This window comes from Lissotriton helveticus, chromosome 1_1 (assembly GCF_964261635.1).
Source record: "Lissotriton helveticus chromosome 1_1, aLisHel1.1, whole genome shotgun sequence".
In the NCBI taxonomy this organism is placed as follows: Eukaryota; Metazoa; Chordata; class Amphibia; order Caudata; family Salamandridae; genus Lissotriton; species Lissotriton helveticus.
The window spans coordinates 779,985,640-780,273,997 of NC_136057.1; positions in this window are offsets into that span (position 1 = coordinate 779,985,640).

Here is a 288,358-nt window from a genome sequence, read left to right on the forward strand (position 1 = left end):
GTCTGTTGCTTGTGGATGTCTGTTGCTTGTGGATGTCTGTTGCTTGTGGATGTTGCTTGTGGATGTCTGTTGCTTGTGGATGTCTGACGCTTGTTTATGTCTGACGCTTGTGGATGTCTGACGCTTGTGGATGTCTGACGCTTGTGGATGTCTGACGCTTGTGCATGTCTGATGTCTGATGTTTGTGGATGTCTGACGCTTGTGGATGTCTGACGCTTGTTGACGTCTGACGCTTGTTGACGTCTGATGCTTCTGGATGTCTGATGCCTGATGCTTGTGGATGTCTGTTGCTTGTGGATGCTTGTGGACGTCTGATGCTTCTGGATGTTTGTTGACGTCTGATGCTTCTGGATGTTTGTTGACGTCTGATGCTTCTGGATGTTTGTTGACGTCTGATGCTTCTGGATGTCTGATGCCTGATACTTGTGGATGTCTGTTGCTTGTGGATGTCTGTTGCTTGTGGATGTCTGATGTTTGTGCATGTCTGATGTCTGACGCTTGTGCATGTCTGATGTTTGTGGATGTCTGATGTTTGTGGATGTCTGATGTTTGTGGATGTCTGACGCTTGTGCATGTCTGATGTCTGACGCTTGTGGATGTCTGTTGCTTGTGGATGTCTGACGCTTGTGGATGTCTGACGCTTGTGGATGTCTGACGCTTGTGGATGTCTGACGCTTGTGGATGTCTGACGCTTGTGGATGTCTGACGCTTGTGGATGTCCGACGCTTGTGCATGTCTGATGTCTGATGTTTGTGGATGTCTGATGTTTGTGGATGTCTGACGCTTGTGCATGTCTGATGCTTGTGCATGTCTGATGTCTGATGTTTGTGGATGTCTGATGTTTGTGGATGTCTGATGCTTGTGTATGTCTGATGCTTGTTGACGTCTGATGCTTCTGGATGTCTGATGCCTGATGCTTGTGGATGTCTGTTGCTTGTGGATGCTTGTGGACGTCTGATGCTTCTGGATGTTTGTTGACGTCTGATGCTTCTGGATGTTTGTTGACGTCTGATGCTTCTGGATGTCTGATGCCTGATACTTGTGGATGTCTGTTGCTTGTGGATGTCTGTTGCTTGTGGATGTCTGTTGCTTGTGGATGTCTGTTGCTTGTGGATGTCTGTTGCTTGTGGATGTCTGACGCTTGTGGATGTCTGACGCTTGTGGATGTCTGACGCTTGTGGATGTCTGACGCTTGTGGATGTCTGACGCTTGTGGATGTCCGACGCTTGTGCATGTCTGATGTCTGATGTTTGTGGATGTCTGATGTTTGTGGATGTCTGACGCTTGTGCATGTCTGATGCTTGTGCATGTCTGATGTCTGATGTTTGTGGATGTCTGATGTTTGTGGATGTCTGATGCTTGTGTATGTCTGATGCTTGTTGACGTCTGATGCTTCTGGGTGTCTGATGCCTGATGCTTGTGGATGTCTGTTGCTTGTGGATGCTTGTGGACGTCTGATGCTTCTGGATGTTTGTTGACGTCTGATGCTTCTGGATGTTTGTTGACGTCTGATGCTTCTGGATGTCTGATGCCTGATACTTGTGGATGTCTGTTGCTTGTGGATGTCTGTTGCTTGTGGATGTCTGTTGCTTGTGGATGTCTTTTGCTTGTGGATGTCTGACGCTTGTGGATGTCTGACGCTTGTGGATGTCTGACGCTTGTGGATGTCCGACGCTTGTGCATGTCTGATGTCTGATGTTTGTGGATGTCTAATGTTTGTGGATGTCTGACGCTTGTGCATGTCTGACGTTTGTGCATGTCTGATGTCTGACGCTTGTGCATGTCTGATGCTTGTGCATGTCTAATGTCTAACAAACAGCATGTTACTTCAAAGGCAACATCAGAAAAACGAAAAATACTGAAAGCGAAAAAAATAATGAAAAGCCAGCTTCATAAATAATGAGCATGTTAATTACGAGGCAGCTTGCAAATAATAATTTAAAGCCTGCTTTGAAAATAATGCTAACAGCGAGCATGTTATTCAAAAGCCAGATTTACAGATAATGGTCACAGCAAGCGTGTTCATTCAAAGCCAGCCTCGGGAAAACAAAACTAATGAAAAGCGAAACTGACACTGCACACACAGCAAGCAGCGCGCTCCCGAGGTGAAATCTGACAATGAACAGGCGCGCGACTGACTGCTGTCCACATTCCCAAAAACGGGTCACAATAGTTGTCGAGGCACTGCAATCAATGCTTACGCATTGAATGCAGGTCGTGCTTCGACCTAAAAAGGTTGGACTTTAAAGTGCCAACATATGTAAATACATGCATTCAAAAATACCACTTGATGACTGACTGTATGCAAAATATTCCCTCATTCATTCCAATTGAAGCACTACCGGGAAAATGGAATGACACTCCAAATATTCAATAACATGAAGTGACACTTCCCTCTGGGTAGCCAAAGTCCACTCTATGGAGCAGATTTACAAACCCCTTGCGGCACTTTTGCGTCACTTTTCTCATGCTAAAAGTGACGCAAACATGGCGCAAGGGGCTTGTAAATCTGCCCCTATGTATTTTTTTAAAGAATTGGTAACAATATGTACCTGCGGGCAGAGAACTGCACTATCAAGGCAGAACTAAAAACAGCCCCACAGCTGTCAACGTCTTTTTTGCAAATCACTTGCAACTCTTAATGGTAATTCATCAGGTATTCTATTGAAATTAATTTTAACACAAAATGATAAAGGATGTTCAATTCAGAGTGCTATATCAGAAAGATTAATTGGTCATCAACATAAGTTGATGACCAATTTTGCCATTTGGAACTCATGCCAGGATTCCTCAAGAAAGTTTTTGGCAGGCGTAAATACATTGATTACTGTGGGTTCTCCATCATGAATGCAAACAGATCCTCAGTAGTAAATCCCACTCAAAGGATCGGATCTGCATTTTTGGTTTTCCTTGGAAGCTTGTGAATGCCAACAAGCATGCACGTTTCTGGGCGTTCTGAACCATTTCTCTGGCTTTACGCATTCCGCATCTTCCCCACCTTCCCGCATCTTCCCCATACCTGCTAGGGTATATGGGAAGTGCTTTCTCCACAGACAGAAATGTTTTCCTGCAGAGGATAAAAGTGCATTTACACAGGATGCTCCGATGCTATGTAGAGGTCTCTGTTATGTAGAACTCTGCACTGTGTCAATGAGGCTTTGGGGAAAGTTAAGTGGCGTTGCTAAAAGTTGACTGGAAACCTGCTCCTTGCACAACTTTCCATGCATATTCTGGGAATGCTTATGAATTCCAAAGAAAATAACAGTATCTTCAAGAGGTTTATTCTCTCCACTGAAAGCATGTTTTTATTGAATTAGAAGCTGTGGGTCTATGGGGGTTCCCTGTGCAAGCCATCCTAATTCACTGGCTTCACATTCTATGCCCAATTGAGCATTTTCTTAATTTCACTCAACTGTAGGAACGGACCCAAGGAAAGCTTTGTTACGTCTTTGCCACACCCACACCCACTGTACCTTAATTGCCAAAGAATAGTTTCATTTTTCAGTCAAGTTAAAGTTGAAAACTTGTAATGGGATCAGTAAAGTGTCCTGTATTAAAGGCAGTTGTGGTGATCTAGCTAGTTCTATCCACTTACGTATTCTGCATTAAGAGATAAAATAAATTGTGACGCCGATATTGTCTGATTATGACGTACATAACAGTAACATTAACAGTAACAGTAACAATTTCTGTAGAAAGATACCACAAACATTCCTTTACTAATGGCAGATGGATTATTTAAATAATATTATAATATATCCATTAATTTAGATATTTTTTTTAAAAACACAAGTACATTTATACCTGGCAGAAATACAGAAAGTAAAATAAATGTATTGTGCTGTATCTTTATTTAAACTTGTCTGAACAATTCATGAATTGTACTGTTATGCCATTTGCAAATCCCTGCTCTCCGGGGTTGAAAGGCATGAAAGTATGAGGCGAGCAGATGGCGTGGATCATGGAGTTTCCATTTTCCACTGAGAAATTAGGAGAGATGGAAAAAATCGGAGCTGTACTACAGAGCAGTATAACCTAATGCATTCATCTCAAACTAGATTCCATATCCAAAGGAAAAAATTATATGTTCAGGAAAAGTGCTCTTTGTTTCTCATTTAGAAAAGCAACATGGATTACTGAAGAAAAAAAAGTATTTATATAAATTGATAGCAGCTGAATGTTGCAAACCACAGGCATTTCAACCACAAAAAGGCATATGAAAAGGTTTCACTGAAATATACATGAAATGGGGGGTTTCTAATACTCCATGGATACACGTGTAAACAAGAGTTGCCAAAGCCAATAGAGATGACTTTAACCTGTTAAGCTATGAGACAAAGCAAATGTGTTTGCTCTAATTTAAAATAATTTAAATGACATCGTAAATAAGCAATAGCTTAAGAAGGGTGACCCCAAAACTCTCTAATTATTATTATTATTATGTATTTTGGGTCTGTTAGATTTATTTAGTAAAGAAAATAATACAAAGGACAATATACAGAGAGGCACTTTGGTCCAGCCTCTTCAGCCATTGCTTGCTTGAAGTGCCATTCATATTTTGGTTCAGCCCACAGGATATGAAGCAGATAGCGAACATCCCCCTCAGTCTTTGATTTTCTTTTCTGATAGAATTATGTAATAAAGAAAAACGTGTACATAAACAAAACACATTGGGCTGATTCCGAGATGTGCAGAATGGGATTCCTGAGTGAAATTCTGCTATGCATAATTTTAAGTGCACCTGCAGAAACACTGGACAGCATTATAGCCAGACAAAATAGCTAGTACAAACACTGGAGGGCTACAGTGCAGCCCTAACTCATTAGACCCTGGCCCTCAGTCAAGGCACAGGGGAGCATGTGATGCTGTCCCTTTCCAGACATGGTATGTTATGTTACTGTGAGTTATAAAGGGCATGACTGCTCAAAGGGCTTCCCAGCACTAATATAACATACTGTGGGTCACTTACAGATTTAAAATAACCAGGTATTCAACTACTGGAGAAACCTCTCAGTGGGAGTACAAAGCCTAAGAAAGGAAAGCAGAGAGTTCCAGAATTTAGGGCAAAGTTATGCAAAAGAATGAACTATTTGTCTCGCTAAATTAACTTGTGGGATCACCGCTAAGGTCTGGTTACCTGAGCGTAAAGAGCGATTAGGGAGACGAGGATGAACTAACTCCCTTAAAAACTGGGGGGCATATTATCAAGAAAGGGCGTTACATTATTGCCGCCTTTATCGGCAGGAAACTGCAGATAAAGCGACGAAAATGGGCTTGATAATATGCTATATGAATTCCAATCGAAGCCCATGTTAGATGTGAAGACATCTAACATTGGCTTCGATTGGAATTCATAGAGCATATTATCAAGCCCATTATCGCCACTTTATCGGCAGTTTCCTGCGATAAAAGCGGCGATAATGTAACGCCCTTACTTGATAATATGCCCCTGGATTCCTGCTGAATCACGGCTTTGCTTGTAGCACAGCACTTTGAACTGAACATACTTACCAACAGTAAGCCAGTGATGGTTGCAGAGCCTGGTGGAAAAAGTGACATGCCTAGGGACATGACACAGGAGGCATGCAGCTGTGTTCTGAATGATCTGCAGCCTCTTCACAGATGACTTAGCGACCCACAGAAAAAGTACATTGCCATAATCTAGGCAGGAGATGCTTAGATCTTTAACATTTGTCAATAAATAGAAATAAGGAATAACCAAAGGATTTTTCTGAGGAATCTAGGAAGGTAAAAACAGCTTGCGGGCACCCTATTTATTTGGTAATCCACCAAAAGCTTTCTGTATAGCCATATTCCAAGATATTTAACAGCCTGTTTTGGAATAGGAAGAGGCCCTAGATCTTCTGGCCACCATCACTGACCCCAAAAATGAGGTTAATTTCCTACCACAAAAACCTCTGTCTTATTGCCATTAAGGTTTAAACAGTTGTCCCCATCCATTGGTCAGTCTGGTGTCATTACCTGCAGAGAGAATGACAATCTGTGTGTCATCAGCACACAAGAGTAAAGTAAGATCAAAAGCCTCCACTATATCTGCTATGGGATGGAGATATACATTATAAAATGTGGGGCTCAGAGAGTATCTCTTCAGAACCCCAAAAGGCATATGCGTGTGGTTATGAGATGACTTGGAAGGAGTGTTTGTGCAGAAAGGAGCAAATCTCTGATGGGCAGTGAATCCTGCTTTCTGCAAGTCTCTTGAGGAGCACAGGATGGGAACCAGTGTTGAGGGCTGCACTCAAATCCAAAAGGATGAGGGCAGCACCCCCCATCCAAGATCGATCTAAGATTCTCTGTCACCCAAGGGAAAGTAGATTCTGTGTCCCAACTGGGACCAAATAAAGAGGTTTGCAGGACTTCAAATGTTCTGACACTTGGCGGTGTATATTTTATTTATTTATTCATAGAGTTTTATATAGCGCGAACATGACCCAGGGGTATCAGAGCACTTCACATTTACGTGAGGTAGATAGTTTATAATACAACGGGTGTCATTAGTAATACTTGCCGTAATACTTGCAACAGGATCCGGCGATTTTGAGCCCAGCTGCCCAGTTGCCCTTGCGGGACCCTCGTCTTCTTTGGCTCATCCCCCCCGCTGCCGCCCTCAAGACCATCAGCGGCCGCTGAGCTGGGGGACCACAGCCCCCAGCAGCCTCTGCGGGTCCTTCACACGCCCACCCACTTCCGCGCCCGGAGGCGCTTAAATCAACGGCACTCCCTCGGGGGAGCGGGTGTCATTAGTAATACTTGTCGTAATACTTGCAACAGGAGCCCAGGATTTTGAGCCCAGCTGCCCAGTTGCCCTTGCGGGACCCTCGTCTTCTTTGGCTCATCCCCCCCGCTGCCGCCCTCAAGACCATCAGCGGCCGCCGAGCGGGAGGACCACAGCCCCCAGCAGCCTCTGCGGGTCCTTCACCCGCCCACCCACTTCCGCGCCCGGAGGCGCTTAATTCAACGGCGCTTCCTCCGCGTCGCAGGACGCGCGCGGGTGGTGCCGGGATAAGCCCGGGACTAGGGCGGACCGTTTTTGACCGTTCGTGACCGTACGAGGCCGGGCTGGGCCATGTTATTAACATTTGACATACCGTAAGCATTTATATACTGTAACCATATATTTATATTCTGTGGACTACCTACTATTGCTATTGTTACCAGTTTTGAGAAAATGACCACCAAAAAAGACACTTGGAGAAAGGGGGGACCAGGGGATGGTATTGTGGGTACGCTTGATAATTTCCTGATTCAAGCTGCCTCTGTGCTCGAAAAGGAAATCGCTATAACTGAGAAACGCCTGTCAACTGAAATATTACTCATTAGGCGTTCATCCCTGGGGGCTTTAGCTAACTCCAGCACACCCCAACATGTTAGGTTACAAGCTGGGCTAACTAACCCACTAAATGACGAAGAAGAACCCACCCCAGTTACGAGGGATTCATCGCTCTTGCAGGGGGATAGCTGTAACGAAGATACACCTGAGCTTTGCGAAACTAAGGATTCCGATGAAATTAGTAATGGTATATCTCCACGTAGGACGAGATCTAAAGCTATTTATGTTCCTAATGCTAGGAGCAAACCAAAAGTAATAAATAAAAACTCTATAAATACTCCGAAAATACCTACAACAAAGAGAGGGGGAAGGAAGTATAAAACAAAGAAGAGTACTATAGTGCAGACATTATCTACTCCTGATCTTACCGTGCCGATGGTCACTGATAAACCTATAGCCATCGACCTCATTAAGGCAAACGGTGTAAATAATGTATTAGAAAACCCAGATAGCATAGAGGAACTCCTAGTAAAAATGGAGCATATAATGAAGTCGCTTATGTTACCACTTCTTGAAAGGGTTACAGGCATTTGGGAGAAACTAATAAAAATTGAGGAAACAGTTCACCTAAATAATGAGATGTTGGTGAAATTTGTGGACTTAACTAAACCTCCTATAAACAGCTTGACGATAATCAATCCTGTGGGCAATATAGAGGTCCTGGGGCCTGAATCTAGTGATGATAGGCATTTACAACCATCCATTGGATCGGCCAACCAACTTGACTCTGGACCGATAGTATCACTAGACAAGAATTCAGGCACTCCAGGGAAAGTTAGAGCAGACGCGGTTAAAGATACTCAGACTGTGGAGTTGAGAACAGGTAACAAGGATAGGAGAGTTAGTGGGAGAGGATTGGACAAGGGACCTGGCAAAGACCAAGTACATAAAACTAGACGAAATGATAAGAAGGAACGAATCGATTTGCCTCCCGAATCGTTTCCATATACTGTGGTCTTAGTAGGGGTACCAAAATTGGAAGAGGGCAAGCCCGAAAGATACATAGAACTGAAGAACAAGGTAAGCCATTGGCTTAACAGGTATAGGCCTATCCCACCATCCCTTCATGGAGAAATTCTCCACGTTCGTAGACTAAGTTGGGTGGGCCAGAAACATAAAGACAAAAAGGGTGCTTGTGTCTTTGTGAACTTTAGAGATAGGCGGGTGGTTTCCTATATCTGTGGGTGGAGGGCGGAAAGCCTGGAGAGCAGAATACTCACAGTAGACCTTAGCTACTTCTACCCACCACCGCTGGTAGAGCAATGTAATAACTACCCAGAAAGCTACCAGGGAAGGACATATATGGATTCCTATAAAAATCACTACAGGGTACCAATTCAAAATCGCTTTGATATATTTCACGAACTAGAGGGACTGGATGGAGTGGATTGACGGTGCAATAAAAATCAAACCATGACCACCCCTTATCCCGTCCTACGAAGTATGGTTGTAATTGCCCCTACAAAAGTGGATATAGACCTTTCCATCAACAATAGAACAGTCATCCGTGAAATTAATTTAGAATCACCTGAAACTATTACAAAATTGATTAGGACTGGGGCTGATAATTCTGAAGGGCATCCTAGAGTAGATTATGGACCACACATACTAAGTGGCCCAGCCGAAGAGCTGGATAATTTAATTACAATACCAGAAATTGAAGTCCCTAGTAAAGATAAGCGGATTTATGGAAGATGAGTGATCATGTTCTGGAATATTGCTGGAATAAAATCTAAACTGACAGACGGAACACGGCTCAAATTGGTAAACGATCATGATATAGTGAATCTCCAGGAGACATGGTCTAAGGAGGCTGATCATCTCCCTGGCTATAAAACTTTCTTTGTACCTGCGATAGCATCAGTAGCAGAAAGAGCGAAGGGAGGTTTGAGTACCTATGTCTCAAATAGTCTGAAGTGTGAGAGTGTAGATGTTCCAATCAACAATACATATTATCAAATGCTGCAAATCTGTATCAATAAGAATAAATCCCTACTGATTGTAAATTTTTACAATAACATTGCTGCCGAGGTTCGGGAGGGGGTCATGAAGCAGTTTATCATAGATTTGAAAAACATGATCCACTGGAAAAATAAGGATGTTTTTGCAATGTGGGGTGGGGACTTTAATTGCTTGTTATGTAAGCTGGGTGAACTTAGAATATGTGGTACAAACCTTGAAAAGGAAAGACCTTTATCTCATTTTGACCATAGTAACTGTGGGAATTTGCTAAATGAAGCTGCTTTCTCATGTGATCTGTCATTTGCTAACAAGGTATGCCAACCGGAGGTGAACTTTTGCCCAACATTTTTTGGGAGAGGCACTATGTCTATCATAGATTTCATTTTAGTATCAGCCAGTCATGGTAATGATGTGGCTAACTTTAGAACTCTAGAAACAGCGCTGAGTGATCACTATCCAAATCTATAGAAGTTGTAAATTCTGACTTCAGGTATGGTAAGGGCAACCCAGAGAGGGATCCGGTAGATAATATAGTACTTCAGAGGCACAACGGTTATGCTTTGAAATGGATAAAAATAATCCCGGATGACTTCATAGGAAAAATAATTAAGCAGTGTAAAACAAGCTTTGACATATGTCTTGACATAGACTCCCAGAATACCGCAGTGATTGAACATTTTCAAAAATTAATTGCAAAATCAAAAAGAGTTTATGGGTTGACTGTAAAACTCGGAAAAAACAGGAGGTTAGGTGGTTCGACAACCCCTGTATTAATGCACACACTAGCTTAAAGCAGTCCCTAAAAAACCACCCGCGTGATAGTGAGCTAATTAAACATTGTCGTAAGGCTTATAAAAATGCATTAAAGGAAAGAAAGGAAGCCATAAAGAGGGAGGCATGGGAATTACTTTGTGAGGCATCTGAGAGTAAGGAAAAAGCGCTTTTTGGAAGGTAGTTAGCGCACCTCCTTTTGTGGAGCAAGGCAAGGCAAGTATAGAGATCGCCATCACAGGCCCAGAATGGGCAAAGCATTATGAAAGTTTGTATAGTAATGAAGAAAGGGATGATGAAACTGGATTATTAGGAACCCAGGATGAGATGTTTGTAAGTAGCAATATGTTTTATCTCAAAGTAACATTAAGTGAGGTAAATACTGAAATAGACGTCAGCATGGGGGAAAAGCCCCAGGCCCCGACGGGGTCCCTGTTGACATATATAAGCACTATTTGCCTCTATGGGCCCCAATCCTCACCAAACCTTTTAACGCAGTATGTACTGAAGGAATATTATCCTTCTGGTATGAGTCAACCATAATTCCAATCTTTAAAAAAGGGGATAGATTAAATTGTGCATGTTATCGCCCGATATCCCTGCTTGACTCCACAATTAAGAATTTTTGGGCGGGTCATTCTGAACAGACTGCAGGTCTAGGCTGAGGATCAGGCTATATTGAGTGATCTACAATATGGGTTTAGACAACATTTAGGGACCATAGAACGGGGACTTAATTTACACATCATTTTAGGCAAGTATACAAAAGCAAGGGAAAACCCCCTGTACTTAACTTTTGTCGACTTGTCATCGGCCTTCGACTGTGTTTCGCATAATAAGCTGTGGCAGATTCTAGAAAATTTTAAGGTGGATTCAAATATAATCAACTTTTTGAGAGAATTATATAGGGGCGCGCAGGCCACAGTAAGATATGGTAGGGAGGGGGAACGCACCACACTCTTCAAAATTAAAAGAGGTGTACGACAAGGGTGCGTACTAGCCCCCTTTATATTCCTAATCTATATAAACAATTTGGAAACGGTTTTACTTGGAGAATGTCGGGATATGCCCCTTATAGGTAAAAGATCTATACCCGGCCTTTTATATGCGCATGACGCAGTCTTGATGGCTCGAACCCCACTAGCCATGCAGCAGATGATTAATTCTTTAACTACCTTTATGGCTAGTTTAGATTTGATGGTAAACTCCTCAAAAACGTTTTGCATGAACTGTGGGCCGGGGGGTTTAAAGAATAAGAAACGTATGTTCATAAATCTTAAACCCCTGGAATTTACATCAGCCTTTCCTTATCTGGGTATATTGTTTACACAGAATGGTGAATGGAGCACAACAATTAAAACTCGCAAACTGTTGCTCGCCAAATCAATTATGGCTGTTGAAAATTTTGCGAGGAAGGGGGCGCTAGGTGGCGCCAAACCAAGATGGCCACACTGGAGTGAGGCTCCCGCCCGACCTGGCACTATTCATTATCCTATAGTATCCTGATCGGTAATATTGGACCGACACCCTCTAATCTAGCTCCGTTGCAGCGTCCTGCATTCAACGGTGTAAAATTCGCTCGTGTTACGCAGCCGCTTGCCTGGAGAGACGCCGGCGATCTGTGAGCGGGAGGAGGTGACGCTGCGTAGGAGGCTGCCGGCTGGATCTGCTGACTGGGACAGACCGGGGATCTGAGGCCTCTCCAACAGCGCCGGTGGACAGTGACCTGCGGTCTGGGCCCTGGTCCCCCCTCCCCTCCCCCCAGTGACCGACCTTGAAAAACACTGCGGAGGAGACCCCGGTGTGTGGTGCCGGCGGAGGACACGACTGACGGTTTTCCTTTTGGCCGAGGGCAGCGCTGTCCGTTTCTGGCACCTGGGAGCAGCGGAGCAGACAGACGGTGAGGAGGTGCGGGCTGCGCGCTTCGGGCTGCTTCTTTCACGGAGGAGGGACCGGACCGTTGGGGCGAGTGGCGCTGCAGTGGCACGTATGGACGCAGAAGGGGTGAGAGCAGTCACGTTTCATGCTGCATTAACTCCCGGTGGGCGGCCCGGCCTAGGGAATCTCGCGTCCACACCCTGCTAGAACACCGCAACGCCCCCATTAAGACTGCCGAACCTGCATCAGCTTGGCCGGAGCTGTGGAGGAGACTTGCTCAACGAACTTAGCCCCTCGTCCCCCAGTCACACGCTCCTACGTTTGGCCTGGTCCCGCGCTGCAAAACCATTGAAGGCGCGAAACTCTCTGGCCTAGCCGGAGCACCCGCAGGCCCTCGTGTCGCCGCCAACTGTGTACAGGCCTTGTGCCCCTGAGGTGACAGAGACCAATCTACCACGCTGAATCGGTTCCCAGCCTGGGAAGCGCCGGACCCCCCCCCTCCAGAGAGGTCCAGTGAACATTGACCGGTCAGCCCTAACGCCTTCTGTCCCTGTGCTGGGGGATATCCTCTGGAAGACAAAATAGACGGGAGAGAGGCTCCATAGCACGCTGGTCACCCCTATAACAAGCCCCAGCAGACTGCTGCTAGCGAGTGCCTGCCTGCACCTACCATATACCCATCTCCTATACCTGGAATACTGGCGGCCTCTTCACTGGCGGCGGCCCGGACTCCGAGACGCGACATGGGGCGCAACGATGCCAGGCAATCCAAGATTCCGTTTGAATCTAAAAAACCTGCAAAAGGGATGCCGGATGCGGAGGGGAGTCCCGCCGCGCCAACCCCCCAAGATGATGATTGGAAGACGCTCCTACTTGGCATGAAGCAGAGCCTATCGACCATTGACGCCAAGATTGACACCATTAACACCCGTATGGATAGTGTCGTGACGAGACTGGAACAGCATGACACCCGTATCAAAGAGGCAGAGGACAGGATCTCTACGCTGGAAGACGGGGCGACGTCGACCACCAAGCAAGTTTCGCAAATGGATAAACTGCTCAAGGTAATTGCGGATAAAAATGAAGATTTAGAAGCGAGGTCCAGGCGCAACAACATCCGCGTCCTGGGCCTTGCAGAAACAACGAACACTGGCAAACTGGAGATCTTCATGGAAAAACTGGTGGTGGAACTGTTAGGGAAAGACTCCTTCTCCCCACACCTAATAGTGGAACGGGCACATCGTTCGCTTGCTGCGCCTCCTCCTCTTAGGCTGCCCCCGCGCCCTATCATCGCCCGCTTCCTGAATTACAGGGACAGAGATGCAGTTCTTCGATGCGCAAGGGAGCTGGGCACAGTAACCTATGGCAACGCAACGCTGTCCTTCTTTCCTGATTTTACCCCCTCAGTACAAGATGCAAGACGCAAATTCGCCGCAGTTAAAAAGAAACTACAAACCCATGAAATCCCATATGCCATGCTTTATCCGGCGAAGCTAAAGATCACTCATCGTGGCACTCCCCACTTCTTCACCAACCCGCAACAGGTGGAAGACTTTCTCAAGCAGCAAAGGAAGGAAAGACTCCGAGAAGAGAGAGAGGAGCGTCGGTCCAGGTCACAATCTCCATTATCCCAACAAGACTGATCAAGACAGCCCAGTACTCATCGAAGTACCACCGCCGGTAGCAACCCTCTGCTGGACTAGATGCAACACTCTCTGGTGTGGTACCACTGCAGATTTTATCTGTTACCGATCTACAACATTGTCAAGTGCCGGATCACCCACCTCCGTCCCACGGCCGCAGTCTGGGCCTTGTCCCGGATGCCAGTGGGTGCAAGTAAGGAGGTGGTGGGCAGGTCTGGCGCCTCTTAGACTACGCCTCCAATGGGCAATCCCCATAACACCTTTCCCCCTTCTGGGGTCAGGGTTACTGTAGTTCTGATGTTGATTTTGGTTCTATTTGAAATGTGGGAGGGGGGAGGGTTTCTGAATGCCCGGCAAGTTGGGGAAGTCGGAGTGGGAGGGTGGAACGTCAGCACTGCCTCAGAGATTATCAGTCCACTTGAAACTCTAGTGGGAGGCGGTCCTTTCAGTGTTGCGGGGTGGATGTTAATCCGGTCAGTTGGGGTTACCGGAGGGAGGAATAGATTGGGAGGTCGACTAGTTCCTTACAATGTTTTTGGCCTATTGAAGGTGAGCCCCGGGAGGGGGAGGCCCCTGGGCGGGGGGCTGGGTACTGCATTGTCTGGGGGAAACTGTACTCTCACACAGTGATTATTGCATGCTATTACGGCCCGAACACAGATGACCCGTCTACACTGCTCACGATGTGGGGCAAAATTCAAACTCTGGGCATAGCTCATGTAATACTTGGGGGGGACTTCAACACAGCCGTAAAGCCTGTTCTCGACAGATCACACCCGCAATCGGCACATTACACAAACACCCAACGCTCCTTACTGGGCATATTGGAAGATCACCGTTTAGTTGACGCCTGGAGACATACGCACCCCGCCACGCGCCAAGGTACTCACTACTCTGCAGTTCACTCTACCTGGGCACGCATAGACTACATTTCCTTACGGCAGGCCTCACACCCTGGGTAATTAACACCATGCACCTGGCCCGTACTTTTTCAGACCACTCGCCTGTCCTCCTTACTCTGCGCGTCGCCCATGAAGTCTCCCCTTATTTAAGCTGGCGCCTCAACCCCGCACACCTTGCAGACTCAGCCTTTAAGTCAGAACTTGAGCTGGACATTCAAGACTTCTTTGACCACAATATTGACTCTGTTAGCAGCCTAACTACTGTTTGGGAGGCTTTCAAAGTCACCGTTAGGGGCTGGTGTATTTCCAAAGGAGGGGGTGTACTCAAATCCCTGCGGGGAGAGCTCCGCAAGTTGGAGTCCGAGATACGCACAATTGAGAGGGATGTAGCTTGCGGCAGGGAGGAATACGGGAAACGGGCTCAGCTCAGGGAAAAGATCAGTGAGTATTCGGAAGCGGCGGAAAGAGAATGTAAATTCAGAGGCAAACCCTACATGGCGCGAATATATGGGGAGGGAGACAGGCCGGGAAAGGCCCTAGCCACGGCTGTAAAACCCCCTAGACATAGTGGTTATGTAACTTCCCTGTGCGACGAACACCAGGTGCCTCAGAGGGACTTACCTGGACAGCTCCGGGTGCTTACGAACCACTACAGGGCGCTGTACTCCTCACAAAGGCGAGAGCCCCTGGTGCTCCATACATACCTTGCAGATACGGCTATCGCATGGTTGGGCCCGACGCAACAGAAATTCTTACACCTTGAGCTTGAGCTCGATGAGATAAAGGACGCCATTATGTCCATGAAATCTGGCAAATCCCCAGGATCAGACGGGCTGCCGATAGATTTCTATAAAACTTACATCCACATACTTGCCCCCATATTGAAGCGGGTATATTACTCAGCTCTCGAGGAAGGAACACTGCCCGACAGTATGAGAGAAGCATTGATAGCGTCGCTGCTTAAGCCAGGTAAACCCCCGGAGCTATGTGACTCCTACAGACCCCTGTCGCTTTTAAATACTGACGTTAAAATACTGGCTAAAGTACTCGCGACTCGCCTGAATCTTCTAATGGAAAGGCTGGTCCTCCCAGATCAGGCTGGGTTTGTCCCGAATCGTGCGACTTCGCACAATCTTCGTACCCTACAGGCGGTCATGCAAGATATAAATCCCAACTGTGAGGCAGCAGCAATATTTTTAGATGCTACCAAAGCATTCGATTCCCTGGAATGGGACTACCTCTTGGAGTTACTGGAAAGGATGGGTACTCCATTCAGCTTTTTGGATTGGATCAAACTACTGTACACCAAACCACGAGCTTCGGTACTCCTAAACGGGTCCCGCTCCGCACCATTCGAGATACACAGAGGAACCCGTCAGGGTTGCCCATTATCTCCAGTATTGTTTGCGATAGCAATCGAACCCCTAGCGGCCAAACTTCGCCAGCATCATAACCATAGGTCCCTGATTTACCCGGAACGACAGCTGCTCATCTCCTTATACGCGGATGATATGACCTTATACGTACATAAACCGCGAGATAACCTCAATCCCCTACTGCACGAAATTACCAAGTTTGGAGCGATAGCGGGGGTACAAATCAATTGGTCCAAATCAGCCTTGTTTCCCCTCACTGACAACACTCCCCAGTTCCCCCTTGACTTCCCGCTCGAATGGGCACAAGATGAGATAAAATACCTGGGGGTCATCGTGACTAGGAACCGGGATGCACTGATCAGGGCGAACTATGGTACGGTCCTAGATAAATTAGCGGACAGCATAACGAAATGGATTCATCTGCCGTTGTCCATGGCAGGGCGAGTTTCCATGATCAAAATGGTCATTCTTCCTAAGCTGCTTTACCTATTCACCAATATTCCCTATAGTCCAGGCCCGCATTTCTTTAAGGCGCTGGAGTCCCAGCTCTCCAGACTTATATGGGGGGGAAGCAAGCCCGGCTAAAACTGGCGACGCTAATGTTACCTTACCACCAAGGCGGCTTTGAAGTGCCGAACTTCCGATTGTACTACGATTGCGCACAGGGCCATTTCGCGTCCTACTGGCTTCACCCCCCGCCATTCATGGCGCACCTCGCTGTGGAGGACGGATATATGAGGCCAGAAAAACCGTCGGGGTACCTTTATACGGAGGTTAGTGTAACAGATCGGGACCCGTCCACGGTAGACTGTACAGTGCGGGCATGGCGCAGGATTGCGGAGCGTATGGGGGTGACCCTTATGTATTCCCCCAGAATGATTCTGGCACATGACCCTAGAGTGAGTATTGCCCGAGAAGAAATAGGCCGTAAACTGCTCTCCAAACTGGCCCTTTGCAAGTGGGGTGATTTATACGTAAACGGCCAGTTCCGTACACAGGCTCAATTTTTCGGGGAACAAACGCCCTCTATTATGGACACATTCCTATACACGCGACTTCGACAGAATATCAAATCTGTCACACTGGAGTTCCCGGACGAGCCAGAAACCTTCGCACCCCTGCATGCACTGCTACAACAGGACACCCCGAAACACGTTGTTTCTACGCTCTACAAGCACACGTATGCTTCCTCCGCTCCCCCAGAACTGCGTGCCAGAAAAGACTGGGCCGCGGACCTAGATCCTCCCCTTACTGACGAACAATGGGAAGACAGCTGCTCACATACAGTATCGGTGACGGGAAATGCCCGCCTTAGATTGATCCACTATAAATTTCTCCACCGCCTCTATTACACCCCCGCCAAGCTCTACCGATTTGGTCTTCGAGATGACGATAGATGCGCCAGATGTAGACAAGCGGGAGCTGACTTTATGCACTTAGCGTGGTCATGCCCAGAGGTCGCGCTGTACTGGACGCAGGTGACCGAGGCCATGTCCACAATGATAGGGATGGAATTAGACACCTGTCCCAGGGTTGCACTGCTGGGGCTACCCGCTGCAGCAATTAACAGATTCCGGAAATTTACCGCAATGGGCTTTCTACTTGCGAAGCGCCACGTGGCGTGCAGATGGGGCCGAGGTCGTGCCCCCAAATTCAAATTATGGCTGGCAACAATGTCAACCTGGCAAGACCAGCTACACAGTTATGCCGATATGCTGCCACACAAATCGCGACCCAAGGACCTATGGGGCCCGCTCGCCGCCTATCTACTCCGCGCCCAGTCTACTGCTGAAGCGAGTATTGAAGACCAGGAGGAAACTGGGCACGTTGGGCAGTCTGGCGGACTGCACGACGGTTCCCCTCAGGTGTGAGGACAAGACACTGCGCTCCTGCCACCCGCCTGCTAGAGGGTGCCTAGCTGGGATTTGTTGCCTACAATGCTCCTCTACGCGCGATTCCTAGAGCCACCGGGGGGGATGTATGGGGTGGCCCTCAGTCCATTCCTGGGGTACATGAATGTTGGTGCTGTGAACCACTTGCGGAGTGATTTGGCCCGGCAAATCTCCCCCCTCCTCCCCCCCTCCCTCATCCTCCCTCCACTTCCCTCCCCCCCTCCCCTACCCCCCCCCCTCCTGTCCTCCCCCGCGCATTCACATGTCTTGGCATTTAGGGGGAACATCGCCCCCATAGCAGGGGACAGGCACAGGCTATACACGTGCCCCCCCCCCGCGCCCCCTCCCCCAGCGGGAAGCACATGACTGACCGTTCACCAAGGTATGCAACCACACGCACACTCACTCTACTGCTCAGAGCCACATCACATCGGACATGGAGTCCGGTGAACCTCATTACCACACACCCCCGATGGGGAACTCACTAGGAAATGGGACTGACCTCCTGGGTACTGTTACGAGTTGTTGTTAAAGTTTAAAGTGCAACGAAAAGTTAAAATTAGACCTCACGAAAGTGCAAATTGACATTGACAGTTAGGTTGCTTGCAGTACTACGCTTTAATCTACAGCTTTATATAACAATTATCGCGGCCGGCCCAAGTGGGTTGTAGGCGACAAGCTGTGTAAGTAACTGGCATTGTGCCCAAGGTCCGGACACATGCTCGAACTAAGTACTATTGCTGCCGGCCTGACACGTTGGGTTGTAGGCACAAAAGCTGTGTTTTACCTCTGTAATTACAATAAAGGTCTTAAAAAATAAAAAAAAATAAAAAATTAAAAAAAAGAAAATTTTGCGAGGAAGATTGGAAAGAAACCGTTTGTGGAACTTTTAAAAATGTATAGAGCAACGAGTGTAGCCATAGCAACGTACGGTGCTGGCATTTGGGGCTATGCCAACGTCAAGTCTTTACAACTAGTAGAAAATTAATTTATGCACTACCTCCTTGCAGCCCCTGATAGCGTTGCTACACTTAATTGCCATATGGAATTAGGTCAATCCTATATTGAGGATATAATTAAATGTCAACCTGTCCTCCTCTGGCATCGGGTGTGGACAACGGAGGAGTGTGTTTTTAACCGTGTAATTTTGAAAGATGCTTTGCTGGTTGAAAAAAGTAGAAAAATAAGATGGTTGGCCTATATTGAATTCTTTCTTAGGGAGATTGGTCATAGGGACTACTTCGATGATCCTAACTTAGGGGCCTATTACGATCGCGGACGGACTTTCGTCTGTCCGCGATCCCTGTGTAGGAGGGAACGTCCGCATGTGCTGTGGCGTTCCCTCCTGTGCAATTAGGATGTGACCGCCACCCTGGCGGTCACATCCTCTATATTTAACATTGCGGCGGGTGCGGCTTCAAGCTGCACCCGCCGCAATGTTAAAAGCACATGCAGTGCATTTACATGCACAAAGCGGTAGGCACCGCGCGGTGCCTGCCGCTTTCTGCATGTAAATGCAGGGGGGTACCATAGGTACCCCCCATGTGCACCCCCCCACCTCCCTTCACCCAGGGGGCCCGCAACAGGCCCCCAGAGTGAAGATCCGTATGCTTTTCCACGGCGGTGAACCCGCCGCGGAAAAGCATCTCTTCTATGCCATCCTAATATGTCTGGCGGTGTCTGAGAGACACCGCCACCATATTAGAGCTTTTCCGCCGCGGTTGGTAGCCAACCGCGGCGGAAAAGCAGCGGACTGAAACCAGGACCCACCAGCCATCCTAATGTGGCGGTGGGTCTTTGGTGGGTCTGCAGAGGATTTTCCGCATCCGCCGGGCCGGCGGTGGCTTCCGCCGGGCCGGAGGATGCGGAAAATCCTCCATCATAATGTGCCCCTTAATGTCGTCCATTTCCAGAAAAGAACTTAAACGACAATGCATGACATATTTAGAGGAGAAAAGATGTGATGTAGAAATGAAGAAAAGTACAGTAATACTGCATCAACTAACCATTATCTCATGTGAAATCCAACCATACTTAAAACTGGATATGAAAGCATTTGACAGGTTTTTATTAACCCGTTTTAGAATGAACATTTTACACAGATTAATTAGTCACCCAAAAATGAATGACTGGACTAAAGAATTAATAAAATGTCCATGTGATGAATTGTCGACACAGTCGGATATACACATCTTATTATTTTGAAAATTTAATATTCCTCAAAGGAAAAAATGGATTGTGCCCCTTTTGAGAACGATGGGATTCAACCAATGTCGTTCAGCTTTCCTAGCTATACAAAAAATAGATAATGTTTTGACCATTGTATGTGTATCAACTTTAAAAAAAAATGTTTTTAGATCTCTTAAATCAATTTCCAATAATGTATAATATTATTCTGAAGCGTATATATGTATGATGTTTTTCCTATGAAATATATTTATTTGTAATTTTAAATTGTGCTTTTATGGATATTTACGCTCAATATCCGAATAAAGATGAAATTGTTTGTTTAATACAACGGGTATAGCACAAGGAATATATATAGGTTCCGATACATGCCTTTCCTACCTTTCTTATCAATTTCAACAATAACAAGTTTAGGATAGGTATGGTGTACACAAGGTATAACATCAGTATTATACATATGGTTCCGATGTGTACCTTTTGTATCTTTTATATCAATACTACAAGATCTATTAATTGTAGTAATGTACAGTCTAAGAAGTCTTCGCAGCTAACTAGTGAGCTTATATTTGCATTTGTAGTTGACCTGTTGAAGTACCACCTACAACAGATCTAGTTGGCATCAGTATTTCGTTCGTTTTGGTGTCTTGGTGGTCTTTTTGTTCAGGATGTATCCATATCTGATAGAGCTATGCGACGACCAGCTATTAACCATGATACAGATGATGAGCAGTCATTGTCTAGTGTAGGAACTTGCTCATTAGGAATAGCTTTGCTTCCCTCTTGAATGTTGCCATGTATATGCTTTTCAAAGATCTACCTGAGAATAAGCAAGAGCAAGATTGAATGCTAATTTTGTAATTTTGATCCATCCAAAGAAGGCTTTTTTAGCAAAGGACCACCATGGCATGTTTCCATGTTTGAGGGACCATGGCATTCACAATGGACGTATTAAGAAGATTGACCAAACTGGAGAGTGGGTAGTTCTGGCCATTTTGACAATCCACGAAGAACCCACCATTTGTGGGTGCCTTATTTAACATCTTCTCAGTAATTGAAAAGAGGCCGTGTTGTTGGAAATTTATGAGACAATGTGTGCCGATAGCACTATAAGGTGCTGGATTATGGAGGTTTGCCAAAACCCGCCCTTCGCCGTCTTTTGTATTTACTTCCCTCATGCTATAGTTTTGTATGCCTTTAGGAGCTGGGACTTTCATTTATGGAGGATTTTATGAAACTTTCCCCACTTATTCTCTGACTCTATTTCTGGCTAAATCCGCAAGCTAATCTCAATCTTATGATCATCAATGATTGCTTAAATTGAGATAAGGCCCGTAAAGTATTATGGTTCTCTTATGTGAAAGCATCTATTGAGACCTTGGGGTGGTCTCATCTTTTTATTTTCCCCTCCACTATCTGTAAAACCGATCGGTCAAAAGTGAAATCATTGTTCATGGATGAAAAGTGCTTTGGATAGAGGTGGGCATGACTTGCAGCTGATCATAATGGCCACAGCCTAGAGGAGCTCCGAGACCACCGAGAAATCCCCCGGCAATCTGACCCATAGTCCACACAGCAAATTGACCCCAAGTCCTAAATTCTAGCAGCGGAAAGTGTGGGGCACCCTCCGACCTTACTTGGAGGCTGAAACATCTATCCTGCATGATCCTCGGAGCGTGTACGTGAAGAGGCCTACCCACGTGGAAGAAGAAGCGCCCGCGCTTAATGCGCAACCCAGCGGGAGAGCACCCGGGTTGCAGCAGCCGCATTAGAAATGGCAGGTGCTGTAATTGTTTCAAAATACACCAGCAGAAAAATGACGGGCATGCCCCAGACTGTCTTGCCATCAGAGAGCCTGGAAGACGATGTGAGACCCCAGTGCCGGCTTGGGGAGGCGGGAGACAAAATGCGTGCTTCGGCTTCAGTGGAATCATGCCGGCGTGCCAAAACACTTGCTGACTGCCACCCTACAGGAACAGAGGTACCCGGGGCGCAGAAGGGGGGGTGCCATCCCTGCCCACAGAGTTCAGCTTATCTGCAGAACAAACGGCGACACACGCAGACCCGGGGAGAAAGCCCCTGATATGCGTGCGGGCGCAGAGAGGCCCTGAGACCGCACACTGCATCAGTCCAGCTACAAACCACCAACTGTGGCTTCTACAGCAGGCGAGACCAATAACACCGCTAGCCGGACCCTCGCCACGGCGCCCACTTTGGGCCCTAGTGGATTTTAGGAGATGCTGACCACTACCGGGCACAACGATCACTCAGGATTCCTCCAGACCAGGCCATGGACCTATGTTGCTGCCCCCCACTACCATTGCTTTCATCGTGTGGCGGGAAAACCAATAGGCCGAGTGTGACGCAAAGTCACACGGCAGGCAGCAAAGAGTACTGCCCCGCACTTTGACTAGGTACAGAGTTACCCCATCAACCAGATACTAATGGGGAGCAGAGGCCAGAGTACAACACAGCAGCTCAAACTAGACAAGTATGTAACTCTAAAGACTTCCCGGCCATGACCAAAAGAACTGCCTCAAAAGAACCAACCTCCATGCCTGAGGGTCAGTCTGAAGTCACACTACGGGATATTATGTCCGTCCTCACCAATGTCTAGAAAACAGTGGGATCAATCTCAGTGGATGTCTCCTTCCTTTGTTCTGACTTTCAGGAAATGTCCACGAGAGAAACAGAGGTCACAAATGTAACGGCGACCCTCGCCAAAGACACTACCACCCTGCAACGGAAAGTCAGCCAGTTAGAAGCAGAAAACAAGCTAATAGTGGCGAAACGTGACGACCAAGAAGGACGTTCTTGGCACAATAATGTCAGAATTACAGGCATTCCGGAGAGCGAGGGAGGACCAGCAATGGACCTATATGTAGAAGAGCTCATCAAGACAGGGCTCCAGCCGAGAGGACTCTCCAGTTTTTTCTCAGTCGAGAGGGCTCACAGAGTACCAGGGGGCAGGCCCAAGCCTGGGGCTCCCCCCAGACACATTTTGGCTAGTATCTTTAACTTCCGCGACCGAGACCCCATACTGCAGACAGCACGGGTGGCCCTACCGTTGCGTATAGAGAACTCATTGGTCTCCTTTTTCCCAGATTACACAGCAGCAGTCACCAAGAAAAGAAGGAGCTTCCTTGAAGTAAAAAATGAACTCAGGCGCAGAGAACTCACCTACTCATGTTGTTCCCTGCAAAGCTGCGTGTGGTGGCTGATGGAAAAACTTGGTTCTTCGATGCGCCTAAGTAGGCCCATGACTGGTTGGAGGGCTGTCAGCAGGTAGGAAGCTCACGACGACCGGCGAGACAACAACAATGGCATCCGATGAGGGAGCCCTCTCTGAACCCAAGAGATGAAGGTGGGGAAAATGACCCACCACAGGAGGAGGCTGGAAGATGAAGTTAGGCAGCATCCAGCAGTTAAGGTCACACACCAACAAAGGGATCTACTGGACGATTGCAGGGAGACTCGGTATCCGAACATGGACAGCACTGAGTAACTAAACTGGGCCAGCTGGTCAGAAACATAGGCTGGGATGCTACAATGGGAACCTGATGATACACAAACTGATACGTACTACATATACTTGGTATGTCTTGGGGTAAGGGGATTTTCATGGGGTGTCTCGGACTTCACTCCCTCCCACACGTAAGTACTGTTTAAGGGATTGAAGCACTCTGCACTGTTGGGGTGGGGGGTATTTGGGAATCCGTCTAGCAGGGGAGCAGGGTGGGGGTGGAGGGAGGGGATCAGTTCAAGTTATGTTTGTTAACTTTATGTTATTCAAAAGACAACACCTACAGCTGATGCAATTTGCCACAGGGATGGTGCCTTACAGAGGTGGTACACCATCAAATATGCTCCGATGTCGACCGATCACTCTCCTACCCAGGGGGCCATAACATCTGTCTTTCCACACTCGCAGCCAGAGAACACACACAAGCTGAGCTCCCGCCTAACCGTAATATCCTGGAATGTAAATGGTCTGTGCAATAAAGTAAAGAGAGGATTGGTAATACAATATCTTAAGAGACACGCTCCATCAGTCGCCCTCATACAAGAATCACATCTATTGGGCACAGCCACTAAAGCATTGGATAGAAGGGGCTTTAAAATGGCAGTACACTCCGAATTTAAATCAGGATCCAGGGGGGTGGGGATCTCGATCCGAAAAAGCTGCCCTCTGGTAATAACCAGGACATGGTCAGACAATCAGGGGTACTTCGCAGCACTCTCCTGTCAATGGGAAGTGTGTGCATACAACCTTGTCACTGTGTACATTCCTAAAGCGCTCCACAATCTCGCACTCCCGGCCCTTGGTACTTTTCTGCTAACACTACCGCCTCTGGAATTAATCATAGGGGGTGACTTTAATGCTACAATAGATGCCACATGGAAAAGACACCCACCAAGGGAGCAGGGGACGACTTTGTCACCCCTCCAGGAAATCCTGGAAGCACTCGGGCTAGTGGACATGTTGCCCAAACGCTACCCCAAAGAACGCCAGTACACCTACCACTCGTGGGCTCATAATAGCCTATCACGAATTGACTACATACTTACCTTCTCAACAGATTTGGAAAGAATGAAGATCAAGCACCTCCCCAGAGGTATATCGGATCATGACCCAGTGTTAATGACATACACATCACACATCATGGGGAGGAAACGCACATATCCTTTACATCGTGGGTACCTCAAAGACCCAAAAATATAGAAAGGCCTACACAAGACAACACCATGGGCACTATTTTCAAGACAACATGCAATCAGTGACCTCCCCCATCATCCTATGGGATGCATATAAAACAGTCCTCCCCGGACAAGCTATCTCCCTGATCACAACCCACAAACGGGACAAAGCACAGCAGGTGTGGGAACTCAAACAGGCGGGCAGCCGGGCAGAGAGCATGCATGCGGCAGACCCTACTGATGACATGGCCCACTCCCCGAGCCTTGCAAACCAGGCCTATAGAGACCACGTATAGTAGGAAGCTAAGGCAACGATCATGAAAACACAGCACACCATCTATGAAGTTGGGGACAAGGCAGGCAGACTCCTGGCCTGGTTAGATAAAAAAGAACTAGCCAGTCGCTGGGTAGCACAGCTCCACTTGCCCACGGGAGAGACAATAATCGATTCAAATAACATAGTCGCAGCATTCGCACACCACTACGAAAAAGTATACACCCCCATGGCAACGACATCCTTAGAGGAGAATTTTGCCTTAATTAGAGACATACATCTGCCAAGGCTGATACCAAAGGACATACAGGCGTTGGAGGCAGATCTCACGATCGATGAAATCACTGCAGCAATTAGAGTGCTCCAACCGGGGAAGGCACTGGGTCCAGGTATTCCCATGGAACTTTATAAAAAAGAGGCAGACACGCTGGTGCCGCATCGGTTGAGAATGTATTATGAGGCCAGCCTAGAGATAGGGACACTCCCTAGAAACCAGTGAGTATCAGCACTTATAGCGATTCCAAAACCAGTTAAACCTCCACAGTAGTCTACCTCCTACCAATCAATTTATCTCCTTAACGCAGAAGCGAAAATACTTGCAAAAGCACTGGTGGCCAGGCTACAGCCCTTCCTCACGACCCTGGTACACCCTGCCCAATCTGGCTTTATGCCGGTTAGGAACACGGTGATGAACCTCCGGAGACTTCAAGACGTGCTGGCTAGAATATCGATCATCCAGGAGGAGGCGGTCTTCCTCTCGCCAGATGCTAGTATGGCCTTCGACCGAGTGGAATGACCCATACTGCTGCTCCACTTTGGTTTCGGGCCCAAATTTTGTGCCTGGATTTTACTACTGTACGCACAACCACTGGCACAGGTGGTGGTCAACTTTCCCTTGGGGCGTGGGACCAGACAGGGATGTCCCCGTCCCCCCCTCCTGTTTGCTTTAGTGCTTGTGTCATTGGCGACATGGATAAGGAGGGATCCTGTAATACGCAAGCTGAAGTGGGCAGAGGGTTAGGAAGACCTAATTTCTCTCTACGCAGATGAGATCTTGCTATACATGGTATTTGGGAATCCGTCTAGCAGGGGAGCAGTGAGGGGGTGGTGGGAGGGGATCAGTTCATGTTATGTTTGTTAACATTATCTTATTCAAAAGACAACACCTACAGCTGATGCAATTTGCCACAGGGATAGTGCCTTACAGAGATGGTACACCATCAAATATGCTCCGATGTCGACCAATCACTCTCCTACCCAGGGGGCCATAACATCTGTCTTTCCACACTCGCAGCCGGAGAACACACACATGTTGAGCTCCCCCCTAACCATAATATCGTGGAATGTAAATGGTCTGTGCAATAAAGGAAAGAGAGGATTGGTAATACAATATCTTAAGAGACACGCTCCATCAGTCGCCCTCATACAAGAATCACACCTATTGGGCACAGCCACTAAAGCATTGGATAGAAGGGGCTTTAAAATGGCAGTACACTCCGAATTTACATCGGGATCCAGGGGGGTGGGGATCTCTATCCGAAAAAGCTGCCCTCTGGTAATAACCAGGATATGGACAGACAATCAGGAGTACTTTGCAGCACTCTCCTGTCAATGGGAAGGGTGTACATACAACCTTGTCACTGTGTACATTCCTCCAGCGTTCCACAATCTCGCTCTCCCGGCCCTTGGTACTTTTCTGCTAACACAACCGCCTCTGGAATTAATCATAGGGGGTGACTTTAATGCTACAATAGATGCCACATGGAAAAGACACCCACCAAGGGAGCAGGGGACGACTTTGTCACCCCTCCAGGAATTCCTGGAAGCACTCGGGCTAGTGGACATGTTGCACAAACGCTACCCCAAAGAACGCCAGTACACCTACCACTCATGGGCCCATAATAGCCTATCACAAATTGACTACATACTTACCTTCTCAACAGATTTGGAAAGAATGGAGATCAAACAACTCCCCAGAGGTATATCGGATCATGACCCCGTGTTAATGACATACACATCACACATCATGGGGAGGAAACGCACATATCCTTTACATCCAGGGTACCTCAAAGACCCGAAAATATAGAAAGGCCTACACAAGACAACACCATGGGCACTATTTTCTAGAAAACATGCAATCGGTGACCTCCCCCATCATCCTATGGCATGCATATAAAACAGTCTTCCCCGGACAACCCACAAACGGGACATGGCACAGCAGGTGTTGGAACTCAGACAGGCGGGCAGCCAAGCAGAGAGCATGCATCCCGCAGACCCTACTGATAACATGGCCCACTCCCTCAGCCTTGCAAACCAGGCCTATAGAGACCACGTATAGGAGGAAGCTAAGGCACGGATCACGAAAACACAGCACACCATCTATGAAGTTGGGGACAAGGCAGGCAGACTCCTGGCCTGGTTAGATAAAAAAGGACTAGCCAGTCGCTGGGTAGCACAGCTCCACTTGCCCACGGGAGAGACAATAATGGATCCAAATGACATAGTCGCAGCATTCGCACACCACTACTAAAAAGTATACACCCCCATGGCAACGACATCCTTAGAGGAGAATTTGGCCTTAATTAGAGACATACATCTGCCAAGGCTGATACCAAAGGACATACAGGCGTTGGAGGCAGATCTCACGATCGATGAAATCACTGCAGCAATTAGAGTGCTCCAACCGGGGAAGGCACTGGGTCCAGGTATTCCCATGGAACTTTATAAAAAATAGGCAGACACGCTGGTGCCGCATCGGTTGAGAATGTATTATGAGGCCAGCCTAGAGATAGGGACACTCCCTAGAAACCAGCGAGTATCTGCACTTATAGCGATTCCAAAACCAGTTAAACCTCCACGGTAGTCTACCTCCTACCAATCAATTTATCTCCTTAACGCAGAAGCGAAAATACCTGCAAAGGCACTGGTGGTCAGGCTACAGCCCTTCCTCATGACCCTGGTACACCCTGCCCAATCCGGCTTTATGACGGTTAGGAACACGGTGATGAACCTCCGGAGACTTCATGACGTGCTGGCTAGAATATCGATCATCGAGGAGGAGGCGGTCATCCTCTCGCTAAATGCTAGTATGACCTTTGACCGAGTGGAATGACCCATACTGCTACTGCACTTTGGTTTCGGGCCCACATTTTGTGCCTGGATTTAACTACTGTACGCACAACCACTGGCACAGGTGGAGGTCAACTTTCCCTTGGGGCGTGGGACCAGACAGGGATGTCCCCTCCCCCCCTCCTGTTTGCTTTAGTGCTTGAGCCATTGGCGACATGGATAAGGAGGGATCCAGTAATACGCAAGCTGAAGTGGGCAGAGGGTTAGGAAGACCTCATTTCCCTCTACTCAGATGACATCTTGCTGTACATTGCGAACCCTAGACGGTCCCTCTCCTGCTTGCTTGACATCTGCGAGTCCTACGGAAGAGTCTCCGGCTATACCATTAACTGGGCAAAATCAGTGTTATATATAATAAAGGGCCCTCCTCCGCGCCTGCCCCGGAGTGTTGAGATACAGATCGCAGAAGATGGGTTTAAATACCCAGGCATACATGTCACCCCACACCCCACACAATTCCTTGAGCGTAATCTCCTGCCCCCCTGAAAAGACTCCGTTGTGACGTGAAATGGTGGCATTCCCTGCCATTGACGGTCATGGTGAGGGCGGCTCTGTTCAAAATGATGGCTCTCCCCAGGTTTTTATACACTCTACAAAACACACCTACCCCAGTCTCTCACTCCTACTTGAAGTCCATTGAGGCAGAGGTGGGTCACCTCCTGTGGGAAGGGAAGCCCTCATGAATAGCAATGTGCAAGCTAATAGGGGGTTGGTACGATGGCGGAATCGCCCTGCCCAACATTCAATTATACTATTTGGCTTCTCAGCTCACAGTGGTTAATCAATGGCTTGACGCTCTACAGGAGGAGCCAGCATTACGTATGGACAGGCACACTCTTGGCATGGATGGAATCCTGGGCGCCCTATAAAATGAATCTCGGAAACACGCACTGATCGGCCCCACTGCACATACTGTGCACTTCTGGTTTATAGCACAGCGCGCGCTTGGTTGGGAGGGAGTGATAACATAACATACGCCACTCTGTGACACCTCTAGGTTGGGCAAGCTGCGCACAAGTAAGGGTTTCTCCCGATGGGATCTAATAGGCATACCTAAGGTTGGGGACCAGTGGAAAAAGGGGGGAGTAGTCACTTTTGCTCAGTTACAGGCAATGTACAGATGGCAGGGGCGGAGCAATATTGATACATGCAAATCAAAACACGCACTGACGAAGGCCATACCTCCGGGAACTGACCTCCCCAAGTCCTCGCCACTCGAGGATCGATTACTAACGGACTGTCTAACCAAAAAAGCAATTTCTCAAACATATAGCAAATTGATTAATCATCAAAAAGATCCCACACACAATCTTAGAGAAAAATGGCAAACTGAGGTGGGAGAGATGGACCAGCAGACTGGCCAGAGGTGCTGGCGTCACCGTGGGAGGTGGCGTTCCCCTCCAGACTAAAATTTGTGCAACTTAAAATATTGGACAGAACATACTACACCAGAACAACACTCTACAAAATAGGGCGGACTGCTACACCATTGTGTCCTCGGGGTTGTGGTTTAGGGGGCTACTTTTATCACACATTATGGGATTGTCCCCACATCACACAATATTGGAAGGCGGTCATGGCCACTATCACTCGAGTATGTGGCTACAATGTCTCCCCGGAACCAAGGAGATGCCCTACTCAATGTGTGGTAACCAACAGAGCAGGATTGGGCGACCCTGGGTATTACACTGGCCAAACTAAATATTGCTCAACACTGGGGGGCACAAACGGTACCCTCTCACCAACAGTGGTGTTGTGACTTAGACAGTGCTATGATAGCGGAGAAAGCAGTATTTATTCATAGAGGGTGTCCAAAAATATGGATGCAAGTGTGGTGGAAATGGAACACATTTCGAGGGAACACATGCGCCTCCCCTCCAGAGGAATCCGATCCGGAACTGAGTGACTGCTAAACACAGATGATGCTCTACTGGGGAGAATTTGTATGTACTGTAAACGCACGCTCATGGGTGTTGTGGAGAAGCAAAGGTACATATATGTGATGTACTCTGTGGCACTGCCATGTATAATATTTGAACTGCAAAATATATGTGATTGTAATCAGCTATGTTGGACAAATAATAATAACGTTTTTCACAAAAAAAAAAACCAAAAAGTTTTTGGATTGGGGCCTAATTGAAATAAAGAAATGCACAGTTAGGGATTATGTTGTGTTACAATTGACCCATGGTACTGATAGAGCGCGCGAGGTCACCCAGCCAATGATTCCGCCGTTTCCGGCTTCAGGGCCCATATACTTTCAATTCACACTATTCATTGACCAAGCGACTTCACGGGCTGCTATCAATTGTGTGTGCTTCCCTACTTGTTATGACTCAGTGTACCCGACTTACCATCCACCGACACGGGTACCTATGACTTCAATGGATCAGGGGCCTAGCTGTAAAAGGAAAGGCAGCAAATGCAAATTTCAAATAACATTCAATATTGTTTAAATGACCACGGACAACTGGAAGTTTTAAAATATTTATCTAAGGTTCGTTATCATCAAGCATTAGATACACAAAAATAAAGCAATCAATAACCAAGATAATGTAAATGATATAACTATAGAGAAATAACGACAGGGTAACCATTCAAATGTAATATGGAATGCAAATGGGAAAAATACTATATAATCTCAGAAATGTTTAAGCATGGACAGACTATGCATGGGTTACTATAGGAGGGCCTATAAAGAGTAACACGCTAAACTTAAAAAAAAAGGGACCTTTAAACAGTCTAGGTAAGGAGGTTCTAGACCATATCAGAAAATGACAAACAGCAATGCAAAATATAATCTCTAAAAGATTGAGAGACATGGGAACATATCATGAAAAATATGCAAATGACTTTCGTTCAATAGTTTGCGGTAAAGCATGGAAAATCAACGTATGCAAAGGTGTCACTTTATTATAGCAAAAGGTAGAAATATAGAAAGGTGCAAGTTTAAAAGAACTTAGAGCAGTATTTACCTAGACTGGTGTGGAAACCAAACCCTGGCCACGGGTCAGTTAAGGACAGGAAACCCTCAAGGAAGGATACCCCTCAAAGGACAGCAGGTGCAGAATGGACACCCCGGACAGGACAGGATACCCTCAGATTAGGAATCAGGACAGGACCTCAGGACAGGACAGCAAACCCTCAGGACAGGACCGCTCAGGACAGGACCGCACCCGCAGTTTGGAAGCAACGCCTGCGCTCCACCCTCTCTGCAGCTATCGATCAAGACCCCGATTGGGTCAACGAACTCCCAGCAAAGTGCTTTGCCAGCACTTTAAGGTTCAGTAAAACCTCAGTCTATGGTCAATTTCGGACAGAGTGCTCCGCAGCTCTCTGTATCTTCAGTCACCTAATGAGTACGATGGGTCAGTGACAGGTCAGCTAAACCAGACAAGTCGGACAATTCCCTAGGTAAACCCAGGGTAGATATACTCTTTTGGGACGGTGTACCACCCCCCAATGTTGCAAAGTGTCAGAATCCCTCAATTTGGATTGGTCCTAAAGTAGGATTTGGGTAACACACCAATCAGAACACGCTAATTTGAGCCTATATTAGCATACTTGGGTACCGCCTAGAGAGATTGGGGTTCTCATGAGAAACTGTGCAGAAATACGAGTGAAAATTAACATTGTAACACATGAGGAGCAACATTCGCCGTTCTCGTAGCGCAGAGGTGGCTTTCCCAGGCGCATCTTGACTGTGGCTGCCAGCTGGCTGAGTTCCACTGTCCAAAGTGGCCACCTTTCAATGCTCCCTGGTCATGCGCAGAAGAGACCGTCAATATGGCTCCCAATCAGTTTGGACCCCCATTCCCCGCGGTACATGAAAAGTAAGCGAGAACAAATTAATACACAGAAATAACGTTATGAAATCACATTCACAGGGTTGTACTTTCAACTTATCATCATAAAATATACTTATGCAGTCTATATGTTAGCTACATGGATACAATCACAAGAGCAGTGGCACGAGCAGTACCACATGATGGGCACAGCTATGTATTACGCATGCGCATAAATTTCCCTCCACTTCTGCAGACGCGTCAGGACACGTGAGTGTGGCTGACGCATGCGCAGTAACTAAATACAAGCGGCAGCCATTTTAAGTGACTCGAGTAAATTATTTTAGTAAAACATATAGGCAAGCGTCTTAATCTTTATTTAAACTAAATATAAACGTTAGTAAGACTTACACTTATTACTTTGTTACACATAAACGAGGTTCTTGACTTCAGCAAGTCGCAAAATATGCGAAGCTTTGCTTCATCAATCCCCTCTTTGATGATATTTACTATCATCACAAATAAATGGAACCAGATGCCAACTTTCTTTCACACTTTATACAATTCTATCTCTTCCAGCAATCGTTCCAATTTCTCTCTTTCAGTTTTGGTAGGGTGAGAAGTCTTCACCTTTTTGTATATCTGATCATTCACTTCTTCCAATTCAATCTCATCCACACTTCGTTTCACCCCTCTAGCATTCACTTCATGCTTTCCGGTGCGCTTGCGGCATTTGCAGCAAACAAATATGAAAAATAGGATGAGACCTATAATTCCAATTGGCATCAGTACTTTGAGCAATAAGCCTTTACCTATACTAGCGAACCAATGACCTATATTTGAAAAACCATCTACCAATCTCTTCCAGGCACTATCAACCTCGAGTGGTCTGAGTTCCTTTGCCAAATTAGTAATATTTTTCACATATCTTTTGATCTGTACACTTTTATCCGGAATATAAGTGCAACAATGTTGCGCCTTCAACATCCGGCAGACTCCGCCCTCTTTCGCTAATAAGGTGTCAAGAGCAAGTCGATTCTGCAAAACCATTGATCTGATCGCAACCATTTCGGTATTGACCAGCAGAAATCCATGAGCTGTCTCAGTAGACAATACATCCACTATAGTAGACAATTTACAAATTCTGTGAGTGTTCAGAACCACTCCCACTCCAGGTATCAGTGCACTGAAAATACTACCCATTATTTCACCTATGCTTTCTCTTTTACTACGCACTAAGCCATTAGTATTTTCACTGCTTCCAGCGCCTCCATTCACATGGTATATTTTCGGGAAGACAATGCCAAAATAGCAACTTCCATACCAGTGATCCGGCAATTTGAAATAAGCCTTGTCCCCACAAATATAATAAATTCCAGGAAACACAGGCTCTGACCCATTTTTGAAACCCCAACCTCCAATTACCTTGTAATTATGTTCGCATTCACTGGAACCAATGAAAATTTTATTATAATAGCTAGTCTTCTCGCGGTGAAGACATAGCTTGCCTTTCTTTTCAAAATCCAGCAACAGAGCAGGACCCGCCCCACCAGTTGAGGTGCCTTCCATGTTCTCTGCCCACTTTGGCTTTTTCTGACTTTCGTCATTAGCCTTCTTTTGTATTTTAATTCTCCTTTTCTCTGCCATGTTTAGGAACATCTTTTCCTGCTCATGCAAAGAACAAGTCAAGTTATCTCTGTGTGCGTCCGCTATGTCAATGTTACCTATAGTCAGGAAATAATCTCCCATGTATCGTATTGCGTCACTTTTGGTATGTACAGGATTCAAGTTCCCACGTATAGGAAGTTCAGAAAAGATCACGTCATTGTTAGAGTAATAGTATTGTAACGGTCCTCTTTTGTAAAATAAGCTAGCTAAAATGCTACAGGAAATTCCGTATGTCAGTGGCAAGTGATGGTATGTCACGCCTTCAGCCACAGAAGTAGGTAGCTTCATGCAGACATAGCAATCTTCAATTTCCATAGTCTCTACATAGTGTATTAACAAGTTTGCGAAAACATTTAAGCGTGTCCTGTTTTTGATTCTATGATAATGTAGTTCCTCATCTGATGCTTCTAAGTCTCGTTTTGTTTGTCTCAGTGCTCTTTCATGTCTAGCTACACTCTGTGTTGTCAGCTCTTCACTGTCAGTATTTACAATTTCAGTAGGGACAATGTTAGTATCTTTACTCACAGCAAAGGGTATAAAAATTGTTAGTCCTATCCAAAGTAATATCAGGACAACTACACTACAGACACATACCTTGCAGCAAGTTTTGCAACAGCTGCGACTAGGTCTACCACTCACGTTTGAATCAGACATTTTGGCTCAGAAGAAGTTTCTCGACCCCTCCTTGTGACTTTACACGAGTATCTTACTTTGTGCAAATTCACGGTGGCTCTTCTTCCTCTTCGTCAGAATACTCAGGGACGGGCTCTCCGTCGCTTACGTCAGTGATATCGAGATCTTCAAGCTCTTCTAACACAAGTGTCCATTCAGGTGACTTGTACTTTTTGTTTTGTCTCTTTATTCGATCACTCCTTCTTTTGGAAGAGTCTTCTGGTTGTTCTGCTATACGAGCACTTCTCCTTTCTTCTGCACGTTTTTCTTCTACTGTTTTTATTCTCAATCTCAATTTCTTTATGTATTTAGGCTCAAGATGCTTTCTTTTCTTAAGTCTCTTGGTTGGTACTTGGACTTCGTTTCCTTCTCTTGCCCTTTTATTCTCATTAGCTTGTGGCAATTCTGCTTCAGTTTCTTCTTCTTCTATCTGACTAATTCCAGGGCTAGTATCGGTTTCTTCTCTCTGGGTACTAATCTGGCCTTGTTCAGGTATACTGTGTGTTTGCTCTTCAAGTATCTCTGATTCTGTTTCCTGAACACGTTCTTCTAATTCTATCTGATCCTGTTCAAGCACTTCGATCTCTGGACTTTCTTCTGCTCGAACTATTACACTATGTCTAGTCTGTCCCTTCCCGATATCAGGTGTCAGTGGAGGAGTATCAATCACTTGTTCTGTATTCCTCTCTTGTTCAAGATCCTTCACTTGTTCAGTATCGGGCACTTGTTCAGTCTTATTCACTTGTTCTGTATCAATCACGTGCTCTGTCCCTGTCTGACCTTCTCCTTCCTCAGTTTTGATGTGAATCTCAAGATTCTGAGGCTCTTCGCCGATGCCTTGCTTTTCCTGACTAGTCCACTCTCTACCTTCCCAAAGTCTTTCATTTGTTCGAATAGGGTCTTCAGTGAGGTCAATCAATGGAATCCACTCTTCTGGCCATATGCTTGGCAGCTCGTCTTCACCTACTTCTGGCTCAGCTTCTTGGACCCCTTCAGCAGGCTGGACTCCTGGTAGTTCGTTGTCAACTATTCTTGGGCCAACGTCTGCTGATTCTGCAGCTTGACTGGTACTGGGCTGTACGCTGTCAGCTACTTCTGGTCTGGCTCCTGCAGAGTCCTCTGCTGGACGTCCTTCAGCTTCAGGCACTTCGTCTGGTGGTACCTTCTGGGTGTGGCTGGCGTGTATCCAACGCGGAACCCCAGCACACTTGACTGCTGTGGTAGTAACCAGAATCACCTGACGTTTTTCTCCCCACCTTGGCTCCAGGCAGGTCTTCCGAGTGTGCTTCTTTATCTTCACCCAGTCCCCCGGGACCAGTTTGTGGAGAGGAGTCGTTGGATTGAGGATGGCGTCTTCTCCGATCTGGCGAGAGATAGAACGCACTTGGTCACCCAATCTCTTGCAGTATTCAAGTACCAAATCATCAGTAATACTCAACAGTTTGCTTCCTGGTACCCATGCTTGTCTCATTATTCTTCCCATAATTATTTCATGGGGACTTAGGCCTGTTTTGCGATCAGGAATACTTCTGAGTCCCATTAGGACCAAGGGCAGGGCCTTCACCCAATTCAATTTAGTTGCATCACACAGTTTTGCTAGTCTGTTTTTGATAGTTCCATTTATTTGTTCCACCACTCCAGAAGCCTCTGGACGGTAGGCACAGTGTAGCTTTTGTGCAATTCCAAAGGCCTTACAGAGTTCATCGATGACGTCATTATGAAAATGTGAGCCTTGATCTGATTCAATAGTGACTGGCACCCCGAATCTAGGTATCAGTTCTTTTAATAAACACTTAGCTACTGTTTTTGCGTCATTTTGGGGAGTAGGGAAAGCTTCCACCCACTTTGAAAATAAACAGACCATGAAAAGGACATATCGCTTCCCTTCACAACGGGGCATGGTGATGAAATCAACCTGTATTCTCACAAAGGGACCCCCGGACCTCCCAATTTTCCCCAGTTCCACTACAGTCTTTTTCCCTGGGTTCATCTTTTGACATGACAGGCACCTCTGGCAGAGGGACTCTGCTACTTTCCTGAACTTCTTACTGTACCAAGTCTGTTGGAACACTAGAATCATGGCGTCCCTACCAATGTGTGATCCTTCATGTATCAACCTCGCCATTGCGCTAAGTAGGTGTCTAGGTAACACAGGCATACCAGTTGGACCTATAATGACACCATCCACACGTCTTGGTCTACATCCATCTTCCTTCCACTTCTCTCTTTCTTGCCAAGGTGCCGCCTGCTGCCACTCTTTCACTTCATCCCATGTAGGCACTTCCTCAAACACCTGAAGTTGGCAGCTGGTTCCTGGCCCCCCTCGTTTTGGATTTATGATATACCGATCTCTTGCGCACCATTGGGCCACTCGATCAGCATAATCGTTCCCCAGTGATACCTTGTCCATGCTCTTCTTATGAGCAGCACATTTTACCACTGCCAGTTCCTTTGGTAACTGGATTGCCTCTAAAAGGTCTTGAATAACTTTTCCATTTCGAATAGGAGTACCCGATGAAGTCAGGAACTCCCTCTGCAGCCACAACTGGCCAAAGTCATGCACAACCCCATAACAGTACTGACTGTCAGTCTACACTGTTATGCGTATGTTCTTCCCAATTTGGCAAGCTTTTATCATAGCAATCAATTCGGCTACTTGTGCAGACTTGATGTGATATAGATAACCTGCTTCCTCAATTTTCTCGAAGGACACTACTGCATAGGCAGCACTCAGGCCTCCTTGTTCATGCCTTAGACATGAACCATCTACAAATAATTCTTTGTCATGCTCAGGCAAGGGCGTTTCCTTTATGTCTGGGCGTGGCTTGGTATTGAATTCCGTTAGGTCAATACAATCGTGTTCATCATCCACCCCCCCTTCCATATCCTTTGGGTCAGGGAGTAAGGTGGCTGGGTTCAGAATACTGCACCTAACAATGTTTACATTTGCAGCACCCACAAGAATCCTCGCATATTTAGTCAGCCGACTAGGGGTGAGATACTGTGTTTTTGTTCTGGTCAACAAAATTACCACTCCATGCGGAACATACACAGTTACCGGATGTCCCATGACAATTGACTCACTCTGTTCCAAACTAGCACAGGTAGCAGCTACTGCTTTCAGACAACCTGGTAATCCAGCAGCCACTGGATCTAAGGTGGCAGAGAAATATGCCACAGGCCTTCTCGTTGTGCCATGTTCTTGAGTTAGGACTGACAATGCGCAATTATCGCGAGTGTCACAGAATAGGGCAAATTCTTTGGAATAGTCTGGCATTCCCAGTGCAGGAGCAGTACACAGACAATCTCGTAGTCTGGTGAAGGCTGTTAAGCTTTCATCATCCCATTCTACAATTTCGGGTGTTCCTCTCTTGGTCATTTTTATCAAGGGCCTGGCTAGGACTGCAAATCCCAGAATCCACTGCCTGCAGTATCCTATCACGCCCAGGAACATTCTGATCTCTTTTTGAGTACGGGGTAACTGCATCTTTTGAATTATCCTCACTCTTTCCGATGTCACTTTTCTGACACCTTTTTCTATCTGGTGCCCCAGATATTTTACTGATTTTGCACAAAACTGTAACTTGTCAGGGGACACTTTATGTCCCTTTTCACACAGATGATTCAGTAGGGCAATGGTGTCAATCACACAATCCTTATGACTTTTAGACGCCACCAAGAGGTCGTCTATGTATTGCACTAAGACAGAGTTCCCAGGTAAGACCAAAGTTTCCAAACATTTTTTCAAGATCTGATTAAAGATAGAGGGGCTCTCTGTATACCCTTGAGGGACCCGGTTCCAGCAATACACGTGACCTTCGAAGGCAAATGAGAAAAGAAATTTGCTATCTGGATGCAAAGGAATGGAAAAGAATGCATGACACAAGTCTATCACTGTGAACCACTCAGCATCCCAGGGAATCTGATACAGAATCACTGCCGGGTTCGGGACAATAGGGCAACAGGAAACTACTATTTTGTTAACTTTTCGCAAATCCTGCACTACTCTGTACTTGCCACTAGGTTTCTTAATGCCCATAATCGGAGAGTTACATGGGCTACTCATCACCTCCTGTATGATGTTTCCTTCTAACAATTTCTTAATTTCCACAGCAACACCAGCTTTCACTTCTGCATTCATCCTGTAGGGTTTAGTATTGGGGTATACCGCATTGTCCTTTATTGCTATCTGTATGGGGTCCACATTTTTCATCAACCCTACATCTTTCCCAGTAAAGTCCCACACCTCCGGCTTCACTGCTTCCTGGAGTTCTTTGGGTAAATCCTGCATGGTCATTCGTTCAATTTCCGAGTCAGGGCGGACTAACATTAATTTATAAATGCCGTCTTCATCTGGGGTCTGAATTTCAACACCCTTTGTTGTGCAAAAGATGGTACAGTTCATTTTGCACAGCAAATCACGTCCCAGTAAGTTTACTGGACTGGTGTCGCAAACTACAAATCTATGCATTTCCTTAAAGTTTCCGATTGAGATCTCCATGGGCTTGGTAACAGGAGTACTAATCAATTGATTAGATACACCCACTACTTGGATGGCTTCTCCCGAGAGGGGTAGGTTTGGAACGTCCACTGTTCTTACAGTAGAACGGGTAGCGCCAGTGTCCAACAGAAAGGTGACATCGTTTCCGTCAACCTTTCCTTCAATGTATGGTCCGGACTGGTCTACCGGCAAGGAGGCGCCAAGTACGCACTCCTCGTCCTCCCCTCTCAGGCCCCGTCAGTACTGGTCATCACAAAGGAAGGTATCATTTAGAAGATACTGCGAAGTTGCTGCATTTCTGTTCTCATTGCTTTCCCAGACTTCTATCTCATCTCCCTCTGCCTGTTTTCCCCTGTATACTTGCTTTGGTGCTCGGGGCACCTGAACTGTTTTTACCTGTGGTTGAGTCTTTCTCGGTCTCTCTTTCTGCGTCTGTGGAGTTAAATCAGGAGTTTTGGAGTTATCTTCGGGCAAGTAAGGACACTCGTTACGCCAATGTCCAATTTCGCCGCACTGATGGCAGGGAAATTTCTTCATAGCCTCCTCCCTGCTCATTTTGGGCCGGGGCTTGCCTCCTCCCCCTCCCCCAGGGCCTTCATTCTTAGCATTTTTGACCATGTTACTAAACTGCTTTTCCTGCTGTTCTGCGAGCTTCACCTGAGCCCACATCACTTTTTCCTTTAGAGCCTTTTTCTTTTCTGCCATCTCGTCCTCGCAGTACTTGGCGTACCGCAGGACCTCATCTACCTTCTTGGAGTGCCAACAGATTTTGTTATCTTTTATCCACTGACAAATCTCAGGTCTTAAACCATTTACAAACCTGTAAATGAAGTGCGTCATGTCCTTCATCTCGATGTTATCTATACCACTGTATGTTTTGAACACCTGTAACAGCCTTTCATAATAGGAGTGCACTGTCTCTTCTCTTTCCTGCGTTGTTCTATCTATCCTGGTCCAATCAGTTTCCTTTGCTGGGACCTTTAGTTTCAGATGCTGAATTACCTGCTCATATTTTCTCATCACTTCTTTCGATGGTTCCCCAGTTTTTTCATCTCTCGGGTATTCCTCACTAGGCCAGGCTATAGCTATTTTACACTTGGTCCATAGATCGACTGGGACCACAATGTCGAAAAACCCATCCAGGTCTTTCCACAGGCATTTCTGTACCTTTACAAACCTTTCCACTTGCCGGTACCATTCAACTGGCTTCTCCCGCAATTTTGGGAAATCGTTAGTAAAGGACACAATATCCTGTCTGGACCACGGAACGTGCACATACCTCCCACCGGGTACTTCGCGCATGGGGCATAAAGTTTCGGGCTTGTCTACTTCTCTCAGAGGGAACTCAGGGGTAGCTTGTCTGGAGCGGGCCTCTTCTTTCTTATGTGCCCACCTTGTTTTCCAATTTTCCACGTCTCCCCATTTTTGCAAGACTGCAAGCAATTCTTTAATCTGCAATTTTCTTCCTGACACATTCAGACTTTCTAAATCTTTGTCGGAAAACTCAGCTCGGTATGGTTTCTGCAAGGGCTTTGATCTTGATATATCTATCCCCATACTAGCTGCAGTGTCGGTCAGTTTTTCATGGAGCACCCTAGTACTCCTGGTAAGACTTCTACACATAAACAGCAACTCTTCTTCAGAATAGGTGTTCAGTCTGTCTAGCCCCACATTTCCTGCCATTAATTCCTCTATTTCTACTCTCAGTTTGTAGAGGTCTAAAGGTTTCGTTTGCGGAGCCTGTTTTTCTAATTCACGACTCCAATTTTCAATTTCTTCCGGCGTTACCAAAGAGACACTCCTAGTCCCTGTTGCTGATTCTAATTTAATTTCTTTCGTATCAAAAGGATTATGCCTCTTCTGCACTCCCTTTCCGGTCTGTTTGTTTGGCAGATCCAATAACACAACATCAGACTCACACTCACTGGACTGATCGTCTATTAGTAAGGGCTCTTGCCTCGGCGGGGCCATTATCGGGTTCATAACTGGAGGGTTCAGACCTCCTTGATTATTCCCGTACAACGGAACCACTGGTCCGATTGTTACCGGAATAGTCAAAGCTTCAGGACTGGTATTTAACTGGGAAATTTTCTGAATTATTTCTGACCTCTGTTTAGCTATGGCCTCTTGCTCCCTTTCATCTAACACTCTTCCTAATGTTCGGTCAGGTATCATCTGTGGGGTCAGTTGAGGCGTAAAACTCGGGGCAGTAGGATGCATCTCACTTGGTCCCCCACCATAATTTGGTTTCGGGAACAAAGTTCCCGTGCCAAATGACCTACGCTCTTCCCCATATGGAGGCTGCAAAAAGGGTACCCCTGATCCTACTGGTTTTTCTTCGTTCTCATAAAGAGGTCTGGGGTAAAATGTTCTTTCACGGGAATATTTTTCCTCTGAGCTCTCGGGCATTCTAGGATATATATTGCGTACCTCCGGGGGCTCGGGTTTCTCAAAATAGGGCAATACCTGGCCCCCTCCCCCCCTACATAGGGATCTGTCCTCCTCCTTAATAGATGGACGCTGGTGGTTCTCTCCTGTACTGGAAGTTCGGGCTCCCTCATTATAAGGGGGCGGACTTCTCGTAAAGATGTCATCTAACAATTCATCATCTGACTCTCCAAGAGCTCCCCAATGCTTACACTTTTCTGTCCTTTTTTCTCCCCCCGACGGGGTACTTGCTGGCATCATAGGAAACAGACCCTCAACAATCATGCTCTGCCTCCACTGTTTCATCCTCTTATCCCTGGTCTCTTGTTTCAGCCTGGGGTACCATTTGGTCAGACCTTTGTCCATTCGGGGTTTCTCTCTTTCAAAAGCCTCAATCTCCCATTCCTCTAATGCCTCATACTGCGTTAGTCTCGGTCTGGGATGCAATTCATTCATGCGGGTTCTCAAATTGAATAAAATTCTACCATTAAAAGTACCGTCTAACGGAAAAGCCAATACTCCGTCATCTTTTGTGTACTTCACCCAATTCTCCAACCACACACAGGTGTTGTACCCTCGGTCAAACATCATAAATGAGGCAGGAGTATTTGGTGGCGGGACAACAACGCCTTCCCTAGATTTAATCGGTTTGTCCGTTTTGAAATAATTCTTTACCCTACTTATAAGGGACATCTTTCTCTTTCCTCCGTACATAATATCGTATCTATTGGCTTTCCACTGATCCCTCTCAAACCCTTGGTTCCTTGGATCGGGTCTAGTCTCTGGACAATACGAGTGCCACATACGATTTCTATGCTTAACTTTGTTTACAAAGCTACCTCCAATCAGAACGCGCCTTGCAATTGCGTGCAACCAATGAGGTGCGCGCGTTCAAATAATTTTGGCCAATGGGTGCGCGGCCCCTTCGTGAGACAGTTCTCACTCCTCGGCGCTTCACCCCTCCTTTACAATTCCAGCCCCGCTACCCGCCCGCTGTTTCTACCAATCCCAGCGCGGCACGGAGTGACGTCAGAGACGCTTCGCGACTGACTCCCTCCCTTCACAAGGTAACGGAAACTTTCTTTCTTTCTTTCTAAAGTGCTCAGTGCTTGGTTATTTAACAACGAATACACATTCGCCACAGTGCTCAAGTGTCTAGACAGAAAGATTTCTTTTACTGCAAGTAAACTACTTCCATTTACTTTTCACGCGCTGCGGGCAGATCTCTTCCGCCTACCCTTCACTCTAGCATCGGTGAACCTGTTATTCCCCTAAACTCATCCACTTCTTTCCGGGATATGTTCCGAGTCTAAGGTTTCTCAGCGGACCCCTTTGCTTTCACCCAAGCTCCGAGGAACCTGCTACTTTTCCGATGTGACCCTTACTAGGTTACGCCACTATGGGAATTTTGCCAATGAACCTCGTTACTGACATTTATTCACACATGTATTCAGAAAACCCTAGTTAGTGCTTCCCGGTTATCCTAACCTGCACCTAACTTTCCTTTAAGCCTGTGACCTCAGGACAATGGATTCTATTCACCACTTGCCCTTTCAATTCCCCGGGGAGTTCGGACAACAAGAAACTAAACGGTTGACAAACGCATGGATTAATACATATAACAATATAAGAACAAGAATAATAATGAAAAAACAGTTCATTGATTTCAGCAGCGTATTCACAAGAGAGTGATCAGTCCCCTCGGAACAGCCGCTCTTATAGCAGCATTAATGTACTAGCAGCTTCCGACTCAACTAGTCTAACTAGTTCTACCTAACCTTTAGCTAGTCCCTAACCATACCTCTGCTTACCAGAAAACTGATAGAGCGCGCGAGGTCACCCAGCCAATGATTCCGCCGTTTCCGGCTTCAGGGCCCATATACTTTCAATTCACACTATTCATTGACCAGGCGACTTCACGGGCTGCTATCAATTGTGTGTGCTTCCCTACTTGTTATGACTCAGTGTACCCGACTTACCATCCACCGACACGGGTACCTATGACTTCAATGGATCAGGGGCCTAGCTGTAAAAGGAAAGGCAGCAAATGCAAATTTCAAATAACATTCAATATTGTTTAAATGACCACGGACAACTGGAAGTTTTAAAATATTTATCTAAGGTTCGTTATCATCAAGCATTAGATACACAAAAATAAAGCAATCAATAACCAAGATAATGTAAATGATATAACTATAGAGAAATAACGACAGGGTAACCATTCAAATGTAATATGGAATGCAAATGGGAAAAATACTATATAATCTCAGAAATGTTTAAGCATGGACAGACTATGCATGGGTTACTATAGGAGGGCCTATAAAGAGTAACACGCTAAACTTAAAAAAAGGGACCTTTAAACAGTCTAGGTAAGGAGGTTCTAGACCATATCAGAAAATGACAAACAGCAATGCAAAATATAATCTCTAAAAGATTGAGAGACATGGGAACATATCATGAAAAATATGCAAATGACTTTCGTTCAATAGTTTGCGGTAAAGCATGGAAAATCAACGTATGCAAAGGTGTCACTTTATTATAGCAAAAGGTAGAAATATAGAAAGGTGCAAGTTTAAAAGAACTTAGAGCAGTATTTACCTAGACTGGTGTGGAAACCAAACCCTGGCCACGGGTCAGTTAAGGACAGGAAACCCTCAAGGAAGGATACCCCTCAAAGGACAGCAGGTGCAGAATGGACACCCCGGACAGGACAGGATACCCTCAGATTAGGAATCAGGACAGGACCTCAGGACAGGACAGCAAACCCTCAGGACAGGACCGCTCAGGACAGGACCGCACCCGCAGTTTGGAAGCAACGCCTGCGCTCCACCCTCTCTGCAGCTATCGATCAAGACCCCGATTGGGTCAACGAACTCCCAGCAAAGTGCTTTGCCAGCACTTTAAGGTTCAGTAAAACCTCAGTCTATGGTCAATTTCGGACAGAGTGCTCCGCAGCTCTCTGTATCTTCAGTCACCTAATGAGTACGATGGGTCAGTGACAGGTCAGCTAAACCAGACAAGTCGGACAATTCCCTAGGTAAACCCAGGGTAGATATACTCTTTTGGGACGGTGTACCACCCCCCAATGTTGCAAAGTGTCAGAATCCCTCAATTTGGATTGGTCCTAAAGTAGGATTTGGGTAACACACCAATCAGAACACGCTAATTTGAGCCTATATTAGCATACTTGGGTACCGCCTAGAGAGATTGGGGTTCTCATGAGAAACTGTGCAGAAATACGAGTGAAAATTAACATTGTAACACATGAGGAGCAACATTCGCCGTTCTCGTAGCGCAGAGGTGGCTTTCCCAGGCGCATCTTGACTGTGGCTGCCAGCTGGCTGAGTTCCACTGTCCAAAGTGGCCACCTTTCAATGCTCCCTGGTCATGCGCAGAAGAGACCGTCAATATGGCTCCCAATCAGTTTGGACCCCCATTCCCCGCGGTACATGAAAAGTAAGCGAGAACAAATTAATACACAGAAATAACGTTATGAAATCACATTCACAGGGTTGTACTTTCAACTTATCATCATAAAATATACTTATGCAGTCTATATGTTAGCTACATGGATACAATCACAAGAGCAGTGGCACGAGCAGTACCACATGATGGGCACAGCTATGTATTACGCATGCGCATAAATTTCCCTCCACTTCTGCAGACGCGTCAGGACACGTGAGTGTGGCTGACGCATGCGCAGTAACTAAATACAAGCGGCAGCCATTTTAAGTGACTCGAGTAAATTATTTTAGTAAAACATATAGGCAAGCGTCTTAATCTTTATTTAAACTAAATATAAACGTTAGTAAGACTTACACTTATTACTTTGTTACACATAAACGAGGTTCTTGACTTCAGCAAGTCGCAAAATATGCGAAGCTTTGCTTCATCAGTACTGAGCCATACCTCTTTATAGCAGTAGAACATGGGGAAAAATGTTCTTTGCACAATAACACAATTTAAGTTAGGGGTCGTACACTCGCATATCTGTTTCTCTTTGGGTCTGTATGACTGTGCAAGTATTTGTATATGTTCCTGTGATGGAAACTCGGACTAAACACTACTGTACTTTATTATTTTTCTGTAGGTTTTATACTATGTATCAAAAACGATATGTAATATCTTTGTTGAAGCTGCGCTATTTTGCCCAATGTAGACCAGCTCTTTGGGCCTGAGTCACAAAGGTAAACTTAGAAGTTTGGTCTAAAATTAGACCAAACGTCTAAGTTTACGAATTAGGGAATTCACAAAGGTAATTTATGAGTACTATCTTTATGTCCACACTCGGGCAGGATGTCCGCCCCGAGTGCGAACATAAAGATAATACTCGTAAATGCCCTTTGTGAATTCCCAAACTCAAAAACGTAGACATTTGGTCTAAGTTTAGACCAAGTTTACCTTTGCCAATCGGACCCTATGTTTTTTACAGATGCTGAATAGGGAGAAAGTATGCTTGTCACACCTTTTTTAAAACCTGTGAAAATGTCTGGGCTGGTCTGCGTTTTTAATGTTTGAATTTGTTGTGCTTTATAATGTATGAACTTGTTATGTACGTTTATGATTATATTTTATATTCAAATACATTTATTCTGTTTCCGATGTGCAGAAATACGGATCAGAAATAGTAATTCCGGCCAACCAGAATCTCAGACATTTTTATTTTTAAATGATAATCAGGGTCATACCAACTATACCATTAATTGGCTGACGAGTCATTAACCTTTTGTATAGGTTCATAGGACAACATCTATAAAAGGGGACCCTGATCATGGCCTTTGATGACAAGTTCATTGACAGTTTGGATCAGTTTACAAGACATCTATTTACGGGACGATTTAGCAACATTTTGCCCCAGTATAGAGTCACACAATTGAGGCAATCTCGTGCAAAGTGTAGATTGAGTATTTTTTTTTAATCGTTTGAAAAAAAGATTTATGTGCTCACCATCAAACCATCTCATCTGCAATCGCCAACCTTATACTTCCTTACCCACCAGGGCTCTGGAAGCGGGCCATTTCTTTTCACAGCAGGTCTTGGGGAATTGCTCTGATCCACTCTGAGAGGAAGGATAGCACTCAAGTGGTGTACCTAATCATAGGACCTCACCGTGCCTGTCTCAAACCATTTGACCACTGGGGATCATAAATCAACTTTTTACTCTCGCCTTCGATTTCCTGTCTCCATTGAATACACATGTTTCTTTATTAGCATTAACCTGTCTTTCAGCTTAGTGAGATCAGAATCCAGCCATTTTCTATAGACATCATTCCTCACATTTATTATCAAATAAATAATCAGGGGCATATTATCAAGGGGGTTTATCTCTGCTTTTTTGGCTTTAAAAGCCAAGAAAGCGGAGATAAAATTATCTCCCTATTACCTAGCTGTCGCTAACACCAGTTAGCGACAGCTAGTAGGAGATAGCGACCATCTTTGGCCCCGCGTTGCATGTCAGTGAAATTTATCACTAATGACATGCAAAGTGGGCGTGCCAAGATGTTAGCGACTGGAAACAGTCGCTAACATCGCTATCTCCTATTACTAACTTTTGGAGATATTCACGCTAAGCGCGATTATCTCCAAAAGCTAACACCTGCCCCTGAGCAGTTCTTAGCCATGTTATCCAATGGTAGGTGGATAACATGGCTAAGAGCATTAGCTCGGTAATGCACGAATATTTCGGACTTTTCAGCGTTATTCATGCATTTTGGCCGATTTTTATCGCTTAGGAGATAAACCTTGATAATAGCAAGGTTCCTAAGCGATAAAAATCGCCGCAGCTCGGCGATAAAAATATTGCCGCTAAGCCAACATAGCGATAATTATCGCTAGTTGTTGGTAATATGCCCCCAGGTTCCTTATTTTCTGGTTATTGGACTCTTCCTCGACCTCTTGGGGTATCACAAACAATGCTAAACAAGTGCTTACCTCGATCCCTTCGCTGGTCATTTCCACCACAGATGAACTTACTTTCTCCCAAAAAGGCTTCAAACCTGAACATTTCATAAACAGGTGGAGATCATCCACCCTTGCCTTGTTGCACTTCTTACAGCACCTCTCAGACATACCAGGGAATTTTGAGAGTTTCTGTGGAGCCCAGTGAGCCCTGTCTAACATAATCAAGTTATTCCTTTTAAGCACAGCAACATTGACCATCTTATGCAAAGTGCAAAAGAATACTTGCAATAAGGTTTCCAGCTGGTCTTTCAGCAAGCATCATTTAGGATGGTGGCGTTAATCTATCATCCACTTTACACAAGATTCCATACCATTTAGCAACTGCTTTCTTGACCCTGGCGAGCTGTAAGGCTGCTTCGATGTCCCCTGTAGTTTGTAATTAGCCTTTATGTGCTTTTGACCATGAAACTAATTGCGGGTATTTAAATTTAGAGAGCTTTCCATGTGTCCTAATGCTCAACTCTGACCACGTTTTTAAGGTACTGCCATTTAGCAAGTCTCCCCATTTTTGAATCCCTGCAGCTTGCAACAAGATGCTTTAGCTGTCTTGCACACAAGCTGGTGTGCCAGGCAAATCTGAAATTGGGTCATCAGAAAAAAATGAGCACTTGACCAGATTTTTCGTAACCTAATCCCTAAGGTTATGGCGGAAACCAAAGTATTGAGCCTAACTTTCTTGTAGAATGTTGGATCCCCAAACTTGTACAAGATCCCAACTTCTTCCGTTAGAGACCATATCATCGCCCAAAGCATCTTATCTATATCTTTGTTTCCCGAGTCTATCAGTGTGTTCAGAAGAACCTGGAAAAATTAAAATTTAAGTGCCATGCAATAACATTTTATATCTGGAAGCTGCAGGCCCCCTTCCTGCATTGTTTGTCTAAGCTTTTTCCATGATAACCTAGCTCCTTTTAACCACTAAATACAACTACATTTGCTCCCCCTTTGTACTGAGAACTTTGGTAAAGCTAGTGGGATGTAATTATAGAAAAACTTAAGCTTAGGGAGGATACTCATTTTAATCAGGTTAACTCTGCCATATATCGTAAGAGATAGATTCTGTCACCTAAGGCTCTTGCTGATTTCTGTTGAGGTTTTACGTACGTTGACTTCTGTAATAATATCTATTTTGTGGTTCACCAGGATACCTAGTTAGACCAGATACACTTTCACTAGGATGTTCTGCATCCTCATTCCATACCATTATTTCATTTTTTTCCTAATTGATAAGGTATCCTGAAAACGCCCCAAAATAATTTGCCAACAAACCTATCCCGATGTAAACAATATAAAATCATAAGCATAAAGACCAATTATTTTTGTATCCATGAGATTGAAAGGGAGTTAATGACACGGTCTTCTTTATTACTTTCAGCCACAGGCTCAATGTAAAAGTCAAACAATAAAGGTGATAAGTGTCACGCCTGATAGATTGCTCTAGTAACAGAGAAGCTGTCTGTTAAATTCGGGACACCAAGCCACTCTAGACAAAACCATACACAATCTCAGTAAACCTGGTTGAACACTTTGGCTGTGTCGAAGGTCGATATCGCTGAAGGGATATCTCTTGCAACTGCCAGGTTGACAGTTCCTATCAATAAGCCTGTTAGATTGTGCATTTGATGCCCCTTCATAGATCCTTGCTGATCTTGATGGATTACCTCACTGATCACCTGGCCTAGCCTGTTTGCTAATGCACCTACCAACATTTTCATTTTGTGTTTAATAATAAAATAGGGCAGTATGAATGCCATTTTCTTAGATTTTTGCTGGGTTTCAAGATTACTGCAATGGTTACTTCATACCATAACTGGGGGAAGCTGTCTTGAGAATAATATATCATTAACGAGTATTTTTAAAGGAGGGCTAATCCTTTTACTTATGATTTTATAAAGCTCCCCTGGTATCTAATCTGGTACTTTCCCTCTGCTAATAACCTTAATCGCCTCTCTAACCTCTTCCTAGGTTATTTCTTGGCCCGTAGATTCCTCTGAGAGGGACACAACAATTGATCTTCTGTAGGTTGGATCTCAAATCCTCCATATAAAGTTCCTGAAAGTACCTCTGAAATGCATTTCTAATTTCCACCAGCCGTGTTAGTTCTTGCTCAACCCCAGTTAATTTTTTAGAGCCAGAAATACTTTTGCTATCATTAGGGGTAATCTATACTCTCGCATGCCATGCTAGAAATTTACCAATTCTCTCTCAATCATTAAATTGCCTCATACTCACAGCTTCCCAACTCTCCTGTTTCGATTTCATAAGATCTCTCTATTTTTGTTTACATTTTACTAATTCCTCATTTAACGATTCACACTGACTATTCATGCTCTGATAGTTAATCAAACTATCTTCGCTTCTCTGGTCCTTAGTCCATTTGATAATACCTCCCCCTACATATGCTTTATAAGCATCCCACACTAATCTCCCTTCACAGCTGGCTCTGTTGTTATAATAAATATTCCTTATTATAGACCAATAGTTTTTTGTGCATTTTCAGGACATGTCAAGTATCTTCTTTCAATTTTTCCACCTCCCTGATCGATCGATCTCCCATTCCATGGTCTTCCCCTTAGATCTCTAACCAAACTATTTTATGATCTGAGAGTGCAGTGGGTTTATATTTCATGTGACTCACTTTCCCCGATATGCCTATGATCAATAAACCAGTAGTCCAATCTCGAGCTATGCCCATATTTCGCACTGTGAAAGGAGAATGCACTTTGATCCTTCATTTACTCCCTCCAAGCATCTCTCAATCCTAAATCCCTCAGAATGTCCTTGAGACTGCACACCATTTTTGGAGAGCAAACATGGTTTCGCTGGTTGGATGTATCTTTTTTACTATCCAACAAGATATTGAAATCATCGCCCCATCATAGGGCTTTTATATTCTAAGAGCTTTCCAAATAGACATCTAGGTAGAGCCGGGTCATCAAGATTTGGACCATAATAACTAATACAGACAAATTCGACTTGAACCAGAATCATCTCAACAATTACCCAACTTCCTTTGTCATCTACCTCTGAGAGCACCACTTGTAACTCTGTGGTGGTTGTAACTAAAATAGTCACTCCCTTTGTCACACACTTCTGGGTAGTAGTAGTATAAAGTGTCTCCTTAATCCACCTCTAATTTGACACAAGTTCTTTCATTTTATGAAACCAATCTTTTTATTATTTTAAAGAGAGTCAGACTCATGGAACACAGCTTTTTGCCTCAACCACTGTCCGGCAGCGTTTGCTTCACTTGTGCATACACAGCTGTACGCCTACAACCCAGAGGCCGGCGGCGTGATCTGTATTAATTCTTGCTTAATCTGCATTGATACCTCTGACTAAAAATAGAAAAGACAAAACAGTAAGAAACAAACATCTCCCCATCTACACCAGTCATCTCCCTCCCCCCAAATCAAAGTGGCAGAAAGGGGACCTACTTGCCTTCACATGGCCTTGGCTTATGCAGTTAGTTAGACAGTATCTTGTGGCAACAGGTGAAGGATTTGTAAGAATTTGGGACAGGTGATCTCCCTCAACTCCTTAGATGGCAAGTGTAGGAAAGGGGCACATAACTCGGCATAGGTCTCTCCATTGTGGCCAGCAACCAGGGACAGTCGTTCCATGGCCAAACCAGCCATAATTTCTGCAGCCACGCACTCAATTCTGGAGCATTCGGCATCCCGCAATGCGCAAACATCACTAGTCAAGCTAACAAGATTACTAATGTGATCTGTCTGCCCTTCAATGAATGGAGGGGAAAGGTCAGCAGGTTCGGTAGTCCCAGAAGAGTGTACGCTGGGAATCTAGGAAGGGATGTGTTGAAGGCCTTGTCAATATTATCTAGCACCTCAGTCCAGTACCGCTGCAATTTGGGGCAATGCCATAACAGGTGAACTAACGTCCCAGGTATCCCTCATCCTCGCCAACATAGTTCCAATTTGTTTCTATCCCAACTGTGAATTTGTGCTGGTGTAAAGTACCAATACGATATCATCTTGTACACGGATTCCATACCTGCTGTATTATGTGCTGTGTGATGTGCCCGAAAGTGTATGTCTTCCCATTCTTTGTCAGAAAGTGCCCTATCCAATTCCACCTCTCACCTTAATTGCCCTTTCATTCGCCTCCCCATGTTGCAAGGAGAAAGCATTGAGTATAATTCAGAAATGAGTTGAGAATCCCCTGTTTTGCATACAACCTGTTTCTCAAGTGTCAAAAGCGGACATGATGCCCCTTCCAGACAGAAGGGCAGCATTACTCAGTGTTTGAGTTGTTGGTAGGGGAACTCGTCAGATGGACCGAGGTCATAATCCCGGCATAGCTGGTCGAATGGGATAAGACCTTTTATGTCAAACAGGGAGCCAATCCTTTTGCAGACCACCTACCTCCATCTTTGGAAGATTGCTGAGTCGCACCCTGGAGGAAACTCCGGGTTGTCAACAATTGGGGTCATCGGTGATGGAAAGGTGGTCCAGCCCCTCTTGACTGCGACTGCATCCCAAACGTTCATGGTTGAAGACGTCACTGGGGAGGAATATAGACCTCACGTCCTGTCCTTATGAGGGAGCCATATCTCCAGTCAGATGTTTACCCCTGCCATGGATTGGATCATGAAGTTCCAATGCTTTTTGGAGAGGGGTCAGTTCCATTCGACAATATATCTGAGACACCGAGCCTGAAAATATCGATGGATCATAGGAAGCCCTGTCCCTCCCCTACCCGTAGGCAGCGTCAGTTGGGTCAGCGCGAAGTGAGGTTTCCCACCCATACAAATGTATTAATTAGCATCTGCAATTGACTTTTAGGTGGTGGTGCCATGGGAAGTGTTCGAAAAATACACAGAATGCAAGGCAGGACCGTCATTTTAACAGCTGCAATTCTTCCAAACCATGCCAGCCAGTGTTGGGTCCAACTGTCTAGAGCTTTTGTGGTTTGGTCATGTAATTTAGGGTCACAGTTCTAGATATAGTTGGGGCCAGCCAAATTCCCAGGTAGGAGATCCCCTGTTACGTCCATTAAAACGGAAACTGATGTTAAATGCTTTCCACTATATCAGTTGGGATCGAAAGATTTAGTATTTGTGATTTCGTGAAGTTGACTTTAAAGCCTGCAGCATTCCCAAATCTATTTAGATCGGTGATTAGTGCTGAAAGGGTAGTCTGAGGCTTAGTAAGTTATAGTATAACATCATCAGCATATAAGCTGACCTTATGGATGTCCATCCCACACTTGATTCCCTCTATCTGAGGATCATTTCTCAGGCGTTGCGCGAAAGGCTCCCTATACAGAGCAAACAATAGGGGGGACAGAGGGCAGCCTTGCCTTGTCCCCCGGGTGATCAGGAAAGTGGTGGAGGTAGCTCCATTCACACGGATAAAGGCTCTAGGCTCCTGGTAGATGCATTTGATCCACCATATACATTTTTCGCCAAACCCAAAGTACCACAAATTATCAAATAGAAAGGCCCAGCTCACCCTGTCAAATGCTTTCACGGCATTTATCGATAAGAATAGAGCTTCCTTGCATGACCTCTGGATGCTATCCATAAGATGAAAAAGGCACTTGGTGTTATGCCCCCTTGTCTAGTAGGACTAAAGCTGCCCTGATCGGGGTCAATCAGACCCACCATCAATGGATTTAGACGGGATGACAGGATGCTGGCAAAGATTTTCGCATCGATGGTCAATAATGATGTGGGTCTGTAAGATCCACATTCAGAGGGATCTTTGGAGGACTTTAGGATGGCCGAGATGGCCGCTTCTGACATAGAATCAGTCACCGAGCCCGTCTCCAGAAAAGAGTTGAAGAGCTTAGTCAAAAAAAGTGCTATCTCTGGGCAAAAACCCTTGTAAAACAACGCTGAGAAGCCATCGGGACCCGGGGCCTTTCCTACCTTGAGGCGTGAAATGGCAGAGATGGTTTCTTCTATTCGTATTGTTTGGCCAATTGCTTGGCTGTAGCCGTCGGTAGGGTGGAGTATGTGCAGTTCTCCAAATAGGATCTAGGATCTCGCACCAGTGGATCTTGCCCTGTATAGAGAGTGTGATAGAAATCCCGAAAGGCTTCCAGTATATGTGAGCCTGCAGTGACCTCATCCCCCCTGGACATTTAATTGCCACAATCGAAGATGTCATCATTTTAGCCCAAAGTCTTTGCGCAACTAGTTTACCACATTTATCACCACTGAGATCAAATTTATGTCGCAGACATAGAAGGGCGTATTCAGCCCTTTCGAGATCGAGCCATTTAAGCAACAGCCTCTTATTCTCCAACTCACGCCACACCCTCAGAGCTCCCATTCTCTCATATATGGTTTCCATCTCCCCCTCTTCGCGTTCCAGCTCTTGTCGCTTATCTCGGCGGAATTTATTCTCTGCAGCAGAGATTGCAATAAATGTACCTCTCATCACCAGTTTCAGTGTCTCCCAGACCATCGCCAAGGACGACGTGCCCACATCATTGATCTGCAGGTATTCTATCAGTCTGGATTTTACCGAAGCCACTGTTCCCAGGGACTGTAGCAGGCTTTCTCTCAAGCGCCACCCATGGGGGTTTATGGGGCCCTGATTCCTCTGTATGTTAACTGAGATGAGAGCATGGTCAGAGAGGGATCTGGACTCTATGGCAGAATCTGCTAGACAGGACATTAGGGACTTGGATGCAAGAAAGTGATCCAGCCGTGCGTATGACTTATGGGCCACAGAAGGTGTAATCTCTCTCTCCAGGGGGGTGGATACGCCACACACCCAGGAGACAATTATCTGCAAGCCAACTCAGCCCTCCTCGAGAGAAGGCTACTGCTTGGGCTGACCTCTGTGCTCACGGGTCCAACCGACCATCCATTACCAAATGAAGATCACCTTCCACCAGGACCTCTGCTCAGGGAACGCAAGCACCTCTGTTAGAGCTTTAAAAGTAAATGATTCCTGCTGTGTGTTAGAAGTGTATATGGAGGCCAGAAAATTCTGATTGCCAATAGACAACCCTTTATGTCCGCTAGAGTTGCCACTACTTTACCTGGGAATTGATCCTTGATCAGAATTGCCACCCCGTTTTTCTTGGCTGGTCCTGAAGACCAAAATTGCTGCGGGAATCGCTGTGTTCGCCTACGCATAGTGTCTCTCGAGAGGAGATGTGTCTCCTGCAATAGGCAGATGTCGCCTCCTGAATTTTCGAAAAGGGAAAGGATTGCTGGCCTTTTAATCGGGTTGTGCAACATTGAGGCTAACTACATTTAGAGCTCTACCCATTTTGTGGGATTGGAAGAGATGTGTAGTGCGAAGGGTGGGTCTTTCTTCCTACCCGCTCCCAACCATACAGAGTCAGCTGCAACAATAGGGAACGAAGGGTAGGAACCCTTGTGACTGGTGCGGATAACACAAAAAAGAAGGAACAACAACTCCAATAACAGATTAAACCCCCAGTCCCAGGAGCGAAGTTGCCTCAGTTGACCCTGGTGCTTGAAGGTGACCCGGAAGGGGTGACCCCAGGAATACGAGATTACTTGCTCTCAAAGGTGGGTGGTAATGGCTCAAAATTCCCTTGTCTTGACCAGTGTGGATGCCTCTAAGTCCTGAAATAAAGTAGGGGTATGGCCTCGAAAGTGAATGGGCTGGCTTTCCCGTGCTTTATATACTATCTTCTCCTTCAACTAAAAATCATACACACACACAAGAATGTTCGGAGGTAGGTCCTTGTTCCCTTTCAGCAGTCTCCATCTGAATGTCCCTAGAATTGTCTCCACCCAGAACATGTTAGAAAAATGCAAGAACATAAGCTCTTAGATCGTCTCCCTCCGCTTGCCAAGGAAGTCCCCGGATCCTTACGTTGTTTCATCGAGAACGATTTTCGAGGTCCTCGACTCGCGCTTGTAAGTCTATGTGCTGCTCCTGGAGACAAATCAGTTCTTGTTGCATTATGGTAATCTCTTTGTCTCTGCTGGTTTCATGTTCCTCCAAGGTCACAACGCGTTCTCCCACCTCTTTTATGTCACATCTGATCTCCTTCAGATTGGTGGAGAGATGGCTTTTCCTTTCCTGGGTGTCCTCCTTGGGAGAGGAAAACAGCGCTGTCATAAAGGCATTGGTTGCCGGGCTATCCGCACCTTCAGACACCTCCACTTGGCCTTCCTTGCTATGTGCACTGCCCGTAGGGCCATCCGCTCCAGAACGCTTCATCAGCATCTCTTTTACTGTCCTGTCTTTTTATGGCGCGAGCTGCTGCCATATTAGTGAAAGGGTCTGTATGTTATTGCTTGGTTGCTCACCCTTTCGTTGCCGAAGGTGCAGTCTTGGATGGTTGTTTTGGTGTCCCTCTATATCTCCCCACTCCCTCTTGGGTCCAGCAGCGTCCCCTCCGGTCAGCCTCCAGTGAGCATACATAGCCTCCCCAAGGAAGAGCGCACCAGTATTGCCTCGCACCCCTTTTACCTTCCTGTTCGGCGGGCCTCCGTGTCTCAGCCCTTTTACCCCATTGCAGTGATCACTGTGGGCCCAAGCAGGCTCAAGTATGTACAGGCCCTATGACCTGGAGGCGGGAGAGAGAGAGGGGAGTGGGCACTCCCCCATGGCCCACGCGGACACAGTAGTCACAGCCAGTGATCGCTAGGATCGAATGTGTGGCCCGGACCAGTATCCTCTATAGTCCAGGGGCCCAACATCCAGCGCCTCTGCAATCACGGAGTGCAATGCTGCACATGCTCTCCCGTTTCACTAGCTGCCAGGCTAAAGGATACCCCCACTCCCTGCCCCCACTCAGCCTTTGGAAATGTAAATGTACAGGAATTTATATAGCGCAAATCACCAAGCGGTTTCTAAGCGCTTGCTTAGGGAACCCGTCCTGATATTCCCCTGTGAGATAACCCCAGCAGGGTATCCGCAAGGTGAAAGCCAGGCATCCCGCCGCGAGGGGCCGTTGTGGAGATTAAGCAAGCTATTGCCCAGAGTCGCAGAGTGTGAACCCGTGAATCGAGTAGGCACCGAGGCGAGAATTGTCGAGTCCATGGACATTTTTAGGACTCAAGACCCCGCCGAGCCGGGAATTGAACCCTGGTCCCGGGCTGACCTCAGCTTCCAGGTCTGCCTCCTCTAACCAGTGAGCCACACTTCTCCACATTTGTGGGGGATGATAGATAATGATCGGAGGAAGCGTTCTCTGAGGGCGGGTAGGAGCAGTGCCTTACTTCAGGGCCCTCCGCTGGCACCACGGCGACCAGCGCTTACCCGGTCCGCTTTGATGTTTGCAGGACACGCTCATGCGACCACCAGCCCCAAGATGGCGGGCGCCCACCTCCGATGTCCAGCTTCTGTACCTCCGTGCCGATGAGGGACCTTAAGTTCAGTGCCCAAGCGTTCCACACTCTTGGCCTCAGGGGTTATCGGGCACCACGCAATGCAGCCCAATATCCCTGCTAGTGCGTTTGTCATCAGGCAGCGCCTGGCTCAGGATCCCCGCCGCTGCTGACAGAATGCTGTACGTTGCACTGCCTCCTCTCCGCTTCTCCCCACAGGACGGGGCCTCGTCGGGATGCGCCTCACCGCTTCGCCAGGTAGGTTACTGAAGCCTCCTTGGTCGCACAGCAGCTCCCGCTCACAGTTGCCTGACATCCGTCTCGGCCAGCTCAGTTTACACACGGGCTGAAGATGCCCACGAGCTGCGCCACTCCTCAACCGTCAGGCCTCACCGTGTCGCCGCCTCCTCCACACTGGTCTCGGGCGCAAAGATTCGCAGCAACCACAGATCGATGTGGCCTCCCTGCCGTTACAAAGCGTAGACCGGGTCTCCCAAGGAGGAGCGAGGGTCGAGATGGGCGCCATCTTAGTCACGCCCCAGTTCTTTCATTGTAGGACCCGGCAGGTGTATCACCTTTAACACAACCACATCTGCTCTAAGATCTCTTATTACCTGCAGGATGTAAAAAAAAGACTAGGGATTTGAAGTCGGTTTGCAACAATAAGGCCAAAGATGCAATAATAATCCTGGTAGGGGATTTTAACTGTGCACTATGCCCCAATGCAGGTGATAACTGATGTGGTCTTCTAAATGAAGAAGGGACAAGTAATTACCATTTTCGGCACTCTGTGATGGGAGAGTTGTTAAATAAATTAATCAACAGCTTCAAACTGGGTTTTGTGAATGAGCTATGCTCATAGCCTGCGCTATATGCCCTGGACTTTTAATGGCAGGGGCCTATACTCTATAATAGATTACATCTTAATGTCAAGTAGTTATGCGTGTGTAGTATTCCTATTTGGAATGTTCTCTTAGAATTGTTATGTTACATGATGTGAAGAATGTTCTGTATCTTTGGAGTTGGTCATTGGGAGTTGGACATTGGATGTTGGTGGATGTTCAAGCTGTTTCTCCTATAATAAACTACTTCCATCTGAAGATCTTGTTCACTTGAATTCTTCACAATATGGCAACGTTTGGGATACTTTGAAAGAACTCATCTCAGGAAGTACATTTCTTTTTTTTTTTACGAACTTTGGAGACAGCGTTCACGTATTTAAGGTATTTCTATGTCTTTGTGTACATTGATTGCACCAGCGGCAGTTTTGTAGTGTGTGCTCTGATTGCACTAGCGGCGGAATTTAAAAGAAAAATTGTGTGTGGATTTAAAACTCTTCGAGCCTCCTCGCATTTCTTTAATGTGTGCGAATTTAAAATTCTTCGAATGAAAGTATTGCTGCCATTATGGGTGAAGCTAGTATCATAACGAAGATATTTTTGCTCGTGTTTTGAAGTTTCCGAAGTTTATCAACGTGAAGCTATTCATATTTTATGCCAACGGCAGTGAAATGCATCTTTGGAAAGCTGACCTGAGTTCCACGATGAACTAGAACGTCTTCTTTCTTTGAGGGCGAGCTCCGAATTACTTTACCAGGGTTCCAGGATATCGCGTCTTTACGCTGTGTAAAGGTCAAAGTGTGACGCTTCACGTCTTGCGGCCATTTTTTAATTTTTTTTTATTTTCACAGCGCTTACTTCATAACGAACTGACTGACATGTACTGTGGACACAAATTCTACTGCTGGTTATCTTTCGATGCGCAATAGACAACGGTGACTACGTTTATTGTTTTATTTAATATTTCTGTTTACTGGAGAATTGTTGTGGTCTTAATTTATAATTGTTATAGCATTATTTATCCAACTTGTACAAGATGTCTAACAATATTATTTCTCCGGCACATTTCCTCCCAGTAGCTGGTGATCCCAAAGTAGAATGGGATCTGTGGTATCCAACTTTCTTAGCTTATGTAATTTGTTGTAGAGGAAGACGGATGTTCTCCTAAGAGGAAATTAGTACTTCGAAAAAACTGTTTAGGTGGTGCAGGTCTTAAAGAATTAGAAAATGTACCTCCTATTGAAGGGGCAGGTGATTTTAATATATTTGAAGTAGTTGTCAAACAAATGGGTATTAGGTTTGGCTGAAAAATCAATACTGTGATGGAAAGATTTAAATTTTATTCCCGGGCGCAAAAAGAAGACAAATCTATTGAAAACTATGTAGCTGCATTGCGTACCCTTGCTGGTTCTTGTGCTTTTGAAACTATACATTTTGAACAGGTATTGAGGGATCAAATTATGATGAAGACGAAAAGTAAAAAGATTCAAGAACGTTTATGGATGGGGACTGAATCTAGTCTTAATGCAGTATTAAACATCGCTAAAGGGATTGAACAATCCGAACTATTTGTCAGTGAGATCAGAGGTCAGGATGTTAAGAACAAAGTATCTATTCCTGAAGTTGCACTAGTAAAGGAAGCCTGTAATCAAAAGAAATTTCCTTTTATACAAACAAAAAAAGAGCTTATAGGAAAGGACAACAGGTTCACGGCAAAAAAAAAACAAGTGGTTTGTTACAGGTGTGGTGGAAATGATCACGTAGGAAACTACAGAGGTTGTCCAGCATGGAATACGATCTGTATAAAATGCAAGAAACCAGGTCACTTTAGCAAAATGTGTAGGTCTCCATAAAAAGTAAACTTGTTGACTCATCTTGAGTACGAAAATTCAGAAGAAATTCAGGAGATCAACAGTTTACTATGTGTAGGTGACACTAAGTGTAAGGGTTTTCCTAGTGACAAAATTTTGATAAATGGAGTAGAAATTTCTATGCTTATAGATTCCTGCGCCTGGTATTGTATAATACGTATTTAACACACAAACATGCCACCCCACCTTACTTGTTAGCTCTTACTAGTGGACAACACATCAATCCTAATTCGATATGTTCGGTATAATTATTTACCTTTTATTTCTAGTATTTTTTGAAAACAATCTTTGATTTGATGTCAGAGTAAAAACACAACACATATACTATACAAACTTAGACTGTGTACAAACTTTAAATTTGACCAAACATTTACAAAAAAACAACGAACTTTACTACATGGAAAATGCAATCACTATACACAACAAAAAAACATATATATCATTTTCAAATTGTTCCAGAAAAGGGCAAGTATCAACTCCTCGCCTAAATGATCCTAACGATTTCAATTTTTAGGGAACAATGATAGACAAAATCACAGTTGAAAGGAGATAACCAGATAAATCAGTAATAATAAATTAATAATTATCAATATTTATTGTCTCCTTTTTTGCCGACGCGTTTCGAACTCCATACAGCTGTTATGGGTTCTCCTCAGGGCCTTGTCACTTCTGTCTGCATGTGTGTAAGGAAAAAACAACACTGTTTCAGTGTCTATTCCTATAGCCTCATATTACAAATCCGCTTATGCCATCCTTAAAAACCATGTTTACCTTAACTGTTGCCAGCCATGATTATCCTATTATCTGGGTTCTGGGTCTTTGAAGCTGCAATCTGGGGGACATTTCAGAGAACCCATTTAGTGCCAATCTCATTCTTAGCCCTAAGATTACTTTATGCAAAAACACTGCAGGACATACCTTTAGTATTGCTCAAGGGTCCGTGTACGGGCGTCCCTCTACGTGGCGGTGATGGTTTTGGTGTTTAAGCCTAGGAGAAAGGCACCATCAATTTCACGCTACAGGGCTTGACGGGGAGACTAGCTTGTTCTCAGTATTTATATAAAGTCTTCATACCTTGTGATGTGCACCGCAGGCTTCGGGGGACGGCTTTATTCCGTCTCAAATTCTAACACGGGGGCGGTTTCCCACTGTGCGCACCGCGCACTTGTTCGCCTCTGTTTACTAACACCGGGTCCTTGTGTGCCCCGCACACCGGTGTTCGTGTTTCTGTTCTCCCAATCGCGCACTGTCAAAAGAATAAACCAAGGGACAAATTTAAATGCCCCGGTTTGCGTGTAAAACGCTACAAGCGTCCATGCGCCCCTCACCCGGCTCACCTTCTTTCAGAAGCCTTTGCTCAAAAAATCCTTCGATCACTGTGATGGGCGGCGGCCCGAGTATCTCGTTACTTGAAGCGGTCACATGACCAATGGAATTCTGGGATCTGTAGTTTTAGTGTTGAAACGCTGTACTCTCTAGTTCCAGCGCCACTTTGGGGATAACGCTGTAACCTGCATTCACAGCGGACTAAGTCATAAGTCAGTGGAGCCCCACATAATTACCCCGTTACAGTCTCGACACCTCAGAGAGGGCATTCAGCCCATTTTGTGTACTATTAAATTTCAAGATGAGGTACGCCTCTTTTTTCAAGAGTGTGTCCTCAATGTCAATCGGGCCTTTACTTCCAGATTGCACTATAGTGCACAGGACGGTCCATTTGAAATCCATTTCGCTATGGTTCATGTCCAGAAAATGTTGGACCATTGGGGCACTTAAGACCTTTTTTCTTATTCTCGACCTGTGTTGTGTAATTCGGCTATTGACCTGTTGCGTAGTTTTTCCTATGTACATCTTTTGACAGTTGCACACAACTGCATAGACTACATTCCGAGTCCTGCAGTTCGAAAAGCTGGTGTTTTTGCATTTAACTCCCCTATGTACAAATTCTGACCCTTCAATTGTGGAGTCGCACGATATGCAATTTCCACACTTGTGATGCCCTTCAATTGGTTTCAACCCCCATTTTGAGAGTAAGTCGCTCTTTGGCTTAGGGGTTAGTACATCCGCTCTAATAACACATTGGCCAATGCTCTTATTCTTCTTATAAGCGAACAATGGTCGCGGGAACGAACAATCAAGTTCCTCTAACAGGTGCCAGTTTTTCAGGACCATTTGCCGTACCTTATGGGTGTCTGGTCCGAAGGTCGTAACACAGACCAACCTGTCCATATCTTGTTTTATCTTTCTTTCAAGTAGACACTCCCGGGGCGTGTAGTGTGCTCTCTTTTTGGAGTGGCTTAGCAATTTCTTAGAATACCCACGGTGTTTCATCTCTTCGCAGAACCTGGTTGCATGTTTCTCATAATCATTTATCTCGGAGCAATTTCTTCTTATGCGAAGCAGCTGTCCGTAGGGCAGGTTATCTTTCAAGCTTCTGGGGTGTGCGCTCCGGTGATGTTCCGCATCAGTTCCGTTACTGGATCAAAATGCGTTCCCTCAACTTTTAGAAGAAAGTCAGTGGTATCCTTCAGATATGATTTAACATCACTGACAAAAGGTTTTAAAAAGAAGTCTATATATTTTGAAAGTGACTCCAAACAAGACTCACACCCGGAGACGATTGGTCGTCCTGGGGGCTCCTCCGGATTCTTGTGAATCTTGGGTAGAAAATATAGGATGGGCGTTCTTGGAAATTTTTTTATCAGGAATTCACTTTCTTTACGTCCCACAAATCCATCCTCTGCGCCATTTTTTATGATCACACTAATTTGTCCCTGAATGGCCCGAGTTGGGTCTTCAGGCAGTTCCCTGTACCACTCAGCATTGTTCACCTGTGTTGCCCCTTCAGCGAGATATTTTTCTTTGGACCAAATCACTACTGCTCCGCCCTTATCAGCAGGTTTGATAACGACCGAAGGGTCATCTTTTAAATTTCTAATAGCTGTACGTTGGCCTTTCGTGATGTTCTGTTTAACATATTTCTTCTCTTTCTCTAGTTTGTTGATAGATGCAAGCATGATTTGTTCGAATGCCACAACCTGCTTAGGAATATTTTGGTAAGGGATAAAGGTGGACTTGTTCTTCAGGCCTGTCACTTCTACATTCGGGGCTGGTGGTTTATCCGCAAAAAAAGCTCGTAAGCGAATTTTTCTGCAAAAGGCAATGGTGTCCAACTTGAGTCTGGTAAAATCAGTGTGCTGGCTGGGAACAAATTTCAAGCCAAGATTGAGGACAGATTCCTCATCTCTAGTGAGTATCTTCGAGGAAAGATTTACTACTGAGGATGGTGTGGGTTCTATGACTTGTAGAAGTTTCTGCGGGTACGCATTTCCCACTGGGGTTTGAACCGAGTTTTTGGCTGCTGGCCTTTTTCTAAAAAAGGCCCCTTCTTATTTTGATTGTTCCCTCTATCCTCTGTTCCTGATGAGTTCGAGGAGGAGGATGTGTCGGAGAAAGTTTTAAATCGATTTCTCGACCGTCCCTGGAAATTATATAAGGCTCCACGTGACTCTGACTGAGTATAATAATCCTCCTTGAGGAATGGGTAGGCCTTTTCTAGAGTGAAAGCTTTTGAGTCCCTCTCGTATTGCGCAGATTTAGAGTTAATGGTAATATCTTTGAACGTTAGGATGTCTTTTTCGATTTTCTCGAGCAGTGTTTTTGCGTCGGTAACCGCTGGGCTTGCCTGGAGGCTCTTTGTGAGATCCTCAATCTCTTCTAATTCTTTGGCACACAGTCTCTGGGCTGTTTCAATGGTATGGACCATAAGGTCCCGGCTGCACTTTGTATTGATACAGCTAAAACCCTTTTTATACTCACTGTCCTCCGTGAATATCACAGGGACATTTTTTACCTGAAGTCCCCATGGGATGGTACCACCCCTAAGGTGTTTCAGGAGAAAATGTCCATGAAGTTCCGTGCGGATCTGTTTCTTCTTGAGTCTAATGAGTTTGTCCGACTCGTTCTGTTGTTGAGCGGAGGTGCTCAGGGTTATATTGCCGAAAGCGGATGAGGCTATTAGATTCTGAATATGTGATTCTGAAAAAGACAAAGTATCTTTCTCCGACATTCCCTCGGAAGAACCAAAAGGTCCCTCCGCGTTTCTTAAGATAGGTAGTTAGGGCGCAATTTCCAGTGCCCGTGTTCTACTCTCGCGGGTATGCACCCGCCCTCAATTTTTTAGTATGAAGGAGTTAGGCCCATAAAACTGTGGGGAAGGCTGGACCTTGTAAATACGTATTTAACACACAAACATGCCACCCCACCTTACTTGTTAGCTCTTACTAGTGGACAACACATCAATCCTAATTCGATATGTTCGGTATAATTATTTACCTTTTATTTCTAGTATTTTTTGAAAACAATCTTTGATTTGATGTCAGAGTAAAAACACAACACATATACTATACAAACTTAGACTGTGTACAAACTTTAAATTTGACCAAACATTTACAAAAAAACAACGAACTTTACTACATGGAAAATGCAATCACTATACACAACAAAAAAACATATATATCATTTTCAAATTGTTCCAGAAAAGGGCAAGTATCAACTCCTCGCCTAAATGATCCTAACGATTTCAATTTTTAGGGAACAATGATAGACAAAATCACAGTTGAAAGGAGATAACCAGATAAATCAGTAATAATAAATTAATAATTATCAATATTTATTGTCTCCTTTTTTGCCGACGCGTTTCGAACTCCATACAGCTGTTATGGGTTCTCCTCAGGGCCTTGTCACTTCTGTCTGCATGTGTGTAAGGAAAAAACAACACTGTTTCAGTGTCTATTCCTATAGCCTCATATTACAAATCCGCTTATGCCATCCTTAAAAACCATGTTTACCTTAACTGTTGCCAGCCATGATTATCCTATTATCTGGGTTCTGGGTCTTTGAAGCTGCAATCTGGGGGACATTTCAGAGAACCCATTTAGTGCCAATCTCATTCTTAGCCCTAAGATTACTTTATGCAAAAACACTGCAGGACATACCTTTAGTATTGCTCAAGGGTCCGTGTACGGGCGTCCCTCTACGTGGCGGTGATGGTTTTGGTGTTTAAGCCTAGGAGAAAGGCACCATCAATTTCACGCTACAGGGCTTGACGGGGAGACTAGCTTGTTCTCAGTATTTATATAAAGCCTTCATACCTTGTGATGTGCACCGCAGGCTTCGGGGGACGGCTTTATTCCGTCTCAAATTCTAACACGGGGGCGGTTTCCCACTGTGCGCACCGCGCACTTGTTCGCCTCTGTTTACTAACACCGGGTCCTTGTGTGCCCCGCACACCGGTGTTCGTGTTTCTGTTCTCCCAATCGCGCACTGTCAAAAGAATAAACCAAGGGACAAATTTAAATGCCCCGGTTTGCGTGTAAAACGCTACAAGCGTCCATGCGCCCCTCACCCGGCTCACCTTCTTTCAGAAGCCTTTGCTCAAAAAATCCTTCGATCACTGTGATGGGCGGCGGCCCGAGTATCTCGTTACTTGAAGCGGTCACATGACCAATGGAATTCTGGGATCTGTAGTTTTAGTGTTGAAACGCTGTACTCTCTAGTTCCAGCGCCACTTTGGGGATAACGCTGTAACCTGCATTCACAGCGGACTAAGTCATAAGTCAGTGGAGCCCCACATAATTACCCCGTTACAGTCTCGACACCTCAGAGAGGGCATTCAGCCCATTTTGTGTACTATTAAATTTCAAGATGAGGTACGCCTCTTTTTTCAAGAGTGTGTCCTCAATGTCAATCGGGCCTTTACTTCCAGATTGCACTATAGTGCACAGGACGGTCCATTTGAAATCCATTTCGCTATGGTTCATGTCCAGAAAATGTTGGACCATTGGGGCACTTAAGACCTTTTTTCTTATTCTCGACCTGTGTTGTGTAATTCGGCTATTGACCTGTTGCGTAGTTTTTCCTATGTACATCTTTTGACAGTTGCACACAACTGCATAGACTACATTCCGAGTCCTGCAGTTCGAAAAGCTGGTGTTTTTGCATTTAACTCCCCTATGTACAAATTCTGACCCTTCAATTGTGGAGTCGCACGATATGCAATTTCCACACTTGTGATGCCCTTCAATTGGTTTCAACCCCCATTTTGAGAGTAAGTCGCTCTTTGGCTTAGGGGTTAGTACATCCGCTCTAATAACACATTGGCCAATGCTCTTATTCTTCTTATAAGCGAACAATGGTCGCGGGAACGAACAATCAAGTTCCTCTAACAGGTGCCAGTTTTTCAGGACCATTTGCCGTACCTTATGGGTGTCTGGTCCGAAGGTCGTAACACAGACCAACCTGTCCATATCTTGTTTTATCTTTCTTTCAAGTAGACACTCCCGGGGCGTGTAGTGTGCTCTCTTTTTGGAGTGGCTTAGCAATTTCTTAGAATACCCACGGTGTTTCATCTCTTCGCAGAACCTGGTTGCATGTTTCTCATAATCATTTATCTCGGAGCAATTTCTTCTTATGCGAAGCAGCTGTCCGTAGGGCAGGTTATCTTTCAAGCTTCTGGGGTGTGCGCTCCGGTGATGGAGAATCGTGTTTTTATCCGTTTTCTTTCGGAAAAGAGAAGAACCCAACTGCCCATCAGTGCATTTTATCTCGATGTCTAGAAATGTCATGCTCTCATTACTGGACTCCAGTGAGAACTTTATATCTCGATGTCTCTGATTAATCCAAAGGTGAAAGTCCATCAACTCGGCATGGCTCCCCTGCCACAGGAGCCACACGTCGTCGATGTACCTCACCCATTGTTTAATCTGTTTACTGTAAGGATTGTTGGAATAGATGAATTTGTTCTCATATTCCGCCATATACAGTATGGCCATCTCCGGCGCATAGGGACAGCCCATGGCCGTACCCTTGATCTGCATATAAAATTTATCATTGAACCTGAAATAGTTCTTTTTTAATGTTATTTCAGCTAGTTGCAAGATAAACGAGCTGGGGACTTGATGAGGTCTAGCTCTCTTATCAAGGTAAAGCTCTAACACTTCCAGTGCCTCATCTTGAGGAATTTGGGTGTACAAGGACGTGACGTCCATTGTCACCATCAGTTCCGTTACTGGATCAAAATGCGTTCCCTCAACTTTTAGAAGAAAGTCAGTGGTATCCTTCAGATATGATTTAACATCACTGACAAAAGGTTTTAAAAAGAAGTCTATATATTTTGAAAGTGACTCCAAACAAGACTCACACCCGGAGACGATTGGTCGTCCTGGGGGCTCCTCCGGATTCTTGTGAATCTTGGGTAGAAAATATAGGATGGGCGTTCTTGGAATTTTTTTTATCAGGAATTCACTTTCTTTACGTCCCACAAATCCATCCTCTGCGCCATTTTTTATGATCACACTAATTTGTCCCTGAATGGCCCGAGTTGGGTCTTCAGGCAGTTCCCTGTACCACTCAGCATTGTTCACCTGTGTTGCCCCTTCAGCGAGATATTTTTCTTTGGACCAAATCACTACTGCTCCGCCCTTATCAGCAGGTTTGATAACGACCGAAGGGTCATCTTTTAAATTTCTAATAGCTGTACGTTGGCCTTTCGTGATGTTCTGTTTAACATATTTCTTCTCTTTCTCTAGTTTGTTGATAGATGCGAGCATGATTTGTTCGAATGCCACAACCTGCTTAGGAATATTTTGGTAAGGGATAAAGGTGGACTTGTTCTTCAGGCCTGTCACTTCTACATTCGGGGCTGGTGGTTTATCCGCAAAAAAAGCTCGTAAGCGAATTTTTCTGCAAAAGGCAATGGTGTCCAACTTGAGTCTGGTAAAATCAGTGTGCTGGCTGGGAACAAATTTCAAGCCAAGATTGAGGACAGATTCCTCATCTCTAGTGAGTATCTTCGAGGAAAGATTTACTACTGAGGATGGTGTGGGTTCTATGACTTGTAGAAGTTTCTGCGGGTACGCATTTCCCACTGGGGTTTGAACCGAGTTTTTGGCTGCTGAGCACCTCCGCTCAACAACAGAACGAGTCGGACAAACTCATTAGACTCAAGAAGAAACAGATCCGCACGGAACTTCATGGACATTTTCTCCTGAAACACCTTAGGGGTGGTACCATCCCATGGGGACTTCAGGTAAAAAATGTCCCTGTGATATTCACGGAGGACAGTGAGTATAAAAAGGGTTTTAGCTGTATCAATACAAAGTGCAGCCGGGACCTTATGGTCCATACCATTGAAACAGCCCAGAGACTGTGTGCCAAAGAATTAGAAGAGATTGAGGATCTCACAAAGAGCCTCCAGGCAAGCCCAGCGGTTACCGACGCAAAAACACTGCTCGAGAAAATCGAAAAAGACATCCTAACGTTCAAAGATATTACCATTAACTCTAAATCTGCGCAATACGAGAGGGACTCAAAAGCTTTCACTCTAGAAAAGGCCTACCCATTCCTCAAGGAGGATTATTATACTCAGTCAGAGTCACGTGGAGCCTTATATAATTTCCAGGGACGGTCGAGAAATCGATTTAAAACTTTCTCCGACACATCCTCCTCCTCGAACTCATCAGGAACAGAGGATAGAGGGAACAATCAAAATAAGAAGGGGCCTTTTTTAGAAAAAGGCCAGCAGCCAAAAACTCGGTTCAAACCCCAGTGGGAAATGCGTACCCGCAGAAACTTCTACAAGTCATAGAACCCACACCATCCTCAGTAGTAAATCTTTCCTCGAAGATACTCACTAGAGATGAGGAATCTGTCCTCAATCTTGGCTTGAAATTTGTTCCCAGCCAGCACACTGATTTTACCAGACTCAAGTTGGACACCATTGCCTTTTGCAGAAAAATTCGCTTACGAGCTTTTTTTGCGGATAAACCACCAGCCCCGAATGTAGAAGTGACAGGCCTGAAGAACAAGTCCACCTTTATCCCTTACCAAAATATTCCTAAGCAGGTTGTGGCATTCGAACAAATCATGCTCGCATCTATCAACAAACTAGAGAAAGAGAAGAAATATGTTAAACAGAACATCACGAAAGGCCAACGTACAGCTATTAGAAATTTAAAAGATGACCCTTCGGTCGTTATCAAACCTGCTGATAAGGGCGGAGCAGTAGTGATTTGGTCCAAAGAAAAATATCTCGCTGAAGGGGCAACACAGGTGAACAATGCTGAGTGGTACAGGGAACTGCCTGAAGACCCAACTCGGGCCATTCAGGGACAAATTAGTGTGATCATAAAAAATGGCGCAGAGGATGGATTTGTGGGACGTAAAGAAAGTGAATTCCTGATAAAAAAAATTCCAAGAACGCCCATCCTATATTTTCTACCCAAGATTCACAAGAATCCGGAGGAGCCCCCAGGACGACCAATCGTCTCCGGGTGTGAGTCTTGTTTGGAGTCACTTTCAAAATATATAGACTTCTTTTTAAAACCTTTTGTCAGTGATGTTAAATCATATCTGAAGGATACCACTGACTTTCTTCTAAAAGTTGAGGGAACGCATTTTGATCCAGTAACGGAACTGATGGTGACAATGGACGTCACGTCCTTGTACACCCAAATTCCTCAAGATGAGGCACTGGAAGTGTTAGAGCTTTACCTTGATAAGAGAGCTAGACCTCATCAAGTCCCCACCTCGTTTATCTTGCAACTAGCTGAAATAACATTAAAAAAGAACTATTTCAGGTTCAATGATAAATTTTATATGCAGATCAAGGGTATGGCCATGGGCTGTCCCTATGCGCCGGAGATGGCCATACTGTATATGGCGGAATATGAGAACAAATTCATCTATTCCAACAATCCTTACAGTAAACAGATTAAACAATGGGTGAGGTACATCGACGACGTGTGGCTCCTGTGGCAGGGGAGCCATGCCGAGTTGATGGACTTTCACCTTTGGATTAATCAGAGACATCGAGATATAAAGTTCTCACTGGAGTCCAGTAATGAGAGCATGACATTTCTAGACATCGAGATAAAATGCACTGATGGGCAGTTGGGTTCTTCTCTTTTCCGAAAGAAAACGGATAAAAACACGATTCTCCATCACCGGAGCGCACACCCCAGAAGCTTGAAAGATAACCTGCCCTACGGACAGCTGCTTCGCATAAGAAGAAATTGCTCCGAGATAAATGATTATGAGAAACATGCAACCAGGTTCTGCGAAGAGATGAAACACCGTGGGTATTCTAAGAAATTGCTAAACCACTCCAAAAAGAGAGCACACTACACGCCCCGGGAGTGTCTACTTGAAAGAAAGATAAAACAAGATATGGACAGGTTGGTCTGTGTTACGACCTTCGGACCAGACACCCATAAGGTACGGCAAATGGTCCTGAAAAACTGGCACCTGTTAGAGGAACTTGATTGTTCGTTCCCGCGACCATTGTTCGCTTATAAGAAGAATAAGAGCATTGGCCAATGTGTTATTAGAGCGGATGTACTAACCCCTAAGCCAAAGAGCGACTTACTCTCAAAATGGGGGTTGAAACCAATTGAAGGGCATCACAAGTGTGGAAATTGCATATCGTGCGACTCCACAATTGAAGGGTCAGAATTTGTACATAGGGGAGTTAAATGCAAAAACACCAGCTTTTCGAACTGCAGGACTCGGAATGTAGTCTATGCAGTTGTGTGCAACTGTCAAAAGATGTACATAGGAAAAACTACGCAACAGGTCAATAGCCGAATTACACAACACAGGTCGAGAATAAGAAAAAAGGTCTTAAGTGCCCCAATGGTCCAACATTTTCTGGACATGAACCATAGCGAAATGGATTTCAAATGGACCGTCCTGTGCACTATAGTGCAATCTGGAAGTAAAGGCCCGATTGACATTGAGGACACACTCTTGAAAAAAGAGGCGTACCTCATCTTGAAATTTAATAGTACACAAAATGGGCTGAATGCCCTCTCTGAGGTGTCGAGACTGTAACGGGGTAATTATGTGGGGCTCCACTGACTTATGACTTAGTCCGCTGTGAATGCAGGTTACAGCGTTATCCCCAAAGTGGCGCTGGAACTAGAGAGTACAGCGTTTCAACACTAAAACTACAGATCCCAGAATTCCATTGGTCATGTGACCGCTTCAAGTAACGAGATACTCGGGCCGCCGCCCATCACAGTGATCGAAGGATTTTTTGAGCAAAGGCTTCTGAAAGAAGGTGAGCCGGGTGAGGGGCGCATGGACGCTTGTAGCATTTTACACGCAAACCGGGGCATTTAAATTTGTCCCTTGGTTTATTCTTTTGACAGTGCGCGATTGGGAGAACAGAAACACGAACACCGGTGTGCGGGGCACACAAGGACCCGGTGTTAGTAAACAGAGGCGAACAAGTGCGCGGTGCGCACAGTGGGAAACCGCCCCCGTGTTAGAATTTGAGACGGAATAAAGCCGTCCCCCGAAGCCTGCGGTGCACATCACAAGGTATGAAGGCTTTATATAAATACTGAGAACAAGCTAGTCTCCCCGTCAAGCCCTGTAGCGTGAAATTGATGGTGCCTTTCTCCTAGGCTTAAACACCAAAACCATCACCGCCACGTAGAGGGACGCCCGTACACGGACCCTTGAGCAATACTAAAGGTATGTCCTGCAGTGTTTTTGCATAAAGTAATCTTAGGGCTAAGAATGAGATTGGCACTAAATGGGTTCTCTGAAATGTCCCCCAGATTGCAGCTTCAAAGACCCAGAACCCAGATAATAGGATAATCATGGCTGGCAACAGTTAAGGTAAACATGGTTTTTAAGGATGGCATAAGCGGATTTGTAATATGAGGCTATAGGAATAGACACTGAAACAGTGTTGTTTTTTCCTTACACACATGCAGACAGAAGTGACAAGGCCCTGAGGAGAACCCATAACAGCTGTATGGAGTTCGAAACGCGTCGGCAAAAAAGGAGACAATAAATATTGATAATTATTAATTTATTATTACTGATTTATCTGGTTATCTCCTTTCAACTGTGATTTTGTCTATCATTGTTCCCTAAAAATTGAAATCGTTAGGATCATTTAGGCGAGGAGTTGATACTTGCCCTTTTCTGGAACAATTTGAAAATGATATATATGTTTTTTTGTTGTGTATAGTGATTGCATTTTCCATGTAGTAAAGTTCGTTGTTTTTTTGTAAATGTTTGGTCAAATTTAAAGTTTGTACACAGTCTAAGTTTGTATAGTATATGTGTTGTGTTTTTACTCTGACATCAAATCAAAGATTGTTTTCAAAAAATACTAGAAATAAAAGGTAAATAATTATACCGAACATATCGAATTAGGATTGATGTGTTGTCCACTAGTAAGAGCTAACAAGTAAGGTGGGGTGGCATGTTTGTGTGTTAAATACGTATTTACAAGGTCCAGCCTTCCCCACAGTTTTATGGGCCTAACTCCTTCATACTGGTATTGTATAATAGGCAGAAATATTTTTGATAAACATTGGAAGTCAACAAATGTATTACCTCCTGATGTACAACCAGGTGGATATTCGGGAAAAAAAATTGATCTGAATGGCTTTATGTGGGCAGACATTAAATTTAAGGATAGGAACATAAAAGGTAACGTTTACATTGCAGCTAAAAGTGCATCTATTCTTAGTTGGCCGCACCAACATGAATTAGGCATCAAGTTGGATCCCAATGCTTCCCCACCGGTGTACATTGTGTCTTCTGAGGATGATGAATTCACAACTCAAATGAAAAGTAAATTTCCCACCATTTTTAGTGATAATCTGGGAGAGTTTGTAAATTTTAAACATAAAATTATTCTCATGGATGGTGCTACTCCTGTTCGACACAGAGTCATGAATGTACCGTTGGCTCACAGAGACAAGTTAAAACTAATCCTATCAGATTTAGTTTCCAGGGGAATTATTGAACCAACTGAATCTTCTCCCTGGGTTTCTCCAGTGGTTTTATCTCTTAAGAGTAATGGCGAACTTCGTCTATGTGTGGATCTCCGCAGTTTGAATAAAGAGATCTGGGTTGATAGACATCCTCTACCCCACATTCATGAGCTAATTTCTACACTTTCTGGTGCTTGTGTCTTTTCAACTTTAGACTTGGCTAGTGCTTATCACCATTTGGTGCTACAAGAGGAATCTAAGTTCCTTACTACCTTTATAACACCAGAAGGCATATTCCAATTTCAACGCATGCCATTTGGTTTAGCCAGTGCGGCTTCTGTTTTTCAGAGACTCATGAAGGAAGTGTTGGATGGTTGTGACAATGCCATTGCTTTCCAGGATGATATATTGATTTTTGGGAGAAGTTTTGAGGATCATGACAAGAATTTAGAAAAAGTATTGAAGTCTGTACAAGAAAAAGCCTTAACATTGAAATTCTCAGAATGTAAATTCAGACAGAGTAAAGTGGAATATTTGGGTCATGAGATTTTTGCTCAGGGCATTAAACCCAAGTTTAATCATATCCAGAGTATAGTTAAGGCACCAGCACCCATTAACAAATAACAAGTTGTATCATTCTTGGGGCTAACTGAATTTCATAGCAAATTCGTGCAAGTCTATTCCTCAAAAGTTCATTCACTAAGGTTGTTGTTAAAAAAAGACATCAAATTTGTTTGGAACAATGAGCAGCAGTTTGCTTTTGAATCACTAAAGAAGGAAATAGCCAATGCTCCTTTTTTAAGACCTTTTGATTTGGGTAAAGAATGCATAGTATGTGTGGATGCAAGTAATGTTGGTCTGGGTTCTGTGCTGATGCAAAAGAACTTAGGTGAAGAATATGTCGTTTCTTACGCGTCCAGAACTCTTCGTGGCGCAGAATTTAACTATTCTACCATCGAGAAGGAGTTATTAGCATACACTTGGGCTGTTGAACACTTTAGGCAATTTCTTTGGGGCACGAAATTTCGTTTGCGAACTGACCATAAACCTTTGATTAATATGTTGGCAGCTGGTGGTGGTAGGATGTTGACGGCACGCTTGGCACGCTGGCCTGCAAAAGTGCAAGAATTCCAGTGTATTGTCGAATATGTGCCTGGCCGCTTAAATGTACATGCGGATTGCATGTCTAGATTGCCTTCAGTTGATTCATGTGGTATTGCTAATATTTGCCCTGATTTTGATGTTGGGTTTACGATTGATCATGTCAACCGCGGTGAATACAATCTTTTGTCTAGTATTATTTCAGAGAGTGAATGGAGAGAAGCCATGTGCAGAGATGAAGGCTTGTCCAATGTAGTGAATTTTATGCAAACAGGGTGGCCTGAAGAAAGGAAATTATCTGGTGATGTCTTGTCTTTTTGTAAAATTAAAGAGGAACTCATGTTTGACCATGGTTTTATAACAAGGGGTGACAAAATAGTTCCTCCTTGTGAGTTGAGAAAGAAGATCATTTCAATGGCTCACGAAGGTCACATGGGTATGTCAAGCACTAAAAGGCGGATTCGTGAATATTATTGGTGGCCTGGTATTGATAGAATGGTGGACAAATGGGTTAGTTCATGTTCTCCTTGGGCTAATAGTGACAAGTCTGTTAAACCGTTGGCAGGGAAAAAGGATATTTCTCCTATTGAATTTACTACATGTCCTTGGAAAAAACTTGGGATAGATATCATCGGTCCTCTTGATTTATCTAACAATAAGGTTGTCTTCGTACTAATATTGATTGATTTTTTCTCAAAATGGCCGAGTTGAAAGTGGTTGATAAGATTGGTTCAACTCAAGTGGTTGAATTTATGGATGAAATATTTTGTAGGGAGGGCATTCCTGCTGAGAATGTGTCCGACAATGGTCCACAGTTTATTAGCAACGAGTTTATTTCCTTTCTTAATAGGTGTGGTATAGTACACAAAAGAGTGTCCAATTATAATCCCCAGTCTAATGGTCAAACGGAACGCTTTAATAGGATTATAAAAGAATCCATTCAACTGGCTGTCAAAAGTAACTTGGATTGGAGGAAAGTGCTTCGTGCGTCTTTACTATCATACCGTACCTCTCCTAATTCTGTTACGGGTATATCTCCATTCGAAATGCTGAGAGGTAGGAAACCAGGTTCGAAACTCTTACCTTGGTGGTTGAAGACAAAAGTTCCCTGTCAATCTTCCTTTGATTCTTCTGTTGTTAGAAACAAAGTCTTGAGATATCAGGAAAAAATGAAAGGTAATCCTGTGTCTTGTGGCAAGGGCTCAAGAATTAAAGTTGGCGATTTTCTAAGAGTCAAGTTTGGTAGAACTTGTGGTTCTAGATGGAAGAAATGGTCTGATCCCTGTAGAGTGTTAGAAGTTTTCAGCAAGGCTGTGAGGGTTGAAGATGGCAAAATTGGGAATTTTAGAAGGGTTTCTCTTTGTAAAAATGTGAATTCTAAAGCAGATTTGCAATTGGGTTCCCCTGAGTTCAATGATGAAGTTTTCCCAGCTATGTTAGACAATTTTGGTGGTGAATTACATGTTTCAGTTAGATCCAATAATGAAGCCTTTTCCTCCATGTTGGATACTTTTGGGAGTGAGCCACAAGATGCAAATGTTGATACTTCTATTTCCATAAGCAATGGTGCTACGTGTGATTTTGGTTCTACTGCTACTATTGATAAAGGAAGTATGGGCAATGGGGTTGTGCAACATTGTGGTGTTGTTCTAAGGAAGAGTTCTCGTGTAAAACATTTTCCTGTAAGATTGCGTGATTTTATTCATTAATTTGTTTTATTTTCTTTTGTTTCTTTCCTTCTTGTTTTTGTGTTGTTTTTTAGGGGGAAGGTGTGTAGTATTCCTATTTGGAATGTTCTCTTAGAATTGTTATGTTACATGATGTGAAGAATGTTCTGTATCGCGGGAGTTGGTCATTGGGAGTTGGACATTGGATGTTGGTGGATGTTCAAGCTGTTTCTCCTATAATAAACTACTTCCATCTGAAGATCTTGTTTACATGAATTCTTCAGCTCATAGTTCTCACTCGTTTGCTTTTGGGGATAACTCTCTGAGTGATCATTTCCCCCTGTGTTTTTCCACTTTACTAACATCAAGTGAATCTACCAGTCCAGACAAACATGACCAGCTGTTAAAAAATATAGCAATTGGGAGGACAAATGGGTACTCTTTGTGCTGGTCAATGGTAGATCCAAAAGCGATAACTAAGTCAGTGGTTATAAATGTAATTCCGCTTTTGAGATATGTCTAAGTGAAACAGCCGCCCCAGATAATATTTTATCTTCTTTTCAGGTGATAACTACTTCAGTAAGAGAATCTATGCTAACTGGGAAATGCAGTAAGGGCCAATCACGTGGATGGTTTGATTCTGGGTGTACTTTAGCATATTCTAAACTAAAAAATGTTTTACATGAGACTCCCAGAAATCTGGACAGAGTGTGGCAGGCCAGAATGGGCTATAAGCGAGCTATTAGAAATAGGAAAATTACTATGAAAAATGAGGCCTGGGAAGCCCTGTATAAGGCCTCGGTACAGAAAGACAGCTCGGCATTCTGGAAGGTGGTTAAAGCGCCTTTTTAGACCAATGAAAGAGGACCGTCTATTGAAATTGCCGTTACTGAAGAACAATGGATCAAACATTTTTCCAAGTCTATAATGGCGAGGCTAATTCTGATGTGATGGGTTGCAATGCTGAAGGGGAACATCTTAGGTTCCATTGCCCCATTACTCAGATCTGCATTTCACCTTGGAAGAAGTAAACCGGGCACTCTCTGCAAGTCAGGGTTGTAAGGCTCCCAGTCCAGGTGGGGTACCTGCAGATCTATAGAAGTCGAATACTTTGCTGTGGGAGTCTATAATCATCCAGGTAATTACTGCTAGTTGTTGTACCCCTCTTTTATCTACCTTAGGTAGAATCTACTATGGTTCCAATTTTCAAAAAGGGGGATTGGCAGGATCCTGGATGTTATAGACCTATCTCATTATTGGATGCCATGACAAACACAGTATGATGTATATTATTGGAACATCAAATACAAGAACAAGACCTCTCTCAGGCAATTTCTTTAAACATTGGTAATATATCCTAAATAAATTGAAATAAATACATTGCCCCACACACAGAAATATTTAGAAAAATATATCGTTTCTTTAATTATTTTACATAGATTCCTTATAGATCAAAACAATCCACAGATAGATAATCATCATATATAAATTAATACGTTAAATATGTAACCCACTAAGCCAATATATACATCCATCACGCATCTCAAAACATTCCACTCATTCACACCACTCAAATACAACACAGTCTCACCAATTTGGACCAACTCAACAACATATACAATAAAAAATAAAGTTAACACACTATGATGGCATACAGTAAATATGTACAGAAAAGAAGAAAATAAATTTCTTTTTAGCAACACAAACAAACGCCGACTCGCGTTTCGGACAGGAAGCCTTGGTCCTTAATTCCTTCGTCAGGGCGCATATAATCGGTATAATCCAATTTAACAGTCTTTATCTTGACTTCATATTTTATAGACTTCAATCCAAATAAATGGTATCAGGGGGTTACACGGGGTACTCAGAGAACACCTCTGAGACGTTATCTGTGGGGGACAATGATATCAATGTTACACATCATAAACACATAAATTAGTTAGACAATGCTGCAGCTGTGGGCATCCACACCCAAAAAGAAGATATAGTAAAGAGCGCCATATACCAAAATCAAGAAATAGCCATGTGCTCAGAAAGATATGTAGTGTACCAAGGAAGAGGGACGAAAAAAGGATATAGAGCCACAAATCACATCAATATAGCCTCCACCAGGCATTTCAGTACCACTCTTTTGGCAAATTACAACAAGTACAGAGCAGAAAAACAGAGGCAATGGACCTACCCCATTCACTTTGATCTAAAGAAGAGACTATGGATCTATTTTACATGTCGATTCAAATCTCCTGAAGCAGAAATATTCGAGTCACTTTCTACCAGGTCGCTGTGGATAGATATGAGAAGCCTTCTTGAAGGCAATTACACTACACAAGAGGTGTCACCAAAATAAAGCAGGTCTAACTGACCTAATAAAGTTCTATAAAAGTGCTAAAGGCTAATCACCACTCGCCAAATAGAGACACGACCTATCGAGGTATGCTGCCTTACCTCAGGGAAACCGTCCGTAGGTCATAGAGTGGCAACACATCCAAGTAGAGATATATTCAGATGGGGAATAAACAAAATCGTCATAGATAGGTTCCACAGTGTGGTTAGGCCTCTTCATATCAGGCGTAAACCAGGGGAGGGTAAACTTCTGTCCTCCTTAATTTCGCACTGAAATAAGCACGATATAAGCAAATAATAGGGGGGAAAAGAGAAAGGTATCAAGTATACCGGTAATAAAGAAAAGAGTGAAGCTAGAGGTATCATACCCGTTACATTAGAGCACTCCAACTAGTTCGATCTTCCACCAATGCTGATAGCAGGGGCGGTCTCATATGGCGGGTAAAAAGGTAACGGTCGACTCCCTCCCCATGGCCTCATAAGGTACTATAAATGTCCCTATCGCCTAAGCGATACTAACATACCTTAGTCTGTCACGGCGGTCCAAAAAGTCTGCGTCCGTAATGTTCGGCAGGCGAAACGCTAAAGAGCCAGCACACACGTCTATATATACCCCTCCTCTAGCGACCAACCCAATGATGGTAGCAGGCGGCTTCATAAGACATAGAGATAGAGGTGGGACTGATGGCAAACCACACGGTCGCCATCTTAGAATTTTTTGTTTTACTCTTATTTTTAATGTTGCCCCTGGTATTAATACTACTCACAATGTTTGTTTTTGATCTCACGGAAATCTCTTTTAGTGCCTTTTCTTGAGTTAATTTCTTAGACTCTTTATTGATAATTTCTGTCTCGCTACTAATAGAATTAGAGGTGGTTTCAGAATCAGCCCCTGATTCAGTCTCTATACTTTCCGTATCAGTGTTCAGTGTTTCATCGCCCAAACTTTCTGTTTCTATTTCTGATTCAGTATCTATCACTGATCCCACGCTTTCATTCGCGCTTTCTTCATCATCCGCCTCATCATTGCCAGTAAAAAAGACCTCATCACTGGGGGAGACAGGGTGTACATCAGGCAATTTACTTTTATTTTTACTTACATCCTTGTTAGTCGTTAACTCTGTAGGCACTGGGTAGTTGGCGCCCTCCAAACTTCCTTTTTCAAAGATAGCAACCTCTGTCAGATTTTGACATGTGCCTGAATCTTTAACTTCAGACACTGATACCATTTATTTGGATTGAAGTCTATATAATATGAAGTCAAGATAAAGACTGTTAAACTGGATTATACCGATTATATGCGCCCTGACGAAGGAATTCAGGATCAAGACTTCCTGTCCGAAACACGCGTCGGCGTTTGTTTGTGTTGCTAAAACTAAATTTATTTTCTTCTTTTCTGTACATATTTACTGTATGCCATCATAGTGTGTTAACATTATTTTTTATTGTATATGTTGTTGAGTTGGTCCAAATTGGTGAGACTGTGTTGTATTTGAGTGGTGTAAATGAGTGGAATGTTTTGAGATGCGTGATGGACGTATAAATTGGCTTAGCGGGTTTCTTATTTAACGTATTAATTTATATATGATGATTATCTCTCTGTGGATTGTTTTGATCTATAAGGAATCTATGTAAAATAATTAAAGAAATGATATATTTTTCTAAATATTTCTGTGTGTGGGCCAATGTATTTATTTCAATTTATTTAGGATATATTACCAATGTTTAAAGAAATTGCCTGAGAGAGGACTTGTTCTTGTATTTGCATTTTCTCTGCCAGCCTCTCCGAGTATCTGTGTCCAGGGTCCCTCTTCTGTTCTTGTATTATTAGAACATCTCCAGGATTGGGCAGAGGATAACACGGTAATGTCCGATTTACACTATGGTTTTCAGGCAGGTTTGGGGACGGTAGAGCAGAGTTTAAATCTATCAATTTTAGTGGGGAAATACACCAGGGCGAAGCAGGGAAAGTTGTTCTTGATTCAGAAAAGGGGGTGGTGATGAACAGAGTGCCTGAATTAAGCAGACCACTCTTACCCAGTCCAAAGATCAGGGCTTGATCCATCACCGTTTTTTAGCTCACTGCACCATCCCAGCTCAGAACTTGGCTATATGCAAATTAGTCTGTTCCTGTCCCAGTGCATGATGGGAACAGGGCAAACCAAACTACCAAGCCAATTCTTGTACTGGGAAGGAAACAAGTCCCTTGCTCACTGCTCCATCAGGATTCAAGCAAGCCGGGCCGATGAGGCTGAAATGCCAGAAACCGGTCCCCGGTAGCTTGTCTCCTTTTATGAGTGGTCTGCTTAATTCAGACACTCTGTTCATCACCACCCCCCTTTTCTGAATCGGGAAAGTTGTTCTTAGCATTTGTGGAACTCACAGCAGCCTTTGAGTGTGTTATTCAAGGCAAACTCTGGTCAACATATTTTTTTTTCACAACTTTTGGATAATGAGCGTAGTGTTTTTAGAATTGTAACCTTTTTAAAACGAGTTTTGAGTCAAAGGAAATGTAGGTTTATTTAATTATTTTGTATCTGTAATCTGAAATATGATCAATTTTATAATGTTCAAAAATGTTAATATTATCTATACATAATATTTTTTCTTTTAATTGTTTGGTATCTTAATCTGTGAAATAATTGTGTTATTTTATGTGCCATTATGATTGCTCGATATGGCAATCGAATAAAGCTTTCCTTTTCACCCCAGAACATTGGCTTCTATGGGAAATTCACAAGGGCATATTATCAAGCCCATTATTGCCGCTTTAGCTGCAGTTTCCTGACACTAAAGCGGCGATAATTTTAAAGCTGTTTCTTGATAATATGCCCCACAGTTTGTTGACAGCATTATCGTTCACCAAGATTGTATCCTACGTTTTTGGAAGACATCGATAGTACCCTTGCTTCAACCGAAGGTCAGATTGCATACTGCTGTGGCATAACAGTAAAGTATAAAATACATAATTGTATACTCTGATTATAATTCTTATTGAGGGGACTCACACACTAGACGTGATTGTGTCTCAAAGGTCATCATTGCGTACTTTATTTGAGGATTTATATAGCACTCTCGTCACTCCTCAATCTATTCATCAAGATTCAAAGCAGCATTTAGCCTTGTGTGTAGAAGTCTGAGATGTGCTCGAATTTAATCATGACAGTTAACAAACCTCAAACCAGTGCCACAGAATATTAAGAACAAATGGGCTTTCCTTCAGTGTCTCTCTCGTGGATAATGAAAACCTGGAAACAACTGAGAACTTTACCGCCATGGACCACCATACTAAGGACCAGATGTATGAAGCATTTTACCGGTCGCAAATGGCCCATGCATATTGCCATGTACAAAAGGCAAAAAGCGGCTCGGGAACTTGTTGCTGAGTCGCATTTTGCTTTCACAATTCGGTATTAGGAAGGGGCTTGTTTAGGGCCAGGTGTATGTCCAAATTTAGCGACTTGCAAATTGCGAGTCGCAATCTCTAATGTACAACATTGTCTGAGACACTGTTTGTGATTGCCAAAATTCGGCCGCAAAGGACCTGCCTCATCTGCCTCCTTAATATTCATGAGGCAGGTCACATTTTGCAACCCATTGAGAATAGCCAGCACTTACAGGTATGGTGGCCTGCTGGGGTCAGCAGAACACCTTGTTTGTGACGGCTTTTAAATAAAGCACTTTTTTTAATGCTGCTCATTTTCCTTTACAGAAAATGGGATGCATTTCAAAAATAAAAATGAAATGTTTCAGTTTCATTTTTTAAGAGAGGGCAGTGGTCCCTGCCAATCACAAAGGTGAAGGAGTCCCCTTCCCATTTGGAACTGGCTTACCCTCAATTTGAAGTTGGTGGTAACTGTAATTGTTTTGCGACTGCATTTGCGGTTGCAAAAACAATCTTACATCCCCCAGCGACTCGCTATTAGGAGAGACACCCTTGGCACGCCCCTTCCTAAGAGCAACTTCCAAAACCTATTCTGCAGAGCCGACTCGCAAAATAGGTTTGGTACATCCTACAACCCTTTTTAGCAGTTGAAAACTGAACAATTTCCCGTTTGCAACTACTAAAACCAGTAGTACATCTGGCCCTTAGGGTGTCCCTTCCTAATTCTGAATAGCACTGGTAGGTATGAATGTCCGTAGAGGAAATGGGAAGGGACGCCTTCCCCTTTGTGAATATGTCTGAGAACATTTTTTAAGAGCAGGCAATGGTCCCACTTTTCTTATTTATTTATATTGCTTTATTTAAAAAGCAATCAGAGACATGGTGGTCTGTTGACACCAGCATGCCACAATCCCTGTGATTGTAGCAATTCCCAATGGGTCTCAAATTGAGACCTGCCTCATGAATATTGATGAGGCAGGTCTATTTGCGACCCATTGGGAATCGCAAAAAGTGTCTGAGACACTGTGGTACATAGCTGTTTGTGATTTCCTAATTGAGAATCACAAAAATTGCAATTAGGAGATCGTAAATAGACTTCTTTTACACATCTGGCCCTAAATAACTGAAATTAAAACAAACTGCGAAACAGAAAATCACCCCATTGTTTTAAGAGGGTGGAAAATCTCGGTGCCGTTTAAAAAAAGAAAAATAGTTCTGCAACCAAGGTTGCAATGAGCCAGGAACCGTCAGGTATGCTCGTGGGGATTACCATTCCACTCTGCTGCCACCTTCTCCCACCCTTGCTCAGTCTTTTCCAGTGAAATCTGCACTCGCCTTTTTGTTTGGGGCTACTGCACTAATGGGGTTCACAGGCTGCTCTGATACACAGGTGCAAATATGTCTGCTCTTGAAATATGATGTGAACGTGAACATTGCGGTGACCTATAACAGGTGTAGTGGATTTCCCCTGCGACCGTCATAGTTCCCCGGCTAGCATGTGGTCTGCTAGTACGTGGTTTCATATTACAGCCACAGGAGAGGAAAACGAACGGAGTGTTTTTTAAGGCACTATCGGTCTGTAAAACAAGCATGACTGTGGCTGCAATTTTTCCAAGCAATAAGCGACCTGACTCTACCACAAACAGCCAAGACTGCGCCATGGCGAGTTAGGATGATTAGTTACAGTCAACATTCCAGTCCTTTGGTTTAGGGGAGGCTGAAGCAAAGTTTGATCTCATTGCTCGCAGACGTGAAGACCCCGTAAGGGCGGTTTCAAGTGTGTAGTAAATACAAATTCACCCCTTTCAAAAAGTGCCACAATGGCGAACACATGCTACAGCGAAAAGGCAACAGTACTGGAGAACACAGGCACGGCCCTCGTTGCAGAATAATACAAGAACATTTTAGACAGTATGGCGCAGAGCTTAATCCAAATAAGGCAAAGAGCGGCCATTTCTGATGCTGCATCATGAAGAAAATATGTAACTCCGTTGGCAAATGTATAACAGCTGGCAGGATGTCGGTGCCAAGTCTTATTTTAGATTATTCCCTTCATTCTAGCTCTGTATAATGTAGCTGCAAAGCCCCAGGCACACTCGTTTTGCTTGTTTGGAATGTCGGACATTTTGAGCTCATCAAGCAAGTTTATTTATCGGAACTTAAATGTTAGTGACTAAACTGGCAGTGTCTAGGTAGAGCTTTTGGCGCGCACGGATATGAGGCACTGCTTACATTTATCTTTTTATTTCGAAAAATAAAATAACCGATGTTCGCCATTCGCCTGATTTATTGTGTTGTCTATGAAAAGTTAATTACTATTAAAGATGTTCCTATTTCCTCTCCAACTTTGAAATTCTTATATATGTGCCCTCTGTGGGAAAGAGACATTTTACACGTAATTTACTAGGTTTTACAGCATAATCATACAAGCTATACAATAGATTTCTCCAAAAGAACCATCCAGTGTTCTTAATTTAGCTCTGCAATGGGAAGCAGCATTGAAAATGTGTTTCCCATGACTCATTGGCTTATCGTGTCTTCTACCATGCGCTTGCTGTTTGTATTCCTTCCTGGTGAACAGTCTGCAGTGTGCACTAACAAGGGCTATATTTTTAATTGGTCCCATATACTCTGTGTTTTCGTCCAAGCAGTGTTTTATTAAAACCAGAATTTAGTTTAAAACTTGAAGACTGAGCAAGCTAATAATATTCAAACTGCTTGAAACATGTTACTGGTAACAACGCATATTTCCCTCTTTTGCCTATTGCAGTGGCTGAAGCTTAAATGTTTTTCAATGGGCTCAAACCTTAGAGAACGATGGTTCTCCATTTTAGCAGTCACATTGGAGAGACGGTATGATTATGGGTTATGCTAAGGTCTTGGAAAAGGTATAGTTTTAGAAAGGTTAAGGATACAGTTTGACAGTGGGTTAGGGATAGGCTTAGGGTAAAGGCTTAAAGAATAAGGTTATGGCTAAGATGTAGGCAAAGTTAAATTAGATGTTTAGTTTGCATCGGGGTAGGTGAAATGCATTTTCTCCTTAATAGAGTTTAACACAATGCAAATATATTTGGGAATTTTGATTCCCTTTTTACTTACGGTCGTCACTGTGCAGTTATAGTTAGGACCCAGTTACCATAGGAAATTGATTTTTTGGTTTGCTAATAACTTTAGTGCGGTTTGTCGAACCTTCATGAAATTTGCCCAAAAAAGATCATTCACCTCAGTTCTTACCTGAGGCCAGGCCCTGTGGCCATCCCCACACTGTTCATGGCTGCAGGTGGCTGCCAATAGGGGCATGGGTGCAGGGCCTAGCCACATGCTAGAAAATTTCAGCTAACCCTATGCTGTGCAGAACACAATACCTAAAAAGGTTTACAGTTTATACATATCTGGACGGTTGGGATCATGGAAGACCCGTGAGCATGCAACTTCAAATAATAGAGCAATCCGAATGACCAAGATGTCTTTTTTCCCATAGGCCACCTCACTCTTGTGAGAGTGAGTGGATAACACGAGTCATGCAGGAGCTCATGCTGATTGGCTGGTCACAACATAAAGAGAAATATTACGGCTGCCATTAAATGACACAGAGATATAGTCCCCAAGAGTCCAGTGGGATAATAAAAACATCTTAAACAAGCATTTACAATGCAATGGTCTCGGCATTGTTAAAGTTAGAGCTATTGGCATTGCTTATGACATTATTTTTATTTATGTTTTTGTTTTTAAAACATAAATAAATGGCATTGTCATTTACAATGCCAATAGCTTAATCGCTCGCAAATGCGAGACCTATTACTTTTGCTTCCACACAGAGCCACACACACAAAGCCACCCACACACACATACAGAGCCACCCACACAGAGTCATACACCCAAAGCCACCCACACACACATACAGAGCCACCCACACAGAGCCACCCACACAGAGTCCTACACACAGAGCCACCCACACACACCGAGCCACCCACACACACACAGAGCCACCCACACACACACAGAGCCACCCACACACACACACACAGAGCCACCCACACACACACAGAGCCACCCACACACACAGAGCCACCCACACATAGAGCCACCTACAAAAAAAGCTAGCCACACAGACAGAGCCCCAACACAGACAGAGCCCCAACACAGACAGAGCCCCAACACAGACAGAGCCCCAACACACACACAGACAGAGCCCCAACACACACACAGACAGAGCCCCAACACACACACAGACAGAGCCCCAACACACACACACACAGACAGAGCCCCAACACAAACACACACAGAGACAGAGCCCCAACACACACACACACAGATAGAGCCCCAACATCACACACACAGACAGAGCCCCAACACACACAGACAGAGCCCCAACACACACACACACAGACAGAGCCCCAACACACACACACACACAGACAGAGCCCCAACACACACACACACAGACAGAGCCCCAACACACACACACAGACAGAGCCCCAACACACACACACAGACAGAGCCCCCCACCCACACACACAGAGCCCCCCACACACACACAGAGCCCCCCACACACACACAGAGCCCCCCCCACACACACACACACACACACAGCCCCCCCCACACACAGAGCCCCACACACACACAGAGCCCCACACACACAGCCCCACACACAGAGCCCCACACACAGAGCCCCACACACAGAGCCCCACACACAGCCACACACAAAGCCACACACAGAGCCACACACAGAGCCACACACAGAGCCACACACACAAGGCAATAAAAGGGGCACAATCAGGGGCAGAAGGCAAGAAAAACGGCACAATCAGGGGGCAGAAGGCAAGAAAAGCGGCACAATCAGGGGGCAGAAGGCAAGAAAAGACTGGTGTCTGATTAAAATGTATACATACAAAATGAATGTCAAACTGTGAAGACGTTATGTACTTTTAAGATAGAAACAAATGCAATACAGTTAAGCACTCACCGAAAGGCGGAATGATGCACGAAACAACCAACTGCATGAGGTATAAAAATAGCACTTCACTGGGTGAAGCCAAAGCCAATCTATCTAAATAGTACGTAATTGTTTACAATCTGTTGCTGACAGTTGCGCTGTGCACCCACCCATTCGACAACGAAAGACAAATGAAAAATATAAAGACGTGGACTGGCATAAATGTGGGAAGCTGGCAAGTACTGTGCACTTAAGATCACATGATCTGTAGGAGGTGCCCCAAGCGTATTCACAATCAAGCAAACGCTTCTCCTAAGAAACAAAACACACTGGCAGCTCCATCAAAAACAAAATCAGGCAGGGCCGCCAGAGAGAAGCAGTTGTATGCAAGACATGCTGATTATCCAATAGAGGCAGGCATGCATAATCAGCATTCAGGCAACAACTGGCATGGCAGGATCTGCCTTGGGATAAACACCGAATTACCTCTTCGGCAACCCCCACCACATCCATGTGTATGTGGAAGGCCCTGCAACAACTCTACATACGCCATGATCCCTCGGGGGTAAGGCAGGGACTTTAACTAATGATCTGCTTCCCTGACGGAAAACAATGAGCTGCGCATACGGGAGGGGTGCCCCCCTGCTCACAGCTGAATGTTAAAGTTCAATTGCATTTAACCAAATGGGCACCCTTGTGACTGACAACAAACCTCAGGGGTGGTACGGGCAGACCAGAGTCAGGTGGAAGACCCAGAAAAAAAGCCAGGGGCTGTCTTTTTTTCACTCCACTCACCCCTTCCCCACTAGCCAGCCAGTCGCCATCGAGAGGCGACCATTGCAGCGTTCCCACACCAGGCCCCCTGACTCACCAGCGGCCGCTCGCACCTCGGAGGAAAGGACGGCTGCTTCTGTCGGCAGCCCCGGCATGGGGTGACGGCCTCTTCTTCGGTCTCCCGGTGTCTCCGGGTGTGGTATTGATTGACACTCCTCCCGCACCTCACCGCGTCGCGCTGTTCGACTGTTCTCAGCCTTCGGTTACCTCATCAGAGCCCAGCATCCTTGATCTGAGCATGCCCAGTGCTGGCGACGTGCAGCGGCAGGACTTTCTCGATACAGTGTTTTACTTAACTCACCTGTTTTGTTTGTTGTACGGGACGGGGTCTAGCAGTAAATATCGGTTACAAAAAAAAAATAAACAAACAGCCAGTCAAGTACGGCGCGGGGGGGGGGACCTGGTAGTGAAAGAGTGGGAGGAAAGAAAAACGGATGGATTCAAGGACGGAACAAAGAAGGAAGTAAGGAAGGAAGGAGAGCGTGACAGGAGGAGGAAAAGAAAAGGGAGGAGGAAAGGGGTGAGGAGGGGGCGAAGGTATAAAGACAGTGATAGCAGGCGATAAGACAACGACTGCCCTTTCATGTGACTGGGAGAGGTGAAATTAACTAAATTACACGAACCAATCGACAGATATGTACATAGAAGTTAGCTAACAGAAAAAAGAGGTTATTCACAGTCTTCAATATCTAAGCTTATAAAAAAAAGCCCATCGTAAGGCTGCCCAGGTCCGTTACTTTGTCTATGACGTTTCTTAGGAGTATTTTGGAAGCCCGATAACCCAAGTCCATACAGTGAAGCAGTAGTGGACGGGGTCACCTCCCCAATAGAAACGGACAACAGACTCAAATCCCTTAACATGGAACATGGCAGATAGGCTAAGGTGCTGCCCTTCCCTTTTGATGGCAGGTGCATTGCCTCTCCAAGACACACACCACCCACTGATGTACCACGCTTAAAACTGTTGTCTGTGGTGTAAAATTCGTTTTGAGGTAATTGCACGCCTATTTAGAAATGCCGTTTCTACAGATGCATACGTGTATGTTTTCCTATTTTAATTCAAAAACAGCCTTTGTAATTAGTTGACTAATACTTGGCGAGTATGGACCACGGATTGGTAGAGTTGAATAATTAAGACTGGAGCGTGCGTGCCCAATCTACGATGCTTTGGATATTTTAAAACATGTGTTCCATGTCAGAAAGGGCTCTCGCTGTAAAAGGGTGCACGCGTTTAACATCATCCCGAGACATGGTTTCTAAGCGCACGATCTGAGGCTTTGTGCACTACAATTGCAGCTTGTAGAATGGGTTAGTGCTTCGAGACCACTGGAAAGTAATAACAGCGCTTTATAACAACCCCCAAACCAAAAATGTTATCAATGAATGTGGTGGCAGAACGGCAGAATAAAAGGCAACAATCACTGTGTTAATTTGTATTCTCTCGTTTTAGTGCGTGTGAAATACTAGATTTGTAATCACCGATGTGATCCCCATTGCCTGGACAAGTCAAGAAAGACCACACTATGAACATTATATCTTTTCTGTATAGAAAGCGGCACAAAGCATATTATTCCCAAAATAGATTTAACAATCATTTGAAGCAAAAAGGCACAGCGAACCCGACGTCACATATTACAAGATCGCACTTAATTTGAACATAATCTGGGAGCGTGTTGTCTCTTCTCACTTTGGGCTTCCACCTTGAGGTGCATTTTGTGAACTCCATTTTATTTCGGTTCCTTGTGAAATAGGTCTTTCCAGGGTTCACTGTTGGGAGATCATGACATCACAGCAGTTATTTCGTGCTGGTTGTCCGTTTATGGGATGGCGTTAATTTCAGTTCAAATCGTGCGACGAAGTGTTATTTCTGGGTGAAATTTTGAAACGAAACTGAGTGGAACTGGTGTTTACGAAAGTCGCTCAAAGTGCGCGTGAGGAGCGGCGATGACTGAACTATCTATCCCCCCACAGCCCCTCCCATCCCCATTCTTTCGGTACAGCCTTTTCCTTCCATTTTTCAGGCTATTCTAAGTGCAAGGGGCATGAAACAGTCTTCGTTTGAAGTATAAGCACTTGTAACTCTTTCCTGGTGTCCACTCGCTCCCTGTAGATACCGTCCGGTAATCTTTGTGCAAAGTCTGCGCCAGCATTACTGTCCGCTGTTCTCACGCCGTTTATCGGACAGCTCCATACTTTCTGTCGCTTGGATGCTCTTTCTGTTCCGTACTTTCTGTCACTTGGAACTCCAGGCCTGCCTCCCGCAGCCCCCCTTTCACCCACTCCAATACACCCCGTTTCTTTACAGCGCTTCTGAAAAAGTGAAGTCTGATTCGTATCTTACTCGAAAATAGGACACCGAAAAGAAAGCCCCAAAGCCCTCCTTCAGAGCCCGACATGTCCTAGAGGACGGGTCCTTCACTCGGGTTGTCGCTCCAGTGACGCAAGGTGTTCTGAGGGCTGTTGTCAGTCAAGAACGGCGCGGGGGGGGAGGGCAGGACAGCAAGCACGAACAAGGGGGGCGAGGGCAGGACAGCAAGCACGAACAAGGGGGGGGCAGGACAGCAAGCACTCACCTGAGGATGACTTCTTCCGGCGGCGGTCGGGGGAAATGGCAAAACAAAAGCGCCGCCCAAAAAAAAAAAGTAAACGCCCACCTCCGAATGACGAACAAAAAGGGGCGGGGCTTAAAAAAAAGCAAGAAACGCTCACGAATCTACTCCAGCCCTGAGTGACACACATCTCTTCCAATGGCTAGCCTTCATTTATGAAGCTAGCCAATGGAAGAGATAGGCGGGTTAAAGCCCCACTGTAGAAGTCATAAGATCTTCGGCTCCGCCCACTGCTTCGCAGTGCGACGGTAGCCTCGACCTAAAAAGGGGATAGAGTGTCTGTGGAGGGTTGGCTGTGTACAAGTGGTTGGTCCTGCAGCCGATCCAGTGCCCTTCACAGTTGAAAGATTGGACATATGGGGGGTTGAGCACCCTGCCCCCACCCCATGCCATGCGTGGATGAAGGTTATACACTGCGGGTTGGCTGCTCCCAAGGGGTTAGGTGGAAGGCCTGCAGGCCAGCCCTATGAGGCCAATCCCATGCCATACACCATTATTTGGTGGAGCTTCACCTCTCTGTAGTCTCGTTGTCATTTCTATAGGAGTATTCATGTTATCACAGATTTCTGTATGAAGACTCATGTGGAACAATCACAGTGCCGAAATTAAATGCAAAAGAGGTTACTGGAGACTTTTCTTTGTGGTCTTTTACACAACTGTAGTGTAGAATAAGCATGAGGCATTTACCCAACAAGGAATCACTTACTAATTAACCAGTAGAAAGTTATCGGGTTGGGTAGACATTTTGTGCAAAACTATGTACTCTTGTTAGTTGAAGAGGCAGGTGGGGTTCTGTTCTGGCCCAGTCACTCACACAGCTACTGACATACCCACACATCAATTACGCATCAATTGGTGATGCATAATTGATGCAGAGGAATACAAGGACATCTCCACCATATAAAGGAGCACTTACTTTGATGAAAGGACGAAGAGTCTTGATACGCGTTAGGCAAATGAATTGTGCTTGGATCAAAAGGAGAGTTGTCAATAAGTAACCGGAAGGTGGGCTTGCTGATGAGTGCGTCTTGTGAAAGCTTTAGGGCATTTGGTGACCAAAGGATTTGCACGGCGGCCTCCATCGTGACAAGACTGCACCATCTTTTGAAATTAAGAGGCTGTGTTTGAAACTATTTCCGACTGATACAGCGGATTAAGACCGACAGGATGAACTTTCCTGTGCATTCAGTATTCTACCATAGGAAAATAATGTGCTTTTAAATAACAAGTGAGTACGGACCCACTATGGGAGATGTAATGTATGTTGCTTTTCTGAACTACGTGTTCCATCATGCCTCTATGAATTAAGTGCAGCCCACTGAGGGCATACAACCAATGACAATATTAAATAAAAGGCCCTGAGTGACACACAACTCTTCCAATGCCTAGCCTTCATTTATGACGCTAGCCAATGGAAGAGAGAAGCGGGTTAAAGCCCCACTGTAGAAGTCATAAGATCTTCGGCTCCGCCCACTGCTTCGCAGTGCGACGGTAGCCTCAACCTAAAAAGGGGATAGAGTGTCTGTGGAGGGTTGGCTGTGTACAAGCGGTTGGTCCTGCAGCCGACCCAGTGCCCTTCACAGTTGAAAGATTGGACATATGGGGAGTTGAGCACCCTGCCCCCACCCCATGCCATGCGTGGATGAAGGTTACGCACTGCGGGTTGGCTGCTCCCAAGGGGTTAGGTGGAAGGCCTGCAGGCCACCCCTATGAGGCCAATCCCATGCCATACACCATTGTTTGGTGGAGCTTCACCTCTCTGTAGTCTCATTGTCATTTCTATAGGAGTATTCATGTTATCACAGATTTCTGTATGAAGACTCATGTGGAACAATCACAGTGCCGAAATTAAATGCACAAGAGGTTGCTGGAGACTTTTCTTTGTGGTCTTTTACACAGCTGTAGTGTAGAATTAGCATGAGGCATTTACCCAACAAGGAATCACTTACTAATTAACCAGTAGAAAGTACTCGGGTTGTGTAGACATTTTGTGCAAAACTATGTACTCTTGTTGGCTAAAGAGGCAGGTGGGGTTCTGTTCTGGCCCAGTCACTCACACAGCTACTGACATACCCACACATCAATTACGCATCAATTGGTGATGCATAATTGATGCAGAGGAATACAAGGACATCTCCACCATATAAAGGAGCACTTACTTTGATGAAAGGACGAAGAGTCTTGAAACGCGTTAGGCAAATGAATTGTGCTTGGATCAAAAGGAGAGTTGTCAATAAGTAACCGGAAGGTGGGCTTGCTGATGAGTGCGTCTTGTGAAAGCTTTAGGGCATTTGGTGACCGAAGGATTTGCACGGCGGCCTCCATCGTGACAAGACTGCACCATCTTTTGAAATTAAGAGGCTGTGTTTGAAACTATTTCCGACTGATACAGCGCATTAAGACCGACAGGATGAACTTTCCTGTGCATTCAGGATTCTACCATAGGAAAATAATGTGCTTTTAATTAACAAGTGAGTACGGACCCACTGTGGGAGATGTAATGTATGTTGCTTTTCTGAACTACGTGTTCCATCATGCCTCTATGAATTAAGTGCAGCCCACTGAGGGCAAACAACCAATGACAAAGTAAATAAAAGGAGAACAAATCGTACTCACCTGTAAAGCTGACTTTGATGAAAGGACAAAGAGTCTTGAAACGCGTTAGGCAAATGAATTGTGCTTGGATGAAAAGGAGAGTTGTCAATAAATAACCGGAAGGTGGGCTTGCTGACGAGTGCATCTTGTGAAAGCTTCAGGGCATTTGTTGACAATATATATATATATATATATATATATATATATATATATATATATCTATATATATATAGATATATATATATATATATATATATATATATATATATATATATTACCTACTGGCGGTCGCCAGTAGGTATATATAGTTAGGATTTTTTCTCTATGGGATTTTTGAAAATTCTATGTCTAATAACTTTGGCGTTTGTGGACGGAATTGGCTGAAATTTTCAGGAAAATGGAACATTTTGTTTCTGAGCAGCCCCTGAAAATTTGGGGGGGGTTCGTCAAGGGGGGGCCGAGAAAAAAGGGGGGTCCCAAAACGTGTTTTTAACATTGAGTTTTCCATAGGGCGGTTGGCCTCACTTTTAGCCCGAACGGCTGAATGGATTTGCACGAAACTTGGCAAAATTGTAGGGACTGGTAGCCCGATGTGCCTTTGCTAGGTCTCAATATATGTGTTCCAGTGGATTTTGAGAAATTAACGTTCAAAAAAAGATATATATCTGTAACAGCAGACCAGGCAGCGCTCCGGTTCGCGGACTTTACGCGTTACGGAGCTTTGTGAAGCGAAGCTGATTGGTTCTCCGGCGTCTGTAAACATTCCAAACAGTCCGTAGCGGCCGCCATCTTGTCTCTCGGTAGGATCGAGAGACAAGAGGAGGCCAAAGCGAAGGGGCAAATGACCATAAGGGGGCATAGTAGATCCTCCCTGACCCTCTAGGTTTGATGTGGAGGTTTTAAAAGGGCCCCGCGGGGCAAAAAAAATAATAATAATAATAATCGAACGGCTGAATGGATTTGCACGAAACTTGGCAAAATTGTAGGGACTGGTAGCCCGATGTGCCTTTGCTAGGTCTCAATATATGTGCTCCAGTGGATTTTGAGAAATTAACGTTCAAAAAAAGATATATATCTGTAACAGCGCTCCGCTTCGCGTACTTTTCGCGTTACGGAGCTTTGCGAAGCTGATTGGTTCTCCGGCGTCTGTAAACATTCCAAACAGTCCGTAGCGGCCGCCATCTTGTCTCTCGGTAGGATCGAGAGACAAGAGGAGGCCAAAGCGAAGGGGCAAATGACCATAAGGGGGCATAGTAGATCCTCCCTGACCTCTTAGGTTTGATGTACCATTTTGCCAAGTTTGGTGTAATTCCGTTCAGCCATTCAGGCTGTAGACGTATCTAAATGTCCTATGGAAAATTGCATGGGGAAAACACATTTGAAAGTGTTGAAATTTAGAACCAATTAAAATGTTACTTTGGTTTTTTATTTGTGTGTGATGAAAGTTAATTGGTTATGTATATATCTAAAATGAGAGGAAACCACAGCCATTTTGTGATACTACTGTCTGAGGTACATTTGTGAGGAATTTTTGGTGGTCAATTGCTGGTGTTTGATTTACACAGTACTAACACTTCTCCTACTTTTAAAAAGGTGAGTTGTTAATTTGTAAGGGGAACTATGTTGTACACTTGAAGATAATTTGAAAAATGTTTTCTGTTATTTATTTACAGTCCTTCTGTTATACTAAATACTTGATAAAGTTAGTTTTATATTATGTATTACTAAAAACGATAAATGAAAGTGATTATTTTTTTCTGCAATTTACAGTAAGCAATTTCAAAATAAAATGGCTCACAATGAAGAGACCGTGGCAATTTCTTTTGAATTATCCACTACATGTATTGAAATTGAGAGCACCAATAATGAAATATTGTCACAAGGAGGAGATGACTTGAATGATTTTTTGGATCAATCTGTTGATGGCGAATTTATCGAATGTTTGGAGACCATAGAGTTAGAAGAATCATCATTGCAGACTTTTCATGAGGAGATTCCAGATGAGATGATTGAAGAGGAAATTCCTGATGAGGACATGTTACTAGTTCTTTCAAATTTTGAAAATTCAGAAGAATAAATTTATATTTAGAAATCAAAAATTGTTTGAGACATTATTCATTTTTATTTTTAATTTATGAGGTTGTAGCGAAGTGATTGTAGTATAAAATGAGACTTATAGTATAGAGTGCAACATTTTTATGTTACATGGTAAGTTTACTCATATTTACTTTCCTTCTCCCACTATATTATCTCCAATGTGTATTTGACATCTCTTCTTCATCTCCGGCCTCCTTTCTCTCACTGTCTGTCTCTGATGCATTTTATCGCTGCCATTTTGTGTAATTACAGAAGAGAGTAAAAAAAAATAGTTTGGAACGTGAAAAGGGGGCAAAGTAGAGTACCCCTCACCTCCTAGGCCTTCTCAGGCGGTCCCAAAAGGATCAGTTTCTGCTTTCCTGAGAGATTATGGTATGAGTTCCATATACCACAATAACTTGCATTACAACATGCAAGATATCTATCTCCTATTACCAACTTTTGGAGATATTTGCGCTAAGCGCGAATATCTCCAAAAACTAACACCTGCCCTGAGCAGTTCTTAGCCATGTTATCCAATGGGAGATGGATAACATGGCTAAGAGCATTAGCTCGGTAATGCATGAATATCGCTGACTTTTTAGCGATATTCATGCATTGCGGCCGTTTTTTATCGCATTTGCGATAAACCTTGATAATAGCAAGGTTTATCTTCGATAATTTCTGACGATGCTTAGCGGTAAAAAATTTGTTGCTAAGCATCGTTAGCGATAAATATCGCTTAACTTTGGTAATATGCACCAACGTCTGTTAACGTTCGATTCGAAGGAAATGAGGAAGTGTTGAAAAACATTGTCTGCGCCATCTTGCCTTTTTTGAAATGCCACACTTTTGTCATGCACGGCAGCCATTTTAGATGCCTTGACCAGACCCACTCTCTGCACGCTGTCGATCCTTAGCATGGCTCCCCACCTTCGCAAGCATCTTCCCCAGGCACTGGTCACCCCCGCTCTCTGTGTTATGCATGGGCAATAAAGCTCCCCCCATCTGCGCTGCTCTTCCTTGAGAATCACACTCTGTGCCCGCCCGACACCTCCCTTTCGCCCTATTCACTACCGCACCCTCTGACACTCCTCTTCCTCTGTGTCCGATTGTCCAGGCTATCAGCTAGCCCTGCAGATGTAGTTTATGGCCCCAGCTGTAAAGAATCACCCCTCTTCAAAGGAGTTATAGTAGATCAAGGCCCACACCCGATGAGATCCGTCACACCACACGTGTTCCTACTATCTGAAAACCATCCTGTATTGTGATTGGGGAGGGGACCGAGCCTGAAGCGGAAGATTCCAGGGATGACTCTTTGTACATCAAAGTTTTTACAATTATGTGTCATATTAAAAATATATAGCACTCCAACAAAGTAGTAGGATTATAAAACTTTAATAACTTATAAATATATACAACAAAACAAAAACAGTAAAAACATTTAAACAACGAAGAGACCGTGGCAATTTCTTTTGAATTATCCAATACATTTATTGAAATTGACAGCACCAATAATGAAATATTCTCACAAGGAGGAGATGACTTGAATGATTTTTTTGATCAATCTCTTGATGGCGAATTTATCGAATGTTTGGAGACCATAGAGTTACAAGAATCATCATTGCAGACTTTTCATGAGGAAATTCCTGATGAGGACATGTTACTAGTTCTTTCAAATTATGAAAATTCAGAAGATGTTGCCTGGGTGCCGCACTGATTTGGGTATCCGGCGTGGGGCGTCCCGGGGGGTGGATTGTCAGTAGCGGTCTGTTGTGCGAATAGTTCCAAGGCAGCAGAAAGCGCTGAAATCTGGATGTCACGAAGGTGATGTCTAGTAAGTTGCCGCCCAGCAAATAACGGCGTGGGGCGCCGTTGGGGTGAGTGAGTCCAGTAGGCACCACAGCTATACTTATCGGCATTGCAGAATTACTGCTGGGGACAATGCTTGTGCTGTAGCAGGGTCACAGCAGAAACAAAAAGGATTCTGTTGAAGATGTTGTTGGTTTTCAATTTGAAAACAGTTCTGGTGTCAACTGCTATGCTAATGTAGTGGTTAATGTTTTGTTTTCTCTAGAAAATGTAAAAGAGGGGGAGGCAGTCCATAGTTCCGGTAAAAGGGCAAAGGAAAGGATCGGTGGTTTGAACTATCAGTCAAAAAGGGGAGGGGGTGCAACAATTTTTCCTACCGGGTCACACTGTGCTTTCACCGGAACTGAGGTCTGCAGGATTCTAGTCATTTAAACTGAGGCTGGTGGCAGCATGGGAGCGCCGACGTCCCGCGGCTACAGTTTCGTCACTCCACGGGCGATCATGGCAGTCATTCCCCATCGGGGGTGTCTGCGGGGGTCGGAGACTCCCGCGGCTCCTCTAGAATCTTCAAGGTCGTGGAGGACTACGGTGGTGGAGTCAACCAGTGACCGGGCCATTTCTTTATGCTGGGCCCGCTCTTGCCAGGTCGACCGCCATTTTGAGAGTTCGGTAGCTACTGGCGATCGCGGGGTCAAATGAGCGGACGGGCTCCACCCTGCCGGGCGAGACGTTGCAGCATCGCCACAGTGGAAGAACCCTTTTCCGGGCGCCTGGAGCGCTGAGGGTGCAGCTGGGAAGCCTTCACCTGGGGAGGCGGGAGAGGCCTGTTCACATCGTCTCTCCCTCCCAGTGCACCCCACGGCGTCTCGCTTGACATTTGTTATGGCCGGACCAGGCGATGAGGATGAGGGGGGGGTCGGAGGCATGTGCAAGACATCCCCCCCAGTGTTGTTGCAGCCATTATAAAAGAAAGAAGAAATGTCCCGTCCGTCTTTGGGCCGCACCTCCGGTGGATGGCGGCCGGACGCCCCTTGCTCTGGCCCCATGAACGGGTTCCTTGGCTTATCGGCTGCAGCCGGATCCCGTCGGCCCCAGCCCCCGGCCGTTGGTGGCCGGACCGGGAGAGAGTGTGGAGGGACAACCTGCAACTCTCAAGGGCCACCGCGGCCGGACTGGGAGAGAGAGGGGAGGGTCGAGGACAGGGACATTCCCCCCCCTGAAACTCTCCAGTGTTGTCAATCCCCCTGGCCGGGTCCCGCTGGCCTCGGCCTCTCCTCCGGCTACACCCTACGTGATGATCTCCTGGCCGAGGCGTGGCAGCAGGACCCGCCTTATATGTGTTGCTTCCGGCTGGGCGTAGCCGAAAACCTGTTGCCCTTTGGAAGTTTCTAGAATGGGGCGGATGTCTGCTGACTTCTATCTTTCCCAGTTTGCCGTTATTTGGCCGTGGCAGGCGGTGGGACAGACACGTTTTGGGGCAGTGAGGGGCGATGTTTTCAGGTTTCTTATTACGGGCTTACTTCTAACGTTTCTTGTTTCTAGGACAATAATAGGTTTTATCATTACGTATTGTTATCGTTTCTTTGTTTGTTATTTAATAAAAAGTTCATCAGTGGCCTACTGATTTTCGTTTTCCTATTCTTTTCTTTCCAGGTTGTTTCATGCTAAAGTTTCTGTTAACAGGATACAGTGATCACTTCGTTATTATTGCATATGTCCTTTTCACTAGGGGTGCTCTCTGGTCGGGCCAGATGACCTATCTCTAGTAAATGGTCTGGGTGAAACAGGTGCATCAATCAGTGGGGAGTAGATAGGCATGACAGATTACAACGGGGGAGAAAGGTCCGCATTACGTACCCTTTCACTACTTGCAAAGATTTTCCTATGTTTATTTGCAAACAGGGAATACCTCCAAAAAGAACTAATTCCCAAACAGTCAATGTTCGGACAATCAATCAATCAATGAGGAATGAAATAGGTACGACGTGTTAAAGGCTTGCGTTACCTACCCTTCACTATCTGCAAAGGGAGAGAGAATATTCCTATTCTTCCTCGTTTGCAGGCAGAGAAGATCCTTAAGAGAACCAACTTCGAACAATTCAATGCTCGATTCAAACAATCAACAAGGGGTACTGTGAACAGAAATGAACGCCGCTTATGTACATACACATTGCTATTTTCAACAGGTTGTTCCTAATGTTTCTATTTTAGCGAGGTCAAAAAGAGATCCCATTAGTGGCCTACTGATTTTGCTCGATTCCTTTTGTTTTTTTACATGATTTTTCGCTATCTGCAAAGACTAAACAGAGTATTGCGACTCTGTGCTTGTTTGTAAATAGAGAATAAACCAAAGAGAACAATCAATCAAATGGAGAGAGAAGCAGGCACGACGGATTACAACGGGGGCAAAGGCCTGCGTTAACTACCCTTCACTATCTGCAAAGAGAGAGTACTCCTAATAGAAATGAGGGGTGGGGGGCAGCATTCAAAGCAGATCAGTGTGTATAAACACGAAAATGTTTTTACTTACCACGTACTTGACATTCGACAGTGTATGATATTTGCTATTAAAAAACCATTGAAATTCACTGAAAAAACCATAGGTTATAGACCATATATAGTTAGGAATTAGCATTTACAAAACCTTGAAAATTCACTGAAAAAACCATAGGTTATAGACCATATATAGTTAGGAATTAGCATTTACAAAACCTTGAAAATTCACTGAAAAAACCATGGGTTATAGACCATATATAGTTAGGAATTAGCATTTACAAAACCTTGAAAATTCACTGAAAAAACCATAGGTTATAGACCATATATAGTTAGGAATTAGCATTTAAAAAACCTTATTTTACTCACACAAAACCATTGAAATTCCATATATAGTTAGTTGCACTAACTATATATCGCGCACCCGCAATCCACTGCTGATCATGTCACATATTACATCATTCATGACATGGTCAGTGACATCACTGATGACATCACTGATGGCATCTCAAATGACATCACTGATGACATCACTGATGACAACATCCAGTGACTGTATGTTTCTGTAAAGTATATATGGTCTATAACCCATGGTTTTTTCAGTGAATTTTCAAGGTTTTGTAAATGCCAATTCCTAACTATATATGGTCTATAACCTATGGTTTTTTCAGTGAATTTTCAAGGTTTTGTAAATGCTAATTCCTAACTATATATGGTCTATAACCTATGGTTTTTTCAGTGAATATATATATATGTATATATATATATACATATACATATATTACCTACTGGCGGTCGCCAGTAGGTATATATAGTTAGGATTTTTTCTCTATGGGATTTTTGAAAATTCTATGTCTAATAACTTTGGCGTTTGTGGACGGAATTGGCTGAAATTTTCAGGAAAATGGCACATTTTGTTTCTGAGCAGCCCTTGAAAATTTGGGGGGGTTCGTCAAGGGGGGGCCGAGAAAAAAGGGGGGTCCCAAAACGTGTTTTTAACATTGAGTTTTCCATAGGGCGGTTGGCCTCACTTTTAGCCCGAACGGCTGAATGGATTTGCATGAAACTTGGCAAAATTGTAGGGACTGGTAGCCCGATGTGCCTTTTGTAGGTCTCAATATATGTGCTACAGTGGATTTTGAGAAATTACCGTTTAAAAAAAGATATATATCTGTAACAGCGGACCGGGCAGCGCTCCAGGACGCGTACTTTTCGCGCAACGGAGCTTTGTGAAGCGAAGCTGATTGGTTCTCTGGCGTCTGTCAACATTCCAAACAGTCCGTAGCGGCCGCCATCTTGTCTCTCGGTAGGATCGAGAGACAAGAGGAGGCGAAAGCGAAGGGGCAAATGACTATAAGGGGGAATAGTAGATCCTCGCTGACCCCCTAGGTTTGATGTGGAGGTTTTAAAAGGGCCCCGCGGGGCAAAAAAAAATAAATAATAATAATAATCGAACGGCTGAATGGATTTGCACGAAACTTGGTAAAATATTAGGGACTGGTAGCCCGATGTGCCTTTGCTAGGTCTCAATATATGTGCTCCAGTGGATTTTGAGAAATTAACGTTCAAAAAAAGATATATATCTGTAACAGCGCTCCGCTTCGCGTAACGGAGGTTTGCGACGCTGATTGGTCATTCTGTCACTGGGCTATAGTTGGGCTACATCTGGCTGATATTTGGGCTACATTTGTTTTTTTTCATCTCTGGCGGCCATCTTTGGGCTACATTGGGCTACATTGGGCTTCATTGGGCTTCATTGGGCTACATTGGGCTACATTTGGGTTCCAACATATATATAGGCCAATGTAGCCCAATATATATTTTTCAAAGTTAATTTTCGTAAAAACCACTGGAGCATATATCTTGAGACATAGCAAGGGCACATCGGGCTACCAGTCCCTACAATTTTGCCAAGTTTCGTGCAAATCCATTCAGCCGTTCGAGCTAAAAGTGAGTCCAACCGCCCTATGGAAATGAAGGAAATGAATGGGTAATTTGTAATTAGCAAATAGCTCATCGCAAACTAGGAATGGTAAAGAATCGCTATTTATTCCTTAAAGTTCGCTATTTAGGAAATGCAAAAAACTTTGATGATACATATGGCGGTTCATCTCTAACAAGATAAGAAGCATAGGGATAGATTTATGATGACTGGCGCATCACCAGGGATGTGTTAGTCATTCTGTGCCGCTGTTCCGTCACCTATGGTGTGCTGCATTTACAATGCGGCGCATCATGGGGCAAAAACAGCACAGATGCGTGATGTATCTGTGCCGTAAAGGTGGCGCATTGCTGGAGTTGTATCGCAAGTGTGATGAAGCTCCAGCAAGGGTCGGGGGTGCCCCTGTCGCAGGGTTTCTGTTCTCACACAGAACTGTGGACAGAGGATTGGAACCTCGGCGAATTAGGGTGTCCCAAAACTCACCTTAGTAATCAAAAACCCCTTAGCAAGCTAGGTACAGTGTCACATTGGATATAACAAACTCTCAATGTTTAGACAATCCAGAATATGAACTTACAGTACCTCAGGATACGTGGAACTCATGAACAGTCGGTCGTTATATATTTCTTAGAAACCAGAACATGGAGTTAAGAAGAACACATGTGTATTTGAAATGTTTATTTACTAATGCCGTCTTCTCAGGCGTAGTATCTTAGATAATACAAGTACACATATTATCAGTAGCAAAATTACCAGCATAGTTACTAGTACATAAAAAGCGAATGGTGACAGTATGTTAACATGCTGTAAATGAATAAGAGTTAGCAACACTTATAAGCAGCCGCGGGTCGTGGAGGGAGTTACGGTGGGGCAGGGAGGCGGGGAGGGGGAGGGGCAGGGTGGAGAGGGCTCCACCCTGCTTCTCCCCCTCCCCGCCTCCCTGCCTCACCGTAACTCCCTCCACGGCCCGCGGCTGCTTATATCTCACCCTCCCTAATACACATATTATATTATTTGCTAAGAAGGTCTCTTTGTGTTGGTTTAGGGCGTGCCCATACTTTAGTGTCTTAGATTTGAAGGAATCACATCAGCATACACCAGCTCTCTCTTCATGTGAACCGCATCAAGTGTTGTGTATGTGTGTTCGGCAAAGCAATATAAAACCCGCCTCATGCCCAGAATTGGCAGAAGTTGCACTTATGTTATGAGTATGAAGTCGTGGAGATCAGACCTCATAACAATTCTGTATCGTGTTGTTCTTGAAACTTTAGCACTCGCTGTACAGATATAGTTTAACAAGCAAAGCAGATAGTAGAGCAATAACATATTATTCTCATGTAAACCACGATGAACTACTAGGTTGAAAGCTAAAGCAACAACTAAGTGTCGTGTGCAGAAGTTGCAAAAAAGGAAAAATGGCGTTTAAACCGGTAATGAGCCCATGCTAACTTAACACGGTGTAAAGATATCCAGGACGTAGATGACACCTCCCCATGATCCGGAAACGAACTGAATAAGATAATAGAAGTGCCATCTCATGAGAGCAGATTGCAAGTTTATATGTGGACGGTCCGCAAGGTAAAGCATTAAAAACTAGGAAAATTTAATGCTAAAGAAAAATAAAACAGCCAAGTACTTTATCGAGTCTTAAGCCAATAGGCAAGGTAAATAATAAAAACTTGACAAATAAGTCAATGAATTGTCAATGAAATGCTAGTACTCAGCATATCAAACATGAAAAAGGTCTATGACATAACTGTGTATGCAAAATAAGCTGCAACAGCCTCCAATAGGAAGTCACCGTCTTCATCCGAAAACAGTTCAGCCATCCAATTTAAAAGCGGAAAAGAACATACGTGCTCTCCCAGCACCGGATCCTCTATCACCATCAGAGGACAGCTCGGTGGGTTTTCAAGAAAGCTCTGTTCCAAGAAAGACTGTGTTGCCGCCAGTAAATTCCAGGGACCAATTAGTCCATGCATCAATGCCACAGCCATAATCCTTTCGCCAGGACAAACCAACTCGTGAGTAATGATAGGAGTCATCAGCTGATTAAAGTCGACGTCAGGAGAAACCGGTCCGCAGAGACACAAATCAATGGCCCAATCGAAATCACAGGTCAGGCAGTGAAATACAGGCTGGACACAGGTGAAGTAGGAGAATCGAAAAGATAATCCATATGCCGTGCTTAATATCGCCAACGGCATTGTGCCATAATATTCTAGCATGCGATTGCGAAACAGTGTCAGCAGCTGCAGGGCGGGAGGTTGCATAGGAGGGACATCCATATTTAAAAATGTAAAAAAGCACAAGAGCGTCCGCTGGTAATGCAAGTAAAAATGGCAATCCACGAAGCAGAGTGGAAAAAATCGAATGAAAGAAAGCAGGGATGACTCCAAAGATTTTCTCAAATGAAGTCACGAGACCACTGGTAACAACTTTAAAAAAGTGAGCCAGGGCCTTTGTGGAAGATGCGTTAGAGATAGTCCGAACCATCTTGCTGAAATGGAAAGGCAAATCTGAATTGAAAAGGGTCTGCACCTCTGTACGGGTGTTCGCTATGTGAAGCACGAAAGTTTCACGGGCCGAACTCAAGGCCACCTCTCTCTGAGACAAAAGAGCTCTTATTCTTGCCATGCCATTGAAATCTGCTCCCAAGGTTGGTATTTGTGGCGAGATTGAAAACTCCCTATGTTCATGTGTGGGAGGAAATAGAACATTTCTGCAGCAAATAACCCGTTCACTTACTGTTACGATAAAAGGAATACTTTTAATTAACCCAGAACAATCTTCATTATTGAGCATCAAATAACTACCATTTTCCAACAACTTGAACGTGGGGATGATAGCAGGAACTGGCGTGCCTTGCAACACGCAAGCCATATTTGGTCGGTGTTTGTTGCATGAACCGTGTAACTGTATGTGCCTACACATTAGTGAATGATCTGGCGTCTCAGTGCATTCCTCTCCATTCAGATAAACTTCTTGATCATCTTTGAAACATCTGTATGTGTATGGAAGCCACCAGACCTCATGAAGAAAAGCACTACCTAAAGGTTCATAACGACCTATTGGTATATATTTCATACAATTTGAAAACTTATATAAAGCAAAAGGCAGCGTTATTAAACCGTGGATAAGGCACGTTGCCAAAAAACCCGCAATCCTCTGCTGATGATGTCACTGAGCATGTCATGAATGATGTAATATGTGACATCATCAGCAGTGGATTACGGGTAATAGTATCTCTAGTTTACTCCCCTATAGCTGTCTTTCTTTTAACATAAGTGTCTGTTTCCTTCCCTTATACTTACTGTTTTTGGTTCGCTTCCGGTTCGCGTACCGGCGAGCGAACTGGGAAGCGAACTAAGAGAAATAGAGGTTGGCACAGTTCCAAATATTGTACCAATTTTTTAATAACGGGGAGGTAGTTCTGAAAAGAACTTTTTTTTTAATTGTTTTTGTTGTTTTATATTTTTTTTATTATTTTTCGGAACATTTTTTTACTTTTTTTGAATTTTTCTGAACAGTTTTATATTTTTTGGGGTTTTCCTTGGAGGGGGCAATGAAAACGATTCATTGTAAAGGGCTCAACAGGAGCAACAAAACAAAAAAAGAAGTATTTATTATTTTGGGCGTTTCGTACAAACTTGTATATGATAGTCAATAGCTCTGTTGATCAGAGTGATGCTTCTTTCTCCGTAGGAAATGAATCCATCGCAAAATACGCAGATGTGTTTTACTTCACCAAATTTCATTTGTATATTTGGCACCATCTCCCTGCCCTCTGGTCCCGTTACTTCCGGTACAACAGATCTTCTGGCCATAATAGGGAGATTATCTAGGTCGTTCCGAAACTGTGCAGCACTGTAGTTGTTAGGATGCCACCTAGTCATATGGCGATGCATTGTGTAGTTTCCGAAACTGTATTTTTTCTCGGTTCCTCTGGACAGTCTATCTTGACATATAAGGCAAGTTACGTATCTTGCATTTACTTTTTTCTGACCTTTGGGAATTTAAAAAAATTGCCAAATGAAGTTTTCTTTCCGGTGAGACGTCCTGGCCTGCTCAGGCAAAAACTGCCTCTCTTCGTGCTCGTCGTCCTGTTCCTCTTCTTCCTCTTCTTGTTGAATTATAACTTGAGCAGGTGGTCCAATCTTCCTTGGATGTGGTGGAGGTGGTGGGGAAGCACCAGCTGAAGCTACTAAAGAAGCCATTGCTCAGTGATCACAAAGGGTCTTTCTCTCACAATGATGAAAGTCAGAGTGAGGAAAGAAGGAGGGATTTTCATCATTTGGGAAAAACAAGAGTTCTCAACCAATGAAAAGTGTTCATTTTAGATTATATGACCTAGTCTTACATCATTAGGAAACCAAAAGTGAAATGAACCAATGAAAAGTGTTATTACCAAGTCACATGACCTGCTGTGTTTACGTTAAGCGCTTTGCAGGGCCTCCCGGTTTGCTTCCAGAAACCTGCGCTTTGCGACTCGCTTCGCATACCAGTTCGCTAACGTAGCACGTCATATGACGTATCACGCGACAACGCGAAACGTCATGCGGACGGGAGGCGTCACGATGTTGTTTTCTAACGCGGCAGTTGCGGTAAAGAAACGTTTACCGGCTCGCGGTCTATTTCGCGGCATCAAGGTCAGCTAACGGGAAGCTTCCCGATTCGCGAAGCGGGAACGAAGAAAAAAAAATATTTTAAAAAAAAATTATTCATAAACATATAAAATATATTTTTGGATTTAAAGAAGAATAAATTTTACAGCTACAGATATTAGCTGTTAAAAAACCAATGAAATTCACTGAAAAAACCATAGGTTATAGACCATATATAGTTAGGAATTAGCATTTACAAAACCTTGAAAATTCACTGAAAAAACCATAGGTTATAGACCATATATAGTTAGGAATTAGCATTTACAAAACCTTATTTTACTCACACAAAACCATTGAAATTCCATATATAGTTAGTTGCACTAACTATATATCGCGCACCCGCAATCCACTGCTGATGATGTCACATATTACATCATTCATGACATGGTCAGTGACATCACTGATGACATCACTGATGACATCTCAAATGACATCACTGATGACATCACTGATGACATCTCATTTGACATCAATGACCACATCACTGATGATATCATTCATGTGACAATACAATGCATCTCCTCACATTTTAATATAACCTCTGTTTCACCCAGTGTTAAATACAGAGTATAATTTTTGAAACCATTGACACACCAATACTAGTTACTACATACGCACTCACTGATTCCTACGTCTACACACACCTTCACTCATTCACCCATACAATCATTCATACATACAATCACTCATCTTTACAACACTATCATATGCACTCATACACCTATACAGACAGTCACAGTCTGCCACTCATCCATGGAGTTACTCACTCACCTAGTCAGTCATGTAAAGAATCAATGACACTTCCATTTTCTTGTCTATACAGTTAAACATAGAGCACCTTACATTTTCAAACATATACTAACACATACTTACCTTCTTATACAATCATTGATACAAGTACACATTGATCTGCACAGAGTCACACACCTCCCAGCCAGCCACACACACACTCAGTCTCCCATACAAATACTTGGGCAATCAATCAATAACCCATATAGTTACTCATACAGCTACTGATCAACACATGCAGCAGTTTACAGAACAACAGACATAATGATGCACAAATTAAGACAGTTTAGTCACTAACCCATGCACTCAGTGAGACACATTTAATCACTCACTCATACAGTTAGTCATGCACCTACTAAATCCTTCGTCCAGACACTTACACATCCACTCAATCTTCAATATGTAAGACATATTTAAACTTTACAGAAACAAAAAATCACTGGATGTTGTTATCAGTCATGTCATCAGTGATGTCATTTGAGATGTCATCAGTGATGTCATCAGTGATGTCACTGACCATGTCATGAATGATGTAATATGTGACATCATCAGCAGTGGATTGCGGGTGCGCGATATATAGTTAGTGCAACTAACTATATATGGAATTTCAATGGTTTTGTGTGAGTAAAATAAGGTTTTGTAAATGCTAATTCCTAACTATATATGGTCTATAACCTATGGTTTTTTCAGTGAATTTTCAAGGTTTTGTAAATGCTAATTCCTAACTATATATGGTCTATAACCTATGGTTTTTTCAGTGAATATATATATATATATATATATATATATATATATATATAATGCGCTTTTAATGTCTGGACTGTGTGGCAGCTCATACCTGAATTAAAAGCTTTTTTGGGGGGAAAAGCTGAGCGGAGTTCGAGTGCGGCTCAATTTGTTAGACAGACCCCACTGAGCAGTATATATATATATATATGACAATGATCGGCGACACCCACTGGGGTTTAATTACAAGGAACTACGGGGGCTAAGATGCTTAGTTGCCACGCCCACTGGGGCGGGACCCGGAAGTTAATTCACATGTTCTCGTTCAAAGCCGAGACATTGCTGCCAGTGATCAAGGGCAGAGAACTGCCCGAAATGCGTTTGGCTATGGTACATCAGCACGTGAGGAGTAAACTGCTTTTGGTCGCCATCCTGCTGAATAAAGGATTTGAAGCTCTCTTTGTGTGGCATTTCTACAGGGGTAACCTTTTGTTGATGGATATATATATATATATATATGTATATCAACAACAAACGACTCTCCAACTTTCCATCAACTGGTTAGAGAGACACGGACCACAGGAAAGTATGGCTCAGATGTTCTTTTATTCCTCAATGACACATTTCAGACTTCACCAGTTCTTGATCACATACACACTGAATGCAATTCGCCATTTTTACATTTTAGTTGCTACACCACGTTTAATAAACATAGTAAAAATACTATTCACCACTTTAGCATTTCCATTAGTTTGTAGTCTGTTTTCTACCTTTGGTCCTGTAGTATGAACAAACAACATCAATATAACAGTAAAATACCTTAAGATGATATGCCACAAATAAATATATGAATATATAAATTTTGGAATAAATACATACATATTATAATTTATCATCCATAAATAATGTTGCTGGGTCTGTGATAAAACCATGAATTAAGATCGGTTAAAAAAACATAGTCTTAATATTTGCACGTGCAAAATCACAAAAATACTATGACACACTGTCTAATTGCTCCCGACTGAATACTTTCAATCATCACTAAATCGTAGGGCAGTGCCAAGCTAGACCATGCTGGATATTACTGGTAACCAGACTATTGAAATAAAGAAATGCCTCTATGCTCCCCATAATGTGATAAGCATACATGATACTGGTATGTATCTGTATACCTCAACAAAGTGCAAGTGCTACCTAAAGAAAATGTCTTTTTTTTTAAATCTAGTGCAAACATAGTGTGACTAATAATAATAAAATGCAAAGAAGCGTGAAATTTTCATCATGATCAGCTTAAATGCAAGTGCAAGCAAAGGTATTTTGATGCCTTCAGCATACAGTGGGAAAGCGCAAGTTAGCAGGGTTGAAAGCTTAAAACGGGGACAGATAAATGGGGATACAGTCGGTGTTAATTAAGATAGGCCATTTTACATCTTGCTGTCTAATTCCAAAATGGTGGTTGATTCCAGTTTGCGTAACATTTTCTCTCTATCACCACCTCGACGTGGTTTAGGTACATTTTTATTGACATAATATTACAGACAATGGAGATCATTACTATTTTCTGCTTTAAAATGTCGTGCCACCGGATACATTGGGTCATTGTTTACAATGGCACGCAGATGCTGTAAAATTCTGACACGCACCTGTAGCTTCGTACTGCCCACATATCTTAAGCCATAGATGCATGTCAGAACGTAGACAGCAAAGTCAGTCCTGCACCCAATATTGCCTTTGATTGCAATTGCCGAGGGGCTAAATGGAGTAAAGTCCATTGTGTTCACCCCAAACGTACCCGCCCGGCAAGAGGTACATTTAAAAAACCCTCATCTAGTTGTTAACCATGTACTGGAGGTTTTTAGTTCTGGACTACTTTTTACAATCTGTGTACGCATCGAGGGCCCTTTTCTAAAGGTAATAGTCGGTTGGTCAGGGAGTATTGGGATAATACACCGTCTGTCATGATTATCGGCCAATTGCGCTTGACAATCGACCTGATTTTCCTCTCCTGCCTGTTATATGTGGTGATAAGCCTAGGTGTTTTGACTTCTGGAATTAATTCATTGTCCTCTTTAGGTTTAGGAAGAAGAGATTCCCTAGATTTCTTGCTTACTTTGTTCAATGCTTCCTGTAACCTTTTTTCATCGTACCCCCTCTTTCTAAATCTGTCCAAAGCTTCTTCGCAACATACTGTAAAATGATCTTGCTTGGTATAGATTCTTTTGAGCCTCAGTAATTCTCCATACGGAAGGTGTTTGGGGTGTGCACTGCTGGCATGCAGAGTAGAATTGCCAGCAGTGACTTTTCTGTGTAGTGTTGTAGCAATTTGTCCATTTTTCACAAAAACCTTAACATCCAAAAATTCTATACTTTCATTGCTCATCTGGGAGGTAAACTTAAGATTGACTGTATTCTGGTTTAACTTATTGACGAAATCTATAGCACTTTTAATATTACCTTTCCAAACAATGAAAATATCGTCAATGAATCTAAACCAATGGTTATTATACTCAATGGAATGTATGCGTTTGAGGACCCGCTCCTTCCACCAACCCACGTGTAAACTCTCGTAGCTGGGAGAGAAGCAGGCACCCATCGCAACACCCCTCTTCTGAACATATATGTCATTGTTGAAGACAAAGAAATTGTTATCAAGACATCAAGCAATCAATTCCATCAACAGTTTGTTATGGTTATAACATTCAGCTGGTCTGGTGTCCAGAAAGTCTTTCACAGCATTTAAACCAATGCTAAGTTGAATGATTGTGTACTGCGATTCTATATCTAACGCTATGAACAGCAAGTCCTCGGACTATCTGACTTCTTGTAACTTTGTCAAAAAATCGCCTGTGTCCTGCAGATATGTAGGGAGCTCCTTGACAAAGCTTTGTAGAAAATAGTCCACGTACTCTGACACATGTTCTCCCATGCTGCCTATAACCGATATTATTGGTTTCCCTGGTACGGGTAAACTGTTCTTATGGATTTTGGGAATGAAGTACAATCTTGGTACTATGGGAAAATCCACATTTAAATATTTATACTCCTCATTGGATATCATTCCCTCCATTTTCCATCGTGCCAGGAGTTTCCTCAAAGTCTCTTGGGCTTGATTGTATTGACGATAGCTGGATTTTTCATAGCATTCTAAATCATTCAAATGTCTGTGAGCCTCAGTGGCATAATCGTTACGCGGCCAGATCACTATGCTCCCACCTTTGTCAGATTTGGTGACCACTATTTCCTGATTGTCACTTAGTTTTTTCATCAAGTTATTATATCATTTTTCCTGATGTGTTCTAATACGCTTTTTATGTTTGATCTGATGATTTCATTTTGTTATTTCACTTGTAACACATTCATGAAAAAGGTTAATAGCGTCTTTAGTCATAGTAGGCACAAAAGTAGATTTAGATTTAAATGGGCTCATACCTGCTCCTCGTTGTCTGATACTGGCATCCCTTAGTGTGTCTTGTGAAGATGAGATATCGGGCATTCTATATATAAATATATATTTATTGTTAGATCTGGGGTTCTCTGGTTGGCAATGGTATTCACCTGTGTCCAACTAGGGACCCTTACTTCTAGATCAGGATAAGGGGATTACACTCCTTAATAACCCCTGCTAACCCCCTTGGTAGCTAGGCACGAGCAGACAGGCTTATCTCAGAGGCAGTGTGTTAAGCATTTGCTAATATACACAGTAATACAGTGAAAACACTACAGATGGACACAACACAGGTTTTAAAAAAATAAGTATTCTATATAGACTTAAACACAAGACCACAAATGACAAAAATCCACAATACTACACTTAAAGTTGACTCAAAGTTACTTAGTTCAAGTTGATGATAAATGCAACAAAGTTCTCAACAAAATACCAAGATGCCTAATGCAAAGTAAACAATAGGCTCACAAAAGGGGAGATGCGTCGATTCTGTGTTCCGGGGGAAATGATGCGTCGTGCCTCAATGCTTGCGCAGAGTAGGGGATGCGTCGTAATCCTTACCGGTGCGGAGGTGATACGTAGATTCTCAGCCTGCGGGCCCGATGCGGTGCGCAAGATGGCGCCTGGATGCGATGATCAGGTTGCGATGCGAGAAGATGGCGCCCTTGATGCGCCGATGCAATGACGTTGCGATGATGATGCGTGGGCGCCCTGACAGCCTTGCGACAACTCTGTACTTTTTAGCCACAACAGGCCCTGCTACACGCTTCTCCGGTGATGCGATGGCGACTCTCTCGATGGCGTCACGCTTCCCCGGTGATGCGACAGCAGGCAGCTTCGATGAACACACGCTTCTAGGGAGATGCGGCGAAGGCTCGCTACTCCAGCGATGCGACGATTTCAGCTGCGGCGGCGACCCGCTTCCTCTCGGTGCGTCACGCTTCCAGCTCCCAGCGACACGCAAATGTCTGTAGATAGAATTCCCAGCAAGGAAATTCAGAGGGGAGCTGGAGCTGAAGTCTTTTGTCCCTGAGACTTCAGCAGGAGGCAAGCACAGTTCAAGCCCTTGGAGAATATTCTGAAGATGATGAAAGTCCTTAAAAATGTCCTTCTCCTTTCCTTGGCAATGAAGCAACCACTGCAGGCCAACCCAGCAAACAGCACAATGGCAGAGGGGCAGTCAAACTCCTGCACCTTCCTTGGTTCTTCTCCTTGGCAAAAGGTTTCTTGTTACAGAAGTGATCTAAAGTTCTTGGGATCAGCGTCCCAATATTTATACCCCAAAATCCTTTGTTCTCCTAAGGCAGAGATGCCTCTGCCTAGTCCAAACCAGTTCCTGAGCACTTTGTTTACATGACTCTCTCCTTCCTTTCACTGTGCAGGGCAGAGACATCAGCTGCCCCACAGGAGGTGGAGCCAACACAGGGGAGGGAAGATACAGCTCTGGAGCACTTTGTTGACATGATTCCTTCTCTCCTTTCACAGTGCAGGGCAAAGACATCAGACACACCACAGGAGGTGGAGCCAACATTGTAGATGGAAGGCCCAGCCCTATTCAGGTCCCAGGTGCAACTCCTCTCTCCCATCTAGATGCAGATATCTCTATTCACCACTGGGCTGCCCTAGCATGTCTTTTGGAATCCCCCAGCCCTGTCACTCACAAACCTAGACAAGGAATACACAACCTAGCAGAGGCAGGCCTGGACAGTTAGGCAAGAAAAGACCTACTTTCTAAAAGTGGTATTTTCAAACACGGAATATTAAAACTAACTTCTCAAAATATGTATTTTATTATTCTGAGTTCAGGCATACTGAATTAGAATTTCTACCATGTTCCTGAGTCAGTTAGGATTTTAAGAATGTAATAATCTAACTTCCCATTCTAGCCTATAGAGAACAGGTAGTCTTCAATAGTGAAAAATGAAAATGGCTGTATTTCACTGTTAGGACATGCTAAACACATCAGAGCATGTTGTACCTAATACTTACAATGCACCCTGCCCTTGGGCCTACAATAGGGGTGTCTAAAATGGCAGTGCTAGACTGCACACAGGCCTTGCAATGGCAGGCCTGAGACACACTTTAGAAGCTGCTTTTGTGGGGGGCACAACCAGTGCTGCAAGCCCACCAGCAGCATTTGACTTACAAGCCCTGGGCACACATGGTGCACTGTACTAGGGGGTGACAGGTAAATCTAATAACCCAATCATGGAATCACCAATTAATACATTAATTTAACATAGGGAGCACTTGCACTGTGGCACTGAATAGTAGTAGCACCGTGCCCAAAGCATATAACCAGCAAACACATATCAAAACAGAGGAGGTAATCCATCATAATGGACGGGAGACTCACAACAATGATGCCAGGTCTAACACATGTCCCCTCCAGCTGAAATGTGGGGAGAACTACCCTTCCCCTTGGGAGTTCTCTTCACTAAGGCGGAAAAATCTGGACAGACCATCAGCGTTGGCGTGTTCTGTACCAGGGCGGTGTTCCACCATAAAGTCCATACCCTGTAGGGAAATGGACCACCTCACCAACTTTGGTTCTCACCCCTCATCTGCATTAGCCATCTAAGGAGCCTGTGGTCGGTCTGAACCAGGAAGTGAGTCCCAAACAAGTATGGTCTCAACTTCTTCAGGGCCCAGACCTCAGCAAATCCCTCACTCTCAAGTGCACTCCACCTCTGTTCCCGTGGAAGTACCCTCTTACTGATGAAGGCTACAGGTTGGTCTAGGCCATCTTCATTAATCTGTGATAGGACAGCCCCCACACCATGCTCTGAAGGGTCCGTACAATGAACTCTTTTGAGAAGTTGGCCACCTGAAGCACGGGTGCTGTGCACATGGCAGTCTTCAGGGCGTCAAAGGCCTTCTGACAGGTGCCAGTCCAGTTCACTTTCTTGGGCTGCTTCCTGGAAGTCAGCTCAGTCAAGGGTGCAACAAATTTGCCATACCCCTTGACAAACCTCCTGTAGTACCCTGTGAGTCCTAAAAAGGCTCTCACCTGTGTCTGAGTCTTTGAGGGGTTCCCATGCCAGGGTGGTATCAATCTTGGGTTGTAGGGGTGCCACCTGGCTGCTTCCTACCTGGTGACCCAAGTAAACCATGGAACCCTGCCCGATCTGGCACTTACTTGCCTTGATCGTGAGGCCTGCCTTGCTCAGTGCCATCAACACTTTCCAGAGGTGGTGCAAATGTTCTTCCCAACTGGCGCTGAACACTGCAATGTCATCCAGGTAGGCGGCACTGAAATACTCCAGTCCAGTCAACACCCGGTTGACCAACCTCTGAAAGGTGGCAGGGGCATTCTTCATCCCAAAGGGCATTACCCAGAATTGGTAGTGCCCATCTGGTGTGGAGAATGCTGACCTCTCCTTAGCCCCATCAGTCAAGGCGTTCTGCCAGTACCCAGACATCAAATCAAACGTGCTGAGGTACCGTGCAGCTCCTAACTGATCAATGAGCTCATCAGCTGTGGAGATGGGGTGTGCGTCAGTCCTGGTGACTGAATTGAGCCCTCTGACCCAGAGTTCAGGTGTGGCACCCGGCGTGGCAGCCTTTGGGACCAAGACCACTGGGCTGGCCCAAGGACTGTTCGAGGACTCAATTGCCCCTAAATCAAAAATGTTGGACATTTACTCCTTAATGTAAACCCTAACCTTGTCAGTCACTCTGTAAGCCTTGTGCTTCACAGGAGGACTGTCTCCAGTGTCCACATCATGGACGCACCACTCTGTGACACCAGGAACCAAGGAAAATAGATCAGAGAACTGCCCCAACAGTTGGCGACAATTTTGCTGCTGATCAGGGGTCAGTTTGGCAGAGAGGCTGACACCATCCACTGACCCATCTTGCTCTGTTGCAGACAGGAGGTGAGGAAGAGGCTCTGTCTCCTCCTCCATTCCATCATCAGTCGCTAGGAGCATGTCCACTTCCGACCTTTCTAAGTGGGGCTTCAGGTGGTTAACATGCAGGACACGCAAGGGGTTCCTGGGAGACCGCAAGTTCACCAGATAGGTGACATCACTCTTGCGCTCCACCACCTCATATGGACCGCTCCACGTGTCCTGGAGCGCACAAGGCTCCAGAGGGGCCATGACCCATACTTTATATCCAGGCTGAAGCTCAATTAGAGTGGCATTCTGATTGTACCACTGCTTCATTTACTCTCGGCTAGCTTCCAGATTTGCCTGAGCGAGATCTCTGAATCGCCGAGTCTGGTTCCTGAAGGCCAGCATGTAACTATATACATCCTGGGGAGGTTTTCTGGGAGATTGCTCCCAGCCTTCCTTGACCAGACTCAAAGGTCCTCTTACCGGGTGTCCATACAAAAGCTCAAAGGGGCTGAACCCTAGGTTCTTTTGTGACACCCCGTGGTAGGCAAAGAGAAGGCATGGCAAGAGGATGTCCCTCTTATGCCTCATTCGTTCCTCAAGACCCATGATCATGCCTTTAAGGGTCCAGTTGAATCTTTCAACCAGCCCATTACCTTGTGGGTGATAAGGAGTGGTGAACTTGTAGGTAACACCACACTCCTCCCACAGAGACTTCATATAATTAGTAATGAAGTTTGTACCTCGGTCAGACACCACCTCTCTGGCGAACCCCACATGGGAGAAGATCCCCATCAGTGCACGTCCCACCACGGGGGCTGTCACTGTCCTGAGCGGAATGGCTTCCGGGTACCGGGTAGCATGGTCCACCAAGACCAGGATAAACCTGTTGCCCATGGCTGTCTTGGGGTCCAGTGGCCCCACAATGTCAATGCCAACCAGTTCAAAGGGGGTACTGACTAGAGGGAACGGTTGGAGAGGGGCCTTGTGCCTCCTTCCACTCTTCCCACTTGCCTGGCAAGTTTGACAGGCCCTATAATGAGTATCTGAACTCTTCTGCATCTGGGGCCAATAAAAGTGGGAGACAAGCCTTTCAAAGGTCTTGTTCTGCCTCAGATGTCCAGCTAAAGGAACATCACGAGCCAAACCCAGTAGGAAGGCTCTGAAGTGCTGGGGTACCACCAGCACAAGGGCTGACCCAGGCTCAGCAACCTTAAACTCACTATTCAGGAGACCGTTCTCCCAGTAGATCCAATGTGATCCAGACTGATCACCTGCTACCTGGTTTGTGGCCTGTTGCCTCAAACCCACATAAGAAGGGCACTTCTGCTGCTCCTCACAAAATTCCTCCCTGAAGGGACTCCCTTCTTGCTGCCAATGGGTCAGCTCAGGTAGGTTTCTCAGGTCAGAAACTTGCTCCCCTGTAGGTTCCAGGGCATCCCCCTCAAGGTCTGCCTGCTCCTGGACCGTGGGAACAATGGGGGCTGGTTTCCCATACCCCCTACCTCTTCTCTTTAAGGCAGGTCCCTGGGCCATACTTTCAGGCTCCAGGGTCTCTTGAACACCCGTAGCTGCCATAGACCGAGAGGTCACACAAGCCTACTCAGTCAGATCCAACATCTCCAAATGAGCCTTCTTCTCCACCTTAATACAAGGGGAGCTTTCCAGATTATTGCCTAACAGCCATTCAAAAGGCATGGCTGACCTCACAGCTACTTAAAGAGTACCAGAAACCCCCCCCCCACTCAAAGGGAACTTGAGCCACCTTGCAATGGCTTTCTGTGCTGTCAGTGGCAACAACGGAGAAGAATGCATTGGGGACCACCTGCTCTTCAGACACCAAGTGACACTTGACAGCTGTCACACTTGCTCCAGTGTCTCTAAGAGCCTCCACTCTATGGCCATTGATGGTCTCCCACTGCCTGTGTTTCTTAGTGTTATCAGGCAGCTGAGTTCTAGGGACCATCTCACAATCTCCTAATGAGACAAGGGACATTTCTGCGGGACCCCACCCACCTTGGGCACCCATCTCCTCCCCACCCAGGGCTACACTGGCCATCTGACGGGGTGGTGCACGGGGTGGCACATACTGAACCTTTTGGGGACACTGGGGATCATACCAATGGTGTCCCACCTGCTTGCACTGAAAGCAGGTAACAGGCCCCCTATGAACAGGTTTACCTGTCCGGGGTCCTGACTTCTTCTCAGGGGGAGGTTGGAAACCCTTACCTTGGTTCCCTTGGGAATTACTTTGGGGCCCTTTCTGGTACTCTCTCTGTTTACCCTTGTCCCCCCCCCCCACTCTTCTGCTGGGGACACTGCCCACCCTTTGTGGAGTCTCCCACAAGACCCCTGTGGACCCTGGTACTGACCCAGCGGTCCACCTCTTCAGCAAGCTACCTAGGGTCAGTCAACTTGCTATCAATAAGGTGCTGGTGTAGCTCTGGAAAACAAATAGCAGACAAGTGCTCCCTAGCAATCAAATCATAGATCGCTTGAAAATTATCCACATTGCTACCCCTCACCCAACCATCCATAGCTCTGCAAAAGAAAGACACATATTCTACCCAATTGGTTCCCTCCAACTTCTTACGATTCCTGAACCTATGTCTATAGAGTTCTGGAGTTAAACCATACCTTGTCATCAGTGCTTCCTTCATGTGGGCATAAGACATCCTATGATCACTGGGCAAGTCTAGCAAAGTATCCCTACCTTCAGTTAAAAAGCGGCCCCACAACACCGTTCCCCAATCCTTCTCAGGGACCCGGTGGGCCAATATTGCTATCTCATAGGCTGCAAACCTCTGCCCAATATCTTCACTTTTGTGGAAATCTTTGATGACATCCTTGGGAATAGGAACCCTGCCTTCAAAAGGCACAGATATTGTGCTGCCACCAGAGGGATGGATTTCTAAGCCCTTTGCCTTGATTTCTAACTCCCTCAACATCCTCTCATGTTCCATTCTCATGCTCTCTCTTTCCAAAGACAACCTGTTATTCTCTGTTTCTTTCTGACTCTCCATCTTAAGCTTAGCCAACTTCAGCTTGAGTGCCCTATTTCTCTCGCTGTCTTCCAACTCTCTGGGGGACATGTCTTTGGAAGAGATACTGCTGCCAGGTGGAGAGAGTCCCCCTCCCCTAGCTGAAAACATTGGCCTCTCAATGGGCCATCTGCATCCACAACTGGCTCCACCACAAGATCAGGGGCATTTCTTGCTTCTACCCAGGCCCTCAGCGCCTTTGGGTAGTCATCCTTTTTAGAAATGCCTGGTGTAGCAACTTTCAATTTCCTGCACAGATGTTTGAGCTGTTTCACTGTGTAGGTTTCCAACCTCTCTTTCTCAAATTCAAGATCCATAGATGCAACAGATGCTGGTTTACTCATAGTAGTAAAATTGGGAATTTTCAGGAAAAACTAACAGTCCAAGGAAAAAGATTCCAAGAAAAAAGTATGTGGTCGCGTTTGGTCTGCACTCACTAGTAGTGTACACCAATTACTGTATAAGAAACACAAATACAAAGTCCAAATCCCACAGCTGCCACCAATGTTAGATCTGGTGGTCTCTAGTTAGCAATGGTATTCACCTTTGTCCAAATAGGGACCCTTACTTCTAAGTCAGGATAAGGGCATAACACTCCTTAATAACCCCTGCTCACCCCCTTGGTAGCTTGGCACGAGCAGACAGGCTTATCTCAGAGGCAGTGTGTTAAGCATTTGTGAATATACACAGTACAATAGTAAAAACACTACAGATTGACACAACACAGGTTTTATAAAAATAAGTATTCTTTATATAGACTTAAACACAAGACCACAAACGACAAACATCCACAATACTACACTTAAAGTTGACTCAAAGTTACTTAGTTCAAGTTGATGATAAATGCGACAAAGTTCTCAACAAAGTACCTGGATGCGTAACGCAAAGTAAACAAAAGGCTCGGAGATGCGTCGGTTCCGTGATCCGGGGGAAATGATGCGTCGTGCCTCAATGCTTGCGCCGAGTAGGGGATGCATCGTAATCCTTACCGGTGCGGAGGTGATGCATAGATTCTCGGCCTGCGGGCTCGTTGCGGTGCGCGAGATGGCACCTGCCTCCGATGCGATGATCCGGTTGCGATGTGAGAAGATGGCGCACTTGATGCGATAATGCAATGAAGCTGCGATGATGATGCGTAGGCGCCCTGACAGCCTTGCGATGGCTCTGTACATGGAGCAGCTATAGGCCCTGTGACACGCTTCTCCGGTGATGCGATGGCAACTCTCTTGATGGAGTCACGCTTCTCCGGTGAAGCGACAGCAGGCAGCTTCGATGAACACACGTTCCAGGGAGATGCAGTAAAGGCTCGCTTCTTCGGCGATGCGACGGTGTCAGCTGGTTCGGCGACACGCTTCCTCTCGATGCGTCGCGCTTCCAGCTCCCAGCGACACGCAAATGTCCGTAGATAGAATTCACAGCATGGAAATTCAGGGGGGAGCTGGAGATGAAGTCTTTTGTCCCTGAGACTTCAGCAGGAGGCAAGAACAGTTCAAACCCTTGGAGAATATTCTGAAGATGATGAAAGTCCTTAAAAAGTTCCTTCTCCTTTCCTTGGCAATGAAGCAACCACTGCAGGCCAACCCAGCAAACGGCACACTGGCAGAGGGGCAGTCAAACTCCTGCAGCGTCCTTGGTTCTTCTCCTTGGCAAAAGGTTTCTTGTTCCAGAAGTGATCTAAAGTTCTTGGGATCAGGGTCCCAATATTTATAACCCAAAATTCTGTGCTCTCTGAAGGCAGAGTGACCTTGGCCTAGTCCAAACCAGTTCCTGAGCACTTTGTTTACATGACTCTCTCCTTATTTATTTATTTATTTATTTAAAGAGTTTTATATAGCGCTAGCTAGACCCGAAGGTATCAGAGCGCTTTCCAAGAGAATCAACAATGTAACAGAAAAAGTTCAATAATTACACAATACATCAAAAAATAGGCAATACAATTACGAGAGGAGAGAAAGAAGAGAGAAAAGTAGTGGAGGGGGCAGGGGAGGAGAAAGGGAGGATAAGGGACGAGAAAACCAGAGAGACAGAAGAAAGTCTGTCTAAAGACCAACTGGGTAGGTGACGACCAAGGAGAGAATCCACGGCTCATCTCCCCTATAGCTAAACCAGGTAGCTCCATCGGGCATCAGACAGAATAGTTCAGTCTCAATACATTAAAAGAGGAGAGAAGGAGAGACAAAATAGAGGGAGGATGCAGGAGGAGACGACAGGAGAGACGCAAGGAAGTGCAACAATGTGGTTCCACAATATAGCAGAAAAAGATCAACAATTACACGTTACATCAAACAATCAGCAATACATTAGGAGAGGAGAGAAAGGAGAGAGAAAAGCAGCCTGTCTCCTGAAATCCCCCAGCCCTGTTACTCACAAACCCAGACAAGGAATACACAACCTAGCAGAGGCAGGCCTGGACAGTTAGGCAAGAAAATACCTACTTTCTAAAAGTGGTATTTTCAAACACGGAATATTAAAACCAACTTTACTAAAATATGTATTTTATTATTCTGAGTTCAGGCATAGTAAATTCGAATTTCTACCATGTTCCCTGAGTCAGTTAGGATCATTAGAATGTAATAATCTAACTGCCAATTCTAGCCTATGGAGAACAGGGAGCCTTCAATAGTGAAAAACGAAAATGGCTGTAATTCACTATTAGGACATGCTACACACATCAGAGCATGTTCTACCTTATACTTACAATGCACCCTGCCCTTGGGCCTACCATAGGGGTGTCTAATATGAAGGAAAGGGAAGGTTTAGGGACTGGCAAGGGGGTGCACTTGGCCAAGTCGACATGGCAGTGCTAGACTGCACACAGGCCTTGCAATAGCAGGCCTGAGACACACTTTACAAGCTGCTTCTGGGGGTGGCACAACCAGTGCTGCAAGCCCACCAGCAGCATTTGATTTACAAGCCTGGGCACACATGGTCCACTGTACTTGGGGCTTGCAGGTAAATCGAATAACCCTATCATGGAATTACCAATTAATACATCAATTTAACATAGGGAGCACTTGCACTGTGGCACTGAATAGCAGTGGCACAGTGCCCAAAGCATATAACCAGCAAAAACATATCATAACAGAGGAGGCAATCCGTCAAAATGGATGGGAGACTCACGCCAATGATACCAGGTCTAACATTTATTTTTTCATCGTTTTATATACATCCCCTGCACTTTTACCCTTAACTATGAAGTACTTTGCTGAACTAGCGACTCATTCATAATGATAATTAGGCATTACACATTAGTTCCAAAAATGTCTGGCCACTGAGTTATTCCTGACAAATTGGACATATGACAGCATAAAAAAGCTAAACTGGAAACAACTTGAAAAAATAGAAAGATAGAGATGACTGTTATCCCTTAACCTAAAACCAAGTAAAACTGAATATTAAACAAAATCTTAATTACTACAGTATGAATGTAGACCATTGGACTTGAAACCCACATTTCTGTCATCATCATTTAGTCAAACTTAAACTTACAATATCACATCACTAGAATCACCAAATAATCACTTTTCCAGCTTCACTTCCTCAATGAAAAGGTAATTCAGCAGGAGTCATCTCTCATTAGGATGTTTGTTATGGCTTTCTAGGGCATCTCTCAAAATACACTCTTGCATCACTCAAGAGTTGGTGGTTATAGTGCTAAGAACTTCAACCAATTATTTTAAACAAACAAGGAAACCCGTAGAGTAACTAAGGACCCCGGGTGTCAATTATATTATAGAACAATGGTCCTTAGAAAGGAAATACAGAAAACAAATAAGGTATAGACCTTAATGGGTGCTATATGCTTTCGATGTCCAGCCTGACAAGGAATTTTTAACATACAATGCAATCAAATTAACATAAGTAGAAAAGAATAACAATAGAGCGGGACGCAATCCTGTATCCGATACAAAGGACAGGAAACAAAACAACATTAAACACAAAAGGTTTTAGGCAAAACTGGAGCTTGGAAGCTTGGAATAATCATGGAATAGATCAAGCTAACCACAACAGTGACTACATTATTCATACACATTGGTAAAACGTTGCACTATTTAGTTTGTCGACGATGTTTCGAGCCCATGCTCATTAGATAGAGGGATCATCAGCAGGACTACAAAATGAAATGCCTGGGAAGAAACACAATGCCTCCTAGAACGGCAAAGTGGTTTCATTCAAGTTGACGTGACGGGAGGGCTGGCTGCCACTACTTAGCCATGCGCCTCAATGTAATGGGGCTAGTTCAGTATTCAAAACCGGGAGCCGACTTTAACCACGGGAATCCGGGTAGATACGAGCGAGTGGAGATGTGATTAATCTCGACACTGGGCCCTGATGAACTTAGGAAATGTTGGCAGTGATACGCCTGTGGTTCTGATGCTCGATGGCGGGTTCCCACAGGCGCATCGCCAACATTTCCTTTATTTACTTACTACTCTTAGAAGATGAAATTGTAACTGCCCACATTGCGGAATACTTTAAGGGGGTGGTCAGAATCAGGAAAAAGATGCAAGGCCTCACCTTTGTGTAATTGATAACTGCTTCCATCTATGCAACGGCAGTGTACCAATGCAACATTATGGCACTCATTGCAACTTCTTAATGTTTTACATTTTTAAGATCAATTTGTAATTCTTTGGACGGCTGCAATTGTGTTTTAAAGTTTAACATTTTTGTATTTATGTTGTTTTGATATATATTGTGTTTTTATGATTTGATATTTTAAATTGAATAAACCGAAACTTAACTTGACTTGACTTGATATTACACAGGCTGGTCGTTCCTCATTCCCGAGTTGATGTTCTACCCATTATTCCAGAAGTGCAGACTCCCTGTACAAGGCTCTGCTACTTGTTGGCAAATTCAAATTCTAGTAAACACAACAAGATGATGGATGGAGTGCTGAAACTTTTCAACCATTCCATGCTACTGGTGTCAAGCTAGCCAGGCTGATGAGGGGTGATACCATGAAACTGGTCCCAGGATGTTTGTTTCCAGTCCAGGGATGACCTGGCCTGGCAGTTTAGGCTGACTTTTCCCATGGGGAGAAGAGCCAAGACTGATTAGTATATGGCAGCTTTAAACTGGAATGGCATGGGGAGCATAAAAACAATGGAATTAGGCCAAGCACTATGTGCTGGCATGAATGTTTAACATTGCACAGAATACTGTCCATCAATTCTTTGTTTTGAACATTCAAATTCTAGGCACACCTCAACAAAACTAGAGAATGAGGAAAAACACATTCCAGGAAGTTTGGGGTAATTAAATGAAGCGATATGAAATATAAATTTTGAAATTTTTGGAAATAGTCGTATACATTTAGTCTAGCAAATGATTTGTACAGGACAGCAATCTGAGTTTCTATAGACCTTATGGTACAAATAGCTTTAGATTTCAAAATAATGAGTATTTAAATCATACTATTAAAATGTTTAGAGCTGACATGTGCCTTAATCAGCTTCCTTTAAAAGCATTAAAAACAATAAGAGGATCATTCTCCTTGTAAAACATCTGTCAGGAGAACAGTAGATAACAATAAAGCTCAGTTTTCTCAAGTCAATAAATTAAATAGTTGTGGTATTATATTACTTGTAACACCTATTATGTTCAATGTTGTGAGATGCTAAAACATCTAATGGAACAAGCAGAATGAGAACGTAAAAATTCTGTATTAAAAATAAGTCTGTTCTTGAAGGACTAAGACTAGTTGATATGGGAGGATGTGCGCATGTTGCTGAAAGGTGACTGAGCTCTGTTACATGGGGGTAAGCTCTAGGGCGGTAACATCAGGGTCTCTGCCACTCCAGTTCACCAGACACCAGATAAGTCTTATCTATAGTGGCATTGAGGATGCTTTTGGAAAACTGGCCATTGTATGCTGACTCAAAATTAGAGATGATGTGTTGCTCAGCAGAAGTTGTCACTTTTGTGCAGGATCACAACTGCCGATGATGTGTGTAGGTTGGGAATCTGGAATTGATGGATCGTGTCGGATTGAAGGCATGGCGAAGAAAATGTCAAAGAGATGGTTTGAAGAGCATCACAAACAGAGAGGAAGAAGAGTGCAGGGACCTCAAAGTTACATATTAGGTGGAGATCAAAAGCACTGATTACATATCCATACATGTGTGTGACTTGCTATTTTACAGAGTGTGCCCCCGCCTCGAGAACAGTGGAGTGAGAGTGATCAACGACAAAGAAAGGAGGTGGAGCAAAGGAGGGAACGATGAAAGCACAGTGGAGAATAACTGAGGATACGATGGAGAACAAGAGCAATGGCATCTAGCTGAGTGTGAACTAAGGCACAGAAGGGAGCGCCAGCCAAGTCACATAGCTCGTGTGATCTATGGCACAGATGGGAGAGAACACTAAGCCACATAGCTGAGTGTGGGGTAAGGCACAGAGGGGAATTGGAACAAAGACACAGAGAGGAAAGACTTTAGGGTCGGTATAGCCAGAGGTGATGAATGTGATAGCCACAACAGGCTTCCGTTCTAACACGGAAAATAATGTGCATTGTTTCAGGCTTTCAAAAAAGGAAGCTGAATAGTGCCAGTCACCGAATGATACTCCCTATGAGACTACACCATCAAGATGGTTGATAAATCCGTAAATGGGTTGAATCCAATAGTGGATAATTTTACAGAATTGCAAGTGCAAGATGCAAGCTGGATCTGCAATGCAGCAGCGATTGACAACAGAGCTTTTAGATTATTCATTTTTATCATTTAGAACATTAATCTGAAAAAAGGTTTTTATTATTCTAGCATTCATATATACCAAGAACACTTTTCTGTTTACATGATATTACAAAGTAATTCGATTTGCTGCCTAGTAAGGGAATGCACTCTTTTGGCATGGGGGTCTTGTAACAACTCCTAGGGTAATGTAGCAAAGATACGTTTTCATAATTGTAGAAGTTGTCGAAACGATTTCACTCCCGGAAGAGTAAGGCAAATGTATGCTTTAGCCTGTCATTTTTCATCTATAAGGCATAAATTATTTCCTTAGAAGTTTGCAAGTTGATATACTAAAAGTTGTTTCCCGTTCTTTATCCGACGAGCTGTCTTTGTACAAATGTATGTATCGACGCTGGCAAAACACAAACGTTGGCAGCTGCTTTCAATCAATACATCAATCAGTGTGTTGTTAGAGTGCGACTCCTCACCTGTAAGGGTCTCAAGGCCCGGGAGAGGGGTGAGCTGCAGGTCCATCGAGGCTCTGTGGTTCAGTCGAGCCAGGGTTTGAGGTCCTTCCTGAAATGAGGCAGTGATGGCGTTTGCCTGAGGTGGAGAGGCAGGGTGTTCCAGGTCTTTGGTGTGAGGTAGGAGAAGGATTTTCCTACAGCTGTGGTCTTGTGGGTACATAGAATGCGGGGCGGTCGTTGAGGTACCCAGGTCCTGCATCGTGTAGGGCTTTCTAGGTATGTGTTTGGAGCTTGAAGTAGATTATTTTGTTGACTGGGAGCCAGTGGAGGTCTCTTAGGTGGCTGGTGATGTGGGTGGGGGGGGGGGGATGTTAAGGATGATTCTGGCGACTGAGTTCTTGATGTTCTGCAGTTTCTTGAGGAGTTTCTAGCTGATGCCAGTGTATAGCGCATTGCCGTAGTCAATTCTGGGCATAAGAAAATGACGAAGGAATAATCCGTTTAGGAGATTGAATATTCTAAGGGTGCTCTGATCTAATAATCGATTTATAAGAATATAATAATAAGTTCAGTTGTAAATGTAAAATTCTGGGTCTGCATTACAGAGAGCTTTTCACCCTGTTGGCACTTTGGTATTATAGATGGGTCTGATGCCTGAGCAGCACTTTCGTTAATATGGATTGCGATACACACATTGGGCCAGCAAGATCAAAACTGGGCATTCCATCATATGTATTGGGATATGTCCCCATGTAAATGAAGAAACAGTTTGGCTTTCCACCCACATCATTTTACAGACATAGGTGCAGAGGCAAAGAAGTTGTCAGAAGGCGCAATGAGCACCACACGGGGACAGACCCAGGGGATTAGTGACACACCTGAGGCATTCCCCTGCAGGGGAGTGCAGCAACCCAGTGCACCTGCATGTAGCTTGATCTCTTTCACACCTCTTCAAACAGGCTAGTCAGCCTCCAGTAAAAGGCACAGCAGATGGGTTAAAACGGCAACCCAGACATGTACTTATACTCTGCACACGTGCGAACTCACACCGTTTACACCTGTGCTGGGTGCAGTGCATTTTTCACTGGGCACAGGCGCATGCTCCCAGTCTTTGCCTGGTGCATCAAGTTACAGGTGTGACCCAGCGCAAACAAAGATCAGGCACCCGATGCATAGTTACTGCCCTGGTGCGAATGTACACTTGCTCTGGTGGAAGTTCCCAACTTTAAGCACGTGCTGATAAATGGAATGGGAGGTCATAAAAGACGTAGCTACTCAATGGTCTAAATGAAATGTGAACTCATTATTCATCATTTGAATGTACGTCTTGCCATTGTCCATGCCCCCATAAACCCCTCGCTGGCCCCTGTGTATAAGCGCATGCATTCCTTTCCGATTGCTCTGGTGCCTGTATACTTCCTTTTAATCTCCTATAGACAAAGCTATATAACCTCCTGTGGCTATGTTGGCATTGCTAAGTAGCTTAAACAAAATAGAAAGAAACATATTGACCTCTAGAATCATAAGCGCTATTGTTCTCTAGAAAATGAGTTTTCTTTCTTGGTGTGCGCATAAAACTGCGTGTTTTGCAGCAGTGAGCATTAAAAGAAGCAGACGGTTTATGATGAGGGCCAGATACAAAGAGTCCTGGGTGTTGAGGTGAAACCTTTCTGCACGCAAGTTGTTTGCTTCCCCAATCTTGGGAGTTACGGCAGCACCGATATGGACTGGAATGAGTTCCTGAAAATTAGATCAGTCACTGCAAAAGTCTATGAGAAGTGTGCAAAACTGTGCCTTTGCGTGCTTCTCTTGTGCTAATTCAATAAAATTGTTTGCACACACGAGAAAACATTCAGATGATACTTCGAATTCCCTTGCCTCTTTTTCTCTGTAAACGCTCTTTTGATTCCTCGCTCAAGGTGACCTACAGACATAGCTCATGGTTGACTCAAGTGCAATCAAAGGAGAGGATGTGCGGTAAGGGCAGAGCTGCCCACTTTGGATTTGGGGAACCGGGTTGGAGGCTCGGCGACGGCTCAACAACATCCTGTGCTTCTGGGTAAATCAATTGATCTTCCCATGCCTGCCAAAAATAGATGTGTCCTTGTGTAATGTAACTGGTGCTCATGTAAAGCCTCCGGTATCTTCTGGTCGAGTTTATGATATATGAAACTGAAAAAAATACCAATACTCCGTCTTTTCAGGATATTCAGCTCTGTTTGGGAGAACATCGAGAGCATCGCTGCATCCCTCGAATCTCCTGCCTTTAAGTTGCTACACCTCACTGCTTATCAATGCATTACTACCTGTATTAGGCATACAGTGGTACCCTAGAACCTTTGTGAGCAGCGTCCACCATCCGTCAAGTTTACTTAATAGACATAAAAAGTAATATAAATTGGACCACGAGCAAAATCAAAAACAAACGTAGGCCTCGGTTACGAATCCCTCGTAAACATCCGACATCTGTGGCAATCACTATTTGGACAGTTGGGAATTATAAGATTGCTGTTAAAAAAATCTTTTGGATTTTCTCCTGTTAAATGTTTACATCTGTTTGAATCTTACAAGGTGAAAAGGGACTGGTAAATACCTGGACATGTGAATTTTATTGCAGTGAGCACCAAAAGTCCATGTTATTCCCCCTTTTAATGTGAAAACAGAATTGGTGTTGTATTTTGCATCCAATACATCATGATAGCATAGTATCGTTATTTTTCGGGCGAATTAAATAAACCTCCATTAACAATGAGCTCTACAAAAGGAGAAATCTGAGCAATTAAAACAAACTTACTTTCTAGATGCGAAAGATAAACAATATTGAGGTTATATGACTATAATAATCCATAAACTAGTAGTTAAAGTAAGAGTTTCCTTGTGAAACTGCAAGATGTTTGCTTCTTCAAATATATTACATTTCATATATGAGAGATTTGCAATACCTTTACAAGCCTTGATTATAATTTCATATTACAGTCTAGTAGTGCCATCGTGACTATCTATACTACTATTATAAAGGAAGAACTTTGAACCTTTGAGGCGGGTAAACTCGGGAACCACAGCGCCAATCCACACACCCGATACATCGTTGTAATCGTCAGGGTGTGCAGATGGACATAGGCTATATAAAGTTAAAAAAGATACGTTATTTAAAAAATTTAGCGGAAAAAAAAGTAGTCACGTGGATGAAGCGCCGGCCGCGACCTGCGTGCTGACGTCAGGAGCGCGGGAAGGAGCGGCGTCCAGGAGCGCGAGGAGGAGCGGCGGACATGGCGCGGGGAGGAGTGGCGGACAAGCGGGGAGGAGCGGTGAGGAGCGGCGGACAGGCGGTGAAGAGCGGCGGACAGGCGGGAGGAGCGGTGATGAGCGGCGAGGAGCGGCGGAGCGGTGAACTGAGGAGCGCGGGGGAGGAGCAGCGGCTGAGGTAAGGCTCCGGGGGACCCACGAACAATGTAGGGGCAGGCGGGGGTCGGGGCAGGCGGGGTACGGGGCGGGCGGGGGCCCTGAACACTCATGGCGGGGGGCGGGCCGGGGCCGGGGCGGGCGGGGCCCTGTCATTTTGGGACGGGCTGCTATGTCGGGGCGGGCGGGGGTCAGGGAAGCCTGATTGCTCCCTGACAAGGTCGGGGCGGGCTGCTAGTTCAATAATAAAGTATCACGATCAAGGATTTTGACAAGAGGAAACCACATTGTTTCTTTTCAGTTAGGCCAATATGAAGAGCCCAAAGCAATCAGGATCCTCACATTTTACAGCCCAAGAACATAACCACGCTGGTGTGTTTTTTGAGTGGAGGATAGATAGTTTTATGGAACTCGATGATATTTTCATATTGGTGTCTTCAAAGGTTCAGTTGCGCTGGGTGCTCCATCTCTGGCATTTTCTGTGCCTTTCTCTAAAATATTATGATAAAAACTCGTATTCAATTTTATAAAAATGTCATCAAGTATTTTTGTAGAGTAAGGCAATCCTTCACCTTGTTTGGCTAATTGAAAATCTGGGCCACTGGAATTATGCGGCAGTGGAGACTGAAATTATGTGGCAGCGAAGACAAAATTATGCAGCAAGAAAGGGCAAATTGTGCAGCATAATTTGTAGAAGAATTAGTTTTGTGATTTTCTATTAACTCTGTATGGGCAAAGTTCCACCCCATTATTACCAGTTTAACATCTGAAAACAGCAATTAGCAACTGTAAACTGAGCAGCTAACCACGCAAACCTTCTGTGGAACTACCTGTTACACTTTTTGTATAAAATTTTTTGATCTGTGTAAGATAGAAAACATTTTCTTTGGGTGAAATGTGCAAATTATTTAGCAGAAGGATTTTGTGGCAAATGGGGAAAATCCGTAAGTATGCAAAAAAGACGCAGCTGTCTCCAGAATCATATAATTCCCATGGTCCTGAATAAAGTAGACAGAGAAAATGGTGGTCCTATATTTTAGCAAATGCTATAGAGACATATGGTAATTTTCCTGGAATTTCGCTCTCGCTAGACCAGTGAAACTGGGTAAAACTGGTATTCAAACGTTATGATCTGCTGAGCATGAGACAAGACATGCTTGATGTACAACGTTTGAAAATAGTTTCGGAATTACCATGGCACGAAGCCCGTAGATATAATATTTTCTTCAGATTGTGGCAAGCGCGCCCAACCCTCATTCCCATGGCTACACCCAGTTGAAGGAAGTTACCATTTATCTAAAGTTAAAATATAATGTTTTTCCCTTCGTAAGCAATAACAAAAGTATATAATTCATAAATTAGTAGGTCGACGAGCTACTATTTATACATAAAAAGACACATCACTCCTACTTTCCTAAGATACTTGGGGTTCATTTTCAATTCAAAAGACTTTTTGCTATAAACAGCACAAAGCAAAATGACTGTTGAGCAGAGCGAAAAAAATATCTACTTTGATAACTGGGTTTTCTCGAGGGGCGTGGCACAGTGCTGAACAAGCTTGTAACTCTTTGGTTCTGACACTGCAAGAAAATTAAGTTAGAGAAAAATGCCTCTGTCAAAAAGGTGCTCTGGTGACAACGCAGAAAGGAGGTATCATTGCTAATTCGGAAACATTTCATGCAGATCATTAATAGAATGTCATTAATATGTTGGGTTAATATATATTTCGTGCGTACGTTGTTTATGAGCAAAGTAAGAAAGAACTTATGGCAAGATGTCATCCATCAACTTGTATTGTTCCTGGGCACGATGCCTGTAGGAGAATATTATTAAGTGTAATTGACCGAATGTGGGGCTCAATCGAACAAAGCCGCTGATCCCAGAGAATGGAATAGGATTGTAGCCCCCTCCCACAGGATTGAGGAATTCAAGGATGGTGGTCGTGTCTTACCAGTGTCGATAGGAGAAGTCCCGGCCACAGTGAGAATCTACTGACCCTGCCTGCAACAAGACAATTTGCGTTCCAATAGATCTCGTGAGGTGACTCCCAAACCAGTTAGTACAGTGTCATCATTTCAGCTCAGTGGACCGGGAGCTAAAGGTGAGCACAGATCAAACATTCTCACTCCCGTCCTTTTAAGGTCTGCATTGACAGTGCAGCTGTCACCAGACCTTAAGTGATCAGCAGAAAAGAGCAGAGCTTTCAGAAGTAACACTGAGATAGTGGCTTACACTCCGCCAACATGTTGGTTGCTTTCAGTACAGCATTTTGTACAGCAGAAATAGTGTTCTTCCAATGAAAAAGGGATTTTATATCTCACTTTTTACCTTGTGGGAAAGCTTGTGCTCAAGGCGACAGGACTTCATTGCCTATAGTGGGAAGCAAATCATCAAAATGTAGGCGTAACTTGCTTATTATGAACATTTAGTTAAAAAAACAGTAGGTAAAGGAGCATTATGATGACTAACCTGCAGTCTATGACTCTTTTAAATGGCTGTAAATACGGGAATGTCTTATTACTCTAAAGTGTTGGTCAGACCCCTAATGTCACAGAGTACACAATGGATGCACTAATAATTATTGGATAGTCTGTATGGAAATTAGAATGACGTTTTGAGATAAATCTCTCATTAACAATGCATTAAGCTTGTGCAGTTGCTACATTCTGTTTCCAATAATTAACGTATTAATAGTGGAAATTACCACAAGGAAGTAGGTAATATGCAACAAAAGCAGGACCAGCCAGCACGTGTTTCACCCAGGTATTTTATTACACGGAATCCAAAAGATTACTATAGCAGACAAAGGTTTTGGTGTTGATGACCCACTATAATATTCCATGGAGGTAGAAGATTTGCACTATGATAATCCTTGATAGGCCCTCTTAGGAGGAATTATATATTGTTTTAACAACTATTCATAAACACATTAATCCATTTAAATGACATGATTACACCAGATGCTCCAGCAAAGCAACACATTTCGGAATACCCTTTAGTTAGATTGCTCATTCTCCACCATATATCCTTATGTAACCTCGCTAAGCATTCAGACAGTGACCACTATCCACACAACATCCCTTTTAAATGGGGAATAAAGCACCTTCTCCTTTATACAGCTCTGGGAGAATTAGAAGGGACAATGACTCAAATAATCCTAGAAAACAGTCGAGGAGTGGGATACAAGTCATGGTATCTCACTGAGCAGTTTCTTATTAGCCATCGAAAAAGGTACCGAGGTTCTGTTAACCTAACAAAATCTACGAAGATCCCTTCTGTATCTGGCAGAACCTCCAAATGTTTCACCAAATAAGATAGTGAACAGAGCATTGGCTGAAATCCAAAACAACTGTTCAGGTGTATAAATAGAAATATTAGCCAAATATTCAGGCAAAAGGGAAACAGTGTAAATCAAGGGGTCACAAGAAATGAGTTTATTATACTATACTGAATAAGAAAAACCTCTTCAATGCAACAGCCAACTGTGATGGAAAATGGTGGGAAGGTAGAACAAACTGTCCTAGGATACGTTATTCAAAAGAAGATTGCTCAACTTAAAAATACAACTTCCACCATCCTAAATTAAGTCAGTGACCAAATATCTTATATTAAAAATGTCATTACAACACTACTATATACAATTGTAAAATCAGTTTGAATAATGTTTCCAATATCTTGGTAACAAAGATGTGATCCAGAACTTTGTAGTTTCTCAACACTTCCTGCCCAAATGGAGTAACGTTTAGCATTTTGAAGTGGACCCATACTTCAGGTCAAGCCACTTAATAGCACTCTTTGATAACTGCAGCGAATTAGAAATCATGACAGCTCTTGGAGAGGCTCATTCCTTCACTTTATTTATAAAAAAGATGACACCGATAATCCTAAAACCTTTAGAGCAAATTGACTTAATCAATTCAAAGGCAAAACAATTTACAAAAGTTCTTCTGGATAAATTAGGAGCAAGGCCATGGCTATAATTTTAGAGGGCATGGTCTCCCCACTAATGAAATCATGAAGGGGCATTTTTGTGGTGCTTGAATAGGGGTTCCGTTGCACTGGGTTCTGCACCAGCAGTATGCCTGGATTTTTTGCTTTTCTGATCACCAGGTGTTTGGACTTTTTACTGTGATTGAGCCTCACTACTGGTGTCTCACCCATGGTAATCAAATGGTAAACTGAATGCACATGTTTACCTCCAGTGTCGGCCTTTTAAGATAAGTCCACTGTGACGCAGCAAGGGTAAGGGGCACTTGGCTGGTTACACAGGAACACGTGTGCACACATGTGTGGGCTGCGCGCGGGATACTACTGTTGAAAGCATCCCAGTAACAGCATACAGGTAGCCTGGTGCAATGGGAACTCTGCAGGGTTAGGTATTCACCTGGGATATGCCGAATGAGGTTAGTGTACATTATTAGGGAAAGCAGTGTGCTTTTCTGTTTTAACTATAGTGACACTCCATTAAACACATAGGGACGGAACTGCCTTAGAGTGTAATGTCCCTTCCCCTTGGCCTACAGAGAGCATTGATGCCTTGAATTAGAGAATTCAAGTGTAACCTGTATGAGAAAATCAAATTTGTAACTTCCAAAATGATAACAGTACATCTTGTTGGTCATTCAGTTTCCATGTTGTTGAGGCTCAGCTAAGGATCAGAGCCTAAGTCTTTTGTCAACCTCCTGTGCCCAGTAATAACTTCTTCTCCAGCAGCAGGAAAAAAGTTTACCCGGCACAAAAGGATCAACTAGCAATACTTCTCCCAGCTCCTGAGGAGGAAAGGGGTGGAACAGAATGATCTCAATCCGTCACTCAGCTGTCACACTGGACTTGGGATATATCTGCCCAAACCCACTGAGCAAAGGAGAGTGCCTGGACAACTGGAGCCAACCCACCGGGGGCGGGCTCTTTGAAATTCTAATGTGCAAGTCCCTAGTAGTAATGTAAGAAAAGGGTGGAGCTGAGACCCCAGGCGCTGATGTGACCAGTGGCTCCTGGAGGATGCCATTTTGGATTGTAGGTGGAAAGGTGATGTGGCACACTAGGATTAATTAGTTGTGCCTGTCTTCTGGAACCTTCCCCTCCTCTTTATAAACACAAGACACACACACTCTCTTGCCTGCAGCTTTTCTAACTACTGGGCTGATGGGTCCTGGGACTGCCATTGGGAACTGGAAGAAAGAATCCCCTGATTCACAATCAGGACTCGGTCTTGTTGACCCCCAGGACCAGTGGGTCTCTCCAAGGGCACGTGAGGCTGGCCTCCTTACTCCCCATGAGGACCAGTTGGGGGAAGTCCTGGACTTCTCTGTGCCCACCAAAAAATCTAGAAAGGAGAACTGGCACAGAGAGCCAGGAGGACCAGCTTTTGGAAGACTTCACAACTTTGGAGGTGAGGAGGGTAATTGTAACTGCACCTAGTTTATAGAGCTTGTCACCAGGAGTAAAATGAGACCGAGATCTTGCAAATTGGCCCAACAAGGCCCGTGATATGGCATTCTAATGTTAGGCAACCTTTGACCAAATTTTCCTTCCTCAGAGAGAGGGGGGCTCCCTTGTCGGTTGATCGATTTACTGTGTGGCTAACTTGCCCGGAGACCCCATTCTCCAGGAAGATTTATGACAAAGGGGGCTGGAACCCTTTCCCTTGATCCCCAGCACCACAAGAATTTGGGGAAGCAGCATTGAGCTTCCCCCACTAATCCAGTAGGGGTCCAGGACCCCATCCCAGGTCCCCGGTATGCCACAGGAGGCAGCCTCAACAACTCATGTATGCCCGCTGGAGCAGGCAGACACACACATAAGCTCTGCTAGCTTCCACAGTACCACATGGTTGTGATGCCGGTACGAGGAGCAAGCGAGGGCAGTGGGAGGTGGGCATTTAGAAAGTTGGAATTTTCTAACTTTAACCATTCTGTGCCTCTGCATGTCCCTAGAATGCATGTTTAGGGTGAATGACAGCTGTACTTAATGAATTCACTCTAGACAGTCACACAGAAAGAGAGCTGAGGTGCGCCCTGCACATCCTAATGGCCCATCACCAGGCTGATGGGTCTTCTGGAGCTAGAGTGGTGGGAGGATTTACCACTCGTACCAGAATAGGGCTGTGCCTGTCCCCTCACAAAGAGCTGCATACCCCCCTGTAGTGTGTCTGGAGCCAGTGCCTGGAAGGGTAGGGTCTTATGCACTACAAAGACCTTTCTTTGAAGTCTTTGTATTTCTTAAGCTAAAATGGGTATACATACTGGACCTCTGACACCATATACTCAGAACACTTCTGGACTGAGAACATTCTGTCAGAAAGAAGAGCTGTTATGGTGACAGGAGGGACTGCCACTTTGCTGCTTGCTTTGCTGTGTTGGCCTGCTGCTTCTTGCCTGCGAGTGAGAGGACTAGACTTTACTCTACATCCAGCTTTCCAAGGTTCTCCAAGGGTTTGACTGAGCTTGCCTCTTGTTGCTGAAGTCGTAGGTGCATCAAAGTTTTCCCCTCACTCTTGCTACCAGCACCTGGGCTGCTCTGCTTTGAGACCTGACCTACCACGTGGAGCCAAATCCAGACATGGGTGCTTGGAGGTGCATTTGGTTCTGTAACCAAAAAAACAACGCATTGACTTCAAAGTGTCAGTTCGGAACCGTACCATCTCTGCAAAACAGACACATTGCCGCTGCCTGCACCAAAGCCATTGGCATTGTTGGCTGAGTACTTGATTCAACAACCTCGACATTCAACCCTGCCCCGGATGTACAGCAGTTCCTCCCCAGAACCGTCAAAGCGTGAGTCTTGAGCACAGCCTTACCAAAGTCTGTGAAGCACCGCTCCGACTCGACCGAAGCATCACATTCCGCCCAGCGGTTCGACTTTGACACATCGCGCGGTTGACATCGACAGATCATCAACACCACATCGCTTTTAGGAACTGAGGTTTCAAACCAGCAACTGACACATTACCTCGTCTGTGCAATGCATCATCTCCGGGCGTTACATTTTCAACGATCTTCCACCACCTTTAGGAAATGACGCATCGCCTCTATCCGTGACGCCTACCTCCTCTGCGCCAAGCATTATTTTTGATTTCTGATGCATCCAATGTACTGTAAGTTGGTCTGCATGATTTCTGTATCTAAGCCACACTGCATTGCAGGTGGACTGAACTTTGACATTGTCCCGGTCAAGCGTGACCAGATTGCCGCAGTTGGAGCTATTGACTTCTACGCACTGCATTTTTATTTAATCTTTAAAAATTCATAACTTGACTTGTGTATGTTAGATTTTTGTTGTTATTGCTCTTGTTGTACTCAGATAAATATTGGCTATTTGTCTAAACTGGTGTGGAGTACTTTTGTGGTGTTTTCACAGTGTTAAAGTGTGTGTCTGTGTGTGTGTGCACAAATACTTTCGCATTGCCTCTTTAATTTAGCCTGACTGCTCTGTGCCAAGCTACCAGAGGGGGAGCACAGGTAAATGTTTAGAGTTTACTACAATTTCCAAGACTAGAGTGTGGGTCCCTACTTGGACCTGGTGCATACCTCTGTCAACTAGAGACTCCATTTCTATATTTTCTATATCTAACACTACATATGCGTTCCATGACAAGATATATATATATATATATATATATATATATATATATATATATATTCACTGAAAAAAACATAGGTTAGAGACCATATATAGTTAGCTGGACATTTTATTGACATAAAACCAATGAAATTCCATATATAGTTAGTTGCACTAACTATATATCGCGCACCCGCAATCCACTGCTGATGATGTCACATATTACATCATTCATGACATGGTCAGTGACATCACTGATGACATCTCAAATGACATCACTGATGACATCACTGATGACATCTCAAATGACATCACTGATGACATCATCTAGTGTCTGTGTTTTTGTAAAGTTTAAATATGTTTTACATATTGAAGAATGAGTGGATGTATGGAAGACTGAGTGTGTGTGTGGCTGGCTGGGAGGTGTGTGACTTTGTGCCTATCAATGTGTACTTGTATCAGTGATTGTATAAGAGCGTAAGTATGTGTTAGTATATGTGTGAAAAGTATGGTGTTCTGTGTTTAACTGTATAGATGAGGAAATCGAAGTGTGATTGATTCTTCACAGGACTGACTAGGTGTATGAGTGCATATGATAGTGTTGTAATAATGAGTGACTGTATGTATGAGTGATTGTATGGGTGAATGAGTGAATGTGTGTGTAGACGTAGGAATCAGTGAGTGCGTATGTCGTAACTGGTATTGGTGTGTCATGATGTCATCAGTGATGTCATTTGAGATGTCATCAGTGATGACATTTGAGATGTCATCAGTGATGTCATCAGTGATGTCACTGAAGTATGGTGTTCTGTGTTTAACTGTATAGATGAGGAAATGGAAGTGTGATTGATTCTTTACAGGACTGACTAGGTGTGTGAGTAACTCCATGGATGAGTGGCAGTGTGTGAGTGTCTGCATAGGTGTATGAGTGCATATGATAGTGTTGTAATAATGAGTGACTGTATGTATGAGTGATTGTATGGGTGAATGAGTGAATGTGTGTGTAGACGTAGGAATCAGTGAGTGCGTATGTAGTAACTGGTCTTGGTGTGTCATGATGTCATCAGTGATGTCATTTGAGATGTCATCAGTGATGTCATTTGAGATGTCATCAGTGATGTCATCAGTGATGTCACTGACCATGTCATGAATGATGTAATATGTGACATCATCAGCAGTGGATTGCGGGTGCGCGATATATAGTTAGTGCAACTAACTATATATGGAATTTCATTGGTTTTATGTCAATAAAATGTCCAGCTAACTATATATGGTCTCTAACCTATGGTTTTTTCAGTGAATTTTCAAGGTTTTGTAAATGCAAATTCCTAACTATATATGGTCTATAACCTATGGTTTTTTCTCAGTGAATTTCATTGGTTTTTTAAAAGCTAATATCTATAGCTGTAAAATATATTCTTTATTACGTGACGTATCACGTAGCCACGTGAGACGCCTCATGGCGCGTCGCATAACCGTGACGTATCGGCTCTGCAGCGCAAACAAAACCCGTAACGTAAGCGTGCCGGAGCACGCTTACAGATATATATATATTTTTTAACCTTAATTAGACAAAATCCACACGTGCACATATCTTGAGGCCTTGCAAAGGCACATCAAACAAACAGTCCCTACAATTTTGCCAAGTTTGCTGGAAATCTATTCCCTTAATTTTTTTTTTACTGTTTCTCTTGGTTTTCCCCTTGTTACGCTTACCGGGACGCTACCCGGTACGCGAACCGGACGCTCCAAAAACACAAGATGACGGACTCCCGTTACGCTGCCGGTTAGCTGCCCGGTTCGCGTACCGGGAAGCGCCTCTACCGCGAAAAATCGCGGGGGACTTTAATATCCCCCTCATCAATCCTAGGGGGTCAGGAGGGGTTTACCTTGCCCCCTTTCCTTCATTTCCCCCTTCTTTTTTCACCACATCTTGTCTCTCGAACCTACCGAGAGACAAGATGGCGGCCGCTCCGGACTGTTTACAATGTTGACAGCTACGCTGCCGGTTAGCTGCCCGGTTAGCTGCCCGGTGAGCTGCCCGGTGAGCTGCCCGGTGAGCTGCCCGGTGAGCGTACCGGGACGCGCCTCTACGGCGTAAAATCGCGCGGGGCACTTTAATATCCCCCTCATCAATCCTAGGGGGTCAGGAGTGGTCTACCTTGCCCCCTTTCCTTCATTTCCACCTTTGTTTTTCACCACATCTTGTCTCTCGATCGTACCGAGAGACAAGATGGCGGCCGCTCCGGACTGTTTAGAATGTTGACAGACACCGGAGAGCCAATCAGCTTCGCTTCGCGAAGTTCCGTTACGCGTCAGGTACGCGAAACGGGGCGCTAACCGGAGCGCTGTCACAGATATATATATTTTTTTAAACGTTAATTTCTCAAAATCCACTGGAGCACATATATTGAGACATAGCAAAGGCACGTCGGGCAAACCATATCTACAATTTTGCCAAGTTTCATGTAAATCTATTCAGCCGTTCGAGCTAAAAGTGAGTCCAACCGCCCTATGGAAAAATGAATGGGACCCCCCTTTTTTCTCGATCCCCCTTGATGAAACCCCCCCAAATTTTCAGGGGCTGCTCAGAAACAAAATGTGCCATTTTCCTGAAAATTTCAGCCAATTCCGTCCACAAACGCCAAAGTTATTAGACATAGAATTTTCAGAAATCCCATAGAGAAAAAATCCTAACTATATATACCCACTGGCTATCGCCAGTAGGTAATATACATATATAAACATATATAATCTGCATATCTATATAAATATAAATGCATGCATACATATACATATATGCATACATATGCATGTTATTTACATGAAAGTTTTAAAAACACTAATAAAAGCAAAGCTAAAAAGCCACCTCATTACAAACAGAATGGCTTTAACTTAAACGAGGGCGAGATCTATTGCATTTTCAATGCTTGTTTACTTTGGTTCTACCAAGAAGGCATTCAGATGTGTCACACATTTGCCATAAATTCTGAATGTTAGCACTCTAGTTGCTCATTAGATCACTGTAGTAAAGCTAGTGCTCACCAGGGAAGTCTGCTGCTAATCATGGTTTGCAGCCATTTTCCCGCATTTTTTATCCCGCAGACTTTCAGTCCGCATACCATTATCCCGCAAGGTCATTGACCTCGCATACCATTATCCCGCATTGTTTCAAAACGCATGTGCATTTATCGCGCATGCCTTTACAAAGAATTACGTTTTAAAGGCATGTATGGTAAATCCATTTGCGTTGTGAAAACCACGATGACGAGAGAGGTAAGTGGGTTTGTGTTAATTTTTTCGTGGGTTAGTGATTGTGTAGTGTAGTGTAGTGTTGTGTAGTGTAGTGTTGTGTTAGTGTAGTGTAGAGTTTTGGTGGTTGTTTAGTGTAGGGTCATGCTGGGGGTAGTGTTTTAGGGTTTAGGGTTGTGTTGTAGTGTTTGCGTAGTGTAGGGTCATGCTGGGGGTAGTGTTTTAGGGTTTAGGGTAGTGTTGTAGTGTTTGCGTAGTGTAGGGTAATGCTGGGGGTAGTGTTTTAGGGTGTAGGGTTGTGTTGTAGTGTTTGCGTAGTGTAGGGTCATGCTGGGGCTAGTGTTTTAGGGTTTAGGGTAGTGTTGTAGTGTTTGCGTAGTGTAGGGTCATGCTGGGCGTAGTGTTTTAGGGTTTAGGATAGTGTTGTAGTGTTTGCGTAGTGTAGGGTCATGCTGGGGGTAGTGTTTTAGGGTTTGGGGTAGTGTTGTAGTGTTTGCGTAGTGTAGGGTCATGTTGAGGGTAGTATTTTAGGGTTTAGGGTAGTGTTGTAGTGTTTGCGTAGTGTAGGGTCATGCTGGGGGTAGTGTTTTAGGGTTTTGGGTAGTGTTGTAGTGTTTGCGTAGTGTAGGGTCATGCTGGGGGTAGTGTTTTAGGGTTTTGGGTAGTGTTGTAGTGTTTGCGTAGTGTAGGGTCATGCTGGGGTGTAGTGTTTTAGGGTTTTGGGTAGTGTTGTAGTGTTTGCGTAGTGTAGGGTCATGCTGGGGTGTAGTGTTTTAGGGTTTTGGGTAGTGTTGTAGTGTTTGTGTAGTGTAGGGTCATGCTGGGGGTAGTGTTTTAGGGTTTTGGGTAGTGTTGTAGTGTTTGCGTAGTGTAGGGTCATGCTGGGGGTAGTGTTTTAGGGTTTTGGGTAGTGTTGTAGTGTTTGCGTAGTGTAGGGTCATGCTGGGGGGTAGTGTTTTAGGGTTTTGGGTAGTGTTGTAGTGTTTGCGTAGTGTAGGGTCATGCTGGGGGTAGTGTTTTAGGGTTTTGGGTAGTGTTGTAGTGTTTGCGTAGTGTAGGGTCATGCTGGGGGTAGTGTTTTAGGGTTTTGGGTAGTGTTGTAGTGTTTGCGTAGTGTAGGGTCATGCTGGGGTGTAGTATTTTAGGGTTTAGGGTAGTGTTGTAGTGTTTGCGTAGTGTAGGGTCATGCTGGGGGTAGTGTTTTAGGGTTTTGGGTAGTGTTGTAGTGTTTGCGTAGTGTAGGGTCATGCTGGGGCTAGTGTTTTAGGGTTTTGGGTAGTGTTGTAGTGTTTGCGTAGTGTAGGGTCATGCTGGGGTGTAGTGTTTTAGGGTTTTGGGTAGTGTTGTAGTGTTTGCGTAGTGTAGGGTCATGCTGGGGGTAGTGTTTTAGGGTTTTGGGTAGTGTTGTAGTGTTTGCGTAGTGTAGGGTCATGCTGGGGGTAGTGTTTTAGGGTTTTGGGTAGTGTTGTAGTGTTTGCGTAGTGTAGGGTCATGCTGGGGGTTAGTGTTTTAGGGTTTTGGGTAGTGTTGTAGTGTTTGCGTAGTGTAGGGTCATGCTGGGGGTAGTGTTTTAGGGTTTTGGGTAGTGTTGTAGTGTTTGCGTAGTGTAGGGTCATGCTGGGGGTAGTGTTTTAGGGTTTTGGGTAGTGTTGTAGTGTTTGCGCAGTGTAGGGTCATGCTGGGGGTAGTGTTTTAGGGTTTAGGGTAGTGTTGTAGTGTTTGCGTAGTGTAGGGTCATGCTGGGGGTAGTGTTTTAGGGTTTAGGGTAGTGTTGTAGTGTTTGCGTAGTGTAGGGTCATGCTGGGGGTAGTGTTTTAGGGTTTAGGGTAGTGTTGTAGTGTTTGCGTAGTGTAGGGTCATGCTGGGGGTAGTGTTTTAGGGTTTAGGGTAGTGTTGTAGTGTTTGTGTAGTGTAGGGTCATGCTGGGGGTAGTGTTTTAGGGTTTAGGGTAGTGTTGTAGTGTTTGCGTAGTGTAGGGTCATGCTGGGGTGTAGTGTTTTAGGGTTTTGGGTAGTGTTGTAGTGTTTGCGTAGTGTAGGGTCATGCTGGGGGTAGTGTTTTAGGGTTTAGGGTAGTGTTGTAGTGTTTGCGTAGTGTAGGGTCATGCTGGGGGTAGTGTTTTAGGGTTTACGGTAGTGTTGTAGTGTTTGCGTAGTGTAGGGTCATGCTGGGGGTAGTGTTTTAGGGTTTAGGGTTGTGTTGTAGTGTTTGCGTAGTGTAGGGTCATGCTGGGGGTAGTGTTTTAGGGTTTAGGGTTGTGTTGTAGTGTTTGTGTAGTGTAGGGTCATGCTGGGGGTAGTGTTTTAGGGTTTAGGGTAGTGTTGTAGTGTTTGCGTAGTGTAGGGTCATGCTGGGGTGTAGTGTTTTAGGGTTTTGGGTAGTGTTGTAGTGTTTGCGTAGTGTAGGGTCATGCTGGGGGTAGTGTTTTAGGGTTTAGGGTAGTGTTGTAGTGTTTGTGTAGTGTAGGGTCATGCTGGGGGTAGTGTTTTAGGGTTTAGGGTAGTGTTGTACTGTTTGTGTAGTGTAGGGTCATGCTGGGGGTAGTGTTTTAGGGTTTAGGGTAGTTTAGTTGTTTAGTGTATGCTAAAGGCATATTCGTTCTAAAAGTTTTCGTTATTTTAATTTGTGGCCTAATAGTACATGCGGGATTACGTCATATATTTGCTAATCATACTTTCTATGGCAAAATGAACCCCCTCATTTTGTTCCTTTTTAAATTAAATGTTTTAAGAGTTACCACTTTATTCCAATCAAGATGGCTTCAGGTGTGCCATACCTTTGTAATAAGTAGGACTGTTAGCACTCTAGTTGTTCTTTAGAACACTCTGGGACATTCTGTCATTGGGCTATAGTTGGGCTACATCTGGCTGATATTTGGGCTACATTTGTTTTTTTTTGTCTCTGGTGGCCATCTTTGGGCTACATTGGGCTACATTGGGCTACATTGGGCTACATTTGGGCTCCAACATATATATAGCCCAATGTAGCCCAATATATATTTTTCAAAGTTAATTTTCGTAAAAACCACTGGAACCTATATCTTGAGACATAGCAAAGGCACATCGGGCTACCAGTCCCTACAATTTTGCCAAGTTTGGTGTAAATCCATTCAGCCGTTCAGGCTAAAAGTGAGGCCAACCGCCCTATGGAAAATTGCATGGGAAAAACACGTTTTGGGACCCCCCTTTTTTCTCGGCCCCCCCTTGACGAAACCCCCCCAAATTTTCAGGGGCTGCTCAGAAACAAAATGTTCCATTTTCCTGAAAATTTCAGCCAATTCTGTCCTCAAACGCCAAAGTTATTCGACATAGAATTTTCAAAAATCCCATAGGAAAAAAATCCTAACTATATATACCTACTGGCTATCGCCAGTAGGTAATATATATATATATATATATATGTATATATATATATATATATATATATATATATATATATATATATTACCTACTGGCGGTCGCCAGTAGGTATATATAGTTAGGATTTTTTCTCTATGGGATTTTTGAAAATTCTATGTCTAATAACTTTGGCGTTTGTGGACGGAATTGGCTGAAATTTTCAGGAAAATGGAACATTTTGTTTCTGAGCAGCCCCTGAAAATTTGGGGGGGTTCGTCAAGGGGGGGCCGAGAAAAAAGGGGGGTCCCAAAACGCGTTTTTCCCATGTGAATTTCCATAGGGCGGTTGGACTCACTTTTAGCTCGAACGGCTGAATGGATTTGCACGAAACTTGGCAAAATTGTAGGGACTGGTAGCCCGATGTGCCTTTGCTAGGTCTCAATATATATGCTCCAGTGGATTTTGAGAAATTAACGTTCAAAAAAAGATATATATCTGTGACAGCGCTCCGGGCAGCGCTCCGCTTCGCGTACTTTTCGCGTTACGGAGCTTTGCGAAGCTGATAGGTTCTCCGGCGTCTGTAAACATTCCAAACAGTCTGTAGCGGCCGCCATCTTGTCTCTCGGTAGGATCGAGAGACAAGAGGAGGCCAAAACAAAGGGGGAAATGACCATAAGGGGGCATAGTAGATCCTCCCTGACCCCCTAGGTTTGATGTGGAGGTTTTAAAAGGGCCCCACGGGGCAAAAAAAAAAGAAAACAATTTTTTGTTTTTTTTGCGTGGGGAGCGCCCGGTTCGCGAACCGGGAAGCGGTCTGGGGAGCGTACTATAAGGAAAAAAGAATGATAGACTTCAAATATTGTATGTTAATTGATTGTTTGTTTTGTTGATTATTTTTTAATTTCTTTATTTTTTAAGCAATTATTTATTATTGTGATTTTGTTTCAAAATTTAATAAAATGTCTAACATTTCACTGTCTGAAATGTCGTTATTTTCATTGAACATAGCTTGTAATGTTTGAGTGTGTAAAATGTCCTCATTTTCAAGGAGGACATCTACTGCTTGCACACATTGCAGTAGTTCTTGGTCCCAAGTTTCATCCATAAATTCTATATAATTTGGATCAATTATTTCTTGGTTGCTGTCTTGCAGGACAATTTGAAATGAAACTTTCTGTTCGCCTTCCATTTTGCCTGAAATTTGGATAAAAAAAAATATATTAGTACAGATAGGGCACTGTTGGGATTAATTTTAGATAGGCAGTTTTTATCAGTGAATTTATCTTTGGGCAGTGTATAGTATCAGAGGGGAAGTAGGAATATAAAAAAGTGTATGTGATTTAACGTAAGTAAATTCATAATTATACAAGAGAAACCTAACTCCATCCATAACTATAACAGAGAAGTCTATCTAAATCTATAACTACTACAGAGGGATAGTATATAACTATCAGAAAAAGTTTACCATATTAACTTATAGTGCACAATATACTTCAGTTTTTAAAATAACAACTTACCTTTACAAAGAAGTTGAAGTGATTAGTGAAAATCCTATTGAAATGTACACCAGGAAGTAGTAGTCAAAATGGCTGTGTTTCCTTCTCTTCCTTTATATATATTCAGGTATATAACCAATGAAATGTCAGGTAAAAAAAGTAGAAAATGAAAGTAACATTTTCATTGGTTGTCAATTCCAACACTTCAGATGTGTTTTGTGAAGTAATTTACCTCAGGGTATTTAGAGAGGTCTACAGGCTAAATGGCTAAATGGAATTCCAACCAAATTTGTGAAAATGGTAGGGATTGGTATGTAGTATGAGCTAATCTATATTTGGTGAAAGTGTCTCCAGTCGCTTTTCTGTAAATTACTTTCCCACCTTTTTTGATGGTGCGGTTCCCAGGGAGCGACCCGGTACGCGAACTGGCGAGCGCCCCGGTACGCGAACCTGAAGCGTTACGGGAGTCCACCATTTTGTGTTTCGGTCGAATTAAGATACAAGATGGAGGGCAAATAATGTTCAGAATGGGTAGAAGGGGACACGGTAGACGTATTTTGAGCCACTAGGTTTTCTGAGGATGGCTGAGGAGGCCCATATGCATGGTGTGTATCACTTACAACGCAACTTTTACGTCGTAATGCTGTTACAACGCAGCTATTACAACGCAGGATCCATTACATTGGATGCCATTACAACGCATGGCATTACATAGCAGATGGTATTACAACGCATACCATTACATCGTAAGTATTGGTAAGTATATAATTTTTTTTTTATTTTATTTAATATTATATAATTGATTTAATTATTATTAATTATAAATAAAAATAATTAAAAATATTTATTTATGTTTTTAAATATTATAAATTAAATTTATTAATTTAAGTAATTTTTTTAATAAGTATGAGTATAGGAGTATATGTTTTGGGGTACTGAGGTATATGTTTTGGGGTGTTTGGGTATTTTTAGGTTTTAGGGCAGGGTTTGGGTTTTGGGGTACAGGGGTGTTTTTAGGTTTTAGGGTTTTGGGGTACAGGGGTGTTTTTAGGTTTCAGGGTAGGGTTTGGGTTTTGGGGTACAGGGGTGTTTTTAGGTTTCAGGGTAGGGTTTGGGTTTTGGGGTACAGGGGTGTTTTTAGGTTTCAGGGTAGGGTTTGGGTTTTGGGGTACAAGGGTGTTTTTAGGTTTCAGGGTAGGGTTTGGGTTTTGGGGTACAGGGGTGTTTTTAGGTTTCAGGGTAGGGTTTGGGTTTTGGGATACAGGGGTGTTTTTAGGTTTCAGGGTAGGGTTTGGGTTTTGGGGTACAGGGGTGTTTTTAGGTTTCAGGGTAGGGTTTGGGTTTTGGGGTACAAGGGTGTTTTTAGGTTTCAGGGTAGGGTTTGGTTTTTGGGGTACAGGGGTGTTTTTAGGTTTCAGGGTAGGGTTTGGGTTTTGGGGTACAGGGGTGTTTTTAGGTTTCAGGGTAGGGTTTGGGTTTTGGGGTACAGGGGTGTTTTTAGGTTTCAGGGCAGGGTTTGGGTTTTGGGGTACAGGGGTGTTTTTAGGTTAAATTAAATTAATTATATTATATTAATTACATTTCTTAATTAAAATAATTAAATTAAATACATTATTTTAAATAATGTAATTTAATTACAATCAAAAAAATATTTAAATTAAATTAATTCAATTATATTAATTAAATAAAATTTATTACAATTTTTATTAAAATTAATTTAAATAAATAGATTTAAATTTATTAAATAAAAATAATTACTATTTTAAAATGTATTTTAATTAAATTAATTAAATTAAATTAATTAAATTAACTTAATTACATTTTTTTTAAAAAGGTATACTTACCTATACTTACGATGTAATGCCATTCGTTGTAATAGCATCTGCTATGTAATGCCATGCGTTGTAATGGCATCCGATGTAATGGATCCTGCGTTGTAAAAATTCCGATGTAACGGAATGCGTTGTTATAAACCGCGTTGTAGTGACACCAATCCATATGCATATATGCCAACATTTCAGAAGAGCAAAGAGGGAGATTTAAAAAAAAAAAAAAATCGGGAGAATGGGGCCTGGAATCGGGTTACTGTCATGTGTGGACTTTGAAAGTGTGCTGCTGCAGGATTTGATATTTGAAAAACAAATGCACGTTTTCTTCATACCATTCAGAAGCATGGAGCGCAATGGCAGACAGAGAGAGGGTGATGCAAGTGTTGTGCACCGGCCTGGCAGGTTGCTGGCAGTGCATGCTCCCCCCGCCCTACACCCCTGTGTGACAGCCCGGGCTAAACCAGCGTCCTGTGCACAGACACAGCCCCCACCCCAATACTTCACAGGTCTTTAAAGACCATTCCCAATCCCTTGTTAATGACGCTTTGTTTTGTTTTTCACCCCTTCTAGAGCCCCTGCATGGCCACTCTGACTATTGCTGGAAGAATTGGCACTTTACACAATACCAAGCATTGTCAGCTGAAACCCCGAGGAATCGGGTTTTGCTTTCAGGAATCATGAGGCGGGAGACTAGCCTTGAAATCGGTAGTCTCACGCTTGAATCGGGAGGGTTGGCATGTCTGCATATGTGCGAAAAAAAAACATTTTTAAAAAAAAATTCGCGCGGTTAGCTTCCGGTTCGCGTACCGGGTAGCGCCCCGGGGAGCGTACTTTGTGGAAAATTTGTGAAAAAAAGTTAGAGTAAAATAATCATTGTGAGTGATCAGATGTAGGGTAGCTCTGAGAAGAGCTTTTGGGTTTATGGTACATTTAGGTACTTATAAGTAGGTACCAATGCATAGTCTTAAATTCAAAATGAAAATTCTGTTGCCCTCATCTGAGAAGTGAACTCCATCTCCTCTGTAGACATCTTGCATGTAGTAACGCAAGTTATTGTTGTACACGGAGCCCATTCCATGGTCTCTCATGTAAGCTGAAACAGATTTGTTTACATGCTTCCTCGACTTCTCAATTTGTGGACAAAATTGGTTCGACCACCTCCATTTCTGTCTTTGGCATATATTTGAATATACCAAGGCAGTTTGAGGAAAAAGTGCCATCAATTGCTCAAAGGTGTCCTTTAAAAGCATTTCCAGACCTACACCAGTCAAAGTGCCCAAGTCATTACCTCCACAGTGCAAAATTAACAGGTCAGGTTTAGGCAAATGCATAAAGGTTTTCACCAATGGTATCAATTGGTGACATTTTAATCCTCTGTGGCCAAACCACTTAATTTCCACATCTTGTAAATTGAGGTTAGGTAAATTTCTGTTCTCAGCATACCTCTGAGCCCAATAGATGTAACTATGTCCAACAATCCAGACAGAAAACATGGTGAGAGAAGGTTCTGCTGCAGTCAGTTGAAGTGTGGCAATGAAATGGCAGTTGAAAAAAAAAGAGTTTAAAATGAAAAGAATTGTGGAGTTTCTGTGTTAATGAAGCAGTAACAGTGATTGGTGGATTTTGATTGCTGAAAACAGAAAGTTAGGGTGCATGGATGAGTTCTTTGAAAGATGTATTTTGAATGGTCAATAAAAAATCATTAAATGAAAGATTGCACTGGATATGCAGGTGCACTGAGAGTTCAGAGTTCAATTGAAACATTGTTGTGTGAACTTGCAAACACCAGAGGTCTTCCAGGAGGTGGTTGCTATGCAAAAAAGGCAGTGAGGGCAGAGGGGGGAAGGGTTTTGATTTGAAAAAAGTGAGGGAAGAGTTTTGATTGGGTGACATGAGAGATATGTGTGATGAATTACAGCATTTCTGTGCTTTCTATAGCTGCAGCCTCTGGAGTGCATACCTTTTGTTCTGCTGAAGACAAATTGGTGTATTTCTGAGACTGTTTTGAAACTCATAAAGTATTTGCTAAGGTGAGAAAAGATTTATTTAATTTAGATAGAGAATAGTGTGTTTTAAGGAGAAAATTATGAAGAAAGTTGTGTTTTTAAAATGTTGCTTTGTCTCAAGTGTTTTACAAATAGATTATGTTTCTTTGAGAAATTGTAATTGGAGAAAATGTGAAGTATTAGTACTGACAGGGTGTTTTTGTGCATAGGAGCTGTGCAGTGTTTTTAAATTATGACTTGAAAATCGTTTTTGAGGAATAGGAATGCTTTTAAAATTTATGACAAGGAAATAATGGTGTCTGCTTCTTTATAAGGCATTTGAGTGTCTCTGATGTTATTTTTCCCATTTTAATTTAAGACCTTTCCCCGTGGTGCAAATTCCTTGTAAATATGCTCGCACCTGTGCTTGGCAAATTTAGATTTTGAGTCTTTGAGTTACATAGCCATGTTAAAAGTAACCCAAAAATGCTGCAAAGGCAATCAAAAAACGCTTTCATGTGTCTTAAGGACATTTTCAGTCATTTCACCATGTGCAGTGTTTTCAAATTATGACTTGAAAATCGTTTTTGAGGAAAAGGAATGCTTTTAAAATGTATGACAAGGAAATAATGGTGTCTGCTTCTTTATAAGGCATTTGAGTGTCTCTGATGTTATTTTTCCCATTTTAATTTAAGACCTTTCTCCGTGGGGCAAATTCCTTGTAAATATGCTCGCACCTGTGCTTGGCAAATTTAGATTTTGAGTCTTTGAGTTACATATCCATGTTAAAAGTGACCCAAAAAGGCTGCAAAGGCAATCAAAAAACGCTTTCATGTGTCTTAAGGACATTTTCAGTCATTTCCCCATGTGCAGTGTTTTCAAATTATGACTTGAAAATCGTTTTTGAGGAAAAGGAATGCTTTTAAAATTTATGACAAGGAAATAATGGTGTCTGCTTCTTTATAAGGCATTTGAGTGTCTCTGATATTATTTTTCCCATTTTAATTTAAGAGCTTTTCCCGTGGTGCAAATTCCTTGTAAATATGCTCGCACCTGTGCTTGGCAAATCTAGATTTTGAGTCTTTGAGTTACATATCCATGTTAAAAGTGACCCAAAAATGCTGCAAAGGCAATCAAAAAACGCTTTCATGTGTCTTAAGGACATTTTCAGTCATTTCCCCATGTGCAGTGTTTTCAAATTATGACTTGAAAATCGTTTTTGAGGAAAAGGAATGCTTTTAAAATTTATGACAAGGAAATAATGGTGTCCGCTTCTTTATAAGGCATTTGAGTGTCTCTGATATTATTTTTCCCATTTTAATTTAAGAGCTTTCCCCGTGGTGCAAATTCCTTGTAAATATGCTCGCACCTGTGCTTGGCAAATTTAGATTTTGAGTCTTTGAGTTACATAGCCATGTTAAAAGTGACCCAAAAATGCTGAAGAGAAATGAAATGAAGAAGCAGACACCATTATTTCCTTGTCATAAACTTTAAAAGCATTCCTTTTCCTCACAAACGATTTTAATTTCATTTTAAGTCATTTCCCCATGAATGTAGGTATACAATTGATTTATATGTTGTGTTTAAAAACGTTTTTTGAAATCAATTACATTTCTGGATATGTACTGCTAGAGCTTCATGCACCTTAAACAAACCTCTGGATAGGCTACACCTTATCGTCATCCTGAATTAATCATTTAAAATGCTAGGGACAGATTTATGGTAGGTGTATGCCTCTTTTGCGCCACTGTGTGTCACTTTTGTGACGCAGTGGCGGTGCAAAAGATTTGCTATGTGGCGACAAAATTACAAATTGATGCATCTAGGCAGATGTGTCATGCTGTAAAAAACCTGTGCCACATGAAACCGATGCAGCAGTGATGCAAAAGATGCACCATGTTGCAAGACAGGCCTCACTTCATCTCCAACAAGATAAGAAGCTGAGTCTTCTGTAAATGTGAAAATTGTTGTATACACTGCTCAACTTCTGTGTACTCTTTGATATGCTAGACTCCATCTGCACTATGAGGTAGCTAAGGAAAGGAAACACAGGTGATGTAATTGTAAAATGAGGAAAAGAAACTCCATATTTTTCAATTACATCACCTATGTTTCTTAAGTTGACGAATGACATTGTGCAGATGAAGTTAAGGTCTGTCCACGGACACAAAAGAGGTCTGGCCTTTGTTCAAGAGTGAAGTGCACATGACTTACTTCATTAGTAGGCCTTCACATGTATTATCTCCTCTGTATTCTTCAACAAGCGTAAATTTGATCTGCAACCCTGAGTAGGCCTCACCTTAAACAAACCTCTGGATAGGCCACACCTTATCGTCATCCTGAATCAATCATTTAACATGTTAGGGACAGATTTATGATAGCCGTGTGCCTCTTTTGCGCTGCTGGGCGTCACTTTTGTGACGCAGCGGTGGTGTAAAAGATTTGCTATGTGACGACATATTTAAAAATTGATGCATCTAGGCAGATGTGTCATGCTGTAAAGTCCTGTGCCACATGAAACCTGCGTCAGTTTTCGTATAGGTGTTTTGTTGCAAGGTATGCATTAATTTGCAAGAAAGCCCTGTAAAACTAACACAGTGAAATGTAGAAGATTTCACTGAGTCAGCTTTATAGCATTGCTGAATCAAATCCTTATGCCTGTTTGAAAAAGGCATAAGAAGTGATGCACCATGCAATGTGAGGGTTCCTCCTGTGCATTGCAGTAGACATGTCGCGCTTATGACGTGATTCCTGCAATGTGCTGCTTTTGTGGCACAGATGTGTGACGCATCTGTGCTGTTTTTGCTCAATGGTGCTCCACATTGTAAATTCGGCACACTATGGCTGGCAGAGCAGCGGTGCACATTAACTGGTGCATCCGTGGGGATGCGCCATTTAGCATAAATCTGCCCCTGTACATTTAAGTATGAACAGGGGACACAGAGTCGGTGAGGCTTATCCAAGGTTAAGAAGAGATGAGTTGTGTTCACTGAAAACTTGGACATAGGCTTCACTTCCTCAGCATCGCTGGACATGGCTAAATAATAGCTGCAAAATGTTACTCTTGTTAAACAATTTTACTATTATAATCTCTGAGATTTGTCTCTTACTCTGCAACATCTCATTGTTGTTCTCTTTCTTTAAAGATAACGACAACATCAACCATGAGTGACAATCAGCAATCAGTTGATTATGATATTATCATTGAACTTGTAATTGAAACGTCAGTGGAAGTAGATCCCTTGGATGATTTAAATTCTGAGGATGATGAAGAAAATGATGAGGATGCCGATTTGTCAGAATTGTATGATATAGGCTGGGAAGCTGACGTGCTTGAGCCTATGGAACTATAAGCATATAAAAATGTATAATAAATGAAAAGTAAAAATGTAAACTGTTTCATTTAAAAATAAAGACACCTTCAAAAACAGGTTATGTGTAGTGTCTTCAATAAAATATTAAAATATGCTCATAAAATTAGATCAGATTCACATATAAAACAGCACAGGTAAAATGAATATGAATTCCTTGAATTCTGTATTCTAAATTTGCCAAGCACTAAAAAATATTCTATGTAAAAATGTGAAGTAGTGTGTTAAGTTTTTGATGACGGTTATTGATTTACTGTTTGGTAATAGTGGTTAATAACATTTTTTATTATATTTTACCACAGATTCAACTGCATATCATTTCAAGATTTCAGCATGCCAACCAAGAATAGACTTAGAAAGGCTGCAAAACATCAAAGACAGCAGGTCCATGAAATAATGCAGCAGTCCTCTACGAAAAAAACTTGTCAAGTCACCAAGAAACACCGGGTAAGACCACAAAAACATTTATAAGAAATATTTGTAGTAAAAAAAGTATTACTACAGAAAAGGTTTCAGTCCAGAAAAAGAGAAGCAATTTAAACGGAAAGGAAAGGTCAATCAAAAATGTTACTGCTAGAGCAAGAGATAACTGTGCATGATAGTAGAAGGAAACAACAGTTTAGGGACATTCGTAAACGAATGTTCCGCAACAGGATAATTGGCAATTTGTTAAAAAATATTAAGAAAGGTCAACAGAAAGTGGTTTTTTATAAGAGAAAAAAAAAAGTTGAGAAAGTTATTGATCAGGCATTTGAAATTAAACGTAAGTTATTTATTTTGATAATCAATAGAATTAGGAAGCTAAACAAGGCAATTTATGATTTCAAAAGAAATAGTAGATGGAAGAGAATAGTTAATCGTAGTAATGTTTGTGAAGTTTTTTCCGGAGAATGGATGCATAGTTCAAGTTGTGAGCCATTTTTTAATGAGGAGAGTTATTTCCAGGATAATGATTTGGTGCATGCAGTTGACACCAGTGGTCGAGCTTATGAAGTGAAAGATGGTTGTCCAGTTGAAAAAGAAAAACTTGTGACAACAGAGACAGAAGAGGTGTTAGGTAATGAGGTTTTAGGAAGACGTCCTAAGGGTCCTGTGTACACCTGGAAGTGTAGTAGTATTTGCAGTGTGCGACAGGATTCCATCAATTTGCTTTGTGATTTTGTACGGACATTTAATAAGAAAAGTTTGAAGCAGAAAATGAAGTTGTTGCAAGAATTAGATCCTTGCAGAGTGAGAGAAGTGACAGGTTTGCATGGTCATTCACTGGCTTGTCTTTCCAGGAGAGTATGCCAGAGTGTTTTTCATCATTTCAGGATGCTAGCAGTGCATCATAATAAAGTGAGGAAATTAGTTAGAATGTTGTATTATGCTAAGAGTCCAGCAATTATGCTTAAACAATTATGTGCTGCTCTTTTGCATGGTTCAGAAGTAGATGTGAAGAATATTTGTGCAGAAATTGAGTTTTGTTACTTTGGAAGTAAAGAGGAGAATGTTGAAATTGACCAAGAAGAAGAGGGTAATGTGGAAGATAGTGTACAGGTTTCCAGTACAGATAATTTTCAGAGGGAAATTGCGACGTTTCAGGTGAAATCAAGTGAGAGACCTAATTTCACTTGTGTGTGTTGTCGACGCACTTATTATAAGAATCAGACTAAGTTAGTGGATTTATATGCAAAAAGTGAAAGGGAAAATAATAGTGAATGGAAGGATTTCACAACATACTTGATGGTAGAAAATTGTTTTGATTTGGGATCGGATCAACGTGTGTGTACTTATTGTTGTAGCAAATTAAATCAAAACCAGATGCCTGCTAGAGCAGTTCATAATAATCTGGAATTGGTTGAGATTCCTTCTGAATTGAAGGATTTAAATACTTATGAATCTATTTTGATTCAAAGTATCCATCCCTTTCAGGCTATTGTAAGAATGGAGCCAAAGACAGGGAAATTGCCTCCATCAGATTTACAGAGAGGATTAAAGGGAAGAGTTGTTTATTTGCCTCTAGATTTAAAGAAAAACATTAACACAAATGGAGTAGAAAAAGTGGAAGAGGAACCTCTGGTTATCTTAGTTAATGGGGTTCCGACAAAGAATAAGAAAATATGGCAAGATTTAGTGGATGTTAAGAAAGTCAAAAAGGCAACATTGTATTTGAAAAAAAATAATAAGTACTATAAGAATGTATATGTTGCAGAGGAGGAAGTAAGTGAGGAAGAGGATAGCGATTTGTGTGCTGGTCAAATTGAGAAAGTACAACCCTCTACTAGTGAAGAAATATATGAACATTATAGTGTTCATCCTTTGCATTCCAAGGAAGTCATGGGGAATGCTATTGAGTTGTTTCAAATGAAACAAGCCAAAGGGAGTCCCATTAGTGTTTGGGAGGAAAGTTTGGAAGCTCGGTGTTTCCCACAGCTTTTTCCAATAGGTCAGGGAGGAAGATATGATGAGCGACCTCATCAAATTCCTGCTTCTGAATACCGGACTTTGCGATTGTATGCAGGAGATGCTAGGTTTCGACAATGTATTCCCTATTTGTTTCATCTCCTGTTTGAAAGCGATCTGTCTGGACTGTCATATGCAGTGAACCACATCTTGAAAAGTGGTATACACATGCAAAACATCTCGGCAAGTGACTTTATGGATAAAGTAAATGTCCAAGACAGTATTTTGGATTCTCACCTGATTAATCTCATGGCGTGTCAGCGTGGTACTAATGAGTACTGGTACCGTCGTCATGGTGATTTAAAATGTATGCTGAGGAACTTAGGAACTCCCACATGGTTCCTCACTCTGAGCTGTGCCGAGTATGGCTGGGAAGACTTACTTGAATTTCTACGAGAGGCAAATGGAAACATTGAAAACATCGAATTCAAGACACCCGGAGAACTGTGCTCTTTGGATCCAGTCAATGTATGCAGGTACTTCAATCATAGATTTGAAGCTATGATGTCTTTCATTATGAATAAGAAGAATCCACCTCTTGGAGAGGTGTTGGATTTCTTCTGGAGAAAGGAGTACCAAGCAAGAGGTGCTCCTCATATACATATGCTGCTGTGGATCAAGGATGCACCTAAATTTGGAACGGATCCAGAAGACTCAGTGATGAGTTTCATACAACAGTATTCTACGTGTGCTGTTCCAAACGCAAAGGAGAAGAAAAGCCTAAGAGAAAAAGTTCTACGTTTCCAAAGCCATCGTTGTGGAAAGTACTGTAGTCGTAAGTTCCGAAACAAGGACAAGTTCTACACCAAATGTCGTTTCGGCTTTCCACGACCGGTGATTTCTAAAGGAAGAGTAAACAGTTTGATGTCTTCGCTGCGACATAATGTGATGAAGAAATCACCTAAAAACACATACAATTTGAAGAGGAACGAAGAGTCCAAGTACATCAACGACTACAACCCGGTGATTTTGTCCATGTGGAATGCTAACATGGATATACAGTTTGTGGCTGATAACTGTATGGCTGTGGCTCAGTATGTGACATCTTACATCACCAAAAAAGAGAAGATAGAATTGAAGGATATGTGGGAGGACATTTCCCATGAAAAGAGCCTCAGTAAGAAGTTGTACAGTTTCAGTCTGAAGATGTTGTCGCATCGAGAAATCGGAGCTTACGAATGTTCTGACCGGTTGTCTTCAGCAAGTCTCTATGCCAAATCTAGGAGTATCGTTTGGGCGAGTCTTGGTCTTGCTGCAACGCGTAATCGAGTTCTGAAACCTGTGCGGGAAATTGAGTATTTGGCAGAAAAGGAGCCAAACAGTACCGACATTTTGAAGAGCAACATGTTGGATACATATTATCCAAATCGAAGCAGTCACCTCGAGAATGTTTGTCTGTATGAGGTTCTTCAAAATTACATATTCAAGAGGAACATCAAAGAAGATACTGAGAAAGGAGTGTATGCTGTAATTGGAAGTGAGGGATGTCTGGTCAAGCAAAGAAAATGCCACTTGGTAAACCATCGAAAATTGAGTGGCGAATCTCCTGAAAAAAAGGAGTTTTTCTATTTAGCACTTTTGCAACTTTTCAAGCCTTGGCGTGCAGAAGAGGAACTGCTTGGAGATTTCCTCTGTTACAAAGACTCTTTCACTGCCGCCAAGGAGACCATAGAATGTCCTGCTTTTCCCAAATATGTAGAAATGTTGAATGTGGAAATCGAGCAGGAAGCAACGATTGCAGCCGAGATTGCCAGAGACAGTTCTCAGGACAGTTAGAGTTCTGCTTCATTGAGTCAGGATCCACTAGGAGGACCTGTTCTCGAAAATGAAGCTGCCACTGCTATGAATGAAGTGGAAAGAGCCCTGGCACATGCTCAGGAGGATGCGGTTAACTTAGAAGAGTTGGAAAGACAACTCAACGTTGAGCAGAGGAAAATATATGACGAAGTTACCATGCAAATTGATCATGGATTAAGTCATGAGAAGAAAGAGTGCTCATGTACGTCGTTGAAGCCTGTCCGACTGTACGTGAGTGGAGAAGCGGGAACTGGAAAAAGTTTCCTTATTAAAGCAATTTCAAGTTATTTGCAGGAAAGCACTGAGTCATCGCTGTCTTGTGTTGTCACCGCTCCAACTGGACTGGCAGCACATAACATTAAAGGGATTACTTTACATCGTTTACTGATGCTGCCAGTGGAGCATGACAACAAATTACAATATCACAAGCTATCTGGAGATGCTTGTTGTGAAGTTTCAAGAATCTTGAGGAAAATGAAACTTCTTATCATTGACGAAGTAAGCATGGTTTCCAATGTCATGCTTGCCTTTGTGCATTTGAGAATGCAAGAAGTTCTCAAAACAGAGTATGATGTGTTATTTGGTGGCAAACACATCATTGTTTTCGGAGATCTTCTGCAGCTGACACCAGTGAAAGGGCAACCTGTGTTCAAAATGCTCACGCATGAAGATACCAGGAAGTGCCTAGGGAGCATTGGCAACGTCAATATATGGTTAAACTTCAATTATGCTGAACTGCATGAAAATATGCGTCAGGCGAAGGATGAAGTTTACAAGAATATTCTACAAGATGTTAGAATTGGAAAAGTGACCGAGCATGGGAAAGAAGCTTTACATGCACGATTACTGTCAAATTTATATCCAGAACAAGATGTTGTGCCTGAGAATATTTTTCAGAAAATTACTGAGAAGAAATCTGGAATATGTTTGATGCCAACTCTTGCACAATGTGCCATCTTCAACAACAAAATGTTGCATTTAGAAAAGCAAGAGATTGTGAAACTGGAAGCTATTGACAGAGTAGAGCATATGGGATCAACAATTATTTTGTCTGAGAATTTGAAATCAAAATTGGATTCATTAGAGAAGACTATATCTAAAACTGCAGGTTTTGAAAAGAGTCTGAATGTGTGCTTAAACTGCCGTATAATTTTAAGAAGGAATTTACATGTTGAAAGAGGTCTGGTAAATGGATCAATGGGTAATGTTGTTGATTTTGTGAAATACAGAAATAGAGATGGAATTGCATTTTTAAAAATTAAATTTGATGGCATTGAGGAAGTACAGCTAATTGGTCGTTGTTCTGCTAGATTTTTGCTTGTAAAAGACTTATATGTTCGCCGTAAGCAGTTTCCTGTTTGCTTGGCATATGCGGTGACAATCCATAAATCGCAAGGTTTAAGTGTAGACAGTGCATTGGTGAATATTGGCAGTTCTGTGTTCAAGGAGGGTATGGCATATGTGGCATTGTCACGAGTTAGAACTTTATCGGGATTGTACTTGATTGAGTGTGATGTCACAAACATTTGTGCGGATCTAGATTGTGTTAAGGAATACAATAGGTTGAGAAAAGAGTATGCGCCACATTTGCCTCAATATCCTTTGTTTGAGAAACGTGTGGTAGGCCGGAAACGAAGAAATGTGACCAATACTGGGGAGGTTGTAGCAAAAAGACGAAAAGTCGATGAACCTGAAATTATAAGCAGAAACAAAAGGGATTCTGTTGAAGATGTTGTTGGTTTTCAATTTGAAAACAGTTCTGGTGTCAACTGCTATGCTAATGTAGTGGTTAATGTTTTGTTTTCTCTAGAAAATGTAAAAGAAGAGATTGTGGTCAATTCTGATCAAAGATTATGCAGTTTGTTAAATTCTGTAGCACTGATAGAACAAAAATAGAAAGTGTGTCTGAAATTCAAAATCTGTTAGACAGATGTTCAGGCCAAACACAATTCTCTCAAAATATTCAGCAAGATTGTCAGGAGTTTTTAATGTATATGCTTGATGTATTGCATGCTGAAGGTGTAGATGTAGATCACCTGTTTGGGCTTTCTTATCAATGGCAGCATGACTGCGAGAACTGTAGGGTATCAAGTACTAGTAGTGTAGACTCAGAAAGATTTATATATTTAACTTTGCCAGACAGTAAATCAGTCTCCTTTAATAAGCTAGTAAAAGCAGCTGATCACAACATGGAATGTAGCCAATGTAAATCTGAAATGATGTCAACATTATTTATACGAACTTATGGCCAGTATGTCATTTTAATGTTCCAACGATGTAGGCCTGATGGAACAAAATTGACAACTTTAATTAAAAATTTTGTGGCTTCACAGTTGTCAATATCAGGAAGGACTTTTGTAACTGCAGCAATTATATATCATGACGGTCCTTCAATAACATCAGGACATTACACAGCTTAATTAAAGTCTAGAAATGGCTGGTCATTCTGCAACGATTCTGTTTTAATTTTCAAAAAAAATTGCCGTATGACCTTAAAAATTCTTACCTGGTGTTTTTAAAACCAAAATTTTAGGGAAAGAATCTCAGGATGTGCTCTGAGGAATTTCAAGAGGTTCTAATGGCTCCTACACGATTTGGCCTTGAGGATAAGTGTAGTACAGAGACATAACTTCTTACCATAACACTTGACGTCATGTAAAAATAACTGCACTTTGAATGAGTTCAGAAAAACTGTTTCTTTTTATAAGCTAATTGAAGCAGCCAATCAAAACATGGAGTAGAGGGAATGTAAGTCTGCAATGCTGTCTACTGTTTTATATTGCTTTGTGATTAAAAGTGATGTAGAGAATTAAATAATTGTAGTAGTCATAGAGATAGTGTAAGTCTGCTTCATAGTAAGCAGTATCAGTGTCATAGGAAATGTAGAACATGAGTGAGCAAGAAGGGGAAGATATTACTAGTCCAGGATTGTGAAAATGATCTTCAACATTTTAATTGTGAAAGTTGCGAAAATACAACATGACGGGATTGGCTTACAAGAATTCCAAGAGTTATAAATGGCTCTGACATGATTTGGCCTTGTGGAAACGTGTGGTAGAGAGCAAGAAGTCATTTATTGTATGTAACATATTTTTCAAAACGATGGAGGTTTTCTTTCAGAAAGTGGCGGGCTGAAAGTAATAACAGCACAACAGAGTGTAAGCTGTTCATAGGACATCCTTCGACGTCATGGAAAGTAAGTTAACTTTAAGGAGTTCTGAATTCTGATTTGTTATGTTGTATGGGTTTTTTAAACACAATCATCTTGATTGTGTTTTTTTTTCCCCGCTGTTATATGATGAATACCTTCAAGTCACTGTTTTTAGTGAAATTTGATACATTCTGAGAACAGCAAAAATAAACCATTTAACATGTATAATTAATTCTGTACTGTTTGTATTTATGATGTACATGTAGAACTGTGTAGGAGGCATGGAGAAGGTGAGGCTTCTGTAAGTGTCAAAGTTGTTGCATACAGTACTCACATTCTACGTAGTCTTTCATATGATAGACTACATTTCCACAATGAGATACCTAAGCAAAGGAAACACAGGTGATATGATTGTGGAATGAGCAAAAAAAATTGCACGTTTTTCAATTATATTACCTGTGTTTCCTAACATTACACATCACATTGTGTAGATGAGGTTTAGGCCTGTTCCTGGAGACAGAGGAGGTCTGACATTTGTTCAAGAGTGCAGTGGACATGACTCACTTCGTTGGTAGGCCTGCACATGTATTATCTCCTCTGTATTCTTCAACAAACCTAAATTTCATCTGCAACCCTGAGTAGGACTTACCTGAAACAAATCAGTGGATAGGTTACACCTTATCGGCATCTTGAAACAATCATTTAAAATGTTAGGGTCAGATTTATGATGGCCGTGCGCCTCTTTTGCTCCGCTGTGGGTCACTTTTGTGTAAAAGATGCACCATGTTGCAAGATAGGTTTCAGTTCATCTCCAGCAAGATACCATCAGTTTAAAATGTATATAATTAGCACTGTGTAGGGGGCATGCAGAAGCTGAAGCTTTTGTAAGTGTCAAAGTTGTTGCATGCAGTGCTGCACTTCTGGGTACTGTTTCATATGCTGGACTATATCTGCACTATGAGATACCTAAGCAAAGGCAACACAGGTGATGTGATTGTGAAATGAGGAAAAGAAACTCCACATTTTTCAATTACATCACCTGTGTTTCATAAGTTTACGAATGACATTGTGCAGATGAAGTTTAGGTCTGTCCACGGACACAGAAGAGGTCTGGCCTTTCTTCAAGAGTGAAGTGGACATGACTTACTTCATTGGTAGGCCTTCACATGTATTATCTCCTTTGTATTCTTCAACAAGCGTAAATTTGATCTGCAACCCTGAGTAGGCCTCACCTTAAACAAACCTCTGGAGAGGCCAGACCTTATCGTCATCCTGAATTAATCATTTAAAATGTTAGGGACAGATTTATGATAGGTGTGTGCCTCTTTTGCGCCGCTGTGCGTCACTTTTGTGACGCAGCGGCGGTGCAAAAGATTTGCTATGTGGCGACATATTTACAACTTGATGCATCTAAGCAGATGTGTCATGCTGTAAAAAACCCGTGCCACATGAAACCGATGCAGCAGTGATGCAAAAGATGCACCATGTTGCAAGATAGGCCTCACTTCATCTGCATCAAGATACTGTTAGTTTAAAATGTATATTTTTAGGACTGTGTAGGGGCATGGATAAGCAGAGGCTTCTGTAAGTGTCAAAGTTGTTGAAAAACTGTTTGTCCTTCAATCTTTTCCCTTGTCTTTTCTAATTTTTAAAAACATGTTTTAATATTTTTCAAATGTTTGTTCTCTCTTTCACAGATTGAAAGCATAAAAATAACAAGTGACTAACTTAACGACAATTATAAGGTAAATGTTTTGTACTCTTTTCGTTACATTTCTATCACATTCACCTACTATTAGTTCCACAGCTTCATTTCTTTAACCCTCAGTTTCCTGCCTTTGCTACTTCCCTCATTCCTTTCTCTATTACCTACTTACTCTACTCCTTCCACTCCTTTTCTCAGTCCCTCTCTTCTCATAGTTCCTCACTCTTGTTCACTCACTCCATCTCTATTACTCTTAGTGTCTTTGGCTGATCACTCTTTCACTACTTGTTCATTATGCTTTTTCTGTGTAGTTGAAGCACACTAAGGGGCATATTATGAACACAGCCAATAAAATTATTGCTGTTTTTATCGGCAGAAAACTGCTGCAAAAGTGGTTTTAGCGGCAGTTTTCTGCCGCAAAAGCGGCTTTAGCGACACATTTCTGCTGATAAAAGCTGCAAAACTTTTATTGCCTATGTTGATAATATGGCCCTATGTTATTTACATTTCTTTGCTGTTTCAATTATTCTTTTTCTGTTACTTCTTCTTTTCTGCTTTCTGTTTTTTCTCTCTGTTATTCCACATGTTTTAATCTTATTTTGAACATTCACTCATATTCTCTAAGAAACTCTTCTTTGTTATTCTTCTACTCTCTTTTTTTTGTTTCACTTCCTTATCTATTTTGTTTTTCACAATTATACCCTCTTCCATCTTTTCTTCGGTAAATAAATCTATTAAACAGTATCTCTGGTTTACTCCCTATAGCTGTCTTTCTTTTAACATTACTCTCTGTTTACTTCCCTTATACTTACTCTTCTTTTTTTTTAAAAACATTTTTTTGGTTCGCTTCCGGTTCGCGTACCGGGGAGCGAACGGGGAAGCGAACCAAAAGAAATAGTGGTTGCCAGAGTGCTAAACATGCTAGCAATTTTTCATAAAGGGAAGGTAGTTCTGAAAAGAACTTTTTGTTTTATTTTTTGTTGTTTTATATATTTTTTTTGTTTTTTTGGAGGGGGGGGGAACAAAAATGATTCAGTACAAAGGGCTCAACAGGAGCAACCAAAAAAAAGAAAATTTAGTTTCGGGGACGTTTTGAACATTGATGATGTTCATATGCTGTATTTATTAGAGTAATACTCATCTGTCCACATGAAATTAATTTGCCACAATCTAAACATGTCATTTTAAACTTTCCAAAGTTCTTCTGAATATTTGGGACCGTTTCCCTTGCCTCTGATGCTGTCAGTGCCACTTCATTGGTGGATGTACTGGCAGGTCGGGGGTTGTCCACCAAATCTCTCATTTGTGCAGCACTATAATTAAGCGGGTGCCACCTCTCCATGTGTCGATGCATGGTATAATTACCAAAACTATATATTTTTTCGGTCCCTCTGGAGAGTTGTTTGTGGCAGATCAGGCAGGTAACGTATCTGGCATTTACTTTCTTTTTATGTGGAGGCAAAGAAAAAAATTGCCAAATAAAATTGACTTTAACATGGGACGTCCTTGGCATTTCTTTCAAAAACCCCCTTGTCCCTTGCTCCTGTTACTCGTCTTCCTCTTCTTCCTCCTCTTGTTGGAAGATGACCTGGCCAGTTGGACCTCTCTTCTTTGGTGGTGGTGGACGTGGTGGGGAGCCACCAGCTTCAGCTACTACAGATGCCATGAGTAAGCACGCAAAAACAGGTCTTTCTCTCATAAAAATGAAAGTCGGAGTGAAGAAAAAAAGTGGGACTTTCATCATTTGGGAAAAAAAAATGTTGTAAACCAATGAAAAGTGATTATTTCACGTCATATGATCAAACGTTCCATCATTAGGAAACTAAAAGTAAAATGAACCAATGAAAAGTTTTATGAACTAGTCACATGACCTGTTATGCTTACGTTACGCGCTCCGCGCCGCGCCTCGGATCGTTTCCGGGGCTCTGCGTTTCGCGCCTTGGTTCGCGTTCCAGAGCGCTTCCGGGTGCGCTAACGAAGGGTGTCATAAGGCGCATTACGCAGTAACGCGATACGTTGTGATTATGCGACGCGTCACGATGTGGCTTTCTAACGTGGTCAGTGGGGGCTGTTTGAGGATCTGACTGCATTGGAAACCAATGTGATGCTGTGCGTCGCCCCCAAGATGGAGGTTCCTCGGCTGCAGTGGGGCGCCCCTTGGTTTTTCACTCGCTATGCAGCTGAGGTGCAAATAAGTTTCAGACAGTCTAACAAGCACTCCTCAAAACTTTGAACTATCAGAGTGCATGAGTTTCATGCTCAATCGATTGAGCTAGCCGGATCGGGCAACAAAAAGTATAAAATAGTTATGGAAATAGTTATTTAATAAAATTTTTTACCCTGTTACTTTGCTGGAGTGTTGTATATATTTGTAATATTTGCATAGAGTTTATCGTTATTTTGGGCGGGGTGGGTGGCGGAGCCGAGCTGTCTTGCAGCCATCATGGTGTGGAGTTCAGTTCATCTCACTAGTTTCGTATTTCTCATGAGGGGTTGTTCCTAATGTTTCTATTTTAGCGAGGTCAAAAAGAGATCCCATTAGTGGCCTACTGATTTTGCTCGATTCCTTTTGTTTTTTTACACGATTTTTCGCTATCTGCAAAGACTAAACAGAGTATTGCGACTCTGTGCTTGTTTGTAAATAGAGAATGAACCAAAGAGAACCAATTCTAAAACAGTAAATGCTTGGATAACAATCAATCAAATGGAGAGAGAAGCAGGCACAACGGATTACAACGGGGGCAAAGGCCTGCGTTAACTACCCTTCACTATCTGCAAAGAGAGAGTACTCCTAATAGAAATGAGGGGGGGGGCAGCATTCAAAGCAGATCAGTGTGCATAAACACGAAAATGTTTTTTCTTACCACGTACTTGACATTCGACAGCTTATGATATTTGCTATTAAAAAACCATTGAAATTCACTGAAAAAACCATAGGTTATAGACCATATATAGTTAGGAATTAGCATTTACAAACCTTGAAAATTCACTGAAAAAACCATAGGTTATAGACCATATATAGTTAGGAATTAGCATTTAAAAAACCTTTTTTTACTCACACAAAACCATTGAAATTCCATATATAGTTAGTAGTACTAACTATATATCGCGCACCCGCAATCCACTGCTGATCATGTCACATATTACATCATTCATGAGATGGTCAGTGACATCACTGATGACATCACTGATGACATCTCAAATGACATCACTGATGACATCACTGATGACATCTCAAATGACATCACTGATGACAACATCCAGTGACTGTGTATTTCTGTAAAGTTAAAATATGTCTTACATATTGAACAATGAGTGAATGTAGAAGTGTCTGGATGAAGGATTTAGTAGGTGCATGACTGACTGTATGAGTGAGTGGTTAAATGTGTCTCACTGAGTGCATGGGTTAGTGACTGAACTGTCTTAATTTGTGCATCATTATGTTTGTTGTTCTGTAAACTGCTGCATGTGTTGATCAGTAGCTATATGAGTAAGTATATGGGTTAGTGATTGGTTGCTCAAGTATTTGTATGGGAGACTGAGTGTGTGTGTGGCTGGCTGGGAGATGTGTGACTCTGTGCATAGATGTGTGAGCAGTTGATTCACTAGATGTATGGGTTCAAAAGTGCATGTGGAAACAGCTGTATGGGTGGTTGACTGTGTGCATGAGTGCATTGGTGAGTGAATGGATATCTCAGTGCTACATGTCAAAGTAAGTACATATGTAAAACACAGTACATGTGAGAGTTGGCATATATAAATAACTGTGCATAAGAGCCAGTGAATGTGTGAGTGGCTGTATGGATGATTGTGAACTTGTATCAGGGATTGTAAAAGAGAGTAAATATGTGTTAGTATATGTTTGAATAAGTAAGGTGTGTATAACTGTATAGTTGAGGAAATGGAGGTGTGATTGATTCTTTGCAAGACTGACTAGGTGTGTGAGTAACTCCATGGATGAGTGACAGTCTGTGAGTGTCTGTTTACACTGAGTGTATCTAAGGTTATATTAGAGTCTGAAGAGGTTCATCGTATCATCACATGAATGATGTCATCAGTGATGTGATCAGTAATGTCAAATGAGATGTCATCAGTGATGTCATCAGTGATGTCATTTGAGATGTCATCAGTGATGGCATCAGTGATGTCATTTGAGATGTCATCAGTGATGTCATCAGTGATGTCATTTGAGATGTCATCAGTGATGTCATCAGTGATGTCACTGACCATGTCATGAATGATGTAATATGTGACATGATCAGCAGTGGATTGCGGGTGCGCGATATATAGTTAGTACTACTAACTATATATGGAATTTCAATGGTTTTGTGTGAGTAAAAAAAGGTTTTTTAAATGCTAATTCCTAACTATATATCGTCTATAACCTATGGTTTTTTCAGTGAATTTTCAAGGTTTTGTAAATGCTAATTCCTAACTATATATGGTCTATAACCTATGGTTTTTTCAGTGAATATATATATATATATACATATATATATATACATATAAAACATTTTAACTGGCTCACTTGCATGTGAACAAGGGCTTTTCAAGCCCGAAACGCGTAGTGCCCTCTTGCTACCGACTACTATGCAATAAAAGAACCTGTGAAGCGCATTTGTTGGTCCGTCTCCTCTGTTCCCTCGCTGACCTGACCTCTGGGCTGACTCGGAAGTGGTGTGTGGAGTTTTCGCGTATCTAATTACGGAAGCTGGCTTGCTTTCATTTCGGACCCCCTTTCCTGTTTGTGGCGCCACCATCAAGCCATCATTTTCAAAAGCTTTCCTGGAAGGAATTATTCGTGGCAGCCCCCTCACGCGATCTGAAAGAAAATATTCTCAAGTGGCTGTGCAACCCGGGCATTCAGCGGCGGATTCGGAAGGCTCTGCCGGAAGAGTGACAGTGGTGTACGCGGTGAGTTTCAATCTGTGAAAGAGCGGAGGTGGAAAGGTTTCCCTATTCTGGGGAATAGCGCACAAGATAAAATACCACTTGAAACAGCTAAGCGGTATAAATTGCAATTTTAGTAGTCGGGTTAAGCTGAGGTGATGTCTGCGGAGGAGTTCCGTGCGAGGGAGGAGGAGGCGGAGCTACTATTCAGTCAAGTCATGACGCCTAGCAGCAGCACTAGCGCACCAGTGGCAAGTGCAGAGGTACAAGAAAAATCAAACATAAAAACCCTATTCAAAGCATTGGAAAAACAGAAACGGCTAGAGATCACGAAATGGTGGGAACACTATTCTCTTTCTAAATATGCAGAAGTGAAGAGGGTGCCACGTGGACTACGCATTATGTTGGCACCGAGCTTCGAAAATCCCAACCCATTAATGCTCAAAGAATGGGGTCAAAACAACCTTGCGGCATCTATGAATTCAGTCCATATTCTTATTAAATATGCCGCCATTGACAGGGATGCAATTCTGCAAATCATTGCTGAGTTGGAGGAACAAATCAATGCATTGGGTGAAGTGGAAGGGGTTAAACAATTGAGAGAAGGAATGGATGACCGCCTAAAAAAACATGGTGAGAAAATAAAGGCGAGAAAGATCAGCAAATTTGCCCGAGATGCCTCAGACTATGCGAATGGACACATTTTTACTTTCGCTAGAAAGTACAACGCAACAAAAAGACAACAATTTAGAGGCGCTTTAAAGTCCACACCCAATGCTCAACCCACAGCAGTTGCAAATGTAGCCGGCAATGAAGCTTCAGCTGGCGCCAGTAGTGACACAATGTCTAGCTATAGTGGGTCAAGTGGTTCAAGTACAGACTTAGATGTCATCAATCAGCCTTTGCCCGTTTTGAATATTGATGAGGAGTTGGGTTTTTTAGTGGCAGAAAGACTACGTACACTCCGATCATATCAAAGGGGACAATTGACCCCGCCGCAACCAAAAACGCCGGGAAATGCGAAGAAGATGCAAACAAAGGGGCCAAGAAACAACAAAAAAACAACCAACAGTGGAAGAAAAAGAAACAATAATGGATAGATCTATTATCAACCTATCTGATGTGGTCCTTAATAAAGCGGAGCAACAACTTCTTGCTTTAGGTTTAAACTACTGCCCTGATCAAAATTTTAACTATGCCTCTACCAGAGTGGATGTTTATTGCTACATCCGTAAATTAAAGCTACGCAAATTCTTTGCCCTACAAAGGTTAAAAGCTACTGCCAGTATCAACAATTCCGCCAATCTAGTTATCACTGACACAGAACAGCCCTTGTCAGTGTTGGATGCATCTACGCTCCTTGCCATCCATGATCTAGCGGATGAACAAAGCGATGAGACAATCAATGAAAGAGAAGGTTTGAGCACCCAAAACCGACTTGAAATGATTAACATATCCAAATCTGGAGCGGGCATCACTCCATTTAAGAGAAAATCGGAATGTGTGCCAATTATGACTCGTGATGCAGTTGATGTGTTCCAGGACTGTGTCATCACAGAAATGAAAAAACTGCATAAGACTAGTAACATCCACAAAAAAAGAAGGAGATATAATGTGAAACAAGCGCAATATCATGTACTAATAAAAAAATTAAAGAACAATCCTGACATCGTAATTAAAATGGCGGACAAGGGTGGAAACATCGTTATATGGCCAAAATCAGCATACATTCTGGAAGCCCAAAGACAGCTATCGGATCCTATGTGTTACCAAAAATCTACCAACAAGGAATACATTAAGGCTAATGAAAATTTAAGCAAACTCCTACAAAAACATCTTAGAGTGGGTCTAATCTCGGAGGAAGAGTACAAATTTATGCTTAATGAACATCCAACTTTGCCAATTATGTATTTAATTCCTAAAATACACAAAGGACAATCACCGGTGCCAGGCAGGCCAATTATCTCTGCGATAAACAGTTGTGGAGAAAAAGTAGGCCAATATGTGGATTTTTTCTTGAAGAAATTGGTAAGCAGCCTGCCTAGCTTTGTACGTGACACTGGAGACTTTTTGGCTAAAATAGAGGACCTAGAATGGCAAAATGATATGCTGCTTATTACTTTAGATGTTGAACAACTATACACAAATATTTCACATACTGATGGAATGAATGCAGTTTCTCATTTCTTGGGCCGCCGGCCAATTGATTTTTATGAGCACAACAAAGTGATTCTGGGCTTAATTGAATGGTGTCTTAATAATAACTATTTTTTATTTGGCAAAGAAATTTGGAGGCAATTGAGGGGCGTGGCAATGGGGGCCTGCTTCTCCCCCAGCTATGCGTGTTTACACGTAGGCTGGTGTGAGGAGCGGGTCCTCAATGTTACGCATCAAGTGTGGGTACGAGAGAAAATGATCCGTTACCTCCGCTATATTGACGATATTTTTATAGTTTGGCAAGGTGATGAAATGGAGGCCAATGCTTTTGTTGATGTGATTAATAACAATCCATATAATCTTAGGTTTACTTCTAGGATTAGTACTAAACAAGCAGAATTTTTGGATGTCACTGTTTATATTGATGATCACAGCAGAGTGCAGACTACTCTTCATCGTAAAAGCACGGCGGGTAACACTACCCTCCATGCCTCTAGTTTACATCCCAGGCATACGATTCAAAGTATTCCCTATGGAGAAATCCTCAGGTTGAAGAGAATATGTAGTGTTGCCTCTGACTTTGAGACCTGTGTTGACAACTTGCGTAGCCGTATGAAAGCCCGAGGTTACACAGAAAAAATGTTTAATCAAGCTCTAGTAAAGTCACAGGGTAGAACACGGGCTAGTTTGTTAAGGCAAGCCTCTGAAAGTATCGAATTGCCTGATGAAACCTCTGATATCATTATACAGGAATGTCCCAGATTTATCACTGATTACAGCAGCCAACAAAACAAAATAAGACAAATAATTAACCATCATTGGCCTACTATACTAACTGACAATGTATTGGGTAATATGCTTCCTGACAAACCCCTGGTTACCTTTCGTCGGGCACTGAGTATGGGAGCTGTGCTCGATCAAAGCAGCCCTGAGCTCAAACTGAAACCTAATTGGCTAATTAAGGAGGGATTCCGAAAATGCTCTACTTGTAGAGCTTGTAATTTCGGAATAAATAAGACACACTATAAAACTCCCTTCTGTGACACTGAGTTCCCTATTAAAGGCCAGTATACATGCAAAACAGAATATGCTGTATACGTATTGACATGTACTTGCGGCCTCAATTATGTAGGCAGCACTAAACAGCCAGTACATGTTAGAATTTTACAGCATATTCGGGCCATCTTACACTCAGATCCTGCATACCCAGTGGCACGCCATTTTTTGAGCTCACACAACAAAGATATCAATTGCTTATCATACTATGTTGTGGCCTCAGTCCCTAAATCAAGAAGAGGGGGTAATCGGGAACTCAAACTCCGACAACTGGAGTCACGAATGATTCTCGAATACGACAGTAAGTGGCCTAATGGTCTTAACATCACAGAGGATCTTCGTCATTTCCTCTGATATGATTTCTGTTGTAAACATGGAGTCTCTGCGAAAAAGACATCAACTCTGGATGTAATTTCCCCTAGGTAGTCAGGTTTCCTGTTACCTAGTGGACCGAAAGTATATATATATATATATATATATTCTGTCCAATGCGACCTAAGACAGTACTTGTCTAGATAGCTAGACATGTGGCCAGTCAAGTTCCTTGTTGGCCACCTCTCCATCAATATATCTAGCTCCTTGCCTCCTCCGATTTTGTAAATATACACTGATTGCTATTTAATACTTTGTATACACATTTTCTATTAAATTTTGTCTGATATTTATTAGCACTTTTTTACACTGGGTGTTTTTAGCCATAAGGAATTTTACATATTGTAGTTTTAATATTGGTATCAAATGTTTTTACAGTGTTTTATGAGATATAGTAAAGGACAGTGTCCTATCTCTAACTGTTAAATTGCATTTATGCATTGAATACACAAGGTACTTTTGTGCAATATGTGGGTCCAGCACTTTATCCCCATCTCCCTTATTCCCTCATGCACTTTAATATACTGCACTTGACGCAGGCTCAGAACCAGCCAATTTTGTATATATTTGCACGTATAAATCAGTCCTCCAGTCACTTTAAATATTATATATATGAAATGTACGGTCTTTTTTTAATGGATTTTTCCTGAAATATGAAATGCCTATTTACAATGTTTGTGGGACCATATTACATAATTATTGCACAGTGTTATATTTTATGGTATGTTGCCTTAAAGAATGTTTTTTCTGAATTAATATATACACTAGTTGCGATAATGCAAACATTCCGTATGAAACAACACACTCCGATATATAGGAAAAGTATGTCTTTCATTTCTATGACACTTTAACATCATGTGACTGGGCGGGGTAATTGGGTGTGCACTGCATTATAAAATTAAAATTTTTTAACTGGCTCACTTGCATGTGAACAAGGGCTTTTCAAGCCCGAAACGCGTAGTGCCCTCTTGCTACCGACTACTATGCAATAAAAGAACCTGTGAAGCACATTTGTTGGTCCGTCTCCTCTGTTCCCTCGCCGACCTGACCTCTGGGCTGACTCGGAAGTGGTGTGTGGAGTTTTCACATATATATATATATATATATAAATATTACCTACTGGCGGTCGCCAGTAGGTATATATAGTTAGGATTTTTTCCCTATGGGTTTTTTGAAAATTCTATGTCTAATAACTTTGGCGTTTGTGGACGGAATTGGCTGAAATTTTCAGGAAAATGGAACATTTTGTTTCTGAGCAGCCCCTGAAAATTTTGGGGGGGTTCGTCCAGGGGGGGCCGAGAAAAAAGGGGGGTCCCAAAACGTGTTTTTAACATTGATTTTTCCATAGGGCGGTTAGCCTCACTTTTAGCCCGAACGGCTGAATGGATTTGCACGAAACTTGGCAAAATTGTAGGGACTGGTAGCCCGATGTGCCTTTTGTAGGTCTCAATATATGTGCTCCAGTGGATTTTGAGAAATTAACGTTTAAAAAAAGATATATATCTGTAAGCGCGCTCTGGGCAGCGCTCCGGTCCGCGGACCTTAAGCGTACCGGAACTTCGCGTAGCTAAGCTGATTGGCTCTCCGGTGTCTGTCAACATTCTAAACAGTCCGGAGCGGCCGCCATCTTGTCTCTCGGTAGGATTGAGAGACAAGAGGAGGCCAAAACAAAGGGGGAAATAACCATAAGGGGGCATACTAGCTCCTCCCTGACCCCCTAGGTTTGATGTGGAGGCTTTAAAGGGGCCCCGCTAAGCAAAAAAAAAAATTTTTTTTTTTATTTTTTTTCCGTGGTTAGCGCCCGGTACGCGAACCGGGAAGCGTTCTGGGGAGCGTATCACAATGAAAAATGAATGATAGACTTTTCAAATGCTGTATGTTAATTGATTGTTGGTTTTGTTGATTATTTATTTATTTTTTTTTTTTAAGCTTTTTTTATTGTGTTTCATAATTTATTAAACTTTCTAACATTTCATTGTCAGAAATTTCATAATAATCATGGAATATAGATTGTAGTCTCTGAGGTTGTAAAATGTCCTCATTTGCAAGGAGGTTATCTACTGCTTGTACACATTGCAGTAGTTCTTGGTCCCAAGATTCATCCATAAATTCAATCTCATTTGGATCAATGATTTCTGTGTTGGACTCTGGAAGGACAATTTCAAATGAAATGTTTTGTTCACTTTCCATTTTTCCTGAAATTTGCATAAAAAAAATATATATTAGTAGAGGTAGGGCACTGTTGGGATTAATTTTAGATAGGCAGTTTTTAACAGAGAATTTATCTTTGGGCAGTGTATAGTATCAGAGTGGAAGTAGGAATATAAAAAAGTGTATCTAAATGTATAAGTACTACAGAGGGATAGTATATAACTAACAGAAAAAGTTTGCCATATTAACTTAAAGTGCTCAATATACTTCAGTTTTAAAAATAACAACTTACCTTTAAAAAGAAGTTGAAGTTATTAATGAAAATCCTATTAAAATGTACACCAAGAAGTAGTAGTCAAAATGGCTGTGCTTCCTTCTCTTCCTTTATATATATTCGGGTACATAACCAATCAAATGTGAGGTAAAAAAAGTAGAAAATGAAAGTAACATTTTAATTGGTTGTCAATTCCAACATTTCAGATGTGTTTTGTGAAGTAATTTACCTCAGGGTATTTAGAGAGGTCTACAGGCTAAATGGCTAAATGGAATTCCAATCAATTTTGTGAAAATGGTAGGGATTGGTATGTAGTATGAGCTAATCTATATTTGGTGAAATTGTCTCCAGTGGCTTTTCTGTGAACTACTTTCCCACCTTTTTTGATGGTGCGCTTCCCAGGGAGCGACCCGGTACGCGAACCGTTGAGCGCCCCGGTTCGCGTACCTTAAGCGTTCCGGGAGTCCACCATTTTGTGTTTCGGTCGAATTAAGATACAAGATGGAGGGCAAATAATGTTCAGAATGGGTAGAAGGGGGCACGGTAGAGTTATCTTGACCCCCTAGGTTTTCTGAGGGTGGCTGAGGAGGCTTATATGTGCGAAAAAAAAACATTTTTTTAAAAAAAATTCGCGAGGTTAGCTCCCGGTACGCGTACCGGGTAGCGCACCAGGGAGCGTATTTTGTTGAAAATTAGTGAAAATAGTTAGAGTAAAATAATAATTGTGAGTGATTAGATGTAGGGTAGCTCTGAGAAGAGCTTTTGGGTTTATGGTACATTTAGGTACTTATAAGTAGGTACCAATGCACATTTTTAAATTCAGAGTGAAAACTCTGTTGCCCTCATCTGAGAAGTGAACTCCATCTCCTCTGTAGATATCTTGCATGTAGTAACGCAAGTTATTGTTGTACAGGGAGCCCATTCCATGGTCTCTCATGTAAGCTGAAACAGATTTGTTTACATGCTTCCTCGACTTCTCAATTTGTGGACAAAATTGGTTTGACCACCTCCATTTCTGTCTTTGGCATATATTTGAATATACCAAGGCAGTCTGAGGAAAAAGTGCCATTAATTGCTCAAAGGTGTCCTTTAAAAGCATTTCCAGACCTACACCAGTCAAAGTGCCCAAGTCATTACCTCCACAGTGCACAATTAACAGGTCAGGTTTTGGCAAATGCATAAAGGTTTTCACCAATGGTATCAATTGGTGACATTTTAATCCTCTCTGGCCAAACCACTTAATTTCCACATCTTGTAAATTGAGGTTAGGTAAATTCCTGCTTTCAACGTACCTTTGAGCCCAGTGAATATAACTATGACCAACAATCCAGACAGAAAACATGGTGAGAGAAGGTTCTCCTGCAGTCAGATGAAGTGTGGCAATGAAATGGCAGTTGAAAAAATGTGAGTTTGAAATGAAAAAAACTGTGGAGTTTCTGTGTTCATGAAGTAGTAACAGTGATTGGTGGATTTTGATTGATGAAAACAGAAAGTTAGGGTGTAGAGATGTGTTCTTTGAAAGATGTATTTTGAGTGGTCAATAAAAAATCATTAAATGAAAGAAAGCACTGGATATGCAGGTGCACTGAGAGTTCAGAGTTCAATTGCAACATTGTTGTGTGAATTTGCAAACACCAGAGTTTCTCCAAGAGGTGGTTGCTATGGAAAATAGGCAGAAAGGGCAGAGGGGGAAGGGTTTTCATTTGAAAAAAAGTGAGGGAAGAGTTTTGATTGGGTGACATGAGAAATATGTGTGAAGAATTACACCATTTCTGTGCTTTTGATAGCTGCAGACTCTGGAGTGCATACCTTTTGCTCTGCTGAAGACAAATTGGTGTGTTTCTGAGACTGTTTTCAAACTCAAAGTATTTGCTAAGGTGAGAAAATATTTCTTTACTTTAGATAGAGAATAGTGTGCTTTAAGGAGAAAATTATGATTTATGTGGCGCAAATTGCTTGTAAATATGCTCTCACATGTGCATGGAAAATTTAGATTTTGAATGTTTGTGTTAAATAGCTATGTTAAAAGTGACCAAACCATGCTGGGAAGGCAATCAAAAAACGCTTTCATGTGTTTTAATGACATTTTAAGTCATTTTCTGATGTGCAGTGTTTAGAAATTATGATTTTAAAATCGTTTTTGGGGAAAAGGAATTGTTTATAAAATCATGACAAGGACATAATGGTGTATGGTTCTTTATAAGGCAATTGACTGTTCCTGATGTTATTTTTCTCATTTTAGTGTAAGACCTTTCTCTGTGGCGCAAATTGCTTGTAAATATGCTCTTACATGTGCATGAAAATTTTAATTATCAATGTTTGTGTTACATAGCCATGATAAAAATGAATCAACCATGCAGGAAAACCAATCAAAAAACGCTTTAATGTGTTTCAATGACATTTTAAGTCATTTTCTCATGTGCAGTTTTTTGAAATTATGATTTGAAAATCGTTTTTGGGAAAAAGGAATTGTTTTTAAATGCATGAGAAGGACATAATGGTGTATGGTTTTTTATAAGGCAATTGACTGTCCCTGATGTTATTTTTGCCATTTTAATGTCAGACCTTTCTTTGTGGCGCAAATTGCTTGTAAATATGCTCCCACCTGTACATGGAAAATTTTGATTTTGAATGTTTATGTTACATAGCCATGTTAAAAGTGACCCTACCATGCAGGAAAGCCAATCAAAAAACGCTTTTATGTGTCTTAAGGACAATTTAAGTAAGGTTATGGATACATTTATGATGACTGGTGCAATGAAGTAGAAATCACTTACTTCATTGGTAGGCATTTACAATAAAATTTTCTCCTCTGTTTTGTTCATCAAGCGTAACTTTAATCTGCAATCCTGAGTAGGCCTCACCTTAAACAAACCTCTGGATAGGCCACATATTATTGTCATCCTGATTTAATCATTTATAATGCTAGGGATAGATTTATGATAGGTGTATACCTCTTTTGTGCCACTTAGAAAACATTCTCCATGGGGAAATGACTTAAAATGTCATTAAGACACATGAATGTTTTTTTTTTTTAAACGTTTGCAAATTTTTTGGGTCACTTTCAACATGGCTATGTGTCTGAAACAGTCAAAATCTAAATTTGCAATGTACAGGTGGGAGCATATTTACAAGGAATGTGCTTCATGGGGAAACGTTTGCAATTTTTTTGGGTCACTTTCAACATGGCTATGTGTCTGAAACAGTGAAAATATAAATTTGCAATGCACAGGTGGGAGCATATTTACAAGGAATGTGCTTCATGGGGAAAGGTCTTATAATGTAATATGGGAAAAATGACATTAGAGATACTGAAATGCTTTATAGAGAAGCATACACCATTATGTCCTTGTCATAATTTTGCAAACCATTACTTTTCCCCAAAAACGATTTTCAAATTATATTTTGAAAACACTGCACATGTGGAAATTACTTAAAATGTCATGTACATATGGTGGTTCATCTGTAACAAGATAAGAAGCTTAGGGATACATTTATGATGACTGGTGCAATAAAGTGGACATTACTTACTTCATTGGTAGGCCTTTACATGTATTATCTCCTCTGTATTCTTCATCAAGCGTAACTTTGATCTGCAACCCTGAGTAGGCCTCACCTTAAACAAACCTCTGCATAGGCCACACCTTATCGTCATCCTGAATTAATCATTTAAAATGCTAGGGACAGATTTATGATAGGTGTATGCATCTTTTGCGCCACTGTGCGTCACTTTTGTGACGCAGTGGCGGTGCAAAAGATTTGCTATGAGGCGAGAAAATTACAAATTGATGCATTTAGGCAGATGTGTCATGGTGTAAAAAAAACGTGCCACATGAAACTGATGCAGCAGTGGATGTGCCAGTCATTTTGCGCCGCTGTTCCGCCACCCATGGTGTGCTGCATTTACAATGCGGCGCAGCATGGGGCAAAAATGGCACAGATGCGTGACGTATCTGTGCTGTAAAGGTGGCGCATTGCTGGAGTTGTATCGTAAGTGCGATGCAGCTCCAGCAAGGCTCAGGGGTGCCCCATCTATACAATGCTGCGTCAAGACCTATGCCAGCTTCAAGCAGGCGCAGGGTTTTGAAGCAGCTTTCTCCTATCTGATTGTAAATGCGGCACACCATGGGTGGTAAAGCAGTGGTGCACATTAACTGGTGCATGCCTGGGGATGTGCCATTTAATATAAATCTGCACTTTAACATTTGAGTATGTGCAGGGGACACAGAGTCGTTGAGGCTTATCCAAGGTTAAGAACAGATGAGTCCTGTTCAGTGAAAAATTAGACATAGGCTTCACCTGCTCAGCATCGCTGGACATGGTTAAATAATAGCTGCAAAATGTTACTCTTGTTAAATAATTTTACTATTATAATCTGTGAGATTTGTCTCTTACTCTGCAACATCTCATTGTTGTTATCTTTCTTTAAAGATAAAGACAACCTCAACATGAGCGACAATCTGCAATCAGTTGATTTTGACCTCATCATTGAACTTGTAATTGAAACATCAGTGGATGTTGATCCATTGGATGATTTAAATCCTGAGGATGAAGAAGAGCGTGATGAGGATGCAGATTTGTCTGAATTATATGATATTGGATGGGAAGCTGACTTGCTTCAGCCTTTGGAAATATAAACATTTATTTTTAAAATTTATAATCAATAAAAAGTAAAAAGGTAAACCGTTTAATTTAAAAATAAAAACACCTTCAAAAACAGGTTATGTGTAGTGTTTTCAATAAAATATTAAAATATGCTCATAAAATTAGATCAGATTCACATATAAAATAGCATAGGTAACATAAATATAAATGTCATTTCTTTTCTGGTATTTCTGTATTGTAAAAATGGCAATGACTAAAAAATCTTCAAAATAAAATGTCAAGTAGTGTGTTATGTTTTTGATCACTATTACTGATTTACTGTTTGATAATAATGTTTAATAACATTTTTTATTATATTTTTCCTCAGATTCAACTGCAGATCATTTCAAGATGCCTACAAAAATAAGAGAGATAAAGGCTGCAAAACGTCAAAGACAGCAGGAGAAAAAAAAAACGCAGCAGTCCTCTAACAAAAAGATTTCTCAAGCCATGAAGAAAGCACCGGGTAAGAGCTCTAAATATTTCATAAGAAATATTTCTAATAAAAAAAATATTAGTACAGAAAATGTTTCAATTCATAATATGACAAGTAAATCAAATGGCAAGAAAAGGACAAATGAAAATGTTACTGCTAGAGCAAGAGATAAATCTGTGCATGATAGTAGAAGGAAACAACAGTTTTGGGAGATTCGTAAACGAATGTTCCGCAACAGGATAATTGGCAATTTGTTAAAAAATATTAAGAAAGGTCAACAGAAATTAGTTTTTTATAGGAGAAAAAAAAAAGTTGAGAAAGTTATTGATCAGGCTTTTGAAATTAAACGTAAGTTATTTATTTTGATAATCAATAGAATTAGGAAGCTAAACAAGGAAATTTTTGATTTCAAAAGAAATAGTAGATGGAAGAGAATAGTTAATCGTAGTAATTTTTGTGAAGTTTTTTCTGGAGAATGGATACATAGTTCAAGCTGTGAGGCATTTTTTAATGAAGAGAGTTATTTCCAGGATAATGATTTGGTGCATGCAGTTGACATCAGTGGTCGTGCTTATGAAGTGAAAGATGGTTGTCCAGTTGAAAAAGAAAAACTTGTGACAACAGAGGCAGAAGAGTTGTTAGGTAATGAGGTTTTAGGAAGACGTGCTAAGGGTCCTGTGTACACCTGGAAGTGTAGTAGTATTTGCAGTGTGCGACAGGATTCCATCAATTTGCTTTGTGATTTTGTACGGACATTTAACAAGAAAAGTTTAAAGCAGAAAATAAGGTTGTTGCAAGAATTAGATCCTTGCAGAGTGAGAGAAGTGACAGGTTTGCATGGTCATTCACTGGCTTGTCTTTCCAGGAGAGTATGCCAGAGTGTTTTTCATCATTTCAGGATGCTAGCAGTGCATCATAACAAAGTGAGGAAGTTAGTTAGAATGTTGTATTATGCTAAGAGTCCAGCAATTATGCTGAAACAATTATGCGCTGCTCTTTTGCATGGTTCTGAAATAGATGTGAGGAATATATGTGAAGAAATTGAGTTTTGTTACTTTGGAAGTAAAGAGGAGAATGTTGAAATTGAGCAAGAAATAGAGGGTCATTTGGAAGATACTGTACATGTTTCCAGTACAGATAATTTCCAGAGGGAAATTGCGACGTTTGACATGAAATCAAGTGAGAGGCCTAATTTCACTTGTGTGTGTTGTCGACGCACTTATTATAAGAATCAGACTAAGTTAGTGGATTTATATGCAAAAAGTGAAAGGGAAAATAATAGTGAATGGAAGGATTTTGCAACATACTTGATGGTAGAAAATTGTTTTGATTTGGGATTGGATCAACGTGTGTGTACTTATTGTTGTAACAAATTAAAACAAAACCAGATGCCTGCTAGAGCAGTTCATAATAATCTGGAATTGGTTGAGATTCCTTCTGAATTGAAGGATTTAAATACTTATGAATCTATTTTGATTCAAAGTATCCATCCCTTTCAGGCTATTGTAAGAATGGAGCCAAAGACAGGGAAATTGCCTCCATCAGATTTACAGAGAGGATTAAAGGGAAGAGTTGTTTATTTGCCTCTAGATTTGAAGAAAAACATTAACACAATTGGAGTAGAAAAAGTGGAAGAGGAACCTCTGGTTATCTTAGTTAATGGGGTTCCGACAAAGAATAAGAAAATATGGCAAGATTTAGTAGATGTTAGGAAAGTTAAAAAGGCAACATTGTATTTGAAAAAAAATAATAAATACTATAAGAATGTATATGTTGCAGAAGAGGAAGTAAGTGAGGAAGAGGATAGCGATTTGTGTGCTGGTCAAATTGAGAAAGTAGAACCCTCTACTAGTGAGGAAATATATGAACATTATAGTGTTCATCCTTTGCATTCAAAGGAAGTCATGGGGAATGCTATTGAGTTGTTTCAAATGAAACAAGCCAAAGGGAGTCCCATTAGTGTTTGGGAGGAAAGTTTGGAAGCTCGGTGTTTCCCACAGCTTTTTCCAACAGGTCAGGGAGGAAGATATGATGAGCGACCTCATCAAATTCCTGCTTCTGAATACCGGACTTTGCGATTGTATGCAGGAGATGCTAGGTTTCGACAATGCATTCCTTATTTGTTTCATCTCCTGTTTGAAAGCGATCTGTCTGGACTGTCATATGCAGTGAACCACATCTTGAAAAGTGGTATACACATGCAAAACATCTCGGCAAGTGATTTTATGGATAAAGTGAATGTCCAAGATAGTATTTTGGAATCTCACCTGATTAATCTCATGGCGTGTCAGCGTGGTACTAATGAGTACTGGTACCGTCGTCATGGTGATTTAAAATGTATGCTGAGGAACTTAGGTACTCCCACATGGTTCCTCACTCTGAGTTGTGCCGAGTATGGCTGGGAAGACTTACTTCAATTTCTACGAGAGGCAAATGCTAACGTAGAAAACATCGAATTAAAGACACCCGGAGAACTGTGCTCTTTGGATCCAGTCAATGTATGTAGGTACTTCAATCATAGATTTGAAGCTATGATGTCTTTCATCATGAATAAGAAGAATCCACCTCTTGGAGAGGTGTTGGATTTCTTCTGGAGAAAGGAGTACCAAGCAAGAGGTGCTCCTCATATACATATGTTGCTGTGGATCAAGGATGCACCTAAATTTGGAACGGATCCAGAAGACTCAGTGATGAGTTTCATCCAACAGTATTCTACGTGTGCTGTTCCAAACGCAAAGGAGAAGAAAAGCCTAAGAGAAAAAGTTCTGCGTTTCCAAAGCCATCCATGTGGAAAGTACTGCCGTCGTAAATTCCGAAACAAAGACAAGTTCTACACCAAATGTCGTTTCGGCTTCCCACGACCGGTGATTTCTAAAGGAAGAGTAAACAGTTTGATGTCTTCGCTGCGACATAATGTGATGAAGAAATCACCTAAAAACACTTACAATTTGAAGAGGAACGAAGAGTCCAAGTATATCAACGACTACAACCCGGTGATTTTGTCCATGTGGAATGCTAACATGGATATACAGTTTGTGGCTGATAACTGTATGGCTGTGGCTCGGTATGTGACGTCGTACATCACCAAAAAAGAGAAGACAGAATTGAAGGATATGTGGGAGGACATTTCCCATGAAAAGAGCCTCAGCAAGAAGTTGTACAGTTTCAGTCTGAAGATGTTGTCGCATCGAGAAATCGGAGCGTACGAATGTTCTGACCGGTTGTCTTCAGCAAGTCTCTATGCCAAGTCCAGGAGTATCGTTTGGGCGAGTCTTGGTCTTGCTGCAACGCGTAATCGAGTTCTCAAACCTGTGCGGGAAATTGAGTATTTGGCGGAAAAGGAGCCAAACAGTACCGACATTTTGAAGACAAACATGTTGGATACATATTATCCAAATCGAAGCAGTCACCTAGAGAATGTTTGTCTGTATGAGGTTCTGCAAAATTACATGTTCAAGAGGAACATCAAAGAAGATACTGAGAAAGGAGTGTATGCTGTAATAGGAAGTGAGGGATGTCTGGTCAAACAAAGAAAATGCCACTTGATAAACCATCGAAAATTGAGTGGCGAATCTCCTGAAAAAAAGGAGTTTTTCTATTTAGCACTTTTGCAACTTTTCAAGCCTTGGCGTGCAGAAGAGGAACTGCTTGGAGATTTCCTCTGTTACGAAGACTCTTTCAATGCCGCCAAGGAGACCATAGAATGTCCTGCTTTTCCCAAATATGTAGAAATGTTGAATGCGGAAATTGAGCAGGAAGCAACGATTGCAGCCGAGATTGCCAGAGACAGTTCTCAGGACAGTCAGAGTTCTGCTTCATTGAGTCAGGATCCACTAGGAGGACCTCTTATTGAAAATGAAGCTGCCACTGCTATGAATGAGGTGGAAAGAGCCATGGCACATGCTCAAGAGGATGCGGTTAACTTAGAAGAGTTGGAAAGGCAACTCAACGTTGAGCAGAGGAAAATATATGACGAAGTTACCATGCAAATTGATCATGGATTAAGTCATGATAAGAAAGAGTGCTCATGTACGTCGTTGAAGCCTGTCCGACTGTACGTGAGTGGAGAAGCGGGAACTGGAAAAAGTTTCCTCATTAAAGCAATTTCATGCTATTTGCAGGAAAGGACAGAGTCATCACTGTCTTGTGTTGTCACTGCTCCAACTGGACTGGCAGCACATAATATTAAAGGGATTACTTTACATCGTTTACTGATGCTGCCAGTGGAGCATGACAACAAATTAGAATATCACAAGCTATCTGGAGATGCTTGTTTTGAAGTTTCAAGAATCTTGAGGAAAATGAAACTTCTTATCATTGACGAAGTAAGCATGGTTTCCAATGTCATGCTTGCCTTTGTGCATTTGAGGATGCAAGAAGTTCTCAAAACAGAGTATGATGTGTTATTTGGTGGCAAACACATCATTGTTTTTGGAGATCTTCTGCAGCTGACACCAGTGAAAGGGCAACCTGTGTTCAAAATGCTCACGCATGAAGATACCAGGAAGTGCCTAGGCAGCATTGGCAACGTCAATATATGGTTAAACTTCAATTATGCTGAACTGCATGAAAATATGCGTCAGGCAAAGGATGAAGTTTACAAGACTATTCTACAAGATGTTAGAATTGGAAAAGTGACCGAGCATGGGAAAGAAGCTTTACATGCACGATTACTGTCAAATTTATATCCAGAACAAGATGTTGTGCCTGAGAATATTTTTCAGAAAATTACTGATAAGAAATCTGGAATATGTTTGATGCCAACTCTTGCAGAATGTGCCAAATTTAACAACAAAATGTTGCATTTAGAAAAGCAAGAGATTGTGAAAGTGGAAGCTATTGATAGAGTAGAGCATATGGGATCAACAATTATTTTGTCTGAGAATCTGAAAACAAAATTGGATTCATTAGAGAAGAGTATATCTAAAACTGCAGGTTTTGAAAAGACTCTGAATGTGTGCTTGAACTGCCGTATAATTTTAAGAAGGAATTTACATGTTGAAAGAGGTCTGGTAAATGGATCAATGGGTAATGTTGTTGATTTTGTGAAATACAGAAATAGAGATGGAATTGAATTTTTAAAAATTAAATTTGATGGCATTGAGGAAGTACAGCTAATTGCTCGTTGTTCTGCTAGATTTTTGCTTGTAAAAGACTTATATGTTCGCCGTAAGCAGTTCCCTGTTTGCTTGGCATATGCGGTGACAATTCATAAATCGCAAGGTTTAAGTGTAGACACTGCATTGGTGAATATTGGCAGTTCTGTGTTCAAGGAGGGTATGGCATATGTGGCATTGTCACGAGTTAGAACTTTATCGGGATTGTACTTGATTGACTGTGATGTCAGAAACATTTGTGCAGATCTAGATTGTGTTAAGGAATACAATAGGTTAAGAAGAGAGTATGTGCCACATTTGCCTCAGTTTCCTTTGTTTGAGAAACGTCTGGTAGGCCGGAAACGAAGAAATGAGAACAATACTGGGCAGGTTGTAGCAAAAAGACAAAAAGTGAATGAACCTAAAATTACAAGCAGAAACAAAGAGGATTCTGTTGAAGATGTTGTTGGTTTTCAGTTTGAAAACAGTTCTGGTGTCAACTGCTATGCTAATGTAGTAATTAATGTTTTGTTTTCTCTAAAAAATGTAAAAGAAGAGATTGTGGTCAATTCTGATCAAAGATTTTGCAGTTTGTTAAATTCTGTGTTAGAGAAATGTACCACTGATAGAAGAAACATAGAAAGTGTGTCTGAAATTAGAAATCTGTTAGATAGATGTTCAGGCCAAACACAATTCTCTCAAAATATTCAGCAAGATTGTCAGGAGTTTTTAATGTATATGCTTCATGTATTACATGCTGAAGGTGTAGATGTAGATCAGCTGTTTGGGCTTTCTTATCAATGGCAGCATGACTGCGAGAACTGTATGGTATCAAGTACTACTAGTGTAGACTCAGAAAGATTTGTATATTTAACTTTGCCAGACAGTAAATCAGTGTCCTTTAATAAGCTAGTAAAAGCTGCTAATCACAACATGGAGTGTAGCCAATGTAAATCTGAAATGATGTCCACATTATTTATACGAACATATGGCCAGTACATCATTTTAATGTTCCAACGATGTAGGCCTGATGGAACAAAATTGACAACTTTAATAAAAAAATGTGTAGCTTCGCAGTTGTCAATATCAGGAAGGACTTTTGTAACTACAGCAATTGTATATCATGACGGCCCTTCAATATCATCAGGACATTACACAGCTTATTTAAAGTCTAGAAATGGCTGGTCATTCTGTAATGATTCTGTTGTAATTTAAAAAAAAAAATTGCCGTATGACCTTAAAAACTCTTACCTGGTGTTTTTAAAACCAAAATTTTAGGAAAATAATCTCGGGATATGATCTGTGGAATTTCAAGAAGTTCTAATGGCTCCTACACAATTTGGCCTTGAGGATAAGTGTAGTTCAGAGACATAACTTCTAATCATAGGATTGGACATCATGGACATGTATGTGCAGTTTAAATGAGTTCAGAAAAACTGTTTCTTTTCATAAGCTAATTAAAGCAGCCTATCAAAACATGGAGTAGAGGGAATGTAAGTCTCCAATGCTGTCTACTGTTTTACATTACTTTGTGATTAAAAGTGATGTAGAGAATTAAATAATTGTAGTACTCATAGAGGTAGTGTAAGTCTGCTTCATATTAAGCAGTATCAGTGTCATACGAAATGTAGAACATGACTGAGCAAGAAGGGGAAGATATTACTATTCCAGGATTGTGAAAATGATCTTCAACATTTTAATTCTGAAAGTTGCGGGAATGCCAAATGATGGGATTGGCTAACAAGAAATCCAAGAGTTATACATGGCTCTGACAAAATTTGGCCTTGTGGAATCTTGTGGTAGAGAGCAAGAAGTCATTTATTGTATGTAACATGTTTTTAAAAACGATGGAGATTTTCTTTCAGAAACTGGTGGGCTGAAAGTAATAACAGCACAAAAGAGTATAAGCTATTCATAGGACATCCTTGGACGTCATGGAAAGTAAGTTAACTTTAAGGAGTTCTGATTTTTGATTTCTGATCTTGTATGGGTTTTTTAAACACAATCATTTTGATTGTGTTTTTTTTTCCCCGCTGTTACATGATGAATACCTTCAAGTCACTGTTTTTAGTGAATTTTGATACATTCTGAGAACAGCAAAAATAAACCATTTAACATGTATAATTAATTCTGTAATGTTTCCATTTATGATGTATATGTAGAACTGTGTAGAAGGCATGGAGAAGGTGAGGCTTCTGTAAGTGTCAAAGTTGTTGCATGCAGTGCTGCACTTCTGCGTATTCTTTGATATGCTAGACTACATCTGCACAATGAGATACCTAAGCAAAGGAAACAGAAGTGATGTGATTGTGAAATGAGCAAAATAAATTGCATGTATTTCAATTACATCACCTGTGTTTCCTATCATTACGAATCACATTGTGCAGATCAAGTTTAGGTCTGTCCAGGGAAACATAGGAGGTTTGGACTTTGTTGAAGATTGCAGTGGACATGACTCACTTCATTGGTAGACCTTCACATGTATTATGTCTTCTATTCTCTTCAACAACTCGAAATTTCATCTGCAACCCTGAGTAGGCCTCACCTGAAACAAAACTCTGGATAGTAGACATCTTATTGGCATCCTGAAGCAATTATTTTAAATTTTAGTGTCTTGCGACACTTTTCTGAGACAACAGCAATGCAAAAGATGCACCATGTTTTAAGATAGGCCTCACTTCATCTGCATCAAGATAGTGTTAGTTTAAAATGTATATCTTTAGGACTGTGTAGCTTCTGTAAGTGTCAAAGTTATTGAAAAACTGTTTGTCCTTCAATCTTTGCCCTTGTCTTTTGTAATTTTTCTATACATGTTTTTATATTTTTCTAATGTTTGTTCTCTCTTTCACAGATTGAAAGTATAAAAATAAAAAGTGAGGAATTTAACGACAATTATAAGGTAAGTATTTTGTACTCTTTTCGTTACATTTCTATCACATTGAACTACTATTACTTCCACTGCTTCATTTCTTTAATCCTCAGTTTCCTGCCTTTGCTACTTCCCTCATTCCTTTCTCTATTACCTACTTACTCAACTCCTTCCACTTTTTTTCTCAGTCCCTCTCTTCTCATAGTTCCTCACTCTTGTTCACTCACTCCGTCTCTATTACTCTTAGTGTCTTTGACTGATCACTGTATCACTATTTGTTCATAATGCTTTCTCTGTGTAGTTGAAGCACACTAAGGGGCATATTATGAATGCAGCCAATAAAATTATTGCTCTTTTTATTGGCAGAAAACTGGTGCAAAAGCGGCTTTAGCGGCAGTTTTCTGCCGCAAAAGCAGCTTTAGCGACACATTTCTGCCTATAAAAGCTGCAAAACTTTTATTGCCTATGTTGATAATATGCCCCTATGTTATTTACATTAGGGCTATATTGTCCAGTATAACATTCAAAATTGCTCTCCAAAGACACCAGGCAAAGCAGACGCTCCCTCAAACAGATCACCAAGCGCAATTTACCCTACTTACAATCTAGCCTGTTCTCTGTCGAGACTTTAGCAATCTTTAGAGCACAAGATAAGATTTTTTTACATGGAAGAGCCATACGTATTGCAATTCTACTTAAGAAACAAGCATTGGCATAGTCAATAGGTCTCGCCTTTGGGACCTTATACGTGTTTAGCCATGCAACAGTTGATGTTGCTGCACCAAGGATATTATGCTGCATAACTAAAGACTTAGAAGGTCCAAAAGTCGATACCTATTGGCTATGCCAATGCTTGTTTTTCTTTCACTTCGTTATCTATTTTGTTTTTCACAATTATACCATCTTCTGTCTGTTCTTTGGTAAATAGATCTATTAAATAGTATCTCTTCTTTACTCCCTATAGCTGTCTTTCTTGAAACATCACTCTCTGTTTACTTTCCTTATACTTACTCTTTTTTTTAAAAAAGTTTTTTTTTTGGTTAGCTCCCGGTACGCGTACCGGGAAGCTAAACCGGAAGCGAACCAAAAGAAATAGAGCTTGCCAGAGTGCTAAACATTCTAGCAATTTTTTTGGAAAGGGAAGGTAGTTCTGAAAAGAACTTTTTTTTTTATATTTTTGTTGTTTTATATTTTTTTTGTATTTTTTGAACATTTTTTGTTTTTTTTGTATTTTTTGAACGATTTTATATTTTTTTGGGTTTTTTTGGGGGGGGGGAACAACAAAAAACAGGCGTTGAAAAGGGCTCAACAGGAGCAAAAAAAAATTACTGGGGGCGGTTAGGGCAATTATGATTGTCATAAGCCAGGTTGATGGCATTAATACTCATGTTACCACATGATATCAACGCACCACAGTGCATACAAGTATGTTTCATGTGCCCAAAATTCTCTTGGATGTTTGGCACAGTTTCCCGTGCCTCTGCTGGTGTCAATGATATTGACGATGTTGACCTGGCCACAGGAGTTGCTGTTGGGTTTTGTTCCATATCCCGTATTTCCGCCCGGCTGTAATTAAGTGGATGCTTCCTGGTCATGTGCCGATGCATGGTATAGTTCCCATAGCTATACTTTTTATCAGTCCCTCTTGATAATTTCTCCTTGCAGATGAGGCAGGTGACATACCTCGCATTCACTTTCTTTTGCCCTGGAGGGATTGAATAAAACTGCCAGATGAAACTGGCTTTCCTATGAGAAACCCGGGGCACCTCTTCCAAGAACTGTGGTTCTTCTCTCTCCTCTTCCTCTAGTTCTTCCTCTTCCTCCTCTGTGTTGGTGATCACCTGGGGAGGTGGTCCTCTCTTCCCATGAGGAGGTGGAGGTGGTGGTGGGGGTGCACCAGCTGAAGCAAGTACTGAAGTCATTTCTCAAGTATTAATAAAGGTCTTCCTCTCACAATGATGAAAGTCAGAGTGAGGAAAGAAGGAGGGGTTTTCATCATTTGGAAAAAACAATACTTCTCAACCAATGAAAAGTGTTATTTTTAGGTCACCTGACCTAGCCTTCCATAATTATGAAACTAAAAGTGAAATGAACCAATGAAAAGCTTTATTAACAAGTCACATGACTCTAACTTTCATGTTACGCGCTGCGGAACGCTCCCCGGTTAGCTTCCGGTTCGCTGCGCTTCGCGCCTCGGTCCGCGCCCGGGGACACTTCCGGGTGCGCTAACGCAGTACGTCACAAGACGCATTTCGCGGCAACGCGATACGTCGCGCTTTCGCGCCGCGGATCGCTTCCGGGGAGTTGCGTTTCGCGCCTCGGTCCGCGCCCCGGGGCACTTCCGGGTGCGCTAACGCAGTACGTCATAAGACGCATTACGCGGCAACGCGATACCGTCACTATGTTGATTTGTTACCGGTTCGCGGACCGGATCGCGGAATCGAATTGAGCTAACGGGAAGCTTCCCGGTTCGCGGACCGGGAGCGAAACAAAAAAAATATTTAAAAAAAATTATTAAGAAACATATAAAATATATTTTTGGATTTAAAGAAGAATACATTTTACTTCTGTAGATATTAGCTTTTAAAAAACCAATGAAATTCACTGAAAAAACCATAGGTTATAGACCATATATAGTTAGGAATTAGCATTTACAAAACCTTGAAAATTCACTGAAAAAACCATAGGTTATAGACCATATATAGTTAGGAATTAGCATTTAAAAAACCTTATTTTACTCACACAAAACCATTGAAATTCCATATATAGTTAGTTGCACTAACTATATATCGCGCACCCGCAATCCACTGCTGATCATGTCACATATTACATCATTCATGACATGGTCAGTGACATCACTGATGACATCACTGATGACATCTCAAATGACATCACTGATGACATCACTGATGACATCTCAAATGACATCACTGATGACATCTCAAATGACATCACTGATGACATCACTGATGACATCTCATTTGACATTACTGATCACATCACTGATGACATCATTCATGTGATAATACGATGAACCTCTTCAGACTCTAATATAACCTTAGATACACTCAGTGTAAACAGACACTCATAGACTGTCACTCATCCATGGAGTTACTCAGACACTTAGTCAGTCATGCAAAGAAACAATCACACCTCCATTTCCTCAACTATACAGTTATACACACCTTACTTATTCAAACATATACTAAAACATATTTACTCACTTATACAATCCTGTATACAAGTTCACAATGATCCATACAGCCACTCACACATTCACTGGCTCTTATGCACAGTTATTTATATATGTCAACTTTCACATGTACTGTGTTTTACATATGTACTTACTTTGACATGTAGCACTGAGATATCCATTCACTCACCAATACACTCATGCACACAGTCAACCGCCCATACAGCTGTTTCCACATGCACTTTTGAACCCATACATCTAGTCAATCAACTGCTCACACATCTATGCAGAGAGTCATACACCTCCCAGCCACCCACACACACACTCAGTCTCCCATACAAATGCTTTGGCAACCAATCAATAACCCATACAGTTAATCATATAGCTAATGATCAACACATGCAGCAGCTTACACACCAACAGACATAATGATGCACAAATTAAGACAGTTTAGTCACTAACCCATGCACTCAGTGAGACACATTTAATCAGTCACTCATACAGTCAGCCATGCCCCTACTAAATCCTTCATCAAGACACTTATACATCCACTCATTCTTCAATATGTAAGACATATTTTAACTTTACAGAATTATACAGTCACTGGATGTAGTCATCAGTGATGTCATTTGAGATGTCATCAGTGATGTCATCAGTGATGTCATTTGAGATGTCATCAGTGATGTCATCAGTGATGTCACTGACCATGTCATGAATGATGTAATATGTGACATGATCAGCAGTGGATTGCGGGTGCGCGATATATAGTTAGTGCAACTAACTATATATGGAATTTCAATGGTTTTGTGTGAGTAAAATAAGGTTTTTTAAATGCTAATTCCTAACTATATATGGTCTATAACCTATGGTTTTTTCAGTGAATATATATATATATATATATATATATATATATATATAAATTCCAATCCTGGATTCTCATATATGAAATCAGGCGCTGACACCGTGGGATCAAAGAAAAGGTATTTATTCCATACGAGTGGCTTGACGCGTTTAGGCAGCAAAACCGCCTTGTTCACAACATCTAAACACAGAAAGAAGCGTGCAATATATACAGGTAAAGAGCTTGGTCGTGTCATAGGTTGGTTGCCATGGAGAACTCCCTCACACAAAGGCCATGGAAAAGGTATGCTCCGTTTACATACGGTGAATCATGGTTCAAACAGTCTTTCTTCTGATATACTTAATCTAGTTGCATGTTGTAGGTTGCATAGATATACGAGCTTTACAATACAATTATAATCATTGTAAATGTAACTGTATACAAATAGCATGTCAATTGGCGCTGGAGCGCGTATATCGTGACCACATTCAAGAGCAATTCACATTGATGTCGAGGGAGGCAATCGTGATTTGGCATTCATTGGTATTGTACTTTAAAACATAAAAACATTCGTGCAGTATGTACAGTGCGGTGAATTGAATTGTCTAACCCCTACAGAATTGTTCTTCTCACCATGGTGCAATATCTGTCTTTGATGGTACTGTACACATTTGATGTTTGGACAGGAATGCCTATGGATTTCAGGCCTATTGTACTGTGTGCCACTGCGGGCCGGTTGATATTTCACGGTGTGAGTAAAAGTGCGCCTGTCTCTGTTGCTAAGTAGCAGAAAGGCAAAAGGGACAATTCCCTCTGAACAGTGGTACTGTTCCTTACTGACTGGCAATGCAATTAGCTTTACTCAGTTATATATACTGCCAGACGGTGTGCGTTACACGGATTGCCCAAGTGGGGTTATGTGTCAAGGTGGTGCCGCAATACAGTGGTGTGTATAGGACAGTGGTGCTGGTCCGTGTGGGAACATGCGGGATTGACCATGGGAGTATGGTTCAAGGAGGTAAGGGAAAACTGTGTGCAAAAAAATACGAAAAAAGTAAAAAATTTAAGGAAAACCCAACCATATTAGTTGCTGCCACCAATCTTGAAAAGAAATAAATTGTTTAAGTGTTCCTAGCACTTGTGTTAGGATGTTCTTAGAGGAGCTAGTCCAGGGCAGCGGAGGTGCATTGGACTGATTGATGAGTGCTGGTATTAGATATCTTGTGTGTGGTCTTAGAGGTGTACACTCATTGCTTCGTCTGCATTCAGGCCATTAGGAGTCTTGGAGTCGAGCATGATGATGTACCTGGACTCCAATCTCGTGAGTGCTAGTTGTCTGTTGCCACCTCTGGCATTTTTCTTGGCCCTGTCAATTACAAAGTATTGAAGGTATTCTGCTCTGCCTCAGTGGTGTGCATTAATGTGGCGTGCTACAGGATAGGTCTGGTCATCGTTACTGATAGCCCGTAAGTGTTGTAGTATTCTTACATGGACAGGATGTATGGTACTGCCCACGTACCTTTTGTTGCACGTGCACTGTAAGACATAGATTGCAAACTCTGTTTTGCATGTGAAGTTTTCTCGTATGTCTAGTGGTGTTTTTCTTAGTGGGAGCTGCACTTTATTTGTGTTTATGCCATACTTGCAAGCTTTGCACTTCATACATTTGTGGAAACCCTTCGCACTCTTGAGCCAGATAGTGTTCTTCTCTTTGCTGAGTATGTTGGACACTAATTCCTGTTTCATAGATTTTGCCCTTCTGTAGGTTATCTGCGGTAATTTAGCACATGAGGTTCCTTTTGTGGTGTTGCTGTGTACTAAGGGCCAATGTCTGTAAAGGATTTTTCGCACCTGTGCGTGGTAGACATTGTACCCTGTGATTAGACGTGGTGTATCTGCTGCTTTGGGTGATTTAGTGTGTGCAGATTGCTTAAAGATGAGGCTTTCTCTGCTCTTGGTGTTACATTTCTCCTCTGCTTGTTTGAGAGTTTTTTCTTTGTACCCTCTGGTGCGCAGTCTATTGAACAATTGCTGTTTTGATTTTTCAAAGCTTTCTTGGGTACTGCAATTGCACTTTATCCTGAGGCACTCTGCATAGGGGATGCTGGAGATGAGGCTGGCAGGGTGAAAGCTGTCAGCGTGCAATATGGTGTTGCCGGACATGGGTAAACAATTCCAGATCCAAGAACATTATGGATTTTTTACTGGTTGTACATGTAAACTGTAGGTTTAAAGTGTTTTGATTACGTTTTCCGGCAAACTCTACTGCACTTTCCTCACTGCCTTTCCATATCAAGAAAATGTCATCTATGTAGCGACTGTAAAGTGCCACATTCTCTGGCATTTGTGTGCCGTGCGTCACCATGAGTACTTGCTCCTCCCACCAGCCCATATGCAAATTAGCATAGCTGGGGGCGAAGCAAGTACCCATGGCAGTGCCCTGTGTCTGTTTATATAGAAGTTTGTCGTACATGAATGTGTTATTTTCGAGACATCACTCCGTCATTTGTAACAACATTAGAGTATGCTGGTAGATTTCAATGTTTCTGGTTTCAAGGTAATGTCTGATGGCATTTAGGCCATCCCTGTGTCGAATGCTAATGTACAGGCTCTGTACATCCAGCGTGGCAAATACAAAATCATGTTGCCAATTTACATCATACATTTTCTTTAAAAAATCCCCACTGTCCTTGATGTACGAAGGTAGGCTTTGTACATAAGGTTGCAGAAAATATTCTATGAACTTGCTCGGACTCTCAAAGAGTCCACCATTTGCCGATATTATTGGCCTTCCCGGAGGGCACTGTTCATTCTTGTGAATCTTCGGGATAAGATAGAGGTGTGGGGTGACTGGATAGTTGTTTTTTAGGTAACCAAACTCCTGTTTGTTGATGAGTCCTGCGGCTTTCCAATCATACAGGCTTCTATGATACCTTTCCTGTATGTTCACAATGTTGGCCTGTATGTTCACAATGTTGGTTGCACTAATTTTTACATAGCAGTCCCTGTCAGATAACTGCATTAGTGCTTCCTTGTTATACTTATTCTGTGGCCAAAGGACCACGTTGCCCCCCTTGTCTGACAACTTTATCATGATGTCGCTTCTGTCTTTTTCATTACTTTCTCGTATTCCATCCTTTCATTGTGTCTCATCTTTGTGAAATTATTGCTACTCTCCAGCGATAATTGTTTCAAATCCCTTATTACTTTATCTGAAAAGATATCAATGTTGCCCTTTGGCATTAGTGAGCAAAATGTGGTTCTGGGTTTAAAGGGGGTCTTGGAGGTCATGTGGATATTAATGCCTGCATGTGTTGCTGCATCATCTGCATCCATGATTGTTGTTTCCTCCTCAACTTCCAGTTCTGCCATTTCCCTAATAAACTCCATGTCTGCTACATTCCAATTACTGTGGGTGTCGCTCAAGGTTCCTTCTTTGTTTGAATTGATGCTTTTTTCACGTGTGGTAAAGAAATATTTGCGCAGTTTGAGTTTCCTGGTGGATTGGTGTAAGTCTATGCGATATATATATATCCGAACATACATTTTGGCAGATCCAAGCCACTTTCAATGGCGGGCAGCATGGCCGGGGCTCCACCCCCAAATACTCCAACACAATCCAGCTTAACGAGAAATAAAACTCGCTGGTGCCGTGGCCTCAGTGCAAAATAGACATGTTTATTTACAGCAAACGATGCCCCTACGCGTTTCGTAGTTCTCCTCACTGCTTGACCCTTGAACAAGGAGTGAGGAGAACTCCGACACGCGTAGGGGCATCGACTACTTAATGATTAGTGTGGAACTTTGGCACCATGTGACTGACTTTAGAGTCAATGCGCGCCCTGAAAGTGACCACAACCCACTGATCATGAATCTGGATTACCAGTTGGTGGGAGTGGCCACTAGTCAAGAGACTACGCTATATAATAATCTAGAAGTGGCAGATGGTGGTAGGCGTATAAGGTGGGAAAATAAACCAGTCGCCGGACATTCTGTCTAAGCTCTATACAAGTGTTATTCCTCTATTGGAAAAGGTCAGTGGCCTGACTGAGAACAGATCAAATACGGCCCCTTTAACCAATTTTGGGGAAATACACACGCAAATGGTACAGATTTTAGCTGAGTTTTTCTTTTCTAATGTCAGTTCGCAAAAACAGAAATCCGGGACTAATAAAGAATCCTGGTATAGTAGGGATTACAGGGTAGCCAAAAAGGCATTGCTCTGTGCACTCAGGAGGAGTGACAGGGTTCACATCAGGGATGCCAGGGCTGATTTTAGAAGAATAATTAAAAAAGCCAATTGGACTGGGAGGATGATAGATGGCAGGCCATTAAGACCGCCTTAGAACTAAAGGACGCCAGATCATTTTGGAACCTGGTTCATACCGGGAAATCGGAGGGAAGGACAGATATTGATCCGAACATTGACGAACAATCATGGTTTCTATATTTAAAAAAATTGTATTCTGGATCGTGTCCTCCTCCTCCTGATAGTAATTCATCCCATTGTTATTTTAACTCCAAACTAATACAGGAAACACCCCCTGTTTAGAAGCGCCGAGGTTCTATTAGCTTTAGCAAAATTACTACCTAATAAGGCGCCCGGGGTGGATAGGATCCCAGGGGATCTGTTTAAAAATGAACAGATAGTATGGGAACCGTATCTTTTATTGTTGTTTAACGAGATACTCCATGGCCTTCCATTACCCTCAACATGGACGGGGGCAGAAATTGTCCCCATTTTCAAAAAAGGGTCGCCGATTGAGCCTGCGAATTACAGACCAATCAGTCTCATTAATGTCCCACAGAAAATTTACGGAAGGATATTATAAGAAAGACTACAGGATTGGATTGAGGACCGAGATATATTAACTCCATTACAAGCAGGATTCAGATCGAAAATTTCGACTACAGACCAATTATTCAGGCTCCAGTTAATTTACTGGAAGCATGTAGTTTTAGAAGGGGGGAGTTTGTATCTTACATTTGTAGACTTGAAGTCGGCATTCGACATGGTGGACCGTGACCAGTTATGGAAGATCTTACTGGACATGGAGGTTCCGCCATATCTTTGCTTCCAATTTAAACGCCTTCATGAAAACACCTATGCAAGGGTAAGATACCGGAAGAACGGTTCTCTAACATCGCCCTTCCCAGTGGGAAAGGGTGTCAGACAAGGCTGCGTACTGGCCCCAAAACTCTTTTCTTTATTTCTAAATGGTCTGATAGATGACCTGCTTCTCGCAAAAGACCAAGATGCTCCGAGAATCGCGTCATCTAAATTTCCTGCCCTAATGTTTGCAGACGACAACCTGCTCCTCTCTAAGTCACCAATGGGGATGCAGAAGGTGTTGAATGAATTTATCCAGTTCTGCAAGAAGCGAAAATTGGTGGTCAATATTAATAAAACTAAATATATGGTCTTCAATGCCACTACCACTAACTGCCCATATCCTCGGATGGATGATAGTCCGCTAGAGCAAGTTAAAACATTTGACTATTTGGGTCTGTCACTAAATGACAAGATGGGATGGAGCACCCAAATTGTCAAGGCAAATTTGAAATTAATACAAGCTGTAGGAGGGTTAACGAAAGTCCACAAGTCCTGTACGACAAAGATTATAAGCCCGATACTTGAGATTTATAAAGTCCAAGCTACGGCGGTGGCCACCTATGGGGCAAAACTCTGGGGCCACTGCTCGCCTAAAGGCCTCCAACTTACAGAAAATAAGCTCATAAGAAACATTTTAGCTTTACCAATAAGCACCTCCCTGGTCCCGCTATGAATGGACCTGGGAATTCTCCCAATAGAAGATTTTATTTCGGCTAGGCCGCTGCTATATTGGCGGCGGCTGTGGAGCACACCTGAATTAAGGCATTATAGGGATGAATTGAAAGCGGTACTTTCATTGCTGGGGGCTGTAGGCCGTATACACTGGTTGTCGTTTATTAAGGACTCCTTCCGTGCCATGCACATGGAGGACCTATGGTCCTCACCTGAGGAAGCATGTCCAGCTGTCTCCAAAAGCCAATTATCTAAGACTGTGAGAGCTTATAAACTCGCGAGAGTAATACAGGGAGTAGCTATGACAAGCTTAACACAGGTGTTTCTGTATTTTAAGTCAGTTTATCAATTTGAAGTGATTCTAGACCAGATTCAGACACCGTTAGCAAGGAGGCTATACTTGCAATTCAGATACGGAACCCTCCCGCTCTATGCAATAACTGATAAGTGGGCTGGACACACAAAGTCTTTATGCCCAGGCTGCATGGTGGAAGAGTAAACTCTGACCCATGTAATGTTCTTCTGCCCTGCATATAAAACATCTAGGGCAAAGTGGATCATCCAATTGTGTAAGAACGTTGGCATTAGAAACGATCGAGATCTTCTAAGGATTTTGAAATCTGACACTGCACTAGTATATGCTGTGGTTTGCTCAAAATTTCTCTTTGCAATGTGGCTTAAACGTATGTTTTTGGTAAAGGAAGCTATTTAGCTACTAGTGATTTCCTTTTTCTGGATACCTTTTTATGTACTATGTGGGATGTTTTGCTCTCTTTTAAAAATGATTGCTCGCTGACTTTTAGATTTCCTTTTAACCTTTTAACTTGAATTATGTTTTTATAGCCTCAATTTTATGGTTGATAACCTACACTCCTACTGCGACTTTTGCACAATGTATGAATTTATTGAACTGAAATTGCAATTGACAATGCTGCTATTGATTATGTTTTAACGTATTGCAAAAATTACTTCTGTGCTTTTCTGGCTGAAATAGCCGCAATAAAGCTTAATGAAGGAATGATTTATAATGTAACTAAAGTCTTAAAACCTTCTATTAACTGCAATGCTTTTTAATGAGGTGCTATCATGTATATTGGTCCCAAGATGGCTGCCAACACTTCTTGGATAAAGTGCTGACAGCCAATCAGATCTCACGATGAGATTTGTCGTTAGGCTCTGCCCAGATATATATGTGTTTTTTCCCTTTAATATCTAAAAAACTACTGAACAGATTTACACCATTTAACCAAAAGGCACAAGTGTGAACCAAGGACTACCGCTTTGCCAAATTTGGTGTAATTCTGTTCAGCGGTTCGGGCTGTAGCTGCGACTAAAGGTTCCTATGGAAAATTGCATGGGGAAAGCACGTTTTGGGACCCCCCATTTTTTCTCGGCCCCCGCTTGACGAATCACCCTGAGACTTTCAAGATAGGAGCAGACCAGAGCGCCATGGACTAAGCCCTCTCTCTGGCTATTTCTAGGGCACTGACTCCTCTTACAGATCAGGTTGATAAGCTGGCGAAAAGCATCCCTGGGGTGTTCAGTGACCCAGTTTTGGTGGTGGGGGGTCCCAGAAGCTCCCAGATGGGGAATAAAAGGGCTGTTAAGCATGACATGACCCTGGGCACTTGGAAGGATCTGATAAACTTATGGAGACCTTCATCAAGAGTGCGCAAACGCTAAACATGCACCCTGCCAGGTGGAGGAGGAGCCAAGAGAAAATTGCGAAGCTGTCACCACTATTGTGGAACCCGACGGCAGGTTTCCCTTAGAGGGAGAGGGTGTATCAGAGGACGATTTCTCCTCCAATGAGGATAAGGACTCGGGCGTCCCTGGAGTCCAGAGTCTCACTCCTCTCAGTCCCCAGTTGGGAACGGGGTCCGCTCGGATATGTTCGAGCTTACCCAAATTTACCATCCTAGGTCAGTGGAGTGGACTTCTGACGCCAAAAGTGGCAGAGTATGTGGTGGGGAAAATCCATCAACCCCTTGAGAGGAAGGTCAGGAATAGGATGAGGGGAGAATTCCCCAGGCCCTCACTGAAGGGGAAGGTGGTACACACACCTGAAATTGATGAGAAACTAGATACATTTTTCTCCAAGTATATGAGGGATCCCAACAAAGAAATTGATAGGTCTTGGACGTGGTATGGCCCTTCACCGAAACTATTCAATAGGCGGAGCATTCAAAAGAGTCAGGATCCCCTTTGTCCATGGATATTGTGGCTGGTTGGGCACAGTACCCTAAACCCTAAAACACTACTCCCTCCACTACCCAAACACTACTGCACTACCCTAAAGCCTAAAACACTACCTCCAGCACGACACCCTACACTACCCAACATAACTGCACTACCCTAAAAAGACTACCACCAGCACGACTCCCTACACTACCCAAACACCACTGCACTACCCTAAACCCTAAATCTACCATCAGCCTGACCCCCCACACTACACAAACACCACTGCACTACCCTAAACCCTAAATTACTATTCCAGCGCGACTGTCTTCACTAACTAAACACAACTGCACTACCTTAAACCCTAAAACACTACCCCCCGCACAACCCCCTACACTACACAAACTCTACTGCACTACCCTAAACCCTATATCTACCCCGAGCATGACCCCCTACACTACACAAAAACCACTGCACTACCCTAAACCCTAAAACACTACCCCCAGCATAACCTCATTCACTACTTAGACACAACTGCACTACCCAAAACCCTAAATCACTACCCCCAGCTCAATCCCCTTCACTACTCAAACACAACTGCACTACCCTAAACCAAAAGGCACTACCCCCAGGACAACCCCTACACTACCCAAACACCACTGCACAACCCTTAACCCTAAAACACGACTCCCTACACTACACAAACACCACTGCACTAGTCTAAACCCTAAAACACTAGAACCCAGAACAACCTCCTACAGTATACAAACACCACTGCACTACCTAAACCCTAAAACACTACCCCCTACACTACACAAACACCACTGCACTATCCTAAACCTTAAATCACTACCCCAAGCACGACCCCCTACACTACACAAACACCACTGCACTACCATAAACCCAAAACACTACCCCAGCACTACCCTCTACACTACCCAAACACCACTGCACTACCCTAAACCCTAAAACACTAAACCCAGCATGACCCCCTACACTACACAAACACAACTGCACTACCCTAAATCCTAAAACAATACCCCCAGCATGACCCCCTACACTACCCAATCACCACTGCATTACCCTAAACCTTAAAACACTAACCCCAGCACGACTCCCTACACTACACAAACACCACTGGACTACCCTAAACCCTGAAACAATAGCCCCAGCACGACTGCCTGCACTACCAAAACACCACTGCACTACACTAAACCCTAAAACACTACCACAGCACGACCCCCTTCACTACATAAACATAACTGCACTCCCCTAAACCCTAAAACACTACCCCAGCACAACCCCCTACACTTCAGAAACACCACTGCACCACCCTAAAACCATAAATCTTCGCTCAGCATGAATCCCTACACTACACAAACACCACCTCACTACCCTAAACCCTAAAACACTACCCCCAGCACGACCCCCTGTAGTACACAAACACTACTGCACTACCCTAAACCCTAAAACACTACCCCTACACTACACAAACACCACTGCACTACCCTAAACCCTAAAACACTAGAACACAGCACAACCCCTTACAGTACACAAACACTACTGCACTACCCTAAACCCTAAAACACTACCCCTACACTACACACACACCACTGCACTACCCTAAACGCTAAAACACTACCCCATCACAAACACCACTGCACTACCCTAAACGCTAAAACACTACCCCCAGCATGACCCCTACACTACACAGACACCACTGCACTACCCTAAACCCCCTATACTATACAACACCACTGCACTACTCTAAACCTTAAAACACTACCCCAGCACGAACCCCTCACAACACAAACACCACTGCACTACCCTAAACCCTAAATCTATCCCCAGCACGACCCCCTACACTACCCAAACAACACGGTCATACCCTAAACCCTAATACACTACCCCCAGCATGAACCCCTACACTACCCAAACACCAGTGCACTACCCTAAAATATTACACCCAGCACTACCCCCTACACTACACAAACACCACTACACTAGCCTAAACCCTAAAACACTACCCCAGCACCACCTCCTACACTACCCAAACACCACTGCACTACCATAAACCCTAAATCTACCCCCAGCTTAACCCCCTACACTACCAAAACACCACTGCACTACCCTAAACCATATACACTACCCCCAGCACGACCCCTACACTACACAAACACCACTGCACCAGCCTAAACCCTAAAACACTACCACCAGCATTACCCCCTACGCTACTCAAAGACCACTGCACTACCATAAACCCTAAAACACTACCCCCAGCATGACCCCCTACACTACACAAACACCACTGCACTACCATAAACCCAAAACACTACCCCAGCACTACCCTCTACACTACCCAAACACCACTGCACTACCCTAAACCCTAAAACACTAAACCCAGCATGACCCCCTACACTACACAAACACAACTGCACTACCCTAAATCCTAAAACAATACCCCCAGCATGACCCCCTACACTACCCAATCACCACTGCATTACTCTAAACCTTAAAACACTAACCCCAGCACGACTCCCTACACTACACAAACACCACTGGACTACCCTAAACCCTGAAACAATAGCCCCAGCACGACTGCCTGCACTACCAAAACACCACTGCACTACACTAAACCCTAAAACACTACCACAGCACGACCCCCTTCACTACATAAACATAACTGCACTCCCCTAAACCCTAAAACACTACCCCAGCACAACCCCCTACACTTCAGAAACACCACTGCACCACCCTAAAACCATAAATCTTCCCGCGGCATGAATCCCTACACTACACAAACACCACCTCACTACCCTAAACCCGAAAACACTACCCCCAGCACGACCCCCTGTAGTACACAAACACTACTGCACTACCCTAAACCCTAAAACACTACCCCTACACTACACAAACACCACTGCACTACCCTAAACCCTAAAACACTAGAACACAGCACAACCCCTTACAGTACACAAACACTACTGCACTACCCTAAACCCTAAAACACTACCCCCTACACTACACACACACCACTGCACTACCCTAAACGCTAAAACACTACCCCTACACAAACACCACTGCACTACCCTAAACGCTAAAACACTACCCCCAGCATGACCCCTACACTACACAGACACCACTGCACTACCCTAAACCCCCTATACTATACAACACCACTACACTAGCCTAAACCCTAAAACACTACCCCAGCACCACCTCCTACACTACCCAAACACCACTGCACTACCATAAACCCTAAATCTACCCCCAGCTTAACCCCCTACACTACCAAAACACCACTGCACTACCCTAAACCATATACACTACCCCCAGCACGACCCCTACACTACACAAACACCACTGCACTAGCCTAAACCCTAAAACACTACCACCAGCATTACCCCCTACGCTACTCAAAGACCACTGCACTACCATAAACCCTAAAACACTACCCCCAGCATGAACCCTACACTACCCACACACCACTGCACTACCCTAAACCCTAAAACACTACCCCCAGCATGACCCGCTACACTACTGCACTACCCTAAACCCTAAAACACTACCCCCAGCAGGACCCCCTACACTACCCAAACACACTGCACTACTCTAAACCCTAAAACACTACCCCCAGCACGACCCCCTAAACTACCCAAACACCACTGCACTACCAAAAACCCTAGAAAAGAAACCCGCACCTCATGCCCAATTCCCCTTACCTATCACTCCTCGTGGTTCCTCACTCCTCATGGTTCCTGCTTCACGTCGTGTCTGAGTGGCGGTGCACGTCATTGTGAGGAAATGGAACAGCCTCTGTTTCCTTTCAACGAAGTGGATCATCTACATGTTTTTTAGAACGCATGGTCATTTACCGTACATACCTTTACAACAAAATTCGTTGTGAAGGCATTCGTGGTAAATGACCAAGCATTGTAAAAAAATGCGTAGTAATGATGTCGCGATGTACAATGCATGCGTGGTAAGGCATGCGTTTTAATGGTATCGCAAAGTAAAAAAGTCAATGTAACGGCTGTGTACTGATCATAGCTGGCCCCTGTTCTTAACTGAGACGTTTATTTGATTAATTAGGAGGAAGGAATGTGTTGTTTTTTACCGAAAAGTGCATTCCCGGCTGTTGTATTGTGAAAGTGTCCGCGTTGCCTGGTTTCATTTCTGGCGAGAGAGTGGAAGAGTCTATTTGGATCTAAAGGAGTTATGTTGTTGGACGGGGCAGGCGCGGCACGTCTTCAGACATACATAGCTAATGGAAAGCATTCTCCCTGAAGTGTATCGCTCCCTGAAGTGTGGAGCAGTGCCATGAGAGGTCAACGAGTGTGCGTCCCACTGCAGTATGACCGTACAGTGTGACCCATGTGCCGCCTCCAGGGAACGGGAGGCTGAAGCGACATCGCGGGTACTCTTGAAGCTGGTTGGAGCACTAATTCTACATTTTGGTACTAGGGCATTTTAACTTTGTTGTTCCTGCCAGATACAAAGAGAAGATCCTGTGTGAATCAGTCAATAATTCTTGTTCCTGTGATCGGCAGGCTCCTTTGGTGCTTCTTCGTTTCTAGGGTATGCGACTCGCTGCGGTGCTCTCAGCTCCCTGACCAGCGGCCGGGCTTGGCTCCGCCCCACCATTGCCTGAATCGACCGGCCGGGCTTGGCTCCGCCGGTCCGACTGTGGTGACTACAATCCCCAGGATTCCAAGGGGGAAATCGACGACGCCACTACCCAGCACGCCAGGAGGAGCATAAAACAACGCCAGGGGCCGAGTTCCCCGATTCTCTTTGTCCCTTGCTACTAGACTCGCTGCGGTGCTCTCAGCTCCCTGACCAGCGGCCGGGCTTGGCTCCGCCCCACCATTGCCTGAATTGACCGGCCAGGCTTGGCTCCGCCGGTCCGACTGTGGTGACTACAATCCCCAGGATTCCAAGGGGGAAATCGACGACGCCACTACCCAGCGCGCCAGGAGGCGCATAAAACAACGCCAGGTCCCTCGTCCCGCGAGGACGCGCGCGGGATGCGCCGGACGAAGCCCGGACAAAGGGCGGACAGTCTGAGACAGTCCGTGACTGGCCGTAATTGGCCTTGGCCAGGACCCCTGCTCGTTTTATTGAGGCTTTATGTGACACTTATTAAGTAAGAACTATCATTGACAAAGTATTCTTCTATATACTACAGATTTTTCTACTTTGTCAGTGTTGCTTTGGTTCGAGGGTGATACTTTGATATATAACATCTAAACATCGCCTGATAAAATGTCTAAATTAAGGTCTTCATCTGTGCCTAATACTATAGACAACTATTTAGTACAGGTCGTGAGCAAAATTAACAGCACAAGGCGTATATCATTGGGGTTGAGCTCACCACCGGCTACTTCTACGCAAAATTTTTCTCAAGATCCTGTAGTTATTGAAGTACCGGCACAAATACATAATGGCGACGCCTCACCTTCTGAGTCATGTCTCAATGTGGAACCTGATTCTGATTTAATTTTACCTTTGGCTGCTGATTTAGATGATGTCCGAGGTGACCAGTTAAATTTGACAGAAGTCGTTTCACCTCCCCCCGCATCTGTGCCTGTAACTAGAGCCATAAGGGCATGTAGGAAGGGCCAGAGTAAACGGGGTGGGCTGCGTTCCAGTAGGAAAAGAATTGTATCTCCACTGAAAGACGTTGTCATATCTGAAGTGAACGGGGAACAAGCAGAGAAGGAGATATTAAGTGATGATTTCATCAATAAGTTAGCTAGTATGATTGACTTAAAGATCAATTCAATAATTAAACCTTTGGTATCCAAAATTGATGCTTAACAGCAGAGGTAACCAGACTAGGGGGATTGCTAAGTAAGACAATGGTGGAGGGAGATATTGTACCAACTATAGCTACAATCAAGGCTGTACCATCGATAAACACCCTTAGTTATGGGATAGGGAGTAATAGTGTTGACGTGAGATCAATTCCGCTTCCTACCCATCAGGTAGCGGATAAAGGTATTAGGGCACCAGCCAAGAAAGACATACCACTAAACTCCATAGTGAATAGTGTATATCAAGGCCCTGTTCAACTGATTGTGGAGGCCTCTCCTCTTGTTTTGGTTTTGGCAAATGTGCCTCCGCTAAAATCAGATCAAACAGAATCCACTTCTTCTCTGATTACTAAAGCTTACCATTGGTTATGTAATACCATGCTGATATCTCCGAGAGGGAAACAACAGCTAGCTGGGGAGATCACTATGGCCAGAAGGGTGAACTGGATAGGGACTACCGCAAAAAAAACTAAAGGGGGATTGTGTAGTCCTGCATTTTTTAAGTCCAGAAGTACTCCCTGAGCTTCTAAGGCATATATTTCCCCCTCAACGTAGGAGTGCTGAGATTGTCCCGCTGACTTTGGATTTTTTCTATGGGGGAAGTAATACAGTTAATCCTAATATTTTAAAAACAAAATGGAACTTGGTGACAAATAACTGGGGTAGGGTTCCACAGTCAAGCGAGTGGGATGTTCGTGTTGAAAATAGATTTGCAGCATTGTCAGACCTGAATGACTGTGATTGACTTGAGAGGACAGGTAGTGTTAGACTTAATGCTCTTGTTGAGAAAAATTCAATCTACACCCCTATTGTGGAGGACTTTGGTTTTCCTAAAGCTACTTCTATTCTCCAAGGAAGTCTAAGAAACGATACAAACTCTTTGGTTAGTAGCAAAGAGACCGAACCCTTTAAGTTACTTTCCAAATTTCCAGTTAAACTTAAGCCTGATAAGGGTGTTGCTGTTCCTCTATTGGGTTCTGATGTTGAGAATACCTTTTTGCAAGAAGATGCCTTGAATGGAGAATTATGTGTAACAAATCCTGTATCGATGGGTCTGGATGACACTATGGCCATTGTGGGGAAACTCTTTTTATGGAATATTGCTGGTTTGGGCTCCAAATTAGATTCTGGAGACTGGCTTTGATTTGTCAACTCTTTTGATATATGTATATTTCAGGAGACTTGGTCATGCGAACCACTTTTTGCTCAAGGATACCTGAACTACTCTGTACCAGCCGTTAAAGGCCCAAGGGGAAGACCAATGGGTGGTCTAACCATTTGGGTTCGTCAGACATTAACATTGGATGTCAAAGTAATAGAAACTGGGCATAGAGATATCCAACTAATTACAATCAATTCTGATGTTTTGGGTTTGATATACATCTGCAATGTATATGCGAGGAGTTCAGGGGGTGGGAGTCGGAGGTCCTGGTGGCCTTGGGTTCCTTACTTGATGTTTACTCCCGGGGTCACACGTTTGTAATTGCAGGCGATTTTAACCAAACTTTTGAGCCTCTAGTGACAGATGAAGATTTCCTTGGGGATGACGAGGACTGCCACTGGGGGGTCTCGAAATTAGAGTTGAAACCAGTTGTGCGCTGGACTAAAGATGTGATTAGTATGAATGCTCTTTGTCTAGAGAAAGGCTTAAGAGCATTAAATGGTAGGATGCAAAGTGATAAAAGTGGTTCCATGACATTTGACAATGGGAGGCACAAGAGCAGAATCGACTATGTACTTTGTACTTTGAATTTATGGCCTCTGCTAAGTGACATGGAGATTGTTTGGAGGAGTGAGAGTGATCACAATCCTTTGTGTATATAGCATAAATGGTGGTCGTTGCCACATGGGCAAACCTGTTTTAGTGCACTTGTCCCACCTCAAATCGTCCCTAGTAATAATATGCGTAGGTTGAAATGGACAAACGTAGTAACTAACCAACAGGCAACTGATGATATCATAAATGAGGTTGAAAAAGCTATAACAGCTATGGAGCAGCTTAATCACTCCAGGCATGAGCAGAGGGGTGTGACCGAAATTCATGATACTCTTTTCAAAGTTATTAAACACCATTTCTTAAAGCGGGTCAAGGGTAACGGTGAGAGAGTCTCCAAGAACGCAACCTGGTATAATACCTCTTGTAGGGACTCCCGAAATGTTTTGGGTGCTGCCCTAAAAATCAGGGATACTATAGCTATTCAATCTGCTAGAAAGAAGTACAAAGCCAGTATAGCGAGTGCAAAGAAAGCCTGGGATGAGCGACACTGGTCTGAATTAAAAAGAGCCAGTGACAGGAAAGACACTAGATTGTTCTGGAACATTGTTAAATGGGGTGGTGAGGGAAAACCCGGAACGCCAAATAATAATGTTCCGGAAAAAGAATGGATAAAATTTTTCAGTAGGCAGTATGCAGACTTAAATCGGTTTGCATGTAGCACGGATATAAATTATACCCACTTTAAAGATCATTTCTTCAGTCCACAAGAAATCCTGGGGGCTTTGAGTACTGTAAATAGTGGTCGTGCACCAGGTATGGACGGTGGTCCTGCCGATGTTTTTATTAATGACAAGGAGAGGTGGTGCAGGTATATCAGTCTCCTTATTAACAGTATTGCAAGGGGTGCTGCGGTACCTACTTCTTGGCGGGGTGCTGTAATCATACCAGTGTTCAAAAAAGGCGATCGCTCCAAGCCCGAAAATTATAGGCTGATCAGCCTTATTGACACTATACAAAAAACAATAGGGCGTGTGATTGTAAACAGGCTCTTGGATTGGGCTGAGGACAACGATGCTTTGTCACCATTCGAAGCGGGTTTCCGTAGGTCGACAAGTACTGTGGACCAGGTTTTCCGCTTCAATCTACTGCAATGGAAGACTGTGGTGCTGGGCGGAGGCAGCCTGTACGCGGCTTTTGTCGACCTGCAGGCTGCCTTCGACCTAGTCCCGTGGTTGAAGCTGTGGTCTGTCCTTAGGAACCTGGGTGTCCCTGATGATTTACTGACTCTAATAATGAGGCTCCACGAATCTACATTTGCTAGAATACAATGGGGGGTCAGGGCATGGAGACAGCGGACTTCCCGGTAGAGCGGGGAGTCCGGCAAGATTGTTCAATGGCCCCTACTCTTTTTACACTGTTTATAAACGGTGTTGTATCACCCATGGTATCGGCAGAATTGGATGCCCCTTCATTAGCTAACATTAAAATTCCAATACTAATGTTCGCTGACGATACGCTTATCTTATCGAAAACTCCAAGCGGTCTCCAGCGAGCATTAGTTATTTTTGATTCATTTTGCAGCGAACATGGTCTGGAGGTTAATGTCTCAAAAACGAAACTAATGATTTTTAACCCCCATCCGAGTTTTATATCCAAAATTATTATGAATGGACGTCCCTTAGAAGTGGTGAATACTTTCACTTATTTAGGAATCCACATTTCAAATAAGAATTCTTGGAGTAATCATATAGATATAGCTTCTCTGAGACACAAGCAATTATCAGGTGTCATTAGTTCCGAGCACAGGAAGTCTTTAACGAAACCCGTCAAGCCTGCTTTGCAAGTATATGAGGCTAAAGCTCTTGGCTCTGCACGATATGGTGCCGAGTTATGGGGCTTTGAGAATGTGGCTGCCCTACAAATTTCGGAAAACAAGTTCTTCCGTTCGATAACTGGTGTTCCGAAAAGTACTCCTTTATTGTCCCTCAGGTATGACTTGGGTAGAAAATGGGTAACTGACTTGGTCAGACTTCAACCAATCTTGTATTGGAGGAGGCTCTGGACCACGCCCGAGCTTTTACATTATGCTGAGGGGTTCTTAGACATCATTAGAGCAGATATATTCCATAAAAATAGGTGGCTTAACTCCCTGAAAGTAACTCTGAATGACCTCGGAATGGGTCTGCTTTGGTCAGATCCAGCTGGATCAGTCTTTCCCACTAAAAGTCTCTTAAAGGAAATTTACTGGGAAAAGGTAGCTTCTCGGGGCTGGTCCAGCACTAGTTTAGGTTCTATGACTGAAGGATTTTTAGAGGCTAAATTGTATCCTTCCTTGGAACCTTATTGGGACTGTATAACAAGGCCTTGTGACCGTAAACTCCTATTTCAACTGAGAGCAGGTTCATTGCCCCTTCGATTTTTGACCGCTAAATGGGAAGGTGGTGTAAATGCTAGTTGTCCTGCCTGTGGCTCTGCTAATGAAACTAAGGGTAATTTTCTGTTTGTTTGCGCTGCTTATCAGGATCCCAGACGCGTATGGTTAAAACCGATGTGTAAGAATCTAGGGACCACCAGTAGTTTAACTGCTTTGCGTATCCTATGCACTACTAGTGAGATGTGGGTATTGATAGCAAATGCCAAATACCTTGGATGGGCATAGTCGATTAGACAGAGACTGCTAGTCTCTTGACTATTCTCTGTCTGATATACTTTGTGGTTAAACTGGATAGAGACTGCTAGTCATTGGACTATTCTCTGTCTAGTTGAACCACCTGTTTACACCCACCCATGATACTTTCTTTTTAGGAAATTGTAAAACCTAATTCTTTTTCAAAATTTCTAACAGTTCAAATTCTAATATGATACTTTTAAGTCTTGAATTGAAATTGAGTCATGAATTGTAAATAATATGCTTTTTTAACTGTTTTTTATTGTAATTGATTGTTAACTATGTATTTTTAAATTGTCTCTGCTTTTATGAGTGAAATCTCGAATAAAGCATATTTGACTCGACTTGACTTGTAATTCAGTGCCCTCGTTACCTTTTTTGTGGGTTGTGGTGCTTGTCACTTCGCTGCCCCACCGGTGCACACCACTGGGCACCCCACCTCATGTGCCATTTGCAGGGCTTCTGCCCTTGGATCACTGGTTTCGGTTTCTGGAGTGGCAACATAAACAGTTTCTCCCAAAGGAGTAGCCTGAACACTTAGGTAAATATCCCCTGCACCAGCATTCCACAGAAATTCTTTCTTAACTCTCCCACGTCGACGACCACGTCATAATAGCATGGCTCCGCTCGTGACACCATATGACATCATCGGAGCAATAAGAAGACCTCGTCTGCGTGCTAAAGGACCTCGTCTGCGTGCTGATGTCAGTTCCATCCGTTTTTTTCGTGCCACCGAGGCAAACAGGTGGACCAAGACATTTTCACATGTATACATAGTATAATAAATATATATATCTTTACTGACAAAACCATAGGTTTCAGGCCCGTTATACTTAGAAATTAGCATTTAAAAAACCTTAGAAATTTACTGAAAAAACCATAGGTTTCAGGCAAGTTATAGTTAGAAATTAGCATTTTAAAAACGTTAGAAATTCACTGAAAAAACAATAGGTTTCAGGGGCGTTATAGTTAGTTGGACATTTCACTTGTACAAAACCATGAAAATTCCCTCGTTATAGTTAATTCAGCTAACTATAACTCGCGTTCCCGCAATGCACTGCTGATGACGTCACATATTACATCACTCATTACATGGTCAGTGACATCACTCATGACATCACTGATCACTTCTCAAATGACATCACTGATGACATCCCTGATGACATCATCCAGTGAATGTGTGTTTTTCTGAAAATTAAATACGTTTTATATATGTATATCTCAAGGTCGATGGAAGAATAAATAGGATTATAAGTGTCTAAATGGATGATTGTTTTGTAAAATTGATTGTATAACTGACTGATTAAGTGTATCTTAATGAATACATAGGTTTGTGAGTAATATTTGATATGTAAATATCTGTATCAGTCTCTCACTTTGTGTATGAGTGACTGCATGGGTTGGTGAGTAGCTACATGTGTGTCTATATGGGTTACTAGTTGGTTTTTTGAGTATCAGTTTCTGTATATAGGGAAAGGAGTTTTGTAGAATGAGTCTGTGTATAAGTGTCTGAATGGATGATTTAGTAGGTGCAAGACTGACTCTATAAGTGAGTAATTAAAGGTATCTCACTGAATGCATGGTTTAGTGACTAAACTGTGTGAATGTCTGTATCCATCTGTCTGTTGTTGTGTAAGCAGCTACATAGGTTTGTGACTAGCTACATGAGTGTCTATATGGGTAATTGATTGGTTGTCTGAGTATCTGTATGGGTGCCTGAGTGTTTGTGTGGGTGGGGTGTGTGACTCTATGCATAGATGTGTGAGTGGGTGATTCACTGGGTGCATGTTTTCAAGAGTGCATCTGTGATGGACTGTGTGGCTGGGTGAGTGTGTGTATGGGTGTGTTAGTGAGTGAATGTATATCTCAGTGGTACATGTGTGAGTAACTGCTTATGTAAAAAGGCAGTATATATGTGTGTTGGAGTATATAAATGGCTATAAGTGAGAGTGTGTGATTGTGAGAGTGGCAATATAGATGAGTGTGTGCTTGTATCAGTGATAGGAGCGTAAGAATGTGCTAGTATTTGTATGAGTAATTGAGCTGGTGTGTGTATAACTGTATAGGTGAGTAAATGGCAGTGTGATTAATTATTTGCATGACTGACTAGGTGTGTGAGTACCTCTATGGATGAGTGGCGGTGTGTGAGTGTCTATATAGGTGTATGAGTGCATATGATAGTCCTGTGCTGAGTGACCATAAGTATGAGTGACTGTAGGAGTGAGTGTAAACCTAAGAATCAGTGAGTGGGTATGTAGTTATTGGTGTTGGAGTGTCTATGGTTTTTAGAATGACAGTCTAGAATGACAGTCTGTAATTTAGAGTGGGTGTATCAAATGTTATATTAGGGTGCGAGAAGATGCATCAAATTATCACATAAATGATTTCATCAGTGATGTGATCAGCGATGTCATTTGAGATGTCATCAGTGATGTCATAAGTGATGTCATTGACCATGTCAGGAGTGGTGTAATATGTGACGTCATCAGCAGTGCATTCCGGGGGCGCGAGTAATAGTTAGCTGAACTAACTATAACGGGGGAATTTCTCTGGTTTTGTACGAAATGTCCAACTATAACTTTCCCTAAAACCTATGATTTTTTCAGTGAATGTTTAAGGTTTTTTAAATGCTAATTTCTAACTATAACATGCCTGAAACCTATTTTTTTTCAGTGAATTTCAAAGTTTTTTTAAATGCTAATTTCTAACTATAACGTGACTGAAACCTATTGTTTTTTAAGTGAATTTCAAAGTTTTTTTAAATGCTAGTTTCTAACTATGCCTACAGAGGTAGGAAATGTGAAGAAAGAAGAAAAATGCACAGAAAGAAGCAAAAGAAATGCAGAAATTAGCAACAGAAGTCCACAAAGATGAAGAAAAGTGCAGGAAGAAGCAAGACATGTGCAGAAAGAACCAACAGAGGAGCAGAAAGAGGCCTTTTTCAGACAGGTACTGATGGTAATTGAGTTCTATGCTAAAAGACACTAAGAATACAGTGAAACCCCCTATATACACTAGGGGACACTATGCATTGGGGTAGCCCTGTGATTAGCATGACCTCCGCAGTAATGCCCTAGTACATAATAGGGCAGGTAGATTAAACCTACCTCTAAGTCATAGGTGCAGAAATATACTACTTTAACTAGTAGTCACGTTTGCAGAGTGGTGGAAAAAGGATGCTAGGCGTCCAACCAACGCTCAGTAATTCCACTGCCTAGGACTTACAGGAGGTACCAGGCGGGATTCTTGGTCCCCAAACTCCCTCAGGAATAAATTGGACATCCCCATCCCGTAGTCTGCCACGAGGCACGTTTGCAGAATGGTAGAGAAAGGGGGCCATGGCCTCCGAAGATGTCTTAGCAATCCCATTGTGTGGGACTTACTGGAGGTAACAAGAGAGGTAATTGGCCCCGACATCCTTGGGGGCCAACTTCCCAAACTATTACTGCCAGTCAATCCCACACAGCAGAATTGGTAGATACATGTAGCAGGCTGTGCCCACTTTGCCCACCGCTATACAAACGTGCTCCCTGGTGCGCTCTTGGATAGAGATTGACGTCCCCTTCACTGCTGGGGGTCCTTTAGGAGCCAACTAGCCTACTTTTGGGATTAGTGAGAGGTAGACAAAGGTCATGCCCTCTTTCTCCACCACTCTGCAAATGCACCCCCTGGCATTGTAATTTGGGGGAATAAGTCCCCTTGAATTCTGAGGGTCCCTGGGGTCCAGCTAGCCTACCAGGTACCTCCAGTAAGCACCACAGAGCTGTATTGCAGAGAGGTGTAAAAAGGGGCGTGGCTTGGAACACCTCTCTGCAACGCAGTGCAGTGGCGCTTACTGGATGGACATGGTGGGCTAGTTGGCCCACAGGGACCCTCTGGATTGAAGAGGAATTAATTTCCCACCTTAAAACACGCCACTGGGCATGTTTGCACACATGTCACCTCAGGCCCGCCCTCCCTTCACCACTGGGCAAACGCACCCTGTGGCGCCTTTCAAGTTGGGGTATTAAGTCCCCTTGAATCCTGGGGGTCTCTGGGGTCCAACTAGCCCACCAGGTACCTCCAGGAAGTGCCACAGAGCTGCATTGCCGAGAGGTGTAAAAAGGGGCATGGCCTGGACCACCTCTCTGCTTACTGGAGGTACCTGGTGGGCAAGTTGGCACCCGGGAACCCTCAGGATTGAAGAGGAATTACTTCCCCAACTTAAAATGCACCACAGGGCGTGTTTGCGCACATGTCACCTCTGGCCCCGCCCCCTCTCTTCAGCACTGTGCAAACACGCCCAGTGGCGCGTTTTAAGTTTGGGGATTAAGTCCCCTCGAGTCCTGAGGATCCCTGGGATCCACCTAGCCCACTAGGTACCTCCAGGAAGCGCTAAAGAGCTGTATTGCAGAGTGGTGTAACAAGGGTTGTGGCCTGGACCACCTCTCTGCAACGCAGCGCAGTGACGCTTACTGGAAGCACCTGGTGGGCTAGTTGGCCCCCTGAAGCCCTCAGGATTGAAAGGGAATTAATTCCCCAACGTAAAAGGCGCCACAGGGCGTGTTAGCACACATGTCACCTCAGGCCCACCCCCTCCCTTCACCACTGTGCAAACGCGCCCGTGGCGCCCTTTAAGTTGGGGGATAAAGTCCCCTTGAATCCTGATGGTCCCTGGGGTCCAACTATCCCACCAGGTATCTCCAGTAAGTGCCACAGATCTGCGTTGCAGAGAGGTGTAAAAAGGGGTGTGGCCTGGACCACCTCTCTGCAACGCAGCCCTGTGGAACTTACTAGAGGTACCTGGTGGGCTAATTGGTCCCAGGGACCCCAAGTATTGAAGGGGAATTAATTTCCCAACTTAAAACATATCACATGGAGCATTTGCAGAGTGTTGCTGGGAGGGGGCCTCTGCGATGCCGGTCTTTTATTTTTATTTTTAAGAAAGGGAGTTGTGTGGCCCCTTCCTTTCCTATTTTATGGGCCCTAGGAACCCCATCCCCCAGGGACTGGCCCCTATTTTTTTTCCAAAAATGGAATGGGGCCGCGTGGCCCCTCTCCTGAGGCCATATTCGGCCCCGGGTACCACTTCTACCGGGGCATGGCCAGTGCTTATTTTTTTATATATTTGGAGGGAGCTGCATGCCCCCCGCCGTCAAGCCATTTATGTCTCCGTTGACCCCATCCCCTGGGGCCGGCCTTTGTATGTTTAAAATATATATATATATATATGGGGGAGGAGGCAGCATGGCCCCCCTCCCGGGCCTCTTCTTGCCCCGGGGACCCCATCCCCCGAGGCCTGGCCTCTCGTTGGGGACTGTGGGGGGAGCCCCAATGCCCCCAAGGTCCCACGGCCGGCATTGCTTTTCCACATGGGGAGCTGCTGGCATGCAGCTCCCCCTGTGGAAAAGCAATCTTGTTTGGATTTTGGAAGAGAGAGCAGGTTTCCTGCTCTCTATTCCAAAATCCAAACCACAGTTTGCTATGGCAGGGCGGGACCGGCGAGGCTCCCACCCCGCCATAGCAAACAGCAGTGTCCCAGGGGTGGGCACTCCGGGACACTGCAGGAGCCGGCCCTGGGGTGTGGTGGTCCCCAGGGCCATCACAGGCTCCAGGAGGGGGCCGGGCGCCCTCCCTCCCATCCAATGCACAGGGGACACTGCACGGGGAGGTAGTGGTGCCCGGGGCACGGGGTTCCATAAAGAACCCCCACATTTGCTGGGCAGCCTCCCTCCTATCCAATGCACAGGGGACACTGCACAGGGAGGTGGTGCCTGGGGCTCAGGGTTCCGTAAAGGACCCCCCAACTTTGCATTTTAGTGTCCCAGTGAGGTGGCGGTCCCCGGGCGTGTGGGGGGGCTCGACACAGGTTTATTCTTATTTTTTTAAAACAAGCCCGGGGGTGGCAGTCCCTGGGGTGTGGGGAGGTCGTATGCCCCTCAAATATTTGATAAAAACCCCATGGGTGGCGGTGCCTGAGGCTGTGGAGGTCTGCCTGGACCCCCACAATTACATTTCACCATGCCCCCGGGACTTGGCCCACCCAGGGGCTAAATATTTTATTTTCTCAGCCAGATTCGCGCAACCAGCGCGAATTCGGACAATTTGTTTTTTTTAATATGTTTTTGTGAGACCCCCTGAGCAGGCCTAGGTGGTCAGGGTGTTTCTACCCTGCCCACTTTTCGTTTGTTTAGGTTTGTTTTACTACCGAGTCACAAGATGGCTGCCAACTCTTCCTGGTTTGACAGCCAATTAGAATAAAGCTCATATCTGGAGTGTCCGCGGACCCACAGCGCCTCTAAATATCAAAAGCTTTATTTTTGATTTTCTCAGCAACTATTGAACGGATTTACACCTTTTAAAAAAAGGGCACTTTCTGAACCAAGCACAACCTTTTTGCCAAATTTGGTGTAATTCCGTTCAGCAGCTCGAGCTGTAGCCGTGTCTAAAGTTTCCTATGGGAAATAGATTTTCTGACCACTTTTTTTAAATTTTTTAGGAACTACTGAACGGATTTACACCATTTAAGAAAAAGAGTTCTTTCTAAAACAAGGGCTACCTTTTTGCCAAATTTGGTGCAATTCCATTCAGCAGTTCGGGCTGTTGCCGTGCCTAAAGTTTCCTATGGAAAATAACATGGAGAAAACACATTTTGGGACCCCCCTTTTTTTCTCAGCCCCCTGGCGAATCACCTTAAAACTTTCAGGATAGGAGCTGACAGGAGCGGGCCACAAGTTTCGAAAATTTTGCGAAGTTTCGTCTACCAGCGCCAAAATGATTGGGAAAATATTGGGAATTTTATTTTGTAGTGCGCACAGCTACCCAACAAGGGTTTCCCAGCGCAGGCCATAACAGAAGCTAGGAGAATATCGGAATTAGCAATGTAGGTTAAAAAAACAGGTTTTTAATTGTTTCCGGAAGACGGGAAACAGCTTTTCCCTCCTCATCGCATCGGGTAAGGAATTCCATAAGGTTTTTTGGGTGGGTTTTTTGGGTGTCTACAGGGAGCATCAAGATAATTCTTTTTAGCCGTTTTAAGATGGTAAAACAGGTGGCTGCTGTCTGAAACTGCCTGTTGTTTCATTGTTTCATTGACAATTTATTGTCAATGATAAAGCCTAGATTACGTGCCTAAGAGGAGGGTGTGGGTAAAGGTCCCATTTCAGCTGGCCAATGTTGGGGTCCCCAATGTTCAGACTCTTTCACAAAAATGAGTACTTCCGTCTTTTCCCCGTTAAGCTTGAGCAAATTTAGTTGCATCCAAGCTATAATCCTTCGCAAGCCTAGTTGCAGATAAGAAGGGTCCTGTTTCCCCCCTGCTGATAATGAAAAGATGATTTGTGTATCATCAGCATAAGAAAACAATGCAAGCCCTGCCGCTTCCACAATAATTCCTAATGGTTGCACATAAATATTGAAAAACAGCGGGCTCAAAATAGAGCCCTGTGGCACACCATACGGGGAGGAATAAGACTTAGACGAGGCCCTGGTGGAGAACACCTGGAATGGCCGTTCCGCTAAAAAGGAAGACAACCAACCAAGCGCCGTCCCAGCAATACCCAGTGCCAGTAAAGATTCAATTAATACGGTATGAGAAACCGTATCAAAAGCGGCACTTAGATCTAATAAAATAAGGGCAACTGTGTCACCGGCGTCCAAGCGCTGGCGTAACATCTCAGTAACACCCAGCAAAGTGGTCTCTGTGGAGAACCCTGCTCTAAACCCTGATTGTGAGGTGTGCAGAAATTGAGACGCTTCCAGGAACAAGGATAACTGTCCATTAACATGTTTCTCCAAGACCTTCGAGAAAGTCGGGAGCAGGGAAATGGGTCTAAAATTAGAAGGCATGGTCGGATCTGCATTAGGCTTTCTCAACAGAGGCAAGACCATTGCATGTTTCCAGACTGTGGGCATCTGTGCTTCTCCAAGAGAAGCATTTAGGAGCCCCATCACTACTTCAAGAGCAGGTTGTTCCATCTAAAGAAGCACTGTGGCTGGAATTTGATCACAAGGAGAACCCGATTTAATATTAGTGAAAATTTTTAAAAGGGACCCCATATCCAAAAGATCCCACTGCTCCAGTTTTAACCGTGACACTTCTGACCCGGAATACATCCTATACATCGCTATATCTATCAAAAAAACAATGGGCCCTTGGCATGTGTATGTAAGATGTTACACGTTTGTCTGACAACTCGTACCGCATAAACACCATATATTCACCATCAGTATTGGCGGTATTCATTGAATGAATCTAATGTTTTCCTAGCTACTGTATTGTACTATATTGTTCCTTCCTTACAGGTACACGACAATTTGTGAGGACCCACATACGGTTAGTCCTTTACGCATATACAGTACTCCTTAGCACAAGTGCTAAAAATGCTTTACACGTGGTAGCTATTTTTAACACTTTTTTTCTCATGTCTCTCACCTTTGTTCTGAGAGGCCCTGAAGAAAGCCCCAATATTTTTTAGAGGGCTAAAACATGTTGACCATCATAGGGTAATAGCAAGCTACACATAATATCTGTAACCCATTAGCCACTTTCCTGTTTTTAAATATACCCCAGATCACCAGGAATAAAGTAACGGGTAGATTCCTGGAGGTATTTTTATATTCACATTCACTTCATCACACACACCTCAACCTGCTCCACTGTAACCAGGTGTCGTAGCAGCAGCTGGGTAGCATTCGGCTACCCGGCTAGGACCCGATGATGAAGCATGACACCAACTAGGTTGGTGTGTGAGGATTTTCTTTTCAAACCTATGAGGTGCCAGACACTCTAGTGTCAGACAGCCATTTACCTTGGCCGTCCTCTTTGGTTATAAAATATATATAGATATATATCTTCAATGTACAAAAGTACAAAGATGTGGAGTTAGGAATAGTAAATCTATACTTTATCTCAATATTTTGGTATTCAATATTATGTCAACAATATTCTTGCACCACAATATTCATTGCATTTATATTCAGTAGTACAATCATATGATATTTTTTGGCCAATGTTATTGTGTACATATTTCTAATTTTAATATTGTATACTTGATGGATGCCTTGTGGGAAAGCATATTGGCAGTATTATTATTGATGGACGCCACATAAGAAAGCTTATATTCAGTACAGTCAGTCTGTGTTTGGTATTGTGACAAGTAAGTGATAAAACCTATAGACCTGATTGGTACAATGTGAATGTTTTGTCAGACAATAATAGCTCTGATTTGTTTATTATTGAAAGTTCCTACAAAGTCCGTATTCCTGCTTCATAGGTCTCGCATTTATGAGAGTTGGAGCTATTGGCATTGTAAATGCCAATAGCTCACACTCTCCTAAATGCGAGACCTATCGCATTGCAAATATTTTTTGTGTAAAAGCGCCCCATGAATCGCTTTCACATTAATGGAGGCCGCGCTCCTTTCATTAGACAAGCCGAGTCTAAAGAAAGGGGCGTGGCCGACACTAAAGTGAAACCACGGCATGCAGGCTTTGATTAAAAAAAATGGTATCTGTTTGTCAAGTTGACAAGAAATGTTCTTTTTTTGTAAAAGTGCCTCCATTAATGTGAAAGCGCCCATGCGGCACAAGTAAACAAAAAAAGAAATTAAATAAATAAGCGTGGCCGCTATACTTAAACCGGACCACGCAGCTAAAATAAATAAAGAAGGAAAAGTGTCCTCTTTAGTTAAAGTGGGCAAACATTAGTAATTATAATCAAAGTGGGTGGTGTGCTGCGACGTAGTGGGAGGAATAGGGGAAAATCATTGAACAAATTATTGCTCACAGCTATGCTAAAGCAGACCATGTAACAAGACAAGTAAAAGGTCCGGTCATTATGGGAAGTTAAAAATGCAGAGACAGCCATACCAAGGAGGGACTAACAAGCCTATTCAGGAATGAAAAGCAACAATTTCAGAAGGACGGTAACATAAGCCAACTAAAAAGATGGGCAGGACATGGCTGGAGCTTCAAGTCCCTACCTCAACACAGCATGCCTCGCAGGGCAGCGCATGCACTGCCCAGGCGCGACCTAAAAAGGGAGCAATTCCGTTATAAATACCCTACTGGATTAAAGAATTTAAAAATCCCTTCAGCAGAAGCAATATTTTTACCGCTAAGCAACAAATTATAGGTCGCAATTCTGTTCCTGAGCTTAATAATATGTCCTATTATGCTGCATTGTTTCTCTTTTGTAGTCACATGTAATCAACCCTGCTGCATAATTTGATCCTCTATTGATCAATTTGTATTTACTAGTCAGCTTGAAGAAGGGCTGGATTTGAAAGAAAGATATAGATCATTCTGCCTGCTCAACAGTTACGCAGATCCTCCTGCTGCCTATTTATGAATACAGATTTGGAAGCCTCCTACACTCTTGTCATGTTGTGCTATTTAGGTGTTATTAGTCCTAAAAAAAGGAATTTGTGTGTGATCTGGTCTATTACAAATACATAAGACAAAAAAAGTGTTTGACAATTTGGATTCAACACGTCACAGACTCCGTGGGGCCGTATTTATGAAGGCCTTGCGCCACCGGTGCGTCACTTTTAAAATGGGAAAAAGTGACGCACCGGCGGCGCAAGGCCTTCATAAATAAGGCCCCAAGTTTTTCAAGTGCGTTTAAACCCTAACGTTCCTAACTGCATTTTCTTTGGGTGTCTTTGTAAAAGCACTGCCAAGCACTGGCACGCCAGGCATTCTTGCAACTAACACACTGCACTTTACCCCAGATTCAATGCTAATGTTGTCCCTTTAGATTATTAGGGGCAGATTTATGTTAACTGGCGCATCCCCAGGGATGTGCCAGTTAATGTGCGCCACAGTGCGCCACAGCTCCGCCACCCATGGTGCAAGGCAGGGAAGATGCGTGACGCATCTTCCGGCGCACGGGCGGCGCATTGCTGGAGTCATGTCGCAAGTGCGAGATGACTCCTGCAATGCACAGGGGCCACCCCTACAATGCATGGTGCATCACCCTTACGCCTGCTTCAAGCAGGAACGCCCCCCCCCCTGCGCAGGAACGCCTCCTTATGGCGCAGGGCTTTCCAACTTGACGCACGTTGTAAATAGGGAGCATTGTTTGTGCCGCCGTTGCGTCAAATTAAGTGACGCAATTGCGGCGCAGAGAGGCGCAAGGGCCTCATAAATCTGCCCCATAATGCTTCATGACTGACTTGGAATGAGTAAGCGCGAGGGGCGAAAAGCAATTTATTCAGCTTATGAATCTATTCTCGACATTTGCATGCCGGGTAATTTCTTTAAACACAGCTTCTCTTTTCTGGAGATATGTGGGCAGAACATTAGTGGAGTAAATAATGGTAAACCTGCCGCACTTGGCAACTCCAAAGGCCCAATGTGAATGCTGTTACCATGCCAGTCGCTAAACATCAGATCACTTGACTCAACTGTATTTAATTAGGCATGACTACTTTTTTTCAATAAATTATGCTGGAGATCATCTCCTCTCCACGAGATCTTACTCTTCTTTAAATGCTATTCTTTGTTTCTATTTTATGACTGTGTAATATTTTTCTCTATGCCAGGCAACGCTGTTAAGTTGTTTCAGGATTAGTAAAGAGTTGGCCCTGATTATGAGTCCGAGGAACGGAATTAACATATGGAATTCCACTTCGCATGTTTCTGAGTGGGCTGGTGTTCTGGCATCTGTTGTTTAGGGTGTTGGAACACCGCACTCGGGGGCATATTACCAACGTTAAGCGAATTTTTTAACGCTAAGCATCGTCAGAAATTATCGCAGATAAACCTTGCTATTATCAAGGTTTATCGCAAATGCGATAAAAAACGGCCGCAATCCATGAATATCGCTGAAAAGTCAGCGATATTCATGCATTACCGAGCTAATGCTCTTAGCCATGTTATCCACCTCCCATTGGATAACATAGCTAAGAACTGCTCAGGGCAGGTGTTAGTTTTTGGAGATATTCGCGCTTAGCGCGAATATCTCCAAAAGTTGGTAATAGGAGATAGCGATGTTAGCGACTGTTTCCAGTCGCTAACATCTTGGCACGCCCACTTTGCATGTCATTAGTGATAAATATCACTGACATGCAAAGTGGGGCCCAAGATGGTCGCTATCTCCTACTAGCGGTCGCTAACTGGTGTTAGCGACAGCTAGGTAAAAGGGAGATAATTTTATCTCCGCTTTCTTGGCTTTTAAAGCCAAAAAAGCGGAGATAAACCCCCTTGATAATATGCCCCTCGATTTTACTGGGTGGTACTTCTGCTTGGTAAAATCGCGCAAGGCTTTGGAGGCAGCAGCCAGTACTCTTTGCCAATGTTTTATTTTTGGTTGTGGGGGACATCGAATGGTCTTCTTTGCCAGAACCTAGCTTCCCTTTCCCTCCTCTACTCCCAGCTACCCCTTCCCCCATCCCCACTCCAAACTGCGAATCTTTGATTTTTTTTCTTATTTTCTACATGCCTTCTCTTTTTTGTGAGCTTTTATTTACCGTACTCCTGCCTAAGACCAGAACTTCTCTTTCAGTATAACTGAAGCCATTGATCCACTTGTGCTAAAAAGAAATTCTTACTTTAACATTGTAGGCGACATCAATCTGCACTAAGATGATTCTAAGTGCATTCCCAATAGTGCCGGACTGGGAACCCAAAGCAGCCCTGGTAACAGAGGCGGCCAGCATGGGGTGTGCGAGGGAGAGGAGGTGAATCAATGCAAAAAACGAAAGAGGGACCCTGAAGCCTAAAGAGGATAAAGGGAGGGGGAACAACCCACCAGGGCAAAATATATATGGAACATCATGAAAAAGGAAGTTCCCAATTATATAAAGGACCAAAAGATTCCAATAAATAGAAAGCGCCCACAGAACAGCTAAATATTTTTCAAGTGTTTATTCTCTTATTTATTTTCATAGAAAAATATATCAAGTTTGAATAATAAAGAGCAATACATACTTCATTTCATATAAATACATATCAAATAGTGTAACATCAGCCCAGGGACACGGAGAGCAATAAAAAATGGCACTCAAATCAATCACTCATTCTATCAACCACTGACTCACTCTCAAACCATAACATCCAAACCAACTCAATCAACTACCACATTTCATCAGGCAAACAAAAGAAGCGCCGAGGGGGAGGAGGAGCATTGGGGAGGGTGCAGTATAATTTTTTTTTAAGTACAAAAAAAACACTTACCTTGCCGCCGGGTCTCGCGCCTCTGCTCCTGCTACCCTCCGTCTTAGACGGAAGCATCGCCAGTCTTTTCGGACCCATCACAATGCTTCAATGCAGCATTTTGATTGATCTGCCAGGCGCTGGAGGGGTAGGCATGTTCTCCACACAGGCTCTAATGCAGCCTGCATGGAGAAGATGGACAGTGCCCATGACTGTTTTGGGTGACCGACTAGGGCCGACCAAACTGTCATTGCGCACTTAAGGAGAGTAGAACCACTCCTCCCCTGCTCTACAGCCCCGCCCGCCCTGCCCTGTCCTGCCCCGCCATGCAAAGCTGACGCAGCAGGAGGACATAATAAAATGATAATAACATTATGTGTTTTTCCTGCTTCAAGTCAGTGGGGCGACACTTCTCTGCCTTAGCAGAGGAGTCGCCCCTGCCTGACAAGTTTTTGGACTGGCCCCCACCCCCGTGGGAGGGGTAGGGGCAAGTGTGAAGCACTGCTGCTTCACTAAATTGGACCCCAGCACTGCTGCGTTTGTTACTGGGAGCCGATATTGCAGCATCATTGCAAAAATTGCCTACAGTAACAAACACCAGCCCCCACTGCTCCAAAACAGCCCCCCACCCTTCCAGCCTGCCAGGCAAATGCCCAATGCCCACTACGGCCAGTCCAGCCTTGATTCCCACTTTCTCTTTAGTACATTTTCTTGAAGTCAACCTGCTAGTTCAGTTGATTAACGTCCCCGTTGATAGGGTGGATCTTACCCTAGACCCGGTTTTCAACAACATATCTCATATTATAGTCAATTCATGATCCGACCTATGTGGTCTGACTATTATGCAATACCTTGCTCCCTTTTCTTGACACCACCACCACTAATCTAACCTCGTCAATTTCAGTAGTGAGCAGGGTCAGAATGGGATAGGAAATGAGCCTGGGCACCAAAATAAAAGTGGACCCCATTAGTCAATTAGAAAGCTGAAAAGAGTGGCCCTTGTTTACATATTGCAGTAGTGTTGAACTTGAAAGATTGGCCAACATTATTTAATTGTTTGGCTTCACTTTGTCAACATACGAGGATGACACTCAGTCATATCACTGACAAAGGCCTCCGGTCCTGACTCCACTCAACTTCATAGCAATCTAACTGCAGATGTTGAATGGATGGTCCTTGTTGGACTTGGCCCTTTTTTCAGGGTCATCCCTGATATTTTTGCCTTCCTCCTCTATTTTTTTCTGACCTGTTTGCTGTTTTATGACTCTGGGCACTTTACCACTGCTGGTCAGTTCTGAAGTGCATATGCTCTCCCGATTGTAAATTGATGTATGAATTAGTGATTCCATGATTGGCTTGTTTGGTTTACTTGTCAGACCCTAGTACAGTGCACTGAGTGTGCCCAGGGCTTGTAAACCCAAATGCTGCCAGTGGGCTTGCAGCACTGGTTGTGCCACCCACAGAAGTAGCCTGTAAGAAAGTGTGTCTAAGGCCTGCCATTGCAGAGCCTGTGTGCAGTCTGGTACTGCCATGCTGACTGGGAAGGGCACCCACTTGCCTGTCCTTAAACCTTCCGTTTTCTTCATATCAGACGCCCCTATGGTAGGCCCAAGGGCAGGGTGCTTTATAAGTATAAGGTAGGACATGCCCTGGTGTGTGTGGCATGTCCTAATAGTGAACTACAGTCATTTCCGTTTTTCACTATTGCTAGGCTACCTTTTCTCCATAGGCCAGAATGGGCGGTTAGATTATTACATTTTATAATCCTAACTGACTCAGCGAATATGGTAGAAATTCCAGTTTAGTATGTCTGAACTCAGAATGATAAAATACATATTTTAGTGAAGTTGGTTTTAACATTCTGTGTTTGAAAATACCACTTTTAGAAATAGGTATTTTCTTGTCTAACTATCCAAGCCTGCCTCTGCTAGGTTGTGTGTTCCTTATCTGGAGTTTGAATGACAGGGCTGGGGGATTTCAGGAGACAGGGGGAGTTCGCCCAGTAGTGAATAGGGAGATATGCATCTAGATGGGAGGGAGGAGTTGCACCTGGGACCTGAATAAGGCTGTGCCTTCCCTCCACAATGCTGGCTCCACCCCCAGTAGTGCGTCTGATGTCTCTGCCCTGCACTATGAAAGGAGAGAAGGAGTCATGTCAACAGAGTGCTCCAGAGCTGTGCCTTCCCCCCACAAAGCTGGCTCCACCCCCTGTGGTGCATTTGATGTCGCTGCCCTGCACTGTGAAAGGAGGGAAGGAGTTGTGTCAACAGAGTGCTCCAGGGCTGTGCCTTTCCTGCACAATGCTGGCTCCACCTATGGGGCGTGTGATGTTTCTGTCCTGCACTGTGAAAGAAAAGAAGGAGTCATGTAAACAGAGTGCTCCAGAACTGGTTTGGACTAGGTAAAGGCCCCTCTGCCCTCATAGGACAAAGGATTTTGGGTTATAAATATTGGGACCCTGATCCCAAGAAATTAGATCACTTTTGGACTACAAGAAGAAACCTTTGCTGAGGAGAGGAACCTGAAGAAACTGAGGAGAGACTATCCCTAAGCCGAAGAGCTGTTTGGGGGATTGGCCAGCAGTGGTTGCCTGACTACCAAAGAAAGGAAAAAGGACTTTGGGGCACATGCATCAAAAATCGATAAAACAATTCATTTTTAGCGAAAAATAAGGTATCGCAAATAAGGAATCGCTTATTGTGATAAATGTACACATTTGGTATTTTTAGGGATTCGCTACGAATCGCTAAGAAATACCGAATACACGATTGCAATTAGCAAAAAATAAATTAGCTAATAGCGAAATCTGTATTTGCGAAATCGGTAATAGCGAAATCAGTAATAGCGAAATCGCAAAAAATGGGTCGCTCCAGAAGCAGGCTGATGACATCACAACCAGGAAGTCATCCAGCCCATGCTTCATTCAGTGCCCTGAGGAGCTCAGAGGAGGAGGCAGAGGACTGAAGCTGACCTTAGAGACTTCACCCTCACAATCCAGCTACTCTACACCTAGCCAGGATGGACAACAATGCTGCACAGACAAGTGCCACGGCCAGGAAGAGGAAGAGAAAGTTCTCTGAGAGGGAACTGGAACACGTAATAGAGGGGGTGAGCAGCAGGTACGACAAGCTGTTTGGCATGTTGTCCCTGAAGGTGCCAGAAGCTGAGAAGCGCAAAATATGGCTGCACATTAAGGAGAAGATAAATGCTGTGGGAGTCACACACCGCAGCATTGACGAGCTGAAGAAAAGGTGGTACGACCTCAGGAAACGTGCCAAGGAGGGCGAATTTTGATGCATTTCTTTGCGATTCTTTATTTGCTAATCGCTATTGGTACGCGCAGCTGATGTTTTCGCTATTTTCAAATCGTTAATTTGCGATTCTGTAAATTACCTGGGGCTTTTTTTTGCGATTATTCAGTTTTTTTGCTATTGGGGTTGGTGAATTGGAATATGTTGTTTTGCGCTCGGTAACGCCCTATTTTAACGAATCGCAAATTTTGTGAGGTCGATTTTGCTTGATGCATGTGCCAGTTTGTGTGCACTTTATTCAACTTGAGAAGGATCGCCAAGGGCTTGAGAGAAGAGCTTGCCTCCTGCTGAAGTCTCAGGGATAACAGACTTCAACCCCCAGATCCCCAAGAGTTCTTTGGAAGTGCCTGCTGCTGTTTTGGGCCTTCTGAGGGACTGCATGTCGCAAGGAGCTGGAAGAGCGACTCAAGAGAAAGAAGCTTGTCGCCGTTGCAGCCGCTGCAGTCGCATCTCTGAACAAGGGTGTCGCCGCTGAAGCTGATGCAGTGCACCGCATCGAGAACAGCGCCTCGCATCCACGGAGAAGCGTGCGCCGTCGGAGCCGCTGTCGTCGCATTTCTGAAGAAGGGTGTTGCCGCTGCAGCTGTCGCAATGAGCGGAAGCGTCTCGCATCGATGGAGAAGAGTGTCGCCGTCGCAGCCGCTGCCGTCGCATCCCTGAACAAGGATGTCGCCGCTGTAGCTGATGCATTGTACTGCATCGAGAAAAGCATCTCGCATCCACGGAGAAGCGTGCTGCAGTCGGAGCCGCTGTCATCGCATTTCTGAAGAAGGGTGTTGCCGCTGCAGCTGTCGCATCGAGCGGAAGCGTCTCGCATCGATGGAGAAGAGTGTCGCCTCCAAAGCCGCTGTCATCGCATCTCTGAACAAGGGTGTCGCCGCTGCAGCTGACGCATCCAGCCCCGACTTCTTGCAACATTCGAGAAGCGTGCCGCATCAGGAAGAACTTTACGTCTTTATTTCTTTGCACCGGATTTTGCTGCATTTCTTTCGTTGCCCTGCGTGTCGCATCTTAAGGTACATTGACTCAAAGTGTCACATTTTAAGAACTAAAGAGAACTAAGCTAAAACTACCATTTTAAGATAGTATTGTGGATTTTTGTCGTTTGTGGTATTGTGTTAAGTCTATATAAATAATTCTTATTTTTAATATAAAACTTGTGTGTTGTCTATCTGTAGTGTTGTCCTTTGATTACTGTATGTGTTCACAAATGCTTTACACACTGCCTCTGAGATAAGCCTGTCTGCTTGTGCCATGCTACCAAGGGGGTGAGCAGGGGTTATTTTAGGAGTGTACCCCTTTACCCTGCCTAGAGGCAAGGGTCCCTATTTGTCACAAGTACCTACCTGTGCCAACTAGAGGTCCCCAAATCTAACATTGGTGGTCAGTGGTGAGGATTCTGGACTTGCATTTGTGAGTCATGTACAGTGATTGGTGAACACTACTAGTGAGTGCAGACCAAACGCAACCACATACTGTTTTTCTGTTTTCTGGTGTTCTCCTGGAAATATTTTTGATACTATGACTCTGGTTAATTTTTGAAAAATGGAATTCGACTTCTGGCACATGTTTTTCTACAAAATGAAGGAGCCACGTGTGTTTTGCAAGGAAAGGGGGCTGCCTGTGAAAAGAAGGTCCAGGGAGGATCTAGACGCATCCTTATTTCAGTATGAGTTACCCAGCTGGGAGGCAACACTACCAGTTGAGTCTGAGGAGGAAGAATTCTCTAAAAGTGAGGGAGAAACAGAAAAAGATAGCTGGCTTCTGGCTCATGAGCAGAGGCTGAATTAAATTGACGAAGAGCTGAGAGAGATTGAGGAGGCTCAGAGGGTCTTAGCCAAAGAAGAAGAAATTTGGGCAGCTCAGAAAGTGAGCTTTGCTGAGTTGGAGGTGGAGTCCAGCTCAGGTGGTGGCTGCAAAATTGAAATTTCCAGCGCTGAGGTAGTAGTACACACACCCAGAGATGTGGCCCCTGACTTGGAGGGGGTTAACATACACCAGGAGGTTCAAGGACATGAGGTGGCTCCAGTAGTGCACAGTGTCCCTGAGGAAAATGGGGTAACTGGCGCAGGGGTTCATGGTCCTAGTGGTGGGAGGGATACTCTACTGACTCTAGATGAGAGGTGCAGGGAGAGGGGTTCCCCCAAGGTTGAAGTTTTGGTATGTGAGTGTAAAGACTGCCCAGAAGAGTGTGGATTGAGTGACAGAGACAGTCAGATACTGTCTGGCCAATCTCAAGAGAGTGGTGTGGAGTACGTGTGCGAAGCTCTTGATGGTGAGGTGAAGGATAGTTTGGTTACCTTCTGTGGGGGGCTGTGTAATCCAATTGTGGGAAAGCATATTGTAAGTCCCTGTTTTCCAGAGCTATGCCAACACCTGTTGGAGAGTGAGTTCTTTGACCCCAGGGAGCTCACATTGGAGGCAGAAGTTTTGGTGGATTCCAGTAGGGTTTAGAGAGGCATTGGGGAGTGACCCTGAGGACAGAGGCTCAGGTATTTTCCAACCCAGAGCGGTGGAAGTGGTTCAGAGTAGCCCAGCTAGGTCCCGGTGTAGTGGGTGGGGTGTAGGGGCTCACGTCCTGTCTCAGTGGAGAAGGAGTGAGTGTGGGGCTGCATGTCCCAAGGTGCCCGAAACCCCGTCTCAGAGCCTGGATGGTTCTTTAAGGGAACACCAGGTAAGGAGCGTAGGCTGTCCTGATGGGTCGCCAGTTGAGGGGGATCCCCTAGTGTATAGTGAACAGGGTGTGTCTGTAAGCAGGCTTCCACCAGTTCTGGTGTCTGGCAGTGCCATTCCTAAGTGGAGGGTGCAGAAGTCCAGATTGAGGGGTGAGAGGGGGAAAGAGCCCCAGTGGAAGAACCACTGGGTCAGGGCCCAGCCAGAAGGGCTGCGTCTCCAGTGAACAACCATAGTGACACCAATTCTGTCCTGGGTGATCTTCGCTCACTGTCAGATGTCCAGGGGTCAGGAGATCTGCACCAGGCAGACTGTCACATGACACATGAGTTATGTGTCACCCTGGGGGAGGGAATATGCACTCCCCATGAAGTCCTGGTGTGCCAGGCAAGTGTTCAACTGCAGGGGTTGGTCCCTGGGTTGGGAATCCAGTTTCAGGTGTTGTCGACCTGGAGGAAGGGGCAACTGTAATTAGTGTCCTGAGCAATGTAGCTTCTAGGGGTACCGCTCCAGTTGGGAGGGTACAGCAATCTGGAAGTGGGTGCAGAGGGAGGGAGTCCTTGCCTCTGACCCGGGTTCAACTGGAGGGTTTAGACCCTAGGTTGGAGGGCCAGGTTCAGGGTGCCCCCCCCTGACCTGGGAGCCCAGTTGCAGGATAGAACCCCTGAACCGGTGGGTGAATTGTGCAGGACACCTGCTACAGGTACCCTGACAATTCTGGAAGGGGGTACCATTCTCGGTGAGTGGGTACAGAACCCCAAGGAAGAGGACCGGGTGCGGCCAGCCAGGACTCAGTTGACCAATCTCTGGAAGGTGGCAGGGGCATTTATTATTCATGAACCCAAGGGGCATGACCGAGTACAGGAAGTGGATCTCTTGAGTGTAGAATGAAGACCTCTCCTTGCCCCCCTTGGTTAAGGCAATCTGCCAGGAAACTGATGCAAGTCATAAGTGCTCAGGAACTGGGCTGCTGCCAACCAATCTATGTACTCATCCGCTTGGGGGATGGGGGATGGGAAATGCATCAATCTTGGTGATTTAATTGAGCCCTCTAAAAATACACACAGAAAGGGAGTTCTGTGGTGGCGTTTGGTAGGGCAGCCTTGGGTACAAACACCACTGGACTGGATCAAGGGCTGTTGAAGAACACAATTCCATAGCTCTAGCTAAGCTATCAAGTGTAACAATAGATCTCTCCCATGCATGAACAACAGTTCAGTGTTCTTTGGTATGTCCAAGCTCATATCAATGTAAAGAATGCTGCTGATATCTCTGATTTGTGAACCTATTACATTTCTTCATCAATTGCTTCTTTAACATCTACAGACAGAATGACCACCAAGAAGGTACCAACATGGCAGCTTCAAAGGATGGCTGTTTGTAGAGAGAACTACGATTTCCACATCCCCCAGCCATTTCCAAAACACCAAATACATTTCTGCTTGCATTTCATAGCATTTAAGGTAGCTTATCTGATAAAGACTGATATGTTAATTCTTTATAGAAAAGAGGATCATTTTGACAGAATCAAACTGCTGTGGAACCAGGCAGAGTGCCAAATACACAAACCATATGCCAACCTCCCCTTAATGCAGGTCAACAATACAGTGCCACCTATTATATTCCTACAGAGTCATTCAGCACCAAGAGATAAGGTTAGCAATGGTTTGAGCTGGTGAACAGCTAAGAAGTGAAGTAAATTGGTGCAGTCTTGATAAACTGTTTATGTCTCGGCACAAACATTTTTTAGGTCGGAAAGTTGCCTAAAACAATGCAAAGAATGCTTTGTACTACTTTGAATTACCTTGCAAGAAGGGGGAATCTCATGGGTGGTACATTGGGCATTTCTGTGCTACCACCCATGGTTTTTAACTCAGCGCCATATCTACTAACAGGGCAGGGCTTTGTCCCAAAAAATAACACCTCCTTGAAGCAGGTATAAGAGTTTCAAACTATGGACGTATGTTATACTGTACAGCAGATATCCAATGCATGAAAAGTTTAAAATATGTCCAGGCATGGTATTATTTTGTATTGGGAGGCTATCCGTCCACTATAGTAGATGTCATGGAAACAGCTTTTCACTGTGGTTTGATGTTGAAATGACAGTTTAGGGTCTGGCTTGTCAGTGCATCAGTTGCCAAAAATTATATGATGAAATTATAAAGGACTTTAAGAAGCAGTATTAGGAGAGAGTATTTGTCTCTATTCAAAACATGGTAGTGATAAGTACATGTTTGGATTGGGCAGAAATTGTGTACTTCCACAATAAAAGTATTTGTCCACTACACAGCTGTGATTATTTTGTTTATTTTACAAGCTGCCAAAGCTAGAACTTTCAAGGGCACACATGATGCTCAATGCTGTTAAAGTGTCTTAGATAGCTACATAATTTGAAGTGTATTTTTTCCTCTGCCGGCAGCACAGATGGGAGGAGGGCAGTCTTATCTGCCTGCTTCCACACCCTCTGCATGCTCTGAAAGATCTTCAGGTGGATCCCTGCCAGCACCAGGAAAACTGTCACTCAAGCTCTCGTCACTAGCCGCCTAAACTACAGAAATGCCATCTACACTAGAATCACCATGCAGCTTCTGAAGAGACTCCAGATGATACAGAACTCAGCTGCCAGACTCATTCTCTAACTCCCCACGCGTACCCACATCACCCCCACCTCAGGTACCTCCACTGGCTACCCCGTCCAGAAGAGATGTCAATTCAAGATACTTACATATGCCTACAAATCCCACTATGACCAAGGACAGGTCTACACCAACCACTGCCTGAACTTCCACTGACCTTCAAGACACCTATGCTCTGCCTCCAATGCCCTTGCACACACCCTCCACATCTGTCGAAAAGTAGGTCTGTTATCTTGTCATTCATTCCGCCATTTCATGCTATACCCTTCATGACTGACCTCTCTGTATCACAAACACTCTGGAGCTCCACTTTTGACCTACCACATTCCTGCACGGATGCTCACACCCTGTTCTTGCCCTGGCCTGACCACAACCTGACCAGCACATGATCAACCAGTCAGACAGGGAATTTCCCAGATGCTTCTCGCCTTCACCCTGTGCACTTTGCCCTGCAGGGACCCAACAACTACCATCTGCGGCCTTATCAGATTGAACTCTACTTGTTGTATAAACATGCCTTTTGCCTACGCCCTGCAGGGGCCTCACCGCAACCATCTGTGGACTTATCAGATTAACCTTTGTTTGACATATAATCATGCCTTTTTCACCTACGCCCTGCAGGGGCCAAACAGCCACCACCTGCTGATTGTATCAGAACTGACCACTGCTTGTCTGTAAGTTATTGGTGTTTGTTATTGTTCACCTAGCATTAGGGATGGGCGGAATTTGCGAAATTGACTTTCGCAAACTATCGCGAAATTGCGCAAAATCTCCGCGAGCATGCAGAACTTTTGCGAAGATGCAGAGATTGTTTTTCCCACACATTTGCGCCGTGTTTTAGCGTGCTCGCGGGGCAATGTACCTCTAACTTGGCCATGCAGTCGCTAATGCGCTCTGCCATCTTGCTCGCGATGCTTATTTCCTGTTCCGGGTCGAATGACGTGTTCGCGATCGCAAACTCGCGCGGGATAGCGCGATCGGTTACAAGCAGACCCCCATGAAGAGGAGCTTCTCCTCCATCCATTGCCACCACCATACCATGTCCCTCCCCATCCTATCCCACGGCCGGCCGAGGGAAATGTACCCTCCCAAAATGCCCAACCCCTACCTCCCGATCCCACTTTTCCCTTCCGCTCAATCGGACCCTGAGACCACATCTTCTGCTCGATCCCACACACCCCGCATTACATATGCACAGAAACAGGCCTTGGATGGTCTAGTTCTCACCTGCCTGGAGGATCTTTTCACCTCTAGCTAGATTCGTGCTGTCTACGGGGCCTATGCACCACCTCGAAAGGGCTACTTCCTACAACAATTTGCTTATGAAGTATTCTCTTTTTATGAGAAACACCACAAAGTGACACCAGCAGACCATGTTAGAGGATTGTATCATATGTTGACAGAGGGGGAGGAAGTGCTGAGGAAAGAAACAGTTTGTTAGCACTCACGCTACAAACGATGGAGGGTCTAAGGAGAGACCAGGAGGAAGAGGAAAAGCCACTAGAAATGGAGGGTGCGACTGGAATTCGTATGGCACCAATAAGGGAAGCAGCTCCAGTCTTTGTTCCCGCTCGAGGGGCAGGTACTGCTGACGGACTGGATAGTCCAGATGCCAAAAGTAGGACGTTATATAATTGGGTGTACACTCAGTGGCTTCGAGCTGACATCTTAGCTTTCAAAAAGGCCTTGCCTGACCCCCAGAAGAATCCTACGGGATTCTATGAAGGGCTGGACACGGTTCTTACCACTTATACGATGACACTGACTAACATAGATCAGTTCTTTGGGTTAATTCCGACCCCAGGTATTTGGAGACTCATAAGGAAAGTTTACGATGAGGCCTTGTTAAAAAATAAGTGGGAGGATTTGACGAAAATGAATGGGACAGAAAACCAGGTGAAAGGCCTGCAGAAGCTATTTTAGAGCTGCCAGGTAACATAGTAAAAAAATTGTAGGCCACATTTCCAGCTAGGAAAGTAGATTGGATAGCCATCACTGCTTGTAAACAAAAATCTGAGGAAACTACATCTGACTACTTCTCCCGCCTCAGCCAGGTCTTTACTGACTTTAGTGGACAGGACTCGACGACTGAAACAGGTTGACACTTACTTGTTCAGACTTTTGTTAAAAGATTGTTGCCACCCATCTCCACAAAGTTACAGAGTAGCGAAAGTACGTGGCCTGCTGCAACACCAACACAGATCGTGACTATGGCCCAATATTATGAACATCTGCAGAAAAAGATAGAGGAGGAAAAAGATAAGAAAAGAAAAGAACTCAAAGAAAAAGTGATGCTTTCACAAATAAGCATTAGAGGGGGAGGAAACGGTAGAGGTCCACAGTATGATTTAATGCTCGTGACTGGTGGAACACACCCGCCCCCACGTCAACTGTCCCAGGACCAATGCGTGTATTGTAAAGAAACAGGCCACTGGCGCACAGATTGTCCTCTTTTGCAGCGAAATACAATGGGTCGGAGAAGGGTACTGAGTAGAGGTAGATTCCCAGCCTCGAACGGGCAACACCCCAATGTCTTCGATAACAATAGACAGGCTTTTGCACACGATTGTTCAGTTGACCACTTCTTCAGCAATGAATTTGAATGAGACAGCAAGGGACAGGGAAAGGAACCAGTGGAACTTTCAGTTGATCAATCAGGCCCCTATGTCACAGCTTCAGTGGTTGGAACTCAGGGCAAGTTCTTGGTTGACACAGGGGCCTAGAGAGGTTCCCTCTCACATAAGCAGCTGGGGTAGTTGAGGAAATTTAGTCTAACATTTGCAATAGCCCCATCCGCGAAATTAACAAAATAGTGGTCCCGCAATATCCTGTGGTCTCTGACATAACAACTATATCGACAATGATCCCCTCAACTGCTACCACCTTCACAGTAATAGATCTCAAAAATGCCTTTTTATCCATACCAATACATTGTGATTCACGCTATCTTTTTGGTTTCACCATAAAAAAACCAGATCGTACAGATTCTGCCGGGCTCCTCAAGGGTATACCGAAAGTCCTAGCATTTACAGCCAGGCCCTTAAACAACAGCTCGACCAGATACAGTTACCACCCGTTGCTGTTCTCATCCAATATGGCGATGACATTCTGTTGGCTGCAGAAACTCCCGCCCTGGCTTGCACTGCCTCTCTTACTACACTACACTTTTTGGCATCACAGGGCCATAAGGTATACAAGAAAAAGCTACAGTATTGTAGACAACAGGTGACCTAGCTTGGCCATCTGCTGTCTAAGGAGGGGCCCTCTCTCACACCTGACCGCATCCAAACAATACTGCACCTTTCCTCTCCCTCCACCCAAAGAGATGTTCATGCACTAATTGGTCTCACTTCCTTTTGTCGCCAATGGATACCGAATGTTTCCCTCATAGTTAAGCCACTCCTTGCTTTGCTTACAAAAGACACACCCACACCTCCTCCTTGGACACATGAACACGACCAAGCCTTTCAAGACTTACGCCACGCTCTTTGCTCTGCACCAGTATTGGGCACACCTGATTACTCTAAGCCCTTCTGCCTCTACACCCATGAGCGCTCAGGATGTGCTCTCTTGGTCCTGACCCAAATTCACGGCACCAAACAACGCCGACGCGCTTACTGCTCATCCACCCTAGACCCTGTGGCCCGAGGACTGCCCTCCTGCCTGCCTGCAGCAGCCGTCTCTATCCGAAAAAGTGAAGGGATTGTGTTGGGATCTAGATTGACGGTATTAGATCCACACGCAGTCAACAAATTACTGAATCAGACAAAGACACAACACCCCTCAATAGTGCACGACTAACAGGATACAAACTTACGCAGTTAGCACCCCATATCACGCTAAAGTGAGGTGCGACCTTGATTCCTGCCACACTCCTGCCCACACCAGATCCTGCCATCACAGACATTCCACGTGACTGCCTCTTTCAAACAGAAGAACAGACTAAGGGACGGGTAGACTTAAAAACCACTCACGGAACTGGGTGGGGCAATTGTGGGTGGACGGGTCTTGTATTAAATTATCAAACTGTACCACATCTGCTGCCTATGCCGTCACCACTACCAATACCATTGCTGAGACTGCACGCAAACTTCAGAAATCGGCCCAGGCCGCAGAACTTATAGCTCTCACCCGCGCTTGTATCCTTAACCAGGATCTCGCTGTCACCATCAAACCGACAGCAAGTACGCCTTTGGAGTTGCCCACATTTTTGGTATCCTTTGGAAGGAGAGTGGGTTCGCCCATTCAGCATGGTGACTTAGTCATTGCATTGCTCCAAGCCTTGACACCACCCAGAACATTAGCTATTGTTAAATGCAACGCACACAAGGGGGTCACAGGCAAAATAGTATTAGGAAATGCCTTTGCTGAAAAGACAGCTCGGGCTACTGCACAGGAATGAATACATACCCCTATGTACATAGTAAAATCCCAAGCAGAGAAGTGCCATGATGTTAGACAACAGATCCAGGACATCCAGTCCACTGCCACCTCCGAAGAACTTCAAAATTGGGAGAAGGAGGGCATGTGTGATGAAGGAAATTGTTGGCATTCCAAAGATGCAAAACTTTGGAAATTACCAAATTCTTATCTCCTCCCATTGTTGAACATGACTCATTTGCCAGCACACACCAATGCTGCCACCATGACTAAAATATTACAGGAAGTGTGAGATAACAATCAACTCTGGTCTACTGCCTCCAGGCTGGTCCAACAGTGTTTGTTTTTTCTCTGCTACAATGTAGGTAAAGGGACTTGGGTACCACGAGCAGGATATGCCATCCCTACATCACCCTTTGAAGTCCTGTAGATGGATTATATCCAAATGGAACGATGCAACAACCTTAAATATGTTTTGGTGGTTGTGTGCGTGTTCAGCAAATGGATGGAGGCCTACCCGGTCAGAGACAACACTGCCCTACCTACTGCCAAGATATTATTAAAGGAGTTCTTTCCCTGCTATGGCCTTTGCTGAGTCCTCTAGAATGACAGAGGAACTCACTTCATTGGACAAGTAGTCAGGCACATCCTAGCAGGTTTGGGGGTTCAACAGAAATGTCATGCTGTCTTCCACCCCCAATCGGCAGGCCTGGTGGAAAGATACAATGTCATGATCAAATCTAAACTAGCCAAAATAGTGGAAACTACGCGGCTTAAATGGCCAGATGCGCTACCACTGGCCCTTCTATCAATAAGATCTGTCCCGCATTCCCGCATCTCATTGACTCCATATGAGGTGGTCTTTGGATGCCCAATGAACATCTGGGGCACATCCCCCGCTACCACATTGTCTAATTCCCCTTGTGAATTGTTGAGTGATTATTTGTCTGTACTTACACAAACTTACTTTGCCCTCCATTCATCAACAGGTCCAGGAAGCAATGCACAACCGATCCACCGGGCCGGGACATACCATCCTACCCGGGGATTATGGGTTAATAAAGAACATTGCCCGCAAGAAGATGTTGGAACCCCGGTGAAAGGGTCCCCTGCTAATCCTCCTCACGACTAGAATGGCTCTACGAGTGGAGGGCAAGAAATCCTGGATACATGCCGTACATTGCCGGAGGGTCCCCAGCATCACTCAAACTGATCCCACCTTGTCCACCTACAAGGAAGTTTTAACGTGCGACCCCCCCTGTGTGTGGTCACTCAGAACCGGAACTGGAATTATTCAAAGATAACAACGTGCCAACTAAAGAAAGCTACAACCTCCGCCCATGCATGGTCTCTGGAGCTCCAGTGACCGGACAGGGGAAGTGAGCCAAAAGTCGCAGGGCGTTAGTATTATCTGGAAGGGTGGAATGGTACTCCAGAATTGGTACTGAGAAGCCTAGCCAGGAGAAGCAACCATCAGCTACCGGCGATGCGTAGGGCTCACCTTTTCTCTCCAACAACTGTAGAGCCCAAAAGAAGACTGATTATGACCAACAACGAAACAATGCAACTTTCTAACAAGAAGATAGCACTATGTAACAAACTGCATAATAACAGGTCGATAGCTTTGATGACGGTTCTCCTCCTCACTATTATCTTTCGCCATCCTCTTCTGGATAATAGAGGAAGGGGCACCTGCCAAGGATACCATATTGCCCACTGATGCCACGCCTCCCATGTCTCCTTGTCCCCTTCTCTCCAAAATAGGCGACAAGAGTTTTGGAACAACACCTTCATCCAAATGTTGAATCGCCACCTCACCAGAGTCATGGAAGCCCCCGCATACAGACATCCTGATGCCTCCTGCCCTGGTTCTCTTTTGTTGTCTTTGCCTTCAATGTGGTCCCCCACTCTGTGGCCTCTGCGCAAATGCTATCAAGTCAGTCCTCGTAAATGCACAGGTAGAGAACGATAAATATGGACTGAACGCGAGACACAGCTATTGATGAACATTGTAATTGACTAAAAAAAATGGTTTCGCTGATGTCAAAAGGAAGGGACTGTGGAAAAGTAGCTCTGTTATCTTGCCATTCCCTCCGCCATTTTGTGCTATACCCTTCATGACTGACCTCTCTGTATCACGAACACTCTGGAGCTCCACTTTTGACCCGCCACATTCCTGCACGGACGCTCATACCCTGTTCGTGCCCTGGCCTGGCAACAAACTGACCAGCACATGCTCAACCAGTCAGACAGGGAATTTCCCAGATACTTATCGCCTTCACCCTGTGCACTATGCCCTGCAGGGGCCCAACAGCTACCATCTGCAGACTTATCAGATTGAACTCTACATGCTTTTCGCCTAAGCTCTGCAAGGGCCTCACTGTTGCCATCTTTTGAACTTATCAGATTAGCCTTTGTTTGACATATAATCATGCCTTTTCCACATATGCCCTGCAAGGGCCAAACAGCCACCATCTGCTGATTGTATCAGAACTGACCACTGCTTGTCTGTAAAGTATCGGTGTTTGTTACTGTTCACCTAGCACGCACAGGGTGGGGATGAAGGGTATATAAGTTGTGGAACCAAAGCACTCGGCAGACTGCCTCCTCAGACAGCTATGGGTGTCTGTTTTTGATGCTTTCTCTCTCATGAAATTGTAATAAATATCCTTTCTCTCCGTGCTCCATTGTTGGTCTCAGTTAGTATTCCGGTGACCCTGCACCTTTGGGTGGTCCCCCAAAAGACCCCCAAATCTGCATATCCACAGAAGCCACAGTGGAGGTTGTTCCTTCTCCTACCATGCCACCAAAGCTTGGAACCATTCCCTCCACCTTCAAACACCTATATCTCTCACAGAGTTTAGAAAGGGACTCAAGACATGGCACTTCGACTGATTCCCTGCAAGACATCAGCACCTGGTTACCCTCACCGGTGTGTAGTTGTGCTTTATAAATACGTATTTGATTGATTAACATGACTTCAGACTGCAGTTTTGTGTTTGAGAGCGTGGGACTAAAGTAATCTTTATGAATTATTAGGTCTGGCTTGACAGTGCAGCTGTCACTCGACATTGTGATCAACAAAAAGTAACTTTCATAATTCTACTGGCAGAGGGGTTTAGGCTCCACCCACATATTGGCTCCTCTGAGTACAGGATTTGATTGGCCTGAATCTGTATGCTTCCACTGAAAAGACTGATTGTATTGCACATTATTGGCTTGTGGCAAAGTTTATACTCTATACAGCAGGACTAAGTGGGCAAGCCAATGATCATGGCTATAGGCCTGCTCTGTTTAATATGAAAGGTTAGGATAAAGGCACAAGGGCTGATGTATTTTATGTGAAAAGCATACGTTAAAGTTGATAGGCATTGAAGTGTGAAGTGTTATTATTCTCTACTCAAGCCTACAGATAAGTATTGCGTTACACAGACTCTCACAGATTACAGAAGTAACAAGTGGTTTGGTGCTGGTCACCCAGTGTGACAAACCATGGATATACAAGGTTTACTCTGTGAAAATCCTTGTTAGGACATCTTAGGAGAGATAGTATTTTGCTTAGTCATCTATAATTTTGTATACCTTTCTAATTTTATTACTGTGTTACTGATGGTTTCCTTGTGGAAAAGCATATGCTTTTCCACAAGCTTGCTACAATAGCTATAGCAAGCTTTATTCCTGTTTCGTGCACTGGAAATGTTGTGTCTGATGCCATAGGTCCGGTCTGTTTATTCTGAAACATTATGACAAAGAATATTGCTCTAGCTTATTGTTAATGCCTTAATCGCAGCGGCAATTCCGCCGCAGTGCGGGCATTCTTAATGGTTGGGCGGGGCTGCAACGGCCAATGGTCGTTCGCAGCACCAGGGAGGGAATGCTCCCATAGGCCATTGGCCAATCGGAGCATGGAACAGGTTAAAAGAATATGTAAAGCCCAGTAACCCTTTAACAGTTGGTTGTTATCATACTGTGTTACAGCCAATAGACAGGCATTTTGTTACATGTAATCTCATATGACCACCCACTCTGAAAAACCGTTGGTGTTTCACCATGATGATTCTTGTTAGGCCCTGTTGAGAGGAGTTGCCTATTGCTTTGCAAGCTGTATTTTTCTACATATTTGTAATTGTATAACTGTATTCATGATCGTTGCCAGTGTATGTACACATAAACATAACACCTGAATTTGTAAAGCACACATTCACCCGTGGGCATCTTGGCACTAAATAACAGATGTTTATTGTTACCCAACTCAATGGTACTCATTTTTATCAACCTCAGAATGTATGAACGACTAAGAGGACCCACTGGGATATGCACCTGTGATCATGAGGTCAAACACAGGCCCCTACAGGGGACACATTAGTCCTCTAAGCCACCAGAATAGGCTGGTGCTACATAAAGTGCAAAGCCAATTCTAAAGGGCAAAGAGTTCATTGGGTTATTAGGAAAAATGATTCCAGATGTTATTGGTTTGGCCTGTTTATTTTGAAACTTTATGACTAACCCGGGAGGCTTGACCTATTTATTGTGATCAGGGTACTTTAAGGCAAATAGCCTTTTAAGGATGGATTGTTATTACACTGTGCTAAAGCCAGTAGATGGGCATGTTTTTTACATGGAATTTTACAGATTACCATAGTAGTCAGGGTCTTGGTGATCCACCCTAACAAACTGTGGGGATTGAAATGATGTGCTCCAAAAATCATTTTTAGGCTCTCTTATTATTTTGCTTTGTCAACTGTAATTTTACATACATTTGTACTTTTATGACTGCAAGCATGTTATGTTATGTTATGTTATGTTGTTTTTGTATAGCGTACGGCTACTCACTAGGAGTGTCCCGACGCTTTTCCACCAGTGACTCATAAAAAGGTAACACAACACAGCTAAAACCAAAAACATAAGAAGAAAAAATAGAAAGAAACAATTTAATAAAAGGACAAGCTAAGCATTAAAAAGCCAAGTCTTCAGGCTCCTCCTAAACTGAAGCAGATTGGCAGTACTGCGCAACACAAGTGGAAGCGAATTCCACATCTGGGGAGCTCGACAGCTAAAGGATCGCCCTCCAGCGCGAGCCTTCTTCACCCGTGGAACAACAGCTTTAAAGAGGGATTCCGAGCGGAGAGAGCGAACTGGATGATAAAAGTGCAGTCTTCGCTGCAGATATCCCGCCCCTGATCCATGCAAAGCTTTGTGCATCAGGGTCAGGGATTTAAATAGGATCCGCTTCCTAATAGGAAGCCAATGCAGCTTCTGAAGCAACCCTGAGGCATGTGCGCGTCTGCCAAGGCCAAAAATTGCCCGGGCGGCAGAGTTCTGCACCACCTGAAGTCGCTGAACCAGATAATCGGGGAGGCCAAGGAAGAGGGCGTTTGCATAATCCAGCCTTGAGCCGATAAGAGCCTGAACGGTAATCCTCCTGTGCTCCTCCGACAACAACGGCAGAAATTTTCGGAGCATGATGATTGCATTGTGAAAAGCTTGCACTCAGTACAACAAGCCAGGTTATATGCCTGATTGCTCATGATGGAAGGTATGATCAAGGCATTAGGTTTAACATATTTATTTTGAAAAGCATACATTAAAGTCAAAAGGCATTTAAAGGTACATTGCTATTAATTGAATTGAAGCCTAAAGATATTTGGTATGTTACATTGAATTTCACAGATTACCTTAGTAGGAAATGATTGTGGTGTTTGTTACACCCTCTGACAAACCATGGATATAGAAGATTTGCACAGTGAGAATCCTTGTTGAATCATGTTAGGAGAGATAGTACCAACTGTACCAACTGTACTACCAGTTACCAACTGTAATTTTTTTATTTACTTGCAGATGATTGTATAACTGATGGTTGAAGCCTATGCTTAGTACAGTGGGCTTGAGTTAGTTATGCTGACAAACCAATGTTGAAGCTACGTGCTTGATTGGTGTGCAAGTAAATGTTATGCGTGTGTATTATGAACAGTTATGACAAAGGCAGTGGGCCTGTTTTATTTATTGTGAAAAGCATATGCTAAAGCCAATAATCCTCTAACAGTGGATTGTTATCACATTATGTTATAGGAAGTAGAAAGGTATATTTCACATGTAATCTCATGGATTACCATAGTAGGAATGGGTTTTGCTGTTGGTCTCCCATTCTGACAAACCCTAAGAGAAGAATTGCCCTGTGATGATTGCTGTTAGGCCCTATTGCAAAGTGTTGTGTTTTATACTCTGTGCTAAGGTCTGTAGGCAGGTGTTTTGCTACATAGGGCCAGATTTAGACTTTGCAGATGGAGTATGTACCGTCACCATGGCAGAGAGCTTTACCCCCAACATGTCGAGGGTACTTTGCCTGCCAAATTTAGAAATGTCTGGCAGCCCAGAGGACATGTCCTGCATTTCCATGAACCACTGTCAGGGCACTTCCTGTAAATGCATTTAAAGTTTGATAGATCGTGCTGTCAATATGACAGAGCTTGTTTTTATGTTCAAAAAGAAAATCATATAGCAGGATTTTGTTTTGTTAAATCAATGACCCTTTGGCAACTGTACTTTTCTCCCATGGCATTGCGGTCATTTTGAAGTATTCACAGCCCCTTAGCACAAGGTTTTATCTGGTGGTGACAGACAGTAAAAACTTTACATTTGTTCTCCCACCTAAATTGGGTGAAGTAGGCAGATAAAAGGCAAAACCCTCCTATGTCGGGCCGTTGGAGGTGTATGTCAGCGGCAGAACTGCAGTAGTCTCTGCAGTTGACATACTAAAAGTCCAGCTGACTCTAAATGAGGCTGGTGTACTTTTAGTTTGATGGAGATTATAGTCCATCACCAGTGCAATGGAGTTCCCTCTCCTTCAAACACTGAATAAGCCCCATAGGCTCTTCCATACTACTGTAGTTGGCAAGGGTTTTGATGCTCATGAGCCACCTGAACAGACCAAGGGGATAGATGATCTGCACTATGGTAATCCATATTAGGCTCTATTAGTAGGGATTTTATATTATTTTGACAACTGTATTGTATACATATTTGTAATTTTGTAATGGTATACCTGATGGTTGGTTGGTATGAAGGCATATGAAGCAACACAGTAGTTCTGAGTTAGTTATGGTGACAAGCCAATGATAAAGGTTTTAGGCCTGATTGTTTAGAATGACAATTTACAATAAAGGCAGTATATCTGGAATATGGCTTGTTAAAACACATGTTAAATTCAATAGGCATTAAAAGGTAGATTGTTTTTATCCTGCATTTAAGGCTACAGATTTGTATTCTGTTATATCAAATGTCAAAGATTACCTTTTTGATGATATTATTCACTGCCTCTAGTTTACACTTGGGGACAGAAGATTTATACTGTCATAATTACTGCTAGAATCTCTCCTTAGCTGTCTGCCAGGATCATGATATTGAAAAAAATTATTAAATAATACATCGGACCATATATACATATATACACAAGACTTGGTGTATAAGACTATTCAGATGATAATAGGTTATAAACAAATGTTTGGGAGAAGGGTCCAAGGGCTAGAATAATTACCCATGCTGACACGTGCCCTAATGCTACGTTATAATGACAAAAAAAGTGTCTGTGGGTCAAACAGAAAATAAGGATTCCACTGTGTATACTAGAGTGTCGCGCAACCAAGGAAGACTAAGTGAGCAAATAGTGCAAAGTGTGCAACAAACAGCATTCAATTCCTGAATTTGGAAAAGGTGCTCATCAGTTCCCACACGGTGCCGCCCTATTCATCATCTGGGCTCTCCTTAACCCAGGAGAAAGTGTGATCTGTCACTAGTTATTATTGTGACAGACAATCAATCCAAGATAAATAAAGAGTTGTGTAATGGGTGGGACCGGAAAAGTTTGGTACATCGGGGTAACTGAATTACAGTGCATAGATGTGTGATGAAAAATGAGTGTAGTATTATAAAATTGGGTAGAAATTGAGTAGGGATAGATGATTTCTCTCAACTCACCCAACATTAAAAAAGAATGATAAACTAGCATATTTAACAAAATATCTGCAAACCAGTAGGGTCGACATGTTTCAGCATCTGTGACTATGGATGCGCCACTGCTTTCTTCAGGACCTAGATTTTAACAGATACTGCAATAAAAATAGACAAATATCATCCGTGTAATTTCAGGTTTTGCTCAGTCTCCTCCAACGTACTAGAAAGGAAATGCGCACAGACAGGAAACACAGAGAACCACAAAAACGTTAGCAATTTATGTTCAGCCATTTAGTGTCATTAACACAGCATATCTAAAGAATATGGTAATTAATTCCATTATCCCAATTCTTGCTCGCTTACCTATTTGGTAGGAGGAAATAACATCACCCCACCCGGCTGCAGCTCAGGTGTGTGGAGCACCGCTTTGGTACAAGCCGAAACACACAAGATTCACAATTACATGTCAGAGAAAAAAGGATCGTAGTGTTGAAAAACGATCTTATTAGCTCTCATATCCTTATGGCATCTATGTTGTTGTGTGGTCTTTAAATGGTGACCATTTGAGGGTTAGCCATCCCCTTTTTTACTATTGTTACCAAAAAATTCGAAATCGATCTAATGATACAGTGAAAGTGGGTCTGATCAGAAGAAACCTTTTTGTACAGGTAAGGGATACTATATATCTGTGCCCTACCTCTTGCGAGGGCCATGGTACCCGAAAAAACATTTTACTGGGTTCATGAGCTGTTTTGAAGAAAAAGAAGATCAAAAGACCTCTGCTCCAAGCGTTGCTAAACTCGCGCGTTTTCATACAAAACGTGCGTTTTCACAAGACATGTCTACATGCTGTTTTTTTTGTCACTGACCTTTCCGTCGGTACACCGGGCGTCCCTCTGAGCAATCTGGGGGGGCGCCGGTGTACATTCACTCTCCGTTTTTGTTTCCAGTCTCAAACTACCAGAGGAGTCATGTGACTAACATGATCACGTGATCCAGAACTACAACCATCCCGAGTAGTTTTGGGAATTGTAGTTTCAAAAAACGTTCGAGGACCACTAGAAACTATGTATTCTGAGGAGTTTCTGTCTAATCGTATTGTGTGATCAGACTTCGATGTTAAATAAAAATCACTCGCCGCCCTTGCAATTTTAGCATCATCCCAAAGATATACTGTATAGGTATTGAAGGATGCGAAGTATTGTCAATTGAAAATTCGATCATATTCATATGGCTAGTGGGGTAAACAGACATAATATCGACTACAAAATATCGAATGGACATAATATCGAGTACAAAATATAGGCTGGACAAAATATTGAATGGACAGAATATAGACATCAAAAATATCGTTTTGGGGTAAGTAATGTAATATCGAATTTTAAAATATAGATAGTCAAAATATCGAAGTACATAATATAGGTTAATAAAAATATCGAACATTTAATTATATCGACTTTTTTATAGTGTATTTTATGTGTTAAAAGTGTTTATTTATGTTATAATGTACTTAAATTAATGAATTTAAAGTTATTTAAATGTTGCGTAATTTAATTCTGTAGCGGGATGTGGGTTTATAGGGGAATAGGGTGGGAAGTAATTTAATTATAATGAATAAATATGTAAAATAATTTATTGCTATTTGTTTATAATTGTTAATTAATTTTTATTGTGTAATTAATTAAATTTTAATTGCCAATTAATTTTACTTAATTGATTAATTGATAATTATGTTAATTTAACTAATTTAATTTCTGTAGTGGGTTGGGGTTTCTAGGGGAATAGGGTGGGAAGTTATTTAATTAATTAAATTTTAATTGAAAATTAATTTTATTTAATTGATTAATTGATAATGATGTTATTTTAACTAATTTAATTTCTGTAGCGGGTTGTGGGTTTCTATGGGAATAGAGTGGGAAGTAATTTAATTAATTAAATTTGAATTGCCAATTAATTTTATTTAATTGATTAATTGATAATTATGTTAATTTAACTAATTTAATTTCTGTAGCGGGTTGTGGGTTTCTAGGGGAATAGGGTGGGAAGTAATTTAATTATAATTAATTAAATATGTTAATTTATGTAGTGTTATTTATTTATAATTAAATGGTTAAATAATTGTTAATTGGTAATTAATTAACTTTTAAGTGAGAATTAATTTTATTAAATTGATTAATTGATAATTATGTTAATTTTATTATTTTATTTTCTGTAGTGGGTTGTGGGTTTATAGGGGAATAGGGTGGGAAGTAATTTAATTATAACTAATTACATATGTTACTTTTTTTGGTATTTATTAGATTTTAATTGCTAAGTAACTTTTTAATTACTAATTAATTAATTGTTAATGTGTAATTTATTAGTATTAATAGATAACTAATTGTAATGATTAATTTAAATTAGTATTTGTAATTAATTAATTATTAGTTTATATGAAATTGGTAAATACTTTTAATTATTTTTTTATAGATATTAATATATAATTATTTTTTAATAATATATGAAGTATCTACTTTCCCTACTGTTGCACTCATTAGAGTGGGAATAGTAATTTTTACCCCTACGCTATCCAACCCTTTCCCTACTGTTGCACTCTCTGGAATGGGAATAGTGATTTTTACCCCTACGCTCTCCAACATTTTCCCTACTGTTGCACTCTCTGGAGTGGGAATAGTAATGTTTACCCCTACGCTATCCAACCCTTTCCCTACTGTTGCACTCTCTGGAGTGGGAATAGTAATTTTTACCCCTACGCTATCCAACCCTTTCCCTACTGTTGCACTCTCTGGAGTGGGAATAGTAATTTGTACCCCTACGCTATCCAAGGCTTACCCTACTGTTGCATTCTCTGGAGTGGGAATAATAATTTGTACCCCTATGCTATCCAACGCTTTCCCTACTGTTGCATTCTCTGGATTGGGAATAGTAATTTGTACCCCTACGCTATCCAACGCTTTCCCTACTGTTGCACTCTCTGGAGTGGGAATAGAAATTTTTACCCCTACGCTATCCAACGCTTTTCCTACTGTTGCACTCTCTGGAGTGGGAATAGTAATTTGTACCCCAACGCTATCCAATGCTTTCCCTACTGTTGCACTCTCTGGAGTAGGAATAGCAATTTTTACCCCTACGCTATCCAACGCTTTCCCTACAGTTGCACTCTCTGGAGTGGGAATAGTAATTTGTACCCCTACGCTATCCAACGCTTTCCCTACTGTTGCACTTTCTGTAGTGGGAATAGTAATTTGTACCCCTACGCTATCCAACGCTTTCACTACTCTTGCACTCTCTGGAGTGGGAATAGTAATTTTTACCCCTACGCTATCCAACGCTTTCCCTACAGTTTCACTTTCTGGAGTGGGAATAGTAATTTGTACCCCTACGCTACCCAACGCTTTCCCTACTGTTGCACTCTCTGGATTGGGAATAGTAATTTGTACTCCTACGCTATCCAACGCTTTCCCTACTATTGCACTCTCTGGAGTGGGAATAGTAATTTTTATCTCTATGCTATCCAACGCCTTACCTACTGTTGCACTTTCTGGAGTGGGAATAGTAATTTGTACCCCTACGCTATCCAACGCTTTCCCTACTGTTGCACTCTCTGGAGTGGGAATAGTAATTTGTACCCCTACGCTATCCAACGCTTTCCCTACTGTTGCACTTTCTGGAGTGGGAATAGTCATTTTTACCCCTACACTATCCAACGCTTTCCCTACTGTTGCACTCTTTGGAGTGGGAATAGTAATTTTTATCCCTAAGCTATCCAACGCTTTCCCTACTGTTGCACTCTCTAGAGTGGGAATAGTAATTTTTACACTTCCGCGATCATACGGTAATAATATTGGATATTATTTAATCATATTATGTTACTATATATATATATTTGTTTTAACAAATATGATTGTAAAAAAATTGTTTTATAACTTTTATTAAATATTTAATTATTATAAGGTAATTTAAGTACTTTTAAGTATATTTTAGTAATTAATTTTGAATTTTAATTTAATTTAACATTGTTTTTAATAAAGTCGATATTTTTTTTAACTATATTTTTGTAAACGATATTTTTTACTCGATATTTTTGTACTTACCTGTTTGTAGATACAAACTCGATATTCTGTCTGTCGATATTTTGTCGCCGATATTTTTGCTAGTCGATATTATGTCCCTCGATATTATGTCAGTGATCCGGCTAGTTAGTCACGTGATTAACTAAACTGCGTGACCCAGAACTACAAAACATCTCATATAGTATTGGGAGTTATAGTTTCAACGCCGTCCATGAACCACTGGGACTCGATGTATTTTATCATACTAGACTTCCAATATTGATAAAAGATCAATCTTTTGATCTTATCATACCAGGCTTGCAAAGTTGATGAAAGGCAGTCACCAAAATTATTTGAATTATAATGCAATCATAGCATCGTGATACTTTACAATTATCGAAGGATGCGCAGTTTTGTAAATGATTTCAGTGGAAAAAAGGGGGCCCCTACAATGTACTGAGTTAGCTACTCGTAGGGAAAATAATCTATGTAGAGAAGAGGTGTAGCAAACTCCAAAGGCATATATAGACCCTAAATCAACATCTAATAATGTACCCTCTACAACATTCAAATAAGTATGTGCTGAAACAGTGATATATCAAAAAATTCTTAAATCTTTTTATTTTGGTTATAGTATATTTTCTTATTATTTTTATCTTTTGTTTATAATTCTTTTACTTATTCATTTCATTTTTTACACTAAAAACATTTGTATATTTGATAAATGACATTCAAATTCTGTGAAGAAAATTTTTTACAACTAAAAAAGTGCAAGGACAATCAGTGTAAACAGAAAAATTGCATAACCACAATATCAAAAACAAAATACAAAAGTGATATACGATATATCCAGTCGTTGGAACAATTGATGAAGGCAATGCGGTTGAATAGAACTACGCGCGTTTCGGCCCGAAGGCCTTCGTCAGGTGACCGTCATTCGTACATTACATATATACAAAAAATGTGATATGACCTAAACAAACAAAACAAAGACAGAAAATATATATAAATAAACAGCACATACATAAAGATCAATTTCAGCAATTTACGGTACAGACAGTATCAGTATTTGGAGGGTCTATAACTTTTCATATATAGATGCATATATATATACAGTATTAACATTTCAGTGCAACCACTCAATATCAATTATAACGAAACCATCTGATTATTTGATTTAAACATGCCAGATTACCTTTTTAGTTATTTGAATGTTGTAGAGGGTACATTATTAGATGTTGATTTACAGTTTTGTAAATGAACCAGAATTCGATCATGTTCATATTGCACTATCAGAGGCTGCTGGCCAAGCACTGTCTGACATTCACATTGGTCTCATTGTACCAAAATTCGTTAGTATTCATAGTAGACCTTCAAAAGGCTCTATCTGCTAATCAAAACGTAGATCACTGAAGTAAAATGAATTCCCTGTTCATAATGATAATAGGTTGTCATTAGGAATATTGATTGATTTTCTAGGGGGGGGGGGGTTCTTGTAAAAAAATAGTGTGGCACCTTCAGACTATTCAAAATTAAACCAGAAGAGTAGTGGCAGGACTCAGCCAACATGATCAAATTATTCAAACATTTTAAAAATACTGTTGTCTCTAGATTGCAAAACGTAAAATTTAGATTGTTATCCTTAATATATAAATCGCTGGAACAAATTGTGCAGGAGAAACGGAAGGCCCTATAGGCTGTGGTGGAGTTGCAGACCTCTTCCCTGCAGGTCCCAAAATGGCACCAGAGGGAAGTTATGGCCCATCATCGGAGCACACCAGCAGTTGAGGGAAGGTAGGCTACAATTCCCCCCCTGAGCCGACTGCCACCACTGAGAGGGACCACACACTGACACCCGGGCTGGGTGATTGCACTGGTGGTGGGCACTGTCTGACTTTAATATGGGGGCTGGGGCAGCCTAGACGCCCTTGCTGTATTTGCGTCATTGATGCCTTCGCCCCCCTGCTACAACCAGCACGTACCTGGGGCCTTCTGGACAGTGTCCGCCCCGAAGACTGTGCCCCTGAATTGAAGCCCAACACAACACCACATGAGTAGCCCTGAGCGGGAGTGGATAGCAGTCCTGAGAGTCATCTGATACATAGGGTGAAGGGCGGAGAGTGCATCGTGAGGAGCGTGGTTGCCCTTAGAGGTGACTGCTGAGAGTGTGCCCAGAGACCATGCGGAGGCGGCCTAATTAGATTGGGTGAGGCTTGCGGGTGATCTGTGTGCCCAGCTCCTGGTTGCTTGCGCTTCCCCCTCTCTGCCCTGTTGACATCGCTTCTACTGACGCTTTCCCCAGCGAGGAGACCGAGCTGTGAGTGGGCGAGTCAGCACTGAGACAGTCGGTGTGAGCCCCAGCTCTCTCCTATTACAGTGCCTCATTGCTCCCCCATCCAGCGCATTTCCTCACTGCCAGTGGCAGCCAATTCCACAGGACGGCTCGGTTCACAGCTGGAGTGCCTCATAGGCTGGTGCTTTCACATCGCTTGTCCCAGATGCCCGAGACACCTTGTGCACGGAGTGCAATTGCATACAGCACAATGGGGAAACCGAAGGCCACGAAGTGCATGACGATGCCGGAGACCGCGCCGGAGAACCTCGCAAGAAACCGTTCCTCGACAGCAACTTCATCAGACCAATCCCTATTGGACAAGCTTGACCAAGTACTAGTGGCTATCGAGCATTCTCGGGTGTCCATGGAGGTACAACTAGGCACCCTGACGGCTGATATCAGCCTACTCGGGGATGATCATCGTCAATTAGCGGACAAAGTAGTGGACGGGAAGAAGGCCATGGTCGCAATGCAGCCCTCTGTCAGTGCACACCAAGAAACCCTTCAAACCCTCCTGGGCCGCAAAACCACTATGGAGAGCGAGTGGACGACCTGGAAGGATGCCCGAGACGCTACAACTTCTGCTTGCTGGGGCTCCCGGAATGAATTGAAGGTACAAACCTGGTAGAGCACATGTAATCGTGGATGAAAGCCTTCACTCCGAGTATGAACCGCACTGCATTTTTCTCCATTGAACATGCCCTTCGTGGCCCAGCACACAGGCTTCTACCCAGACACCTGCCCAGACCGATGCAGGCGAAATTCCTTCACTTCCGGGACCAGGATGCAGTGCTCAGGGCAGATAGACATTCTGGCCCCATTCGTGTCAAAAACAAGAAGGTCAAGATATTCCCAGATTACTTCCAAGCTGTGCAAGTTCAAGTTCGAGCATTTATATAGCGCACTACTCACCCAGAGGGTCTCAAGGCGCTAGGGGGAGGGGTTCACTGTTTGTCGAATAGCCAGGTTTTTAGTTCTTTTCTGAAGGAAATGTGGTTCTGAGTAAGGCGGAGGTGGGTGGGGAGTGAGTTCCAGGTCTTGGCAGCCAGGAAGGAGAAGGATCTGCCGCCCATGGTGGTTTTTCGGATGCGCGGGACTGCGGCGAGGGCTTGATTGGATGATCTTAGTTGGCGAGTGGGAATGTAGAAGGACAGTCGGGTGTTGAGGCATTCGGGTCCTAGATTATAAAGGGCCTTGTGTGCGTGGGTAAGAAGGCGGAAAGTAATTCTTTTGTTGACGGGAAGCCAGTGGAGGTTTTTTAGGTGTCCGGTGATGTGCTCTTGGCGCGGGATGTCTAATATGAGTCTCGCTGACGCGTTTTGGATGCGCTGGAGCTTTTTCTGTAATTTTTTTGTAATTCCGGCGTAAAGTGTGTTGCCATAGTCCAGTCGACTCGTGACCAGTGCATGGGTGACAGTCTTTCTTGTCTCGAGGGGGATCCAGCGGAAGATCTTTTTGAGAATGCGAAGGATGTTGAAGCAGGAGGACGATACGGCGTTGACTTGTCTGGACATTGAGAGAGAGGAGTCTAGAATGAAGCCAAGGTTACGTGCATGGTCTGTGGGTGTGGGTGCTGATCCCAAAGCGGAAGGCCACCAAGAGTCGTCCCAAGCTGAGGGGGAGGATCCTAGGATGAGCACCTCCGTTTTGTCTGAGTTGAGTTTTAGGCGGCTCTGTTTCATCCATTCGGCTACTTCTTTCATACCTTCGTGGAGATTGGTTTTGGCGGTGTTGGGGTCTTTGGTGAGGGAGAGGATTAGCTGGGTGTCGTCGGCGTAGGAGATGATGTTGAGGTTGTGTTGGCGTGCGATGGAGGCGAGAGGACTCATGTAGATGTTGAAGAGGGTGGGACTGAGTGAGGAGCCTTGAGGTACGCCGCAGATGACTTCGGTGGGCTCTGAGTAGAATGGGGGGAGTCGGACTCTCTGGGTTCTCCCAGCTAGGAACGAGATGATCCAGTCCAAGGCTTTTCCTTGTATGCCGATGTTGTTGAGGCGTTGTATGAGTGTGCTGTGACAGACAGTGTCGAAGGCGGCGGAGAGGTCGAGTAGAATGAGGGCCACTGTTTCTCCGTTGTCCAGGAGTGCCCGGATGTCGTCGGTCGCTGCGATGAGGGCGGTTTCGGTGCTGTGTTTGGCTCGAAAGCCGTTCTGTGAGGGATCCAGGGAGTTGTTGGATTCAAGGAAGGCTGCGAGTTGGTTGTTGATGGCTTTCTCGATGACTTTGGCCGGGAAAGGGAGGAGGGATATGGGTCGGTAGTTTTTCAGTTCTGAGGGGTCTGCTGTGGGTTTTTTCAGAAGGGCGCTGAGTTCGGCGTGTTTCCAGATTTCTGGAAAGGTGGCAGAGTTGAAAGAGCAGTTGATGACATCGCGGAGTTGGGGAGCGATGATGGAGTCAGCTTTGTTGAAGATGTAGTGGGGACAGGGGTCAGAAGGCGAGCCAGAGTGGATTGAGTTCATGAGGCGAATGGTGTCTTCAGTGGTGATTGGGTTCCAGGAGCTGAGGTTGTTAGTTGGAGGGGTGGAATCTGAAGGGGGTGGGGCGGGTTGATCACTGGGAGTATTCTTGAAGCTGTTGTGGATGTCGACAATTTTGTTGTAGAAGAAGGAGGATAGCGCATCGCAGAGGTCTTGGGAGTTGGTGATGTCGTTGGAAGCTGCGGAAGGATTGGTGAATTCTTTGACGATATTGAAGAGTTCCTTGCTGTTATGAGAATTGTTGTCGAGACGGTCCTTGAGTGCTGATTTCTTAGCGGATCGAATCAGTTGGTGGTGTTTGCGGGTGGCTGTCTTGAGGGAGGTCATGTTGTCTGAGGTAGGTTCTTTTCTCCAATTCTTCTCCAGGGTGCGGCATGTCTTCTTGGATTTTTTAAGGTCATCATTGAACCAGGGAGCCTTTTTGCTGGATGATTTCAAATGGTGTTTTTTCTGGGGTGCTAGTTCGTCTGCACTGTGGGTAATCCATTGCCTGAGGTTGGTGGCCGCTTGGTCTGGGTCCTTTGCTAGGGTGGGAGGGTTTTGGTTGAGTGATGTGAGGAGTTGGTCGGTGGTTATTTTGTTCCATTTTCTCCGGGGAATGGGTTGTGAACGGTTGTGGGACAGGGTGGTTTTGTAGCTGAAGTGAACACAGCTGTGATCCGTCCAGTGGAGATCAGTGATGCGATCGAAGGAGATGTGCTTGCTGGAGGTGAAGATAGGGTCGAGCGTGTGTCCGGCTACATGAGTGGGGGTGTCAACAAGTTGTTTGAGTCCGAGATTGGACAGGTTGTCCAGAAGGGTGGTGGTGTTGTTGTCGAGTATGTTTTCAAGGTGGTAGTTGAGGTCTCCTAGAAGAATGTAGTTCTCGGAGGCGAGGGCGTGCGGGCTGACGAAGTCTGTGATGTCGTCGCTGAATTGAGATCGGGAGCCTGGGGGCCTGTAAATGAGGGTGCCTCTAAGGGTGGTCCTGGGGTCGGTGTGGATCTGAAAGTGGAGATGTTCGGCGGTTGCAAGATTGTCGTCAGAGCTGGTTGTGATTTTGATGGTGTTTCTGTGGACTATGGCGATGCCTCCTCCAGTTTGGTTGGTGCGGTCTTTTCGAATGATCTTGTAAGTGTCCGGTATGGCTATGGCGATGTCGGGGGCAGAAGATGCGTTCATCCATGTTTCAGTAAGGAAGGCGATGTCCGGTGTCGCAGTGTCGAGTAGGTCCCAGAGTTCGGTGGCGTGTCTGTGGATTGAGCGGGTGTTCAGTAGGATGCATTTCAGGCGGTTGGGTTCGGAGTTGTGTGTGGAGGAAGTGTGTTTGGTGAGGGTCCTGAAGCAGTAGAACTTGCAGGCGAGGCAGGAGAATGGGCCGTGGGTACGTCCTGGGGTGGCTTTGCAGCATAGTGGGGTGTGTCCGGTGTTGAGGGCGAGGAGAGTAGCGGCATCGTATGTGACTCTGGAGGGTCGGGAGCGGCAAGGAGCAGGGGGACGGGCGCTGGGCGCGGTCCAGGTGCGGACGGGCGCAGACGGGCTTACCTTGGCGCACCTTCGGCGCGACTGGGGCGCGAACGCTGCGCGTGGACGCTGCGCGAGAATGCGTCTGTCATATATGGATGGAGGAGGGGGAGGGGCGAGGGAGGGTCAGCTGGGAGGCGGGAGCGGGGTGGAGACCAGGGCAGGGCGGTCAATAACAACAACAACACCAAAATGGCCGGCGGCCTTACAGGATCGAGCAGATGCACTTTAACAAGCAGAAACAAATGGTGACACACAGCGCAAAGCGGCAAAGATAATGTAATGCGAGGCAGCAATGCGATTAGACAATAATAATCTGAGCCAGCAGCGGAGCTGCGTTACGATACCACACAGTGAGGCAGGCGAGGCAGGTCAAGGAGCAGCATAGGGGAGCGGCCGTGTCTGCAGGGAGCAGGACGGTGCAGAGGCCAAGATCGTCTTTCCTGGAGGTGAAGTGTCGGCTGTGGGCAGACAACATACAATATTCCCTGCTCTTCCTGGTGCTACTCTAAATTATCCATGGGGGCTCCACTGTCTTCTTCGCGGACACTGAGGAGGCTCATGATTGGGCGGACCTGCACTGCACGCAGCACTCCAGCGGAGAGGCCACACATGACCGGAGATCAAAGGCGCCACTCTTCAGGATGTGCTGATTGAGGCAGCGAAGCAGTGGGAAAGATGCTGTAGCATTGTCCCACACCCTGGAATCTCCCGATCTGGAACAAATCGTGCAGGAGCGACGGAAGGCCCAACAGGCCGTGGCGGAGTTGCAGACCTCTTCCCTGCAGAGGACATAGACCGGGCTACGCACCTCTTCTCTTCAGATGGAGAAGATGACAGCAAAGAAACTCCTTCCAGGGTGGACTCAATCACTCCGCCCCAGGTTACCCCTCAGACCGCAGACACCATGATTTGACAGAGACACTGGTAGTCTATGGAAATGAGGCTGCCTTGCTAGTAGAACTTTGTTACATTACACAGTAGGAGTTTACTTACCCTGCACACACAGCATTCACCCAGTTCTCCACAGGCCAGTTGACGCGCACTGATGCTACTATAGCCCCTTCGAAGAACCACCTCGCAGACATGTAAAGCCACCCCCATGTAACGTTTTAAGCTCTCTTCTTCTTTGAGAGTTAGTTTGGACGTTTCGCTCCCAGCGGTAGGTCCCCTGTACTGGGGCTATTCCCCTGCCCCACTTATTCCCCCTCGAGTTCTCACACCATCCTACTCTGTGTCACTACCTAGATATCCTCCAAAGGGCACTGTAGCACGCAACCGGCATAGGCGCTTGGGAAGGGCGGGATGGGCCCCAACTCGGCACTGGATGCCAAGGTCCCTCCCCATCCCCCAAACCCTTCTAATTCCCTATGGTGCACCAAGGCAAAGTTACAGTCCTCACACTTGATGTGCGCGGTATGCACACGGCATGCACACGGCATTCAAGCGATACTTCATTTATGCATTCATTAAGCATCAGAAGGCACATATTGCGCTATTGCAGGAGACCCACCTGACCGCAGGGAAATGGTGAAGCTACACTAGCATTGGGCCGGTGTCCTATGCGCTACCGCGTACTCAGTTTACGCGCAATGGACTCTTATCTCGATTCGTACCGGGATCCCTTTCCAAGAGCAGACTAGAACTCTTAATCCTGAAGGGCGTTATGCCATTTTGCAGGGGCACCTAGATGGCTAGCCGGTGGTACTGGCATCCATGCCCCTAATGTGGACCAGGGTAAATTCTGGGACGCACTTTCACTTCCACTATGCTCATATACTCAAGCGCCTTGGATCCTTGGAGGGGATCATAATTGCGTACAAAACACATCTTTGGGCAGGTCTTACCCCCCCCACCCAGCATCCCCAATACTAGTCCAAGCCAAATGATTTGCGGCATGGGCAGCCAATTGGTCACTGACAGATACCTGGTGCTCTAAGTACCCAACTGCGCGGCTCTACTTGTTTCATTCCATACCAGATGACCTTATAGTCTGGCTCGATAGCTTCCTGTGTACCCCCCCATTCTTCCCATTGTCTTAGAGGCCAATTATCTGGGGAAGGTCCTGTCCGATCATGATGCCCACACCATCACTCTTGCGTGGCACCCGCCCCGGCCCCCTGTACCCACTTGGCATCTGCCCAAGGACTGCCTGGAGGACCCGATCTTCCGACAGACCCTGGCAGAACACATTCAGCATTATTTTGAGGAGAACACATGCTCAGCCACCACTCGAGCCGCAGAATGGAACGCATTCAAAGTGGTAATTCGAGGCACCTACATCCAACACATCAGAGAGGTGCACCAGGTCCTAGAACGTCACATCTGTATAAATGAACGGGCATTGGCCACACTCATGCGCGCAGCAGACACAAACACAGCTACACCCTCCCAAGTGGCGGAAGCCAAAACAGCATATGCGGAGGCTCTAGCTGAGTACCGCCGCTATAATTTTATGGCATAAGTGGCACGCATTCATAGAGAGGGCTACAGAGCCGGTGATCTGTTGCCGTGGTTGGTGAGGCAACGATCTGCTCCCAGGGAGACGTCCTGATTCACTTACAGACCTCCAACATAGATGCATTTTGGTGGCATTATGCACAACTGTATGCAGCCCCGGCTCCTGTGGTCGAGGAGCGCCTCATCCAATTCTTGAACAAATACCCTTTGACCCACGTGGCATGCAGTGACGGAGCTGATCTGAAAAAGCCCATAGCAGCAACTGAGGTTAAGCAAACACTACAAGCGTTGGCTGCGTGTAAAGCCCCTGGGCTTGATGGTCTTCCACTGTAATTTTACAGCACGTTTGCAGCACAGCTAGTCCCACAGCTGGTTATGCAGTTTCAGGTTGCACTGGATAAGGGCCAGCTGCCTCAATCCATGTGCAAATTGGTCATAATCTCTCTTCTCAAGCTGGATAAAGATCTGCACCAAATGGGCTCCTATCAGCCCATCGCCCTCTTGCTGGCCGCCTACAAGATTTATGGGAAGACCCTAGAAGATAGATACGCCACGGTTCTTCCGAAACTGATCCACCCGGATCAGTGTGGTTTTGTCCCAGGTCGGAGTACCTCCTTTAATATCCGGCACCTGTTTCATGTTCAGGATCAGTTCCGAGACCACTTCCCCCACGAGGTGTACCTGATCTTCGATCTGGAAAAGGCCTTTGACACACTCCTATAACCTAACCTCTTCCAGGTTCTACACCGGATGGAAGTGGGACCCCGCCTTAGTGCGTACACTAAGCTCCTCTACTCTGCACCGTCTTCTAGGGTGAGGCTGGGACCCCTTATATCGCCATTGTTCCCGATCCTCAGGGGCATGTGCCAGGGTTGTCCGCTCTCTCCATTGCTCTTTGCCCTGGCGATGGAGCCACTGGCAATCCATCTTCGTAAAGAGATTGGACCCTGGGGTATTCCCATCATGGACACCGTCCATGCATTATCGTTATACGCGGATGATGTGCTTATATACATCTGCAATGTTGCCTCTGATCTCACCCCCATACTTCGCGTACGCCAAGAATTTGCGTCAGTGGCGGGTCTCAAAGTAAATTGGTCTAAATCAACAATGTATCCACTCATTGATGGTCTCCCTCCCCGTCCGGTACGACTGGGAGGCATCGAAATCTCATGGAGCCCTCAGACAGTGTGTTATTTGGGTGTTCGGTTATACCACACACCGCAAGAACTTTATGAAGGAAATTATCATAGGCTAATGGTGTGTTTCAGCTCTTCAGAGTATTTTTGGAAGGACCTTCCGCTTGCAGTCATTGGCAAAATCGCAGTGGCCAAAATGATATTGGTTCCCAGATTGCTCTATTATTTTGCTAACCTTCCGGTGATTCCTCCACATTCCCTTTTTCGCGAGCTGGACACCCTCCTTGGTAGTCTTATATGGGGCTCATGCCTTAGGAGAATTGCCCTTGCTAAGCTCAAACTGCCCATGACTCAGGGGGGATTGGGCGCTGCTTCCTTCGAGGCCTATTTCCTAGCCGCCCAGCTTCAGTGGGTCTCGAGATGGACGGCAGGTCGAGCACTGGGCGAGACAGTCACAGTTATCGGACACACTCCGCCCGCAACCATAACTTGCATGCTACTATTGGGGGCGGAACCCCTGCGTGACCACCTCCTCCAACTGACGGTTGCATGAACCTGTCTGACACGGATACACTGACTGAATCAGGAAGCGCCCATGTTTTCTCCCGTATTGCCGCTGGTAGGGTTCCCCAGAGGCTGGACACATTATACTGCGCGGATGCTCCGCGATTGGACAGCACACAAGGTCACGGAGTCAGGCACTCTATGCCTAAATGGACAATTGCAGTCATTTACGGAGTTAGCAGCGGATATATAGATTTCCAGGGGGCAATTTCTTTTACATCACCAACTGCTGGAAGACGGCCATAGAATGTGCCATACAATAGACGCCGAGCCCCCCACACACGCGGTGATACACACATTACTACAGATGGGCCCGGGCGGCATCTGGTTACCTGGCTTTACAAAGCGGTGCAGGCTCCGAAACCAATCACCCTCACACCCCTTCGGGAGAAATGGGAAACTGAATTCCAGAGGTCATTGCATGACAGGGAGTAGGATTGTGCGTTAGAATTCCCTAAAAAATCAACTATCGTTTCAAAAGTATTCAGCTTCACATACTACATTGCGCCTATTTGTCACCCGAGAAGCTTCAACAGTATTACCCAGACACGCCCTTCACATGCCGCAGATGTCCTATACTCACCGCATCCTTTCTGCACATGTTCTGGGAATGTCCAATGCTTCGCGATTACTGGGCCTAAGTCCACACCGCCCTACTCACAGTCACGGGGCTCACTGACATTCACACGTGGGAGGCCTGCGCATTAGGCATACACAAGCGTCGTAAACCACTCAAAGTAGAGACGTGTTTCGCGTCCCTGGCACTGCTTCTAGCCAAACATTGCATAGCAATGCACAGGAGGGCACCAGGGGGACATCCGCTAGTGGCCTGGTGGGGGGTGTTATGCAAATGGGGTGCCACAGAAGAGGAGGTGCTTCACTCTGAAGATATTAAGGGTAGTTGTAAGCATCCCATATCCATGTCATGGGCTATTCTATTGCACTCCTCTAAGTAGGACTAGCCACTGCCCCGAGTGCTTGTGCCCCCGCAGCGAATGCGTGTGCCGGGGACATCCGCCGCAGTACCCAGGTAGATTAGGCATCTGTTGACCTCGGGGTGACAGCTCGGGGCATACAAATAATTATATTGCTTCTGATCTTGTGCCCTATGCATGCCCCTTCTCAATGCCACGCAGGCAGATCCTTACTTCCGATGTCTTATCCGCTGGCCCCTATTATGATTCACCAATATAAATGCAGTGTACCCCTGTTCTACCTCCTGGCTTTGAAGATTTCAGATCGTCATTTTCATATATGGATTCAAGTTGCCCGCTAGGCTACTGTTGAGAGCCTATGCCCTGGCTTCAGTACAGGCCACAGGCTATCTCTCATGGACACATGCTCAATACCCATGTACTTTCACATGCCAGTGCTGCTACCTATTGAAGAGATAGCTAGGTTAAGTGATATGACCGGACTTTAATGCACGTCATGGTGTACAACTAGCATGATGTTTCTCTATGATGTCACTTTTTGTATGTGTTGCACTCTACAATGAAATGCCAATGAAAACAAAAAAAATATTGCTGTAAAGGGCTCTGATACCCCTCGTGTCTTGTCATCGTTAGATAAAACTCCTAAAATAAATATAAATAAAATAAATAAAGATGTTCAGCCAACTACTTCCTATAGATGTGTGAGATCCTTGAACAATGGCTTATGGAAAGTTTCTAATATAAATCAACAAAGCACAAAACGTTTGGGTGGAAAACACTTCCACGTTGAGAGGACTAAATGGTGGAATGAACTGCGATTTGACCTTTGAAATACAGCCTTCCTTCTTCAATTTAAAACTAGATTTAAAATATACATATGTATGCCCTCAATGGTCAGGTTAGGTCGTTTGACAATGTCATAAGGTTTGGCACCTTAAACGTTCTGGTTTAATTGACTTGACTCGAAACAATAATTCAGTCTATATGATACAATTAAATTCTTGAACTGCTAGGGAAGACTGGTAATTAAAACATTCCAATTGTTGCTAAAATTTGAAATGAAGACTTTCCATGACGGTGTCGTCGCTGAGCATGTGCACACCTCCCAGATCAATAGCAAGGTAGGACCATAGGTGTGAGGCTGAAAAACTGCAATCTAGGCATGGCATTGATCCAGGCTAGTGGTATCTATAAAGCAAACAGAAAATGCCAGGATGCTCCATTTCCTAAATTGGGATTTCCTGTAACTAAATCAGAATTTAACAATTTCCTAAATTGCGGTTTCCTAATAGTAATTCGGAATCCATAGGAATCTCTATTTGGAAATGCCAGGTTATATAAATTAAGTATTGTGATTCCCAAATAGCTATTTCAACAGATTTGCTATTTGGGAATCACAATTTTGTACACATGGGCCCAAATGGTTAGGGAAAGAAAATGCCTACTTTTCAAAAGTGGCATTTTTAGATTTGGGACTTAAAATCCGACTTGACCATTAAAGAGGTTTTTAAATGACAGTTCTTTTGACTATCAAACTTGACATTCCTGCTTACTCCTAAATGAAAGTTCTTTCTTATTAAATGTAAAAGGCAACCAAATGTTTTACTATGGGAGCTGCAATCATTGCAATAACATTGTATTTTTGTCACATTTTCATATTCATTCATCCATACATTTTTTTTACTCAATTTTAAGCTCACCTTAACAAACTGAAGGCACTCTTTCTATTACATCTAGCAGACAGTACTCCATAAATAAAGTAATTTGACTTCCTCTAAGTCAGGAAGGGTAAGCATCTGCCCTGTTTGTTTACAGCACAGTTTATAGATTGTTTGAAAGCTAAACTAAAAATACCCACTTGGGTTTACAGAAATGAGGTCAAAGGATAAGTTTGCTTTGAAGCAGAAGAAACCATTAATTTAATGCGTAGCAAATGTGATCAAATTGTACAGGAGTGTAGTGACCCTTCCATTTTAATTCCTTTGTGTGTAAAATTCCAAACTGTATTTGCATATTTCAGTGTTATAAATGATAAATAAACACAGATGCCTTTGCTTCTCGCTACACATTCACCAATACACCCAAAAGCATGTACTTTACTTTACTTCAAATTGAAAACAAAGAGCTTGATTTTCATCTCATAGCTGAACACTGTAAGAGACACCACTCAAGTTACTTTTGTGGCGTTAGTGCTTAGGGTTCAGTGGAGTTTCTAGATGCCTCGTTTGAATTGTTCACACTTCCTTGCTATGCTGCACATTCTCTACATTCCGGGACTAAATGACAAAGGTAAACTTAGACTTTTGGTCCAAACTTAGACCAAATGTCTACGTTTATGAATTTGGGAATTCACAAAGGGCATTTACAAGTATGTATGTTTGTATGTATTAGGTATTTATTGAGCGGGTATATCACCCTTAGCTCTCATGGCGCTTAGTAAAAAACACAGAAAGCTAAGAAGGGCCGGACAATAACTTAAAATAGCCACGTTTTAAGAGATTTTTTGTGATTGGTTTCCAGGCGTAGCTGAAGCAGCAGTGAGTTCCATAGCTCAGGTGCAGTTTTGGAAAAGGACCTGTCACCGTTTTTTACAGTGCGGACCTTGGGGATCGTTAAGAGATGTTTGCTGGATGAGTGGAGGGTTCTAACTGGCTGATGTTTGGTCAGCTTCTTTGCTAAACAAGCTGGCCCATCATTGTTCAATGTTTTGTGTACCAAGCAGCATATTTTAAAGGTAATCCTCTTTCTTATAGGTAGCCAGTGGAGGGTCTTCATGTTGGGAGCCTATGGTGAACGGGGGGGAGGATTCAAGACTAGTCTCACCGCGGTGTTCTGCAGCACCTGAAGCTTTGCCAGAAGTTTTTCATTTATGGATGTGAACAATGCATTGCCATAGTCCAAGCGGTTGATGATTAGTCCCTGCACAAGGGGCATTCAAGAGCAGAGAGAAATCCATTTAAAAAAAATTCTGAGGGAGCGTATTAAGCCATAGCTAATGCGAACCACAGAATTGATGTGGTCAGCCATAGAAAGTTTGTTGTCCATAACAACTCCCGAATTTTGGACAGTTGTCTTGGGTGGAGGGCATGGCCCCAGGGAGGGAGGCCACCAATCAGTGATCCACATGTGTTGCTCACCTCCAAAGAGCATGATTTCTGACTTGCTCGCATTGAGCAGTAGGTGATTAGTTGACATCCATTCATTAACCGAAGACATTGATATTTTAAATCTGTGTTGTGTATGGATCGAGAGTGATCAACAGTTGCGTGTCATCGGTATAGGAGACTGTATCAAATCTGTAGGCTCTGATTATTTTGGCTAGGGGCGACACGTAAAGGTTAAAAAGCGTGGAGCTCAAAACTTATCCCTGGGGTACTCCCTTGTCAATGGGTTGGCTTTTGGAACAGAAACCCCCTTTTTGTACCACAGAGGACTGTTCCGTCATGTAGCTCTTGAGCCATTGTAATGCTGAGCCCTCGACACCATACTCCCATAGTCGCTCCAAAAGAATGCCATGAGAGTGTAGTGTAGTTCCTATTATCCCAATAGGCTCTGCGCATTGGAATAATATCTTCAATAGTATAGACGTAGGACTGTGGTTAACTAGGTCTTCTACTGACTATATTAGACTTAAAGTTATGTGTGCCAGCTAGCTCAGAGTTCACTAGAAACTTTCTCGAATAGGTAAGGAGGAGTTTAACCTCCCTGGATAGACAAGAAGGGATTTAGTTTCTGACAACCATAGAACATGACAACTTTGCTCCCCCTAATCAAGAGTGTATCTCTAGAGTCGTGTGAAAACAAAAGACAACTATTTTACTCAGTCAGTACGTGCATACTTAGTTTCACCAGATTGTAGAGAAAAGGAAGAGACGGGCGTGTTCAATAAAAAGGTGTTATTTATTGATCAGTCTCTTTTCTCATACAAGAGAAATGAATCGCTATTATTGCAATACTTATAGTTAAGTACAGTGCATACAGTAAAAGCAGAATTATAAAATAATACTGTAAAAGCATTGATATGGTTTCTTAGCCATATGATACTTTAAAATGGATAAAATAGATACATACATATATACATTGACTAATCGTACTCAACTGGTGCTTCTAACTACGCCTACCCCAGTGTACCTGACCTAAGCCTAATACGTGGGCGGGAGTAGATAAGTAGCAGTTTAAGTTAAGTTTGCTTTGCCAAGGGTCTGACTCAAGAATTCTCTGTAAGGGGTTATTCAGTTCAGTACCTGGGATTTAGAAGGCTGGAGGGCTGGTATCTCTATCTCAGGACTTGATATCCCAGCTGCCTGCGAGGGCGGCTGGAAACGCCGGAGCTGGATTTCTCGGCAAGAGAAAAGGCAGCGTCTCTCTCTCAGCGCGTCAAAAGGGAGGGGCAGCGTCCGTGGGCTTTTTCTGCATCAGCTGGGCTCCTCGGCAAGTCGCGCTGCTCCAATCTCGTCACCACCGTGTGTTTGCTTAGGGCAATGTCGGTATTATTTATACCTGAAAGGTGCCGAGATTGACGTAAGGATGGACATAAATACGTCAATAAGGATGTCATAAGAACTGGTCGTTCTTACATTCTTTACTGGAGTTCTTGGCTAAATCAAAACAATAGCTGCGGGGGATTTCCCAGGTTGCTGGAGGTTTGATTTGTTTTGAGAACTCGGTATGCTTTCTGGGGGGCTGGAGGGATAGTGCTTGCCTAATGTGATAGCATGCGCTATGACCTAATCAGAAAACGGGTTTCTGTGCCGTTGTATGGCCACTAGTGATTTATTAACCGGACAAGGGTCAGAAACAGGAATATCGATACAGTTCCCATAGTAAATACATTACACCCACTCCACGGAATCTATGTCCATATTTACTAACCTAAGCATAGTAAACATTACCTAATAGTGTAAGTGTACACGAAACCACCCCAAAATACATTCATTTGTACCTACAAAAATGGTTTTGCGCAATACATGAAATTCAGTATAGCTACTGTATGCATTTAAGCAGTGTAATCATTCAAAGAGGATGCACATTATTATATCAGCATGAATGATTTGCGAAAATAACACATGAAATGGCTCTTAATACAGAAGAAAAATTGCGAGACCACTTCATCACATAAAATATAATTCTACTTGTAAACAACCTAGAGGTCGAGGTAACGTTTTATAGAGTTACCTAAAAATAGAAGTTTTCTGTTCTCTAAGAATAGTTTTACTCTAAGCAGAAGATAAGTGCCCCAAAAAAAAATGTAAATATTTTGGCTTTGGAAAAAAAGTTCTACTCTTCTTGCAAAAACTGGAAAAAATTCTTAGTGGCTATGTTTATCAAAGTTTGAAGGCCAAATTCAGAGTTCAGGGAACGCTGTGTGCACGTTGCTTAAAGTCATTCCTTTTGTTCTGGTGAAAACATCATATCATTAAGATGTTCAAAAAAACAGTCAACATCTTCTGGTGAGAGTTCGACTAGGTTGGAAAATGACGCTACCATGCAGTCATGAGCATGATTGCTTTCAGTGATGGTTTGATCAGCATAGCTGACAGAAGGTCGTACCTGATCGATGCTGCTTTCATCTTGTACTTCACTACCCTTCAATCGTAGTGGTGAAGTCTCCACGAATGCCGTCATCAAGATAGGTAGCCGCTGGGGACAGCAGAATGCATGAGCCTTAACTGGACTCAACAAAGTCTCTGCATCCAATGGTACTTCTGATTGTAGTGTGAGACAGGTGTCCAACACGCATTCTTCGCCGCATAGCATGCACCTTAATACAGGCATAACACAATTCTGCCACAAGGGTCTGAATGAAAGAAACCAGGTCATATTTAAATCTCGTAGCCGTGCTAATCCAAGGACTTTAGTTATGCGGTCCCGGTAGCGGATAGCTAGGATCGTTTCTTCCATTGTTGCTGGAGTCATGTCTGTGACATGGTTTGCCATAGCGGAGCAAAAGTAGCAAAAATAGGACGCCTGCTACTAGTCCCAACAGGAGAGGAAGTCCGCCAAAGATGGAATGGACGAAGTTAGGAAAAATACCCAGGATGGCTTTGAATGGGGTCAAAGCTCCTGAAAAAACTGTCTTAAATACACTTGCGATACCACTTGTATCAGAAATATTTAAGATTTCGTTTAGTATTTCTGCGAAGTGTAGGGGGCTATTTGTTGATAACAGTGAATGAATCTCTGCCGTTGTCCCTGCAACTTGGAGATCATACGTTTCTTTTGATGACGTCAACTGGGTTGGCGTCTGTAGGAGCACAGTCTTCATTCTGCTTAAAGTATCAATTCGAATAGAAGAGATTTTCAAACTGGGCCATAACCTTGCCTCCCTGTCTGGAGCATCATTCGGGAACAATACCCTTTCACAGCACATGACCCTGGTAGTCACGCTTACGAGATAAGGTTTTCCTGGCAGCAGGCTGCAACATCTGTGATCTACAATTAGAATGTAACTCCCGTTCGAAAGTCTTCTAAAGAATGGTTCTATTTGTGTCGCAGGTGTGCCTAACTGGTGACATGAAAGGTTATTTGAAGTCCCTTCACAGGCCCCATGCAGACTTATACCCTGACACAGAAGTATACCACTTAGTGATTTTGCACAATTATTGCCACTAAGAAATACATTCTGTCCTTTATTACTGACACATGTGTGTGTATAGGGCAAGTCCCATGTTGACTTAATGTATCCTTTACCCAACCTTTCATACTGGCCTGCCTGTATATATTTTTGGCAGTATTGAAACTGGAAAGTTGTTATCGGAATATTTATTATCCCATGTATTATCGATTCAATGACAGGTCGTTCTGACATTGTCAATGGTAATCTCTCAAGTTTTTTAATGCTCAGAATTGTATAGTCAGCACACTTCTGTGCCAAACTGATTTGTTTATCAGTAAGGTTAAAGATATTAAATAGTGACTTTGTGTTGATTAAACGCCAAGGCACATAGCCTGAACGCAGATTTTGTAACGTCCAGCCAAGCTGTACAATAGAACATAATTGAGACTGACCGTGTTGTAACATCAGTAAGTCTTGCTCTATTATATCGATTGCTGAAGACACAATACTGTCCAGTGAATATATTCTGGAAGACAGAGTCATTAACCCATTGTCCACAACAGAAAGTGATTTTTCCAAATTAATACGGTCAATTTCCCGTATTTTTTCTGCTGTCTCAATTTGAGTTTCTTTCCAAGCTTCGTTATAAGCTGCATATATAGAGGCCGCTATGAAACGTTTTTTACGCTGTTTGCGTGGTCCCATAATAAAATCACGCAAGTTAGCACCTTCTTTAAGTAAAGTTAGGTGTTGCTTAATTTCTGCCAGTGTGGATGTATGTAGCCATTGAAGGCAGAGTTTTCCCACACTGTAAGTAGTTACAATCCCTGGATGTTGTCTCTGGGAGTATCTAGGGTCTGGCCTGGTCAATGTGAACCCCTGTATTTTGTTCAGGAATCTGTCTTGACAGTTATTTGTGTCTGTGGGCCAGATCAACCATTGTTTCCAATCAGGATGTGTTCTGTTTTGGTTTAAAATATGGGTTACGTCTATCTCAACATCCGTAGTGCTGTTACTGTCCGTTGTTGGCTTTGGAATAGACGGTTTATTTAAGTCTTTGATTTTGGCTAGGCCAAGACAGGTAGTCTGTTGAATCGTGTCATTCAAAAATATAATTTGTTCTGGGATCATGCAGGCTCTAAATAATGATTCTACACCTTGCACTTGCCAATCTTTTGTCCCCCAGATCGTTTTCGTATCAATGTTATTGTTCCAGAAATCAAAACCAAATGTATTCATTTTTTCAAAAAATGAGTCCGAATATATCAATTTTGTGTTTGTAAGCATGGTTTTCACTCCTGTCTTATTTAACAATTTGAAATAGAATGTTTCTGCATTACTTGTGTTAAACCCTGAAAAGTATGAATATTTATCATAAAATGTTTTTGAACTGCCTTTTGGTGGAGTTGCACAATGTTCCCATTGGTTATAATTTAAAACATTTCTAGGTTGAGAAGATTTATGCAGATAATGGTTACCATAGTGGTTGTAGCAAAACATCTCATCATAATTAGATGAACCTTGTAAATAATCATGTTCTGTAAATTTAGCTGACATCACTAGATCAGACATCATATCATTAATACTTTCAAAGTCCCAATCATCAGCAAATATGCTCGGTTTTACAAAGTCACTCAATGAAATCTTAAATTGGTGTGGATACTTCAGGATCTCAACCGGGCCATATATTTCGTATTCAGTATTGTCCCATGCTACCCCGCCGGGTATAGGATTGGCTGTGAAGTTTACTGAAGAAAGTTCTCTTTTCTCGACGTGTGAAGACGTGTGAGGTTTAAGGACCAAGTTGATATTCTGGCTTGCTGTGTCCATTTTAGCATATTTTCCCTCAATGAAATGTCCCAAGCATAGTACCATGATGAGCCAAAGTATGAGGACAAATGCACCTAGTGCCACCCAAATTTCAATCCATGGAGAAATCAGATAGGTTTCTTTGAGTTGATGAAAAAGTTCCTTTGCTTTGTCTTTAAAAGTTTTTGTTGTCGGCTGTACTTCTGGTTCACTTGGATCCTCAGAAAAATCATCGAAGTTGATGAAGTAGCCGGATGCTGTTCTGTCAATTGTTCCAATTGCTTCTGTGTTCCTTTTTGCTTTAGGAATTTGCTTTGTTTCATCCGCATAGTCATTTGTTACTTCATTGTAGATTGGTGTTTCTTGATGAAAAGTTCCGATTTGGGTTTTAAGAGGTTTAAGTTCCATTGCTTTGTTGCATAGTCCTTGTTGATTCACTGTAGATTTTTCAAATGTGATTAGTCTTTCAGTTTTAACCTCTGTGGATGTAGCAAACTTTGGTGTTCTGCTACTTCTTGGGAGTCCATTTGGCCTACTACTTGTTATCGGCCACATGATTGTGTTTTAACCAGGTCGATGGATACAACTCGGTTCTCCTTTTTACCAGCAAGGGGCGGTAGTACTACTGATCTTGTCCCGTTGACAGACAAGACAGGAACTGCTTTTCTGTAAGAAGGCCCAAATTCCTTCTTTACCGCGATCTTCTCTCTGACCAGATCCCCGATCTTTGGAATCCAGACAGGCCTTGCTGGGACAGGTGGTTTCTCTTCAGTGGTTGTTGGCTGTTGTTTCAACTTTATGTTGCTCAGGTCTTTTCTTGTTTCATTTAAGTCCTGCAAAATAGCCAAACGATCTTTGATATCAAAGCATTTTTATTTAACCACTGAAGTCTGACTATCAAGGTCCTGGACTAACATTCTAGTCCCAAACAATAGTTCGTACGGACTGAGACCTCTCAGAGAATTTCTTGGCAGATTATTAAGACTACGTTGGACACTTATTAAATGTTTGACCCACCCAGCTCCCGAACCTAATACCTTCTCCATTACAGATTGCTCTATGCCCTGGTTTTTTCTTTACACCATCCCGTTTCCCTCAGGAAGGAAGTGAGAAGAGTCCCGCAATGCAATGCTCATTCTGGCCAGGCACCCCCCATAAGCTCGAGAGCTAAAGGAAAGATATTGGTCAGAACGTAGCATGCTTCTAGCGTATATGCCATTATAGACTCGCAAATCTTTTATAACAGTTCAGACGTCAGCCGAGAGTTGGGGTCTACATTCTAAGTGAAAATAGTCTTTACATGTTAATGTGACGCATTATTCATATTAGGTTTTATTTTTTATAGTTTTGATCCAATCTGGAGCGAAACGCCATGGTAATATACCGTCTCGGTCGCCACTGCGATCTCTGTTGCAGTCTGGGCAGTTTTTTACAAAAATTTGATGATGCAGGCTCATGCCTGGCCACCAGTACATTGATTGTAATTCTTCCAGAGAATCTTTAAGCTTAAGGTGTCTAAGACCCTCACCCATATGTGCGTCTGCTATTAACAAGCCTCTCCTGTCCATGTTTGGAATTACTCTATCCCCCACTCCAGGGATTCGAGCAAAAGGAACGGAGTTTGCATTGATTATGTATGTATAATTGAGTGGATAGTTGATCGGTAGTGCTGAGCAGTCGCCTTTTGATGACGTTTTTACCGCCAGCACTGTTTCACGTCAATGTTTTTTACTGAATGCTTTTTTGTAGCTACGGAAGCCGATTTAGTTGCTACCGCTATGGCTGTCTCAGCCAATGAATTCCCTGCAACGTGAACGCCATCACGCTGATGACTCAGTGAGTGTATCACGTGAGTTTTTGGTAGTTCTTTCTGTAAAAGAACTACTTGTTCCCAAAGCGCTTTCTGCTTTATTGTGGCACCTGTGTCATCTTTGTAACCGTTTTGAATCCATTTCTGTAAATCGTTATTGTATGATTTGACGCAGTAATACGAATCGCACACTATAAGTGTCGGGAATTCGCGATCGGCATTATCTAGCGCCATTTTTAACGCTATTATTTCAGTTTGTTGTCCTGAATTATTTTCCACTGAGTGTGTTTTCGTAAATAGAGGTCTCAGTTTACCTCCGCGCCACACGTCTTTTACAATTTCGCATGTGGAGTTGTATGCTAGCTCTCCCCAAAAAGAGGGTTGAGCATGTCCGTCTGTATAGATTACACAGGCATATTGTTGTAAGGGCAGAATGTCGATTGGCAGAGGGTATTTTCTCTCATATTCAAGATGTTTTAATTTTTTCATTTCTGGATCAAAATAGTATTTCACTTTGTCTGTAGCAATAGAATTTACCCATTGTATCCATTCTGGATTTAATGCCATAGTAGGTAAATGACATGGGCTTGTGAATGCCTCAAACGCTGATTCTGCTGTTCTGACTGTAATACGTCTACCGTCAGCTTGGTATTTTTCTCTTGCTATAGCCGTTTGAACCGCATGAACAATGTTTTCCTTAATGCTGAATGTTTTTTCAGCTTCTGTGTACAAGTGTGATTTGTATGCAATTGGTACCTTTTCTCCCTCATTAGAGGTCAGGTATGTGAATCCGCATCTTCCTGGGATGACTCGAATCACAAGGTTGCGTGTGTTGTCGCGTGTTTGTAGTTTTGTTTTAACTAACATGTCTGTTTGTAAAGATCTCAAAATTTCTGTGTGTTTTTGAGTCCAGTTGATTCTTTTAAAATCTGGTTTTATTAGATCATAGAGGGGTTTGACCCTCTCTGCATAATTTATAATGTAAGTTCTTCCGAAATTTAGGAAACCTAGAATTGATTGTAAGTTTTTTAATGTTCTCGGTGCTTGGATTACAGCACATTTCTCTAGGAAATTGTCAGCCAAGCTTTTGCCTTCACTTGATAGTTCATATCCTAACAACAGGACAGTTAGATGGGCAATTCTTGACTTTTTAAAGTTGAATTTGTAACCCTCTGCTGCGAACCCAAGTATTATGGTGTTCACTCTTTTCAAGTGAGTATCCAAGTCATCATCTGTTAGATAGATGTCATCGACATAAGATAATGCCTCATCATCATATATTTGTAGTAACTCTGTTACTCTCGCTGAGAATAATCCTGGGCTGTTCTTGAACCCCTGTGGTAAAAGACAGAAATTTTTTTGCGAGCCGTTTATTGAGAACGCGGTCAAATATCTGCTGTCTGGTGCTATATTTTGACAAAAGAATCCATTAGAGATGTCTAATGTTGTTTTGTATTTTTTGCGCACTATGTTATTCATTAGTGCTGCACTGTGTGAGTTTTGCACTGCAAAAGTTTTGCAACATGAGTTCAAGTGTCTGTAGTCCAAAACAAGACGATATGAGTCATCTGGTTTGGAGACAGGAAACAAAGGATTGTTCATTTGTGAGGTGCAAGTTTCAATCACCCCCTGGTATTCAAGTTGATCTAGGATCTCTTTTACCTGTTTTTTAGCTTCTTGCTTAATTGGGTACTGCCTCTGTGCAGTAGGTTGTGATTTTAACTGGATTTTGTGAGGAGGAGAGTCCTCATCCCATCCCACATGGTTTTTATATAATGCAGGAGCTTGGGCTACTGCCCACTTTCTTGCAAGTGTATATTTTTTATGTATTGGAATGTGATTTGAGAAGGCAGGCATAATTATTTCTTCGCCATGAGGGCACTCCCTGACAAACTCTGGTGGCCAGTCTTTTTCAGCTAGAAGGATGTCATAGCCCTTGGAGAGATTATCCCAAAATAGACCCCTTATTTTCCTAGTCTTATCCCCCTCTATACGCAATGTTATTTCATATATTTTATGAGGTTTGTTAACTCTGGGATCTGCAGTTTCCACTTGAATGTATTCATTCGTGTCCACTGTCTCCAGATGATTCATCAGGATCTTGCGAGCTATGCTCACTTCTGCTGCGCTGTCTAGCATTGTCTGAGCCCATTCTCCGTTTTTCAGCTGTGTCCTCAGTATTCTTGGCATGGTTGATTACTTTAATACTGGCTACCTTCTTCTTTGGAAATTGTAATTTTTTATTTTGATGAGCAGGTTCCTTGTCTTTGGACTTGACGTGCTCTTCCCTGTGTTCTGATCGTCCTCTTCTTTCCGATTTCTGCGAGGAAGTCTGAAAAGATCGAGAGGGACGTGTATCAATATCTTGATATCTATCAGGTTTCTTTATATTATCCCTATTTCTAAGGTTGTATTTTTTCCCAGAGGGCTCCCTTTGGGGAGACTTGTGTCCTTGGTCCGGAGATCTTTCTCTCCGCCGAGGAGACCTTCCTCTGGTTTGGAATCTTTTTTCCTTTGGAGTGGATTGTTTATTTCCATCCCAGCTCTTTTTTTGAGTGTTTAGATTATTTTTATTAAATACCTTTTCAGGATTTTCTATTAGTTGGGGTTTCACCGGTATTCCACCCAAACTATTTCTTCCTAGTTCTTCATAGGATTTTTCTATGATTCTGGCAATTTCAAATGGTTGGTCTGCTATATCTGTCTCTTTCAACCTCTGGCGGATCGCCACATTTGCTGCTTCTCCCTTTATATTGGCTAGTAATATTGCCGAGACCTGCTTGAAGTCTTTCAGTAATTTCATACCCAGAGTTAGGGCCGGTTCTGGACCGTATTCATCTTGAATTTGTTTTAGCACATCTGGTATTACTGACATGGATGGAACACCATGTGTTTTTGTGTAAACGGAAGCAAAGACTGTACCCCAAGTGTCACAGTCCTCCACATGTGGTGCGATTCCCATTGGAAGACAGATAGTCAGAATTCTGTGTTTCTCAACAGGGGTGGTATCTGGAAATACCGCCTCTATTTGAGTGATTTTTTGTGCTAACCAGAATGGAATTTGTTCCCGTTTTGCGGGTACTTTACCTAGACAGGACTGTATGTTCTGTGGTGTAATTTTATTTGTGTTTCCCTGATGAGAGGTCAGCTGTGGAATTTTAATAGCTGGTTGGACTGTTGAAGTCCGCATTATATATTGGACTAATTGTCTATGTATTTTAATTAGTTGTTTTAGCTGTGCTAAAAGATCTGGTGCAGACATTTCTTCAATGTCTGGATGTGGTGTGTATCCGGCTAGGACCGGCCACGTTGCTCCTGGTCTACCTAGTGGACCGAGCCTGGCGATGTGATTATTATGTTTTAGGGCGCCATTAAACCAGAGCAGGTGCTCTTGGTATTTGAGTAATATCTCTACTTCCTCGAAAGGAGTGTACTCATTCGGAGGTTTCTCTGTTTTGTAGTAGTGGAACTCCTTTGTTACAGTGTTTGCTGCTGGAAAGTTTATCCATGAGTAGAATACCTCTGTCTGCCGATATTGGTGTGCCTCAATTACGAATATTACTGTACCACCTCTCGGTGTCAGTCCATTTTCTATAAGTTTTAAAGTTATAGTTTTTCTTATGTTGACCGGGATTAGTATTGCCTCCGGGTCTTGCTGTAGGAGACTATTGTCATCCGCTAGGAGTTGAGCTGCTACTCTAGCTGGCTCCCTTCCTTCTTCACTGTCTGACATTTTACTGACAGGAAGGTTATTTTGTTTATTTGCAGGTCAGGTTTCTACGGAAACAAAGATTAGATGCACAATATTTTGGAACAGTGTATCCTTCAACGTTGAATAAACCAAGAACCATACATAGGAGTCTCCTCCTACGAAGTTTGGCAGATTTAACCTTTCACCCAATCCAGACGTCTTTGGAGTATTATGGGAAAAAAGGGTCTGTGTGAAAAAGCACGACTGAGTTACTTTCATGTCTTACGTTAGATTTATCGCCTATCCAAACCGTTGGGTGCCATGTAGTGTAGTTCCTATTATCCCAATAGGCTCTGCGCATTGGAATAATATCTTCAATAGTATCGACGTAGGACTGTGGTTAACTAGGTCTTCTACTGACGATATTAGACTTAAAGTTATGTGTGCCAGCTAGCTCAGAGTTCACTAGAAACTTTCTCGAATAGGCAAGGAGGAGTTTAACCTCCCTGGATAGACAAAAAGGGATTTAGTTTCTGACAACCATAGAACATGACAACTTTGCTCCCCCTAATCAAGAGTGTATCTCTAGAGTCGTGTGAAAACAAAAGACAACTATTTTACTCAGTCAGTACGTGCATACTTAGTTTCACCAGATTGTAGAGAAAAGGAAGAGACGGGCGTGTTCAATAAAAAAGTGTTATTTATTGATCAGTCTCTTTTCTCATACAAGAGAAATGAATCGCTATTATTGCAATACTTATAGTTAAGTACAGTGCATACAGTAAAAGCAGAATTATAAAATAATACTGTAAAAGCATTGATATGGTTTCTTAGCCATATGATACTTTAAAATGGATAAAATAGATACATACATATATACATTGACTAATCGTACTCAACTGGTGCTTCTAACTACGCCTACCCCAGTGTACCTGACCTAAGCCTAATACGTGGGCGGGAGTAGATAAGTAGCAGTTTAAGTTAAGTTTGCTTTGCCAAGGGTCTGACTCAAGAATTCTCTGTAAGGGGTTATTCAGTTCAGTACCTGGGATTTAGAAGGCTGGAGGGCTGGTATCTCTATCTCAGGACTTGATATCCCAGCTGCCTGCGAGGGCGGCTGGAAACGCAGGAGCTGGATTTCTCGGCAAGAGAAAAGGCAGCGTCTCTCTCTCAGCACGTCAAAAGGGAGGGGCAGCGTCCGTGGGCTTTTTCTGCATCAGCTGGGCTCCTCGGCAAGTCGCGCTGCTCCAATCTCGTCACCACTGTATGTTTGCTTAGGGCAATGTCGGTATTATTTATACCTGAAAGGTGCCGAGATTGACGTAAGGATGGACATAAATACGTCAATAAGGATGTCATAAGAACTGGTCGTTCTTACATTCTTTACTGGAGTTCTTGGCTAAATCAAAACAATAGCTGCGGGGGATTTCCCAGGTTGCTGGAGGTTTGATTTGTTTTGAGAACTCGGTATGCTTTCTGGGGGGCTGGAGGGATAGTGCTTGCCTAATGTGATAGCATGCGCTATGACCTAATCAGAAAACGGGTTTCTGTGCCGTTGTATGGCCACTAGTGATTTATTAACCGGACAAGGGTCAGAAACAAGAATATCGATACAGTTCCCATAGTAAATACATTACACCCACTCCACGGAATCTATGTCCATATTTACTAACCTAAGCATAGTAAACATTACCTAATAGTGTAAGTGTACACGAAACCACCCCAAAATACATTCATTTGTACCTAAAAAAATGGTTTTGCGCAATACATGAAATTCAGTATAGCTACTGTATGCATTTAAGCAGTGTAATCATTCAAAGAGGATGCACATTATTATATCAGCATGAATGATATGCGAAAATAACACATGAAATGGCTCCTAATACAGAAGAAAAATTGCGAAGTAGAGGGTAACCCTATGGCAGCCATATTATTGGATGCAGAAAAGGCCTTTGACAGGGTGGTCTGGGAGTATCTGTGGGCAGTTTTGAGAAGAGGGGGAATAGGGGAAGCATTCATAAGAGTTATACAATCACTCTATACAAATCCCACTGCATGTGTTAGGGTAAACTCAAGCCGCACTAGACCTCTGGCTATTTCTAGGGGTACGCGGCAAGGATGCCCTTGCTCACCCCTATTGTTTGCTATGTACATTGACCCCTTGATACAAAGATTTGAGCAGAATGCGCAAATTATTCCACTAACTACCAGGATAGGAGATATTAAAAGTTCTATCATATACAGATGATATTGCGGTTATTACACCTAGCCCAATAGATGCAACAAGAGAAATAGAACAGGAGGCAGATCGGTTTGGTCGAATAGCTGGGTACGCTCTGAATAAAAGTAAGTCACAAATTATAAAGAACACCTACACAATATGTACAGATGCACGGGTGGTTGGTGAGGGGGTGTACTTGGGTATTAAGATTACGGCAGAGCTAGAAAAACTGGTAGAGATTAACATTGAGCCTATTATTACGAAAGCAAAAAAGGACTTGGAGAGGGTAAATAATTTACATATGTCCATATTAGGCAGAGTAAACTACATAAAAATGAATCTGTTGCCGAAATGTTTGTATTTATTTAGAACTATTCCGCTGTTTTTTAGTATGATTTGGTTTAAAAAGGTGGAGAACATGGTAAATCGATTTGTGTGGTCTCAGGGGAAGACAAGAAGAGCCCTGAAATATATGTCATTGCCGCGGGACAGGGTGGGATGGGCACTACCAGATCTTAAAATGTACTATTGGGCGGCAGCAATACAACAAATGACTGGTTTGCTGGGAGGAGCTGAGAGGGAAACTGAATATCCTACAGGGTCGTCAGAGGTGTACGGGATAATTGTCGGTGACGAGACAAATAATGCCCTACTTAGATTTTCGGAGCCAAGTTATTTCAAACGAACCAGGTTTAAGACACTAGAAGCGGCAGACAAAATATGGAAATCGTTTAAGAAAAGTTTTGGCTTAGGAAGGTTTCATGCATATACTAGAATAATAGAGGATCCTACGCTGCCACCTGAAATATTCGCCGATACTATATTTAGGGAATGGGCTCAGTCAGGAATTAAAAATCTGGGGGACTTAATAGGTGAATCAGGGATACGGCAATTTACAGAAATCCAGCAGGAGTTTGGGGTCAGCAGTAGGAGTTTTTTTTAAATATTTGCAAATAAGAAGCTTCCTAGGTAATAAACGGGGGGGAACGATGGGCTTTAAAGGAAATTCGATTCTGCAGATGATTGAGAGGGCAGAATTTTGTACAATTAAAAGATTATATGCAGAACTTATAGAGCATCGAGGGGATGACCTGGAGAGATATGAGACTAAATGGAGGGAAGCTCTAGGAGTATCAGAGGGAGTATTCTTAAAATCACTAAAGTTAGGAAGAGAAACTCTTTGCTCAGCGGCGCTGCAGGTACAACATTACAAGACGATATACAAGTTGTATTACACCCCAGCCAGAATCGCCCAGTGGGGAGGCACACAGGGGATTAGATGCCCAAGATGCGACAGCACGGAGGCAGATATACTGCACATGTTTGCGGGATGTCCAAACCTTTCTTCACTGATAGAAAGTATTGAGTCATTCTTCGATAAATCATTGGCATATAAACTGAAGCTGACACCAGAAATAATACTATTTGCAGTAGAAGGGAGTAATTTGCAATATCTAAATGAGGGCTTTATATTTATAGCTATGGCAGTTTTACGCCTATGTATAGCGACTGCATGGAAGGATAAGACACCTCCACCGTTTCAGCACTGGCTGGCTAGGTTATTGTGCATCCATAACCTAGAGAGAGCTATCTACGCCAGAAGGGGGAAAAAGGGTAGAGTACTTGGTTTACAGCTGTGGAAGCCTATCGCAGAGTGAAAAAGTAGGATGGCAAATGTCTAGGGGGGTGAACAACTAGGGGGGTCAATTTGTACTCATGACTGTACTCATGTTTCCAGTTTTTTGCCTTTTCGGTGGTTTTTTTTTCTCTGCCTTCCCGTTTTTGATGATTTCTGTTCTCGTTCCTTGTTGCCCTTTAGTTTTCTGATTACAGTGCCCTTAACCTCCTTTCTTTATTAATTGTGTTTTACTGATTCTATTACATTGAATTTCATCTTATGCTGGGCATTTTTTGGTTGTTTTTTCCCTAAATATGTTTTTGTTGTAAAATGTATAAGTATACCTATTGTTAAAGGATATTCTCTGGTGCGGGGGGGGGGTAAAATGTGATGTAAAAATTGTTAATAAAAACATTAAAAAAAAAAAAAAAAAAAAAAAAGAACTGGTCGTCCTTACATTCTTTACTGGAGTTCTTGGCTAAATCAAAACAATAGCTGCGGGGGATTTCCCAGGTTGCTGGAGGTTTGATTTGTTTTGAGAACTCGGTATGCTTTCTAGGGGGGCTGGAGGGATAGTGCTTGCCTAATGTGACAGCATGCGCTATGACCTAATCAGAAAACAGGTTTCTGTGCCGTTGTATGGCCACTAGTGATTTATTAACCGGACAAGGGTCAGAAACAGGAATATCGATACAGTTCCCATAGTAAATACATTACAAGAGATGGTGTTGAAGGCGTGTGACAAGTCGAGTAGGATAAGGATGGTGGACTGTCTGGCATCAAGAGAGAGACCCTGATTTCATCGATGATTTAGACCAGAGCTATTTCGGTGCTATGATAAGTCCAGAAGCCTGATTGAAATGAGTCTAACATTATTACTTTTCAAGTATTTGGACAGTTGGTGGTTAACTGCCGTTTCCATTACTTTGCCAAACAGAGGTAGGCGGGAAATTGGTCCATAATTGGCGAGTCGTTTGGGGTCAGCTGATGGCTTTTTCATGATAGGTCTGACAATAGCTTCCTTCCAGTTTGAGGGTTGAGTGGATTGTGAAAGTGAAAGATTCAAGGTGTGCGTTAAGTTGGGAATGAGTGCTGGGCCAATTTTAGATAGGATCTGGGTGGATGCGGGATCCATTGGCGAGCCGGATTTCATCCTACTAGTATAGCGGAAGTTTCTTCCTCTGTTAGTATTATATTTATGTTCGCACACAGGCGGAGATCCAGCACTAGTGTGGACATAAAGATAAAGTGCAATAGTCTTATGGTTTTTCTAGTGTGTGGGTGAACTAGAGTGTTCACAATGATCACCTTACTGCAGTGAATGCAGTTTAAACATATGTGCATTCCTTTGTGGTTCTCTAAATGTGATACTGAAGGTGTTTTTAACATTTCTTTTAGGTTCCTGTAGCGTGCATGTGCAAAAAGTGTTTTTATTTAAAGAAATCCTTAAAATTCTGCTTTTGTTGAAATATTTGCCAATGTTTATTAATGATTTGCTTGCCGGCATTGGCCTTGGTCACAAATGTCTATACAAACACCTCTCTGAATTTGTTGAGTTTCTTTGATTGATGTGGCATGGTTTAACCCTCCATGGATTGAACTCTTTGTAAAGTGTTAACCAATAACTTGGCTGGGTGACCTCTTCATCAATATTGAGTGTAATAGTCCTTTATGGAAGAATTACAAACTACGGTATCAGAAGTAATCCCTTTAGCCCAGATGAACTGTGACAGTGATAGGTTTCGTTTTAAATCTGAAGGGTGAAAGCTATTATAATGTAGAGCATTATTTCGTTCTTTGGGTTTCTTGAACCCTTAAGTGATTAAAATCCTTGTTGTCACTTCCAAATTGATATCCAGATAATGGTTGCTCTATTGGCTCATACTGTAGGTATACTGGATCTGAGGGTTTTCCTGGTTTATTTCCATGATCTTGTCTTCCAAATGTTTCTGCATACCTATCCAAATCAGCATGATATCATCAATGTATTGCATATATATTACCATGTTATCCATACCTGTTTGACTCTCACATATGTGTTGTTGTTCAAACTTCGCCATGAATATATTTGCATATGATAGTGCTCTGGAAAAACCCTTGGATGTTCCTGTCTTTTGTAAAAAAGAAAGAGTTGTTTCATGAGAAATAGCTGTGATAGAGGCTAAAGTGTAGGAGTTCAACAGGAAATATCTTATTTGCTTTGGCCCCTTCACTCTCAAGAGCATCCCTTCCACTGCCTCCAAACTTTTTTCATTCTGAATCAACGTGTATAGTGATACAATGACAATGGTACATAGCCAAAACTCTATCCCCGCTAAATCTTCCAATTCCATGAGTCAGTTTAAAAAATCAGTGGGTTCCCGGATGTAGGGTTTTCATGTTCTTACCAAAGGCTGGAATGAAATTATCTAAATAGTTTCAAAATAGGATCATGTCATGAACCATATCTGGATGCTATAGGTCTAAATGGAGGGTTATTTGCCACTTTATGTATTTTTGGCAGCATGTATGAATGTGGTCTCTTGGGGTACTCCTGTAGCAAAATGAAATGCGTGTTCTCTGTGATCCACTCCATCTCCAATTCTTTGTCCAAAAGGGTAACCAATTTCTTGGCTATTACTGCTGTGGGATCATTTTCCAGCTATATGTACGTGTTTTCATCCATTACATGCGCATACACGTTTAGTTCGTAGTATGTTTTTTGGTCAATGACCACCAGGGCTCCTCCTTTATTTTAGCAGGTTAAGAAATAATGTCCTTATTCCTCGTTAACTTGTTGAGTGCCTTATGTTCAGCTTGTGTCATGTTCTTTTGCCATTTGGTTTTAAGATGAAGGTATTGTAGATCTTTTTAACCAGAGCCTCAAAGAGCTTCAAAAATGTCTAGTTTTATGAAGAGTGTGGTGCATAAAAGTTCTCTTGGGTTTGAATTCCTGGAATTCTGGTTTGTCTGTAGAAACTTCCGAAGAGGGTAGGTTAAAAAAAACACCTTAAACATAATTTACACATTTGAATAATGAGATCTCCCTCTCCAGAGCATTTGTGTGGTACTTTGGTAAAAATGACATTCCTTTATACAATACTGCCAACTCAAGATTTGTTAACTTCTTGGAAGAAATATTTATGACTAAATCTTTATCTAGCTCCTCAATGTGTGCCCCTCTTCACTTATATTTTCTTTGTCTTTTACGTGTTTTGTGTTATCGCTCTGTAAAGAACTGCCTGTGTCCAGAGGGTGGTTTGAGACGTGAGTCATTGATAAAAAAGTCACCTTCCGAGTGGTTAATCCAGTGATGGAGGTTGAAGTTTTTTCAACTGGTGGTGCCACCTGGTGTAATGGTGTATGAGAAGATGGTATGTCTCGGTCTGTGACTACACTGTCTTCCAATGAAGACACATTTGATTTTTTAAACACCCCTGTGTAAACCCTATCTTGTCTGTAGTCTATGGTAGCATGTTTAAATTTGCGAAGTTTGCGTTCATGTATTTCTCTGGCATGTGCATCCAGTTACTCATTAATGTCATCAAAAGTTTTGGCCCAAGTATCACTTTCTATATGTATTTCCAATTTGTTTTTTTAAATCATAAGTTTCTAAGGCCAGATCTTTAAGTATTTGTGACAGTTCTTCGATGATTAAAAGAATCAAATCCAGTGAACATTTATTCAACATCGCATACCACTTGGTCATAAAGTTTTTATGGAATTTAAAAAGCATTAGCTTCAAAGAAATCCTTAGACCACAGAGATTGCATTTAACTTTGTGGTATTGGATTAAAGTTTTTGCATGCCATCTCTGGTTTATATCCTTTTTCACAGTGTTTTCCAATTGTTTCAAAAGTTGAGTTACTGTTCCTGGAGTTGTACTGAAAGTTCTGACTTCCTGAATAAGAAAATAAATTGTTGATGCTTCTTCAGAAGTATATGCTTTGGTTTCTGCCTGGTTGGCATGCTGTGTGCTATGTCTTCAATATACACGGTTAATAAATGGTTCAGAATAAGCTAATTGTACAAAAACTTGTGATAGCTATCATAAATGTAAGTCTTGTCCTGTACTTGTGATTAATCCAGGTATTCTCGTCTATCAAAAACGTAATCTTGTTGTGTGCCCTGCCTCGTGATGGAGCCTGCTCATCCCCATTACACACTGTCTTCAACCCTAGTGTACCTTCCAGTGTTCTAGAAACATGGCGTACTACTTAAATAGCCCATAGGTTACATGTACACCTTATTTGTTTTATAGAAACTATTCAGCTCAATTCATACATGTTCTTTTAATTATATTTCAATTTTTTTTTTCATATGATACTTTTGCTTGATTGTACATAGACTTTCCACAGCATTACATCATATTGCTTGTGGTATTACAAAATATACTGACAACATTTTACAAACAATCACAGTTTATGACTTAAATACAATTCTCAATGCATTTCTGCTTCTTTCACCCTTCTTCTAGGGCACCTGTAAACAAATAAATTACCAAAGATAGGAACAGTATTAATTTTTTGAGAAATGTTTGTAGAAGAGAGAAATAGCTGTAGAAAAGAGAAAACTATTCTACTAGACTTTTAGAAAGACAACACCTATGTGTAACTTCACCTTAGTTCATGGTGAAATTTGAACAAAAACACATATATGAGAGTCATGGATAACAAGGTAATATATATGCAATACATTGAGGACATATTGTTGATTTGGAAAGGTACACCAAAACAATTGGAAGACAACATCATGGAACTGAACCAGAAAAACCCTCAGATCCAGTTTACCTACAGTATGAGCCAACAGAGCATCCATTATCTGGATATGACTGACTGACTGAAATATTTTTAAAGCGCTAGAATGCCGCGGCGTCTTGGCGCTAGATATCCAATTGGAAGCAAGCAGCAAGGTGTTTAATCACTAAAGTGTTCAAGAAACCAACAGACTAAAATAATGCTCTACGTTATAAAGCTTTCACCAACCAGCATTTAAACAACACCTACCACTGTCACAGTTCATTCCAGTTAACAGGATTACTTCTGATACAGTAGTTTGTAATTCTTCCATGCAGGACTATTACACTCAATACCAATGAAGAGGTTATCCAGCCAAGGTATTAGATAATGCTTTACAAAGAGTTCAATCCAAGGAGCGTAAAACCATGCTGCACTAATCGAAGAAACTCAACCATTCCATAGAGGTGTTCATTTTGAAATTTTCGACCAAGGCAGAAGAAATAAAAAATCATTAATAAACATCGGGAAATGATTCAACAAGAGCTGGATTTAACTGTTCTTTTAAAAAAAGAAAAATCTTGGTTTGCACATGCACGTTACAGGAACATAAAGGAAATAGTGAAGACACACTCAGTATCACATTAAGAGAACCACAAAGGAATGTGCAAATGTTTAAACTGCACCCACTGCAGCAATGTGAGAATTTGGAACACTCTAGCCAAGCCACACACTGGAGAACCATCAGACTATTGCACACATTGGATTGTAACTCAGACACACTCATCTATGCCATTAAATGTCCATGTGACCAGTTATGTGTGAATAGGCCATGTTACAGCGCACACAACGCATGCCGTTACAACACGGTCATAACAACAACTGTGTTGTTATGACACATACCATTACAAGGAAAGTCATTACAACAACTTGCTGTAGGGGGGCCGCTGGATTTTGGAATAGTATAATTTACTATTCCAACTCCAGTCTGTGCAACAGTAGAGAAGGTGTTGGATTGTAAATCCAACACTTTCTGCTCTCTACAGCAAGTCATTGTAATGACTGTGTTCTAATGGCATACGATGGATCAAAATCGTTGTAAACAATGTTTACCATTATATGTAGGAAAAACTGAACGCAAAATCAAGATAAGTATCGCTGAACATAAGAGCATGATTAGAACAAAGAACCACAACTCCAGTTTAGTAACTCACTGGCTGGATCACAACCACAACATAGCACAACTCCATTTTACAGTTGTAGAGACGCTAATCATACACCCAAATTCCAACATCCATTAAACATTAGCACAAAGGGAGAATTTTTGGATTAGATATCTGGACTGTTGGGTCACAAAAAAGTTTAATGATAAAGTTGACATGTCATGTTTTTCCTCTAAAATTGGTGTACCAAATTCACTTTCTTATTATTATCTTGTCAAAAGTTTGTTTTGCAAAAGGGGAAAACATAGTATTGAAGGGTCAAATAAATTGTATAGTAGAATGTACCTGTACTATTGCTAAATCGTTATTATTTTGTTCCAACTCATAAAACCATGTGAATTATTTATGGGTATATGAGCACAGTGAGTTATATACCTTGTCACTTTTTCTTCATTCTTTCTTTCATCATTTGATTTATTTCATGTTGCGCCTTAAATACGAGATTTTATTTAAAAAAATTATAGTTGGCACTTGTTAGTATCATGGTTGAATAACGGCATTAGAATTGTCAATGTGGATGGTGACTGTTCACATTCCTGGGCAGTTATTTATTAATTTCTTATGTGCATGCATAGTGTTGATAAAATTGCCTTGAGTAAAGTTTCCACATTGAAAGAAGTGGTCCATTAAGAAGCAGTGGAAGGGTTGACTCTTAACGAGGTAGTCTGTTTTCAAGGTTCATTATGAACACATAACAAGTCATTAGGCCAATTAAATAGAAGGCATGGGTTCTGGCATGTATTGTCATTCCTAATAGTAAAGTGGACCACGTTGAAAAGAAGGCAGTGCCTCTCGAAGGTAATCATGGTCAAGTAATTAGAGCGGGTTGCTAGTTCTACAAGTATTGGAAGGGATATCATTTCCATCCTGTCTCCAACAGGAATTACTTTTACACTGCAGCAGTGGTCTGAGAGATGTGTTGAAAGCGGGTCCACGGCTTCGGATGTAAAAAAAATTTGAGTATCAATCTGCACGGTCGACTTGCAATAGATGTATTTTATGGGCGTTTCTGAAGAACTAACGATAATGTCTAACATTTTCAGTTTCCTGTTATTGCCAAGTCTTCATTGATGGGCAGTTGGTCATTACGACTTACATACAGAAGTAAGAGCTTAGGTGAATGCTGTTATATATAGTGCTGCTATACTTGAAAGTATGCAGTAGCTACTATTTAAATTTTAATCAAGAAAAGAGCAAATGGAATGAATTCATAGGCTCTTGTGATTTATTTCACATTTTTTCTGGGTTATTCCGTAAATGCAACATTCAATTCATGTCAAACATTAAGGACAACAAAAACTGATGACATTTTTCAACATAGGAAATACAAAAACAATTAACAAATATGAAACAGTGTTTGCAAATGTGTATAATACATTGATAATTTGGAGAAGTGTGGCTCAATGGTTAGAGCGGCAGACCCTGATGCAGAGGTCTGGCCCGGGACCAGGGTTCAATTCCCGCCTCGGCGTGTCTTGGGCTCAACTTCCTCGGACCTGATAATTCTCGCCTCGGTGCCTATTCTAATCGTAGGTCCCACTCTGCAACTCTGGGCAATAACTTGCTTAATCTCCACAACGGTCCCAACAGCGCTGCGATGCCCGGCTTCACCTTGGGGGTGCCCAGGAGTGGACATTTCACAGGGAAAAGCCAGGAAGGGCTCCACAGCGGTATGCGTACAGTGCCAGGAAACCCCGGTTGGGGTATAAGTGCACTTTACAAGTACAAATTCATTTAATTTCATAAGTTATGTGTAATCAAAGGACAATTATAAAAACACAAAAGGGTAAATAAAGCACCAGTCCATAAATCGAAAACAGCTTCAAGGCGGAGTAGTAGATCACAGCTACCACCACTATTCATACGCCGGCCTATATGCACAGCTCTGAGTATCCCATGAATTTGTTTGATAGTGGCTTATGGAGGGAATGAATTAAACCTTCTCCTAAGCCAATAGGGTTTGCTTTTTCCAGGCGCTGTTGTCAACGCGTTTCCAACCCCGTCAGGTGTCAGGGGTTTTCGTTAGGACTTGGATGTGGTGTGTTCTATTAAGGGATCAAAGAGAGACAAGGTGTGTGTTACTTACACCTATTACCTACACGGAGGTATATTGTTTCTCCATTGTCAAGCCAAGCACGTAATTACCTTATGTTGTAGAAAGGAAGCTGTTCCTACTCATTTGAAATTTTCTGACACAGGAAGTGACAGTGGGGCCTGTGGAGGAATTATGCTGTACATAAGTATTATGTTTGCGAAGGAGGCGAAGTGTCCCTATTATGTTAGTAGTAAGAAACAACTTACCTGCATAAATGGCTATTTTCAGTTATGCAGGTTGGTGCATTAATTCAGTTGAAACTCCTGTTGGGGAAAATATAAATACTTAGAATCCCTTACAATCAACCATAAACTGGTGCGCAGTAATTAAAATAAAAACCACTAAAAGTTCAGTGGTCTTTGGTGAAAGTGATTATGGAAACACTCCGTGTTGCTATTAGCGTGTAATTGCAACCAGCATGTTTGTGTCTCTAAGCTTGGGGGGTAGAACTCAGGGCATTTTCACTGATGGTTTGGCTGAGCAGCATAGTACAAAACGATTTATAACTAGTGTTCCAGCACAGAAACATTTGTATTTTTTCTTGGGGACAAGTTAATGGAAATACAAGTTTAAATAGTAGCGACTGGATACTTTCAAGTATATCATTATTAGTGGTTCAAACAATAAACACTACAATACTTATAGGATAATTGATAGATGAAACCTGGTTCTCCTCACCATTACCTGTGCCTTCAGTGTCTCACATAAAATATATTAGCCAATTTTTGTTACCCATCAAAAGACCGCCATTCCAGACAGAAATTTCGCCAGAAATAATATAAACTTGGAAACGTTTATTTCTAGCCCTTTGTAGCCATCAGCTGGTGTATATGGGTCAAAAGGTCTATTAGAGCACTAAATGTCCTGTCCATATTCAAGGGTATCGCCATGAAAAGATTGAGAATGAAGCTTTAGAAACAATACGGTCACTTAATACCACGTTGTTACCTGTAACCTTGGCCATCTTATTTATATTCAGTAAGAGTCAATCAGATGCTGCTTTCAGAAGGCAGATATATGAGGATGGAAGCAAATAACCAAGCCTACATTGATGCGAAGAAACTTTCCGTAAGAGGAATACAACATGAGGGGTACATTAACCTTGATATCTGTATTTAAGGCCACAAATTTATTAACAGGAAAATTTCACTAACAGCTGTGTTCTGACTTAAAAGTCCTCTGTATGTTTATGGACATGCACCCCTGCCTCGAGTGCCTAACTGTACTGTTGTCTGGATCCCTAATGCTGATTTATTTTGTAGTAGGCAAACATGAACTATGCATGTGTGCAATGACATACGCCTGTCTCATGGATTGTGGTCTTGTTGGACCGGGAGGGGCACCCTTAGTGCACCCCTCATAATGGTGGAAAGATACTGCCTTCCCGAGGAGTTATGCAGCATGATCACGGTGGTGGCAGCATATGATGTAGCGATCAGTAGGAGTGAACAGATCCTTTTAAACCTGTTTCACTGGAGTAAGGCCTACCAGCCCACTCCACCCTTTTCACAGTTCCTCTGGTGTGTGCTTAACCAACCTTGGCCTACATCAGTTATATGTACAGTGTGTAGCACAGGAGCAGGGACTCTGTGCTGGATGTATGTGTTCCTGGGAACTGTAAAGTACAGGGATAGAGCAGTGCTGTGTAGTGCGTGCATGGTGAGTGCATGTACTGAGTGTATGTATACCGGAGAGGAATACATTACATGAGAAATGCTCAGCTGTGCAGTGTGTGCCCAGTGAAAGCAAGTGCTTGGTGTATGTGTGCTTGAGAATAGTACAGTGCATGAAGGGGTAAGTGTTGTGTAGTGCACGCATGGTGAGTGTGTGTGCTAGCAGTGTGTCTGTTTTCAAGTAGTACACACAAAGTGAATGTGTGTGCTGAATGTGTGATTGCCTCAGTTGGCACAACACATGGAGGTAACAGTACTGGACAGTGTGTGTGCTAAGTATGTGCACTGAGTGTGAGTGTGCCTGCAATGGTACATTAGATAGAGAACACCGTTTCCCTTTTGGGAAACCCCGGTCTGCATGGTGAAGATATGAGAAGTAGAGGAGTTTTCCCAGACAGGTTTGTGTATTACTGCATTCCTGTGCGGTGGGTGGGACACGCTGGAATAGGGAGAGAGAGACACCTGGTCGAGAACTTGTTTTTGGACTGTAAGTAAACTGGCTCCAAATTTTTCTTAGGGACAATCCTTCCAGAACTTTTTCAGAATTGGAGGCTTTTGTTGAACTTTTCTATCTTCAACAATGAGCCGGAAGCCGTGGCGGACAAAGACTGATCGGAGGGAAGTAAACTGTCTCTTCCCGTTTTTGCTGGCCACAACAACGGATTGTAGAGAGTAGACTGTCTTTTTTTGTTTTCTTTGTCAATCTAAGGGGAGAAGGTGGTCATCGTGATCTTCATGTTGATCCTTGTTTTGATTCTGTCCCTTTGCCTTCGTGATCTGGAAGTCTAAGGGGTTGCTCACCTCCTATGTGTTATGTTTTCTTCTTCTTCTTTTCCATGCTTTAACTCTTACTAGGTGTTTAAGTCTTTCATTTGTGTTTTATCTGTAAAGGGAGAAGATGTGTTGTATATTTATACTTTCTTCAATATGGCTACTTGGTGTCCTTTCTTAGTGTTTCTACCTTCTCAACCTCCCATAGTACCTAAGAGAGTTCTATCTGGTATGTGAAGATTCCTGCCTTGGCAGTTGATGGTCTGTGAGGTTTACTGCTCTGCTCTCTTATCTTGTGTAACTTAATAAATCTATCTTAATAACCTGAAGACGTGTCTGGCTGCCTACCTAATCTACTTACAACATACACCTGAAAGGTTGCTCTTTAATTCAGTGAGAGATACAAGGAAGGGGCCTGGACATGCCTCAGGAAGGAGAAGAATCATAAAGGGTAGGTCTGGGAGCCCAGGATTAACCTTTTGATTCACATATTTTGTAGCTGAAATCCTGGTGTGAACTCTAGTCACTCCCATGGCATGTGTTGTGGGACTCTCCTGACAGACAGCCTTTCAAGAGCAAGAGAGAGGGGAGAAGGATGTACCTCAAAAGAAGCAGAACCCCAACATAAAACATCGAAGACCCAGACCCAAAATAACATTTGGTGTCTGGAAATGAACTATAAGAAGGGGAGGTTAAGACCCTAAAAACTTATCATCTGCCAAAAAGCCAAATGGGATCCACAAGGAGGGTCAGCTCTGCAAGAGTTTTGCCTGTGACCAGAATTGGGGGCCAAGGCTTGCTAGTCTCTCTGTTGGTTGAGAGGACAAAACCTAAGGAAACCAAGACCACCTGCTCTGGAGCCTTGAGCACCAGTGCCTGACGGCTTTCCGAGACCAGTATGTCCTGTGAGGGAGAGGAGAGTGTTGAAGGGAGCGAGGTCCAGTTGGGAGCCCAACCAAGGCGACTCCCAGTGCGAGATGTGAGGGGACGGCTGCTGCACCAATTGGGTCGTTGCCCATGTGCAGGTTCTGGCAGGTGACCCCTGTACGGCAGGAGGTCACCACCGTGAAGATAGTCATGAACGGAGGGCTGTGCGGGGTGAGTGAAGCTTGTGTGGTGCCTGTCGCTACGACCTCATATGCCAGGAGGGGCAATCGCAAATGTATTGCTGGAGTACAAGTGACAAGGCCTGTGCAGAGCCTAGATGTGACCTTGTATGCCAGTAGGGCCAGCCGTGGTACAGACTGCTGTGTCGTGAGGGCTGGCCAGTAGCGGTACATTAACACTGTATGCCAGGAGGGGATGCCATCATCAAGAATTGCTGAGGTGAGAACTGTGAATCATGTGACCTGTGGGTCACCACTGAGTATCAGATTAACCATGCATGAGCAGCACCGAAACACCTACGATCGCTGTTGAAGTCATCTATATGACCTCAGGAGAGAGCCCATGTGCAGGATGCCTCCCTTGTGCAGCCAACACTTTTACAAGGACCAGAGCAGTGTGAGTGCCCATGGTAGGGGCACCCACTCAGACACTGCAAGCTTTCTCACTGCTAGAACAGATAACACTAGTTTTGGGTCAATTTTGCCCCAGGGGACTCGCTGCAATGGTTCTGCATCATCAATATACTTTTGACTACTTTGCTAAGAATTGGAAGTGGACTCTTGAGTTAAGGCCAACTGGTGAGCATTCCCTAAATGCTACGACCAGTTAATGGGGAAGAACCCTAACCAATTTACTATGGGGGGTAGGACAGAGATTTGTGCTCGGATTACTAGAGCCACTACCTCAAAGGGAATGTAATATTGTTCATGTATGTCATAATACTACTTTGAATGTGTAGAGTTAGAAATAAAATACCTATTTTCAATATAAAAATAGGTTTTTAATTGGACATCGATTTATTGACACTGCTGTATACTCTTTGAGTTTTGAGTGGTTTTCAGTAACCTGTATTCACACTTCCCTCCCAAGGGAGCGTTGGACTGCTAAGCCATAACTATCATTGAGAGTCAAGTACATAAGGGTTACTTTACCCAACTGCTCAGGATCCATAGTAGGTCAAGCCCCAGGACATGCGGAGTAAAAGGCCTCAAGCCCTATGGTTGGGCCCAGTAACTCCTGTGCGCCCCGTGGCAGTCTGAAAGAGGTTCTGACAAGTTGGTCATGGACAAAGGGAACTTTATTGGAACTAATGACATTACACAAAACCAAAACTGGCCCCGAGAGCAGTGCTTTAAAAGGGTAGGTACTGTCAGGAACTGAGTACAAACAGTTCTTTAATTTGAAAGAGACAGTAACAGCACTTCTCACAGCTATGGGGAATATGTTTAATTGGGGACTGGAACGTCTCAATAGAAAAAGAGTGTTCTAGGATTGTAAGTGCCTGTACATTTATTTAAGCATTTCAAGCACTTATCGGGATGCCCGATGGGAGATACTGCTTGCGTGGTTAGACCCAAACTTTGGCTTTGTATGATAATGGCTTCTCATTTGAAAATGATGAAGATGCTAACAATTCATCAATGGGAAGCTAATAAAGGCTAAATCATTATATGTATTGGCCTCGGAGAGCTTTCAGGAAACCCTGCGGTTGAACATGGTCCTAAAAATAAAAATCAACTTTGATAATATTTCAAGACAATTTTTTTATTTCATTTTGACTCTGAATGTGTCTCATTTGTTGCTCCTTATACTTCCTAACATTTGTTTCTGTGTTTAAAACATGGTCCTAAAAATAAATGTTTATCGTTAAACCTAACTGTGGAACCCCCTTTGATTTAATTTTGAATATGAAAGTATTCTCCCATGTTACACCTTATCCTTTCTAACGTTTGGTTCTATGTTGTCATACTGATGGAGAGACTCTTACGGTTTCTGGCCATACTTCTCTGTACTGTTCTGTAATTAAATCTTCCCTGTGACCGTCTCTCTCTTTCACAATTAGGTGAACAATTAACAGAGCATTCCTTTTCACTTATCTAAAAGTAAATGCTACAAATCTCACACCTTTTTTCCTTAAATACTATGTGGAAATTTAGTTTATACAATAACCCATATAATGTTCAGGTCACTGAGATTTTCCTTTTACGTTTATATTTTTCAGTTTAAAGATCCTTACATAAAAGGCTTTCTACTAAAAGTAGCTAATACCCTCAAAGTCAAACTAAATTCCCTCTGTCAGGTTTGACTGATGGTGGAACTTTAAACTGAGTGTGAACATTTTATGATTGATCTCAACCAGCAGCTGCATTTAAGGTTGAAAGATTTGCTACACGGAGTCCGGATCAAATAGATTGTATTCTCTCACCCCTATATCAATGTAAGAGTTGATTTTTTTTAAATGTGTGCTTAACATTATGAAAATCTTTGCATTAAAAAAAGACACTGCTCCTTTCCAGTACTGCATTTTCCTGTGTTTGCTAGGCCGAACTATGCCTTAGCTCCATATATTTTTATATAACGTAGCTGATCCAGCACCAGGTCAATACCTGATCAGTGATTGATTCTCAATTCATATGATTAAAATAGCCCATACACATTCACCCAGAATCCCTGACGCTGGGGTCAATTTGTTACGTTCAATGCTTTTCGTTTCTGTACACCATGTATAACATTATTCGATTGCCTACTAATTTAGTTAAAAAACGGTTCCATCTACTTGGCCGATGGACCAATTAGTTGAATAGTTGATGATAAAGATTATCCTTCCTAATTCAACCCAATAATAAATAACCACAGACACTTGATATAGTTATGAAGTTTTATCTTAATATAAATGCGGATTGCTCAATGCATACAGTCACAAATGCAAATAATGAAACTCACGAAGGGAGAGATACTCTTCAGCAACGTAAATGAAATACAAACTCATCTCTTAAATCCATGACATTATGCATGAAGGAGTGGATAGATTAGGAGACAGAAGTTTCAGCAAGATCATATGCAAAAACTAAAAAGACCTAATGGAGGGTATAGATGAAGCGACAGTAGTTTCATTTAAATAAAGCATTTAGGGGCATATTACCAAGCAATAGCGATAATTATCGCTATTGCTTGGTTAGAGACAAAAATTTACCGCTGAGCTGCGGCGGTTTTTATCGCATAATCGCATAATGTGGAGCACTCCATTGTCTTCAATGGAGTGCTCCACATTCCATGTTCTAATATGAATTTGTCTATAAAGGCTGGAATATTCGGAGGTGAGCCATCTGGTTTGTCCCAACTATATGAGAGTAGCACTGTGTCTCTTGATATTGACTTAAAATCAGCCGTGTTCCATGCAGGTAACAGTGGTGAGGCGGTGGGGCTGAGTAAGGGCAGATTTCGAGGGACGATGCAGAAGGAAAATTAAATAAATAGTTAATTTTCCCTCGTCATTGTTCCTCGATATCCCTCCTTACCCGGCCCCACTGACCCACCGCTGCTACCTGCACGGACCGCTGCTGCTTAAAATAATTTAGCTTTGACACCTGACTTCATGCTAAACTGTTTGCCTCAACTAATTGAGCCTTTTGGTAATTTCCAAACTGATTTACCATCGATTTTGATCAACTTAATATTTCTGACTTCTGTTTTTATCTTTCATTTTGAGGTAAACTTTTATGGTTTTTAAGTTCACTGGACTACATCATTTTTAATTCAAAGTTTAATGGCAGATGATTCTGATTTATTTGGTGTCAGAATATTGTTATCTGTTTGGACACAATAGCCATCACCAATCCTGGCTAGGAACTTTATCTTACATTATCTGTTAAGATAGTTTCAACATCAGCTCTAACTACCTTAGTACCAACTGTGTCTGCCAGTAACCTGCTCCCAATGTTTCACTACAGTGTAATGGTTTATTGTCTAACAGAAAAACAAAATGTTTGACATCTTCCCAATATGAAAAGGCGGCATGCAATTGACATACATTTTTGTATGATAACATATGTATTATTGTAATATGTTTCATGATGCCTAGCGGTGATTACTGACAATTTAAAATGGTGTTCTATCAAAAAGAGTGCGGCATTAACATTAGTAAATCTGCTTTCTATGTAATAATATACAAGTATAAAAATATTTGCTCTGTCATGGCTTCATGCACCTATGAAGATAAAATAAGAAAAAACTGATGGGCAGATTTACAATTACTGGCGCATCCCTGCATATCAGCAGGGATGAGCCAGTAATTGTGCGCCGCAGCTCCGCTACCCTGGATGCACCGCATTTTCAATACGGCGCACCATGGGGCAAAAACGGCAAAGATGCGTCACGCATCTGTGCCGTAAAAGTAGCGCATTGCTAGAGTTGCGTCGCAATGCTCTGGGGGGGCTCCATCTCCACAATGCTGCGTCAATCCTTACGCCTGCTTCAAGCAGGCGCAGGGTTTTGACGCAGCATGGGCCCAAAAGTGACTCAGTGAAATCTTGTAGATTTCACTCAGCCACTTTTGGGAGGCGTTCCTGCGCCGGAACGCCTCCCCCTGCGATGGAACGCCTCCTTGTGGCGCAGGGTTTACAACGTGACACATCTTGTAAATACCGTGCACCATGGTGCATCTTTTGCGCTGCGTCACAAAAGTGACACAACGGCGGCGTAAAGGAGGCGCAAGGGGCTTGTAAATCTGCCCTACTGTACTTTTGAAAAGATACTCTAACACTAGGTTAAGAGTACATTTTTGTCTGATGTGCTGAAATAACTGTGAAGTTTTGTGTTGTTAAAAAGTACTTGATAGAAAACAGGAACAGCATTTTACTTGGAAATGTGAAGAGGAGATTATCAAGCTTAAAGTAATGATGCTAACATTAAAATACCTCCACTGAGTTGCCATGCATACTGCAAG